This window comes from Tauraco erythrolophus, chromosome 12 (assembly GCF_009769465.1).
Source record: "Tauraco erythrolophus isolate bTauEry1 chromosome 12, bTauEry1.pri, whole genome shotgun sequence".
NCBI lineage: Eukaryota > Metazoa > Chordata > Aves > Musophagiformes > Musophagidae > Tauraco > Tauraco erythrolophus.
In genome coordinates this window covers 8,478,007-8,721,799 of record NC_141476.1, presented here as the reverse complement: position 1 = coordinate 8,721,799, position 243,793 = coordinate 8,478,007, and the positions used below count along the sequence as shown (strand labels likewise).

Here is a 243,793-nt window from a genome sequence, read left to right as displayed (position 1 = left end):
TGGTCCCACCCTGACCTTGGAGAGCAAAACAGGAAACCATCTTAATTAATAAACTGTAAAAACACCCATGAGAAAAGAAAATGCCTTTATTCTGAGAGGTGGGGGGGCTCTTACATCTCAGCTTGTAATTTTTTTTTTCTAAGGCAGACATAAAAAGACTCCATAATTTATTCTTAGGACATCTGAATAGTTATTTATTGAGAAGCCACAGTTCTCACACTTTTACAACTGTCGGCTTGTATAAGGCAAAAAAAGCAAGATGGATCACTATTTTACACAGAAAGTAAAAGCTCTGGAGGGGGGGACTGATGGACATGCAGATACCGGTCAAAATGCAATGTACATGACATATATAAAAACCATTGTGAAACGGAGGAGTTGTAAATTATGGTTACAATCTACTGAAATAAATATTCAATATATTATTATAAACACATTTGTATAGTCTAAGATTGTAATTAAAGTTGTCTTTGTACATACACAGTTATTTGAAATTTAAACAAAAATGTAACATTTAGAGGAGCAAACGTCAACATAAAACAACTGCTTTGGACTTGTAATGTGGCATGATATATCCATAATGATAGGATTAATCTGGTGTGGCAATTAGAATGACTAATCCTTTGGGATGTAGCCTCTACGGAGTTAACTGCATATTGAAGGGAAGAGCCTGGTACATTAACAAGGATGCAGAATGATTCAAACGGCTGTCTGGGTTTGTTTGTTTTCTGGTTTTTAAATGAACAGAGAGAACAAAAAAATCATTTGTAATTGCCTCCTTCTTCTTTTAAAAACAAAGCTGTTTTTTTTTTATTAATTTTAAGCAGTTGGCATCCACAAAAGAGAAACAAAGAAATGAAAGGACTCGATTCACTCATCTCCACAACAATTCACCATCAATGTATATACAGTACATTAATGAAGCATTGTTTAAACTTTAATTGTAACAGGGACACACCTAGCATGTTTTCTATGTAGTTTTTCCATTAACAGTATTAAACAATGGTGCTCCATATTGCTTATGAACATATAGATATGAAATTAGGAAACCGATGAATCAAAGAGAGGTGCTATATCTTATTACCACACAGCTAACATGGCATTTGTATTGGTAAACTTCTCATGGGCATTTAGAGCTGACATAAAAATTCCTAATGTGGCTAACTGAGTTACAGACGAGGTACATGCACGGATACCAGGCGACCCCCAGCCGCTCCTCCGGGCCAGCATCCCTAGTCATCCTCTTCGTCTTCCTCATCGCTGTCTTTCATGGTGATCCCCTGGAGCCCTCCGCCTTCGCTGACCGATGCCGTGGCCTCCTCTACTGTCAGCCGGTTCCGGATGGTCTCGTAGGTTTTGCTGTTTAAGGTGGAGTCCAGCACACCTTGCAATCGGAAATCCCGGTACGTTTTCTAAAGCGGGGAGAGGCACGGAGGAAAGAGGAGACAGCACAGAGGTCAGGGCCGACACTGGCTCTCCTGCTTCGCCGCAGGAGTGAACCCATATCCCCTTCCCCGGGGTTTGAGGCCACTAATGGCTTTAAACTGAAAGAGGGGAGATTTAGATTAGATATAAGGAAGAAATTTTTCACTCAGAGGGTGGTGAGGCACTGGAACAGGTTGCCCAGAGACGTTGTGGATGCCCCATCCTTGGAAGTGTTCAAGGCCAGGTTGGATGAAGCTTTGGGCAACTTGGTGTAGTGGAGGGTTTCCCTGCCCATGGCAGGGGGGTTGGAACTAGATGATCTTTGAGGTCCCCTCCAACCCAAACCATTCTATGATTCTATGATAACGGAACAGGCGGGGATGTCAGGGAAATCCCAGCCCCAGGGACGGGACGTTTCGCATGGCCCCGGGCAGTGCAGAGGCGGCGGGGTGGGGAGGCATCTCTGCTGGCCACAGCTTTGCGGTGGCAGCGGCCCCTTTGGGGTGCCTTGGGCAACACACGAGGGTTCTGCCACTCCAGCCCTGCCTTTGCCGGGCCCGCAGGGCGGCCGGCTGGGTGGCTGCACACCAGTGTCAGGGCAGGGAGGTACCGGGGCTGCTCAGGGGACCTCTGCATTTGGTAGGTGGGGCTCTAAAAAAAACATTGAAGCAACAGATATGGGCTCTGCTCCGACTAACTTCCCTTGCTCCTGGATGCGCTCCTCTGCCTCGAACGTCAGGTTTTTTTCTTCACGCAGCAGAACGCTTATCGCCCATAACTGCAGACGTGATTACACATTCCCAGAATGCTCTGTAGTAAATAATCCTACCTACAGTATTGGGATTAAATAAGCTAAGTCCAGGATACCGGGGAAGACTGTTGATGTATAAACTAGATGATCCTTTGAGGTCCCTTCCAATCCCTAACATTCTGTGATTCTGTGAAACATAAGCACACGGCATGTGTTTCTTAAATCTCTCTTTCTTCACCTAATTCCTAAACTGGGGTTGTATTTCCATAGTTAGCTATATTTCCCTTGTTATTACGATTAATATCTCTCATTTCAATTTATGTTTAAAAACTTCTTGACTCTGTGAGATGAAACTCTGGCCTCATAGTTCATTTAATTCTGCTCTGTGCTCTGCGTGGAAACTATTTACTGTTCTGCTATTTCAGAAAGTCCTCGGATTTGTTGTAGCTGCTTCTGAATGTAATATTGGTATAAATAAAGCACAAGGAAGAAAGCTTTCCTCAGCTAGCTGACAAGTAGAAATAATTTGTCTGTGCTTGTTGTTTTCAGTTATGAAAAGCACATTTAATACATTTCAGTTTTAATTTATTCATGCCTTCAATGTGTTCACTGCGCACAAGACCAAATAGTAGACCAAAAAAGCATTAGATAGAACCTAAAATGATCAAAAATATATTTACCCCCTTCTGTGATCTTATTATTTCATGCAAACCACTGCGATTTCACACTGAAATAATTATCATTAGACCAAGGCACGCACACACACACACACATATACATATACACGTGCACTCAAGGAAAAAAATGTTACTTTCAGGGTATGTTATCTCACCTTTGTGATCTCTTACAGTTGATTATATACACCCATTGTAAAAGAAACAACTTCAATTAACTATGAGAAAAATTCTCATTTGCATGCTGTCGATAATCACAAGCCATAGCTGGGCTTAAATGTTTCTAGTAAAACAGTGTTAAAAACTTTTGGTTTGATTTAACCCATTTTAACACTGGAGTTCATCGGTGTGATTAACATGTTTGTCCACAAAAAGGCTAATTTTGGTGCGCTTATTGTACAGGTAGGGTTGAACAGCAATAGAGTTTCCCTTCTTTTATGCAAGCAGTCACTTTGTTCTTATTTGCACACCCGTATTTCACATCTATATGCATTTTGAGATCCTGTTTATCCTTTGTTACACAAGTATCTTAATTTTTAAGAATTTTAATGCATGGCTCGCTTAATGTACTTGCAGGCAGCAGTTCGCCTAAGACAATGTGTCACATGCATTCAGGCATACACACACGCTCCCTCTAACAGCAAGACAGTAACGAAAACACGTCGGCTGATTACCTTTACTATCCTAATGAGAGTTTTCAGTTGGTAAATGTGGAGCTGCAGGTCCATGCGGTCTGTCAGCCAGGTGCAGACAACATTCATCGAGCTGGTGTACCATTGCTGCAAGAGAGACAGGACTTCTCCAGCAACCATGTCACGGCTGTGTGCCGTGCCCCGAGCAACACCGGCTGCACCCAGTCAGACCAACCTTTCCCACCAGCCAGCCTGTTCGTGAGGTATGACAGACTTAGAGGGGGAGCCAGGCACCCTTTTTTACACAGATGCACCATGCATGAGCTTTTTAATTTTAATAATAACAACAACAAACTTATTAGGAGGGGTAATGGCCACCAGCGACACCACAAGGTTTTTGTAACCTGATTTTTGCCGTTAACGAGACTTGCCAGCAGCAGTTTGCGTTTGGCCCAAGTCATTTCCTAACCCGGTCCCCCTCGCAGTGACAGCACGGTCCTGCCTTTAAGCGTGTCAGACCACACTCAAGCTACTTACCGTCTTGAAATTCACCCATATCCAGCCCCAGGGCGAGCCTGGGTCCCTGCCGGCGGGCGGAGGGGAGGCTTGTTTGGGGCAAGGTTTGGCTGCGAGCACCTACAGGCACCTGCCTGTGCTGCATGGGAAATGCTTTGGTTTCACCCTCCCAATGATGAAAGATGGAAAAGCAGCAAGCAAATGAGCTTGTTTCAAGCTGCTGACCTCACCGGGCCCCTCCACGGGCTGAATTTTTGCTGCTTGTCTGTGAAAAAGGCTTGCAGCTGTGTGGCAGCAGCCTGCCAGCCCTGCGGAGCAGGAAGGATGCGGTGGGCTGTGGATCAGCGCCCTGCTCACGCAGGGCTGGCATTGCACGTCTGACGCCACGCAGACGAGCAGCGAGCCCTTGGGAGAGGGAAAAGCAGGGGCTGAGGGGAGGGGGGCATCACAAAAACCTCCCGACGGCGCTCAGCACGACAGTTGATTACAAAGTGATCTGCACGCTGAAAACCATCACGCTGCCGTATGCACAGTGACACCCTTCTCTCTGGCACACCCAGAGATCAAAACCTGTCCTGCAGACCTGTGCAATTCGTCTAGAACCAGTGAAAGGGAAAAAAAGTACCAGTTTATAAAAATCCTGATCAAGCGCCATCCAGGTTAGTCTGAAATGCAGCTCCCTCCCAACTCGCCTCATCTCAGCCCGACTCGGCTGTTATCGCCCCCCTTCACGGCACCATCGGGTGGGGATCTCTGACACAGAAACATTCCCTCTTCCCTCTAGTTGCTGCAGTTGACAGCGCTGCTGGTGAACCGAGACGACTGAATACTCTGCAAGTGCAAAACTGAGGCCAGGGACTTGTTACCCTCCATCCTTCAACACCAGCTGAGGGGCCAGCGCCTGTCTGCGAGCAGCGTGTGGACAGCACTGCTGGACGTGCGGCTCCAACACCATCAGCTGTCACTGGGTAGGGCACCCAATGGCACCACTGTCCTGGAGCACCCTCAAGCCAAGCACATGAGCTGGCATAAGGCTGACCAAAGCAAGCCAATGAGTCCCAGCTAAACCAGCCCAGCATCACAAAAACGTGGACTCAACACTCGTTATTGAACTGCAAGGTAAGGTACCCAGGAGGTGCTGTCCTTCTCCAGGAACAGACAGCAGAGGTTAGTTGTGCTGCATCCATGAAGATGTTCTTGTACTTCTATTTCCTCTTAATAAAATGGAGGAAGTAAAAGGATGAAAGAGTCACCAAAGAAATGGCACGTGGTGATCTCCTGCTTGATGCTTGCACCTCGTGCAACTTCTGGCTGAGATTCCTGCTGGCCCTTCATCTCCAGGATGGAGACCTGGCAGGAGCTAAGAGCTCAAATGAAACTAATTCAGATAGGAAAGCAGGAGCTTTCTCCATAACAGAAATCAAGCTCAGCTACTGTTAACTGTCACCTGAGGTCCTGACGTCAGACTGGGGTTGAATTGTGAGTGAAGTACCCTGGTTAGCTGGTGAGGGCTTGACCAAAAGAATAGATGTGAAGGTCTGATGGGTCTTTATACCTTCCAATCCCTCAGACTATTCTAAGAGGCCAGAGCATCCCTGGATATCCCCCTGAGAGCCCTGGCTGCTGGGAAAACCTCTCAGGACACCCAGCATCCAGCTGGGGAGTGGCACAAAGGGACGGCTGTCACGGGGGGAATCTGGGTTCTCTTGGAATGCTAGGGGCTCGTGTGGGCAAAACAGAGAGAAATCATTAATGTTTATAATGTAACTTTTCTGCAATCAACATGCTTAATGAGTCATGCTCTCACGTGACATTAGCTGTGACCCCGGGCTGTGCTGGCCGCGGGTGCCCAGGTCACCCAACCACCTCCTTCCACCACCTCTTTAAATCAAAATGCACAGAGGAACGAAGCAGCTGTACGTTCCGTACACGCGCCCTCTCCCTTCCACTGCTGCCTCTCATCTGCCACGAAATGCTCTGCCGGGTGTTCATGTCACCTCTAAACGAGCTGAGACTTCCCTGGCGGGGGCAGGACGTGCCATTTGTGTTTGCCCCGTGCCACGCACACCTACATGGCTGGACGGATCCGAAACAGAAATTACAACCTCTGCCCAGAGATGACCGGCAAGGTGACTTTGCTGCCATGTGACCTTCAGACTAAGCAAAATGGAACATTTTGCTGTGTTTCTGGCAGGCACTCCAACACCCTGGATTCTGGGGAGACGCAAACTCCCCTGAGCCGAATCTGAACCGTGCCCCTCTCCTCCTAAGCACCGGCTGGCGAGGGCTCAGCCAGGCGCATTGCTCGGCGGCGTGAAAGGAGCTCTCTTTCTCAAAGCTAAGTTAGTCCAAAGACTTTCTGCTTTATGAGAGAAAGACAAAGTCTAATTCATTGATCTTGATACACAAAACCGTCACGTCACTTCATAGAGCACACACCAACTGCTGAATTTAAGCCCTGCATATTCATAAAAATAAGTTAGCCCATAAATTAAATGTTCCCTTTAGCTATCACTAGTGTTGATGTGCTATAAGACGCACAAGCCCTCTGATTCATGACTAACCTACCAAAGAAGATAACATTTGCATATGATTATATTATTAAAAAAACAACAACAAAGCCAAATGCTCCGAAACAGAAATGTGATCATCTCAGACAAAAGAGCGCAGTGTGGTCCTGTCGGGCCGCCGGCCGCCTCGCTCTCCCTGGGTGGGTCTGCTGTTCCCCAAAGGGCAGTGGGGCACATGCAGGGATGAAGCGCTCCTCGGGGCTCTGGCTCCAACCTTGTGGCTTGTCCCCATACACAAGATGCAGAGGGCACAGCCCAAATGCCAAACTTTGGGGCTGTACCATGGGGCTGTGACACATTTTAGGTGCATTTCTGGAGCCCCAGGGCCAGCTAAGCTGTGACAATTAGTATAAATATATTTTCTCAAAACTCCTTACACTGGGTTGTACAGAACGAGTTGACCTCATTGATGGTCCCAGGTCCATGGACCCCAACTCCACCTATCTCGCTGCTGCACACACTCATTACTGATGCTAGCTGCCATCCCTGTCCATCACTCAGAGGACAATTTCACTCAGCGTAGGGGCACAGGGTGAGGGATGACTGTGGAGGGTGCATCCTGGGGGGATGCATGGTGAATGCCACACATCCACCGGGACATCAGCAAGGAAGGGAGCACGGGTCCCATGGAGGTATGTCGCAGCCCCCACTGCCTGCTTCCCAGTATGACCTGGCTAACAGCAAAGGACGCACAAACAGATGCTCTATAGATGCTATCAGAGCCCAGTAATAGCAAGTAGATACCATATTTGCACAGCCAGGAATTTAATCCTTCTTTCAGGTTAGTTTTTCTGTTCCCCTTCTGTCTTTCACAGTGACCCTCATTGCTGGGTGCTAGCCTGGGTAGATGAGGTGGGCCGTGGGCTGGCTGGGACGCTCCTGCGCAGGCATTAGAGGAGCTCCAGCATGCCAAGTGGTGGGCTTCCACGGCTGCCCATCCAACACCCCGACCAGCTCGAGCAAGAAGCTTCCTCGTCCCCCCCTCCCCACCTTTTTTTTTTTTAATGCAAAAGCATGATCAATAAGTTGTTGAAATCACAAGTTTTTCTCTGAATACATAAATTGCAAAAAATTGACATGAATAAATCTGCAAGCAACGCACCAAGTGTGGCACATTTTTATCAAAAAAGCGCCCTGTGCTGGGTTCCTGTGCTTTCCGGGAGGTGGTGTCATTACACAGACCCAGGAACATCTGCAAACCCCCGTCTTCTTTGGTGTGAGCTGAATGGAAGCATGACCTCCTGTTCCTTGCCATGAACCTTGAGTTCACACTCATATTTTACATGTTACAGGAAGCCGCAGCTCGCCCCAGGGGTGCTGCAAACAGAATCTCGTAAGCCAGATGCAACACTGCTTCTTAAGGCACCTGAAGGAGCTGTATTCTTCATTCAAAAGCTTACATACTAGTAGCTTAAGGTCACTTCAGCTTTTGTAAAGAGCGGGACAAAACCAGGAATGCTTCTAGGGCTGGGTTGTCAGCAGGGTAGCAGAGGGATTACAAGGAACCTGTGACTCTGCCTCTTTCTGCCTTTACTGGTAGTTTTTTTGTGTGTGAACAAGTGCCATACAACAGATTGAGGCTGGTATAAAGGCCTGGGACTGTGCAAGAGCACCCCGCTGAGCCTCAGCTGTGCTTGCAATTAGCAATAGGCATGAAATGATTATTGTTGTGGTGGCTGATGGCAATCTGAAGTGACAAGTTTTATGGGGGAAGTTGTAGTAGGGATGTTCGGCAAGTTTCTGCAAACCATTAATCGAAGGCTGCAGCACGGTTTAGTCAAAGCTATTTTATGTCATTCCAAAGGTCTCACAAGGATGCTGAAAGAATATTTTTCTGCTCTCAGTGCCTTGGAATGGAGTTTTTCTAGGTCAGGGATTCTTTACTGCCCTATTTAGTGTCAAAAATACCCATTTGCCTCAAATTAGCAGAAAGCTTGTAGTTAAGGGCTAGAGATTAGGCATACAAAATTACTCAGCAGGTGACTGCTGGGTGGATTTGGGGGTTGAGAAGTCTTTAAAACTGACTACAAGACATTATATACTTCTGACAAAAGAACATAGTAATCCTACCTGCTTGCTTTAACCACTGTTGTTTGTCTATTATTATGTGCTTTAATGCTCATAAGAGCAAAACTACTGGTGATACTACTCAATTACCATAGTAACTCTCCCCTATGACCTCTCATTTCAGTACTCGCTTTCCAACCAGAACCAATCCAAGCAGGGCAAATCTATTTAAAACTGTGACACTCACTGCACAAGGAGGCTCCAAACGCCGGCTGGCTCCCTCTCTTTGTCCAGGACACGGACTTGCTTTGAAATGCTGAAAGGCAGCTTTGAAATGAAGCCTTGAATTCAAGGTGTATCAAAGGTGAGGGACTGGATGTCGGGCGGCTGCCTCCGCAGCAACCCCGAGCTGGCCGGCACGGAGCAAGGGGACCACAGAGGTGGGAAGGGAAAGAGGAACAGGCTGACCACGAGTCTTATTTCCCAAAGGAAAACTGAACCTGCTCTCAGGCAACAGCCCTCTCTCAAAGCCAGGAAAAAAAAAAAATTAAAAAATTACCGACTCTTTGTATGTGGTGTTCATGTCCCTGTCCAACGGGCCAGAAGCTCAGCTGGTGGAAAGCACAGTGGGGCTGTGCTGCTTTACAACTGCTGACAGTACGTGACAGCCAACAGGGCTGTGTCCATCCCCATCCTGGGTGACTTGGAGATCAAATTCAGTATTCGGCACTGTCACACGCATTCACAGCAGCCACCTCCCCTTGGCAGGTGTCGTCTCTGCAGGGAAGGTAGGGATGCAGCCACAGCAGCTCAGGATCGTGCTTTCCAGGGACCAGCTCTGTGCGTGGGAGCAGGAGCTCCTCTGGTGGAGTCTGCCTGCCCAAGGGACTGCGCTCCTGCGTTGGCTCACGGCGTGCCCTGTACGCACACGCAGTCGGGTTCGTACACACGATGCTGTCTGTAGCCCAGAGCCCCGGCTGCTCAACAGCAGTCATGGAAGGACCACTCTTGTCCCTTTGGTCTTCCGTGGCCACCAAGGTGTTCCTCTCCACCTTCCCTCAACATTTCTTTGGCTGTTGATCCCAGGCGGTCATTGCAATTACAAAAAACTTGGTAAAGACAGTAAGCATGAAGCATAGAGCCTCATGGCCACTACAGTTTCCTACTCCTTCTTTAAAAAAAAAAAAAAAGAGAAGCTCCCAGCAAGCCTGAATATACACAGCAGCAATCCCAGTTTGGGAGCCTCCTCTGAAAGCCAGCTCAGCTGGGATGCTGGATGGGGATGAGAGCAGTGGTGGGATGAAGTGTGCCTCCTGCCCTGCTCCCAGCCTGTGCTAGTGAAGTCTCAGCCAGGCTGGTGGAGAAAGAGCGAGGACAGGGCCTTGGTGACGCAAGTCTTGTCTTAAGCTAAGATACATGGTGGTGGCCCCAGAGGAGGATGTGGCACAGCTGGGGTGGGCGAAGAGCCGCGGTCCCTCAGGCGCACACATAGCTCTGGTCCCCAGTGTTGATGAGGAGACGGGGATGGACCTTCTGCCACAGGATGAAGAAGGAAAAGGCACACCTTTACCCTGCAAACATACATTTTCTTGATGGCAAGTGGAGACCTGTCCATGCAGACATCCCCATCCCACGTGTCCCATCAACTCTTCTTCTCACTACTCAACAAAACCCATCCTCTGTGCCAAGTATCACTCCACAGTGCCCTGCCCAGGGGCTCCCTGTCCCCTGCTCTTTGCGGGGGGACCAGAAAAGCCATCCGAAGGCAGCTCGGCATTTTGAGCTACAAAACCTCCTCCAGCACAGAGGACCAAACCTGCAGCGGGGTCAGCGGCTCGGCCCCACAGGCAAAGAGCATCTGGCTCAGTTGTGTCCCGGCTGTGGCATCAATAAAAACCCAGTGACTCTTTTGATTTACACCTGCCAAGGACTTGGCCCATTCCTCCAAGCCTGGCAGGGGCCAAGGCTCAGGGGACCACGTATCACACCTCTGAGCATGCCTGGAAGCGGAGAAATCGGTGTGACATTGCCCACGTTACAGAAATGAAGTTTAGTGGCTGTGGATCTAAGAGCAGACAGCTAACCAGAAAATAAGCAATGAGTTAATATCACAGGCATTGATCAGCTAGTCTTACAATTAATGCTTCCAATAAAAAAAAAAAGCTCCCCCTTTTTATTCAACATAGTAAGAAATTAAACACTTGTGGGCTCATTCTAAAGAATGAATGAAATTGAATAAGCTACCTAGCACTTGAGATTCCCAGCGAGTGCTTGAATAGAGCAAACCTCCTGAGTTGAATGGATTGCCTTTTGGGACCAATTTGTCTCTTTTCACTCTTTATTCCTCCTTTTTTGCTGACAGATGTACAAAGGCGGAACTGCGCTGTGCAGCTTAGCTACATGCACCCACAGCAGCTGTCACTTTTGTCGAGCAAGTTAATCAAGCAAATGCCACCATATCCCACTTTCTATAAGGAACAACATGTTATAGACAGTAGTCTTGGGAGACGGGGAGGGAGGGAGAGAGACTTTATTTTAACTTTGAGTAACTGGTATTTTTTTTTTCCCGTGTGTAAAAAAAAAAGGGGGAAAAAAAAAAGCAGTCAAACCCAGCAGCACAAGCTGACACTTTTGTTTTCCCGTAGAACAAATATTTAATATGATTTTAACTCTAGTTTGTACTAGAGGGAGAGCTGTCCGGTTTTAATTAAATGTAAGGGACTTAAGGGACCTGGTTAAAAAAGAAATGGAAGCTTTTTGTTTGCGTTAACGCTTGTTGATAATAATATATTGATCGTCAATTGCTAAGCCCAAAAGATTAGTGTAGTAAATACTATTATCTGAATGCCACAAGTGAAGTGCTAGCTTCCCGTCCCTGCTTTTCCCTTTGTGAGGCAGTTTGAATCACTGGTTGTTATTTATACATTTTCTTTGATAAAAACCAACTTGTGTGGCTGATTTTTTTTTTTTTTTAAACCCTGCCTCATTAAGTGCATAATAGCATTTACGTGTGGGGCTTTCTGCTTTTTAGCCTTTCAAGCTTAAGCTTATATTCCTCTCTCACAACCATGTTTCAAAACTTGGGATGTTCACAAACAATTGGATACACACCAATATTGTATATATCAGATGCTCTCTTGCTATTGCCAAAGACTACAAAATAACAGAACATGAACCACAAAGAGTAAATAAATAGTTATCGCCCTGCTACGCTGCCGCAAACCAGATGATAACGCTGCCCGATCATTAGGTAGCTTTTCTAACACGCTTAATTCTTTAAGTGTGTCTACTCTTGTTAGGTATGCAAAAGTCGACCTCAGAAATAGGTCTTTCAGGGTAGCTCCACAGAGCACACAACGGCAAAGCAGCGAGGGCTCTAGGCAGCACTGGGTTTGCTATTAGAAAGGTAATTCCTCCCCCAAATTCACACACTTTTGAAAGTATCTACTCTTTCAGAAAATAAACCCAAGTTTTGGTAACAGATTGCGGTGTGCTAATTTAACTGCTCCACAGGGTCTTTGGCTTGGTTCGGTCAAAAACAGGGCGCGCAAACGGGAAGCGTTTGGGATTTCCGAACTCTTCCCCAAACTCCAGACACTGTGCTTGCACCTCACCCGCAGGAGCAAATCCTCCACCAGCCGAGCTTGGCAGGGCTCTGCCCATGCCTGGGCAAGTGGTCCTCACAAGAGGCAACATGACCCTCGTTTTCTGACTTAAACCTCTCTATTAAACTCTACATTAAATTCTAGAGATTTACTAAAGTGCTAACAATTTAATAAAAATCCCCTGAAACCTCAGGGTCATTTTTTTTTCCTTAAATTTTATTACTTTGTTCTATCAAATCCTTGTGAATTTGTCTGGAGTTCCCCTGGTCACCCTCACACTGAGCTATTACTGAAATAAACGGCTGTACTGTTTTTTCCTGGGATCTTTCGTACGACTATAATGCTCTCACAGGGAGCACACTCAGTGTATTCAACATCCACCCTGGTGCTGTGATTTCTGGATGCTTTTTACTCTAGTTTATATTCCTTAAACATGAAATTTCGTTCACTTTGACAACATAGCTATACGAGGAAGTTACAAAGTCAAAGGGGCTTGATATTAAAATAATTTGTATTATTACTTAATGAAGTCACAGTCCTAGCATTGCATAATAGGGTTAAGCCGCTAGCCAGAGCGCCTCATCATCTGTCTAGGATGCAAATGGCATCACCGAATTACATTATCTTTTTTCTTTTCCCTTCTCTTCCCAAAAATAAATCATAAAAAAAACTTTGAATCGCGTGAAGAGCTCTGCCTTCAAACAGGGAAGAGAATTCAGAATGAAAGTCGAAACGCAGACCCAGGCGCGCTGAAGTGCCGCACGCTTTTTGCAGTACATATGGTACCTGAGATCACCCACTGTTTGGGGATCTCAGCAACGGGGTGTGCTCAGGCTGGCGCTTCACCCTTAATTGGCTTGAAGTTGGACCCAACGGGGCTCGGCAGGTCGGTGCCACGGGTGCTAATGGGAGGGAGGCGGGGGACACCTGTTTTCTGGGTGTGCTGGTGGGATTGCACAAATTCCCCACCCGCCAAAGGGCCACAACTCGTCCTGCACACTCCTTGCTGCAAATTTCTCTCCACTCTTAATTTTATTCCTTTTTGGAGAGGAAAAGGATGATCAAAACCTTTCGCACCAGTGGGGCCAAGCTCCCCATCAAATAGAGATGCCCAAGAAGATCATCTCTAACTCTCTCCGCTTTCAGTGCTGCATAAAATCAGCTAACACCTACACGTGTTTTGTGCAGCTGCGACTCCCCGTGCCGCGGTGGATGAGGGTTTGTTTACTCCGCCCGTCAGCAGCTTTGCAGGCAATCCCTGCGCTCTTACCGCATGAGCGACGGTTTCCCACCGCGGGTACACAGCCAGCCAGAGCCAGGAAGGGACCTGCCGATGGTACTGCACCTTCACTGCGGAGGGAACAACTCTGCTGATGGGGATACAACAGCTCGTAATTTCTCGGGTGTTTTCAAGCTGTATGTCAGGGTGGCCTACCCTGCTAGCCCGATGCCAAAATCTCTGCCTAGGCAAAGCCACGTACTCACATCCCTGGGAGAAGTGAGGGCAGAGGAGCTCTGGGAATGAGCCGCAGGCAGGACACATCAAAGTCTCCCTGAGCTTTCTCCCCTGGGGAGGATCTCACTGAAAGAGCTACTGCAGTCCTGGCTTGTCTCCTCCTACAGCCGAGGATGCCCTGGTCCCAGCACGCCGGGGTTTGCTGTGAGCAAACACCCACATCAGCCCATGTGCTGACCATCACCAAATAAAGCCCAGCCATGTGCTGCTGCACTTTTTCTGAAGAAGACAAACCCCTCGAGCCGTGCGCTGCTCAGGGCTGGGTGGAGGGCAGCGGGTAGAGAGAACTGCGAGAGGGACCTGCACAGAACCAGCTATTTATCTACGGCAGGGTGCAGGGCGGTCGATGCTCATGGTGATCCGGGAAGGAAGCCCACTGACATCGGTCCTGGCAGCACCTCTAAATTCTCTCTCATTCACAACACCCTCAAACCAGGGACACCCCATGCTTAAACCCGCAGAGCCTCAGCGGGTGCCTCCTGTCCCCTCTGAGACAATATACATCTGCAGAAAATGCTGCCTTTCAGGTAACAGGTAAGGGCTGTCCTGGCTATGTGCATCCCTGAGCTGGAAGATCCTGCCTTTACAGGGTGTGCTGGCACACAGCATCTCATGGACCTGCAGGCAGAGGACCGAGCTCTTAACGGGGCCCTGGGTGGGTGCATCGTTGGGTTGGCTCTGGGTGCTGGGCCCTCTCTCCCTTCACTATAGATACAGCTCAGCAAAGTACCCAGCACTTGCTGGGAACCATCAAATAAAATCCCCAAAAACCTGCTGCTTTGCAGGATTTTGCAGAGTTTGATTTTCCTAAAGGAAAGAGCTGCTGCAAATAAAAAAAATATAAAGGCACATACACACACACACACACACACACACAGACACACACACAAAACCACTTCTGTATGGATGCTTTTTCTCAAATACTTTTTTTAACCTATAAAATATTCTCTGCTTATTTCCATTTTTCAAAAAAGAAATGAAGTTGACATGTTAAAATCTGAGTTTCTATATAAAGCAGCTTAGTAAAACACAATATCCACACAATGTGCTGCTACTTTTCTGTCCCGATGCCAGGGCCCTGTTAGTGCAAGGCAGTGACAGTATAACTGGATGCAAAGATGCTCAATAAGATGCAATACAGTAATGCGTGCGATGGAATACTTTAACTATACTTGTTATCAGATTGAATTGAAAGCTGTCACAAAGTGGGACTCGATAAACTTCAGCTGGCTCCTTTATAGCCTGCAAATTCCAAAAAAGTAGCTAGAGGCTGCCCGCGTATCTCGGTCCTGAGCGTGGGAGGGAGCAGCTCCCCTGGTATCATTCCTGGTTACACACTGGAGACAATGCGCTCCATGCCCGAGTCCTGCTAAGCATTTTTGAATGCTGATATCATACATCCAGGGTGAGGTTTAAAGGAGCACCGGGAAAGGAAAGAGCCGCAGATCAAGAGAAACGAAGTGACCTGGGACAGCTAATCTCGCACGCACCGCTGGCTGGCGTGGGCAATGGCAGTGATTGTGTGGGGCTGGGTTGCGGGGGGAGAAAAGGAAAAGAGGGATTGAAGGCGCTGCTGGAAATCAGACAATTCTTCATTGTCTGCGCAGGGGCTGTCGGCTCACCCCTGCGCGCACCGGGAGTTCCTTTGGGCAAAGCCCCTTTGCGCAGCCCGGAGGGAGGGAGCAAAGCTGGTGGCAGCGGGGGGCTCGGCCCCACGGCTGCCATGCCCCGCTGGGCTGGGGGCTCAGCCCCGCGCATCTGCATCCGCCGGCATGGCCCGGCCCTTCCCACGCTCCTCGCGCCCCCCGGTCTCAGGTAGCACCTGCATGGGTTGGGATTTGCGGGGAACGCCAGCACCTTCAGGCTTTCCTTCCTGAAAGCTCCCAAGACTGGAGCTTCAATTAGCTATGGCCTCTTAAACGAAGTCGGAAGGCAGCTTCAGCTCAGAGCGTGCCATGCGACTTGTACGCGGTTATAAACGTGCACAGACAGCTCCCGGTCAGGAAGCAGGGAGGCTGCTTGGAAAAAGGCTCTCTCTGGATGGAGGGCGCCTCGCTGCCTGCAGCACAGCACGGGGGCACCTCTTTCCCAAAACCTACCTCGACTGCTCACGTCTACAGGGGAATAAATGATGTTTCGCTCGGCGCTGGCCCTAAACCGAAAATCTCTGACGCTCAAAAGCACTGTGCGGATGATGTTAGCGAGCCTATGCTGACCTTAACGTAACGGAGCAATCAGTCTGCCTTCTTAGAATGATTAATGGAAAATCTCCTCTGGAAAAGAAATCAAATTAACTGTCTTCAACCAAATGTCTACTGGAACACGAAAAGCTGTTCCGATAAAGACATTTAGGAGGGGAAAAAAAAAACCCTTTTGAGCATGTAAAATCCAGTGACAGATCTAGGACTTATTTTATTAAGACTCTCCCTAAAATAAATTAAATGGAGCCTACTTAGCTGAGCACTTGAGGAAAGAAACCTTGCTAAGGGGAAGGTAGGAAAGGCGGGAGGCCACGCGCGAGTGCACGCTGGCTGCTGCGTGAAGCCCACATATGGGAGTTGAAAAGGACAAGGGTTGGCTCCGCGGAGCGGTGCCCGTGGTAAGTGCCTCTCCCTGCTCCCGTGTGGCTCCGAGCAGGCACATGGGAAGAAAAAGAGGCTGCAGACGGACGATGCATGCTGTGCCCCCTCAGGACAAAGAGAATTTGTCCCTTCCTAGAAGACAGACAGACAATCGCCATCGCAATTTCATTTTTTTCCCCAGTAAGGGTCCCTGCAGTGGGACCGACTCCAGGTCCAGGTCCGAGTCCTGCCAAGCCAGCCCAGGGCTGCGCAGCCTCTGCGGTGAGAGCTGCGCTGCTCCAGCTCCTCCAAAGACACATGGGGAGGAAAAAAAAAAAACCCAAGCTACGCTTCCTTGAGATCAATCTGCCTAATTGTCTTCATTTCACAACTCACTCGGGAAGGCGGGGAGAAGGGAAGGGGAAAAAAAAGCAAAAAACAACGCAGAAGAAATAGCTCAGTGCAGGCCATATCAGGATGGGAGTGGGAGAGAGTTAGTGCCCTAATGAGCAGTCTAGCTGCGTAGGAGGGAAACAGGTTGTTGTCTGTCTAAGAGAAAGCAGTGAGCACGGCTGCAAGTAGATATTAGATGGGAGCCCAGCGCGCAGCCTGACATCCGTTCTTCCCCTGAACCTGCAACCCGTCCTCCTGTGAGTAATTCTAACTCACAGTGAGTAGCTCCACTGACTCACGACCAGGCTTTTGGGTTCGAGCAGAGGAAGGAGAAGGGAGGGTGAGAAGGGCTTTCTTTTGGCATTTGATTGTGCTGTGCAAGGCTTACGCTCTAGCAAGAAATGCCACGATCCTGCAAGCACGCCTTGACGGAACTGCCAGAATCCAAGCGGGTAACCCCCGCTGAAGTCAAAAGCTTTGATTTTAAGAATAAGCTAATGTCTAAGTGCCTGCAGAGGACTTGCTGAATTAGCTGATCTAGCTGTCAGTCCGTGTTTTGTAATTTTTTCTGTATACTCAGGTGTGATACCAGGCTCCAAAGGAGCTGCTGAGCTGCCTGTGGATACTCCAGTAAACCAGTCAGAAGTGCTCACTCAGGTTCCTGGAAATTCATACAAGGATTTTGCTGAAGTCTGAGACTCGCACAGTATGCTGCATCCTTATCACTTGGTATCTCTGATACCTGGAAGTCAGTTACTAGTGAGGGCGGCCACCTTTGGAAACACGAGGAGTCCTGAGCCGTGTCCTTAGGCCCAGTGCTCTTGCTGGGCTCTGCGCTGCGGAAAGGCAACAAAAATTCACCAGCTGCAACATCAGCCTTGGAACATCACTGGGGCTTCCTAAAAACCCAACTGAGCTGAGGCTGAGGGACAGGACCTGGTGCTACAGCCCCGGTTGAGGGCTTGTGCCTCCCCGAGGGCAGTGGGAAGGAGACGCTGTGGCTTCTCCTTCGCTACTGGGGCAGGACCTGGAGTGACTGTCCCTCTGCACCGAGAATTGCACAGGGCAGAGCAAACCCACAATCTCCCCCATCGCCCTCCCACTATGCCCACCCAGACCCTGCCGATCCTGCCCTGCCATCAAGATAAAAAAACCCGCCTCCGTCTTGCAGAGATGAACGGGCTCGCTTTCTCATTTCAGGAGAAAATACTCCGTCTGGTATCCCGGCTGTGACACAGACCTTCGAGGAAGCCGAACATACAGAGTGACAGTGAAGTGGTAAAACTGCCTTCTGCAAAAAGCACGGTGGCTGCCGCCGCCTCGGCGGGCTGTATCACTGCGTGATTAAGTTCTTACCAGACTTTTTGGTAAAGGCAACCTTCCTGATCTGATAACTGCCAAGGACAAGCCAAATACGCAGGGTCAATCTATGCACGTTTAATCCCCAGAAGGCAGATTAAGTGTATAATTGACCCATATAATCCATGTATCATCTCCAGTGAAATGTTTTCTATGTCCGGTTTAGGCAGACATGAGGCCCATAAGAAAGCGATCAGAGACACGGTATTACCATTGCAGTGGATTTCATCAAAGTTGGAGATGGCTTTTTAATCACTGATCTCAGAGACTGCTAGATTTAAGCAGATGAACTAGCACTAAGCACATCTGGTTTAATCCTTATCTTCTACTCAGGCTGGTGTCTTCAAGAAGTACAAGGAGGAAAAAAATAAATTAATTTTTTTTTTTAGGTCCTTACAATCTTAGGAGCTTCTCTTGGTGTTTTGATCTCTCATATCAAAAGCATGTTTTTGTTTTTTTCGGTAAGATATTGAATTAATCATCGGAGAGAAAAATGCCATCTGCGCTATTTAGGGACTGCATGAGGATGCTGGAATTCGCAGGATCTTGGGGAGCTCACTTGACGTTCAGTAGCCTTTTGTGTACGTGCTACTCGCCTGCGGCTGGGGAGGAAATATTCTCGCTATGTTTTACATTAGTGTTTACCAATTTATGAGGAAGAAAGGTTGGCATTCACACTATCTACTAGTCAATCATAGACTTTCTGGATCACATATGTTCTGACGGGTTGAAATCTATACTGGAGTATCTAAGGGTGTGTGTAAAGATACACACACGTACACACATGTATAAATAACTTCTACGAAAGGGCACAACCCTTGCAAGTAAAACTCACACTGCCTGCAGACAAAATTAAGGATGTATAAACTCTGATCCTGTGAAATTCTGAGTGTCCCGAGCCAAAAGGGGCCTGAATTTTGCAGGATCAGCCTGAAGACTCGAGATCACTCTGAAGATATTCTCCTGTATTTTAAGATACACCCACCTGCCTCTGCCTCATTGTTCCTATAAACAGTCGCATTCTCTATGTCAACTCTTCCCCCTTTCCAGGGAAAAAGTGATAAAATTTTACTTTCTATCAGGCACTACGCAGACCCTGAGATCCTTCTGCATTGTGTGCAAAGTACGACCGTAGTTTAAATCCCCAAGCGCCCAGCCACGCACCCGAACGCAGGGAGCGGATGCTGCGATGCTATTCTGAAACTCTTCTGTTACCACTGCTCTCTACCAACGGGCCTTATTACAGTGTTTTAGCTTTAAATGTTATCAAATTAGTGAGCCAGGCCAAGTAAATAAGTCATGTTACTCTGCAGTAAACAGCACTGCCAAAAAGCTAGTTAGGTTTTGATTACCAGCAGAACTCCACGATCAATCTGTTCGTTCAATGATCCCAAGAATACAGATTTTTAAAATTAAGATGACTCTATTTTAGGGGTGGGGAGGGGGGGAAACCCTAACTAATTTGCAGAATTAAGAGGATTAACACACAGACGACGCAGAAATATTACAATAATCTTCTGCAAATCAGTATCTCCCAAAGAGCGTAGCCCTGTTCCGCAGGTGCGAGCAGGGCACACGACACAGGCGAAGAGAGAGAGTTTCTGAGATAAGAAATCATGGCAAACGCCAAAAGAGATGCATTAACCCAACTTCTGTTGGGAGATGGCCCAAGGCACTCTGCAGCCTCTGTTCCCGGGACGAAACAAAGAAGGGAAATGAATGGAAACGCTGGGCAAGACTGTGGAGAAATGTGAGGATTAGGAGCACCCTGAGAGCTGCAAACCCCACTGAATGTGCGATAGGCAACCTGGCGCTGGGCACCTCTGCTCAGGGCTGCACAGAAAGGGGATTTAGCCCTGTAGCACAAGTGTCGCTAATGTGACCCCACTGAGAGCAGAGGGACTGCCTGCAGGCACATTTAAGCTGTCTACCTGCCACTGCTGCACGTATTAACATATAACATCCTAAAACTGGACTCAGCTTTTGGCTGGGGTGAGCCAGCATTGCTGCACTAAGCCAGCGGAGGAGCTAGCCTCGAAAGTGTTAATAATCTCATTGCCTGGAGAAACTCTGCAGCTAAGAGGATTGCTCCTCTGCCACGCTGGGGGAAGTGAGAACAAAATCAAGCCCAAGTCTAATTCAGCATCGTAAATACCATTTTTGATATTCCTTTTCTCTTTCTTATTAGAAAGGTAGCTAGCACCTAAAACGTCCTCAGAAAACGCAACCATTGGTTCAGATACCAAAGGAGCTTAAAGATCCCCCATGGCTGCACTGGGTAAGGGGGGCAAAGGGACGCTGAGATGAAGCTCGGGACAACGGTGTTAAGCATTTACTCCTGTCCCTATCAAAATGTAGGTGAACGCAGCACCCTTTCAAACGGGACCCCTGTGTACTCATAAACTCATCAGCTACGGACCCGCCAGCAGCATCTCAGCCTCGCTGAGAGCTGACCTCAGCGGCAATTCGCTGCTTCAGCTGCAACCTGGCAAAGACGATCCACGACTGCTCAACACATAATTCCTGTTTTTGGGTGGCTAGGGCTGGGCGCATCCCCTTCCCTTCTTGTGAACCACGAGCCCCGTGGCTCGCCCCCCTCGCAGGCACACACTCACGTATGCAAGATGCGTGAAGATGCCGGTGGCATTGGGTCCCAACGCTGCCCTGTCGGTGCGGGGAACGGGAATGAGAACGGGAACGGGAATGGAAAAAGCTCCCATGTGCTGTGGCTCCTGCCTGCAGCCACCGTGGGTCAAAACAGGCAGAGCAAGGAGGGAAAGAAAGGTTTTGCACTTCTTGCTTTCCCCAAGGTAGCTGCTCTTTTTTTTTTTTTTTTTTTTTTTTAACGTCAACAGTTAATTTGTTTAAAATATGGCTTGGTAAACCTAAGTACGAGCAGATCAAACTGAAATCAATATTTATGCTAATTACAGCCTTTTGAAAATTGGAAATAATGGCCCAAAGGGTACAAACACACCAACTGTGAATCACAGGGAAAGGATGAGGGAAGAGGCAGTGTGGGCATTGAAAAGAACAGTCCAGATGAGCTCTGGAAATTTAACTGCTCACGGAATAAATTTCAACACAAACGAGCAATGCACTTGCAGGCCCGCTGCAGATGGAAGCGACAGTCTTTTGTTTTATGTTTTATGTTTTGTTTTTTTGTTTTTTTTTTTCTCCCCATGCCTGCTTGATGGGTGATTTGCGTCTGGTGCTCTGCGCTGCAAACTCTCCCCGGAGCGAGCTCGTGCAGTGCCCGGAGGAGGCACCGCTGCGCTCTGTGCATGAATGAGGCATTCTCAGTGGATATGGGTCATGCTAGTAGATGTACACAGTAAGATTATTTGACTCTAATTCATGCCACTTGATATAATGTGATAAAACATTTGACATGAGAGATAAGTTCCATTTTAATCCGCTAAGGTACGGAAGAAAGAAAGAGTGGGAATTGTAAAGGAGGAAGAGGTTTCCAAGGGACAGGTAATGCGCAGAAAGAGAGGTATCGAGTGAAGGAGGAGGTTGGTTGGGAAAAAAAGCAGCTTTCCCTGCACACTGAGGAAGCAAAGGAGCGAGTAAAGAAAGCAAGGAAGGTTGTTACAGTTCCAGAGCTGGGAGACTGAGAAATGGCACTGCTGCGAGATGAAAGGAAGGAAAGTAGGAACAGAAGCTGCTTCAAACAGAAATCGATATATGGACAAATACCCTAAAGGAGACTGAAACACTAATGCTACAGGCTGGCCATCAACAGAAAACCTTCGCTATAGGACAGCTATGAGGACAGAAAGGCTATAACGCAACAGGAACAACAGAAACAGAGATATTGTTAACATGCATCCAGATCCAAAACAAACAGGCATCACAGGTCACTGTTCTCTTACAGTCCAAAGAATTTATCTTGTGCAACAGAAAAATAGCTCTGAACATCTGGGTCAGTTCCTACCATGCTATCTTCATCAAGGAGACCATGTCTCAACTTCATCTTTGCTGTCAGATAGCACCAGACGGTCCTCCTGAAATATGCCCGTCTATTCCTAACCAGCTCTGTTTTGGTTAGCTTTTAAAAATAAAATTTAGTACACTTAATTCACTGTCACTTTTGGAGTGCTTGTCAATGAAACACACTGCAAAACGTGCAGAAGAGATGGCCCTTAGCAAACGCAGCGACCAAAAACCTGGCTCAAATTTTAACAGTGAGAACAATGACCAAGATGTTCTGTTACAGAGAGATTTTCCACAAGCTTAAACATAGTAAAGGGCTCCCTGAGAAGATCCTGTTCCCTTAAAATCCACGCACAGACAGACCAAGACACAGTACACTAGAGTAGAGACTTAAAGCAGGCAGAGAGCAGATACAAGCCTTAGTCAGAAAGAAGGGAAAGATTTATTTATTTTTTAAAGCTATAACGAATAGATTTTCTCAAAATGTGACTTATCCTCCTGTCTTATTTTGTCACATTTTGGGTCTCTCCTGCTTGGTGTCCAAGGAGGAGAAGGCATTTACTTACATCAAATAACCTTTCTATATACATCTCCTCATTGACCTTATCACGCAGGACATCCTGAGAGTGGCGGACAAATGTCACATAGGCATCAGCAACATCCATCCCCGGCTTCTGCATGGGGGAGAGAAGAAAAGAGAGAGAGAGAAACATGAATAGCGGCGCAGGGGGCAGCTCCTCTGTGTAGCCTCGTTGTGGCTTTTCCTTCTCCTCCATCTCCCGCTGTCCTCCTGCAGTTCAGGCTTTCCTTACCTGGGGGACACCGAGTCCCGCTTCTTTGCGCCCCATGCCCAGCCAAATACTGCGTGCAGCTCAAGGTCATGCAAAGACACTTGCTCTTTCTCTTCTTTTGCCTAGAGCGAAGCCAGTCGGAGGAATAAAGCTCCTCCTCGACATACCGATGTTGGGAGGTTCTCGTGCTGCCTTTGGTGCCGTTGACCTAATGAGTGAACCAGCAAACCGGGCTGGGGACTTGTTGTTTTCTTGGGTCATCTTCTCCATGCAAGCCCTCGGGTTGGTGAAGGCAGAAAGTCAAAGCCAGAGCCAGGTTTTTGGTTCTTCTTCTATGGTGTGAGGATGTGTGCAGCAAGCAGCTGGCCTTGCAGGAGGCAGGTGCCACAATCACCCTTCTTTTTCTGTTCAGATCCCTGACTTTAGCTCACATTTAGTGCTGCTTTTAAGAATAAATCGGGGAAACAGTGTGTCACGGAATGTGTGTCTACATGGATGTTTAAGCCGCTGTTAACTGCAGGAAGCCTCTCCGTGCTGTCACATCTCTACGGCTCTCTGCAGAATTTAACTGATTTTAAACAGCAGCCTACGAGTGTGCAAGATTTTGGGATACCGTCATTTCTGGGAACTGAGGCAGGTGGAAGGGAAAATGCTTTGAAAAAAAAAAATGCTGCTGCTTGATATATTGGAATCAAACTTACCTCAAAGGAAACCCATTAAAATACTGTAACACGAGTCATTACAAGAGCTGCCACAAAATCTTAAATTTCCATGGCACATTGTAAGTTTGTTAATAACTAGTGTCATTAGTTTCCATTACTGTGATTTACCTCAGATCACAGAGTATCATTTCTCTGCAAGATACGATTGTCAGCCGCTGTAAATTGAAGTTAGTTAACACATCTGTGTAATTTCCAGGGTGAAAATGAGGACAGTTTGGAAAGCTGTAGGAAGGGAGTTTTTTAATACAAAGCAAACAATTATCAAGCAAAGGGCCAGTGCTTGGCCCTTGAGAAGCCAGTAGCATTTCTTAACACCTACTGCAACAATGACAAGGTATTAATTTGAAAAACAATGAGGACAACACAAATGTGGCAGTAGTCAAGTGTTACACTTTCAAGCAATTTTCAGCACGCCGATCGTGCCCATTTCAAGGTGGCATTAAATGGATTGGTTTTTACCCAGACAACTGCAATCGCGTTTGCAGAATTAGATTTAACCAATGGTTTTCTGTTCAACATCAGGATTTCCCCTCTGTCCTCTAAAAGAGAAGCCTCTAAAAAGCAGTTTCTTTCTTTCTCCTTCTCCTGGAAAGGCAGCGGCTCATGGACCATGGAGCATCCTCCCACAAAGGTCTGGGAGCTGTGCAGGGCTGGTGGTTGATTTCATCAAAAATGTTAGGGCTGTCGAGGAAGCCGTTGTAACATGGCTTCGTTTCCAGGGGAAGGTGGGGAAACAACCAAAATATAACCCTGATGAATGATTTGTGCTCCATTTTATGCAAGAACCAGAGCATCCGACTGGCTCCAAGGATGGGAGCAGATCCTGCTCCTCCCGCACGGCTGCAATGCTAAGGACATCCTAAGAGTCTCCCAGGTATAATGAGAAAATGCTTTTGGAAAAGCTTGGAAGGGTTATATAGCATTTTACCAAGGTTGCTTCCCTAGAGATGCTTTACTTCCCAGAACATAGAGGCCTCAGAGAAGGCCACGTTTCGCCCTAGAAGTTACTTAAAATAACTGTTCTGTGCTCAAAGTCCTGATGACTAAATATTTAAGATGCACTCGAACGACTAGGAGTTTCAACTGAAGGACATCCATATTTTCTAGGGCTAGAAATGAATTCTGAGTCTCTCTTTCTAATGCTCTCAACGTCTTGTTTCCATTACTCCAAGACAACGTGATGTCGATCTCTGCATTGGGATATTTTAAACCGAGTAAGATCTCTTACTGTTCAAGAGTTTGTCTTCCTCATGCTGGGCTAAAGAGATGGCAATTTGGTAGGAAAGATTTCTTTTGGGCTAAGGGAATGGAAACACCAAATGCAGACGATGAGGTCCAAGATGTCTGATAAATTTATCATGTTGTCATGTGCGAGCATGCAGAGCAATCACATCTGCATTAAATTTACATATACACCTTATACATACAGGTCATCAAGCTCAGCTGAGTGATTCTTGATTTACACTGCCCAGTTTTACTGGACGCAGGAACTGGTGTGGTATATTAAGATCTACTCTGTTTTCATTTGTAATTGCTCAGGATCGCTCTGCCTGTAAATGTTAGAGTAACCCCTTATTCCAGCCAACATTCACATATTACACTTCAACTCAATTTAAATGTAAATTTCTGGCAAGTTAAGCGCTCTGTCTAAGAATGTTAAGGGTTCTTTTCCTTATGAATCAAGGTCTAATTAGAGGAGACGATGTACAGTTTTCCTATAGCAATTACAGAAAAATGGAAAAAATTATTTTCATTAACAATTTCCCAAACACATGTTGCTAGCTCATCACCATTTCCCCAAAGTAATAAAAAAGTCATTTTCCAAAAGAGTAAAATAAACCAACAATTAGAAGAACAAAAATAAAATAGATTAGCTAATGTGTTAGATGTGTGTTGGCTCAGTTCTAACATGTCTGGACCTTTTTGTTTGGAAATTATACTGTATTTGTACAAGTCCAAATGAAGAATTAACAGAATGCACTGCTCCCACTTTTTTTTTAAAATGTGATTCAAGCCAATTGCATAAATATGGTACCTTTTTGACACCATCTGCAATTTATTGCCTAAACAGCCTCGTAGGTCTCCATAAGAGGGTAACTGCTCATTATTAACATCATGGAGATATTCTTTCCAGTTCAAATGTTAGAAGTGTGAAGGCCCATGGTTCAATCTTGGCTGTTAATGCATAACGTGAGTTGCTACACATGCCATAAACCAAAGCATGATGCAAATTACTATGACAGAAGTTGTTTAAATTGTGCTTACGGGTACATCCACGTATTTGGAAGCAGCCTTCACCTGTAAAAGGAAGAAGAAGAGAGTTTACACCATCAGTACGTTTTCAGGTCTTTGTTCTTTCTTTAAACACCTGCAAGAGCTTCTCCAGTCAAGACTTGGGACAACATAATGCCGAGTTGGGGAAAAAGGGTGATAAAAACTACATTTCCTGTCTAAAAGAATAGGCAAGGGTGGTATTTTTGTTGTTGTTGTTTTGGAGAAGTAACTTTACTGCTGCTGAAGCTCTAATAGCAACAGATGATAGTGTGGGAGTTGTGCTTCTCCCTCTTCTACTTCAGCAAGCGGGGGAAGATGGGGTTCGTAAGTAGACATCGTTATTTTCTTTGGAGGCCCTGTTCTCCACCTGATGCCACATGTCTCCGAAGGCAGCGCGTGCTCTCACATTGGAATCGCATCCCAGGGACCACAGGAGCTCCCCTGACAGCTGGGCACGATGGCATGGTGGGGCTGGCAGGCACCTGCATCAGGGTGGCCACCAGAAAGCACCCAAAGGACCCTAATTTTGTCCCCTGCCTGTAGTCCCACACGTGGTGTGCTTCCCCTGGCTTTACAGGCAGCAGCTTGGGACATTATTTTCCCTTTTTTTTTGCTGGCCCTGACGCTGGCAGCAGCTCGCAGACCATGTTGGGGCAGCATGCTTACACCATGTCACAGAGAAGTGCCTTGAAGCTTTTCTGCTTCCCAGACTCTGAACAGCTACATCAGAATTTCCCATGATTTCCCCTGCCTTTTTAAAGATGTTATTTTAGGGAGGGTATCAGAGGGTGAACACTGCACTCTGCGACTGGGCAGGCAAGGTGGCCTCCAATGTCAGGGCCAACTTCTCCAACTAAGCAGTGCCCAGCTGGCCAGAGAGACCTTTTTCCCACTGTAGCATAAGGCACCGTGTCTAGAGAGAGCACGGCTGGGATTTTCCACAATGCTTTGGCTTTTAATTAGGGAAAGCGTTGCCGGCCATCTTTGTTTGGGTGTAAAAGCTCACCTGCTTTTAAATATTTCTAAAGCTACCATTAAAACAGCCTAAATATAACACGCACACAGTTGCATCTTGGGATGAATAAATTATGTGTCCCGAATGAGAGAATGAATGTATGTGTGAGACAGAATGTGAGAGTGGGTGGAAGCACTCATATGGTGTGTGTGGGGGGTGCATAATTAAGCACAATGAGGCGATACAAAAGACCAGACTGGTGGTAATTGCCGAGGTGAAGGCTGCAAGCATTGGCAGTGCCCGGGCTGCCGAGCCGGCAGGCAAGAAGAGAGGGAAGGGCAGGAGGAGGGTGCTGAGCTCCTGCCGCCACCACGCCACCCAGGGTCTGGCTCTTCCAGGGGCTGGAGAGGGACGGGACACGTCCCAGAACACGAGTTTACAAAGGAGGTAGCAAAACCAGCGCCAAGCCCTCGCTCGTCTCTCTTCCAGGTATCCCCATTCCCAGCTGGCCGTCTGGACACCTCACTCTTTCACTGCGTTTATCCTCACAACTTTCTTGGGAGGTAGGGAAGCACTATCCCTTGCTCCTGCCGAAGGGGAGTGGAGGAGCCCCAGCCTCCGTGCATGAAGGCAGCTGGAGCCTGGCCAAGGGCTGCGGCTCCGGAGGAGCAGGCAGTCATGGCAAACCCATGCTGGCGTGGAGCAGCCGCAGGCAGGGCCACCCGAGCTGGCTCCAAACAAGCTCTTTTTCGCAGTGGCAAAGCTGAAGAACCGGGAGGAAAGCTTGGAAAACAATGTGGCTTGACAGCCCACAGGATTCAAGCCGGGGTCCGCGCTCAGGACTGCACCGTGCCATGCACCGATGTCTTCAAATATCACACAGGGCATGAAGTAACACAGCGGCACCCCAGGAATTCAGCAATCTGAGTGTGGATTTAGCGCTCTTAGGTCCAGCTTAGCACCACCATATCAAACTACTTTCTTCTCCAAAGCCAAGAGGTGACGAGAGTAACTCAGTTGGCTTCTTGCGGTCTCCCCCCTCCCCTCACAAAAAGCTGAGCTTCTTCTCCTGCCTGCTTCCCTTTAATCAGAATAATTACTTGTTTTTCTTTAAACTCAGATTTGGCTACATTTAGTGAAATTTCCAAACTGCCGGATGTTGTGTGATTTTTGCTAGGCTGCTGTTTTTCACAAATTATGTGGCTTTGCCATGAAACGTCTCAGTTTACCATACAAATTTTGTGCAGAACAAAAATAAGATCCTTTACTTCTGTGTCCCTTGGGTAATACACAGTCTTTAGTTTTAATTACCGCAGGTGTAATTCTCTGCCTAGGGAGGCCATCCAGATTAAAGGGAATTTTAGCAGCTGTCATTCCTGTGACTCAGTGGATCTGCACATGCAGACACCCAGTGAGGGCCTGGGCTGCTGCCGTCGAGATGCACTTAAATGTAGCAACAAAGAGAAAAAAAAAAAAAAGTCTGGCCAAATTTAGAAGGGTATTTTTCTCCCAAAGTGCTCTGCAAGGAGAAGTGGCTAGTGAGAATTTATTAGGACAACAGATGCGTTAATTTTATCTTGAATTTCGAGGCAAGAATTGGAAATGAGGATATCCTACTAGGTGATAAAACTGTCTGTCACAAGACCCCCGATTACATGTCACTTGCAGAGCGCCTGGAAAACACGCGATGAAAGAAGTCGGTGGAAGGGGGTGGGAGACTAATGCTTTCTAGAGCTCAGCGGCTTGGACCATCACACTTTGTTGTATTTGTTCAGACAGGGAAAACGTGGGAGGTGGTGCCAGCATGCTGCAACAAGAGAGAATTTCTCTATTTATCGTTGCGAAGACTAAACACAGCAAATCACGTTACTACTGCAGGGAAGGGAGACTTTTTAAGCCCAGTACAGAAGGGGCTGGGGCTGTTCCTCAGCCTCCTCTTGTGGCTGGGACTGCCCAGTGCCTCCCACCAAGCAAGTGGCCAAAGCAAGGGATGTCTCTTGCCCAGAAAGGAGCAATCCTGCTCCTCTGCAGTACGCCCACCCTCCTCGCCCAGCAAGGTGCTCAGCATCTTCCTGGGGACATGTACACACCATGCAGTAACTATTTGGATGCACACCCCTTCCCAGCTGGAAACTCAGGAAATCAAACTGTGGAGCTGGGCTCAAAGGCTGCAGGGCTGTTGGAGCGGGACAGACTGTTCTGCTGCTGCTGGAGCAGTTAATTGTCAGTAAGTGTCTGAGGAGCAGCAGTGAGGGTGCTCGATCCCCATGCACCTATGTGCTGCCTCCTCACGGGTTCCCACAGTTCGAGCATGGCCAGGGGCTTTGCTCGGAGATCGAAGGGAGCAGCACTCGGCAGCGTAAACAGTAGGATGTGGTGGAAGCAGCGCCACATCGACCGAGGAACAGCTTGGATTCACGGAGAAGGAAGGGCTGCACATTACACTGTCTACTTGGGTTGATGCTGGTGCTTCCGATGCCTGAAAAGCTGCCGCCTCCACATCCTCTGCTGCTGGCACGCGAGCATCTCCTAATCCTCCACAGCGCTGGAATGAGGGAAGGTATCCACTGCAAGCCATCCCCTGCATCCCCTCCGAGCAGCGAGGAGCACAGCCCCAGGGCTGTAACCACTTATCCCAGGAGAAGAGCTGCAGTGCGAGGCAGCAGGTGGGACACTCTCCCTTCCCCTCCTTCTCCAAAGAACAAAGTGCCTTCAGCACACCCGAAAAGTCTTGATGTTTAGTTCGAACCCCACGGCAGTTCAGATGAGCTGCCAGACTGCGTGTGCACACCGCTGCCTGTGAGCAGAGTTCCTTGCCTCCACCGGTGAGCTTTCCTACATCCATCCCTGTTTCCAAACAGATCCTACAAAACTGCCTCAAACTCAGCAAAAAGGCCCAGGAGTAGTAAACAACAGAAAACTGCAAGTAGCTTAGACAAGTCCTGAAAGATTTTGGAAAGTCTTTCCAGCTTGCAGAGCAGTGCCTTCTGCCTCCTGCCCAGTCTCCATGAAGAAGAGAGTACAGGATGGGCTGCGCATGCGGACAGCGGGGACATGGGGTGAAAATGTTCCTGCAACTTTCCAAGCCACTCCAGACAGATGCATTTGGGTGCACAGTTGTCTGTGAATGGAGCTAAGAGAAGCCACGCTTGTAAATAGAGGCTCTTGTAAACTTTCTGGCATGTATTTTCAGAAGGCCTTCGGAAATCAGCTGCTATGTCTTTGTCCAAAGAAGCTGTCACAATACTCTTCTGGAACACAGCTCAGACCACTAAGCCCTTGTGGATACTGAGGCCAATTATGCACAGATATGGTTCTTGTCCTGTACTTTTCTAGGAAATATGTAATGTGATGAGCTGTGGAGTGGTTCTACAATGCTAGGGAGAAATGTGGCATGAGAGGCACCTTGTGCTGTGTAACCTCATGGCATTTCCCCCTACCTTGTTCTCTTTTACAAACACAAAGGCATTCCCTAGATCTCCCTCATTTTGTTTTTTTACTACTTAAGATGGTCACTTTTATGGTCAAAGGAATGAAAGGAACACAGTCATCATGCAAGGTGACAATGAAGCAACTTCTTTAGTGAGAGAAACTGCAAGTACAGTGTGATGATTTTTTTCAGTTTCATATGTATCTTCAACAGAATAAACTCCACCAACCTGAATGATGACTGGAGATGGCTTTACTCTGTCCTACAATATGATGGCCTATGCATCTTGGGGGTTTAAGTACTCTATACAGGTTGTTTGTCTATTCATGTGGGGGTTACAGTGTTCAAACATCACAGAATGGCAGAATTGTTATGTAGCTGATCTAGTCCCGGGAGAGCAGGCGATTACAACTCAGGGAAAAAAAAAGAAAAAAAAAAAGAAGAAAGGAAAATATTTTCTGTACTTACAGTAAATGACAGGAAAGAAGAAAACAAAGTTCCTTCATCATATCTAGACAGTTTGGCCAAGACTCCTTCCAAAATGGTGACAAACTATGAAGACAAAAAATGCTGCAATTATTTTTAATAATCGAAGAAGGGTGTAAAAATCAGCATCAGCTTCAAAGAAGCCAGTGGAGCTCCCAGCACTGCCAAAGGAACGGACAACCCGTCCCTGAGCACGGCGAGTCGGGGAGCGGGGAGAAAGGAGCATTGCCTTCTGAGTGCTACGTGGTCCACCTCTCGCTGGGTGGGAATCACCCCTTGGAGCTATGGGTGATGCTGGGGACAGGAGGAGCTGCAGCACAGGGAGAGGCCAGCACAGCCTCTCCGGATGGGACAGCCGGTGGTTCTTGCTGCCCGTACGCAGTGTCAAGCATGCAGCTAGCTGGGTATTCTTGCAAAAGAATGGAACTGGCATATGTTGGCAGATTATGTTTAAAGGTCTCCACTGTATAATAGGGATGACTTGTTCTCAGAAAGTTTGAAACTAGAGAAAAACACATCCTACCATCTTTCTCCCTACGTACCAATTCCCCTCTGCGTTAGTGCAGCACACCAGACCTACACAACAATCCAAGGGAAATGCTGGCAGCTGAGCTAGAGGAGCCGACTCTGACGAAAAACAATTTCCAAACAATTAAACCTGACATTTTTGAATGTATTTCCCACTACTGTCACCTCTAAATTAATTTCTTAGAAGAGCATATGGCGATCTTGCACAAGATGAGTTATTTTGTCCACGCAACCTTATGCGTAGGAGCGGTGACCATCTCTGCGTGCCACCCCAATGTCTATGCAGCAGCATTTAGCAGTGCCACCCCCTGACTGTAGCTACTCTCAGTGTCGTGGGGTGATGCTGACCATGGGGTGTTACCCCATCAACACAACACCCGTTCCTTAAAACCACTTCTGGCCCAGTATGGCAATCCTGCTAGCAGCGTTTTACATCTCACGCAGTTCCTAATCATCAAAGAGTCACCATAAAAGGACTGGGAGATGTATGATCTTGCCTGTGAGAAACAAGAAGCCAATTCAACATCTTAATGTGTCACATTTTAATGGAAACACACACATATTAAAAACGCAATGTTAACAGTGAATCACTTCACCTGAAGTCGAAGGTTACCTTTGCCACTAGGAGTGTTATCATTTCTTTGACGGTTTCCTCAATTAGTTCATCTATTTTTGAATGGTACTGGTGCTAAAGAAAAATAAAAGGAGAGGGGGAGGAAAATATTAGCATCGTTCACTGGAAAGAATTCCACAGTTGCCAGCCTCTTCCCTTGGTAAACCACAATACGCAGTATTAAACTAAAGAATTGTGCAGCTTATTACTCTGTGCTCCACTACAGTGGCCAGTGGTTACTTACACTTGTAGGAGAGATCTTGATTTCAGGAGGATCTTACATCAGTTTGTCAAGCATGGGCAAACCCTGCCCTCTTCTGCGTGCCCGCAGCTGCGGGAGCCACATGTGGATGTCCACGGGGAGGCTTTGCCATCCCTTTGAGCACCAGCACCCAGTGCTCCTAGACACCCTGGAGTCCTTCTGCCTCAGTCCTGTGGGCATTATCCTGTTCATTTTGCACATGGATCCCACCTGACAATGAGATACGCCTGCAGCCCGAGGGAAACGGGCAGCCCTCGCCGAGGGCACTGCAACCCGTGCAGCCCTTGGGAGGGGAGCAGGGAGGATTTGCTGCACCAGGGTGGTTTGCAGCGGGTTGAAGCACCGGGGATGATGTTGCACCCTTCCCATCTACTGCAGCAAAGCGCTTGAACCTGTGTTACACGCTGGGCTCGGCAGGCACGTGGCTCAAATTAAGCACTCGTCTGAACGCTTTGCTCGGCGACTGTAAGGTAGATTTAAAAAACACCCAATAAACCAAGATGAGCCTTTTTGTCCCATGCAAAAGGCAGCAGGCAGCGCAGCCCCGAGCCCCGGCTGTCAGCAGATCCCGCGGCACGAGCTCAGAACCGGCTGACCAACGTCAGTGCCTGCAGCATCAGCGTTTCTGAGTTTTCAACCCAATTTCTGCACATGCCAAACCTTGCTTAGCTCGGGAGCTCTGATGCAATCAGCTGCAATATGGCTAGAATAGGTACTAAAATACAGTCTTCTACTAATTTAGAAAAGACCTGTTTCCAATACAAGATTTAATTAGTGAAAACATACAGTATATTCTTATTTTCAATGGACTGAGAAAATACTGATTATGACTGCTTTCCAACACAAAACATTTGATTTTTCAGTCAAACATTTCAAGCACTGGTGCTAGTCACTATATTCATTACCACTTGGCATTAATATTGTTTTAAAATGTTAACATCAAATCACATTGAAAGAGACAAATCTGCTTTAAATACTAATCAGACTTTGGGAAGGAAGACTGTGAGGGCTTTACAAATGCTAGATATTGGTCTCGGTGCCTGATTGGTAGTCTCTGAACTGCTCTACAGTTTGGGGATTTTTTTCTATGACAGTAACATATTAATACAGGAATTGGGGAAAAAGAAAATAAAAGTAGGACACACTTACCCACTCTTTAGCAAACTTTTCAGATGATTGGGGACAGAAATAAAGAGGAACGTGCAAAAGACAGGAAAAAGAACATATGAAGATAAACAATAAATAAACCAAAATATTTTAAAAAAAGAGACGTATGAGAACAGCAGCATCATGCACAGAAACAATAAGCAACAGAAAATGAAACGTGATCAAAACCTCCTTTCACTGAATATCAGAGATCGCAACCTGTAGTATTTGCAGGCAGTAAAACAGGGAGAAGGGATCGGATTGTACCTAACTGCTGACAGTCTCTTATGGTTTTATTTTGATAAGAAAAGCAAGGTGATCAGCTGTGGACAGGCAGGGTTCAGCATCGGGGCAGCTGCGCACCCTTTTTCCGGGGATGGATGCGCCCGAGGTAAGCCCTGCTGCAGGGGCAGGGTGGGCAGGCAGAGGGAAAAACATACACGAAAAGCAAGTGATCTTTGCATTGGCAGTCCCCTTTTCCATGTCCTGCTTTGCAGGTCAAGGCACAAACAAGTCCCTCATAGCAATCACAGTTACGATTAATCTGTTTAATGCAGAGATGGGCCTTATCACCTCCCAGGATTGACCTGGCTGTTCCCAGCACAGCTGGAGATGTAGCTGTGGAGTGACGGGGACCTGTAACAGCTGGGCATGGGTAGGAGCTGCAGATGCCCTCAGCATATACAGCCAGGACCTCCTAAGGGAGATGAAGAAGGGGTTGTGCATATATTGGGCGTGTCTTTCCCATGATGTTTTCCTCCTGCTGCTGCGTTTTCTGTGTGCATGGAAGACCTCGCAACCAAGGATTTAGCTAACTGCTTTCATTGGGTGAATCACAAGTTTTAACGCAAAAATGGCTGGCTACATGCAAAACAATACATTGAAATGCACTGACTGATGCATTTTCAATTAAAAGTTTGTTTTAAAAGCAAGTAAGAGCCCTGACGGAACAAAATCGCAGCTCTGAGAGCAGGAGAGGACCCTGTGCGTGCACCAAGGCAGCACTGGCAGGGCTCTGACCGTGCGTTCCCACTGCGGCTGCAATCCCTGGGGCGGACTCAGACCCGGTGCCAGGGCCAGTGACCAGCAGAACAGGGCTGGTGAGGCTGCGGGCCCTGCCCCGGACAGCTGCAGTGATGCGCAGCCTGCGCTGCCGGTGCCGCAGCCCCAGCTCCACCTTGGGAAGACGGGGCTTGGCCAGGACCGAGTCGGAGAAGGCGGCTGTTTGGAAAATGACTGCCTGGTGCTGCTTTCACAGATGCCTGGCTCGTAAACCAGCGTCTCTAACAGCTCCTTCTCCGTTTCTTATGAAAACGCTCAAGGTTAAAGATCACATAACTGGTTTGCTTTACCCAGCGTAGCCCTCGCTTTCGATCGAGTTCATCGCAGCTTTCTATTAGCTCAATTATTACAATCCATAATCAGTGCACTACAATGATTCAACTTGACTTTATGTGATGAGTATCTTGCCTTGTCATGTAACAGATTGTGTGTACGTTGTATTTCTCTAAGGACCATCTGACCTTAGATATTAAATAGAAACATACTAGACCAACTGAGAAACATTTAATACATACATTTATCCCCTTAGATGTATTAAAAATTCAGAGGAAAAATAAATATTTAAGATGGTAAAGTATGTTTACCAAATGTTTTAACAGCTGCCTTTAGAGACAAGGAAATGGAAATGAAATGATGGGTGTTTGTTTCACAGGGTAATGCTCGCAAAATGCATTCAATATCTGTTAAAGTGAGTGTAGCTGAAGGTAGTATCAAAGGGAAGGCCTTTGGGTGGGAGGGAAACTGCTGGAGCAAGGTCAAATAATGTGTTGAGGGAGTCTCTGCCCACATATAGCTTCGACCATCAGAAAAATCAGTGCTTTGTTTCTAATAAAAATGTCTTCTCCAGTCAGGTCTGGGCAAATGCCCCTGCCCGCACACCATGGTGGGTGACGTGAGCCCTTTCTGTTGCTTTTGCACTGGCTGCAAAGGGATCACCTACTTTAGGAGCCACACGGCAGCTGCGGCACTGATGGAGGGTTCCATCAGTGAGTGGTGTCTGTCCCTGTCTGTCTGTCTGTCTGTCCCCGGCAGGCGGCCCTGGCCGAGCCATGCAGCTGTCACACCCTGGGACAGGGGGAACAGAGGGACTCCGTGATGCACAGACCTAGCTCCCTGAATTAAGGAGGAAGGCACAGGCTCAAAATCCAGTTTCTCATCCCTCTGCTGTCTATCTGACTGTCTCATCATTTCCAACAGGGACTGGAAGAGGTGGGGTGGCATTTTGTCCTCCCCTCGCGGGCTGTAATGACAGAGCTATATCTTAACCTTCTATCCCCCAGCATGACCACCTCAGCACGCAGGTTTCAACAGCTTCAAGAAGAGGAGACGGAGGTAGCTGAAATACAGAGTGGCACGAGAGAATGGAGGGGGAGGTTGGAACACTCAGCAAAAGGAAGAAAAGAAAAAGGGAGCAGCCTTTTGGTAACTTACGCACCGATAATTTACATCTGCTTCACAGGTCTATTAGTTCAGCTACATGTCAGAAACCTCATGCCCCAGCAACTGTCACTTGCCACAGGAGCCGGGCTGGCTCTGAGCTGCCACACCGAACACCTCGAAGCGGCACAGGCAGATGTGCAGAGCTGGCCCCGCTGCAGCTCAGAACAGCCGAGAAACAACCGCGCTGCTGCCCGCTCCCCCCTTGCTCGCAGTTTGACTCAGGCCAAATGTGCGACGTGACTGATGCTCAAAACTCGGAGGAAACTGTGGCAAGCACAGAGCACCACAACTCAGCAAGGAAAGACGCACCGAGTGCCTGGTCACATCATATCCAGACATGGCTGACGTTACCAGTCTCGTGCCATCTGAATACTTGACAGTTTTATGAATGCAATGAGCTTGCTCTGTCACGATATCAGAGTTGGCCTGATCTCCAAAACATTCCCATCCCCAGGGACTGTGCTAATATAATGCACAAGGGTTTGATCCTGGTTTGCAGTGGGGAGCATCACAGCCGTGGCCCTTCCTGGCTGTCAGGGCACTGCCAGGGCAGAGGTTGCAGGCTGAGGGATTTGGGAGATAAATGAGTATGACTATGGAAAAGAATATGGTAGAGAAGTTCATGTCCAGGCTTGGACAACAAAATCCCACTCAAGATCTGCCTCAGCTGACCCAGAGGACGAGGGAAGAACCTGACGATGAGCAGTCTGAAACCTCTCTTGCAAGGTGACTGTCACAAATAAAATGTCATAACTGAAACATGTAAGAAAAATAAAAAGAACAGCTGGACATGATCCAAACACCACTGACAGCAGGGCATGGATCCCTGCTGCATCCAGTGGCCTTTGGAGCAAGTCCTCTCAGAGGAACAGAGTGAGGTAAACAACGAAAGAAACCAAACAACTTGCAATGATTCACTGCAAATCTGACCATAGAAAGTTGTAGCAAAAGGGCTTATCTAGGAAATGCTGAAAAGCAGCAGGATAGGAGAGCCAAACAGTATTTGTGAATTTATTCTAAACTGGTATATGAATATTTAATTTGGCTTGAAGCCACTGTAGCAAAATGATCATTATGAGGCATTTAATCTAGTCCAATTTATCATGTCTTTCTAATTCATAGATCAATTCACAGAAACTTCAATCTGCAACTATAGCTTCAGAAAAAAAAACCCTGTAATTAATTAAAACAGGTTTGTTGTTTGGAAACTTGAGTCGTTAAGAACCTGGAAATCCAGGATCATCAAGCGTGCTGATTAGAGCCAATACTCGAGGAAGTCACAGCAGCTGGAATTTCAATTTACTTTTGGAAGTTACCTATTTGGTGTTTTTGGTTTGTGGGTTGTTTGGTTTTTTTTTTTTTTTTTTTTTTTTTTTTTTTCCTTACAAGCGTCACAGCAACAGCTTGGTACTTCTGTTTTCCTTATATTTGTCTACAGAAAATAGTCATATACAGAAAGTGTGCTGCTGACACCTGGCTCCAAGGTGCAGTTAATGACTCAATGTATATGGTCATCATGCATCAACCAAGCTTAAGAGATACCTTATGCATCCCACAGTCCTTGCAAAAAGCCATTCCTAAGTGACAAGGATTGCAAATGTTTATATTCATTAGATTTATTTGAGAGCAAACCCCTGCATATTCATCTGCACACTCCATATGGAAGGCTACATCCACAGCTGATACAATGCCTCTGAAACTAGCACAAAAGGAGATAGGAAACTTCATGACATTGCCTTTAAAAGCTGTGAAAGGAAGAACCTGCATTTTTACCTCTTGGCCCATTTCCATACTGCAAAGCTTTGTTGACTGAGCTTTGGCATCCACCATGACATTAAACATGGTGCATATTGATTGAGGGACTCGGAAATCTGTTGATCGGCTGGTTTTCTGCAGCTTTACTTCAAATGCAATCCTGGTTCTGTTAACGAAAAGAGAAAACGATGTTTCAGTTGCTTTTCAACATACTGAAGCTAATAATAATGGGAAACAATACTGAGAAGAGTTCAACAAACCAGAAAGCCAAATGCTGCTGGGAGCGTTGCAGTGCAATTGTTACAAATGTACTTCTAATAAAAATGATTTTCCAGTGTAAAAAGAAACTCACTTTCCAGAATACACACCATTTATAAAGTGTGCAACGGTTTCAGGGAAACGATGACTTTCTCATGCTTGATAAACAGTGTGATGATGTTACAAACAGCAGTGTCGATGTGCACCTAAAATTTGGTCACATTAGTTGATTCACAAGCACAGGCAAATAGCAAACCTGACGCATTAAAGGGAGCTCCTATCGCTCCATGATACCAGCTACAAATACCAGAAGCTCATTCATCGCTTGACTGAAAGGACATTGCCAGATCATTGCATTTTTAGGTCTGCATTAATTTAGTTGCTTGCTGAAAGTTGCTAATTGTCTCATAAGTTCACAGACGTGGTTTCTCTGAAGCATAGGTAGTCACCAGAACGCACCTGCAAAATGTGCGCAGGAGCGGTCGCGCACGTACGAACACGCGCACGCGCATCGCACAACCCTGGACTCACTGCTCTCGTCACGTTTCACCGGCCTCAGATTTGACATCCCTGGCACTTACAAAAGGTGTTACACCAAGAGCTTTGTTGGGCCAAAGACTACAGGATTCCTGTGTCGCATTTTCAAATACCAAGGTATCTGTGACTCTGACGTGGGGAACGCTCTGCAGTACGGTGGGCATTGCCTTGCCTTTTTTTGGAGCCCCCCCTGCAGATTCCAGAGGTACTTCATGAATCTAACCTAACACAGAACAATTATCACATCAGACAGAATCTGCCAACAAATTAATATAGGAGCTTCAATTTAGAAATAACAATATTGAATAATATAGTATCAGCAGTGACTCAAGAATAACTCTGATGTTGAACGATCCCCCAAGGGTTACACAAATGAAAACTCATTTACAAATGTGAAAATCCCATTCTTGGGATCAGATCTGAGCTGCTACATAGGTCCTCCTGCCCAGATTTATTAGCAAAACAGGCCTTCCTTGCAAGTGCTGCTTTCCTGACAGCACTGAAATACAACCGAGCGCGGAAGGCGGGGTGGCTCCTCCATGGTATTCAACAGTTCAGAGACAGACGCGAAGAAAAATGTTGTGTCAAACTGAAATTGCTAAAGAAACCTTAGCCAGGCCCTGTTTGCAGGTGATATAAATAGGGAAGGCAGCATATTGGTTTACATCAGCAGTGGCATTTGAACTGATTTAATTACCAGTGCCAGATTTAGCCTGGACTCGGGGACTAGAATCTTGATAATTACTGAAAGGACCCATAGTGACTGGGATTTTCCATCTCCTCGCAGAGATGAGCATGTTCCTACTTACTTATGCTCAGAACCATTATATATAGTCATACCATTACAAGCTGGGCCAGGTTTTTGCAGAGGGCCAACATATTTGAAGAAAGGTTGAAGAAGTTGGGGAAAATAAAACGGCTTTCAGGCACACAAGCCCTTCTTCAGATGCACCTGGAAACTTGCTTATTTTTCCCAGTTATCGCAGCTGAGCTGACCTGGCCTTACTTTTGTAAATCATTGCAGCTGTAACTGTGCTGCAGGTGCAGCAAAGGTGGTTGGCTTCAAATGTTTAAAAAAAAAAAAAAGACAAAATAAGCATGTTGCTGGTGGTGCTGGTGGGTAGAGCAGAGAGTAGGGCTCCAGCCCACGGTTTGCTCGCAAAGAATGGTCTGACAACTGGAGGACAACTGAAGCTCAGTGTTTGTGTGAGCCAAAAGACCAAAGACGAGCTGCTGCAATAAAGGGGGACTTGCTCAATGTCAAAATCATCACGATCATCTCATTGCACTTAAAATGCACTGGGTTTTATTCCAGAACGGTGAGAGAGCAAGCTTTGAGCTGCCTGCCGAGTCTCCTGCCTACATCTCGGGGACCGAACGTGCCTTCTCCTACGGCGACGTTGCACACCCAGACTGTACGAACAATAAATGCCACGCTCGCACTTGCAGAGAGGCCAGGCAATTGTGGTACAGAACAGCCACATCACACATTGCAGCTAATATTAGCATGTACCAGCTGCATTTTGCACTCAGTTTTCCTTCACTTCATCTCCGTAATTTCTGCACAATGGAATGCAAAGTTCATTTCTCCCTCCTGCCTCATCACCTTTGATGCCAAATGAGCATAAATTATTGTGGAAAGGTCGGAAATTTAACTGTAACGTTTTATTTTCAAAATTCCAGCTGACTGTATATTTAAAAGTTTTTTAAGGAAACCTCTCTGTTTTGCAAGATCTGCTGGTGAGTATCCTCTAATGTGGCTGATGATACAACAGCTTTACTCTGTTGACGGCAGATGTGAAACCTATGTGGCAATCTACACAATAATCCCTTTTTGGGATCATTTCTTTTGCTTGTTTTTTCATGGATGTGTTTTTCAGGTGGGTGCTGGGATCTTACTTAGGGCTATGCCTTCAGCACTCAACCTCATCAACACCAAACCGCATTTACAAAGACTTAACCTCATGTGCGGCACTGAACATAAGTAAGAGCTCATGAAGCTTGAAAGGATGGGTGATTTATTGCCTTATTGTGAACATGCACTCTCCAGAGTCTCAACAGAGAAGAGCTTGCTTGGGAGAGTCCACAATTTACAGCAACAGGGTGCCTTTCCACCATGCCTGCGCTGGGCAGAGGTGAGGTGGGGTCACTAATAAATGGTGGCTGAAGTGGAGCTTCATTGACAATAAGACAGAAAAAAACATTGCATCCTGTGAGCTCCTATGAGAAACAGGACTAGTTGGCTCATGGGCACATACCTTTTCACGCAGGACTCGATCATGTCACTCGCCATAAGCTTCAAGCGTTGCTCTAAGTGCTTTCCAAACTCCTCCTCAGGCCAGTGCAAATCCCGAATGAAAGTCTGTAGGGCATCGAGTTTCCAGAACAGATCTTCCGAGGTGCCTGATCCATTGCTGGCAGGGCAAAACGAGAACAAAAGTCATAAGCGGCATCAGGCTCTTTGTAACCTGATGTGGAGACCATTCCTGCAACAAGTGTGGAGCAGACAGTAGTTTCATACACAGGACAACGCTGGCAATCTCCACCATCAGGATTTTGAGTTTTACCATACAGTTGCCTAATCTACCTTGCTGTCATAACCCACAAAACTTTCCAGACCAGATGAGTAAGACAACATTATGAGTCACACATATTAACAGGAAGAATGTTTGTATGGTAAAAATCAGCCTTAGTTAATAACCACATTAACGTATGTGATTATTAAGAATTAAGGCTAGAAATCGTGGTAGAAAATCCTTGATCAATAATAACTGCCATACTAGACTGTATGCAGTTATTAAGATTTAGGGTTTCATGCAATTCTCCTCCCTTCAAACTACACCTTGAGTTTGCCTTGTCCCCTCCCAGTGAGGCCCCCATTTCCAGGTGAGGGACAGTGCTAACAAGTGGTGAGCGAGGACACGCTTTATCTCTTAAACAGCTGAAAAAAAATCAGGGTAAGTCAATTGAGCTAAGGGCACTAGACATCTCATATCAAGGAGTTTTAGCAGAATGGACCACTGCACCTTTTCACAGATTTGCCTCTTGCAAAGGCATCTATAGGACAACAAATTCCCTTTTTTTTTTTCAAATTTATTTTGCAACATCTTTGCTCTGTCACAAAACTCTGAATTTCTCTCCCAAGCATATATTCTTGTACCCACACCCCTGCCCAGATGGAAGTCTTTGGTCCTGCAGTGCGTAGCTACACCGACTCTTTTCACGGTATAATTATATCTCAAATCTCCACTTACAGAATAAAAATACAGAACTGGATTGCGCTCTGTTTGCGCAGAGAAATTTATGCATCCATAACCCTTCTCTCTCCCTCTCTCCTTTTCCCTCACTTTTTTTTTCCAGAACAATTACCAAGGGAGCTTCAAGAGTTTCAACCCCCTCCTCGCATACCACTAATGCTAACACGGTAATTTAGAAGATATTTAACACACCATGCATTACCACTTGTGCTGACATCATCTATAGAAACATGAGGGAGGGTGTTTCTATTGCGACAGATGCCAGCTGCATTGAGTTAATGCTAGGGGAGATCAGAGCTAATGCATACACGGCTACTGCAAGGTGAGAACCATAGTCCCAACATGCTAGAGGGGTCCTGCGGGGTCCTGGGCTAACAGAGATAACCAGATAAAGAATGAACCATCTCAGTTGAAGGAGGAACGTATCTGACACTAAGCAACAGGTAACATGTCCTTGATGGAGGGGAAGGGTGAGTAAAAGGAAACCAGGGAGATGAAAAGATAAAGAATCAGGCATTTCCTTTAACCAGGGGACCAGTTTGTACAACAGTCTCAACTGTTCATCTACTGCCAGTTTGTAGTTTCACCTGGCTCAAACCTGTGCTTGGGAATAAATAAGCTTTAACAGTCTAAACCTAGTTTTGGAACTGCATGAATTTGCGTTTTAAATAATTAAATACGTACTAATACAATGATTGGTACATACTACAGCAAAATTATGACATCCATTTGGTTTCAAAATTTTAAAAGTATTATTCTTGGTCTTTTTCTCACTTTTGATTAGGGCTCCATGCAAGTAAACAATATAGTATATTCATTTCCAAGATGCACTGTTAACATTTTGCTTGTGAGCGCGGCAATTCCTCTAATCACGCAGGCAGCTTCCAATGTACCATTGATGCTCAAGTGTTTTCAGAGGGATTATCCAATTTTCTGTCATGACATGATTCTTATCTTTTCAAGGGCAGTACCACAAAAGCATGCACAGAGAAAGATTAAAACTTTCAAGTACTCTTTACAGACAACTGCCTAAGCTAGCCTTTGATATAGCTATCTTAGCATGAATATGAGTTGCGTAGCTTTGAAACACAAACGACCGTGCTAATCTTTAAAAAAATTTTTCAAATCTATTTAAAAAAATCAAACATCTCTGTTCATTTTACTTATGGTATATGACAACAACCACTCTGTGGTACAGCCTGTGAGAGGCTGACGGCACAGGCATTTTGGTGGACTCCAGGTGTAGATGTAATTGAGGGTGTTTCCAGTAACAGTGAAGGGGGTAGTTTGGGGAGGGCTTCTTCAGTTTTGTCTTCTAAGTGAGAATGTACGGAAAAAGCAACACATCTGTGTAGTGCTGGCTGAGACCACCCCATGCCAACCCTAAATAACCCTCTAGGAATTTGGATGGAGAACTGGCAAGATCTCAGTTCCTGTGCTAGGGCATCTCGGGAGATAAGCCACCTCAAATGCTGAGATTTGTGTTGAGCCCACCGTGTACCACCCTCCACACTGCTTGGTGGCTGGGACTTTTAAGGGAAATCTGCTATAAAAACAGAAGTTGCCTAATCTGTGCTCAGGATTTGCGATATGTCCCCCCTGAGCTCCACCTGCGCACCCTGGGATGCTTGGACAGGGACCAGGGAGCACAGGGCTCCTATAGATCGACTGCTTTGACATTGTGCTCTATTTTCCAGGCCATAATCTAAAGTTCACATTGAAAATATCTTTCTTTAGTTGGTCACGGCACTATTCAGGCTGTAATGGAGCTTGAATTGCTCTCTGGGGCTTCCCTCAACATGAATAACTGTTGTAGGGTGTTCCTCTTTCTTAAACTGTTTCATCGAAATCAAGACAAAAATTATTATCTGGGAAATGCAGAGCTTGCATTAAATAAAATTAACTTTTAGATCTACATCTGGTCCACAGAAATCGGTTGACTGGCATTGAAATTGGTTCATCTTCTCTTTTGGACAAAACTCTTTGCTGAGACACATAATATCGCATTATAGGCTCTGTGGTTCGTATGTTGTTGAGACCATGTCCCATTGTTGACAGCTACTTTGTAAAGCAAGATTTAAACTCTCAGTGGGAGTAAGATAAATTTTCAAGATTTACACAAAAAACCCCTCAAAATACACATGCCAGAAATTCACTAGTGTCTCATTCAGAAAACGTCTAATTAACTGTATCACTCTTTAAAGTTTTATAGAATGCACAGAAACAAACAATACATATCCATGCCAAGATTACTTTAAATTTAAATGAGATCTAATTTGAACTGAATACACACTCAGAATCATAAATAGCAGCCATCCATGACGGTGCAGAAAAGCTAGGCATTTGTGGGATGCCTAGTGGGATGTTAACTGGTAGATTTGGTACTTTAGGGAGATTCACATTTGGTAGATTCACATTGGGCAGATTACTTGTTAAACTCCTGTGGAAGAAACAGACAGAAAGAAAAAAATACCATAACAGTGACAATGCAGATGTAGCAGAAGCACATGACACTCATAAACAAATCTGCAAAGTTCACAGCACGAGGACAGTTAAAAAACTAAAGCAAAACATTTCAGAAAGAAGCATGAGTATGAAAGCTTAAGTGTATTGGTTTTGCAATCTGCAATAAAAAGCAAGTTACTTTTTTAAAAAAAAAAAAACAAAACAGTATGAAAAGAAGAATCACAAAGTAGCAAATTAACAGAAAACTCAAACACCCACGGAAAATAACTCCAAATTCAAGTCCTGATACCATTTCAAAGTGCAGACAGCAGAATTTCCTTGGAAAAATCTCTCTCGTAAGGGAGTGAGTCTCAGTTTTTACATATTCAGTTAGGATGGATGAAAGAACTAAACTAAGAGATCTACTAGAGAACTGGGACTCCAAATAATCAACAGAGAGTTTGAAATTTCAGCCCTGCAGAAGTCCGTAAGAATTTTTCAGTTCAGTTGAGCCAGGATTTCACTCTAAAACCTCTCTGTTTACCTTATGGTCTACAAATAACAAAGATGTCCTAATGTGGAGCAATGAAACAGTGAACCACAAGGTTCTTCCTCGGTGAATACTCATGCCCTGAGCCTGCCCTTGTGTTCCAGGGTGCACAGAAAATGGGTCCTGCAGGTTGCTCAGCTCTACATGTGCACTGTGAACAAACTGCATTTAATAAATTCAAGGCTGGTAAGTGAAAGTTTCTTGGCTGGAAAAGGGCCACAGGGTGACTAGGACATTCACAGGTTAATTTATGAAGCATGTGTACTTGGGCATCATGACTTCAACAAATATTTTCAGGCATGCAACTGTTATGCAAAAAGAGATCCTTAAAAAAAGGCCAGTGTATTAATTTAATGTGATGCACTCTCCCGAAACAACGTGCCTGAATTTTGCAAAACACCTCGACGTATTTTAACGTGCTAGGTCTCTCGTTGTTGTACTTGGTCTGATTCTACTTTCATCTCATCACAGTTATATTTTACATGCAAAATAAAAATGTAATGGGATTTGGGAATCAGAAGCCAGTTTCAGAAGTATATCTCGTTTCTGCCTTAATCTAGTAATACTAGATTAGGTAGACCGGGACACAATCCATAGATGGCTTTACAGTCCCATTTGAGGAACAAAACTAGATTCTTTGACACCATTTTCACCGGATCATTATATGGGCTCAGTGAAGATGGAATCAGTACTTCAGGATTTCAGGTTCACACTGCGCTGCTGAAGCTACTGGAAGCTTTTCTATTGATGTATATGGACACAGCTTCAGTGTTCAAACTTCTCTGCTCTCAATGACAAGACATGTCTGGTCTCTCCCGTTCTCCTGGATGAAACTAGTTACTGTATGGGCAGCATTATCTGGACTCTTGGAAAACTATCAAATTATACAGTATGTCTTTCAAGGCATAATAAAACCTTAGCAACTTCCTTGATTCATGTTTTGAACTCCGTTTGTTACTGCAAGTTTTATATATCAAAAACCAAAGTACTGGAATTGAGCTGGCTATACTGATTAAATGTTTCCTAATGCAACAGGAGACTCGAACCACGCCTCTGCAAGAGCTCAGCTTGTCATCAGTGGCAAGTCTTAGGGAATAGACTTCAGCCTCATTCTTCCTTTTTGGATAAAATCCCTTGTTGGAGAGGAAAAACACAATCTAAACAGTTTTTCTGGTGAAAAAAAAAAGCATGTTCTTGTTTTCTTTCGTTTCTATGATTCCTAATAGATTTGACTCCACGCTATCTGCTTGTTCTCTTTGTTAGACAGTAAGCAGACACGAGAATTTACTAACATAACAAAGCTGTCCATTGTTCCCATTCATACTGTATCTGCCTATTAAAATGATATGATTATTGAATGAGACACAGACTCCATAGTGATTGAGAGAGTGTTAAATCTTCAGAAATGGCAGTGCATGTGGTTAGATACTGATATGGAATAAATAAAGAAATAGCAAGAGGTGGACAACATATAAACGTATAAGGAAAAGCAACTTAAATAACTTAGCCAGATGGTAAATACATAAATCAGAGGACCTTTGGTTTTAATATTAAAATTCAAGAAGTGACAGTGTTATATTAATAAAAACACTGTATTAATAAAATATGACTTCTAGAGTAAACAGTATACTATATTCACACGGAAACATATTTCTTTTATACAACACATTATTTTGCTGATGCAAGGATATGTTGCTAGAATAAGTTAGTACTCTTGAAACAAAACAAAACAGCAAAATAATGGAGTATATTATGTTAACATACAGCAACTAATTTTAAAAATATTCTCCTGAATCGACATGCACAGTTTTACGGGTTCAACCGATCTAATTATCTGACTAACAGTTGTAGTGAGACCTGTAAAAAATGATTAATATTACCAACAAATGTTCCAGCCTGCAGTTGCTCAGACCATAAAACTACAGGTCCAAGACGAGAAACTGTTTCTAGAAGCCAGCCATGCCTATTTAATATAGATGGCTAAATATAACCTCAGCCATCAGGCAGGGAATGTGGGCATTTGCATCGACAAGATGAGGGCTGTCTGATTTCAGACGACTCAGCTTCAGGACTCGATCCTGATACGTTCGATAAAAGACGCACACTCTGGAGCCGTAAAGCTTGTTTCCTTGGCTTCTTCCGATTCACCCCCGTTTGCGTCTGGTAGCTGCATAAATGGCCTTCACCTGGACTGTCTGATGGGAAATTCTCAGAGCAAACAGACTGGCAACATACCCCTGGACAACATCCCAACACTCACACCGTACTGTAGCACCGATCACAGAAAACACGTCCAATTGCACAGGGGCTGCTCCTGGAGAGCTGCCCTAGTACTCAAAGGAGGGCAGAAAAATCACAGTATTTTTACTGGGTTGTCTCCTGGTTTCAGAACAGAGCCAAACGAGAGCCTTGTCCGTACTTAAACACTCAGTTCCTACTGGATGCCTGAAACGATCTAGTGATGGAAGATGCAAACGCCTGTCTCTTCCATCACTGTAAATGCTTACAACCTTACTGCCTCGGCTGAGCAAATGCTCAGGACCAAATCTTTTCACAAAAGCCTTGATGTGAAGCAAAGAGCGTGATAGTGAAGTAGGCAGTCAAATCTGTGCTCTTCTCTGACTGACACCCAGAATAGCAACAAAAATACTCATTTTCACTACAACGGTGCGTCTTTTAAGAGGAAACATTTGTCACTAGCATTTTGTAGTAGTACAACCTTATAAAATGATTAGTATAATCATACTGTTCAATTTCTTACATTTATGTTAGTGATACATTAATAAATAGTTTGCAAAGGGTTAGCGAGCAATTAGTAGATGCTAAAGCCAGGACTACAGTGCGGCAGAGACTTCCACAGGTCAATGAGTAACGCCCTAGTCGACCGATTGAAACTGGTTGTCATTGCACCGGCTTTAGCATTTGCTCAAAAAGATCTTTCAACACAGACACACACACAGAGACACACACACACACGTACGTGTCTGCTGGTTGCCAGATAAATCAGCGTTCTCCGAGAAGCGAGCGTGGAAAAAAACCCATTGCAAACTCTACTTTTCCAAGACCTCTCAACTCACCAGAGAACAGACCTACTCTGTATCCTCCGTATTTGGATGACTGTGCGAAGGACAAGTGTTCCACATTTCTCTGCGTGGATTCATACAAGCACACCAGCTGCTCTAGCTATAGGGCACAGACCCCCTGCAAATTCAGCAGCTCTGCAGAGGCAGATTACATAGCCCTCATGAGCACATTCCATCGATGCTTTTTCCCCCCATGTTTTCAATACTTAACAGCATCTCTCTCACTGTTTGTGATTTCTATACCTAACTCCTCGTAGCATAAGGTGCAGAGTATTCGGCAATGAAAATAGAAGAAATACATGCTTGCAAACTGCCATCTGGTCAGGTTATGGAGGGCTACATATTTCAGCCTTGATTGCAAGCATGAGCATAGAGAAAGCCTTTCAAAAGTCTCTACGTTGTGGAATAATTTCTTGGTTAACAGGAGATAATGAGATTTCCTTCTCACAATTCACTGTAGAGATCCAAAGCGGGACAACAGTAAGCTCAGTGGAACAGATAGCCACAATGATCCACCTTTTCTGGCCAACCTGAAGACCTTTCTTCAAAGTAGGGGAAAGCCACAGGAAAATATAGAGCAGTGTTCCCAGTTCCCAAAAAGCGCTACTGGAGAAGCGGCAATAGAAGGCTGCGACTTAGATGGGAACTGGCTGGTCCAAACTATTTGAGAATCGATGGCCAAATATTCAACTGTGCCACAGTATGGACGTGTGGGGGAAGAAGGCAGTAGATACAGGAGGGCAAATCAAACAAAGTAAGACTCTGATCAGAGATAGTCTGCAAGTTCACTGTCGATCAGGCAAAGAGGAGCAGGTGCTCTGCTCAGGAGGCAAAAGATGAAGATGCCTTAACATTTAGTTCTGAGCAGCGCATCTGAACTGTCATAAGATCCTAGGAACGACACCCCTCTTTTCCCTTACACTGTATGTGCCACCCTCTGTGCATTTGCTGGCACCTTAAGCCAGCATTTGTAACTCGCACTTTTGTGTGCAAGGCACGAGGACAAAATATCAACTAGTGAAAAAAACCCAGAGCGCATCTTTTCAGCAGATGGACACAAGCTTCTTGTGAAAAGCACCCACTTTCTTCCTGAAAGAAATATTTTAAATACCCGAGTCTGTAAGACAGATACTCCATCCCGGGCTTTCGCTCGAAACTGCAATGCTCAAAGCACTCTGTAACTAAAACTCCAGAAGGGAATAATCACTACAAGAGAACTAAGGAAAGATCTTTTATAACTATCAAAGGTAACTTGAAAATGATAGATAACAGACAAAGCATTTTGACAGGCAAGTACCACAGCCAAGTAGTTATGGATATCTACAGTTAAGCCACCAAAGTCATTAAAAGCCAAAATGATGTCAGCTTCTGACAAAAGAAAAAAGCAGAACGAATTGCTTATTGACTGCTTGCCTGAGGCGGACAGGTACACAGAGTTAACTGTCTCTGTTTCGTAACAGACAAGGAAATACAAACACATTCATTCCTAAAGCAGAGCTCTGAAACTAAAGTTAATGCTAACTTCGAAGTGCAATCCTGCTTGAAAGAGTGGCTGTAAAAATGGCATTCTCCTACTCGAAAGATCTATTTCTTGTATGTTTTCTGGGTCACATCTGCTTATTTGAAACAAGATTTTGTAGGATTTTTAATCCTGTTAGCCTACAGACCAAAGACAGCAAATGGAAAGTGAGAGAGACTCCTGAATGCCAGCCACTTAACCCCACTCAAAACAGAGGGGATGATCAGGTGTCAAGAAAAGGCCTGAGACTTGGCAGGCAGAATCCTTACGGATGCTGAGGAAGCGCAAGAAAGAAAGGAAAAAACCTGGGTACTCAGACTCCAGGTTGCATATGGGAGGCTGGCTGCCGAACAAAATCTCTTTTCCTTGTAAACGGAACATATTTGGTGTGAAAAGCCCTGAAAGACCACACGTTCTTTTATACAGCAACCTCTGAGAGTGCCATGCCACTTAACTTTGCCTAGAGAATCACAAAAAAAGCAAGGAAAAGAGTCTGTCCAGAGGTCACCTGGTCCCAATCCCCTGTCTGAGGCATTGCCAGACTCATCTTGTTTGTAAAGGATCGATCTTTCTCTTTTAATACCTTTACTAGAGGGAAAAGTCAGTTCTTTTCCTTCACAGGATCTGACTTGGCTTTTTAGAACAAACATGACAGGGTTCAGCAATGCTTCAAAACCTGTGAAATAACAACAGCAATCCAAAGCACGTGCCACATTTTTATCATTCACCAGCTCTCGAGTTTGATTTGGTTTTCTCTCAGGCTACCAATTTCTTGCTGGTAAATTCCTAGTTCTTCATATTTAATAACTTATTTTGCTTGAAAGATCTCGCCCGTGTTTCACCATGGTTTCTGCACATCTAATCCCACAGGCAGGGTTGCTGGGACCTGGCAAAGCTGCCCTGGAACACGGGGACACGTGCAGCCATCAGCCGTGGGGCTGACGCGAGAAGCACAACGCGGCACTATACCTCCATGGGGTGGGTGGAAAAAATGAGTATTGGGAAGAATAAGTACAGCAATGACTCACACAGGTTATAGGGCTGGACTGAACACAGTGAAGCAAGGGGTTTTTTTCTTCTGAAAAGGAGCTATTTGAGTTCAAAAGCAGCATTGGAAAAAGCCTTTTAGAACGGGATCCAAAAAGCTATGCCAGCTAAGAAGGTTTTCACATTTTCTTGCTTCCATGTCCAAAGGCAAACGGTTCAAACTGAGGCAGCAACGCATTTCAAAAAGCAAATAACATTTCCCTCATTAACTTGAAAACCCTGAAGAGATCAGGCCTTCCATTTTTAGCATTAAACTCGAAAATCTAAAGCACTTTCTGCATGTCCACTGTAATGTTTGCTAATTCATCTCTGTATGAATCTCCATCCATTTGCACCCAAATTCCGATTGTATCAAAGGAGGTTTCCTTACTTTACTGGCTCCCATGATTCCCGCTCAAAGCCCCTGTGAATTGACTGTGCAATTGAGGACTCCATCAGATCGACATATCTAACAACAAGTGGAGCAAACAGGTCTTGGAGGTGTTTGTGGAATTTTCCATTGCACAAATTATCTAGAATAGATAAATAAAAGTATAGTAAGACACTACTGTTACTAAAGCTCTGTAACAAACCACAGCGTGGCACTTCATTACACAATGAATTTGTCAGCAAACAGGAAGAAACTTCAAGAACATAACAGGAGCTGGCATCAGGCACCAATGTTCATGACAAAGACAGCAGAAACGGCTTCTTACTCCAAACAAATACACAGACAACAAACCTTCTTTTCCATTAATGTCAAACTTACAAACACTTTATTACTTCCTGCGAATAAAATGGATGCAAGAAATACAGCATGGAAAACATTATGGCTTTAGCAGGTAGGAGAACCATTTTTCTTTGGTTACTTATGACCATGATGCTGGAAATTGCTCTCTGAGGATGAGTCCCCGGCTTTTCTATGTGGTCGTAAAAAGTTAACTGTGGTCCTGGTCCAGGACCTAACCGAAGGCAATGCCAATTCTGCCACCAGCTCCCCAGGGAGCAGTCGGACCAGCTGGGAGAATGCCCAGCCCCCAAGGGCCTTGAAGGCTTGGGCTCACGTGCTTTGGAGAAGAGCCTTACTTCACAAAGCACTACTCTTCTGAACTACTCCTGCTTCCATTTACTTTAATATTTTCCTCCCTTTAATAAAGTCTTTTGAAGCAGGGACTGTTTTACTCCATGTTAAATAAATGCAGTACACACACATAAAACGATACGTACATTTAATGACAGTGAGATAGAGCACCTAATTCCCTGCTTATCAGGCAGCCATTACCAAGAGACGTGAGAAGATGAAGCAAAATAGAAACTCAACTTCTCACCTTCGACTGAGGCATTTGATTTAAGAGGTGTCTGTGTGCTTTTTTCTAGTGGAAATGGAACAAAATCAAGCTGATGCTAAAAGAGTATGTTCTGTAAATCTCTACCCATCTCAGTTCTCTGTGCAGTACGGAGAGGCTGAAAGTATTATCAGTAACCTGAGCTGCCCACTGAAAAGAAATGATCAAAATACAATACATACAGTCACTACGGAGGGAATCGTTTAGAAGCTGAAAGAGCGGAAAGCTGTCCCAGGTGTCTGGGGGTTGCACCTCTAGCGCAGCATCCATATCCACTGCAAACAGTGACAGGAAGGTCTCCGCGTGCTCAACCATTAAGTCTGACCACCAAGCAAAGGCCTTCAGAGTTGGTAGAAAAAGATAATAAAGAAATATATTAGTTCTGATAAAGCACAGGGAAAGATGTTAGGCCACATATCTCAAAAAAAAAAAAAAAGTGCATCCCATGGAAACTACCTTTATTGTAAAGAGAACAGTGCTTTGAAGTGCTAGCCTGCACAGACAGTGCTAATCACAGGAATTAGGCACTGCTATTTTAATACAAAGGTTTATCGTAGAGGATCTATTCAGAGCTCCACTGTAAAGGCACGCAGCTGTAACACGGCAGAGAAGGTTTCATCTGTTCAATTTACAATAAATGACTTCATTCATCTTTAATTATGCTAATTATCAGAAAAATAAACTAATTCTTATTCTAAAGTATAGAAATTTGGGAGTTTTTTCACTGTGCTTGTGGGTTTTCTGCTGTAGTTTTCAACAGTTTAAATTTTATTTAGATTCACTACTTCCACTTCTCTTGAAAAACTAGAAGCCTAAGACATGGAAATCTGTCCTAAATCACTCACACTCTTTAGAAATATTTCAAGCAACACCAGTAAAAGTTATTAGAGCACTGTTCATTTTACATGGTTAGCTATACACACCCATAGAAACACACTACCACCTTCATAAAGCTACTGATTAGGAAACCGATTACAAAGCTCTATTATCGACATGCCAAGATCAAAAAAAACCAAAAAATCTACGGCCAGCCTATATTTTCACAGAGGCAGGAAAAAAATATATCTAAACTTGAAAACCAAAAAATATCAGTGAAGTAACTCATTCTCATGCACATGGGTCCTTAAAATTCACTGTACGGGCTCTCTGACGTGACATTCACATCATACATGGCTCAGATGTGAATGCTGCAAACGCATGCATGCGTGTTTAGTAATCACTTCTGGCTGGGAACATGCAATATGAGAAGTGCTGTCGTTAGGACCATGTGCTGTCATTTTGGAGTGATAGGAAATTACTCAGTGGCTTAAAGGATCTAAGAAAAAGCTTTTGCGGCACTTTGCAAGAAAAAGAAACCTCTAGCATAGGCGCAAGACTGGGGATGAAACGGAAAAGACTGGGAATGGATGAATCAGTTCGAAGAGGAATTGCCAGTCAGGGAGGGGTATTTTTTGCAGATTTTAGCAGACATGAAAAAGCAGAATGCACATTCATTTTTTCAGGGTTCAGTTTTGATTCCCTGATGAAGAACTGCACTGATGTGCAAAGCACAACTCCAGCTGCTGGTTCACTCGGCCACGGACAGGGAGCAGCACCCCAAAACCTGGTTACTGCCATGGACCCCTTTAGTTTTTACTATTTTGGCCTCACTTTGCAGCTGTCAGTCATAGCAGCAGGGACTATTTCCACTCCTTCGTTCCCCTAAAATATAAAGGGACTGATGTTGCCCTGCTGTTATTCCATGAGTTGACATAAAACTGGTGTTAAGACATACACAGGTTGGATGTGGCACTGAGTGTTACGCGCCCAGAGCACATCCAAGATGTGAAATAACCAATATAACTGAATAAATCCCAAACTAATCTTAGTGTTGGGCCTGCTCCGTCATAGGGGTGAAGACGTGGATGAGGTGAGCTGTGCCATGAAGGCACAGCTTCGGTGTGCCCAGGGGCAGGCTGGGCAAATGCCGTGCCTGGAGCGTCTAGGGTACAGCATCACTGTGGTCATGGCGTGGGGACAAGGCGGCTGCATCAGGCTCCTTCATCTGCAAACTGCCCTCAGCCCCATGCAGATGGAGGAAGTTGTTGGGCACCACTGCAGCAACACGTGCCCTGGGGTGCTTGGAAGGCTCAGGGGGAGCGGCGATGGTGGCCCCAGGTGTTGGCAGAGTTGTGACTCTGGAATAGCCAGAGCTGAGGCGAGGGAGCCCAGAGGGATGAGCGTGCGCGGCCACGCTCTTCAGCTCTTCCTCCCGCGTTGGGTGCTGGTGTCCGACTGAGTGCCCAGCCGGATGGCTGGGATGGGAGTGCTGCACGTGGAGGCGTTGAACCACGGTGAAATCGCACAGGAACCGAAATGTCAAGACCCAGGTCCGCTCCTGACGCCTGCTCAAACCTTCTCCCCAGAGGGTCCTCTTAAAAACTAGCAGGGCTCGTCTGCGGTTTGCGAGGAGGGCACCAGGCTGTCCTTGCACTGATGTCGTTTCTCTGGCTGTGCCTCTGCCTGCCAAGAGCCTGCCGTGCTGTGTCCCCATCGGATACTGCCCACAGGTCTGTGGCTAAAGAGCCATCACTACGAAGGACCAACGGCAACCGGCGTTTTGGGGGGAGGGAAAAGAGGGGAGGCCAAAGAATATCTTCTGCAACAAATCCCAACATAAACACTTCAGAGTCCTGCAATAAAAACCTGCTTCTGTGAAAAAGGGGAAAAAAAAAAAAAGAAAAAGCTAATTCTAAGAGATATTATGAAGAAAAGCATGTGATCATTTGTGGAAAAAAAATAGGCCCAAACCAGTCACAGTTTTCCTTTTGCTGGAAAAGTCAAATTAGCTCTGTAAGTCTCTAACCTATGTCAGGATCCTCAACCTCCTCCTCCCTAGTTTCGGTGAGCAGGACCTTCCTCCGCTGGGAGCGGTAACATCATACTTTGAAAATCTCCTTCTAAATGGTAACATCTCATTTATTTACCATCTACTTACCTGCTTTGCTTAAAACACATTGTAGAGGGGGGAAAAAAAAGCTTGCTTTCCAGCCAAACACACCTATTATCGTATATTTTACACATGGATACACATGTATATATGTATGACCTCAAGGAGTTAAAATACATATATACATATACACATATGTATACATAGAGAGAGAAAACACAAGTTTAAAAATAGGTGAATGCCATCGTCTCTGGCATTTGCCATCAGTCATCCAGAGGGAGGAAAAGGCAGGTGGGAGATGTCTGATGGGAGAGATGACACAATGACAGAGACCTCCCGCTCTCAGGGATTACAGACGTAGGCACACGGTTTCTGCTGCTGGTTTGCTTCTCTCTTACGGGTAAGACAAACCCAACGGACAAGACATGTACTTCGGGCATAATGGTTTTTGAATGTTTTCCATGCTCTGAGTATTATTTTCTGGGGGCTTATTAGCGAGTCTGCCTGGATGTCCATGTAGGGGAAAAAAGGGGCACATTTTAATTGCAAAAAGCGTTGGTTTTCAGTAAATTAAGACATTTCTTCGGTAAATCGTGCAATTTAAATTTCTGCTGAACACTCAAAGTAGACTGAAGACTCACATCTCACAGGTCGAACTTTCTCCAGGTGAATGGACAACGTCAAAAAAAAACTCACCTGGAATACTTTGAAAAGAAAAAAAAAAAGAAAGTGCAATACCTCAGCAATTGCCATCGCACAGTGAGAGCACAACGTGGTTACAACGCATAATAAAAATGAGTGATAAACCACCCAGTCTCTTCTCTCTCTTCCTTTGGGTGCAATTCCAAGTGTGCAGAGAGCTGGCCAACTGCCTGTACACTGCTGAAATGCCACAGCCACCCTCAGGACAGGGATTCAATAACGTACCGACAGTGTGCCGAGCTTCTGGAGAGAGATGATTTTCACCCTTCCAGGTCACCATTCAGAACAAGGGACCGGGATGCTTCCTATCTGTGTTGGCATTAACCTTCTGTCTCTAATCAAAACCTTGTGACACAAAAGACGCCGGAGAGCAGTTCTGAGTCTTCCTCCTGGTGAGGATCTCGGCAGCGTGGCCGGCTGAGCACAGCCGGTCCCATAACTGCTTCCTTTGGAAGTCTACTATTTTCAAAAATAACCTGTTATTTAAAAATCCAGCTGCTTCCCAGCTGGTTGTACATCCGGCCTGTGCTGGCGACAAGTGGAACAAAACATTCGTGATCCTCGGGCAGGTCATCGCGGTTCGTGCGCAAGTGCAGCGCTCTCGAGCACCCCCCGGGCTTTTGTGAAAACAGAAGTGCATTTCACTCTTCACCCCGTATATTCTCTCTCTACATATAAATACTGTATATCCAGTACAAGGCACATACAGACAAAACCAGAGGAGGACCACTACTGTTCTAGGCACTCGTGTAGTACTTAGTCCATCTCCACCACAGCGTACTAGAGGTGGGGCGAACGCAAAACGACAGAGGTAACAACAGGCTGAGGAGAGAGTCCAGGCAGGTAGGGTTGTGTCGGGATGTAACTGCAGCGCTCGTAAAATATACCCATTGCTACATGCACGGACCGGATCATTATGCCACATTTACCCTCCTGTGTCAGGCTACCAGCTCCGCAAGCAGCCGACTCGAAGTTGCTGTTACATTCCTCGGTCAACGCTACGGAAGCGAGGGCAACCCGGGTAAAATCCCAGTAGGAAACATGGCACTGAGAGGGCATGCACGAAATATGACAGGAGTGACTCGTTTCATTCGGTTTAGTCACATACCTCTTTCCCCTGCCAGGATCATCCAAGATTGAATGAACAGTAGAAAAACAGGGAGGAAATTTAAATATGCAATCAGGCATTAGTTGGGTGTTGTGGATTGTCGTGTATTATCAATAAGTTAAATTATACTGCAAATTTAATATACACTGGAATGATTTTTAGGTGATTGTGAGATTATTTATCAAATGCTCTTAATGCAAAATATATTGAGTATATATACCAACGGGAAGAAAAAGAGAAAATAGTGAATGAGGGTTACATTACCTACAGTCACAAACAATCACTGTTCACTCCGAATTTTAAAACGATTAACTTTTCAATACGTGTCCAAGAGCACCAGATTTACAGAGAACTCAAGGCTCAATCCTGCAAATACTCAGGTATGCAACGTCAGGGCTGAAAGGTCCTGACGTGCTGAGAGCGGGACCGCAGCCGGCAATGTCAGCTGCCTGTGGGGTCAAGTGTTTCCAGGATCAAGTCTCATGGTTTTCTGGTCTATATTTGACTACGACACGGTTTCAGTGGTTTTAAAACATGAATCTTTCCATTAAAGTGCTTTGAAGAGTTAGGAGTAGTAGTACCAGGCCTTAGATAACCCAAATCATGAGTAACAGAGAATAATTCATCCTAACCTCCGTTACTAGTAATTGAGGTATTCCCAAGAAGCCAAGGTAGAAGAGGCCAACAAGAAACCAGGTGAATTCATTATGTACTGCAGGGGCCCAGGGAAAACCCTAGAAACAACCTGAATGCTCAGAAATGGACAAAAAAAGAATTGTTTTGTTTTGTGGTGGTTTTCCTTGCTCCAGCTCTGGACAGCAGGAGCGGTCAGTCACTGCAGGGACCCCGCTAATGCTGTCTGGAGGCACAGACATGTGGCATTTTTTGGAAATATGATCTTTCTGAAAAGTGGACAGACTTGCTCTGGTATGTAGTTGGTGGTGAATATATCTGGCCAGATTCAGCTCCTGCTGGCACTGTACGAAAGGCTGCAGACTGACGTAGAGGAGAGCAGAATTTAATTAATTTCTCCTTCAGCCCTCCCTCTCCTCTGCGAAAGCCATCTTCATGGACTGCGCTTTGCTTTCATCGCACTCGAGCACTGTTATTTAAGAATACTTTTGGCTTTTAAAGAAGATAACCCAGCACCAGTTGGGAAGACATCACACAAATATACAAAGCTCCCAGCAAGCCACTGGAGCCTGCATAAGACCTGGGGGACACGACCTCGCAGGGCACCGCTGCTCACCTCCGCATGGTGTTCTTCGTTTTGCTGTAGGACTTCAATTACCAATTCTGCCAGACGTATTGTATCTTCTAACTTTTTAGCTGGTGTGACTAACCGGCCTACATTTTCTGTAGTACAAGAACTCGAGTTAAAAGGGAGGCAGAACGAAAAGCTAGATGTACAGTAAGTTATTTTAGAGGTTAAAAAAAAAAAAATCCCATAATACTCTACAGCTTTAAAGATCTTTTCATGCATATGTTAAATACTTACATAATTAGTACTGAGCAAACCAGAAAGCCACATTCGTTATTATACTATGAAAACGCAGTGCTCCAGCTCCAAATTTCACAATACTGTCAGAGTTGTTTTGCTTTATGGTGAGATGGTGGCACTTTATTAGCTCAAATAAGAACATCACATTCCCTAAAGACAGCATCTGGCCACTAATATACGAACAACATGTATCCTTCGATGTAGATGATGCTATTATAGAAATCACGTCTATCTTCTTTTAAAATTCTTTTAAGAAGATCAATTCAAACAAATCTGTCTGCACTTTTAATAAATTGTCAGACTTGAGCAATTTAAATGTCATCTGCTACTGAAGGCAAAAATTGCAGGTCTGCCTTGCTCCAGGATTTAACTCCACAAGGGTCAAGGAGTTACGCATGCTGAAGGGAGTGAAAAGTGGTAAATCCCACGTTCGTAGGTAAGATTTATATGGGAAAAGAGATGCAACTTTACAGCACAAACCCCGCAAACAAACCAAAGAGTTTAAATCCTGGAGCTTGGGGTGTTCAGCTATATTGAGCTATTTTGCAGTGTTTTCTGAAGGCTTTTAAAAATAATTCAATTATGCTCTGCTAGGTAATTTATATTATTAATAACATATCAAACATCTGAGGTGCTAACAATCTGGAACATTTAAAGTATTTCACTAGAAATAATACAGAGAAAAAGAAAATAATCACATTTTCATTGAACGACAGAGCTGGCTGAGTGCAACCGAGGAGGTTTCTATGAGCTGACACTGCGGCTCGCTTCCCTGGGCTGTGCAAAATCTCAGTGCCATGGTCACCCTGAAGAGAAGTGGAGCAGGAGACCTGCTCCTTGGGGACAAACCTACGCTGCAGTATGTCACCACGTTAACTCCAGACACATCCCTCCGGTTAATGACCGAGTGCCAAGCCCAGCTCTCCAGTGCAGCTAGGGTAAAGAACGGCACTTCGGTAGCTACAACAGCCAACTCACACCTCTGCACTGGTCATAGAATCATAGAATGGTTTGGGTTGGAATGGACCTTAAAGATCATCTAGTTCCAACCCACCGGCCATGGGCAGGGACACCTTCCACTACACCAGGTTGCCCAAAGCCTTATCTAGCCTGGCCTTGAACACTTCCAGGGATGGGGCATCCACAACTTCTCTGGGCAACCTGTTCCAGTGCCTCACCACCCTCAGAGGGAAGAATTTCTTCCTTAGATCTAATCTAAATCTCCCCTCTTTCAGTTTAAAGCCATTGCCCCTTGTCCTATCACTACACGCCCTTGTAAAAAGTCCCTCTCCAGCTTTCTTGTAGCCCCTTTAGGTACTGGAAGGCTGCTGGAAGGTCTCCCTGGAGCCTTCTCTTCTCCAGGCTGAACAACCCCAGCTCCATATTATGTATTTATATTATCCATGATGTATATTTTGGCCTCTCCATGCTATTAAAGCTGGAGAAATTGTAAATGGATGAAGTATCAAAAACCAAATAACCAAATCAATCTGCAATTAGCAGCGTACAGCAGACTTTATGTTCCCAACACAGCAAAATGCTAGCAGTGCATGCGCTGAAGTGCCTTTACTAGCAAACACCTTGGAATTTCCAAAGGAGCCCAGCTAAGCCAGCAGCTCGGGTCCTGCTGATGCGCAAGGCGCTGGCTGGGCATCTCACTCCAGCCTTCTGCACATACTAGTTTTTTGCTAGTTTAGGCCTTCTTCACTGATGGGACAGAAACTTGTGGTTGCAATCAGGTGGCACCGCTCTGCTCTGCTGGCTCATCCAGGAGAAAGCCCTGCCTTGCTGAAGGCTTGGTCAGGTTAGAGGACTTAATTCTCCCCCTCAAAATCTTGCCTGCTCGAAGTTTTCCCTGAAAATCTGTCTACAGGTAACAAATTTGCCACAAAAAGGAAAGCCGTATTTTTCAGAACTGTCACATTTGGGTGGTCGAGAGAGGGGTACGTGGGCTGGTTTTCAGAGGAGCTCAGCAATCCGGTCATCTGAAGTCTGGCACGGCAGGTGCTGAGCTTGGCCGGGAGATGCAACACGGTAAAGCACCATGCAAATGAACTCTACATTTTTGCTGATTTAAGCCACAGATAGAGGCCTTGGGGGTTTCTTCTCCAGTTTTCCTTTTGTTTCTTGTATTACTGGAAACAAACAAACAAAAAAATCCAGGTTCCTCTTAATGTAATTAATTGGGCAAACACTGAAATTGGATAACTGCTGGTTAACTCCTCATTCTTTCTTCTATTCAATCCAGCATCACTGGCTACAAGAAGTAGAAACCTCTTCCTTTTGCAAAAGGAGTCCAAAGACATGTCCCTTAGTAAGCTCTGGTTGTTTCTGCACCTCCAAAGCCCAGGGGAAGCTTTTCCATTGATCAGAGCAGCATCAGGCCCATTCTCATTTGCAACACTGATCTGCTCTCAAATACAACTGAAAGACAAAAGTGTTAATAAGAACAACTGCTCAGAGATGCTGTCTTTAAAGAAAATATTGATGCTTATACAACTTTGGCAGCCAGCAGATGTCAATCTTAATTTTTTTTCTTCTTATTTTAAATATTTCCCTGGTTAAGTTACTATACATCAGAATATTCTGCTAAGATAGCTGGAGCACTGACAGTTACATGAAACGTATACGATATACTTATCAAACATTTCATCCAACATCATGTAAAGCTCATACATATTTATAGTTTTCATGCAAAATGTTATGCAACAACAATGTTATTTTGTGCTGACGTTGATATTTGAAAATGTTGCATATGTCAGACATTGCTAGACAAAAAAATGTGGACATTTTGAAATAAATGCTACCTCTAAATCTCTGAAACCTACCACATCACGCTAGGTATTTTGTATAAAGCTGCACATGAGAATTAGCTTTCTACTGCTACACAAGCAACTGCTAGACTAGAAAACCACTGAATAAAAGGAAGGAAGACTATTACAGTACTTGGCGGCTGTTTGGCCATGCCTTTGAGCATGTGATTGATCATGTTAGTCTGCGTTTGAGGAGATGATGGTGGCCCAGCCGGCGGCTTAGGCTTGGACGGACGGGCTGCTTGTGCATGACGGAGAGAGACGTCAAAAGTAAAGAGACAAATGACTTCATAAACAGTGACAAAAAGATGGAATCTTCAAAAGGAACATAAGCAGAAATGATCGAATACACATGGAATAAGCTGCTGGGTTTTTGCTTATCGGTACTTGAAGTATTACACGGTAATGACACCATTTGACAACACGTATCCTAGAAGTCAGCAGATTTGAACATCCTACGGTACTGTGCAATCAGAAAGCTAAAAATTCAACACAAGTATGAAACTGCACTTCATGCAGCCATGTGAGGAAACTGAAATAGGTTAATTCAGTTAAAATGCCGGAATTCAGAAAAGGTGAACTAAAAAAGATGAGTTTAAGTCAGCGTCCCAGTGCTTAGGTACATTTAGCAATAGAATAATGAGCCACAGGAATTAATTGCTTTGCAAATATCAATTACACATTTTAGAATTAAACGTCACTGTTGGTTAAAGGGAGCTATAAAATATTCTTGTGCAATTTAAACATGTAAAAAAATCTGTCACTTAAAAATGTGTGGTTCCTGATCGTTTCCAGCTCATTTAATTATTTTCAACTTGGAATTCTAGTGGCTTTTATATTCTGGGTTGAATCATATATAAAAACTTGCCAGCTCTATCAAATATGTTACTTGCTATTCCAAATGTTAGAATACTGCAATCAGGACTTGACCCATCTGTCATATAGTTTACAATATCAGCATAGGAAAAATTCAAAGAAAATAGCCTTTCCTTTTACATACACTCAGAGAATAAATTATATACTGCGAATATGCTAACACAATAGTTTCTGTTCCATTTAATAACAGTTTTCAGCAGTATTGTGACTATTTTTAATAATGCCATTTGCAAGGAATCTGGCATATTTATCTGGACATTCTATTGCCAAAAGTCCTTGCCATTTTGCTTGCATTTTCCAGTGGGAAAAAAAAAAATTGGTTGGCTTGTGCAAAGTAGATTTCTGATTGCTTTTAATTCTCACAGAATTATAACACTTATCAAAGTATAATAAAGAATATTCGAGTAAACCATCAGTTAAAGAGTATGAGTTAGGTTTGCTTCCCTCTCCATACATACAGAGATACACATACGTACACAAACACACGTACAATGCGCACGTGCACGCGCGCACACACACATTTTTAGTCTTTTAAGCTGTGTAATGATTTAATTCAGACTCTCAGATTCAAGCTACTGGTTTCTGGCCTTTTTTGTTTTATTTTTTTTTTTCCAATAGCAGGGAAAAAAATCGCTCTATTTGTTCATCTCTGGAGTCATCCTGATCCTTGTTCAATGTTTACCAAGGGTAGCTTTGTCTCCTGAAACAAACCTCTCAGCCTCAAGTGACAAAAATAACTGTTTTTTGGGCATTGCTCTAATGACTTTCACTCTAATTTAAAACATAAGCAAGAATTCAATTTGGCTACTCACTGATGGTTCCTGAGCTCAACACGTAGATGTAGAAATAATATTTTACTGCCCATCACTATGCAGAGCAGTTTGTGCCAAGGTCCCTGATGGGAAGGGAGCGTGGGGAGAAGGGACTGCACATCTCCTCCCACCCGCATTTGGAAACCACGTGGTGGGAACCTCTCGCTACCCAGGGCAGTCCATCAGGCTCCAAAGTTGGGAGAGCCAAAGAAAGACAGCTCTTCCTAGGACTGTCAAAGCCAGGGGAAAATCACATCCCAGAATTGCATCCCTCTGCGCCTCTCAGTGCTGTGACCCTCAACTACCCTTAAACGTCAGTCCAGCCCCTGCATCTCCAACAGCTACCCATCGGAAAATAGATATCAGACTTCATGGACATTCGGACTCTATTGTGTCAAATGGCTTGACATGGGCAAGTGTTCTCTGTCCTAGAGAAAAGCCATTAGCTGAGGAGGAAGAGGAGGAAGAGGCAAGAGATACAGTAGCACTGAGACTTCACAAATTGCTAGTGCAGTGCGTACAGAACAGCTTGGAGGAGGCTCTGGGGTGGCTTTGGGGTGGCTTTCACTTGCCTGGGAGGTCTGTGAGAGATCCCTCCCAGTGCCTCATTCCTGTTCCTGGCATCTCCCTGCCACCACCAGCTCTTGAAAACAAGCTTCCACAAGGGATTACAGCAGGTTCAGCAACAAGCTTTTGATGTAATTCTCATCTGGCCCAATCTGCAAAAATATTCAGCTCTTTTGTTCATTTAAATTTTTCAGACCCAAATCCAAGGCTCTTGCATGATGGCTGCAAAACTGCCTGGAGCGGAAGGAGAGGAGAGGGTTCTTCCTGGGGACACTGGACACTGCGTGAGCCCTGACCTACCTTTTTCTTTGTTGCCTCTTTATTGCAAGAAAATTTAAAAGATTAAGGTCTGGCTAAGGAAAGTGATTTATTTCATCCGTAAACTTAAATACAAATCGGGCCATGACTGCAATGCCCCATAGGGCACTGGAGTTTACATGATTCTCTGGGTCCAGGTCTCGGAGATGACATGTGGAGTCCCTTTCATCGGGGGCCTCGGCTCCTGCTCAGAGCGAGGGAGATGCGTAACGCTGGATGGGTTTTATGGCACTTGCCAGCGATCAGCTGCAGCGTGTGTGGCAGGTTTTGTTTCACTTTGGCTTTTCTTCCTTCCCTGTCCTTTTCCTCTCTAATCCCTCGCCACAGCCAATTTAGCATCAGAAATGCTTTTGTATTCATTGCTCACCTGTGTCAAATGGATAAGATTTAAACATCACCATCACTGAAATCTGAGGCAGGAGGAGGTTTCTCCTTACTAACAACCTGACACAGTGCTTTCCTGGACAAACTTCTGCCAAAGGTTTTTACACTTCTGCATGATACTTGCAAATAAAATACTTGCAGAAATTCAAGTTACTTGGCAAAATCTGGGATTGTGCTTACAATAAGCTTCAGCCTGCAATAACAGGTATATTTAAAAATTTATGCTACTTCGGTTACGTATATTGCATACAATTCATTGCGTTTTATGTATTCATTTACAGACCGGAAGATTTTCAAACTCCATATTTCTCACTCAGTATCATGATTTCTGCTAGATGGGCTACTAACACATCAGCAACAGTGAGAATTACACTTGCAATAGGAGAATAGTATTGTTGACTTTTCGTATTTTTTAAAAGCATAGCCACTGAGTCAATGGTTTCTTTGCAATAATTAAAAATATACGAGCCCTGCCAAAGGCTTTAGTATTTAAGTGTTATGTGTGTGTTCATTTGTGAGCCAATCATGAAAATGATAAAAAGAGCTGCTGTTCTCAAGATAACTATAAAGAATAATGAACTTAGCCTGAGGACGAGGCAAAGCAGCCTTTTATTATATTCATGAAATGAATTTGCATGTATCTGAAAGGGATTTCAGTGATGATACCGATTTTTCTTTCAAAATAAGATGTGTTATCTTAAAAGTAAGAAAAATTCACAGAAATGTTTTTCTTTCCAACTCAGAAAGACACTCTAATTCAGCTCTCAAAACTCAACATACTGAAAAGAGAACTGATCTCCTGACTTTCTGATGATTATTCAGCCTAGTGAGGAATTTTTGCATATCTGAATTATATCTCATGCCTCAGGCAGCCAGTTGCTCTGCAGTTGGTAAGAGACTTGTAGAAAGATAATGGCACAGTGCAGATCTTTGTGATTTTTGAAGCTCTTGTGATAACTTTGATACTGCTTTAAACACTGCCTTTGAAAGGGCGAAAGGAAATCTGGAAAGCTGCATAACGATTCTTCGTTAAACACAATTGAATGCCATTTCAAGGAATGAAACAAATAAAGCAGCAGCTCAGCAGCACAGGTTGTAGTGAATGCCTGAGTTAAAGCGTATGATTTATTAATGACTTCAGACTCCACTCCCACATACAAAGGCTGATGTTTTCATACATTTCGCACCTGTATTTATTTGGGGAACGTAATTTTATTTTCTTTTGAAGCTTTGTGGTTTATCGCAAACGGTGGCAGTGATTGCCTAGCAGTGGCTGGGCTGACAAATCTCACAGGACTTCTCCTTATCTCAGACCAGGTTCATCCATCCACAGGCAGCTCAGCCCCGAGTATTTCAGCACACTTGCTAAGGGTTACGGATACGTGCGCAGAGCTTCCCAGGCTGAGATCCAGAAACAGGGAAGGCAAGTGATGTAAAGTAAGCATGGGGACTGTGACAAGGGCCAGTACGAACGCCTGGGAAAATACTACTGCTTCTGAACAGCCTGCTGCACTGCGCTAGTCCAAAACCAACCTCTTCTGCACCCGCTTCCTCGGCTGAGGACGCTTTCCACGCCTGCCAGGCCAAGCACTACAGGCAAGATGATCCACGGCCGAGGCTGACGAGCTGAGCTGAGGCTGATGCAGCCAGAGCGGCCACGCTTGGTCCTTCTCCTGCGGGTGCACACGGATCCCCAGACTGACACAGGCACCTGAGAGATGTCTGCCTCTTCCCGGGCACCACAGCTGCCTCTCACCGCTCCACGGGCAGCACTGACTCCCGCACTGACCGGGTTTCGGCTTTGCACCCACCCCGGCGCCAGCCTCAGGTGTGTTTTCAAGGGAAGTCAGGCTTCCCTTCCCCGTCAGCCTGGCCGTGAGGGAGAGATCTGGGGAGGACAGGCACATGCCAGTGATGCCGTGCCTCCGGAGTCCTGCTTCCATGGGCAGGGGATGGGCACAAGCGAAAACCTGACATTTTTGGATAGCCCGAGAGTAGCTGATTTCCCTTGGTGACAGAGCGACAGGACTTCAGTGGGTCCCTCTGCTCTCCAGTTGCTTTTCACTCGCAGTCCGTGCCTCCTTGCTCTGGAGACCTGCCTCCATCATCCCTGCGTCTCCTCCACTTCTCATCTCTGTGCATCAAGTCAGCAGTACCATGAGAAGCTTCTCTTTACAGAGACCAAAAGCAAATCACAATATGAGAAATACTCGGTCTGAAAACTCAAAAAACCCAAATTCTTACACTAAACACAACCAATTGCCAAACTGACAACTATCGCCTTGGCTGGCACCAGCTCTCAAGCTGCCTGTACCCAACTCCAGCAGTGCAAAGTGGCATTTGTATTCAAGGGATCCCTCAGTGCCAGGGCACTCCAACACAGTGCAGCACGTTTCACAAATCCTGTGCTTAAGGGACGGAGAAGTTCTTCTTTTCTAAAGGAATGATGGATTCCCAACTTACATAAATAAGCAGACGAATGCTTATTAAAAGGTTGCACTTATTAATCTGAGTGTTAGTACTTTTGTCTGATTAATAATTAAAACAAGTCATTCATCTTTAATTGTTTTAGCGTAATGTTCTGTTTAATGTTCTATTTTATATCAATATTTTTAAAGCCAGGCAAGAGACTGCATGCTTTTTGGGAGAAAGGACATCAAAGGGTGGCATTTGTGTGTTTAAGAATAAGTTGTTTCCACTATCTTATTTTTATTCTTGCTTTTGGCAAAACAAATAAAAAGTCAGGCCAAAACCCAGTCACTTTTGACTCCACTTAAGCTGAGGAACTGGTTTCAAGTTGAGTCCTGCTGACCTTGCCTGAAAATTTTTCATTTAAGACAACGGGAGATTTGTGGACTTGAAGTGGCAGAGTCACAACTCCCTGCATCCTTTCACTCGCTCCAAGCATCGAGAAGAAGCAGTTTTATTTTTAAACAAGCTGGGCCATAGAAACGTCCTTCTGACTTTCTAAACCGTAAGCACGTGACGAGCCATTTTCAGTGAGCGCGGTGCCCAGCGCGTTTATCGCGCTCAATGCCCAAGAGCCCACGCTCGCTTCAGTCTGCTGCAGGCAATGGCCATAGCTGGGATTGCTCTATGTGCTATTTGTTTATTTGCACCTCTCATAGCTGTAGGGAAAAATTATTCTCCATTTTCTAAATATTTATGGTTATTCAAAATTAATTTTAGTGTCAGGCCATTGCTCTAGATCCTGGGCCAAATTTGAGCTGTCGAGGCCTGGAGATGTCAGGGCAGAACTTGGCCCAGCCTCTTGTGCTGCTTCTTAACAGCAATTTCCCTTTGCAAACAGAGCTGAAATCAACCCAATCCTTCTTTCTTTTTCTTTTTTTTTTTTGTTTTGATTGTTTCACAAAACAGAACAATCTACTCACAAAAAGAAATGAACAGTTCAGGTTTCAAGGACTTTCAAACTAGGACTCTGGGATACAACAGAAACGAGAACAGGGGCTGCAGAGCTCCACCAGCCCTTCTGAAGAGACAGGCACTTGAGCTGAGCCTTTGCCTTGTTACATGTCACCACAGGTCATAAACGAGAGACAAACAAGACTTCTGTCCCACCGGATTGTTTGTTACACATTAACGAAAAAATAGAAAACAACAAAAAAAACCCCAAAACTAAAAACCCAGTCCTCCCATCAAGGCATAAAACAGAAGATATGAAAACCAAAAATGAACGTTAGTTTAGTTATAAATGTGCTCGTTAGGTGTGTTAAATTAATGGCCAAATCACCAACATTTTTTGACCCAAAATGAGTGGCAGTTCTTTTGGAAAACACGAAACTTTCTCTTTACAAAGGCTAGACTCTCCTCTCAAACTGTCTCCTAAGAAGATACTATATTGCTATAAGGTATTTCTAATCTACACTCTATTCTAAGGGAGGAGGAAAAGGAGATTATGTAGACAGCACAAATTAACTCCTTAAGTATTAATGCATCTCCGTTTTCAGCCTGAAGGAGTACATATCTTAAGGAGCTATGAAAAAAAGAAAACAAAATCAATATAACTCAACAGTCCTAGCAATTTATAATGCATATACAATTGTTCACCTGCGTCCTTTTGATTCTCTATATGAAAGAGAGAAAGCAACAAGGAGAGAAAAGAGAGAAACAAGAACAGATATGCAGGATTAATGAGCAAGTGGACCGCACAGCCCCCCACTTATGCGTGATATATGACATTTGAAAAGAAGAAAAGTCGCCCCGTCTCACCCCCCGCCCCCCCAAAGCACGGGGTTACCAAAAGAAGCTCCTTTCACGGGGGTGAAAGAAAATGCTGCACAAATAGAAAACCAGAGAGGGCGAGCTCTGAGGACACGGAGGGGCTCTCCAAGTGACAACGGGGCTGGGATGTCCCCGCCAGAGCTCGGCGCAAAGGAGTCGGTCAAAAAATGGAGGAGGAGAGCGAGTAAAGCGCATCCTTCCGCTCGAGAGCTAACGGACGGGAGACACGTAAGATCTGACGTACAGAGAAAGGACAGCCTCATACGATCTTATACACAGGGTCGGGTACGGATCTTATACGCGGGCAAAGGGACGGCTTTTTCCAAGTGTCCTTTATCTGACCTCTAGCTCACTGCTCCCCGACGTAGCTGCTACCTTTCCATTGTGTACCAGTGACAAGCACTTCACAAATTGGGGTTACACAGAAGCAAAGTAAAAATGCATTCAGGTCACGGACATAAAGAGGAACCGAAAAAACTTACAGACGATCTGAGTTTATCACAAACAGATGGGTTAATTGTCGAACCTGGTTTAGGCTGATAAAAAGTGACTGGACTTCTCACACTGGGTTTCACAGACAGAAGCAACAGACAAGCCAATGCTAAAAGACTTGAAGCAAGGAGAGTGAGTTTGGTTTGGATCTGGACTTTCTTGAGGTAATGAGAACGGAAAGAGTGAGGACAGCATGGAGAGGAGGGTGGTAGGTACTCACGAATGGTTAAATCCATCACTTGAGAGGCCAAGCAGAAGACAGGATGCTCATACATTTCTCTCTTTTTCCCTATAAAAGAGGATTTGGGCATGCAAGAGGCTTAGGTCAGAGGTAAAGAGGTTATAGGCTATAGGTCAGAGGAAAACTTTATATTAGGTTCAAAGGAAAGTAGCCGTAGAGTATTTTGGGATACACACAGGATAAAAGGAAGAAAGAAAGAAAAAAAAAAAAAACAAAAACAAAAACGGAGAGTTAAATTGGAGATCTACTGGATTAACCATTCAGCATGCCCATGAGTCACAAGAGAGGCTGTGACCATGACTCCAGAGGGTTGCTCTGAACTGTTTGCAAGAATATAATGATCAAAACGTCATGAGTAGAGGGAAATAGAATTTCACTGGTTCAAGGCTCCGAGATACTAAGGATTTCAGCCTTCAGTATCTAAGGCTTTCACAGGTATTTCTTCATAAGCATAGCCTCAAGCACTGCTGCCACTTATCTGGTTTTGCATCTCTGACAAAACTGTCCTGAACACGTGGCTACTCAAACGTCAGCTTTCAAAAGCAAGATTTCACAGCCATGTACGGCGCGCAGGAACGCATCTCACCAACGTAAATTTGTTATTTGCTCTTCTAAGGAAGTATTTGAACACGTGGTGGACTATGCTCATGAGAGAAAACCCGATGCATGCAGCTGGCGGATGTTGGGTTGTTCAAATTAACAATCCCAGCATGCTTGGAAATTGGTGTTACAACCACTTTTATAGAGATAGTATCAAAAAGTGGCTGTGGCCAATCACGGATAAAGGAGGAGAAAAGCAGAAGAGAGCAGGTAGTGTGGAATGAACTATTTCTCTGAAAAGGTAGCTGGAAAAAAAAAAAGGTTTGTTGCTTCAAAGTATTCCCAGACCTAAAAGTCACAGTGCGAAAAAGAGGGCAGATAATTAACACAACCAAGAAGAATTGAGGCACAAAAGGAAAAGTACACACTAACTGTTCTACTTTGGAAATGAATGCATTTTTACTTACAGATCATAAAGTTTGTTTTTGCATAGATTTATCTGAAAGAAGAGAGCAAATCTTACCAACGAGTTAGTGATATTTACACAGAGAACCTAAGGGAACCAGCCCTGGGTAGAAGCATCCATCAACAGAAAAGCTGCTTTTGATTCTCAGTCCTTCTCCATCCTTGTCAAGTATATTTAAACATTGCATTTTAAAGAATACACCAATTAAAATATCCTGTGAAGTTGAGTACTTCGATAAATTGCCTGATAATACAGTGCTTATGAAACCTTCGTTCCTTCTCTATTTTTGTCACTCATTACCAAGTCAAGAGTTGATAAACATCCTTTTAGTGCCCAATTCTTAAGTGTTTCTCACTGGATGCATAACAATGAATTCATTACCACTGGTACACAATTTGCATCGTTAGACAGAAAAAAAAACGGAAAAAGAGAGGACATGTCATGTACAGAACCTGGACAATTTGTCATATAATATCCCAATTTTTCATGTAAACAAGAACTAAGGACAAATCAGAGGGAGTTTTGGGTTTGTTTTTTTTTTCTCCTCTCAATAGTGTCCTAGAGGGGTACAATGATAATCTCAGCTGGGGGAAAGCTTCACATCACACATGACAGAAACCCAAAGTCTAGAGCAGAACATACCATTCATCTGGAACATACAAGTTTAAGCAACTGGGAACTCAGATAAAGTTGAGTAGGAGTTTCAAGTTGTGAATAGCAGCCAACAAGGTACCAACGTAAACTGAGTAACATGTACAGAATGACTGGATCATAGGGCTTCAGCTAACACATATCCTCTAGCAAGCTTTAAAATGTCTTTTTGATGGCTACGTGTGTCTCTGGTCACTGGTTATTATTCTCCCATAACTTAAAAGGTCAATAATATCAGCTCTGCCAAATTTAGAGTGACAAGAAAGAAATCTGATGCAAGTACGGGATCACCGATCAATGATGGCTATGCAAACTACAAAGACAATGAAACACTCCCAGAAAAAAGACATTTTAAATTGGCTACAAATGATTAAGCATAGATTAAACAGTTTTTCAGCTTCTTATTTTTCATTTGTTTCCTGAACTCCACTGTCACAAGCAATTAGCTGCACTATACCTTCAGCTGCAAAGATGACATCCCAAGTATTTCTCAATTTGTTTTTTTAAAACCACGACATGAGTCTGAATACTACACCACTGGCCAAATGCGCTAACAATCAAAAAAAAAAAAAAAAAGCTACAGTTCCTTTAACTGTTTTCTTTCTTTTCCAGAAAAAGAAACATTTTGCATAGCTTCCATTCTTAACTGCTTCTGAAGCCAACACCACAAAAATGATTCAGAATCACATCAGTTTTATTGACAAGCGAATAAATAGCAAATGAGCTTCTTTTAAATAGCTCTCAGCCACAGTTGCCACCTAGAAATATAACAAAATGGTAATTTCACAAAGAAAGAGCCTTACCTTCAATTTTGGCATACTCTGATAGTCGAGTATAATTGACTAGAGCTGCTTGCTCCAAGCATTTACGGATGACTGTTTTTACCTCCTCTTGAGGGACTGGAGTAACTATGTCTTTCATCAGAACCTTGACACAAGAAAATCTGATTTGTTGTGGCATCAGGCACACAGAACTGCTTTTCTTCAAGCCCAGCACATACATCCATTCCTACACCAGCACCACGCGGCTCTCGGGGTATGTGTATAATACGCAGGATCCACTACAAGGTCACCTTGGCCAGCTTGAGACATGGGACCTACCCCTGCTGTATTATTCCCCTTCTGTATCTCTGCCCTATGGCACGCCCGGAAATCCGTGCTTCTGATTTTTTAGGGCATGACATTAAGATCTATCACAGCTTCCCCAGTGCCAGGCAGTGCGATGCCCTTCCCGGACACTCTGTTGATTGACTTGGGTTTAGGTCTGGGCTTGGCCATATTGCAGGTTAGCAGAGGTGAAAAGGATGCTGGAGCAGCAGGAAGGCAGAAATAGGGACGGGGAGGATGACAGTGAGGTTTCCTATGCCCGGTGTGGAATAAGCCTGCCTCGAGGTGGGAATTTCACCGGACAGCAGCCAGGCATTGCTTACAAGGGTCTGCGGCACAGAACGCTTGCCAGCGAGATCCTCCACCCTTAACTACTAACACAGATGCAGGCTGTGCTGCTGTAGTGGTCAGGCTACACACCCGCCTCCCAGCTGAAGCAGGAGAGACAACAACCCCACCTAGTACCCCACATTTCAATATTAGCTATGACTAATTAGACATCCTATGCAAAACCAACGGTTCCGCAAGCTCTTCTGAATGGAAAGATACATGAACACAGGTAGTTTTAGCTATTATTCTAACTATTATTTTAACTGTTATTCTTATGCTTACCCTTTCCAGCAGCGACAGAGTAGCTTTTAGTGCACCTTCCGGACGGCCAAATGGAAAGCAGTACCTAGAAAAACCACATCATGTTAACATTAGACCAGGTGCATAGGGACAAGCCCTTCCAGTGCTATAAAGATGCTTTCCTAAATATGCCTGAGCAACACTCTGCTCCCTCTGCCTAGGATGAGCAGCCTCTTTACAGGGTAACTTTCTAAAAGGGTTTGATGGTGTGGACACCAACGCAGTAAAATAGAATACAGGCTGATAGTTTCAGCAGCTTATGAAATCTGGGCATCACCTGGAGAGATTTTAGATTTCATAGGAGAGAGTTAAATATCAGCTCCTTGTAAAAATGGAAAAAAAAGAAACCCTCTGGAAAGGAGATTTACTTCCAGGTGATGCACCAGGCTGTGGGTAACCGTCTGAACCAGGCAGAGTCCCTGGCAAGCGGCAGCTCCAAGGGGCTCAGGTGGGGACATCGCCCATCTGCTGGCCAACACGCACCACCCACCCAGGACCCACTGGGGTGCAGGGGGCAATGCATCCCGTTTTGTGGGGGCAGCATCCATCCTTTCTATGCTGTGACATCCCTGCAGGAAGCCCTGCCTGTCTGAATATTAGGGAGAAGGGAAAACAAACAGGTAATAACTGAGCAGAGTGAAACAGAGAAAAAAAACAAGGGATTTTTTTTGTTGTTGCTATATTTTAGAAAAAATTACTGCATTACAATGCCTATGGGAACAAGATGGTTTGAAATACCCTTTAAGGGCTGTATATTTTAAATCTCTCTCCAGCTACAAACATGCTACAGTGCAAGCTTCACTGCCCTGTGTAAGTCTGTGCCACTTAGGCGAAATTCCCATATGCATTCAAAACCTGTGTTTTGGCTTTGCTGCTTTTAGGAGAGAGCTGGGAGGAAATCAGTCCTCTCGTGCTCAGCCTGGGCTCTCTGTCTTTACCTAAAATGCGTGATCTGATTCTCCAGAAGCAAACGAAGCCGCTCCTTGATCTCTTCAAAACGTTCTTTCTCGTCTACGGTCACAGTTCCTATCCCGTCAGGCCTGGAGGAGAAATGCCACGAATAACTCCCGACTCCACCTCGCCTCCCTGGTATCTCATCCCCAGAGCACGCTGCCCTTTTGGAAAGGGACATCACCAACTATGAGACCCCGAGACAGAGGATATGACACGCTGAGACACGGGTGGTCACGGCTGCACGACTGCCGAGGTATGAAAAATAAATACAAACAGACATATTCTCTCTCAGAGTGATAATCTAGATGTGGACATCTCCCCCTCCCTTATTTTTTCCATGATAGAGAAGTTGGAAAAAGCAGAATCTCCTTTTAACTACAGGTGTATGACAGGGAATGCAACATCAGCTCTCACTGCAGGATCGGGCTCATTGCTGGCAAAATAGGGACTTAATTTCTGCAGAAAAATTCAGCTGCTAATTTAAAGCAATTCACAGTATAAAAGAATATTGACAACAGGCATATATACAAACAGAATATAAAATTCTGCACTCCTTCATAACTGCCGAATCACCCCACTACAGTGATTTCTGGAAGTGAACCACCTTCAACATATTCTGCAAAAACGTGCCTAGACAATGACATGCATTTTGTCTTTGAAAATGCAATGCCTTTTCAGTCATTTAATTTTGATTTATACAACATTAACACGTTGATACAATTTCTCAAAGATTTTCTTGGACTATTTATGACACGCTCGTCTTTCAGGAGTGCACAGGAGTGCGTTGTGAGACACCCGGGTCCTGCTGCCTTGGGCTATTTCTCGTCTTTCACAGAGCACAGTGAGCAGGTGAACCTCGCTGAAGCTCTCCCGGGCTTGGACGATGCAGTGGTCCCCACGCTCTTCCACCCCATACCTCGGCCAATGCCGACCCATCTGAGAGCTGCAAGCGGCAATCCCCTCCTTCTCCCCACACCCACATGGGGGAATACGCTGTGCGGCAGAATCCCGGGAGAGAGGAGAGAGCGAGTCTAATCCATCCACCAAAGGAATCGGCCAGGCGGACAATCAACAGCACCGCTCCCCATTGCCGGCGAGCAAAGTCTACGGATTTGTGCACTCCTGGGCGACTCCGCTGGCACAGGCGCTCTTTAGGTAACGCAAGACGTCTTAAAATTGAACAAATGTTCTTACTTAAAGGCCTCCTCTAGTGTTCAGCTTAAGCTGCATAAATCCGCCGTACTAGACTGGTTTGGCTATACAAAAGACTTGGCAAGGGATTACAAAGCTTCTAATGAACCTCCTGTCAGGGGTTAATTGGTTGGCTTTATTTTCCTCTTAAAGAATCAAAGGCTCTAAACTTAAAAAAAACACCCCAACTCTATAAAATATTAAAAGCTATAAAATCTGTACGATCACTTCTACTTGACCCTGCATTTAGTAAGCTCTTAGTATTATAAATATGAACTCTGATATTCCAACACAGGTGAATAAACCGTCAAAACATTTTGGAAGAGGAACTAGCAAACCCTACATGATATTTACTGCAAAATTCTAAAGCTAAATATACATTAAATAAAATTTACAACATGGACACAGAAAAAGACTCGAATATCGAGATGTATTTAAATTTAAACAGCATTTAATCAGAAATCTTTACTTGATTATTTGCCAAATTCAGTTGTGTATTAAGGAAAAAAAAAAGAAAAAAGATTTAGGCTGAAACTTGGATAAAATGTTTCAGCTGGGGAACACGTTTCATAAACAGTTTTGAAAGTATGGATCTGGTCTCATTAGTACCTAATTAGGACTAGTTATTTTGAAAAAATGAGCAAGCCACAAAAAAACCTAAATTAGCTATCGAGCAAAAATCAATGTCTGAACACGCTTAATATATTTTTATTCCAAAGTTCCATAAAATATTTAATATTCAGACAGAGACGTTCATGCCTTTTGTGATGCTGTGCACCTCAGCGCCTGGTTTGCTCCCAAGCAGAAAAGCAGATAACTCAAAGCAAACCGCAATAAATGCCGTACATTAAGGGGCAGGGTTGAAGCCCTCGTTTGACTTTTGGCATTCGGTTCCCCCTCTGTACCCATAACAGCTCTCAGAGTGTCACTAGGTTAATTGCATCAGCGCTGACAAACGAGGTAGGAAAAGCCGCCTGCCCTGGCTGTGATTTGTTGATGGACTGGAAATGGTCTGAAAGTTGTGTTACCCTTTGCTGGGTCAATAACCTCAACCGGCAAGACTTAATGGCAGGATCTGACAGCTCAAGTTGGGTCGCAACCCTTTCACACGAATCGCAGTTGTTTCTCACTGTATTCAAAGGGCTTTGATTTTACCAGAACCAGTTATTTAGTGCTTACCACGTTAACTACTCATATTGGACACCCGAAACGGGCTGATGTGACAGCATCAGTCACATCTGGCTGGGCAGTGCCAGCTCTGGAAGCATCGCTTTGAAAACACTGACCCACACGAAGACGAAGGATGGGCTATGGAGAGCGAACCTCTGGTCAATGTGGCTCTCGTGCAAGTCACAACGCCCCAAGGGATGCCAACTCAACCGCTGAGGACCGCTAGAGCATGTTAGCCTGTCGTCACTTCCTGGTCTTCACCTTTCTTGGGGTCTTTGTGAGACAGGAGGACATGGAACTCAGTGGCTCTGGCCACCGCTCCCCCTACGCAGGGCCTGTCGCACAGTGTAAATGCACGCCGCTCTCGCGTATCATGCTACTGCAAACTTAAGACAATCTACAGGTCAGCTGTAGCCATTTTTGGAGCAGCGCGGATGTCTGGAAGGGCCTGCCAACCGCGAGCCATCACCACGGCAAGGACTCCCTTTCTCACCCAGCTGTGGACTATATTGCATCTGACATGATGAGCATCTCTTGAATCCACCTTTCAAATTTTCGGCAAACCATTTTCTCACTGTCCTTCACAAAGTTGACATTTTCGGCAGCACGATAGGAAAGATGTCATGTCGGCTGCTTTTCAAGTTGTTGTCACAGTGGTTAGCACCAGTTCTGTCATCTTTGCTTTCCTCACAATCCCCCATCTTGAGCCATGTCACAAATAATAATACTTCCAATGTTTTTGTCAAATTTCAAATACTATAACCCAGCTGCACATCTTCAGATTCACTAGTTATGTTAATCTTTGTTGCTCATCTTCCCAGAAGCTGAAGCATTAGGAACTCATTAATTAGTGACAAATGCAGGATATACATAGAACTGGAAAAACACTACCCAAAGCCTTGCGCTTAATTTATTAGCTCGATAATTTTGAAACCTAATTAAATATTCAAGTCAAATATACTTTGAAAATGTAATCTTTTTGAGGGAACATATTTATTTTCCCTTTCGCAAGAACACAAAGGGTATCTAGTTTAGCATCGCCATAATTTAAGATTCACTTCTGTGCTCTAGACAATTCCAGTACGTGGCTGATGGGGCTGAAAAAAATCCGCAGGAGAAGCTCAAGTCGCACCAGCTCGTTCTGAGGCCTATTGGCAATTTCGTCTCCATCAAAGGTCTCCAGCTCAACTTTGATATTTGTGATTTGGTCTCATGGACAGAAGCCCTGACTCCTCCAGTGAGCAGCATTTCTGCAGCAAGGTTAGCTGAAACGCAGCTGGAGAAAAAGTATGTTCTCACACGCAATCATTATTACACTGCAGCAGTGATGGGGAAGGAGAGCAAAAGGGTGAAAAAAAGTTGTGTATGTTCATGGTAACGTTCAGAAGGACAAAACGGGTTTGGGTCTATCAATTCGGGTCAACAAACAACATAAATGTCTCCACCTGTGTGGAGATGCAATCTCATCCCATTCTCTGTAGCTCCTGCTCACGGACACTTGAGGTGTAAGGCAGAAGTTGTGGGCAGAGAGGGAAGCAGAAGGGCAAAAAAGGCGAGGAAAATAAATAAGGAAAATGTTAATTATAAGTAAACAACTTTCAGATCACTCCTTCTGCTGCAGATTCACTATGTTGGCTCTAAACTAGTAAATTCCCACTGTAAATATTTCATATGAAAAGTTTTAAATGCCGCTTTCCTAATCCTCCCTTGTTTTTAAGTTTTAAGCCATGAAAACAACAACAGCATCAAAGTCAGTGGTGAAATTAAAAAAAAAAGGGTTGCAAATTAAACAGCAAAAATGATAGCCCTTGTTTAGCTTAGATGGTTTGTGCAAATTCCAGGGTTAATTACAAATTATAATTAGGACCTGTGATCCTAAGGCCACTGCTTTATTCTACAAGCCCCGCCTCCCCCCATGCCCTTTTCTAATTATACCCGGTGCCCCCAGGGCTAGTTATGCTGCTAAAACAAATATATCAAAATGATTTTTTAACAAAGACTAATATAGGAAGCAATAGCATGCTTTTGTATGCAATTATAAATATACAGTATAGCTCCAGTGGGTTAATCTCTTTGACATAAGCCTGTATGAAACACCATGGCGGCTTATAAACGAAAAGACATACCATCTTTTACACCTTTTATGTTTAACTTGTCTACACTTTTTTTTTTACTGGGGAAAATATTGCTTACACGTAGCAAACAGATCTTTGCACGCACTGTGAGCCCTGGCATACAGAGCCAAGGGAAAAAAAACAATGTCAAAAACTGATGCAAATAATTTGATTTTTTAAGTAACAACTCAAATATAAAACACGTGCTGCCTTCAGCTCCCTTGCTGGTTGCCAGGTGCAGCACATATGAGCTATACAGTAAACATCGATGATTAGTGCCTTGGACGACATGTGTCAGGATAGGCTTTCAAAGGATCCCTCGCAGGAAGACTTGCTGGTGCGAAGTCCCCACCGGTTGCGCAGGGACCGGCTCTGGGGACGTAGGCAGGATCACAGCTGCCCGCCTGCTGCCTCCTACATCTCCCCCAGCAAATCTGACCTGAAAGAGCCCATCTGTTTAGACCCCTTGAAAAAACCTTATTCAGCAAACATCGATTTTGCCCGACTCCCCTTTCTTCTGGGAATTCACACCGTGTGCGAAATGCCGGTTGAAAGCCCTTTGTTCCACCCGGCCCTCCGCCCGCTCCCCTGGCCACTGCCCCAGCCGCCCGCTCGAGATGCTGCAGAGCATGGGAGCCATTTCATCCTCCCAGCTCCTGCATCATTTCGCCTGAGCTCTCCTCCACGCCGCATCACGGCTCATCGCTTCTCATGCGCGATCTGCGCCCCTGACGTACCACAGCTGAACCGGATGGTTTCTGAGCACCGCCATCCTACACCCATTGTAATGAATCATGTCAGCCGGCCGCACGGAGCTGGGTATCTGCTGGTGGCTGGCAACCCACCTTCCTTTGGAACAGACGCCGGATCCTATCCGACAGACAGCCGTAACGCACGCCGTGTCACCACGGACTTATCACGGGGCTGGTCGGGACATGGAGCCAGCACCTAAAGAAAGGCTACGACATTATGCCATGCCAGATTTTAACCTGCCTTACTGCAGTCAGGGTGATTAATCTGAACGAGATGTGGAAACTAAACACAAAACACTAGGGAAGCATATGAAGATACTGTGATAAAGTGTTCATGTATGTACTACCTGTTTTAGGGGATCAAAAATATTCTGTTTTGTTTTTTTTTTTAACTAGCTGTATGAAAATCTTGCCTTGATGTGTAACAGCCAGATATGGAAAAATGGAAAAGTTACAAATATGTCATGCAGATTTTTCAGTTCCTCAAGGTCTATGACAATAACATTATTGCTGCTGGCTTACAGTTGTATAAAACTAATGAAAGCTAATGCTAATGGTATCTAATGAAAGAGCTGCTTCTTGAAAGCAAATTTGACGCTGTAAAATGCAGCTTACAGAAGAAAGAGCAAGTCACTGATATACCAAATTAATTAACAGAGGGACTTGCAGTTGCTTGGACCTTGGGTAAATAGTCATTGAACAACAGCCATTTGCAGAGAATGATGCTGTTCAGTTGTTATTAGACTGGAGGGGATTCAGTCTGGCATCCTGATTTTGATAAGCTCAATGTCTGCATGTACTTAGCATGCACACATTCAGTATTTTAGTCTTATTTTTAAAAGTTCAGGACTAGCAAGCATAGAAAGAGTCTTTTTTTCTGCCAACTTTAACATTTAAAATGAAAGTTATGACACGGCTAAATCCAAAAAAGGCCCATGTGATACCAAAGTCACTCCTGAAAGCCACTCCTTTGAAAGGGGCAGGAACCACCCTTCAAGGTTCAGGCACTAACTTTGGACCTGGGAAAGCAGAGCTCAAGTTTCTGCTCCACAATGCCTCTGCCGTGCACAGACAGGGAAGCAGTGAGGCTCCTCTAACACAGCTCTTCTCCACGTGCCAAACGACGCTGGTGATACTGTCACAGCCCTCCAACATGAGCACAGAGACAAACACGGCAACAGAAGGCAGGGGAAGACCTGGGTGATCGTGTAAAACCTTCTATGGTTTTACCCAGAATTCCTGGTGTCTTCTCAAAACCATTCCTGCTTCTTGCCTTCGCTAGTTTTTTGGAGGACTATCGATAAAGGAAAGCCACAGCCTCAGTGGTACCAAAAGCAAATAGACATCAATGAACACACAGCATGTGTTGTTGGATGTCTGAATAACGCCAGGCAATCCTTACCCGCCACATAGGTAAATACATCAGAAATCACAACAGTTTTCATAGTGGCAGGACTTTGCAGAAGGCATCCAGTGATACCCGGTGGACAAAACCCTGTTATCAGCTCACTAGTGATCACAACAGCGAAAAAGCCTCGAGGTCCTCAGTGAAGAGCAAGGACGCGGGTAACAGCAACCCATGGGGCTCTTCAGTGATCTTTGGCTGGTCCTTGCCTTCCTGACAGCCTGCTCCTTACCTATGTGGGTATCTGCAGGAGGTGAAACTTAGGACAAGCAATTTACATTAAATTCCATTTTTACTTGGAAAGGGATGAAATTAATGGAAAAATTAAGGGGATTGCCATGCAAATAGCAGTGATTTACAGCTTTCTTTTGGAGATGTTATGTCAGGCTGCCAGGGGTCTGAATAAGCTACATGAGCTCAAGGGAGGAGGAGAGAACCAAATCCTGACATATAAAGCAACAGGGCTCCAAAACATCCTCAAAATCACACTTTGACCATGTCACCTGCTGTGGCTGCAGGCTCAACTCCAAGCTGGAGGTGCATTTCCACCAGCAGCCGTCCCGCTCCCGTCCCGGCTGTGGTACGGCGGCCGTGCCGCAGAGGCGGGCGCCGGACAGGCGTGGAGGCATCGTCCCTGCACTGACGCCTGTCATTCTGTCAGCCTTGACCTTCAGGCTGTCCTCAGCATCTGCACCGCAGCCTGCCTGCACTTCCCTGCTGACTGCGAGCGACTGTTGTCTCGCTGCCTGACCTTACGCAAACACGATACAAACAGACAGCCCACCTCAGCTCCATCACTGTCTGCTGCTACTACAGGAGATTGATAGCCACATGAAATTATCTCCCCGCTCGACCTTCATTACTGGGTGGCATATCCTGACTGACAGCCAACCTCATTCTGGGGAAAACTAAACCATCCGCTTGTTTTTGTTTTTGTTTTTTTTTTTACTGTCTAAAAGTGAAGGAACTTCCTTTTGTAAAGAAAATCAACACTTTCTCGGTTTCAACAGAAAAAGAAGCCTTTGTTCAACACAAAAATGTCTCATAACTTGAATCCATGCATACCAATAACAACGCAACGCACAGCTGCTCCGAGATGCTCCGTCGGACGCTGTGCCACATCCTGGGGCAGGTGTGCTCCCACCTCGACAAACTTTACACGGAAAGTTTTCCGCTCTGCCATGAGCTATGGGTTTCCTGGGGAGAGCACAGCCAGCCCTATGGCAACGAGCAGCGTATGGTGGTGGCAGGTGGGAGGACGGGACATGGCTAAAGCGATCCCGCCTTTACGCACGTCGCAACCGCCAGTAAGGACCACACGGTAAATGTTGGCTTTCTGTCGCTCTCCGCCAGCCAGCTCGCGGACGCACAATGCATGTGGCCTAAACAGCTTTCTGACAAGAAATTGTGACTCTTCCGCTCAGATGTTCAGATTTCTCATAGTAAACACCAAAGATATGGAGATGTGTTTTCTCTCAGACCCTCTGCAGTCCCTTTTCGTGACTTCCCGACAGCAGAGGCCAGAAATCGCACCCCGCGGTTTTCGCATCAAACCCCTCCGGCCCCTGGGCATTCTGCAGAGCCTGTCCTTGGTCCGAAAACACAATGCCGCAGCCTCACAGCTCCCGAAATCCCCAGGCAATGGAGAGACGGCAGCGACCAAGGAGGGACATGAACCTTCAGCCTTTCCATGTGAAGTCAACCACCAGCTAAAGACAGCTAAGTCATTGCAAAACATCTCGTTCCTTTCTTGGAATATTTTAAATGAATTACTCCAATAGCCCAGCTGCCACCAATTGCCCCTTTGGCAGTGCCCAGCAGCATCCCAGCACGACACAGCACAGCACGGCAGCCACACGCAGCCCTGGCCGGCTGTACAGGCATGGGACTGGGACCTACACACCACATGGGTTTTAAAGTAGGACCTTTTCCTGAGCTCACAACTCTCCAGCCCCACGCGGAGGGAATGGCGGGTGTCACCTTGGCCAGTACTGTCAGGTGCCTCCTGCCACCAACCCTGATGAAGAGGAGGCTCCAGCTCCTGCTATGCTGGACTCTGTGAAGAGATACGTGGCAGCTGTGACCGGCATCCAACCTCCTTTCTGTTATGGGCCAAACGGGCTTTGTACAGGTCCTGTCGCCACAACAGCCCCCTGCCAAGATGAGCCCTGCCTATGGAAGAGGAACGACAGAGGAGCCAGTTTCACCTGCCCTGTCCCATCCCCTACACGCCATGTGAGCCATCTCCTAAAGACACGCCTAAAAAACTCAAGACCCTGACCCGCTATGGGACTTGGGTGCCCAAATGCCATCCAACTCCCAGGGGAGCATACGACCCGAATGCCGGTGCCACGGCGGGTCTTCCCGTGCCGCAGGGACACAAACTGCCCAGTGTGCTCAGTGACCAAGGAGCCCGGTGCCCTCTCAACACACTTCTGTGCACTGTGCGCTTTCGCTTACCTTTTTGGCTCTGGATTTGGCTGGGATTTGGAATCTTTCCTTTTTTTGGACTCCTTTTTGGAATCCTTTTTTGTCTCCGCTTCAGCGGCAGGGGCATGAGACGCTTTGCCCCCCTCGCCGTCTGCACTTGGCTGTGACCCACCAAGTAATTCTGCCATGTGTTGGCTTTGGGGAGTGATTGAAACGCAGAGGGGGGGCAAGGCCAGCAGCAAAAGTGAAAGAAACAAGAAGAAAGAATGAAAAAACTCAAAATGGAACAAAAGGAAACTAAAACGAAAGGAAACAACTGAAATCAAATAACAATTGGCAAAGGAGGAACGAACGAGCAAAAGAAAGTCAGAACTAAAAAAGAAACTAAGGAAGCAAAAACTCGGTTTCCATGACAAGATGTATGAAAGTAACTGCAAAAGCAAGCGGCAGCCTTGCAACGTGAAACCTGGGCAATGTGTGTCAGAACTCAGGGTGGTATTTAGCAGAGGGTTTATGAAAACACGTCATTATTTTATAACAGTCCTTTCTTCAGCAGTATAAGCAGGACAGAGAGCGATACCTCAAAGTATAAAATGCAACTTAACAGAAAAAAAAGCCGAAAAAGAAGCTGCAATAGATGCTACAGCTGTCAATAAAATAAACTGAAAAGGAAAAAGCACAGCTCCAGTTCCTCCCATCAAAGGTTTGCCACATTTGAGAGAAAGGAACGGGCTACTTCTGAAATTGAAATTGCTTTGCAACAGCAACAAGATAAAATTTTCAGTTATGTCTGAGCAATTTCCAAACTGACGTCACACGGACTTTAAATGAGACATGGGTGCCTGGGGGCTTAAAGCCCTTCTGAACACTGAAGTTTGATCCTGCTGAAAATCTCACTGCTGCAACTTGTCAGTTTTTCTTGCACAGCAATTAAATCAGCAGAGTATATCGTTTACTTCTATTTATTTAACCCATGACAGTCACATGTACTTCAACTCTATCTTGTCCAGAACTGCATCTAGCAGGTGCCTGGGCAAGAAAGTTAAAAATCCTCATTTCTGGATCCTCTACGTGCATTTCTATTGCTTACATTAAACAAGCAATGAAACAAACAAACAAATCGACTATGCCACTAGAAGCGCTGCTGCCAAACATCCGCTGTGAAAACAAATTGGGGACTGTTGTGCATTATCCACAGAAACCTACATTTGACAAAGTCATCCCTTGCTGGCAGGGAGCTGCTAGCCAAGAAGAATTCCTTACCTGTTGCCATGAACATGTGATGCACAAAAGGCAAAGCTGTAGTGAAGTAAGGTGGGGTCAATCATAGCTCCGTTTTCTGCGCGCTCTAGCAAATCTCTGAGGTAGCAGAGATGTCTGTGACAGCCTCTCACTCCATTACGTGCACAATACTCATCTAGCACAAAGACCTGGCCAGGACTAAACCAGCCCTGTTTAGAAATAAAGAGACTCGATTTTAAATATAAGTTATTAAATACAAAGGCTATCAGAGTTGGAGGTGTAGTGGTCAACTGCTCTAATAAAAGAAATACAAACCTAAGGCTATGTCAGGCAAAAAGGAGAGAGGTCATTCTTAAACAATACAGTCTGGATATCGTCACTCAAACACAGCATATACTTAGTGCGACTGTTAATAAAAACATATTGTGCTACCATTAAAGGGAAATGTCATTTAAAATGCTGAGAAGTTAGGCCAGTTCATGTCAGTGCCTAGCAAAAAAAGAAAAAAAAAATAAATAAAGACTTACACCTTTAAGAGATGACAAAGGTTTGGTTATTTGAACAGCATGAAACAGTAATCTCGTTTCGGGGATGGGGTTGTACGCTCGGCCACGAGCAAGAAGACTGAACTGGGGGAGGGCACGGAGGATTACACTGAGTAATGACTTCTCTTGCATCTGGCACGTAGGAACGTCCTGCAGATGGAGGAAGGCAGCTCCGCAGGATCAGAAAGGGACATTTCCCATCGTCCTTATTGCGCACCACCGGCGACGCGCTCTGCCATCGCCCACCTCCTCGGCATCAAAGCGAAGGGAAGCTCGGCTCACGAGCAGGGTTCCTTTACACATCCGGAAACCTCAGACTATTCCTGTCTGTCAGTCCCAAGGGCCTGGGGACACGCGGCTTGTGGGGCAAGGTCCGGGCTCCCAAGGAGGACACCCTTCCCCGCGAGGGGCCGGCTCTGGTGAACGTCCTGGGACAGCTGAATCGGAGCACGCCTCTGCCTTCGGGGAAAGGCGCTAGTGAGAACAAGGATATTCTTGTAGATCGCTTTTCAAAACGCTGCAAAACCGTCAATATTTACATGGAAATTTGGGTGCTAAACAATTGCTAAGACGCAGCTCTGGAATGCATCAAGCTGCAAAATCTTTCATCGTTTAATTGAAAAGTTCCTGCAGCGGGCGGGAGAGTAGTTGAGGCAGAGCACTGCCCCTATAGGCAACTTCTTTGCCACCCCATCTGTTACCCCAAATGCTACATCTTAGAAACAACACTGCTGTGAAAGATTAAAATATATTTTCTACCACTCAGATGACACCAAATCTTTTCTAGATGCCAAAATAGCTGCTTTGAAAAGAGTTGAAGAAATATCAATTAAGAGCTCAAAGACATAGAGAAGGACTTGCTCATCCTTATTGGGCCAACTCCAAAACAGATTGAGAAAAGAATTAAAATAATGAGGGGAAAATGATAGATATAGGGAGTAGCTACAGTGCTGGGATCACTTGAAGTGCACGTTTCAAAATGAAGCCGCAGAACAATGCAGATGGGACGGCACTCTGGAAGGCTATTTTTTGGGAGGGGTATAGTTGCCTTCGCTGTTTTTAACGGTATTTTTGTTTGCTTTTTGATTGGAGGTATGATGCTTGATTCTGGATTTCTGTACATCGCCCGTTTGTTACATCCTTGGACCGTCTCTTCACCTTGCCTCTCTTCACACAAGTCTTTGGCGATCAGGTGTGGTAAAAAATAGAGAAATACCGTGACTGCTCTGCGATAGAAAGATGCGTGCGTTTGGTTACTGGGGTAGAAAACACAGTCAAAATTGTTATATTCACCCAATACATACAAAGGACTCAGTCCTCCCTGTGGGGTGAAATCTTGGCCCTACTGACACCAATGGAAAGGCTGGCGCTAATTTCACTGGAGCCAGGTATCGAGCCCGGAACTTAGGGCGAAGGAAGCAGGAGGCTGGACCCAGCGATCCAGTACAGCCCACCGTGTCCCCCCTGCAGCGGGCTCTGAGAAGTGCCGGTCCTCAGGTGGACCGGAGGGATGGGGGCAACCGCTCAAGATCGCTGCCGAGTCTCGCTGAGGGGAAGCATGAGCTGAAGCTCAGAGGTTCAGTGACAAGCCTCACACCGCAATACCTCATGAGAGCATGGGCAAGCGGACTATGGGTGGAGAGATCCAGAGCCCAGGAGGACCAGGTGGTCTCCTTTTGCACAGCAGAGGTATGAAATAAAAAACCTGCTGCAGAACAGGGTTCCCTGAAGCCCCAGAAAAAAATCTAAGGTTTGATGAAAGATGGTATTCAGACAAACCCTCCAGATCTTCAGGCAGATCCTGGCTCTTGATTAAGACTTTCCTGGCGCAACCAGCAGACAACCAGCCAGTCTGGCAAACGCAGCTGACAGTGGAGACACACCAGGTGTCTCACCCCAAGGCAGCTTAGGTGTAGCTCAGTTGGTCTCCCAGACGGTCTTCAATGACATGAGGAAACCTAGAAGGGACATTGGAGGAAGGCCATAGAGCACAGGAAGCTCAACATTGGAGGAAGGCCATAGAGCACAGGAAGCTCAACTGACTGTGTTCAACAAGCTGAACTGCATCAAGAAGGGGACACGTGTCCTACGCACCAGCGGGGAGTGCAAGGGGAGCTTTGAAGCTGGATAAAGCAAGGCTTGGTCAGGGTTGATGAATCACTGGCAATTTTTCTAAAGGTAAATGCAGCTTTTGAGACAACCACATTTTTTGAGGTAAAATTTTCACTTTTCAGTAGCTGAATTTTCTCAACTACCATAGGTAAACCAAAACAATGTCACTTTGGTAGCTTGCTTCATGGGCCTTTTAATCTGACTCCTTCACATCATCCCAGCTAAGTTGGGCGCTCTGGAAGATCACTTTTCCTCAGTATGTGCTATGCTGTCTTACGTGAACCCCACAAATGATGACGCATCATGGGAAATACAAATCCAGCAGCAACGTGGCTGAGTGAGCCAGATGCCAGCAGTAGGTTGGGGAGTCTTGGAAAGAGATGAAGGGCAGTCTTAGAAGAAACGCACATGTCCAAGAAGAAAGGAATGAAGACCCATGCGTGTGTGGGGTCCATGCTAAGCTGGAAGAGTTGCGTACTCTTCCCCAAAGTCTGGGAAGAGCTGTGAATGTGATTGTGCTACCGGTTTGTGGACGACAGGCAAGAGCCCTCAGCAAGCGATGCAGACAACGCTCTTCCTCTTCCCAGCACGGTGCTCTCTGCCAGCAAACATCACTCTGCCGTCGCTGGGATTAGTCAGCCAGCCTGTTTGTTTTCATAGGGATGCCTGGCTCAGCCAGCGAGTGGGCTTGCAGTAACGTTGCTTAACCTGGTTCCATGGAAAGGAGGCAACGCTCAGTTATCCTCTGTGTCAGGGTAAGCCACTGCGTCTGCGTTAAGTCTTCCCTGGCACCTCCATGTCCACGTTTGAAAACAAGAGGAGGTGTGACGAGGCAAAACTCTGTGGGACCTTGCATGGGAATGTCCTGTAGGGAGAATAACAATTGCCCAGCGGCACACAGAGAGGACAGAGCAGGCTTACCACGGGCTCACAGCTTCTCCAGGCAAGCCAGCGCAGTGGTATCACCAACGTCCCACAGACATATCAAGAGCAACAGGATCTTTTTGTAGTTGAACTCAAATTTTGAGGTCAGTCTGGTTTTTTAAGCCATAATCAGAACAAAACCGTATTTAAAATGAGTAAAGCAGCATGTGAAATCCAAGCATAGGTGAAGACAGCCCATTATTGTCTTCTTTATAACACTCTGAAATGGGTGATTTGAAAGAAGATGGTTAATTGGTGATGTTCTGCTCCGAAGAGGCACAAGTCTTGCTGCTGAGGGGAGCTCCACCACTCCAGTAGCTTCTAGCAAGGGCCTAAACATCTCAATAACAAGCAGAAGTGTGTCTGGTGGGTTTCTTGAAGAGAAATATCGTTAATCGTTTTCAGTGATAGCCTTGCACCTCTCCATGATTTTAATTCAATGGCTACAGCTCTCTCATCAGGCCCGAGACTGCACAGAGACAAACCAGCTGCAAGCCAACCTGTCAGACATGCATGGATGGGGATGGTCTTCCTAGGGTCAGCCATGCGTGGGGAGCAGAAGCTGCATGCCAAGTTCACTGCCTGCCAGAGCAAAGACTTTGATGGAACCGGTGAGAAACCTGCTGCAGGTCTGACAATGCTCCCACCAAGCCTACGTGTACCACTTGGGTATCTCATGATAAAGTGCACGGTGTGGATTTCCCCCACCCCATCCTTACCTCAGGGGACGTTCACAACTGTTCCTTCTAGCCCTGCCTCTCATCAGAAACATGACAACTCACTATCACTAATGGCATTTACTGGGTCTTAGCCTTTCTGAGATCAGCCCTTGCATGCAGTGCAAGGAGCAGAGCAGGTGAGAGGAGCACCATAGTGGAGGGGGACGTGGAGGACAGGATTTCAGACTGACAGCCTTACTGACAGCTGCTTAGCTGTGTTCCCAGGTTGCTGCTTTTAAGAGTAAATCACTCAAGAGCCCTAGCTCCAGGGACTGCGCAGCTGGCAAAAGGTGAAGGCTATTGGCACGGGGAGGTCCTTCTGCTGAAGACATAGACCCCAGTGTGGAGGTTTCTGTGTGACATGAGGAGGGTGGTAGGGCAGGATCTGTCTCATGCCATGATCAGGACAGGATCAGCATTTCAGGCCCCTTTAGAAAGGCTTCACCCTGTTATTTTCTCAAAACCTAAGAGCCTCTTCATCATCCCCACTGAAACCCCTAAAACCTAAGTGCTCAAGTTGTATTGTTAAAGGTTATTTGTCATTTAAATCCTTGCAACACCTAAGAATCCCCAAGCACTGCACCCCAGCAGAAGGCTACAAGTTGTCCTGGAGCATCTCAGTGCCACTGTCCTATAGACCATGTTACACAGCAGCGAGCTGAGTGCTACAACCTGTGCTCACTAGAATAATCCGTATGAGCATGCGACTACATGAGCGTGGACAGACCGCAGCATCACTGCAGTCATCCACCTAGTCCCATCTGTTACCTGCTTGGGATCCCTGCTCACAAAGACACACAAAGCTGGGCCACAGTTACTGTTGGTGGGACTCTATTGACATGGGAGGTGGGACCAGATCGTCATCTTTCCCCTGTTCTTTCACTCAGCAGGTTCTGGAAGGCAGTGCGGGAGGCTGCAAAACACTGCTCTCTACTTCACATCCCCACACTGGCGTTTGTCTTTTTGCAGGAAGAAACATTTTAAGCATCGCAAACAGAAATGGTAAGGACAGTGCAACTGGAGAAGAACAGCAGTCAGTTCACTGCAGGTAGCCTCTCAAAAGAAAATACCTCTGGGCCAAATTCAAACCTGGTGTAAACAGAAGTCAATCTTCCAGCAACAGGGCGATTAGCCCCCACTCGCACCAGCTTTGACTTTTCTGCTTGATGTTTATATCACTAGAGACCAAAGAATATACTTGCCAGACAAGAATAGGAATCATTAAGTCTGTGGTCCAAAGTGAGGCGCTGAACCATCTCAAAGAGTGAAGCGTGGTCAAAGTTACAGGGATTGGAAGAGATAAATTCATCCATGCCATGCTTTTGAGCTCTATCTGCATCTGTTCATTTATACATATAGAGAAAGACACCATTTAGAGAGATATAAGACATTTTAGTTGACAAATACAACAGAAAAAAAATATACAGTATGAAGCATGAAAGCTAAATATCTCCTCTTCCCTACATTGCCATTAACTTTTCTCTTTGCAGGCTATACAGTACACTTTTCACCTCCCGTTGTCAACTTGCATCAGTCATGGACTATCTTATTGCATTTAGGCAAAAGATTTTAGAATTAACATCTTGTCAACTGCTCGTTATAGCGCATTTATTCTGTACTTCAAACCAGAACACAAACCCAAGAACTTACTCTGTATCTTACAATACGCTATGAGTTAACAGAATTTTGGCTCACAGAAGTAAATTAGCTCCTATTTAGATAGTTGCAGTTAATTATAATAGATTCTGCCATTCTAATGAAGTTGCAGCTGTAGCGTTTTTCTCTACATTTACTGGGTTTTCTAGGTACCAGACCAGTTACATCATTCTTTATCCAAACGTCAATGTTTGTCTCCCCACGGCAATTTTTTTCCTGATGGCAACTTTAAATGCTACCTCGACGAAATAAAAAGATGCTCTTTTAAGCATCGCTAAGAAGTTAAATTGATACGTAGTTTGTTGTCACTGAGGCAGTAACCCGACAGCGCGGCGGAGCTGCCAGTCATCCCGACCGAGGGACTGCATTTCCCCTGCTTGGATTACGAGCTGCCATTTTTGGGTGAATTAACAGCCTCAACGTATTCACACTTCTCTGCTTTGGGTGACGTTTACGGGCACTAACTCCTAGGGGCTAATTAATTAATCTCAACATGGTTAACTAAAAATACACCGAATTCAGCAGTTGAAATGAAGCCACCAAGCCCGCCTGGGTGCGGCCAGCTGGGACCCCGCTGGGCACGGGCTTTGTTCTACCAGCGGCTGGGGAATTAAAGGACACCTTTCACTTGGTTTTGTCTGTGCTCAGCTTCCTACTATATGGGTTCTTGCCAAATCCTCAACAAAGAGAATAGGATTTAAATCCTTTCCCTGTTTATAGCCTCCTAGGGGAACTGGGTGGCCTTGAAACAATGTGGCTGAAAGGACACAAAAATGCAGTTTTCCGCGATACGAGTATAAGGTAACTGTATTTGTTTTAAAACAAAATCTCTCTTTACCAGAAGAAACAAAAATCTTTAATCAAAATAAAATAAATAAACAACAAAAAAAGAGCTTTAAATGATAATGAGACAGTAATCTTTTGTGTATGTTTTACTATTTAATATTAAGCTGTGAAGGATGGCATGTCTTCCTAAACACCTTGTTCACGTCTGTGCTCTCGGATATTACTGATCATTGAAAGCAACCTTTGCATTTTTTGTATAGTCTGTTGTTAGCTATATGCAAACTATATAAATAACATCACCCACTGGAAAGAAATCAGACAAATTAAAACATGTAACATTTCAATTAGCTGCTAGCAATACTTAATTCAGCAGCAGCTGGCTATTCTCTTCATTAAAACCCTGCTGAATAAACACTGATTTTTTTTTTTTTTTTCCTACAGCTGGTTGATTTTTGAGGGGCCGCTCCCCTGGTTTGCTCCATGGGCCGGGTCCTGCTGCCTCTGTCCTGCATTCCTCCCTAGTCCCAAATCTCCACCTCCATGCCTTGAGCACGGGCACAGAAGAAGCCGCCACCGATGCCAAGCGACGTGGCAGCACAAGGGCTGGCTCGGGGGACAGGGACGACCTCCCTCACGAGCGCATCACCTCCACGCCACCTCTCCAGCATCCTTGGGCGTGGGACGTGAAGCCCACCCAGCCCTGGGGCTCATGGCATGGACCAGCTCCTGTCTGTTTTGACAGTTTTCTGCCCCATCGTCTCTGTCCCTCCGGGCCAAGATCCATTTGATCGAGTTCACTCCCGAAGAGCTTGGATATGCTGTTTTCGATTCCATCCCTAGTGCTCACAAAATGTTTTAACAGATATTTTAAGACTATTTCTAATGGCTTGCTGCTCTGCCCGGCTCCTCTGAGTTGACTGCAAGCTGACAAATTGGCTGGAGGCCTTCATTTGCCAGCTTTGCTCAGAGATTTTATTACTTTTCAATTAGGAGCCCTGATACACTGTCAATTCTCCGGCTCAGCCAACGAGGCTCTGAGAGCTGAGTAAATCAGCTGGAAATTTGAAGAGACCTCTAGCCCTTTAGCTGGTGAACCTTTTTGAGCAGATGTGCTAGATAGCATGTTTCAAATTAGTATTTTTTTTACTCCAAACTAATAAGCTTTTCCTCATTTTATGTTCTCTGAACAAGGTGGGCACAGAGTGGACCTTCGGTTGGTGTGAACCAGCCGAGGCTTTGCTGCCTTCCATGGAGCTGAGGGTCTGTCCCGGGCTTTTTAAGATCTCCCTGCCCAAGGCAGGGGCACAGACAGTTCCCTGCCAAGTGAGAGAACGGACACGGGGATTAAATGGCCTTCATGACTGTCTGTAATCGGGGGCAATTTTCCTTTCATTAATCACTTTGAAGCCACACTTTACTGAGCATCCCATTGGGTGCCCGCTCGAAAGCCCATTTGCCCAGGATCTCCCCATCTCAGAAAAACAACCCGAAGAGACAGGCATCAGACACGGCACCGTGTGAGCTCCAGTGACCAAAAAAGTACTTCTGCTCGGCTGGTGGTTTAAAACATGTTTTTCTGCCAGGGGAAGGAAGGTGACCAGCCACAGCTCTTCCTGCAGGAATCCAGCGCCGCAGCTCGAGTGCAAGCAAACCACTTTGCATCGGCAGAGCTGCAGGGCTGGGGGGTGCAGATCGCCCACCCAGGGGATAACGCTGGCATGGAGCGAACTGGAGAGGTCTTTGGGGAATGGTAATTCACACAGGTACTTCTCTTAAATGGAGTATCTGCTCTGGGCTAGATGTCGAAAATTCTTAAGAATAACTAGGAGCAGGTTAAAAAGGACAATGCTACACTAAACTCATCTTCTCTTAATCAATTGTTAGCAAACAAACACGCCATGCAACTTGCAACTTATTGTTGCATTTTCACTCATCCCAATGGAGTCGCTTTTAAAAATGAAATTTAGAAATCCAACTACACCAAAAGCATTAAACTTCCTAGGCAATACAAAAAGAAAAGGAGAGATCTAAATATATTGTTCCTCTGCTCCAGACAGCTGATCTGAGATTTAAAATAATGCTGACATCTGCATATGAAGTAAGTTTTATATATAACCTACCTTTTTTCAAAATGGCTTGCACAGTTTGAATGAGATTTTAAACTAAGTTCAAAATGAGAACGGCTAATATTCGCAGCCAAACTGTACAGTTAGTTTGCAAGTACTTTAAAATAATTGTTTCAGTCAAATACGGTTGCTTTTTTGACCCTGCTCTGTTATTCTAGCTAAAAAGAAAGGAGAAACCAAAGAAAGAAAGTTATATGATGCTCCAGTAATTTACAATCCCTTCCCAAGGTGCCGTGCCAAGCTTTCTGGTCGTTCTTTGTTCGGGGCCCTAGCCAAAATGCTGCTGCAGGCCCACAAAAAGTTATCTTACATATTTAGACAAGCTGCACACAACCGCAGCTGAAAGGTGTTCGATGGTGGTCTTGGAAGGGAGGCTGCCAGCGGAGGTAAATTGGCAGCACAGACTCCACGAACCTTTCTTCTGGAAAACTGCAGACTCTGGCCTTTTATATTACACTTGGTCACCTACGCTACGGTCTTTTTTTAATAGTGCTGGCTTTATTTTGTTCATTTTTATCCCGTTTGCGTTTTATACTGACTCCATTAACTAACCCCCTGTCACGCACATACTCCCTACAAGTGTTTGAAATCAGAGTCTTAAAAATCTGCCAGTGTCAGGAAGACAAAGATTTCAACAACAACAAAAATAATACTGAAAACCAAAGGACTGGCCCACCATTTGGTCCTCTGAGGGCTGTATTTCTCGTTATCTAACTGTTATTTAAAAAGGAAGAGACAAAACAGTCGAATCTCTCATTCTTTTTTTAAAATGTATTTCCCTGCCCTCTGCATTTCTTTTGCTCCAACAACAATTTTGGCAGATTTTGCTCTGAGAGTGGTGAAGTTAATAGCGGGGGACAAGCTCCATAAAAGAATTCTTGTTATAAAAGGCTTTAGGTAGCCATTTTATTGTAAGAATTTCTTACTCCAGATTTAATTATTTTCGTTAATGAGTGACTTTGTTTTAGTATCAAAGGCAACTGAACATCCAGTAAATTTTACGACACGTTTGCTTATTAAAAAAAACAACAAAAAAAAACCCAAAACCAACAAACAAAAAAACCCAAACAACTGTAAATTAAAAGGTGACTTTGTATCTTACTCATCTGGAAAATGTGTGCTTGTCATATCTGCTTGACATTACAAGAATGAAGATGTGGTTTGGACAGTAACAAACAATGACACTAGTCAACCTCATCAGGAGACATGAAATAAAGGAATGACAATGATTGATGGCAGCTATTCATTTACAGATATTTCTAGAAAACTCTTTGCTGGCCTGGTCGGGCAAAGCGGGAGAAGTTTTCCAGCCTGCGCGGTGCTCATCGGCAATGCACTGCGGCGGGCGGACGGGCGACGGCGTGCCCACCAGACCCGCCGCGCGCTCCGAGGGGCGGTGGGGTCTCTTCCTGCTCTCGCCGATGAAGCGGAGCTAACGGAGATGCATGGGCTGTGGCTCGGTAAAGAACCAGATAATCAGATAATTTTTCACCTGGGAAAGCTCCTAGAAACCCCGGTTAGTTGGGCTGCATGGGTCAAAAAGCTCCACTAGCAAACACGGGTGTTCTGGAGGGGCAAAAAAAAAACCGTTCCGGGATTCGCAGCGCCAGGCTGTTGTTTGTGAGCAAGCTGCTGGCAGTGCTGGCTGGTGACTTACCAAGTCCCCTCCTCGCCGCGCACTACGGCATTGCCACCTCCGAAAAGTGATGTGTGTGCGCGCGGGTGTCCGGGGCTCCGCGAACCTCCTCCCCGCCACGAGCTGCGGCCGCTGCAGCAGGCTGAACGCGCCTCTCAGCTGCAGAGCTGAGAGCTCTGGGTTTGTTTATTTTTTTTTTTCTTCATATTATTCCACATTAGAAGATAGCTTTAAATTTAATCGTCTGTTTACTCCTGTGTTTTATGGCTTTTTCCCCTGCTGCAAACAAATTCTTTTCTGCTCGAGTTACGGTTTTAATAAACGATTATGAATGTTCCTGTAAATCACCAGACACGCTAGGCACTGAATTGAAATCTAAGTTATCTCATGTTTGGTAGTCAAATGAATAAGAATTTGTAGTATGCACTTACATAATTCCTCGCATGACAAATTAAAAACACAGTTTTAGAACTGCTATTTATAATATAAAACACTGTTTCACAGCATTTTTATCACTATTTAAAAATATTTTGAATTGGATGACTGAGGAAACCTGTGAATTTGTATTTCGTAAGTTAGAGTCCCATGCTTCTTAAAGCACGTAGAAGTGATTTACAGGCTAGTTTCAGATTCATGCAAGTTATGTGAGAACTGAATTAACATTTTAATTCTGCATTCCTGCAATGAAGCGTCTGCAAGTTGACAATACAGAAGACACAGCAGCGATCTCATGATATCTCTAACTATCTAAAAAAAAAAAGCAATTAAAGCACAAAACTAATAATCTAATAGGATAGCAATGCATTGTAGTGCAAATACATGTAATGTTGCCAGACCCAAGTTCATTCATTCATTCACTCTTTCTTTCTTTCTTTCAAAGTGGTAAAAATCTGTATTTCCATCAAATTAAACTTTTTTGTTTGTTTGTTTTCAGTAAAGTATGATAAGAATCCTCTTTGGAAATCCAAACATTTAGAAAAGAAAAAAAAGAAAGAAAAAAGAAAGTGTCTGCTGAGAAGGAATTCTGCCTGCTACCCAGGGGTATATTTATACACGCACGCACATACTCACACACAGAAAAAAAAAAAACCAAAAGAAGAAAAAAGAAACAAAAGGAGAAAGAAGGAAAAAAAGGAGTCTTGTTTGATGGCCAGGAGGGATGACACCGCCTGTTCCTTCTCATAATTGCATTCAGATACTCTGGATACATATTTGCCAGCTCTCATGACCCACTGATGCTATTCCCTCCTAAGGAAAGCAGGCACTCACCAGGTATTAGAGAAGCAGGTTTTAACTCAAATAAAGGATTTGTACTGGGTGTATTTAAGAGTGAACAAAGACTAAGGAGAAGCTCTTTTACGGCACAAGTTTGTGCTTTTATCTTTTTCAAAGTAGATATTCCAGTGGGAAAAGGTAAAATAATAATTCCCCTGGCTTATTCTTTGGCAAGCATTGCTTTGATTGGTGATCGAGACCCACGCTAAAACATTAATTTATGACAATTTGGGGGAACAGTAGCACCCCTCTGTGACTAATGCATTTAAATTGGAGTTGGTCAGCATTTCCAAACCCAGGGTGACGCAGAGAGCTGCCGCTTGCTGCCAAAATCAGCCCCTACGAGTTTACGGGAGAGGGAACTATCAAACGTCAATGACTCAGGCTCGTTTTCGCAAGGCTTGAGCAGAGTGGGTTTTTTTTGAGGGAGGCTTCTGTGGAGTCCTGCACCTTGTCTAGGTCTCTCAGGGTCTCCTGCCCTACCTTTCTACGCTTTGAGGTGTCCACAGTTAGCCTTGCACACTGGTGCGCTGCACCGAGCTAATCATCGGCAGGGAGAGAAAGGATATTGTCAGAGTGCAAAATGATCTGTTTTCAGGCAGGAAGCAGTCAACTAGATGTAAATTCCATGAAACAAAAGAAGGTATTATTTACAGTTTTATTGTGATGTTAATTAATATTTACGTCTTGGAATGAAAAATAGAAATGTTAATGGTTGGCTTTACTAAGAGGATCACTTGATGCCAATGTGAAAGCCAGGGAGAGAAGGCAATTATGCAAACATCACATGCATCCTAATTTCAGTATGGAAACTTACATTTCAAATCTCAATTCAGGAAAATAACATGGAAAGTTTGTACTACAAAATCTAAACATGAGAAAGATTTAAGAGAAAAAAAAGCACATTGCATACGTCAGATAATCTAGTCTGATTATCTGAGCTGTGCTAGCTACAGGGAAGCACTTACCCTTGAGTCCAGCTAGAAGTTAGCAGGGTAAGAAGGAACAAACCAGAATAACATAAAGACTAGCAACAAGGCTCAGGAAAGCAGACAGGAGCCCTAACCTAGCAGCTAAATATTTGGGTTCAAGCAAAGAATGAAAAAGAAACTTAAAAGAAAATCAAACCAACCAAAAAAAACCAACCACTTACAGCTGAAAATTTCTTAAGCAGCTCAATAAACCTTGCTACTTATTATGGGGGAACAAATCATTACAAATTCTCAAAACAACCAGCTCTTTGTATATGATGTGATTAACAGTCATTAAATAGAAACAGACATTAAAAAATGAAATATAACCACAAGTGATACGTAAAACAAGTACGGACCAATCTTTCATGTTAAAAAGAAAAGGGTTTAAAAGAAAAAAAAAAGAATGTTGAGCATGTTTGGGAATTTTGTTGGATGCATCACTAACACAGAATGAACAAAGACTGGTGCTTTCAGACAAGTGACCACTTTTATGAAGCTTAAATATTGCCAAAAGGTGTAATACGTATTGGCAGCATTATCGACTGTAATACTGTGCACGAGTTCAACAGTAAACAAGAACAGTTTGGGGTTTTTTCTTGTATAATGTGAACATTGGAGAAAAGCACAGCTTTGTGTGAATGGAGTTTTCCTTTTAAATTGTAGCAAAATAAAAAAAAGCAAAACTTTTCACTCTAACAGGTATTGTTCACCCACATAAAAGGGATTGTAAAGTCATATGAAAATTAATGAATAGCAGGATCTATTTTTTTCAGTACTCAAATTGCAAATAAAATAAACTCCACCCTGGTTCGGAGCTGTCTGTTCACTTCCAAGTCAAAAGCTGCTATCGAACTGTGGATGAGAACTTGAACTCCGCTGAAGTTTGTGTTTACTAAGAGGTGGGAAACAAATGAATTCACCATTTCTCCCAAGTTTCCCCAACAGCAAAATATGTTCTTCTCAAGTTTCTGTTTAACAGACAGCTCCGTCACAGGAGCGGAGGGCTGGATTTTCTCTGCACGTGCATGCATGCGCCTGTGCCATCTCAGACTGCTGCAACATGAAAGCTGTAACAGCAGTTACTCGTCAAATGGCTTCACGTTTACTTCTTTGCACATCCTCATTCACCATAGCCTCTAATAAGCACAAAAAACCATGACAGGTATAAAGATAAATGTACGAGAATAAAATGTCTCACAAAAGTCCTTACCTTTCTGCAGGGAAAAAAAAAACACAACAAACAACAAACCAAAAAACCCAAGCCAAAAAAACTCAGAAACAAACCAAGACCCTTTTAAAAATGCAATACTTGATATGTTTGAATTTCAAGACTGAAGGAGCCGAGATACGTTATTTGTGTGCTTAAGGCTCTCGAGCAGCCACCACGCGTGGCACGCATGACTCACTGCTTCTGCTGATTATTGAACTGCGGCGCCCAATGACTTCTGCAATGAGCGCTGCGACGTATGAACATCGAAATGGGAAAAATAAGCAGGCCTTGCTGTTGAGATGAAGGCGTACTACGGCGTGCTGCCCTCCTCCTCTGGCAAGATGAAGGTCCTGTGCACAAAAAGCTTTCAGAGGGATCTAGATACAAGGGAGGAGGAGGAAGGAAGACTGAGGACATAACACACTAGCTCAGAGGATGCTGAAGTAGCAAGTCATCATCAGACTGAGGAGGCAAATGGTTTCCTCCTTCCACGCTTTGGTACAACACAACTGAAAGGGTTTCCCAGTGCCTGTGGCAAAAAGGGAAGCCTGAAGCCACCCAGCCTATGAGGAAAACATGTTGTGGATGGAAAAAGGGTGGTGGCATAAAAAAAGCACCAAATGATCCGGAGTTGGATCTGGTATCGGCATGAGAACAGGTGAGAGAAACTGAGGTCAGATACTGAGACCCTCAGATGCCCTGTGGGCACCATGGGGGTGAAATTGCAGCTGTTTTCACCAGAAGTGAGGATGAGGGATCCCTGCCTCCAAGTGAGATGGAAAAAGCAAGGCCAAACCTGTGGCATTTCTACAGCTTTGAGAACAGTCAGGCTGACACAGGTCTGCAGGACCACGAGCAGCACAAGTCTCTGGTGGATGTGCTGGATTGTGCTTAGACACAGAGAGGACCTCTAGGCTCAGTCATCAACTTCACTGCTCCCTGGTAAGGACTAGGACAAACCAGTTGCCCCTTCTCCATCCCAGTAACCTAAGCAAAGGGGTTCAGTTCTCCCCAAGCACACAGTTCTAGGCTGTGCATGGGGACAACACATCCAAAGGTCCACAGCCCTGGGCATCCCCTTTCCCTTCCCAAACTCCTGGCAGACTTTGCTGCTGCCAGGCAGTTATGATGTATCTGGGAAAGGGACCCTTCACCTGACCCTATGTATTTGTCTGGCAAAGTGAAAACTCCGTAAACATCAGGAATTTACCCAGCAGAAAAATCTTCAGGCCTGATGTCTGCAGGGATGGTAGAAGGCTGCAGGGAAAGGTGATTTCCCAGTTTGATATTCTCTTGCTGCCCTCATCCTAATCCGCAGGGATCATGCTGGGATGACAAGGAGTGCATCCTCTTTGCACCAACCACACAGCTTAAGAGCATCCCCCTCGTTAGAAGAGGGAGTCACAAGCAGCACCCCTCTGCCTCTCCCGCTCGCTACACTTTGAAGGCTTTTAGCATGTAAAGAATCAGCAGTAGAAGGACCTGTGCCTACTATTTCCAAGAAGTCTTTGACTAAATGTTCTGGGCAGAGGAACGTACCACCCCTGGGAGTGCTCTCAGGTCAGCACAACTCGGCCAGTTCTAGAGGCTGATCACAGCCAGTGAAAGTCCCACTTACAAGAGGCCAATTCACAGAAACATAGAATGGTTTGGATTGGAAGCAACCTTAAAGATCACCTAGTTCCAACCCCCCTGCCATGGGCAGAGACACCTTCCATTACATCAGGTTGCTCAAAGCCTCATCCAGCCTGGCCTTGAACACTTTTATTCCTTTACTTGCTGGAAGGCTGCTAGAAGGTCTCCCTGGAGCCCTCTCTTCTGCAGGCTGAACATCCCCAACTCTCTCAGCCTTTGGGCTTTCTAAGAGGCGTCCTTCTGTCCCGACCCCAATCCTTTACACCTTGCACCCCTGAAGTCAGTGACCTGACTGGGATGAAGATGATGAGGGTCACTGAAATGAAAATACCGACTGTAGCTTTACCACGCTGCATCATGCTACGTCTCACTTACAGAAGCAGCAATGCAAGGCAGAAAGGAGTCCAAATACGCAGGTATGTGGAGGATAAAAAAAAAAGCAGCAAGCAGAGGTTTTCTGCTGGAACATTGACCGTACAGCTGTATGTCTTACACTGTTATTTTCTATAAATACTGACACGAAGAAGTTAAACCAATATAAAAGACAGTCCAATGATATTGATAAGCAAGGGGCAGATTTTCCAAGTTCCTTACAACAAAATACTCCAAATCGTAACAGCTTTAGAGAGACTATTTTAAATGTTAGAATCTGATTTAATTAGAAGAATTTGCCAATATTTACCACTTTTCCTTATTTTACTTTTATTTAACGATACTAATTCTTAAATTTTGCTGAAACGAGCAAGAACTGCTGTGTGTTACATAACAAAGAGGCTCGAGACGTGTGATCGAGACCTTCAAGAAAAATGAGCGAGGAGGCGTTCATCTGGTTTATAATCAAATTACATTTGCAAGACAAAAGAAATCGCTCTAAATTTCAAATTAAGCAAACTGGGTATAGCTGCACAGGACATGCAGCATAGCTACGACTTAAAAGATGATTGCTTTAAATTCACATCTAACTGGCCTGCAAAGCAACCTGTTAAAAATACCATATGTTTTCCTACAGTTGAATATTCAACAGGAGACCTCTTTTTGTGTGTGCATTTCGTACTTGCAAGATTTGCACCTGTAGTTCTGAGCACGTGATGCATTTGACAGACAGCTAATGGCGCTAATGAATCGCTCTGATCTGGGTGTGCAGTTTATTGTGTGGGGTGAGACGCATGGCTGCAGAATGCAAGCTGGGTCTCGGGCTCTCAGATCCCAGTCACTCCTCCATCAAGTATTGCACTTTAAAATACCCATTGACAAGTTCCCCGAGGAATTTCGTTTCTTGGGTTTGGTTGTGCTAAACACACAAGTTAACTGCTTCTGGATCCACTGATGTAAAAAGCAGCTTAATGATAATGAAAAAAAATTTCATTTTGGAGTCAGAAACGTATGTGCAAATATCGATTTACATCAGTGCAGAAAATCTTTCCATCAAAGACTTCTGCGCTCTAGGAGAACTTATTTACTTACAAAATTGAGAGATTGGGGCGTCTAGCTGGGGTACATTTCCTCCTTTAGCATTTAGCTTTTGCACTTGGGTAGGCGGCACAGGTTTGTGAGACTGGCCGGTGGCTCGGTACATGGCTTGGACCCACAGGATACGGTCCTGCTCATCGTCACTTGCAAAAATCACTGTGTCTCCTTCCTTCACAGCGTTGAAGAATGCTCTGCCGCCCTCCAAACCTGGCAGGAGAGGAAGCGACAACGGAGTTTCACAGACTTTGAGGCCAGCCAAGGGATCTCCCCTGGCTTCCCACCCCATCGCACCCCAGCTGTGTCCCCAGCCAGCCTGGCGCAGCCCCCGGCTCCTGGCAGAGCTTAGTCTCCTCCCCTGCACGAAGTCACTTGTGAGAGAGCCCACCAGGTCCCCAGGTAGCACGGCTGCTAAAACATGTCCCGACACACTGGGATTAATTGCCTCTCTCACCTACAGCCCCGTTTGTGCAGGTCCTGTGCAGGTTGCACTTGCTGAAGCCCCATTAAAAACAGGTTTTGAGGGAATGCGTTGGGAGGTTTCCCATTAGAGTGAGTGCACCAGTGCTCACGCTGCACAAAAGGTGCTTGGGTGATGTCCTTAGTTCTCTCTTTGCCCTGATTCGGCACCCATCTTCCCATCTCCCTAACAGCGGCATTAACCTGGAATCAAGGTCTTGACAACCAACCTACTGTGTCTTTCTTTATCTCCTCTGGGGATACACCGTTACACAGGGCATGGCAAGGATCACCATGCTCAACATGTCATCCCACCAAAATAAAAGAAACGTGGTGCTCCTCCACTTGAAGAAGGGTTTTGGCACCTCCAGGTACCAGAGGGCCTTTCCGCCCCTGTCCCTTCAACTCACATCCATCAGAGAGAAAACAGGGCAGGCAAAAATGCTGGGTTGGTCCCACAAATATTTTCTGCAATAAAGACAGGCATAACTGCTAACCTTTTATTTAGGGAATATAATCCGAAGGCACAGGTTAGGATCGTTACCTGATTTGGGCATTCAGTTCACAACCAAATTTCATTGGCATTTAAGCATCTAATTCACTTAGGCTCCCCAGAGAAGACGAGTCTTTCCCTCCTCTGGTGCAACTCCTAGCTCAATTCCTTAGATCTATTTATAGTAAAGTCATGCATAGCTAATGATCAGTATAAACACAAACATATTTATAATAATGCTGATCACAGTTCAGCTGCAAGCAGGGGGAGAGAGAGAGAGAGAGAGAGAGGACTCCCGTTGGGGAGCCGCAGGCAGCGTGGCGAGCACAGTGGCAAGCGGTCGGTCCCCGTACCTGGCTGCGGGTCAGTGTAGTCCACAGTGTATCCGTCGAGCTGCAGCAGCTCTTGAGGTTCAGCTTTTTTCTCCCGGTAGCTGCACATAGCAAATGTATATTGACTAACCTGAAGAAAACCACAAAGCTAAGATGGCACCGGGTGATCACAACAAGGCAATCCAAAGCGCTTACAGTCGCCGTACGCTGACGGTGTGTTTACGGGGAATGGGGGTGGTGGGGCAATTTTGACGGTCGTTGCCCATATGAGACAGGCTAAACTTTTTACCAGGCTTTTGCAAAGCTCTCTCTGGACGCACCCTGCCGCGGCAGGCATCTAATTCTCCGCATCAGTACATACAGCGGTTTAAGCTCCTCCAAAAGAGAAAGCTCCACGCTTTAAAACCCTCTATCATTCATCCCCAGACAAGTGCAAGAGTGACACCCTGTCACAAACAATGTGAGCTAAATTGCTAGGTGCCAGTCATATTAAAGCAATCTTAAGATCCCACTGATCTCGGCAGTTGTTGTCATCAGTGCTGTAAATGGCAGCTCTCACTCCTCTGAGGTACCATCTGCATGACACGATACATTCAATGTCAAGCTCTTGACGGAAGCCGACTCAGCTGCGGGGGCTCTGCCAGGCTCCCAAATCGCCTTCAGGAGGCCATCAGGCCGCATCAAGACCCCGCGCGTACTCGGCGTGCTGCGATCTGGATGGTCGGCGAGAAGCTCGTCCGGGGAGGAGAGGGGAGGAGAGGATTCTCCGTGCCCCAGGCTAGGAACTCACGGGGAAATTTACTGTCAAATGATTTCAAATGACTTTGTTAAGGTTGTGTCACATCCTGGACGCCTGACGTAATTTTATTTGTCTGGACATTGCCTTGACCTCTGGAGGAAACTTTGAAACTCTGGTGGGTGGCAACGGATCGTACTCGTCATTTTTCAGAAGTCGGAAGAGATCCTGAAAGACGGGCGAGCGGCTGGGCAGGGGGATTTTGCCTTCAAACTCCAGACAAATCGCTTGGCTACACATACCATGCAGCACCTATTTCGGTGGCATCTAGTGCTAATAAAATGTCATTTATTGAAGTCGGGGGACCCGTCTATTGGTGTAGCGTCTCCCAGTTGGCGCTTGGTTTATTGCTGCCCTCTACGGGCTTCTGCGAGCTGCCAGCCTGCTCTCAGCAGCCCTGCCTGCACCCTGCCTTCCTCCAGGAACAGCTCCAAAAGCCACCTAAGAATAAACCCTATCATTAACACATTTGTGGGAGTAAGACTAAAAGTGACGCTTTAAGCATCTTGCATCCTCCTTAAAACTACCAGCGCTGACGAAAGATTGACAAGTAACAGACCAATAGCAGGAGCACACCAGTGCATATTCTACGTGATGAACTTTGAATGCATACCGTCGTACAGGCAACACAAAAATTAAAAAGATTAACACGAAGAAATCTAAAAATAACCCGGTGCCCCACAGCACAACATTGAGCCGACTCCTGCAGTGCTCGTTCGTGGCTCCGGCAGTATATTGCTGCCATCTCCTGGAGAAACTCCTGAATGTGCTTTATTTACAGTAAAATCCGGAGATTTCATCCGAGCAGGGAGGATTTGGTTTCTCTATGTTAGACAGTCTGAACTTCAGGGACTGTGCGATAACTTTAATTCCTGAAATGAGTCAGTGCTAAACTACGCTGACATTGATTGAAAACATTAATACAACTAACAGCTTTTTTTCCTCTCATACGCACTCTGCAGCAACAGGTAAAATTCATTCGGTAGTTCAGTTTCTTCTTCTCTGACCCTAAAACATGAGGTCTGAATTCCAGGCTCTTCTTCATGTACAAATAATTCCTCTCACCTTCGGACCCAGAGAATATTCTTCATCCCTATCAATAAGTCAACCACACCAACACAACAGTAATACATGGAAACACACATAGGCATTTCAGAGCTTATACTTCGGATGTGGAAAGTTACAAAAGACAAATGGAGACAGTGGGCTCTGATAGAGCCATCGTGGGACAGAGGTAAAGCAAAGTGGTCTCTCCTGTCAGCATTCACATGATTTCCTTGGAAGAAGCTGCTCTACATCATTAATAGAAGAGACCTCTAAGAGAAACCTCCATGATGCCAGGGCTCATCTGGGTTCACATCCTACTTCTCTGCTCACGCAGCTCAAGTCTGAAGCCCAAGCCCAGGATTGCCCAGGTGCCTGCTGGTGGGACGCAGACTGGGTCAAGCTGGAGGGAGGAGACAGCTCTCCATGGCCTCTGGAAAAGGTGTCAGCTGTGTCACACAGAGTGCCTGCACCTAAATGACTCCAGCTACTGACTTCAAGGACCAGCATACCAGCCTGTCTGTCCCATCCTGCTGCCTAAAGCAGTCACTGCTTGGGGTCAGAGAGGGGCTGATGCCCCAGCTACCGGTGCATGGTGGCTCCTTCCGTTTACAAGTAGTGGTAAAGCAAAACCCGATGAAATGAGATTCTGGAAAGCTCAATATGTCACAACTGTGCTTTACTGCTGAACAGCACAGTAGGGTCAAGTGGAGATTGCAGCTTGCCTTTCATCAGTCCTCTAAAATATCGTGCTTTACCGAGCCTGCTTTCTGTAGCAGCTTAGAAGTGGCCAGACAAGTGAAACAGTTAATAGCAGAAATTAATCTTACAGCCTGCTGAGTTCACACCGAACCATAGCCGAGTACGAGAGCGAGCGAGCAGATGGGACGGGCAAGATGAATGGTTTGAGTAATTGGAAAAAACACAGATACAGAGAGGAAACTGAAAGAAGACAGAGGAGAAATCTCTGCCCAGTGAGGGACAAACTCTCAAAGCAGCTGGGACTTCATCCAGGGACTCGACGAGGGCCAGGAAAGGAGCATCTAAGGAAGCTGAGCTGAGCAAAACTAGAAGAAGGGAAAGGCTACCCTGGCTGGTTCATTACAAAAAAGGGAAAACGCTTTGAGAAATAATTTGAGACAAAAGAACAGAAGGAATAGAAAGCGGGGGCAAAAAGAGAAAAAGACAAAGAAATTCAGGAACGGGGAAGCAGACAGCGGGAGACAAATGCCAAAGTTCACTATTCCCAGGCTGCTAAATTAGATCTGACTTTTGTGGCACTCGACCATATTCTGTCACCAGCTATATAATCCAACTGATTAATAAACACAGTAGATATGTATATGTATTAACCAGTCGTGACTTCATCCTTGTTTTTCCACCAGAGACTCCTGCTCTAGCGAGCACCGTTTTCCCCAGGATCCTGCTCAAACCTGTTAATTGTCATCCCTCACACTCTGAGCTCAGTCATTCGCCTCCCCCTTTCTCACTGTTGACATAACACCACCCCACTTGGGTTAAATTCTTAAATGGACCTTTCCTAGATTAACAGCATGCATTTTGTCCCAAGGGAGAGAAACTGTGCTAAGATACTGCCAGCTGTAATACAGCTTCCCACTTTGATGGGAGACTCTTGTCCTCTGGTTGCAGCTGTATGTTGCCTCCCGAGCCCTTTCCTGACACAAATGAGCAGAGGAAATGATCTAGCTTAAAGAAACAAATGTGAAAACTGTTGTTTTCACATCTCAGCACGTCCATTCAGCCCTAAACAATAGCACATAGCAGTTGTCCTAACTTCTTCCTTCGAGCAGGAGGTGCGTGTGCACTCTCCTCGGGCAGGGCTATGTGATGGGGAGCCATCCCGCGTGAGTACGGATGGGACATGCAGGACCTGCCGTAGCCAGGTGTAACCAGCTGTAGCATCTATTTAACCAGCAGTTCCCAAACGTCTTGTATTTACCATTGACACTCAAGGTTTCTCAAGAATCACTACCTTTTCCCAGTTCTCAGTGAGGGTCTAACTGAAAACATGATTTAATATGATTATGGGGACCAGCTATGGGTCATTTACCTTGATTTGAGTAGTACCACAGTCTAGGACCACTGGTGTAGTATATGCAATTTTGCTGAATTATTTTCAATTTCTGTTGGTTATTCGGAGTTACTGAACACTTACTTAATTTCATTTTATCCCGAGTCAGCTGAGTTTTGCTAAAAGCAGGAACTGTCACTGTTAGTCTAAATTATAATGAGTTCAAGGAGTCTGTCACTAGAACAATAGATCCAGGCGTAGACACTGCAACTGGTTTTAATCTGCAGAGAGTTGATCTGGTTCCAACAACATTCTGCAAACACCATCAGACACAATCAGCCGAAAACTGCTTCAAGCTACTCAGCAGACATGTCATCCAGGTACCAGGGAGTGTTACTTCCCATATGCTGCCAGAGCACAGAAACGGGGTTATGACAAGAGAAGAACAGATTCAGTCTGAAATCTCAATGTAATTAATTCACTTGCCCTTAAGAATCATTATAAGACATTTCCTATCGCAAAGCCAGCAAACCCACCAGAACCAACAATAGTGTTGTTGCCAGTACAGCACATTAGACCTCACAAAGAATTAATGCAAGCTCTGTCAGCTATCAAAAATCCCAGCTTTTGCACAATCAAGGGTCTAATTGGCAAACTGGCTGAAATTTGTACGCCGTGCTCAGGCAGCTGATACAGCAACTTAGGAAACACTTACAACATCTGTGACGGATGTACATTTTCTTCCCTAACCAGTCACAGAGAACTTTGCCCTAAATTGCTCCATCGCCTTCGCTTACCACTGCCACTGGCGTTACTGTTGCCTTTACGAAGCATTTTCCTCACTTGTGATGCTGCGGACCATTTCCATCCAAGCTCAGGGCCATATTCTGCCATCGCTTTCACGCTGCATATCTCAGGATTTAAAATTAGGCAAGTAACGAGTCTCTGCCATGTAATTTACATCTAATCAGTATTCTGCTCTTCTGCTGCTCATCTCAAAGGGTGTCTACGAGAAGGGTGGGCAGTGTGCAGAGAGGACTGCGATTCATTCGGAAGAGAAAACTATCCCCTCTTCCCGCACGGGTGCACGCTGGAGGAGCACACACACTGGCTCTGCCAGCTGTGCCATGCTGGGTACCTTCCCTGAGGGGTTGAATCCAGTCCACCCAGCAACGCCTGTGCTGGAGAGGTGAGGCCCAGTTCTAGAAATGGCACAAAGGAACCGCTCTCACCCACTACACCCAAACAAATCATCTCCTCTCCTGTACAACCCTCGCAGCTACACAGACACAGAAGGTGCGAGGGATTATTCCACCCAAATTACAAGGCAGTTATTGCTCCTTTCCGCTTCTCTCCAGGGCTTACACAAGCCAAGTGGCAGTGGAAACGCTCCCCGCAAAGCTCCTTTTTTTACATATGTGCGCAAAGCCTCCGTTCATACCAGCGAGGCATCGCTGACACAAAAGAGACCAACTGCCATCAACACCTTCCGCCTTGGTGCCGCCCATGCAGTTTGGCACCTTTGTGCCTTGTTTAGATGGTTATGAAGAGTTTGAGTATTTATTACCACGAATTTCTTAACTGCTGGTACCAGAAGGGAGAGCGGTACCACCCAATAGGACTGAAGGAACTGAGCCTGTGTCCATCTGAAATGGGGAAAGAGGGGCAGAAGAGGGCACGGGACCAGGAGGAGGCAGTCACTTTGCAATAGACGAGAGAGGAGACAGAGCTGAAACAGAAGATGCTACAGGTAAGGGACAGAGATAAGGGATCAGAAAGGAAACATTTAGTTATTAATGCAAACTTACAGCCTTGCCCTCCTGGCAGTGTCACGGACTGACCAAACCACTACATCCCAAATGGACTTCATGCTTTGGACTCCATCACTTGGCTCTGGTGCAAGCAGGAGCCGGGTGCGGACGCGCGAGCTCCTGAAATAGGGGCTGCTCTTTGTCCATTCTCTACGTAACTGAGCCAGCTCACCTTCCTGCTGGGGTGATTCTCTGTCTGCAGCTTAGCAGAGTTCAGAGCATCCTGGACATCAACACCTTTGTTGCCAATCCCTGTTCGTACCAGCACCCATCCTTTGCATTGCATGAAAAGCAAATGACAAACATACGGACAGCAAAGTATTTTTATTCCATCTTTATTGCCTGCTGACATGTTCAATATGCTCAAACTACATCTGAGGGACTGCATAGAGAGTGTTTCTTGTTTATATTTGATGTACGGCAGAACACTTTACATTGCACCAAATGTTGAGCAAACGGTAACATAACAGAGAAGCTGCAGTGGCAGCTGGAATTTCTGAGGTGGGCTACAGAGACTCTCTGGGGGCAAAAGTCTGCTCATCTTATTCAAATGAATCGCTTTCCTGGCCAAATTCTGCTCTTATATGCCAACTGACGAATACAGACCTAGTAACATGAGAAAACATGGAATAACTCTGAGAGCTTCAATTCCATGGCAAGCTGAAGAATACATAGCAACTGAAAACTAGAGAAGTGACTGCAACCACACAGAAAGGACACAACAAAGGCTCCTTGAGAGAGACATGAGAATCTATGTCCAAATCTGCAAATCCTCGTACACAAGAGTATCAATAATCTTATTTAGGGGAGAAGATATTTTAGGAAAGAGGATTCTTTGCTTCAGAGAATCCTTCTTCACAGGGAAAAAGGGGATTGAGAACTTGGTCTAATAAGAATGAACCAGCTCTCAGGGAAAAGCAATACTAGTTGCTCTACAGGTGATGACAGACTGTCACAGCATTTTTAACTTCATTTCAGAACATAATAATGGAAACATATAGAGAAAAGCAATCACTCAATCCCTGTCCAAGAACAGGGTCTCTGCACAATGTTCCCAAAAGGCTTTTCCTTCATTATGGCCTCTGCTGCTTCTTACCCAGAGGACAGTTCGGGATTTAACTCTAGCAGTCTAGCTCTGCAAGACGCTGGATTTGCCTGCGAGGTGCCAAGCATCCCAACTTCACCAGGGACCTGGCCAGTCCCTGCACAGAGAGGGCATTTGCAAACCAGATGCCTCTAAGAATAGACAACACAGATCCTAAACCCACCACTTTTATCTAAATCTAAATATACTGCTCGGGCAGATAGAGGCATCTCCTGTGGCTGCTCTACACTAACTCCCCCACTTCTGTGGCCGTTTTGATCCCGTTTGGAGTGAAAAACAAGAACTTAAACTGTCACTGTCAATTCTACTTGGTTATTGGACTTGGTACTCTCTAAATGGGGTCCTACTTACATGGGTCACGCACACCATAAATCCCTTTTACCTCCCCAGGATGGATTTTCTTATCTGCCACATAGTTTAGTGCTACGAAAGCCAGTGGTAAGGGACAAACAGGGAAAGCTATTAAGCATCCTACTGAGACAGTTGAACTTGGAGTAGTAATTAACTCAAAACAAACTAACTAGTTTACACCAGGTGATTTTGGACTAGAGAAGCCAGCTGTGTAGGTGGAAGATGGACTGCACAGACTTCTCCCCTTATCAGCACACAAGCATGTTCCATCTGAAATGTGGAGCCTGGTGTACCATCTCAGTTCTTACTCACAGGTGAAATCCAGGCCCCTCTGCGGCAGACCTGCCATCTGCTTCATCAGCAGTAGGATTTCATCCTCTGACTTGATCGCTTTGGATCTGTGCTGGCACAAGATCTCAGGTGGATCCCACGTGATTCCATCAGAGCACCTCTGTGTTGCTTTCATCACAGAACCCTGCACAAAGCTTTTACTTCTTGTACTTAGAGACAACATACCTTGGGGAATTCAGAGAGGAGGGAGAGAGAGAGATGGACTCAAGAGGACTCTGTGGCTTTATCAAGTTGGTGTGAAGATGGAGCTGCTCAAACTGGGGCCCCACACTTCCGTGGCCAAGGCAGTGGTTTCTGCTGCCCTTGGGAAGGTGAGGAAAGACCTGACACACCAAGCACTGACCAGATCATAGAATCATAGAATGGTTTGCCTTCGAAGGGACCTTCAAGATCATCTAGTTCCAATCCCCCTGCTGTGGGCAGGGACACCTTCCCCTTTTAGGTGATCCTTTTAGGTCACAGAGGATGTCATCTGCCTGTTTCCTTGAAATTCTTAATCATGGTCAACATACAGGTCTGCTGAAACTGAGAGGGCAGAAGGTGAAAAAAAAGAAAAAAAAAGGAAAAAAGAAGAAAGACATTGCAAAATGATGGAAGAGAGCTGCAGACAATAAGAGGCAGTTATGAACGTGAAGGCAAGATAAATGTCAGGAATGAAATACTGACTCAGATGTAGCCAGTGATGAAACTTCTGTAGATTTCAATGAACTTCACATTTTACCTGGAGGCTCAAAAGGGAGCACTGGCACCCAAGTACCTCCAGCCAAGACCAACCGAGCTTCCTCCTTATCTTATGAACTTCCCACTAAAATTGGTTCTCCATTTCAATAAGCATTCATTTACATTAGGAAACTCACAGCGAGAGGTCTGCAATTGGGATAAACTTAAGAAGTTTGTATACGTTTAGAAAAAAAATCCATGACTTAACAGACACGCTACGCAGAACCACAGCTCTGCATCAATTATACAACACTGAAAACGGTCAGAACAAAGACTTGAATAGTTTATTGTGATTTAAGATCACTTCTAGTTAAATCTGTTACCTGGACCAGGACAAAGAATCGTTTCTTCCATCTCTTCCAAACATTTTTACCAATGGCCCATAAATACCTAGAAGAAAAGAATAGATGAATTCAGTACACAAGTGACTATATGTTGTTCTCTTGCTTTTCAGTATTTTTTCTTCTCACCTAGAAACTGAAGTTAATACACAAGCAGGAGTAATTACAAGACTTTTAAGCCCCGCAGCATTCATGAATGTGTTTATTTCTAGCCTGAACAAATAACCTGTAAAGAGTGACACAAAAAGCTCCCAGAGTCTTAATGTCACACAGTATTAATTCTCTCTTCCTCTTTGTCTTACATCTTGCTCAGAATTTAGAAGTCCTTTAATGTCAGTGAATAGCTACAACATGGTTGGACGGGTGAAGAATACATTTGCAATGGAAGAATTGAGAGAGAGAAACCCCAAATGTTGCTTTAAGCCTTCACAAAATCATTTGGCTGAGGGGAACTGTCAAAGAAAGGGATATTTACTACATCAAAACCACTATCCAGGATCCCAGTATCCACTGGACTGACTAAACCAGGTCACTTCATTGAATTCCTAAAAATTGCTTCGCTACAGATATTCAAGCAAACGGAATAATTTATAAGGAAGAGTGAATTTACTGTTTTCTACAAAAGAAGAATTAACTTTCAAAATTAATGTCAAAATTAGCATTTAATCTCTGTGATGAAGCAGCCACTGTGACACTGTAATACAAACACTGGTAAAAACAGTGGCAGCACCAGACTAATAATAAACACAAGGATATTATTCAGCATTAACATGTTTTATGTACCACTATAATTACTTTAGTTCTGGCTCAAGAAATAGAAAAACAATTCCTTTTTGGTTATGCTAGTGGTTCCTCATGCCAGAAGAGTTCCAGTATACTCTTTGTGAATGTTTAAGCCACAAAACTCCAAGTCATGATAATGCAGGCACTGAGTCCTTGGCTAGTTCAAGAACAGGGAAGTAATTGTCCTTTTTGCTATTGCCACCAACATCAACAGAAAGACAATTTTAGTTCTGATAGCAAGCTAGTGTTGTAAACCACATAGTTTTACGCAGCATCTTGTAACTCAAACGTTAGTCGAAGAAAGCATGAGAAAAGCCAGGACTGCTCAGCCCTGTTGCTATCAGCTGCGGTCACGGAAACAAATACGACAGGTGAACTGTCCTTTCTTGTTTTTGTTGCCTGTGACTGTGGTGGAAAAATTGAACTTCACATATAGCTATTTGCTCTGATCTCATTAGCAGAGAAGATAGGAGGAGAAGGAATTAAAATAAAGATGAGTGATCCAAACCCTTTAATAATGAATTCAATCTAACAAAACACTATGAAAATAAAAATGAATTATAGCACCAAAAACGTACTGGAGAAAGAGTTAATCAAAACAGTTATTTTCCTGGACAGTTTCTATTTTTTATCACATCCTCAGCTCTGAACAGCAAACTGAGGAAAGCCTTGCCAACGGCGTTAGCTAGATCTTCCCAAGGATGATCTAATCTGTAATTTCATGGCACGAAGGTGGAAGCCAAGGGTGGTGGTCAGGGATGTCCCTGGCTACAGATCCCCTGACAGTCTGGAGGGGAGAGGTTTCTCATTTAACCTTCCAGATCATTAGTCCTACTCCAGGCAACTACTATTTAATTGTGCTGCGTATCTCTCTATAAATAACGACGATCGCACTGGAGTTTATTTCAAGCGCAAGGTGCACTGAGGTGCTTTTGGTTCTGAGAAGTCAATACAGTGAAACACGGAGTAACAGGAAATTATACCATTCTCAGTAACAGAGTCAGGCAGTTCACCTACTATTTCCTTATAGAAAAAAATAACCTAGCAATTTCCTAATGAATATGGTTTAAAATTTAAACTGTTACGTTGATATGCATTAAAAAGACCACGCTAAGAATATGGAAAGTGCATTATAAATGACTGAAGTGATTCTGTTTTTATATTTATCTTTCTTTTGACCTCCTATGAACTTGGGAAAAAGAGTTTCTCTTCTAGAAGCGTAAAGAAGAGAAATTTTCCAATGCACATTCAAAACAAATTGAATTCAGATCAAGACAAGCATTTACCCAGAGTGCTTCATGTTTTGAGGCTTATCCATTCGTACGGCAAGCTTGATCTTCAGGTCTTGGTCTGGGCAGTTTTTGGAAACAGTCATTTTGTGCCACTCTGATTGCTTTGGGCTATTGGGAGTAGGGTGGAGAACAACCTGCAAGTGTCAAAATCAACAATGTTAAAGAGTAAAATTATTCACGGAATGGGTTTTGATGGGGAACAAAAGCACAACGAATGAGCTACTTTTCCCTAAAGTTAGTCTGGAAATTTCTATTCAAGTCACTGAGGATGTTTTTTCATTGCTTTTTTAAAGTACAGCTTATTATTTTGAGATTAGTTAATATATTCTTTGGCTCCCCTATTTACCATGCCTTTGTTCATGGATTGTGCAGAACGGAACTGCATTATCAGCTCCCACTGTTTAAGGAAAGTTTAAGGAAAGATCATGGTAAACGAACTTGACACTGTCCAGTTAAATCAGTTTAGACATGACGGTGGGCTGCTGTGATTAGCAAACAAGTAACAAGTTTTTGCTGAGGTTGCCCACTGCAATCCTCCACTTTCAGCCTCATGTAAGTCAGTCAACCTCCAGCCTTCCTGCCATTTCCCACATGAGGTGCACTGTTTTGAGGGCCCAGAAAGCTCTACCAATACGGTTCATCTATTGTTACTATCGGGTTGTGGAGAAGCTGTTTTGATTTTACGCTTCCTGCTAACGCTGGACACAGTAGGCAACATTTTAGATAGGCTGGGGCGTCTGCCTGAGCTATGACAGCAGATAAAATCTGCACCACACGTCATGACACCAGCGGCAGCAGGACTCTGCTCCCATTTCATGCAGTGAGGAAAGGATGGGCTGGTCTTCAGTAAATCAGTGCAATGCCAATGGATGGAGTGGACCTCTGCAGATGGACACCAAGGGAAGTGCCTGGCTCATCAAAGGAACTGAAAGGCTCCAAGAGGTGAGTAATCTTTCCTGATCATAGCTGTGCTTTTCCCACTCAGCCATTACCCTTACAAAGCAGAGCAGCTCTCAGACAATGAGCCTCAGAGTATTCTCCCAGAACTACACCACATTCACCATCTTCTCCTGGTGTTTCCATATGTGTCCTCTGAGGTAGTTTAACCCTCTCCCTCCTACACCCATTCCTCTTCTGATGCTTTCACTCTCAGAGGTGACTTGCCTGGCACAAATTCATTCAAGTCTCCACTGTCCTGTAGTGAGATGAATCTCCTTTGAATCCATTAACCTTCACGCAAGCAAACTATTCCACAAATGGCAGCATTCACCCTTGCTATTTGCTGTGCTGCCATCACTCATTCCTTGCTCACGCTTAGTCTGTGCTCCTGCCAAACTCCAGCCCAGACCATAATCTAGTATTGCTCTGCTCTTCAACTTTACTGCTGAGTCAATGACCTACGGGCTGTTTTCCACCAAAATATCCTTGATGCCATTACCCTCTGATGAATAATTTTACAAATGATTTATTGCCTCCTCCAAAGACTTAGGTTAACATCAGTGGATTCTTGACCTCACCCTTATTCATCAACATTATTTATCACTTCTTTTATTGAATTAGACTAATGCTTTCACTGGAAGGAATCTGAAGCTGTCATTAGTTACACAGATAACACCAGTCTCTACTGCATCACTCTTGGGAAAAAAAACACACGCATTTAAGCAAATCCTGAAGATGAGACGTGAGTCCTCCATGTGGGGTGTTGTTAGAAACACGGATGGACTCAAACTCTGAGCCGCCTCCAAGAACCGACTGCAAGGCAGGTCGTGCACTAAACCGCATCTCTCAGTGAGGCAGCAGCCACTCTTGCTGTTTGAGATGCTCTCTACTTTGATTTCTAACTCCTTTTCATCAAAAGGCGCATAAACTTTGCTCAATGTTGTTGTAATTCACAGCTCTTCCCCTCCTTGCTCTAGCTAGATGAAGTCTTGGCATGGCTGAAACCCGTGGGAGCCTTGCCACCAGCTTCAATAGGACCAGGATGTATTCCCATGCTTTCAGCTGTCCATCCAGCAGTTCAGGGCTTGGGAGTATTTTCCAGCTCCCCTTTCAAGAAAAGTGGCAAAATGAGGAGTGCCGGCCCGTTGCCAGTTTAACACTGGCAACAGAAAGTGGGCATTGTACGTGCCTGGCAGAGCACAAAGCCGCTTCTCAAAGGGCGGCTGAGCATGGGGGTTTTTGTGTATCAAATCTGCTTCCCTCCTCTCTCTGTGCAGACAGGTTTGTGCCCACTCTAACAGCTCAACCAGGGGCTTAACATGCTCCCGGTTTCATTATTTCATTAAAAAAAGAAATCCTGATGCAGCCTGAGCAGACACGTGTCATCTCTCCGCTGCACCGGGCACACCAAGCACTCCTTTGAAGTTCGGCCGACTGAAAGCGCTGGTGGCCATGGGCCAGAGGAAATCACCGCCCGGCTCCCCGCGCTCGCCGCTGCTGGCTCATGTCCTTTGGTCCACAGGAGCTCAGAGACAAGGGATGGCTTCCCGCTGGACAAAGAGCGCATTGGCAGGGCTGGCTCATCAGCATTTCGGGGCAAGAGGGGTTGCTTTGGGGTCTGACGTCTTTCTCAGAACAACATACACAGCTAATTGCTTCCTGAGACCAGCAAAGTCAGCACCGCTCACGGCTGCCAATGGAAACAAGACTACAAAGCAAGTGGGTCTACACCGAGTGTAACCACTCAGAGGAAAATGCCCTGAATGGCATCGCGGCCGGCCGGGTGAAAAGCTCTGCTCAGCACGTTGTGGTGGATAAAGGCAGGAGTGCCGGGCTGTTTGAAGAACGAGGTTTTGAAAATAATCCTGAAAATATTATGGTGCTGTGTGGCAAAGCAGCTGTAGGTCTTCGGCTGGAGTGCTGCAGGTTGGTGGGGTCACCCCCTTGGTGAAAAAAGGAGCAGGACAAGGAGAAAGGAAAGATCAAGGTGTGGATGAAGAAAGTCCCCAGGGGCTGTGAGTCTTTGAAGAGAAGATTGAGAAGAGAAAAGGAGAGGTAGTATTGCTTTTCTCTCTCTCAAGGGCAAGAACAAAGGATGTTACATGAAAATGAAAACCCAAATATCTAAAATGAACATAAATTACATGAGATAAAACCACATGCAGCACCCTCCACCATAGAGATGTAAATCATATCAACAGCTCACTAGGGCTTGGAAAAACTTTTGGCACTTGTATGAATAGAACAAATACAAAACCACGTTACTTAGGAAAAGCTTTGCTTTACAGACAAAGACTCTCCTGCGTCAAGGCACAAGAAGCCACGGAGTTAGCAAGAAATGTCCCCATGAGTTAGTCCATAATTGGAAATACTGTACTTCGGCTTGCCACAGGACCAGTGGCTTTCTTGGCCATGGCCATGTAGACCAGGCAGAGAGCAAGATGTGCTGCTGAGCTGGGCAGACAGAGCCCAGGCTGCTCCCAGAGATTGCTCAGGCCACACTGAGCCATGACATGGGAGATGCCAAGCCCATGTGTAAGGTGCAGGATCTCTTCCCATGAACTGGTTTTCATGGGGTCTTCACCATGCAGATCTCATGTCCTCAAAGAGCTGAGGAAGGGATGGCAGCAAGTTTGCTGCCAGTTATGCCTGGGGCCAACACAAATTATACAGCTGCAAAAAATCTATGGAGATTAACTGAAGAGTGCCGAAGCCACAGAAAAGTGCTGTCCACAGAAAAGTGCTGTCCACAGATATTCTGGAGCTGTGGGCTTCAGCGATGGAAGGCCACCAGTTCCAAAGCACTGGTTTAGGGACCACAGGTGAGAAGCAGAGATGGGGTGGTAAGTTTGGCTCTGTGGCCAATATCCCGGGAATCTGAGCTCTTTGCTGTTAATGCCATTGATACGGGAAATGAACCCCCACATTTCACTCCCCAGTCCATTCCCACTGAAGCCACTAGTTCAGCCACAACCCTGGGGACAGCCAGGATTTCAAGCCCTTTGCAGTAAGCAGTGCAGTCAGCACTTTCAAACACTCAAACCGTGCACCGGCTGCTCAGCAGATACGAGAGCAGCTTAACACTCTCTCGCCAAGCTTAAATCCCCTTTTTTTCGCTTCAGCATAATCCCCTTTTCTGCTTCAGGAATGTCCATTTCCGTAAGCAACTTCTAAGGCTTTCTGGACTGCCAATATCGCACACAGGATCCTCTGCCTTCGCCGAGTGCAGGCACAGCCAGCTGAAACGCTGCCATTAAAAACTCACAACAAAGCCAGCATGCGAGATGCACTCCTTTCCAGCAGTGGAGAGCCTGCTTTTCCCCCCACCCCACCCCTCCTGAAGCTTGGCAAAAAAGCAAAGCATGTTGTGCTCCAAAGATATTTCCGTACAGGAGAGATTTCTCTAGAAAAGCAGGGCCAGAAAGAAATGTTATTAAACTCAAAATCTCCTTACCCTCCCAAGCTCTTTGTCCTCCAGAGCCAGCACTCCCGTGCTCTCCGTGAACAGCTTCACCTTCACTGCGGGAAGCGCGTGTGTTGTCGTGAAGTCTCCTTGGGTGCCCCAGCTGTGAAAATAAGGACAAAGCGACGTTCAGCTCCATCGGCAGGTTGGCAACACTACGCCTTGGGCATGCAGTGGTTAACCAAACATGTCCCGTCAGACACAAGTTGAAGTGGCTGGGTTGTCTGAGTGACAAGATCATTCGATTATCTTCTTAGAGAAATGTGGGACAGATGTTTGGAACAACCATGATGGTTCTTTCGGAGGAAAAAAAAAGAGTATTTGGGAGCAGCATGAAACCAAATTTAAAAGAACTTTTTTATTCAGAAGAAACAATGTGTCTCCTGCAGTAACAGCCTGTATAGTCACGACAGAATTTGAGGATTGAGGACATCTGCACTGAGGACATCTCTAATCGTTCATGCCTCTGCTCTTCTCTTGGCTAATTAACCTCTACTTTCCAGGTTGATAGTGAGGTCTGCTTTCTCTGGAGAAACCCCCGTTTAACTCAGGTCCTCTTCTGAGTCCCAGCCCAGCCCTCCAGTCCAGGTTTAAGTTCAAGCCATTACATCTGGAATAATCCTAGTTTGCTGGGACTGCAGAGCAGGACATTGGCTAACGGGACAGCAGTGACCAAGAAGTGGCCACCTCTCCAACTATATAATGAACCATGACCACTGTCTACTATTTGTACTCCAGGAGTCCTCCTCCAGCTGGTCCCGTGGCTTGGAAAGGAGAGCTATGTAGGCTTAATGACCCACAATATGAGAAACCTCCATCTAGATGTTTCTAGATGACATCTCCAAGCTCCTGCAACCACAAGCTGCCCGTGTGTGCAGAGAACACGAACTTGTTTCACATAGGACCCTGCAGGCACAGGGTCCCAGGAACAGTCTGCCAACACCTATGGACAAATCTGCCCTTTTAAGTCTTGCAAGAGGAGCCCACCATGCAGATGGCTTTCTCTGCATGAGGGTGGGAAACACAGCAGCTCCGCAGCCTGTCGGAGGGAGGTCTGGTGATGGGCTTGAGCATGTCACACTAGATGTTTTCTCTCCGGCCTTGGACACTTGCGGAAGCTTTAGGGACACAGCCCCAGTTTGGCCACAGAGCTCAGTGCACAGCTTCAGACCCTGCCTGGAGTCCTGTGTTCAGCTCTGGTGCCCCCCATGTAAAAAGGACATGGAGCTGTTGGAGCAGGTCCAGAGGAGGGCCACAAGGATGATCTGAGGGCTGAAGCACCTCTCCTATGAAGACAGGCTGAGAGAGTTGGGGTTACCTGTTGACAGGTTGACAAGGTCTCCCTGGAGAAGAGAAGGCTCCAGGAAGACTTTCTAGCAGCCTTCCAGTACCTAAAGAGGTTACAAGAAAGCTGGGGAGGGGCTTTTTACAAGAGTGTGTAGTGATAGGACAAGGGGCAATGGCTTTAAACTGAAAGAGGGGAGATTTAGATTAGATCTAAGGAAGAAATTTTTTATGCTGAGGGTGGTGAGGCACTGGAACAGGTTGCCCAGAGAAGTTGTGGATGCCCCATCCCTGGCAGTGTTGAAGGCCAGGTTGGATGAGGCTTTGAGCAACCTAATGTAGCGGAAGGTGTCTCTGCCCGTGGCAGGGAAGTTGGAACTTGATGATCTTTAAGGTCCCTTTCAACCCAAACCATTCTGTGATTCTATGACTCTCCTCCTGGGCCCTGTTCCTGGCCCAGTGAGCAGTGTGCTGCAGCTGGAGCCGCTGCCCGGTGACACCCGTGAGGGCTTACCTGAGCTGCACTAAGGAGCATCCTCGTGGAGTTCTCTTAAAGATACCCAGACCTTACCCAGCAGTCAGCTTTCATTTAGAGAGATCGTTGGGAAAAGAAACCTGTGAAATGCCAAGTCTGTTCAATATCCTAAGGGCCATGGCTTTTCAAACAGGCTCATGAAGAGCCTCCACAAGTGGTTCCACTCACATCAGCACGTCAAATTACTCACCTGTCCTAAGGTTTATGAGATACAGGAAAAGGCTCTCCTCTGGCGAACGAGCACAGACTGAAGAGGGCCACAGAACAAAAACTAAGTGGAACTTGAACTCATGCCTATTTGCAAGCTTTAAACAATTTTGAAAGTAGCAGAAAAGAGAAAAAAATACCTCCTACCCTCAGGAGTAAAAAGTCACGATGCTTTCACGTTTGAGACTTCACAGCTACATTTCAAGCTTTGTTTCTACAACTTAGAATGTTTGAAATTTATTAAAATAAAGCCAGACAGAAACTACCAGAGCTAAGCAAAGCACTCTTAAAACAGAGAACAGCTCAGTCAAAGACGAAGAGCAGACAAGGACTGGGGAAGAGTGCACCACTGCAAGGATGATGCTCCCAAGCATCTGACCATGCAGCGGCCCAACATTAATCTAGCAGATAAGAACTGCTCTTTTCTCTTTTTCTTTCCTTTTCTCTTTCATCTTTCTCTCTCTTTTTTTTTTGTATAATTCACTGTGAGCTAGATTTCTATTTTGTACCCAGAGACTCTGAAAATTCATCACACTTCCAACCTCATGCAAAGTGTACAAGCAAGCTTGAAGAACAATCACAGACAAGGTGCTTTTTGTAAACTAGATGCAACCAAGAAAGTGCCATGAGCGATGTGATGGACCACACACTGCAACCTGAAATACTGTGAGTCAGACAAGAGATTATACCGTATCTCATGAATCACTTCTATTCACTCTCATGCTACTAACGATACTTTCTCATTTTACACTGTCCTCAAACTAGATCCCCTTCTGAAGAATGCCAGTGCCCTTGAAATGACTGGTAAAAGGCTCAGATGACGTGTGGACCAGTGACTAGATGTTCTTCAAACATAAATACCAAACAGCAGGTTTTGCATTTGGAAAGTTATCGGGAAAAATAATTTACTCCTTCCTATGCACAAGGAGCATGGGTTTACGCTTTGCTCTCCACTGAGCAAACCTCATCCAACTGAGCTTAGCAGATGAGCGTATTCAGCACGGAGCTGATTAATGAACTCAGTTTCTTCGTCAGCTTTGCTCTGAAGTTTTCTCTCCCGGTGTCACTGTTCCACATGTTTCGTCTTTTATGACGATGCATCAAACTGCCACCAGTGCTAGGGAGCAGAGGCTTGGCATAAATTACTGACAGCACTAAAGGTCCAGTCGGATCCCCAATATTACATGTTTTTCATGTGTGATCCATCAGCTACCTAATAAACATTTTAAACATAAGAACCAAGCAACAACCTTATTTTCGAATTGCAGTTTCAGGTCACAGGTTACGTTTTCTCTCTTAAAAAACCTGCATTGTCATCAGCAGGGAGAGTACAAAGATAATCTTGCTTTGGGTAAGAGGAAAAAGTAAGAAAATATCCAACCTTACACTGTGTATTTTGACAGCATCTGCTTTATAGAACTCATATCTCTGTTTACTATTAAAGAGCTCTTATTTGCTGAAGCATTCCCAGACCATATGTTATCAACAAATGTTACTAACCAAATACAAACAGTAATTTTCATTAGGTTTCCTTCATGAGAACAACATTAACCACAAAGGGAATAAATGTTTCAAATGACAGTAAACATACATAGCAAACCCCTGACAACACTGCGGTGCTTACAAATTCATACCCCCAAAAGGCCTAAAAAGATCTGTGCCAACAAATAGAGACCCTCAGAAGTTGGGTTTTGTGCAGGTTGAAGCCTGCGGTGATGTCATTAGTTGCCATAGTGAGGCTCAGCATAAGGCCATAATTCATGTCACTGAAACATCATTTGTGTTCAATCTAAGTATGTGGTTTATCTGTGCTGTATATTAAACTATTGTTGAGAAAATTAGCTCTGGACATAGTTAGGTGTTAGGATCTTCTAAGGGATGACCAATGTCGTATTCCAAACTATTTGGGATACGAATAAGGCTTGAGCAAAACCCTGCAAGGGTCCTCGTCCTGACTGCACCTACGTATCACATGAAACCAGGCAGCAGGGTCTCCGACTCCAGCTGTTTTTCTCCACAATAGCCCACTTATGTGTTCTAATCTATGATTTTCTTGCCCGTCCTTGAGAGACATTGACTTAATAATTTCTATTCACCTCTAATGTTCCTCTAAGATCCTCTAAAGGAAACTTCAGTACCTATGACCTTCCCAAAAATGAACATACATGTTAGTACCCAGCAGAACACTTTAAATTCTTCCATTCATGCACTGTGGTCTCCACCAAGCCTGCTTAGCCTCTGCCTCATTTGAAACAGTAACCCTTCTTCCATCATTGCTCTTCTAACTTGATGTGGCCAGAACATCACTGCCTGTGATTTCTACAAATAATGAACAAGTGCAACTGAATTATATTGCTGGGCCATGAATCAGCCCTGCTAACCAGCTCGGCCTGTCAGTAGGCTAACATGGGAGCAGCTGGAGAGTGATGTGCTTTCGACAGGGCTGACATTTAAACATGATCTATGACCAGTTTTCCTGGGCTTCAAAACTGCCAGAGGACACCTTTTATCCCTCTCCATTTATTGAAACGGGTTTACTTGCCAGCTTGCACAGAACAAACGTAAAAAAAGGGGAAAATAAAGGTAAAAATGTGTATTAAAGGAGAGTTATGCTCTTCCCTCGGTGTGTTCACTCCAGGTGTGTATTACACTCTATATACACAGCAATGTCCTGGGACACGGCATCTCTCTGCAAGAGATGCTGCCCTTCTACCTTGCTCCCAAAAGTTTACCGCTTCAGTAAAACGTCTTACAGAATAACATTCCTGTATGTTGGCCAGATTTGCACCAGTTTCTTGAGCTATCTGCTCAGTATTGTTTTTCAAATGTAACTGAATCAGCAGCAACGCCTGTCCTCTGCCAGGCCAGGAGCACATCCTTGGCAACGCAGAACGTGAGGTGCATCTTGCCTCCATCCCTGCAGCGTCACAGTCACCCAAACCACCACCCAGTGCCCTCCTGCAGCTGGTTGCGTATGGAGGCAGGGATGTCCATCTGAAAGGTCTTTCATATGTGTGATCATGTCTGGGACAAAATTTGCAAAGCCACGTTTAACCTCATTTGCTGTCCTCTGCTACCAGAATGGGACCTCATGAGAACGCGATGACCAGCAGGTCTGGCTGTCTCCCTTGTGCGCTGCCAGTGCAGGCAGGAAAGGGTTGCGCTTCGTGCACTTCTTTTCATCCACATCCCTCACCTCTTCTCTCCTGGCACTCACACCAGCGTGTCTGTGTCCTTCCTGGTGTATCTGTAGTTCGATCTCCAAAGCAAGCCGGCTGGCGAAGGGAAGCCCATCAAGAGGGCAGCACAGACAGCAGCCAGATAGACACTGCCTGTTTTTTAAGGACACACACGTCAGCAAAGTCATCTTTTGCTGGGTCACTGCTTCACCTTGTGTGGTGTGATGCTTTTAATCCAGCCTTAGTTTCTTGGTATACCACAGTGCCCAGTCATGGTGCCTTCTGGAGCTGGATCCCGCTTGAAGGATGAAGAGGTCCTATCCCGCTTCGTCTCTGGGAGACTGAAACGCTACGTACAATCTTGATTTAGTTCTTCCAGAAATCCTGCCTAACAAACGATGGTTTTCTTCCTTCAGCCCACTCCTCTCCTCCCAGAAGAGACCTTTCCAGGAAACAGTCTTAAATCTTGGACCATAAATCACGTATGCCAAAAGCTTGAGCACTGGGAAAAAGAGAGTTAGAGAAGCAGCACACCAGGCACTGAGCTAACCTACCTTCACGCAGCTGATGGAGCAGTACACCTTTTCCTCTAAGGTAATGCTAAGATGTGTTTCCTTTTCACATATTTCTAGAGATACAGGCAAGGAGGAAAATAAATAGTTTTCAAATGTGTTTAACAGTTAACTATACGTGAAGAAGCATGCAGGAAAGCTTTTTGTTTTATTCTCTAATGCTTTACATATATACTGGCTATCCAAAACCATGAAATAGAAGCTGACGACCAAGATTATGATTACCATGATCTTTCTGAACCTCCCTCGCCCGTACTCTGATGCAGCAGTTCATTATAAGGGAGTGCACACAGACTTACTCTGCTCAGCAGCAAAACCCGACGCAGGGACGACGTTAATTCCATCGGGGTGAAAATGCTCATTCCGTTTTCAGAAATGGGTATTTGTGAATTTCTAGGAATGACATAAATGAGATGCTGCTGCCCATGTGCTGAACCCTTCATGAGCAGGTGCTGGGAGAGCAGACAGCTCGCTCCTCTTTGGGAGCAGTGCTGGTGAGGTATCAAACTGGCAGGGGATGCAGCAGCCTGGACGCGTCCACGACGGGTGGCAGAGGCATGTGCTCACACCTGCACCAGCTGGGTCACAAAGCAGTAACAAAAAGAATTAGGGCATCCCAAAGCCTTTGGGAAAACACACTTTTTTTGCAACTCTTGAGGGTAATGGCAATGGATAATAGGTTTTTGGTTTGTGTCTTTGGGATTTGAAAAAACAGAAGAATTCAGGCTTTTTTTTAGGCTCTCCAAGGGAATCCAAAGGCTGGGTCACACAGTTGGAGACTTGCAGGGTGCAGCTCCACGTACAACTCTGTTTCAGTGGGAGAACGCCATAAATCACAGCCAGTTTGAGGATGCTGGGTTGGGGACAGCTACAAACTGGTTTGTGACTTACTACTGAAGGACTACAAACCTCAATTGAAGTCAGCTGATTTCTTTTAAGAAACATAACCCAGTGGGTGACACACCATCTCAAGAGATATCATTATGGAAAGATAAAAAATGATTTAACCAGAAACAAAATAAGGTGCTGAGTAAAGACACCAAATGAAGAAGGACACGCGTGCTGCCCACCAGCAGCAGCCATCCACCAGCAGAATAGCAAGTCGTTTAATCCATTTGGGGGCTTTCGTGGGACTGAGTTTGGATTTCACATGCCACAGAGGGCCTCAAATGGAATGATGGCTCTGAGGGAAGGATTCAATCTTTAGCCATCAGGAGAGGATGCTGAGACACGAGACCAATCATAACTGTGGAAAAACACAAATTTAGGAGACTGCACTACTATGTACACGTGCCCAGGTCACCTGCCTTGGGCTTCTGCTATTGTAATGAGGAGAGATCTAATTAATAGCTAGTGGAGTTAGGCCTTAATTTGCCTCATCCAAATTCAGAGGCAGCAAGCAGGTGAAATGAAGTTAGACCCAAAAGCATCCCTGTCTTTGCACTGCTGAAGAGGGGTGCTGGAGGTGACTGCTGCAGGTGCACAAAAAAAGATCTGAAATGCAAATCTCAAAGAGCACATATAGATGCAGAGAACCTTCCATGTTTCTGCTTGCGCAAAAATGTCCTGGGCTAAGAAATACAATCCAGGTGCTAAGAAAGGTACCTTTCCACTCTGCCTGGAGAAACAGATTGAGAACGGTTTGCATTCATAACACAGCTTGTTTCCCAAGAGCTGCTGAGTATCCTCTGGGATTCCTCCCATAGTAAAAGTTCGATGTATTTACTCACCTTCAGAACAGGATAACCAAAGTGATCAGACATAGATTGACAACGTGGCCTATTTTTGTTCACATTTGTTTCCTCTCCTCCCTTTCTGCTGACAAAACAGCCTTTCGGTCCCATTCCCTCGGAAGAAGCTGAGCTGAAGTGGGAGTGACAGTGCAAACAGATTTGATTCCTCCCAGACTTTCCTGTGCAGCTATATAACTTTATAATAGGTAAAACCTGCTTCCACCGATGCAGCTACTGTGCAGGTGACCGACCATCCAGCATTCCCGCACGTGGTGGTTGACCCTTCCTTCCCCTGGCGCTATGCAACGCCGAGCAAGGCCATGTCTCTGCACAGAGCACTGACATCTGCTTTGATGGGATAACCCAAGGGCTCTCTGAGTGAATCCATCATTTCCCATGATGTCCTAATTCCTGCTGAGCATATAACATTCTCTCTGCTAAAAAAGAAAGCACCATTAGTAATTATTTTGCTTACAAAAGGGTTTTCGTTTACCCAAAAACACCACTGCAGAAAGCACTATGGTATTATCCAAAAAGTGAGCACAGGCAGCACCTCCCTAAAGACTGGGCTCCTCCTAGCAGCAGCTAAGGATTTCTTCCAACCTCCAGCGTTTCATGAACTGTCCATTTTTTGTTCCCACAGCTCTGAGACATGATGTAGGTGTCCCGCACGCAGACACCATCTTGCTTAACATCATGCAGCCAGCAGTACCAGACAGTTGATAAAAGGCACCATCTCTCTCTCTCTCTCTCTCTCTCCAGGAGCTGCAACTCCCACATCCTCAAACTGGCTACGGCAACACTATGGCTGCCGGCTGAGAAAGAAATATGTCTAGGAGAGCATCACATCTGTGCCTGAATGTGCAAGGTGCAAAAGGAATAGGGTAAAGCTGACGGAGACTGCAGCAAAGCAAAGCCTGGGAAGGTCTGCTCTTTATCTGCTCATGGCTCATGAGCAGTCCCCGCAGACCCTGATCCTGTGCCAGCACCATGCCACTCGGCTGCCAGGGCACCGCAGCCAAGAGGAGCTGCTGGGGCCGACAGCACAGCTTTAGGAACCCAAAAAAGGATGATCTTTGCTATACAGAAACCGAGGAGCTTGATTTCAGCACGAAGTGTTTCCTAAGCATAGCTGATACACAGGGGAAGCGTTATGGGAAGTTGTGAGAAAGGATGGCAGACAGATTTCATCACATAATAGCTATCTGCGGCCACGAGATGGCATTCCTGCCCCAGGGATGTCCCTCTGCCATGCCTGTACCCAGCCCAGCCCAGGACCAGGCACCCCCCAGGCTCTGCTTTACTGCAGAAAGCCCATGGCTGGTTTGGATGAGAATTGATGGCAATGCTATTCACCACAATCTTCGGGGTATTAACAGGGAAAATAAGGAGCGTGATTACTTAGTGTGACTTAAATGACGAGTGCTTTTCAAACACTCTGTGCTCTCGCTTAATACTATGATACTGCAATTAGAGGAGAAAAGCTCAGCAGGAGGATATGGAAACATAAGCCCAGCAACCTTTTACGGGGAGATCTGAACTGAAAGAAATGATTGCTTTTACTAGGCTGCCTACTGTACGTGCTTTATCAGTATATCGGCTTTGCATATAGCATGAGGCAGAGTTCCATTCATGAAACGGGTCTGCGTGCATTTACTATCTGTGGTTGCTACCACTTCTTGTATAAGGGGACTGCAAGGCCACACACACGCTAATCAAAGTTTCCTTTGGCCAAAGATGCTCCACGGAACCAGCTGCTCATTTCACAGAACGATTATTTAATTCAGACGTGGTTAATCACTTCTATTAAATCTTATCACCCTGGAAGAAAACAGAGCTGCAAAGAACTGCAGCTAGTTAAGGTCTGGTTATGATTTAGACTTACTAAGGCCACGCACCGTCAGCTTTATAGAAACTTGGTGTCTCACAAGCACAGACCATGGAAAAGGAGACAGAAATCCTCCGCCTGAAAATACAGGTTACTGGTTTTGTGTCAACATAGTCTAGGCTCTCCTTTATAAAATGCAGTAGAGAAGAGCAGTGAAATATTTCCTAAATGTAAACAGAGCAGAAAATGGCACAAGGTACCCTTCCAAAATGAGCTAAAGAGAGGAATCAGAAGGGTGAGACCGTCTCTTGTTGCTGTGCCACCACTCACATTTTTGCTGCCCTATATTCTTCTAAGCCAGGACCCACAACAGGAAGCCCAGATCCATCCAGACACATGGGATGGCGTTTGTCTTGCCTAACTTCTGATTGCGAGATGCAAAGTCATCCTGGCATCTCCTGCGTCAGCGAGGACTTCCAGCAGATGATGCCCACCCAGCTGTCTTGGTCATGAGCATCTTCTTTGCTGTGATACAGAAGTGTTGCCCTAGTCTCACGGATAGGAAACTCAAAGTAAGGACTGAGCCAGCCACTGGCCCAGGAACATGCAGCCCCTGAGAAGAATCAGAGCAAAAACGTTAACACCACGTCCTTTGTTTCCATGGGAAATCCATCCCTAGACATGCATTTTGCACCTCTGGCCTGACAACGATTGCGGGGCTCAGCAATCCCTGACTTGAAGGACTTCATCCTTCCTTCAGCAACCATGAGGGGCTGGTGAGCCCTCTTCCCACATCCTGATGGATCCTGCAGCTGCAGTGGCTCTGTGCAGTTGCTGGCACTCCCCTTCTCATCTCCTCTAAGCCATGGAGTGAGACTTGCTGCAGATGCTTTTGGCTTTAGTTGCCTACACGGCCTTTTAGCAAAGGCATGAATGACCGGTGAGCCGGGCAAGACACTCTTATGCACTGTGTCCTGCCTTCCATTGACTTTCCATTAAACCATTTCCTCTTCCTGAGCTCCATCCAGGCAGGAGTAGGCACAGTACCAATTCTTTAAAGCATGCTCTCTATCTTCCTACACTGCTTTGCAGTACCAACAGTAGCAGTACTCCTCATCAAATAATAACGTGCACTACTTGTACACAGCACTTAATAAATAAACCAACAACTGGGCACTTTTCACATGTCTCAACCCTCGTTTTTCCCTCGACAAGATGCGCAGAACTTGCACTAAGGCATGGCTCAATTATTTTTAAAACACCAACCATGACCATTAAATGAGAAGACTGAATTCTGTTTTGCAGTCCTCCTCTTAATTTAGCACTATTTCAGATCACTGAATCACAATCTTATTTTGATGTCCTTTTGGTCTTCACTATCCCATCTTAAGGTTGCACGCATAGGTGTGATGAAGCAGACTGGTGTTGACAAAAATCGCCTTGGGCATCATCACACCTTCTGGAATACTTAAATTTGAATGTATGTGCTACCACAGGAATACATAATTCCCAAGTGCATAGGAACACTCAAGAAATTAGACAGCTGGTGAGAAAAGAGAGACATTCATCTGTGAAAGAGAAGGTGCATGAGCTCAACCCTTACTAGACACCAGAGAATCCATGCGAAAGCTCTAAAGGGTCAGGGAAAACACAGCCAGAGCTTGCACTTACTTGATACCAGAGAACCCAACTACAAGAAGTAAGTCTATGGACAAGCCTTCGTTATTCTTCAACACAGTTTCTAGTGTAACATTTACAGCACAGGAGGGACTGCACATGAGACCTTTAGGGGTAGGACCACACCTGGGGTCACCATCTGCAGTCCCAGCAGACTATGGCACTGCTGTCCAGGAGGCTGCACAGCAGAAGCGTGGCAATGTGAGTGATACCTGGGGTAAGGAATCCCTAAGTAAGGAATCCCTAAGGGGCCTTGCCTTTATTCTGGGGAAAAACTCAGCTACTTAATCGAAAACAGATTTTTTTTTTTTCCCCCCATGGTCCCTGGGGCAGCAGCTGAGCTGTGTGAGAACCACTGCTGCAGAGCAGCTACGAGGAAACATCAGAAGAGGTTCTGAATTCCTAATTAAAAGGACCACTAAACCACTTGCGTGAAGACTTCCCATAATAGCTCACACGCTTGCACCTGGGTAATAACTTTTTAGTGCATTTTTTGCTGTGCTTAATGACTTGTCCATAGCCTCCACTTTCACAAATGGGAACATCACAGCACAAATCTCAGGAGCATTATGGAAATACTGTCACATGCACAGAAGGGGATTTGAAGAGCGGGTCAGACCAAACTACCAGCAGAACCTTTCAAAGGGTTCTGTGGCAAAGCCACGTACAACCTCATTGGAAAACTGGCTCCTAGACATGCTAAACAGCTGTAAGTGAAGAAATCTTGTGTAGGGGATTTGGACACCACTTTTTACTCTTCAGCCCTAGACAGAGGGGCTAAAACAACTTCCCTGAAGTTCCCGTCTCTGTCCTTGATGTGCCCGGCAGCATCGTGAGCTCAGAGCATCCGCACTGTGATTGCAGAGAGCAAAGCTGAAGATCTCTCCTGGAAGATAGTTCCCCAATAGATGCCTTGGGGAACTGACCCTCTGCTCAGACCCTCAACCCAGGGACAAGGGCTGTGTCTCAGAAGTGACGGTGTCTGATGTCAGCTGTACCCAGGACTCGGACACCTACTTTGACACATCCATAAGGCTCCTGGAGGCTTCCTAAGGAAAAAGAGCTGTGAACATCTGCACAGCTGTGAAATGAAATCATGCAACTGGAAAGGCAAGCCAATCAGTCTGGGTAATTAAGACAGCTTATATTTAACACTGAAGCCAACTAGAAGAAGGAGGGGAAAAAACAGACAAAAAAAGCAGCTATGTCCCGAAATTTCCTTTTGCTTTGTTTTTCACCCAGCATCATAAATCTTGCTTACACAGGCATGCAAACCTAAATACAACTGACTGCTTAAAATCGTGTAGCCATGCAGGTCGTCTGCCTGAGCTTTGCCACGGCGTGATACCTCTGCAACAAGCAACAGCTCTGAGCATGCTGTGGGCTTGGAGCACCCAGGTGATGCTGGCAAGTCTAAGGCAGCGATTCTCCTACCTGTCCACAGAGCCCGCAGGGCTGTCACAGCAGCCAGGACAGTAATGCCACAGGCTCTGGCCAGCCTCCTGGACTGCAGAACCACACCTGTCTGGAAGCAACCTGCCAGGCATGGCACCCACAGCCATGCTGAGTGATACACAACGTGGATTATGGGCTAAACTCTGCTCCCACTCACATCAGTATAAACCCCTTCGCTTTCGCAGAGTCAAATTTGTTCTACAAGAGTACGGAATATTTATTTGTAATGTATACACAGGCTCAGCTCAAAAGGACCTTTCTCATTTTACCACAGTGAAGTGTTTACATTATCTCCCAACTAACCGTGGCAGCAAACACTGTCTGCAACAAAATGCTCTTATCATGCTCCTACTCTGTGCAAAGCCACTGAGCATCACTTCAAACTCCAGGGCCTGAAGCAGGGGATTCTTGAATGAAAAGACCAGATTTTCCCCTCTTGCAAAGACAGAGAGGGCATCCCTGCTTGCCAGCCTCCCTTCCTCTGCTGCTCAGTGCCCAGCTTCCAGGAGGAGATGGTCACCTAAGGCGCTGAGCAAGGATGCTACAGAGACCCTGTCCCTTTTCATGGTCAGACAGCGGGCTCTCATGGATGTGGTACATCAGTTTGAAACTCGGACCCTAGGTGGGTGATAAGCTCAGAGGTTTGGTGCAGGGATCCCAAACAAGGGCAGCCTGTCGCAGCAGAGATCAGCTGAGCCATCACAGCACCTTGAAAGCAAATCAGGGAGCAACACTGGGGCAAGCACAAAGACAAAACAGGGCATCCCTGGCTAAGGGAATGGAGATGGAGAGTTTTTAAAGTTTAGCAAAGACATTACTTTATCAAGAGTGAATTTCTGGAGAGGGCATGAGGCCCAAGCTCTTGGGTCACGACAAAGAACATAAGAAGTGACATGGAGTCAGATGAGACCCGTTGAGTGTCCTCTTCAGCACTGCCCTACAGCACATGCTCAAGAAAACTGCATGGAAAAAAAAAACAACAGATGATAAAGAGCGATCTTTTCTCCTTCAAAAATAATAAGCTCCAGTCTCACTTCTCATACTCTGAGCTACTGCACAACACTTGCACTAGGGCTGAAGAGGCTGCTCTGCAAAGGGGAGATATAACCTCAAAATGAAAACACTTCTAGAGTCAGAGGAGCAGCCCACACCTCCGTCCCTTCTCGAGCATGCCAAAATACACAGACAAGCTGGCCAGATTCTCCCCTAACCAGTTATTTACTGCTTTTAACCCAAATGGTTCAGCTGAGCTTGATGCACGTACACCCGATTTTCACTTCTGTGAGCCAGGGCAGAATGAGACCTACCTGCATGCTGAAATACATCCACGTGAATGTACAGCGTTTATTCACAAGGCACACAGGATCTTGCTGCTGTTTGGGTCTCTGTTTTCTTTTGTTCTGCTCACGTCAGAGAAAGGTGATACGATAAGGAGATGAATCACTGGTACAGCCAATGAGCACTGCTACAAGCACAGGTCACTGTTGAAATATATCCAGCAGTTTCTTTAGAGACCACAGGACAGGGGTGTTGTGGATGGACCTTTTGTGCTATTCCCAGACCCCTCGGAAACTGCATCCTCAGGCCGTGCAAACAGCAGCATTACTAACGCAGCTCCTGGCAGGGCAGTGTCGGAGCTGTGCAGAGCCACCTCACCCTCTGTGCTTTGCAGAGAGCAGACACCAAGTCAACGTGCAGGGAAGATGGGGGGAGGTATAAAACCCTCAAAGATCTGCAAGAATACAATTTCAGCATGAAAAAGCAGTAAAATCCCACTTGCACTGGGATTTGGGATATTTTGTAGATGCATCTGCCGGTTAGGGCATAATACAAGGCTTTTTCTTACACGACTTATTAAAAGCACTACTAATAATACACTGCAAGCCTGATCTGAAATAACCCCTGCTATTTCAGGTCTGGCTTTCTCTAGAACTGTGCGCTCTCCTGTACCCGCACTGAGGCAGATAATCTGCACACGAAGGGATTGGGCTTCAAATGTCAGGAATCCAACACGGAGCCTGAGAAGAAAAGAACCATCAGTGTTTACTGCCATCCCGAGAGCCACGCTCCTCGCACACGACTCATCTGATTGCTCGGTAGACGTGGCTGCTAACCCTGCCTTCTTCAAGATCTACAAACAGGATTCAAGCTCCAAGGTCACTAAGATGCTTTCAAACATCTTATTCGCAAAACCAGCTAGTTTTCCACTAGGGAAGACAAAAGGTAAACCTTTCACACGACTAGACCAGTGCTTTTGGAAATCTTTCCCTGGCTGGGAAATTGCTTTTTCCCATTAGGGGTGCAGAGCCCAGGTTAGCACCCCTGGCATGGCATCAGGCTGAAGAGCAGCCACTGCCACGGGTGTGCCATGCCTTGGGTGTTTTAGCTGAGGGCTGGCATTTCGAGGACATGTGAGAATACGGTGAACAACTCCATGAGTCATTCTTAGGCAAAAAGATCTCCAACAAGGTTGTGTGACCCTGTAACACTCTCCTTTCCACCCTCCCAGAACACAGGGCTGTCATAAAGAAGGGAAGTTTCCCAGTGAGTCTTACAGTTCAAATGCAATTGTTTTTTTCCTTGATGCGTATGAGAAGTTTACTATTTTTGTAGCCCACATAGCCTCAAGAACAATGACAAAACCGAATTTCAGGCATTTTGAAGGGTTACAGTTTAATCTGAGAAAATGCCTGTTTCCAGAACTGTACTCACTGTTGTTCTGTGAGCAGACACTTAACCTTCATTTCTATTTTTTTGAGCCTCTGAGATATAAAAGCTTTGGGATATGCAGAGGTAACCTGCTACAGTACTTACACTTTCACAGTGCTGAGGCTCAGGATCCCCAGAGTGCGCTCCTCACCCCCAGGCCAGGCGGCATTCCCTGCCCAAGCACACCAAACCTGGGATGCCTGGGGAGCAAGCTCTCCTGGAGAGCAGCCGGGCACACTTTTGCTGACTTAGTTCCTTTATCAATGAGCGTTTTGCTTATGATGAAAAGAACACAAGCAAACATGTTGTGTTTGACAACACAACATCAGAGAGTGACATCAGCATCTAAAGAGATGTTTTGGTTGACCATGGATCTTTTGTCTGCCAGACAGCATAGCTCAAAAATGCACCAAAGACTTCTCTGAGCTGTTTCTGTCACTGCCCTCATCACTGGAGTACCTGAGGGCCTTCAAGTCTTGTACTAAGCAACATGACAAACTTGTACATCTGGTTCATTCCCTCTTGCCTTCTCTTCTGAAGAGGAGAATGTAAGGGCAGTGAAGTGCTTTCACAGGGCTCTGGTTTTCCCTGCCTGGGCTGCTGTGTCTGGGAGGGGAAGCAAGGTGAAAGAAGCACTTCTAATGCAGAGAAGAAAAAAAGGACAAGTTTTCTGTGATGGTCTCTGGTTTCTGTGCAAGATTATTTTAGAGCCTTGGCTTGGGTGGTCTTTGGTTTTGGAAGTAAAAAGTCCAAGGACCCTCAAGGAATGCAACTGTCAAACCCACTGCCCTCCCAAGGCAGGAGGGAAGAAAAGGAGGAGAGGTCAGAAGACCTCAAGCCTGACTTGCACCTCTTCGGGAAGCCAGTGCAGAGAGAGGATGAGTGTGATAGACTTGCATAACTCATATCACACCGCAGCATTCAGCATTGGCTGCATTTTCCAGAGGGCTGATGGCTTCATGCCCAGACACTGTACATTTCATTATGATAAAAAGACCCACTCAATTAAAGAGCTCACTCCTGAAGCCCTTATTTTCTAAGCAACACTTGTATAAATGGTCCTACGTCTGACAGCAAGAAGGCTTGTGTAAGGAAGGACTGACCCTTTCAGCAGAAGTGGGACAAACAGACCAAGCTAAACAAGCACATGTAACCCAGCAGAAGTGTGCTTTTCAGTATGGGTAGTAGTAATTTCCCTTAAATAGGGCCCAACTTTCTCCACTGAAGCAATAAAAATACCTGAAATAGTGACAACAGCAGGTTCTTATGGAAATTTTCTTCCAAGTACAGCTCTCCTACTTCCTCCTCTGAAGCAGATTTCAAAGCATTTTGAAAAGTAAGCCAGGCTGCAGCACTTGCCCTGATTGGGAATATTGTTTTTAAACTGCTTACTGCAGATTCTTGCTCTTCCAGCACAGTGCAGGGTACGAGGCACGAGCAGTTTCCGTGCCTCTGCGGGAGGACAATCAGGGAGGGAAGGCAGCCTGCCTACAGCTCAGCTCTTCTCCTGCATCTGCTGGGCTTGAACTGGTTGCCTGCAGCGCTTGTGCACTCGCGTGTGACGCAGTCGGGTGGTTTTGGCTTTCCTTCCATGAGCTTGGGAAGCTCCTGGTGAAACGCTGCTAAGGGACAGTTCACTTGGATGGAATGGGATATGGGGACAGAGAGGGAATATCCCAACAGCAGACCCTCCTGCACTGGTCCCCACTGTTGGAGGAGGCTTTGTATCACCTGGGCAATTCTCCACTGTGAGGACACACACCGAGAATTTAATTTAACTGTGAAATCTCTGTGGTGAACCAGAGGAAAACTGCCTCAAATCCATACAGATAGTGTTTCAAGTTAACTAATCCCACAAATCAGAAAGGAAATAAGCCATTCATCATTTTCTCCTTCCAAATCAACAAAGATCAATCACTACTAGCAGGCTTATAACAACATCTGGGTAAGACAAAAAAGCCAGGTATGGAGTCAAGGCTGGGGATGTGGGGACCAGGCCAAAGAGAGCAAAACAAGGCTCTGCCCTTGAACTGGACCAGCGCAGAGTGGCCTCGGATAAAGCTTTAAATGAGTGGCTTGAAGCTTTCTCCAGCTCCTCTCTCCCATCTCTGGCTGTGGCTGCCGGAGTGTCCTCGCCAGCTGTCTCCCTTTCTTGTAGAACCGTCAAAAGCATGATAGAGAGTATGAGATTATGTACCTACACCCGATGGCACCAGTTCAGATGGACACTCAGACAAGTATTTATCTAAGCACATGCTTAACTCCATCCCTATTTAGCAAAGTACTTACGTATAGGCACAAATTTATGTCTCTATGGCTACAAGAGACGCAAGTCTGTCATTAACACTTTTTTTTTCTCAGTCAGGGCTTTTGTGCCATTCCTAGTGGCAGGACGATGCTCTGCATACACGGAAGGCCATGTTTCTCCTCTGCTTCTCAGAGTCCCCTTCTCAGGAGCTGGAGCCATCCACAGCGACTAAGCAGCACAGAGATGGGGTAGAGGAGAGCATGGTGGAGAGAGCAAAAGACTAAGCAAGACTTACGTTGGCTTCGAGGCTTCAGCCTGGTCAGTCTGCAGCTTCTCCCCACCTTCAACTTCCATGGTGCAGTACACAATACGGTTGGGGGCCAGCGACTTCAGACCCTGCACCTCCATGATGACAACCTGTGGGGTAAAGAAAGAGGAGTGTAAGAGCAGCATCCTTCTTCAGATCTCGCTCTGGCTGCTGAACTTGCGGAGTCAGCAAGTGCTGGGGTCTCCATGTGCTGCTGGACGTTCATGGTGGCAGGTGGGCAGGGATGGTGGCACTGCCTAGGCTGAGCGGGGACCACGGCAGCCAGCGAGGTCTGTACGGAAACCAGGAGGTCTCCCTCTGACTGCACATGGGCGTGTCGAAACCTTTGGGTGGCCAGGGCTGTACCAAGATTCAGGAGACAGGCCTCACAGGAATGTTTCTGCCCCACCTAAAAGTGCCTTAATATGTGAAATCCAGAAAAAAAGTACACAGCTACTCAGCTTGTGCCAAAAGCCTGTTTTCAAGATTAATCATAGAACGGTTCAAGTTTCATCCTTGAAGATCACCTAGTCTAACCTCCCTGCCATGGGCAGGGACATCTTTCACTAGATCAGGTTGCTCTGAGCCTCGTCCAATCTGACCTTAAATGCTTCCAGGGAAGAGGCATCCACAACTTCTCCAGTGTTCTTTGTTCCAGTGTCTCACCATCCACATTGTAAAGAAATTCTTCCTATATTCAATCTAAATCTGCCTTCTTTCAGTTTAAAATCATTGCCCCTTGTCCTGTCACTACAAGCTGTGGTAAAAAGTTTCTCCATCTTTTTTATTAAGAAATCACCATCGAGGTTTCTTGCAGGTAATTACCCTTTTATTTTTTTTTTTTTAAAGGTGGTTAGTCCTGTTAATCATGTACCTTAAATATTTCTACAAGAAACAGTGTCAGAATTTCTGTTCATGTTTTACTACAGCTACTTATGAAGTATATACACAGGGGTTTAAAATTCCTCTCCTCTGGTCTTCTGATCTGTCCTCACACTGAGAATCCCTCGCCTGGCACTCAGAGCTCTGCAGATCCTCTGATGAGCACACCTCTCCAGCAAAAGCTCTCTTGCAGCAAAAGCTTCACGCACAGAGCAGTGCACAGACCTACCAGCTCCTGAAGCTGGTGCTTTACTGAGCTTCTGCTTCCCACTGGATGGTGTTCAGCTGGAGCAAAGCGTTTGAGACATCTCGTTGTAGGGGCGAGTCCCTTTATGCACGGCTATACACGCTGCACAGGCTTTTCCAACAGAGAGGTCTACTGCTTTGTGACACATCCCTGGGAACGCTCAGAAGTCAGGCTGTATTTGATGCTGCTGTTGAAGGGCCTCTGGGTTCGTAGCCTGATTTTTATATAAGACTCAACTGAATGTTATAAAGATGGTTTCAGACATCTAATGGGTTAAATTCTGAGATACGACAATCAGTGTTGTTAAGTTCTGCATTGACATGACATATATAACAAGAGACCTCTTAGGAAGAGAAATAAACAGGAAACCACACAAAAATAGAATTTTCTGATTTTTCTGCATCCTACATTTTTGACCCCATCCTGACAGTTGTTTTGACAACGTAACATAAACCCACTCATTGACAGACAACGACAATTCTGCATGGGTGTGCCGGTGACTCCTTGGAGTAAACGTCTTGCCTAGATCACACATACGTTTGCGCAGAACAATTAAGGCAGCTGAAAACAGCTACTGCAGCAACACTGCTTCCAGGACCGAGCCAGCCTGTGTCGGAGGTAACGGCGGGTGCCTGCAGCACCCTGCCTTCCCTGGGCTGCGCAGACAAACTGCTCAGCAGAGCGCTGAGCAGAAAGGCAGTGCTCAACGCGAGGCAAAGAGCGAGCCAGCAAAGCACAATATTTCCACACAAACTGCAAGCCAATCTGTTTGGTACATTCAAAGCCCAGCAATTTTTAACAATTCTCCAAAGAGGAAGCAAGGCTTGCAGGGAAATACAGCGACACCCCTAACTGGCAATAATTAAACATGCTGGCATTTACGGGGTTGCGTTACTGTACTGGTTTCAGGGATGATACAGGTTCAGGGTTACTGGGGTACACTCAGAAACAAGCCACATGAAAGGTTCAGTTAATGATGTGGATTTCTGAGTAATTTGATGTACATCAGCAGGAAACGCCAGAGAGTTTATCTCACACAGTTTATTCCAACAAGACATCAGAAAGGACACAAGCATTTGACCACAGGCAAAGCTTCTGGTAACTCAGAGAGGAGCCGTTCCTCACAGAGATCAGAAAGTGATTTCTAATGACCTTTCTCCACCTAACTGAAGTTTGAACTGAGCAGAAGTTGGCTGCTGTGATTTTTATTCCCACAAACTCTGCACGCTGCCATGTATGTGAAGCTTACCTCCAGGGAGAACGACAACACGACATCTGACTTGGAAAGCTGGTTCTCGTTTTCTTCTCCCATGTCAATTATTGAGGTGTTGTGACTGCGTTTCAGCTTCTGCAGCTTGAACTCAGAGCCTCCTTTAGACACAGGCATGCTCTCTAAGTTTGCCATCAGGAGATTGACAGACGACTTCAGCTCCTCGATGTACATGTTTTCCATCTCTTTGGATACAAACTTCGGAAACTTGCGCTCCTTGGATTTGGAAATAAAAACAACAGAATTAATTGCAGTGACTATCAGCAACCACTTTTTGCACTGGGAGAACCCCCCAGGAGCATCTGCAGAGAAGTTTGCGAGCAGGGAACTCCCACAAACCAGATGACAAATTACAGTTTCCCTCCGTGTAATGAAGAAACATTACTGTTACACAGTTAGCTTCCCATAGAATTACTACTTGGTACTTATCCAACTTTACTGCTTCTCGCATGCACTTGCATTTCGCTCTTTTTTTTTTTTTTGTATCTGCAAATGGCCTTCTTTATATATATATGTGTTCACAACTATAAAACACTCCAGGCTAGATCTCAGTTGAACTTTGTGATTGGCAGCAATTTACTAACGACTCAAAGGATGCTGACAGTTAGGGACTTGTTTTCCAGTCTCCCAAATGTGCCAGCTCTTTTAAAAATGCTTCTGAGCAGTTACTCCATTAGTTTTCTAGGTGTGAAAGGAGCCCAAGGAAGCAAAATCAACAACATGTGGGCAGGAATTGTGTGGTCCCAATTGGAAGAAAAGGGGTAAAACACCCTTTCCACTACTTGCCAGGGCCCGTGTCTCCCTCCAACAAGGCAACATTTCAGTGTGACACCCTCCAGCGCTGCCTGTTGTAAACAGGACGTTTAAACATTAAAACCAAAGCTGACAGTGAGAGCAAAACGTGATGTTCCCCAATGTGTGTTCTCAGCTTTGAACTGCTGCCCATGCTCCAGCTCTGTTAGGATCACCAGTCTGAGCCCTACATCTTCTGACAACTCTGCCCATACCCCGAATCTGCTCAGGGTTTAAACATCTCTCAGTGGGTTACGAGCGGCTGTGCAAGGTGTACGACAGCAAGGCAGCGTCTGCAGCCAGAGAACTCGAGGCTGACGTGCAAAGCATCTCAGTGGCAATTCATAACACTGTAAGAAGTGGTTTGTAAAACGTATGCTAGAAAAGAAAACAAGGTCATGTTTCTTCTAGAGGACTGTCATCAGGCTGCTGAAAAAGTACTCCGCTGCACTAGTTTTTGCATCAGTCCTCAATAGCTTACTCATTACAAGCTCACAGCAGCACTCCCACCAAGCAGTTAAAATACAGTGTTCTGTTTCCAGTCTCAATCTCAAGAAGCAATTCCCTCATGTAAATTAGGCCTGGTGTAAGATAAACTACCTAATCAGTCTGGTTTATTGTTTATGCATTATATAAGTTGCAAGACATCCCTAGGGAAAAAAATCCAACTGTTTTGTAGATTTTGAGAACTACTGCTGAAGGAATGATGTTCAAACATTACTGCTTTTTCACCCTGCTGCTATCCATCCCTCCAGGGACTGCAATTTTGGCACTGCCCCCACAAACCTCTTCAGAAATGCAGCAAGGACTGAGACGTTTCACTGTGTGCCACCAGCAACTTCTTGTACTAAGGTTGAAAACAGGCAGTGTGAAGTGATGCATAACAATTTAACTGCGGCTGGGTCTGATGATGGAAATGCAGAGCTGCAAGTGTGGTCCCAAGTTACCCATCGGACTGGTGATAGAGCCAGGGCAAGTCTGGAGGAAGACACAATCAAGGGATGCAGACAACAGCATGAAAAGGTGCTCATCATCTCCACATGTACTTGGAGCAGGGAGGGGACCAGAAACGGAGACAAGTGTGGAGAGAAGCAGAGTTGAGAGACTTTAAGGAATGGCCAGTCCAGCAGGCTGAAGCAGAGCGGGTCCAGCCCCAGATGGACACATTGCTCTGGTGTCACCCCAAGGTCTCATTCGATTGCCCTACACATGCTCCTCTTTGTCCTTGAGGCCAGGTGACTGGGTGGGGGGAAAGGCACCCCAGGACAGCTGAGCACTTGCTACTGCAGAGAAAAATACACCTCTGCCTTGGCACCACGCAGCTCTCAGCTCTAATGCTGCTCTCATTTAGCTGCTGGAAAAGTACAACACACAGAGTGAAAAAGCCTGTCCAGATTCAGCTTTCAAACATCTGCTTGACTTTGAACGTGATTCCTCAAAGGGGCTGGCTCCAAGGCAGGGCTTATGTGCTTTGATGGAGTCAGGCTCAGCAGAGGACTGCCTAATGCTGTGCTGAGCTGCGCTCTCCTGGGCACGTGAGGAGATAAAAAGGCCCAGAGCTGTGCCCTGACTTCCAGATGCAGAAACTGGTCACTGAGGAAAGCTAGTGTGCAGGGTGACTTGTTCAGGGTCAGTCAACAGGTCAGATGAGGGCTTGCAGAGCCACCAGTCCTGCAGCAGTGTGATCCCAGGTCCCGTCAGACTCCACAGCCTTCGTTTCCTCTGAAGTACAAATGTCCTGGCGTGAATTTCTTAATTTAGTAACAAGGTGTTAATTTGCCTTTAGTATGGAATCTCCAAGGGCCACTTCAGGGCTGGTTTCACCAGCACAGTAAGTCTTCCTATGCAGCAAATCTGCATTAAAAGCTGAAAAACGGAGATAAAATTGGAAATGCTGTCCTTTCATTGAGCTGAATTGGGAGCCTGCCCTATGCTAGAGGGAAAGCAGCCTTGCCCAGAAAGGGAGAATACAGAGAAGGATTCAAAAGGTCATTTGGATGCTTCCAAAAAATGGTATTCATGGGTCCAAAACAACAAGGTTTCTCGTAGACAGGTGCTGGTGGGATCGGACATTCTGGAGAGAAGGTGTGCACCAGTAATGTGAAGGAGATTGAAGAGCAATACCTGCCAAGTGGATCACAGGTAAGTCACTTTAACTTTAAACTGCCCTCCAAGATGCACAGCTGTATTCAAAGGTTGAATTCTGCATGGGGAAACATCAGGTTGTGTTGAGGACTTTCCCCTGACTCTCTTGCAGGGCCAGCAGTGGCACAGTTTGTTTTCAGCATCCTTGGGGGAGGAATGGAAATGGCAAATCCTTGTTTGCAAAAAATAATTCATGAAGCCACAGCCTCTGCTGGCTGCTACTGAACCGTGCATATTGTCGTCCCACATGCCATAAAGGGAAAACGAAACAACGGAATTGGGCAATCTCATTCTGGCACCCAGTGCCTGCCTACCCATCTCAGAACTGGAGCAGCAGCGCTCCGCGCAGGGGCTTACGTTTTGCCACAAATGAAAAACACTGTAGGTTTTCTTGACAATAAAAAGGCAAAGGGCCAGCTGCTGACCAAGGAGCTGCAGTTGGTTTGCTGCACCATCAATTGGCCACGTGGTCCTTGGCCACCTTACTATTTTTACCAGTGTAGTGGGGAAAAAACAGAACCTATGTCCCCAAAGATGCGACAGCAGCAGTTGTTTAACAGAAGCGTTAGTGAGGAATAACTGTGCAGGTGCTACCTGCATCCTTGCTAATGCCTGACCATAAATGAAAGTGCTCTGCTTTTCACACTCAGGGATCTCAGTGTGGTTCCACACAGTTCTGATACTGCCTTTCTCATAAAAACCCCCAATTTGGTTATGGCTGAGTGCCAGGAGGACTACTGCTGAAAAGCAGGTCCTTAGCCTGAGCTACATCTCTCTGGTTATAGACCTTTTTCTTTTCCTTCTATTAATGGTTTCTCAATTATCAAGAACAGCCAAATAGATCGTTCCCAATGACTTCAGCCCCATTAGGGCTTTACTACTGTGACTCAGAGCATCTGATTAGAGGCAAGGATAAAGTCTCAGCCATACTGATGTCAACAGGATCCAGGATTTCTCTCCATCTGTGATCCATCAGAGGTCATGTAAATCTGCATTGTGTAAGGGTGTGAATTGCTCCTATAGAGATGTCTCCTTACAGAAGGGTCTCTGGGGAGTTTAGCCAAGTGCTTGGTTACAAAAATTGTTTTGAGGTCCTGTGTCTGCTGTTCCAGATTGCAGTGATGTCCACATGGTGCAATGCTAGCCTGACTGCTCTCGTGCAAAGGGGGAACATGTTCGGGACAGCACATGTGAAGTACCTTTACTGAGGCAGCACCTACCTACGGGCAGGGACCTGTGGCTCCCAGCAGCCCAGTGAATGGCACAAACTCCTTTAGGGCAACTCCTGGCTCCTCTTTACATGCCACTACCCACCTTATTACGCAGCAGAGAAGTTTGACAAAGAGGGCTCAGATGTGCACTTGCAGGTCTAGCTGGAGCACTTCAGGACAATTTCTTCCCCACTGTTGAGGATTCTTAAGGGTTTTGAAGGAACCTAAACTGTCCCAGCTCATCAGGCCTTTGCAAGCAATGCGCATCACAACAGCTTCATCTGTACTTGTTGCTTTGTTTGTCATTAAAAATCTGCTTATATTTACCCAGTGATTACTGGGAGAAGAAACCTGTAAGGGAAGGACAGCACCTGGGGGCTGCATCAAACTACTTATGTGCTTCTATATGAAGAGCTTGTTAACATAGAAGACTTTTGGTTTTTTTACCTTGGCAATTTGCTCTGCCATTTGAAGACGTCCATCTAACTCGCGTCTGATCTGTGCTGCTTGCTCATCTGGGTTGTCCAGCTGTATAAAATCAAAAGGCAAATTAAGGTGAAAAATTAAACAATGCAGCACCTCTACAAGCAATTCAGTTCTTCAGGCTGACTATCTGCATTACGTTACCCATTACGTATAGCATAGAAGGAGCAGTGATGGGCCCCAGTTTGGGACAGAGCCACATAAAGGATGCACACAATGTTCACCATCCCAAGACAGACACAACCAGGGGACAGCGCAGACCCTGTTTTGATGCCCGCCCAGGTGCCTCCTGGGGCTGAGCATCCTCAACCCAAGGTCTTACACCCACTTTGCCCTGTAAGTCAGTTTGGCAGCAAGCCTTGATGGTGACTATCTGAACCCCTGAAAAGTGAGGTGCCCTCCACACGCTATCACTTTGCTGGTGCTTGGGAAGCCTCAGCCCACTGTGCTGGGGCAGGACACATGACAAGCCAAACACTCTCCTACCCCTGCTTGCCACCTAGAAAAAGACAGAAGAAGCCAGAAGAGACTCAGCAGAAATGCACAGCAATAGCATTTGCTTAGTTTCTGTCCCTTTTCCCTCATACTGCTACACCCCTGTGCCACTACCCAATTCATACAATCAGTTTTCCTGCAGCCTTCAGCAGAAATCTTTTTTTCTTTTTTCCCCCCACAACTCTGTGGTTCAGCGTTCAGCGTCTCCCTGGCCCCTGAAATGTCTTCTGAGGGTAAAATGTTGTTTCTGCCAGCTAAGCAAACAATTACAGCACACATGGAAGGGACATGGTGTCTGCTGCGAGCAGTTTCCCATTAGAAGGACTAAGGGCAGATCTGTTATTTTTAGTGGGAACACACGGACATAAACTACAGAACAACAAAAAAAGTGTAAAATCAAACTAGCCCCTGAAGAAGTCAACAGCTGCTGTAATGGGGTGGCAATTTTATAGCTGCTTTCCAGACTCTGACCACTCTTTAGACTCCTCGGGGGTCATTTTGGCCACGGCACAGGGCTAGAAGCGTGTGACAGTGGGGTGGTCATGGCACCACTCCACCCACATGGCACAAAACCAAGCTCAACCTGGTGCAAAACCTCATGGTTTTAGTTCACCTGCTCGAGCAAATGTGACTTCAGACAGGAGGACTGGTTCCTCCATCCAAATGACACCTTCGTTTGCAAAATATTGACCCCTTCTGGCTACCAGTAAATGCAAGTGCCACAAGCCATCAGGGGTCAGCTCTCCCACCGACTGCTACACGTAATGAGCTTCATTCGCTGGCTGGGGGTTGCACTAACCACCTCCCTGGGTTTTATCCTCCTCTGGAGGCAAAATGCTTGACAGAAGAAAGGCTTGGCTGGTGCAGTGCAGTCTGGAAAGTTACAGCTACAATGGCAACAAAAGTTTTGATTCTCAGCCTGATGAACAACGAGCTCGTCTGTCAGGGTTCCCTGGATGCCGCTTTCCCCCAGACCCGCTGCTTTCCACAGCATCTCAGCCACCCGCCTGCGCATCCCGCGCCTCCCCCCTTTCGCACACGCTCGTGTAGATCTGCACACGTGCACACTGCTTCACCATCAACAATTTTCCAGAGAGCCAACATTCATTATGGCCGAGTTTGAGGGAGAGTATATTTTTGATTAGTTTTTGAAAGCCTCTGTTCCTGATTTAATTCAATAAGTCCTGACTGTGATTCAAATCCACTGATGCTTCAACATTCTCTGCTGTGGCCACCCAGGTTTCACTCACACCAGCTGTACCACATAGCCTGCTGCCATCTTGCTTATGCTCCTGATCCCAAAACCAGTAGCCATGGACCATCAGCACCTTTTGGGACCAGCTGCCCCCATTAATTTCTCCATGAACAAATCCATCCCACAACTGACCTCCACTGACGTGCAAGCACCTCTCAGAGCTGCTTCATTAATGGTAGGAAATGTACAGTCCCAGATTTCCATTTCTTTGCAACTCTGAAAGAGGGGGCATTATTTCAATTCCATCTGAGCTACAGTAATTGAGGTTAATCACACACTACCCAAAATAACTCAGGCACTAAATTTAGAAATCAAGGATGCTGTTGTGGAGGAGAGCTGGTTTTGCGGTATGATAACCAGCCAGCAAACTCCCTCATGCTTTCTGCACTATCTTGATTTTGCGGATGTTTTCCAGTGATGCTACAGGTGTCAAAAACCTTGTCAAGGAAAGATCTGACTGCAGAAGCTTATTTTTCTTAGGAGGTAACAAGCACCCTTGGCAGCCTCCTCAGTTGCGGTCGAGTGGGTAAGGTACTCCTTCCTTCTCAGGGCTACATACTGCTGTGCTTCCCAAGGTTAATTGGTGATGCCAAGCCAGTAACCTGGTATTTCAATGAAACAAACAAACAAAAATCTTTCCAGGCTGTATTTTCAAAGAGTCTGCATGATAACTCCATGGCAAAAACTGATTTCTGGGAAAGCGATCACTGCCATGGCCAACAGAATATTTTATTCTAGAACGGTTTGGGTTGGAAGGGACCTTAAAGATCGTCTAGTTCCAATCCCCCTGATCCACTAGATCAGGTTGCTCAAAGCCTCATACAACCTGGCTTTGAACACTTCCAGGGATGGAAGCATCCACAGCTTCTCTGGGCAATCTGTTTTTCTTCTTGTTATCTACCTAAGGGTACTAATGATGCAGCCGCTGCCTGCAGTCCCTGCACGTCCTCCTGGCACGTTCAAGCAGGCCTCTTGTAACTGAGAGCAGTAGCCCAGCAGCTCAGCCACTTACTGCTCCTGAGCCCGGGCCGGGCTCCTGCTGCCGTCAAAGCGAGCCAAGTATGTTTTACACAGTCATAACACTATATAGGGCCATTAAAAGTGTAATGCTGGTGCCCACAAAACATACTTTGCTTGTGAACTAAGGCAAGGGTCTATGCAAAACCAAACATCCATCTATGCAAGACCAAACATCCAAGTAAGGCAACACAGACCATAATATCATTAAAACTCAATTTCTTAACTAATACAATCAGCTATTTATTTTCTGCTGTATGCACGCCCACTTTATATTCAAATACTTGACAGTCAAATATATAAATGATTTACAAAGGCAAAGAGAAATTGAATTAGTTTCGTTCTGCATTATGACTACGTTATGGGTGTGCTATGAATAAAGCAAAGACATAAATCATAAGGTTGCCCCAGTCAATTAAATGTGAAAAGTATTATAAATTTTAGTATACATATGATTTGTCATATGCACTGGGCTTTTTTCAGCAGCATGCTACAAATACATGACGTGCATAATTTGCAATTCTCAACTGATCATTACCCAACTGCCTGCTGGCAAATTAAATGTTTTCATACGTCTACCTGCATACGACATTAGTTTTCTCTGCTTACCCTGCAGAGATTACCTACGTTGGTACAACAGTTTCTAAAGTAAAAGAACAAAAATAAAATAAAATTATGTAGATCAGATGCTGAGTGGAACTCAAAATTGTCCAGTATCGCAGCCAGCCCGTCGCCAAAGGCACTGCAGGGCATGTGTCTGCTTTAACCGCTGGTGACCATTCAACTGCAAGAAAAAGATCTTGCAGAACACAGGGGTTTTTTACATATAAACCGCTAATAAGGAATAATTCTTAATGCGCACTAATAAATGAAAGAGTAATTTAAAATGTTCATCATGTGATTTTGAAGGTTTAATCGCCAGTAAAAACCATCCACTCATACACAGAAGAATCCCTTTGCTTTCATGTCCCTGAAACAAATTCACTGCGAGACTTTTCCTCACGTTATCCCAGAGGGATGGACGATAATCTCTCCACACCTTTGAAAGGCAGAGGCAAACGAACCAAACAAATTAAGTCATAAGATCTGCAATAAGACACATAAATCCAGGCCTAAACGATTTGCTTGGTGTGTCTGACACCTCCTGTGTATCGCCAGACCTGAGCCTTGTGGTTTTTAGAGCCAGGAGCCCAGGCTCACCTCCGCTCACCCCGGGAAACGCCGGAGGCAAAGTTCAAGGACATTAAACAGTGTTAAGACAGACATTGAATTCCTGTGTGTCTGGAGTCAAAGTATTGTATATTTAAAGCTCCAGCTTCAGTTTATCATAGCTTAAAGCCAAACCATGACGACGGCAGCCCTGGCTCCAAACGCAACGCTGGGGCGGCACAGGCTGCCCTCCTCTTTCCTTCTTCGTGATGCCCAAAGCCGTTCTGCTCAGTTTAACACCTCAAAACAACTCGCCCGCCCAGGGACCGAACAGGGTATGGCCCTCGTGCCGTCAGCCACAGCGGGAGCAGCCGGGGCCAGCCCGCCCAGCCTGGGGACAACGTCGGGGGCACAAGTGACACCATACACAGCACCCAGCTGGTCAATAAGAGAAGAGTGAGTCCAGTTGTGCCACCAAACACATATTGACAGGGCACACTCCTGACAGACACAGGCGAGTTAAATATAACACAAGATTTATACTCATGCACTGAGCTCAGCACTGTTGGAAATAACATTGTTGTAAGCTACGAGGGTTTATAATGAAATAACTTTGTTGTAAGCTACGAGGATTTGTAATGACAGGATGCAACATATAATGACAGATACAACCTTCAACGATCAGCCTGGCATTTACGCCACGTGCCGTGGACACGACAAGCATTGTCGGTATAATTGTCATCAGCCCCAGCCAGAAACCATTGGGACCATTTAACAGTTTAATCTCCGCTGCCAGTCAGTGCCAGTGCTGATCCCTACTTCTCAGCAAGGGCAACAAGTGTCATGACATCCCCATTTCTGAAGTGTAACTGGGGCCTGTCTGAAAGTATCTCCTGTCCCTTTGAGAAAGGTTACGACGTGGTGGTGAATCCAGTCGTTCTCCTGTGCTGCACTCCTGGGGAGTTCCAGAAAACCACGTTTTAAATGCTCTAGCAATGTGAACGCTGAGCTGCAGCAACCTGCTTTGTGCTGCACTGGAAATGGAAACTAACTCGGCTGTTCACCTGCTGGAAATGAAAGCATTCAGGTCTCCATGAAATCCGCAGCCACTGCCTGTGCCGGTTTTCCGCAGCAGCAGCACCCGGGGATGGACAATCCCTCCTGCACAGTCGACTGGCTGGGAGCACTCATTAATGTTCTCCATCTCTGTGTCCAGCACACCACCATGCAGCTGGCAGGTCTGAAAATGCCACTTCATGAATTATTTTCCCTGGATGGAGGACAAGGACAAAAGCTGTGACCTACTCATGTCCTTCCTAAGCCTGGCTTAAGTCCTCAGAATAATTAACGCAGTCAAATACCTGTGTCATGTACAGTTAGAGGTGCCAAAAGCCTCAAAGAGAAAGTTCCAAGGTGCTCATCTTTCGACATGCTGGGAGCTCTGTAGCTCAGCAAATGGCTGATTAAGTATTTCAAAGCAAACATGCTGCGTGTGAAGGCTGAACAAGATCACAACACGGGTGACAATTTTGCAGCTTTGATGTAGGGCTTTAGGAGAGATCTTTGTCTCATAAAAGGTGGTTTCGCTTTGTGATGCACAATGAAAGAAAATACTGAAAAATTCATAAACACCCATCAATTAATAATCTGTCAGTCCAGGTGTACTCACAACTTGTAGCATCAAGCTCCAGCTGAAAACAACACGTAGCCCCCAAAGTGACTCACTGCATGGAAGCCCTCGGTTTCTTATCAGAAAACCACTGTTCTAGGAGATAAAGTGACATGAGACAGAACAGAGTGGCACAGTGAACCGCACACAGCTTCCTCTGACACCCTCCGTGCCACCATCACAGATTGCTCTGTAGCATCCTTTCCCACCGAAGGTAAATGTTTTTCCCTACAAGCGGAGAAGGGCAGAGCGAGGGAGGCAGTTCCAGGCCCAACCCCTGCCCACATCTCTGAAGCAGAAAGTGGAGGAGGATCTGAACGCTCCCTCCTTCAACCACAGGCAGGATACTGATCTCCCTTTTAAATTGGGAATGCGAACGATGCTAAGGTGCCATAGTAGGGTAAGTCACTAATGCCCTGGGCAACATGCTAAACCTCTCAGCAGCAAATTGCAACCCATGGGCCACCGGCTGCCTCGAGAGCTGAAATGAGAGTGAGGAAGAGGAAGCAAGGACAGCTTTCGCGCATTACACACCTCCCCATGTCAGCAAAACCGTCAGCGTTAGCACAGCCCAACCATCGATTCAGCAATTGTCGCCCATGCAGTTCAAGAGAGGATTTTGGAAGAGCCAGAGGGAAAAAGCAGGATGCATCCTCTCCACCAGCTTGCTGGGTTTCAACACCGTAGTATCCCCACGCGTTCCAGGAGGACCACTCTCTCGGTGCCACTGCATGACTGGGATGCTCAAGGCCACCTTTCCTTTGGCCAGACTCCCTCAAATCAGCCTTTAAGGCTCAGAGTCATTCAGAATATTTATAGCACAACATAAAATTCCTCTGAATTCAAGGAATTACAATTTGCACGTACTACTTCACCAAAATTTTCTTTTACCCTCCCATTAGCCCTGGCTCCTCACATAGCCCCGGGGCTTCAGCACCCCAAAAGTTGGCAAATCCCATCTCCTGGAGAAGAGCCACACATCATTCTGCTCCTGTGTAGGTAAAATCATCCCTGCTGCAGGAATTCAATCACTTCCAACTGTGGCTGCACATTGTCGGTTGTTTGCTGCGGATGGGTGCCCGCTCCCATTATCCTGGCAAGCTCCTGGGTTACCTAATGAACCACTGCTGCCATGAGAGAGCAGTCGGAGAGTCTTGGGGAGGGTGATTTAAAAGAGCAGACAGGACTTGGATAATTCAGTGAGGACTGACACCTCCCTCTCTAAGAGGGATCTTATTTCATGGTTCTCAAGCTTCAGGGTTGTGCTAGACTTGTTGGTGAAAATATTCCCCGGGATGCACAGCGGTCCCTCCTCGCCTGAGTGCTGAATCGGATAATGCTGCAATAAATCTCTGTATTTTCCCAGCTGCCCGGGCTGCGCAGGCTCTCGCCCATCACGTCCGCAGGCAGATGCTGGGACTGCACCTGCTGCATCAGGAGAGGTCAAGAGATCCACCCTCCAATTAACTCCAGTCTAAACGCTGCCTTTTGGATAGCTGTTTATCCCACGAGCTGAGTAGATTTCCAACATATTTCAGAGGAGCACTGGTGCTGTGTGCGGGCAGAGGTTTCTCACGCCCTCCTAGCTGCCAGCAGCAGCACCTGCGGGTACCCGCTGCTCATCCGTGGAGCTCTGTGGAATCACCCAGCACGAGCGGGTGGTGTGGCATGGGCAGGTGGGTGCTGGGCACGGATCCCACCTAGGAAAAGCCGACAAACCCCTGCGCCGTCCCTGTTATGGACCTGTCTACCGCCGTACCCCTTCATAGCTTTGCAAGGCTGCGCCGCGGGGCTGAGGAAAGCTGAGACAAGCACATCCAGCATGCAGCTTTCCAGCAAGAAGATACCTCCAGGTTTATGCGTAATGATAAATCAAAGGAAACAAAAAAAAAAAAACAGATTCAGCAAAACGGAGAGGGGAAGAAAAAGCGCTGCCTGCTTTTTGCAAATGTTGTGCAAGCTGTTAAGAAAAGGGATGGCGGAGCGCTTCCACTCGGAAGGCACGTCCTTTCCATCTGTGGCCAGAGAACTTCTGAACCCTGCAAATCCCTCTGCAAGATCATCCATGTGAGGTGTATGGCACTGAAAGGGCTTAAAAACTAAGCTGTGCAGAGGCTCTGACCTCTGATCATGCCTTAATACCCTCTTCTTACAGCATTGCATAAGGGTGCTTGAAAGCATGCGGGCAGCATACGCTGAGCTACGGCACCACGAAAGAAACTAGAGCTCTGGGTGGTTGATGCAGCCCGAGGTAGATCACAAGAAGCTTGCTTGTGTTTCCTCACAGCTTATCATATACTGAATTTCACATCGGGTAACAAGAAGAGAATCACTTGAATTTCCTACACATAACAATGAACTACTGTACGGTTCTGAGTAATTTTTACAGCTAGAACTAGCTGCAATTAACTCATCCCAATCATCATGGAAGAAAGATCTACATATCCTCAAATCTTCATCTTTTCATTAAAAGCTTAATGCTAGATACATTTGTCAAGTAATTCAAAATGGGCTTTGGCCTTTGGAGCTAAAGCAACTTGCATGAGGACCTGGTCCAGCAAAGCTGCAATACCTTAACACTCAGCAGGATTAAAGGTGATGGAACAAGACATGGGAGCATCTCCAATGGTGTCTATGCAATGGGCAGGGCCGGGGCATGGCTTTTGCACAGAAGTGCCCACCGTCTTTAAAAGTTTCCCCCTCTGTGCTGAAACGTGCTCAGGGCTGGGGTCTCAGTTCCTGTCGATTCAAGCAGTGAACTCAGATTCTTCTTGCTCATTCATTACCATATTGATGGATTTCCAAACAACCTCCATGGCTGTAGTATCTCAAAGCCTTCTACAATCACAATGCAGCAGCTTCTGATGACTTCGCAGAGTCACGGTGTATTTACACATTTCAAGTCAAAACCTCCACTTGCTGATGCGTGGCAAAGGTGGGTTTTGGGGATGAGAGGGTGTCCTGTGAGGAGCACCACTCCTGCAGGGAGAAGTCCTTTTGAACCGGAGGTGTTGGGTTCCCTGGCCCCACCATGCAGCCCTCCCGCAGTGGTCTTTGTGTAGCTGGCTCCCTGGCCAGGCAAGCTTCGTTCCCAGCTCTGATGACAGCTCGAAGATCCAGCCTGAGCCATCAATGTAAAAGTCCCTAGCTGGCCCTGCTGTTGACACAAAATCAGGTATCCTTCAGGGGCTGAGACCAGGTGGTAGAACAGAGACACAAGTTCCTCTGCTGCAATCAGCACCATGTTCGGTAGGGATGATGACACAGGTGAATGCCTAGATAACAGAAGCTGCAGATCATCATGTGAATGATGATCACTTTTATTCATTAAAAATAGCTAACACAAAATTAAAAGAAAAACCATATTCAGAAAGAAACTTGCCTGCCACAGAGGTGTAGCTTGAAACTGGAGAGTTGCTCTCCAAAATAAATACTCATGGCATGTCGGTGCAAACCTTGGAGTCTGAACCGCAACACTGCTTCTTCCAGTAGTATGGTGATAGGTACCTTTCTGCAGAAGCTCTGAGCGAAGAACTGGCAAAACAGAGACTTTGGCCATGAAGAGCAAGGCTTTGATACCCTTTTATGCCAAACAATCGGGTATCAGCAAAAAAGGAAAGGAGGGAATGTAGAGGGAAGGCTACAGCTCCCACTTTTTCAAGGGCTAAGATAGCAAAGACTGCAGCGCTGCCCGTTACAGTTCATTCTGGCATTTGTCAAGTGTAGATTTATCACAGCCAGAGACCTAAAGAGACCATTCTCCTGAAAGGGCTGATGCGTTTCACACTGCTTTGATGCAGCAAACTTTCTCATGAGGTCAGGGAGAAAGCAGTTCAGAGACTGAAGCCTCTAGGCAGCAAATCCTCAGCGTGTGAAGAGGTCTCTACGTGTTCTCAGTGATCGGCATCCTAAGGGAGCTGAAGTCCCACTCATGACCAGGACCACGCTTCTCCCGAAATCTCTGTATAGGTCACTATTAGATTCCCTTCCTATAGTTATTGGGAACTGAAAAGGAACTGCCCTCCATGGCAGACTGGACTATTTCAAGTCCCTCTGAGTTGCACCTAACACTCCACTAAAGGGTATCAATTCAGAGCACAAACATCACATCTGTAAGTCCCTTTCGTCAATACACAACAACAACAATTATTAATGATTAATAATTAATCATTATTACTATGCTAAATTAGTACATTATGCTAATTAAAAGGTCAGTTCCTCACCTTTCTTAGAACAGTGCTCTGACAGTTGTGCTCTCAGTCATTAAAAGGCTTTAGAGAAATTCACCTTGGGGGAAATTTCCTGGTTTTAAACAGAAGTAATACCCTCAGCCACACCAATCCTATCTAATTTATCATCACCTTTCAGAAAATTCACCTCTTAAAAATAATCAGCATTCAACAACATGAAAAAACCCTGCAAGGAATACGGATTGGAATCCTAGTTCCACTAACTGGGAACATCCACCACCTCTTTTACCGCCTGATCCCCTCCAACAGGACCTATTCTGCCCTTGAAGAACCAGTGGCACAAAATGGATGTACGGCACCTGTGAGAAGGACAGTGCAGAGTCACAGGCTGTCGTGTGGGATTCAACCCCGCACAATACTGTTATGAGATGCTCTGGCACCTGCATTAAGATCAAGGATGTGAGAAGAATTCAAGCAGACACAGGAAAGCAGCAAGAGGCATAGCTCTCAACAAACACACACAGGGAGCAAATATGTGACACTTTTAAAAGCAGCTAGTCCGTGAGGTGAGAAGAGGAGGAGTTCAGGACAAGGTATCGCACGGGAGAGATCTTAGCAGATGGGGCAAGTCCTCCCATGGGGTACGCCGTCCTCGTTACCTTACTGGTGAGGATGGCCAGCCTAGCAAGCCATCTATGCAATACAGAGAACGCTGTTATGTGTCCATATGAAATGTGAGATAAATAATTTATCTGTACAGATACTGTAACGACTACAGAAGAAGATGCTTCCGCCTGGAAGCAGCAGCTCCTGCAACACAGCAGGACACGCCACCTCCCTTTGCACGGCAGCCTGGGGAGCACAAGACAGCATGGCTGCTACGTGCTAGGGCTACGCTAGCTTTATTCTAACCAGCTCAAATCGTGGCAGCTATGAAGCTGGGACACAACTGGGCATCGCACCATCCCACCATGAATGTGGGCTCGGTGCATCCCCGGCTGACCCCCAACACCCCTCCTATCAGCTGGGCGAGCTGTGCCGATGCCCATCGGCTCTGGCCAGACCTGCTGCTGTCATTCAGCCTGCGGCAGCACAGGGGCTGCGGGTGCACCCTGAAGGACAGGGCACTGCTCCCTGGGGAGATACACCCCGACAGCAATGACCCACCAAGGTCCACGATTGTGCTTTGCGCTTCCCCTCTTTTGTGCCAGAGGCTGCCGTCCTGGCTGGAGGCTGCTGCCATAGGCTGGCACCTCACAGATTTTTTCAAGCACCAATGAATTTGTGCATGATACAAGGCTCCCAGGCAGCTCTGCAGAACAGTCTCGTGGTGGATGTGGCTGGGGACTGGCCGTCAGAGCTGCCGGAGAGGCACTCCTTCGCATCCCTGCCCCGGGACCCTCGCTCAGCGCATCCATGAACACAGGAGCCGCGGCTGAGAGCCCGGGAGATGCAAAGCTGAGATGTTCAGCCTTTTACCCTTCACTACATAAACCCTGCAGGAGACTCACCATGAAAAACACCCATATCTGTGGGGCACGGCCAGCACGCAACCCTGCCTGGGCAGGGGAGGGTGGGGCTGCAACCATTGCCCTGTAACAGCGACAGGTTTTCATGGTCTTAGGGGTTCAAAGTCCCTGAAAACGGTACAGTTCAAAATTCCTCCTCGGCTAAGAGTCACCACCCTCTGCATCTGGTGGGCAGAGCGGGCTCCAGGAGCGCAGCAATAATACCTACATGCAGTGTCATGAGTGTCGAGTCTTTGCCATCTTATCACGCTGCGGACAGTAAACGTTTTCTTTTCTTCTTGGCGGGGAGTCAAATGAATCCTAATGGCTTTCCCGACCATAACACACAGACAGCGCTGGCTGCAGACCTCAATTTCTGACGCATCAGTTGTAAAAGGCAACGGCCTTTAGATAAGAGAGCACCAAGGCTTCGGAGGCTCCCGCCAGACCCAGTGCACAGCAGTGAGAACAATTAGTTTTTTCCAGAATGTGTATCGTGCATAATAGAAAAATATTAACTCGCGTTACAAATATTTATAAAAAGTCAGACATAATTAAGCGATTTGCAATTGAAAATTAACAATCTAAAAATTCAGCCGCGTAGACAGACAGCGTTAAATATAACTGCAGTTAATGTGAGCTGATTTAAATAGAGATAACACAGCCGCAACAGAAAAAGGCAGTCAATCACGTTCCCTGTCATTAACATCCTTTTCCACGTGGAATATTATTATATGGAGCTTTTGAGCTGCTCTGCTGTCCTGGCGGGTGCAGGAGAGCTGTTTACCTGCTCTGGTAGGAGCAGAGGGACAGGGTGTCTGTCTGTCCACCACCGCCCATGGCTGCACAAGCCCCCTGCACTCCTGGGCCCCGAGAGCCATCACCATGAGATGGGGGATGGAGGCAGCTCACTGTTGAGTATTTTAAACCACTGTCTGCAACCCCCAGCAGCTCGCTCTGAGGCTCTTTGCAGACACTGTGTGTGACATGGACCTCAACATATGGGGGTCACCAAGGAGGAAAGAGCCTGGTGCTGCCCTGAATGTCCAGCACTGTGGTCATGACAGCATAGATAACTTTTCTCCAGTCCCCCTCTCCAAGCTTCACCTGCTGCCTCTTAATTATCCTTCCCTAGAGCTTGGTACAGATGCAGCCTCCAGGTAAAGCCCTTCCATCCCCATAGGGTGGAGAGATGTTTTTCCACACTGTTTTACTGTTTATTCCTCACATTTGAAGCCCATATAAAACATTAGGTTGCCCAACACCTTCATCCCAACCCAGGCTGGACTATCTCAGTTTTGGCACGTGCCAGGACGCAACCTGGCTGGAGAAGAGAGAGAAGCACCCACCACCCATGGAGGGGCAGCCTACCCCAGGGCGGGCAAGCAAGGACAAGGCTGAGATGCTGGGAGACATGGCACAGTCCTCCGCAGCAGAGGTTCATGAACAAAAGATGATTGATTTAAGGATGGGACATGGGCTGGGTGGTGGGTCAGGCCTCACAGTAGCTGCACGGTGACTCTTCCAGACAGCTCCACTGTAAGGAGCACTCTCATCTCCCGCTTTCTCTGAGGAAATGCGGTTTATTTCGAACTACATTCAGCAAGGCATGACCTCTTTCCTTTGAAATTGTTAACAGGGCAGCAGGCTTTTGCTTATGGAGTTAGGGAAGATATATTGGGCACTCAGAGTATGGCATTATTATCTCTGCTATTGTTGAGGTCTCTCGGTGCTTTCTGAATGGCAGTGCATTGCAAAAATAAGGTGATAACCTGCTCTCTGATCTCATTTCATCTGTAGTCTACCTTCAGTCTTCCCTTTAAGGTTCCACCAAGGGCAATACACTTCATATGCAGAAAGGACATGCAAGAGAGTGCAGAATATGCAGGTGGAATCCAGCTATGAGCCAGGGTGCAACCGTGACTGCAGGTCCACAGCATTGGTATCTGCCCATCTCAGACAGCAGCTACGGTTCTTTTTAGAAATTAAGAAAAAACACCAATGAAGAGATTAAAAAGAAAAGCCATGCTTGAAGCATTCTCATGGGATTCAGCTTTTTTTGCATTCTGCTCTGTAACCAGGTCAAAACTGCACTGCTAGAACTACCTTGTTACTTAAAATGAAGGCAGCATCAGATGCTACTGGCTATAAAACCACAGGAACATACACATATGGAACCTACAACTGAAATTCTTCCCCTCCGTTTCTTTTAATAATCGAGTAGTATGTTAAAGCAGATCTATGGAAATCAAAGGGAGGAAACCAGTGCTCAGGGAACTGGAAAAAATAATGTGTGTGTGCAACAGCCCATCGGGTCAGATTGCTGCCTGGGCTGCACACCTGTGCAGAAGAGCAGCTCCCTCTGCATCTCTCTCTTCCTCCAACTGGAGTTATGGGGAAAACAACAAGAAAAAGCAGCTTCTGAAGGGACTAACAGCCCAAATGCTGTGAGCTGTTAAGGAAGGTGGAGGAGAGCAAGTGAGCTCTTGCTAGGAACTGGCACAGCTGGGAAACGCTCCAAGACCTGCCCATGCTGCTTCACAGACACAAGGGAATCAACTGAGGATCACGCTGTGACCTTGCATGAAAACTGGGAGAATAATGGAATCATTTGGCTTACAGGCTGAGCAAAATCCACCACAGATCTCACCCCCTCAAAAAGCATTCCTTTTCAGACAGCTTTCCTTACAACATTTTCTGCAATCTAAAAAAACCTAAGTTGCTCTGTTTCTAAAACGCTTAGATCCATCTCAAATTAATCCTCTCTTTCTTTTTGGGAGGGGGTTTAGAGTGGAGGGTAAAACATTGCTGAAACAACTCAATCAGTTCCTTGGAAATCTGAAAAATGCTTCATTCATCTCAAACCTGCCTACGTTACAAACCGCGTGCAGGCTTGCTCCGCGGGATGTGTCTGCTGGAAACTGAGAGATGTGAGATTGCCTTTTCCGTATTCCACTGGGAGAAAACCAGCAATCCTCTCCTGTCTTCCCTGAAGCCATTTTCACACCCGGCGGAACACCTCCCAGCTGTGCCAGATGTGCACTTTCCATTGCAGGTTAAATGAACAGAGTGGGCAAAAAAGCAGCTGGCTCTGCGAGATGCTGTCTGCACGAGCACGTGAAGAGGGGATGAGTACCTAAGCGTGGGGAGGGGAAAATGGGCAAAGCAGAAAATCCTTCTCTTTAAATTTACTTATTTCTCCTCTCCAGCTAAACCCATTCTCCCAGCAGGCAAGAACCACCGCCAGCGCTGAGGCAGAGGTGGCAGAGGCGATGCCCGCTTGAAACCCAAGCACCTGCATTAGCACATCTGCATTAGCACATCTGCCGTCCTTGCTGCCACCGTCAGCAGGACAAACAGGCATCTGGCACAAACCTGCCACCACTCCACGTGAACCGCCTTCTTCACAGACACCCTCCAGAACCAGCACAGGGGACGCCTCGTGCAGCAGCTGGTTTGGGAGGCTGGAGCTGGAATGAAGGTCATCACCTCCCGTCCCCACTCCGATTGTCACGCAGTTATTCAGGTTTATGTTGCTGGCAGCTTTCTTGACTGCACAATGATACACGCTAAAAATATTTGCTGTTTGGACTAGATTTCATGCTTAAAAATGTATAACCGATAATTATTGCACAGCACAAACCTTACAGCTTCTGCTTCTGAGCAGATGGGAATTTGTAACAAACTTCATCCAGCAAAGCACTGTCCCGTCATCCACCATCACCTCATCTGCACCACAATGCCAAGTGCTCCATGCATCCCAGCCCCACTTCCTAACCTGGGTGTTTCCGTACCAAAGGCTTTTTGGCTGCGGGTGACCAGAGAACAGCTCCGATCCGCCCGCCTGCAGAGCTTCTTTTCAGAGCCCACCACAACTTTGCTGCGGACTAAAATGAAATGATCAGCCTAGACAAAGCTCAGTTAAATAACTGAACTATTTTAGTTCTGTACTAAACTAGAGAGAAAGGCTGTCACAACCTTTGCCCAGTTCTTCCAGCCCTGACTATCAGAAGCGCAGCCAACAGCGTCCGCTTTGATCCCACAATTTTATTGCGCTTGTACATGCATGGTTACAGATCTCTCCTACACATCTGCAAACAGATCAAATTACTTGGACTGTTTCCCCAGGTAAGTCAAACATAGTCCTTCCTTATCCTTCCACATGACTCCCAAGATCTTTCCACACATTTTTATAGCTCTGATCCTAGATCTGGATATAGTAGAGGTCTTTCTGCTGCCTTATATACTGCTTATAACAGTATCCCCCAATGTTACCTGAGGTTCCTCTGCTTATCTAGCCAAGACCAGAGTAGCCACTGTAGCCATATCATTGCCCATGAGTTCAGACTCATTCAAGCACAATTGTCCTCTCAGTCTTTTCAGAGGCTGCTCTGAAAGTCAAATCCTCTCCAGCCTGTTCAGCATCCCACAAGGGTGGTTTGTACCTAACTTACACTCACCAGACTCCAGAACAACCTCCTCATCCCCATCCCTTCTTCACTATCTTTGGAGATACATACCCTTTCACTGGGTTGTTCCATCCTTCAGTCTTCATTTCATCTTCAGCCCTGCCTTCCTCATGGTTCCATGCACACAGAGTTCAAAGCCTGGATCTTCTTTCATGCTTTCCTGCAAGAGCCAAACCTTCACCCATGCCGAAGGCTTGGCACCGTGGCTGAAGATCTCAGCATGCCCAGTGAGGCTGTGGCTGGATCCCATACTCCTTGCTTGCACCAACGCCCTGAGATGCCTCAGCTGATGCCCCCAAGGCATCGATCATACACAAGAACTTTGAAAACCCTTCACAACTTGGTCACCACCTTCCCTGGCATCTTGTTAACTTACTACAAGTCTGACTCTTGCTTTGACATTATTTCTGACAGCTTGTACTTCCTTCTTGCTTGCTTTGCCTGTAAGTCCTCTCCAGAGTCTCTTTTGAAGCAGAAAAAAGAAGGAAAAAAAAAAAGGGAGAGAGGAGGAAGGATAAAAAAACCGAGTTGATCTTCCTCTAAATTTTGCTAGAAGTTATCCTGGAGGTTACAGGCTTACATCCTGAGAAAAGCAGAGGTAGAACAGTTGTTTCAGATGCTGAAAAACAGAGTGGGCTAACCGCTGTGGCAAAGCAGGATGGCCCCGTCTTCAGTTCATCCGGCTCCCATGTCATCCCCTGGAGAGGCAGTCGGGGGTTTTCACACCAGGACACCCGAGGGCAGTTGCTAAAGCTCTGTCAGAGCAGAGGGATAGTTTTTGCTCCATCTTAAGGCAGGAATCCTTACAGTCTGAAGACAGCTGATGGATATTTGAAAGGCAATGTTCCCGTTCCATGCTGAACTGTTTTGCTTGGTAAATTTTCCTGAGCCCAGCCCTTGCTGATATTTGGTGTCAGTTGCAGCACCAAGACCGCTCTTCCCTTCTTCAGGGATCGTGTTGGCATGGGCTAATTGACATCCAGAGTTTGTCCCTGCTGATTTCCAGTTCCATCTGATTTAACACTATCAATGGGCATTTACTCCTTTTCCAGCAGGACTTTATTTGACCCATTTTTCTTTCCCTCTGCTCACCAGCATCCCTCACCAGCAGTCTGACACCCCCCTCCTCAGCAGCCTCTACACAGAAGTTTTGTCTTCTGACAGGTCTGCCCAAGATCACTAATGACGCTCAGATCAGGCCCATCCTCTGACATTACAACATCCATGTTTCTGCTGATATATTTGGGACAGAAATAGATTTTTGTTGTTGTTCATTGATGCTGCGTATGTTTTTAGCCATACAATGGACCAAACTGCAACTGGCATTACGATAAGAAAGTTTAATGATCCCAATTATCTCCGTGAATGTGTTTTTGGCTATTTTCATCCACAGAAAGAAAACTTCTACTGGTTGCCAGACATCCTCAGCTGTTTTGCAATCACCATACATAAAAGCAGAATAGATTGACCAAGCAATGACCCTGAACAATTGCCTATGTTAAGTGGTAATAAAGAAGATCAGGAGTTACACAGCTGGCAAAAGTGATGCACAGGAAAGGGGCAGAGTCACCTCCAGCCACCAACCAGGCAGTGTTGGGGGAGCAGCAGGTGCCACCTGGGGAGAACAGCAGCACATCAATTAGCCAAACCATTACCAAAACCGGTGGCCAGTTTTCTCCTCTCACTTTGCTAAGGACCACATAGTCAGTGGGGACTTCCCAGAACAAAGCTGTTGTACCGACCTCGAAGAAACCACGCGGTCCTCCATCGCGGATACCACAGATGTTCACGTAGAGTTTGAAACAGACCCTTTCCCAAGTACTGCTGCTGCATACTCAAGAGTGGCGACCGTAACTTCTATTATGGATCTTCGACAGCATATAAACCAGTATTCAGAGTGCATTGCCCTTCTATTAACCTAACCTGTATTATCCTCTCTAACTCTGTTCCTCCCAAGCAGATCCAAAGCACACTGCTCTCCTCTGACCTGACAGTCATTCTCCTCCACAAAGTCATTTTGGCATCATTTTGACAGTGACAGTCACAGCTCCTTCAGCTAATTTACCCTCCGTTGCTTCTTAACCATCTGAGCACAACTGTTCCCAGACAAAAATCCACTGTTAGGGAGAAGAAGGCCAAGGGAAGAGAGAATTCACAAGTAGAAAGGTGAATGAAGAACCGAGTTAGAAGGTGACTGACTGAAAATGGTTGCTTGATACTTTACATTTTTGAGAATTTGTATATGCACAGGGAGGGAAGGCAGGGAAAGAGACTCCAAGCCACAGGGAGACAGCGGAAAAAGTGATGAGGAACTGTTGTTGATTTTACACCCTGCATTGGAAACAAAGTGCACTGGATTTTAATGTGATTTTAAAACAAAATCAAATGTGTTTGGCAAATTATATTCTCAAAGATAACATATCTCACCTGATTTAATAAAATTACTGTTTCAATAAATTCTGCATGAAACTGCAACTCTGTTTTGCAGCTATTTTATCAGTCCTGGTCTCAGCTCTGCACGCGGGCACGCAAGACTCCTGGTAACGGCAGCTGAACACATGCCTGCAGCTCATTTCACCAATGTTGCACAACACGAGCTTGCCAGCAAACTGGCAGAAATATCAGCAGGATAAATGACTGCTGTTGAGAACAAATAAAAGACTATTTAATTACTCTACTATTAGAATTTTATAATTCAAACCACCCAAAAGACTCTCTTGCTGTTGTCTCTGGACTTAGCTAGGTCACAAAAGAAGCCAGTTACATTTAGCAAAACCCTCCACGAAAGCTGATGGCTCATGATCCTCAACGTGGGAACAAGAAAACTCTTCACTGTTGCTCAATCTGCTAAAGAACAGCCAAGGAGTAAAGCCTTACACTCGATGCCTCCCTCCAGCATGCTACCGGCAATCTGTGTTGCCTGCCAAGATTTCCCAGCCTTGTTGGTGACTTCGTATTTTGCTTTTCGTGTCCCACGTTTTACCTTTTTATGTTGATACCTGGAGCAAAACATCCTCAGTATAGGTCTTGCCCAATTTTCTCTTCCCGTGGACTAATGATGGCTGGAGACCTGCAAGATTGCTGCTGTTCCCAGTACAACTTTAAACACAGGTGGTAGATGCTCAAGATGCAGAAATGAGCACAGGGCATGTCCCAGCACCCACGAGAATGAGTAGGTACGTTTAACCAAAACTCAGCAGGGCATTGGGCAAAGTCTGTGGGTGCTTCTCTGTAGGCCACTGTCTGTCCCTGTGATTGCTTCCTCCCCAGCACCTTTTTTCACTGCAAACCTCACTCACCTGGCAGCACGCTCAGAAGAGGACAGCAAAATTATGTGTCTGCACTTTGTTCTCCTTTGTTGTGGGAAATGTCTATAATTTGAGCTGCCCCCTCCTGCATGCTCCAAGGAAGGCTCAAGGCTCAAGCAGGAAGACACGAGCAGGCACTTCAGCTCTGCCAGTGCCCAGGAGCCCGCCAGCTGCAGGAACCTGGTCATAGTCCAGAAGCCTGGTGACACAGGGTCATCACAGGGTTCAGACTCCAATCTCCCACCCATGCTGTGCTCACCAGCACTTGGGGCTCACTGGGAAACTCTGCTCACTTCCTGGCCATAGCTGTCAATTTCTAACATCTACAGTCTCCAACTTCACAGCATCTACAGCAAGACACACATGCCCCTGAATCCTGACATAAAGCGAGCTGCTCGAGAGGTTTACGCCTCTCTCCCTCGCCCTAAGTCTTCCTGTATTACATGGAAACTTCAGCTTAATATTGTCTTTAATCTCAAAATACTCTTCAGAGGGAATGAGGGAATGGCTGTTACACCATCATACTCTTTGTTAAACAGGAGGATGCAATAATTTTGCCTCTTTCGTTGCAATGATGTTTCTTCAAAGACTTCACACTGAATGACGAATATTGTGCCATCACCTCCCCATCTTCCTTCAGAGACAAAAGAACTGAACCAAAGGCTACAACACATGAAAAACACATGCACAGATCATTCCTGCTAGGAAACATCACTGCTGTCCTGCGTTATACAGCAAAGTCTGTGCGATGGAGGCCAGCACGGTTTCTATATGACTTTAAGCCATTACAGCTGCCTTTTAAATACATGAGAGGCTGTATTTGAAGGTGGTTTGCTTCCAATTCCCTATTGAACTTGCACTCTACTTTCTCACAAAACATGAGTAGAAATCAGATGTTCCAGAAAAACCACAGTATATTGAATATGAAGACTCAACACTGAAACAGAGGTAAGGAACAGCTCACATAAGTTGCATTCACTGTAGTTTGGGATATTGACACTGAGCCTTTGAGATGCACAACATCTAGTTTGTTGATTATTTCTCAATTTATAGTCAGCTCAGTGGGAACAAATATGCACCTACTTTGATATCCTTTTTGAAGAAAATGCTTGGCAACTCATTTCTCTTAAGAAATATACCTATTCTCTTTTTATTTTGGTATTTTTTAGAGGCAAACTGGAAGATTAACTCAGCTGTATTTTATATTCATGCAGTACTTTCTATGACCTGATCCATCTGACTCCCAAAGTTTCTTCTGAATTAAAATGACACTGTCTATCACATCCCAAGCTGTGGCATGAAGCGCTTGTCAAGTAACACGGGAACACTGGTAGCCTGAAGAATGAAGTGTAGGGAGTGGAGAAAAGGACTGGTGAATAACACATCTTTTTTTAAAAAGAATTCTTCTTTCTGGGATGCTCAACATAATATGGATTGCAAAGGGATAGAAGCAGCCATGGAGAAACCATGTCTTTCAGAAATAAGATTAGAGAAAATTCAGTAAAATATTAATACAGAACCTTCAAAATACTTGCTTAGTGGATGACGTATGTTGCAAGAATGATCTTTCTATTTAAGATGATAAAAAGAAAACTGAAAGAGTAGTGTGTAACGTTAGGTTAGCACAGCTCAGTGAAAACTTGTCCAGGTTCTCCGACAAGACATTGCTGGTTGAAACAAAGACCCTGGAGCTCTGGCACAAGCCTCCAGCATAACCATGTGTGACCTCTGCTATGAGCAACTACAACGATATCATCCCATTTTGCTCATGAGATAGGCATCGAAAGTTCCCCAGGAAAGCCACAGGATTTCAGTGATAAAATACATGGGTGAGGGTTGAAGTGCTGCAAAGCATTCAGGTTTTCAGGTGAATTCAAATCAGATTTAAAGACCTATATGCAAAATTAAATTCTATCAGCTGCATTATATTTCCAGTTAAAAGGAAGGGAAAGAGAGGCAGTAACTTAGTGCAGGGTCATGCACCAGTTATGTCTTAAGTATTCCAGCCTTCCTTAAGATAAGTATCACATATGGGTTCTTTTGCAGCTAGCAGTTCCTTGCTTAAAGAGGTCTGGATAACACCCCTTCTGTCTCCCAGGGCCTCTTGGGCTGATTGACAGGAACATGTACTGCAGGAACAAATGCTGCTCAGAGAAAAAACAAGATTACTTTCTCCGAAGGGGGCCAGTGGGGTCATTTCTTTGTCACATCTTCTGCTCACCATCTCCAGTTGAGAGAAAGACAAAGAGGAGGAGTGACATTTTCCTTTCCTAATAAAACCCAGGACATGCTGAGGAACTGTTTTTTACGTATGGTGGCTTGCACTGAATTCAAAGTTAGGGATGCAAGAGAGATTTCTCGAAATAAACACAGCATTTTGAGAGTCGAATCCCACCTCCAGGAACCAGACCACGTGGAAGCCCAACTCAGAATCTGCCCTACAATCCATCTCAGTTACATTTTAGGATTTTTTGGGGGGAGATCAGCAGTAAACATCTGATTTTATGTATCATCTTTGGCTACCACCCCCTTGTGATGCACAACGTTTGGCTTGGCTTCTCCTTGGGCAAACCCACCAGGTGTTTTGAGGCTGGGCCACCCTGCGCAGTGGCATTATGCCCCATGAGATCGCTGGGTTTTTCAGCGCAAAGGGTTTTCCCTGAATTCAGCAACTTCTTTGCTTGCTCCCTCCTTTCTCATCAGTAGTCTCCTCTCTGCCAATACAAAGGGAACACTTCCGAGTTTTCTATTTTGTGCCATCCTAAATCTCCTCTCCACTGAAATGGTTTCAAGCTATAATTCCCAAACGTTGTCACATTTAATGATGTTCAAGAACTTTTCCTATTTCTGTAGCTCCTGCAACACCTTCCCCACTGCTTCAGCATCTCCCTCCCACAGCTGTGCCAGAAACGGTCCATCTTCCTGACCCTCCTCTCTGCACTGATCTATTCCTATAATAAAGCTGAGAAGTGGAAGTAGCCAGGCACTTGCAGAGGCAGTAGACCCAGAACAGCTCTCCCAGGTAATAATCTCAGGGCCAAAGTGTTTCCCTTTCCACAGACCTCTGCTAGTCTGCCAATGGCAGCATTAGCAGATCAGCACATCATCAGCTACTTCAATCCTTCATACTTTTCCCCAATTGCTCCTACCTAGAGCCAGGAATTCATTGCTTAACTTATTCTTTCCAAAATGCAAGGTGGTGGTAAGGAAATGGAGTTGCATTAATAAACTTCAATTCAAAACGAGGCTCCTGATCTGCTGGGAAAAAAAAATAAAATAAATCTGGCTAAGAAGCAGGAAAGTCATGTCAGCAACTAGATTTTCAGTGAAAGAAGAGAATTAGCAGTCCCTAAATAGAGGGGTTAAGGTAGATTGAAAATGTCGTTATTGATATTTTATAAGGTAACCATGGTTATTTTTTATGCATTCCTTTGCAGCATAAACACAGATGATGAAAAGTATTCAGTATTCAGTATGGGCCAATTGAAACAAAAATAAAACTGAAGAGATATCTTGATGGTAATTTAAACCTTAAACTGCGGAAATTAATCAGTCCACACAGACGGAAGAGTGATCAGCTGACACTGCACCACAAAAACCCCTGGCTAAATAGACAAATAAAAACCATTTCACAAAGGATGAACATCTTGAAAATCATCCTGACTTTAGCCCTAATGTACCTTCAGGGATCAATATTGCTGGAACAGGATAGATCTGGTCTGATGCATGAAGTTGCCCACGTGGCCTCTGAATAAAGCACAACTGTTTCTCATGTAATTTGTACAAGCTCCTGGAAATGCAGAGGACGGTTGGTCCCAGCTCACTGCAGCCCCTCAGTGCTGCCCAGCAAGGGATTATCAATGGTCTGGATGCATTAGTCTTCTCTACTGCTGCTTCTTGAGATAATTTTTCATGCTTTTCCACTAGACTAATGAGCTCTCATGGTCACACTCACTCGCTGGCAAGTGGTGTCACCCCGTACGGTGAGGGAGCAGCTCAGCAGATCGCAAGGGGTGCCCGGTTGTGACAATGAACAACTGAGTGCTCTATTAAGCAAACTATAAGAGGGCTTTGGCTCAGAGGAGTCCTCATGGACTTCTGCAGCAAATCAGGAATTAAATCCATCTCTAGAATCCCATGGCGGAGGGGATCTCAGCAGCCAAAACGTTTTGCATGGCAGCAGAGAGCAGAAATAAGAGGCTGCTCCTTCACTCCAGAACCTGTCTGGATGCTGACACCATTTTCTGTCCCTCAAATAACAGGCCATAACAAGCCACCGCTTGTTTTGGTGGAACAAGTGACATTTGGCTAGGCTGCGGAGAGGCATCTACACCTCTAAATCCAGAGGGAAGGTGGGCAGGAGGTTGCGTGGGAAGGATTCAGTGCAGAAGATTTCTTCAGCCTAATAAACATCTCTGGTTAGTGTTAGAAGAAAATGACTGACTCTTCCTCTGCAAGTCTTCACTATTGTTGTATGACACTATAATTTCTCTGCTAAACATCTGCTCTTCAGATGCACGCTCTAGCCTGCTTTCTGTGAAGGGACTGTAAAACCAGAAGATATCCATAGTAGGGCCAGAACTCAAAGTTCCTAGTGCACGAAAACATACATCCCTAACTGGCAGCTAACAGGGTTAAAACACCCTCTGATTAAATGAAAGCATCTTTAATTAGTTTAATTGACCATGCCTCAGCCGAGACCATCTGCTCGGCAGCGTTTGCCTGCTCTTTGCAGGAGCGATTGATCAGCCATAGCTAGAGAATAGAGCATTAGGCTACATCAGATTTATTTTGTTTAACAGAAGAGCTAATTTGCTTTAAATTTAATTACAGGGGCCAAGACTGCTAAGTCCATAACAGCACAGAACATAAGCTGATCCTACAGCTAATGGATGCACACGTAGGTCCATACATGTCTGTGCAAAGCAGACACGTGGTTCCAACAGCTCAGCGGAACGGGTCCCGCCCTGGCAGAGAGCGATCGCTGTGTTTTCCTCCCCAAAAGGCAGCAGCAGTGTGGCACACTGCTGGGCTGGCAGGGCCATCCTGCTCACCACTATGTCCCCCTCCAATCGGCCGAGGTCTTCCCTTCAGCTCTCTGTTGGATGCAGGAGACCACCAGTGTAGGATGCTGGAGCAGACAGATGTCCCATCTCCATCATCTCCTAATTATAAAGACACTAAATGATGTATCACCTGTAGGGTCACTGTTTCTGCATCGCATGGGACCAACGGGGACAATCAGGGGACCGCTCTGTACCTCCTGGGTGCCTTCCATCAGCAAACCTCTCCCAGGCGAAGTGTCTGGCAGCCGAGGGTCCAGTGGAGCCAGACATCACACTCTCCCATCCCTGACACGGCCCTGAACCTCTCGGTTTCTCCATCCTCCCATGCCAATATCATTCTTCAAAATATCACACCCCGAGCTGACAAAGGTGGCCGATTTCCCCTCCTCCTCAAAGGACCACGTGTACGTACGTCACATTATTACGAAGGGGAAAATTTCATTCACTTCCCAACACTTCTTCCTTTTTCAGTTTCTCATCGGGCGCTAAATCGGTGCCGTCTTTGGGAGAAGCTCGAGCCCCGACAGGCACGCTGCGGCTGCCGCCGCCTGCTACCGGAGTAATTATAACCCTGCAGAAGGCTCCAGGCTGCCATTTCCGTTTCCATGGAAATAAATACCGAATTACTGAAAACAGAGTATGATGCTTTATGGATTTTGAGGCTTTTGATCATCTGAAAGCCACCTTAACCCATTTTTATTGGCGGTGGCTTTGTTTTAAGGCGAGGGGATAACGCGTGCAGTGTGGAAATAAGCAGTGACTCAAAACACTGAGAGGTGTTTTGAAGGAGTGAAAGAGTGGGGAAAAAAAAAAAAGCCAAGGGGTCTGGCTGATGCTCCGGGGATTTGCAAGTGGGACAGCGATGCTGGCTGAAGCTGCTGGTTGTCCACAGCATCCAGGTATCCAGCCCTGGAGAGAGGAGCCCATGGAGGCTCATTGGTCCTTCCCAGCAGCCTCCCACTCACCACCCTCCGAAATGGTCTGTTTGCAGGGGCTCTGGGGCTGAAGCAAACCTCCTGCCCTTTTGGAGGGGTGCTTATAGCCAGCGTTAGTGCTTAAATGGCCCAGAACTGCACATGGCCATTTCACAGACGATAAGCTTCAAGATGAAGCTAGAATAAAAAGGAATTTCTGTATGTTCATAGAGTCATCAAATGGTTTGGGTTGGAAGGAACCTTAAAGATCATCTAGTTCCAACCCCCCTGCCATGGGCACGGACACCTTCCACTAGATCAGGTTGCTCAAAGCCTCATCCAACCTGGCCTTGAACAATGTCAGGGATGGAGCATCCACAACTTCACTGGGCAATCTGGTCCAGTGTTCTTCACAAATGATGAACAGGAAGCAGAAAGGAGCGATCTGATACTAAACCCCTGTAACTCTAAATTGAAAGGGCACAGAGACGTGCACAGACAGGTAACTCCATGCTGCACACTGGGCTCAATTCTCATTGCAAGGCATGGCTGGGAAACTTTCATCACAACAAACTAAATGAAATATTTGGTTTGGGGAGGATACACACAAACCAAATATTAATTCTGAGGTCGCCTTAACCTTCATCTCACTATCTGAGCTGTTCAAGTGCCTCACAGGAGTTTCTGTCCTTTCTTGTTTCTGCCCTAACCTGAGCTGCATCTTCCAAGCACCACCGCAGCATCTCTAATGGCCCCAACGCACCCCAGTGAGTCAAGAAATGACGTTTGGGAAAAATCACCTGAACTGCAGAGATGAGAGAGGGGTAGAAGGCAAGACACCACCTCAGCAAATCATCTCTAATACTAAAAATTTTGAGCTAAAAAAAAAAATCATACATTTGATCCAGGACAGAAATCCTAAATATCTTTTCTGTTAACACTTCTGAAACCAATTTTTTTGGCAGGAAAACTTTCTGCTTTGTGAGAAATGTCAGCCTTTGGACACAATGTCCTAATTCAGCTGCAGAAATAAACGTCAAAACAGTGACTTCCAGTTTTAAGCCAGCTCTGGTTGGCAAGATTTGGGTTGAAATGTTTCCCAGCTAAAAATCACAGCCCCCCCAAACTTATGACACAATTCTAATTGCAATGGTTAGCGGCTTTTGTCCCTTTGGGTGAAATAGTCACCAGAGAGCGATGGGACTTGGTCTGTGTTGTAGTCCACCCCTACACACACGCTTCTCTGATGTTTTACCTTCTACCTGGATGGGCAGGAATAGATTCTGAAATATGTATTAATATGTATTACTCTGCAGGTTTGACACGCATATATTAACTATTTGTTTTCAAATCTAAAATCTAAGGGAATCAGATGAAATCAGAAGCTTAGCACAGGTATTTTGCACATTTAACAGGAATTCCACATCATATGGGACACTTCAGGCCCAGGAAAGAAGAGGAAGTCTGACTGTGAAGCCTGTGAATTCCAACAGTCCTGCAGGGACAGCCCAGGAGTCCAACACTTCCTCTGAAGCAGGAGGATGGAGCGTGCAGCTCATCATAGATTGGGTCTGGACATCAGCTCCTGCCGCTGGATTAACTGAACAGCACTGTACCAGCTACTTCTTTTCTCACTGTAGCTAAAAATGGCTTTCAAACACAGCTTGAGATAGAAAAGTAAATCACTGCCCTGCAGCTGGGGAAGAACAAAATGAGGAGAACATCACAGCCTGATTTTCAGAGATGCTGCTGTGATTCACCTGTCATGAAGGTCAGTGAGAAATGCAGGGCTCGTGCCCAAGGAAATGTCGATTGCAGCAAAGGTTCAAGTTTGGAACTGCCCAACACTTACAGGAAATAGCTCCTCTATGACTCTTCTGTAGTTGCAGGCTGATTACAAAGCAGCAGAGCTAAACCCAAGCATTGTTGATGGTTTCTGGACCAGAAACCCCAGATTCAAACACCCTTGTCCCTCTCACTCGGCAGAGAAGCTCGCTGCTGGAGCTGGCGATACCCAGTGCCCACACTGGCTCCAGCGGAGCAGAAACACCCAGCCACACAGCGTGTGCTATGCAAAAAACTTAAGCCTCTGTGTATTATTAAAAACATTCTAGTCAGAGGTTGTGCTTAACACCACCATCATCTCCACAACTATTCTGTGCAACACCACTTGCCATCTTTGTTTCCTAAAAGCCTTTCCAACCACATCAATATCTTTTGCTATCTCGGATGCTGCTGTATCACTGCTATCACATTAAGAATACACTTGTCTCATACCAGCTGGGTATATTGCATTAAGAACAAAAACTCCTTTAGAAATCAACTTCCTTCTGCACAAACAAAATATTATTTGAGAAGGGAATGAAAACAGAGTCCCAGTGATGTAATCACTGTGCAACTACTGAGTATGATGTAACAGGAGGCCACACAGAGAAAAGCACCTTCTTCCAGATTGCAGAAGTTCAAGCAAGCGTTTGGGGCTCCCAGCACCATTCCTGCTCATGCTTTAGGAGGACAACCACCAGGCTCACTCTCTTTACCCCTTGCCTCCTTGCACAGCCTCTGGGGCAGCTTCCCCCCGCACACCAAAGCAAAGGAGAGCATGTCAGACCAGCTGGCCCCTCGGCTCCCAGCCAAAAGAAGCAATGGGAGAAGTCGATGGGCTTTGCTTTTCCAAGAACAGGTGATTGACTGATAAACTGAATTAACAGCATCGCGCTGCTGCTCCTGAGAGCGATGGCATTCAGAGAGGCTGCCAGGGAAAAGGCTCCATTTGCCACTTTCTCCCATGTATGGCAGACAAGTGTAGGTCAAAAATAAGTGTAGCTTATACCACATCAAACCACCGCTGGGAAGCTCGTTATTGCTGCCAGATTTGTTTGGGAGATCTGCTGGGTCTCCGTGTAAAGGCTGGAGCTGGCACCATGACATGCGGCAGAGCCAGGGTCCATGGTGGGCTCTGGCAGGAGTTACCCATATGCCGCCTGAGGTGGCAAAGCAAATGTCTTGATCACCCACACGTGTGCAACTTTAACCCACATTTCTGGGAATATCGTAATTCCAGCACATACAGGAAAATGCCAGACAGTTTTTCCTTTTACTTAAAGCTTATTCACAAACATAATATATAAAATATTTTGTTCTTACGAAACAAGCAACAGAAGCTTCGATCAAATTATTAAGAAAGGGATTTAAGTTGTACTTCCAATTAACTCTGATGAGACAAGAGTCAGATCACAGTAATTTAACTCATTAGTCCAACAAAGTCAGCGTGTCTTCACTGGGAGGCAATAAGCACAGCTTAGGCTGACTCTGACCGAAACACAATCTAGACTGAAACAAAACAGCACGATGCAAATAAATGACCATTTTTAGGGGTTATGGGGCCAGTGCCACAAAGCCCAGCAGGTGTGCTCTGTGCTGCAAGAACCTGGGAAGGGAGCTCACTGCTGATTTCAGGACAGGCTAGCAGAGGGGTTTACAGAAGATGGTTTGTCAAAGAGAGTCAGATGCAGCAAATGAAAATTTATGAAAATGCAAAGTGGTGAGGGGAAAGAGAGCAAGCAGCTGGAAGCAAGTCCTGCAGAAGCATGTCCCAGCCTTGCCACCGCCACAGCGCACACATACACACAAAGCAGGGACAAGTTCTGCCTCTCCAGCTGTCCCTGGTCCTCTCCCACCCAGCACCCATCCAGGCTGCTGAGACCCACACACAGGTGTTGATCTCTGGATGGCTCCAGTTTTATTGCCATAATGTTGGCAAGTGCCTCTGGCTCCTGAATTGGTGTCAGACTTCCCATGTCGGAGATGCTGCTGGTTCAGAGCAGCTCAGCACAGGCCAGGGGGTTACAGCATGGGAGAGTGTTCAAGTCACAGCGGGCAGTGCCCAGGGCTTGACTTGCATCTCCAGCCTGGAGCAATCGGGCCCCCAGCTGCTGTCGTGGCTTTGAAATCTGCCCTGTGCAAACATCAAGAGCTTTTGGAGTTACAGTAGGAAATAATTTGCTACTAAAGTTTAGGAGGGAAAAACTCTCCTGTTTCAGGGCTGATGCCAATGCTTCATCATGACAGATCAGGACGAAGCTTTCAGGACAGAAGAGGAGCAGGTTACTGAATCACTGCTCATTGCATACCATTTTCCACTCTTCCCTGCAGCTCTGCTGCAGAAAACACACAAACCAAGTGCTGTGCACCTTCGGCTTGTACTGGGAACTCCCCATACCAGCTATGCAAACAAAAACATTTTTAGGTTGACAGGTTTTACTTATATCCTACAACAGGCTGGCTGCAAGCGATGGCTGGGACCCTGCAGGAGGGAGCAGCAGTCAACAGCAATTTTAGTGCTTCACAGCAAGACCGAAGCGCAGAGCACCTGCTAGTGCCTAGAGAGCTCCAGAGATCCCTCTGGTACAGCCCCGATGACATGACCACAGGCAGCACCGAAATGAGGGTCCCCACAGCACAAAATGACGGTCCCCACACCCACCCATCGCCGGGTGCTCACGGCTGCCTTCCCTGCAGCACCGGACGGGAGAAAGAGCAGCAGTGACCTGCTCCCATCCCACCGCGCCGGCACCACGGCACCGTAAGCACTCACGCTGTACCCCAGGAAAACACCGAATGACTGGACGACTGCTGAGCCGTGCCTTGTACAAAAGGCTCTCCCTTCTGCATATCCAATCCTCACTATCCAGGTATTAAAAACAGAGTAACTCCCATGCCAATACTCACTTTCAACAGAAATTATATCTTTCTCTAAAAGCTTAAATTATAGGTTTGCTGCCTCTGAGTATTAGAAAAGACCCAGAAGTAAATCCTTCACTTCCAGAGTAAAGCTAGGATCTACTGCAGGAAACAGGTTGTTTGATGCAACAGGGCAATTTGCAGAGAACAGCCACTGGGTTCATGGTGTCAGCTAGAAAGGCTCTCATAAGCAGAGATCATCCCCGAAGCAGGGCAGCCATGATTAAATAGTTTTCTGCACCACTGGGAACCACAAAGCAAGAGGGTAGGATCGCACACACGCTCACACAAAACCACTCTAGTTCCTTAGCCAAGTACAGGTCAAGGGAGGATGAGACACACAGGGCTTGAGCAGGTTTAAGTTAAAAACACAACTGCAGAGCTGACTCAGACCTCAACACATCACTGAAAATATGATGGTTTTGATTTTAAAGAAGTCCTCCATCAGAGGATAGAGGCACAAAATCTGGTTTGTAAACATAATTTATGAGGACCGACGCAGTCCTTGCTGTTGCCTTTTTGCCACGAAGACGCCTAACTCAAGGACATTCATTATCCTCTCCCCACTCTGCTGTAAAGGTCTGAGAGGAAGAAGAACAAATACAAGATAATTAAGCTCTTTACAGGAGAAAAAACAGATCAAACAATTTTCTATGTCTTGAAAAGAATTGGAAATGTCTAGACAGAAGACAGACAGAATTGGTCTCGAATGTATTAATTTCAGTAAGAAGACGAAATCCTGAATTATGGGGAAGAGATCGAGGTCGGCTGCTCCTCCGAAAACTTTCCACAGCATTACCTTACCCTCCTCGTGACTCTGACATCCTTTATCCCATCTGCAGTATTTATATCTGATAGCAGAGGATCGTAATCTGGGTCACTGACAGCCTGGACAGCCACCGACGGCCCTCAGCAAGAGCTGCTGGAAAGGCAACTTGCACTGCCGAGTCCCAGCTCCGCATCTCTGGGGAGCTGGTTCTTACTGGGAGAGAGAAGAGAGGCATGGGAAAGGGTTTCATCTATCTGGGAACTCACAGTGCAAGCAGAGCTGTCCCAGGGTCATGGGGGTTTGGGATGCTCTCTCCTTCCACTACAGGCACGCAGGAGAACCCATACAACCTCAATAAGAGAGTTGGCATAAGACATCCACCCCTGGGGCATCTGAGCTTCAAGTACTAATAAGGTTATTGTAGGTTGCAAGAACGTACTTCTCTTGCTTAGACCGGTGATACGTCAGCGGAAAGGCAAGCCAGTCACAGCAACACGGCTCACTTAGGCACCATCAAAGACCTGCTCATCCAGACACTGAGCTGCTGAAAGAACATTTTCCCATCTCAACAATCCTATGAGATTTCAGTAAAGGAAACTTCATATAAAGACCTTCTAAAACATCTGCAGAAAACCCTACGCAACCAACCAGGAGAAAACAAGCATGAGCAAGAAGAAGGAAGCCCACTTGGACAGTCAGAACATAACTGGCAGTGCAGACATCCCACCATGAACAACAGTCTCCTTCCCTAGAGGAAGTTCTGTCAAAAACAGTCTGGTCAGACCCAAAGTTTCCAGTTCATAACAGCTGTATTTCCCTTTGGCAAGCCCTTTTCCAAGAAACCCCCTTCCGTTCCCACCCAGCCTGGGAGAAGGATCTTACCTGACACGCGTTATACAGAAGCTGATGTTCAAATTTCTTGATCCCTAAAATGTTCTGGAACATCTCGTAGAGCTGCTCCTTGCTGAGGATGAGCTCCGAGGCAGCGCTCGCCGTCATCCTGGCCTGCTGCTTGCGGGGATCCTCTTCCCCACGGTAAATAGCATCAAACTTTGCCATCCAAGAGCTGAGGACCGTCTCCTTGCTGAGGCCATCAATTTCTGGCAGGCTGCGCACTCTCTTCTCAATGTGCTTCTTGAAGACCTCCCGGGAGTCATTCGCTGAGCACCCTCCGCTCTGCACCATCCTGGCGACACGGTCGCTTTTCAGAAATACCTGCAAAAAAAGGGATGACTTCAAATGGTGTCAGTTAAAAAATAAAATAAAATCCCCCTTAAGTACCACAAAACACAGTTTCACTGCTGGGAAGCTGGCTAACCAGCTGCCAGCACACTTTCCAACTCCTTGCTCAACAACCACATGCTGCCAGATGGACAGAGGGTTCAGCTGTACTTTGGGAAGCGTAACGAAATCAGGTGAAGTTTCTGGTTTGCATCCGCTAAAACGGAACATTTTGATGCAATTAGGACTTCATGCGATGTTGTGGTCGCACCTCACCAGATATGTAAGTGCACTTTGAGAAAGCAGGACTGTATTTTGCTCTATCAAATGTTTTAATAAGGAAGTTATTGCAGAGCTATATTCACTTAGCCAAATGCTGCCTTGTTAGACAGAGCTCAGTCATCCTACTCAAGTCAGCAGCATTGCATTGTGCTTATCCTGTCAGCCAGGCCCCCGGGAAACCCCTGACCAGGGGGTGCAGTGCGAGGACCAGGCTTACAATAAGCTACTACACCGGAGGAGATCTTTGCAGACTGCCCTGCTGTCACGAGATGACAGGAATGGCATTGTATTCATTAATTTAATGTTACCTTCAATTAAATAACATGTGTGTCCCCACTTCTCCCATGCCCTCGTGTTTCCAACTGGGGCAACCAGCACTGCAAGAGCACTGTTAAAACACCCCAGGAAAGGACAAGGATGAACAGCCTGATCTTTGCTAACTGATGGGTAAACACCAAGACAACACCAAAACACCAAGACAACTTAGATCACTAAAAGGTGGCATTGCCACAGGTGGATGAGGCCAAATCCCTTCCTGCTCCAGCTGTGCTTAAGTAGCAGGGGATGGTTGAGGCAGCCTGGGGAGGCTTTGCAGAGAGAGCAGCCTGCAAGGTGCAGGACACTGAAAGCAGGAGGGAGGGACAAGGCATTTGATGAAGATGCTCTTCCCACTGTAAGAGCAGCAAAAGGGTCAAAACATAACAGACCCCTACAGACCAGGAGCAATGCAGAGCTGAAGGGTGAGAGAGGGACAGGGGGATATTGTGTTGGCTCTCCTCTCCCAAGCCCTGAACACAGGAGAGCAATCAATGCCCAGCAAGAACTGCTGTTTTATTAACGATGCTGAGAACGGATGAATGCAGCAAGCTGGGAAGAAGCTGTGCCAGCACCAGGGTGTATCTGTCAGCTCTCAATAATTAAAGAGCTTGAGGATGACCTAAGGACATGGTAGATGGGTTTTTTTTTTATACCACTCAGCAACATGGCACTCCATGTTCCCAGATGCTTGATGGCACAGGCATCTGTTGGGAGTAGCAGGAGGATTTGCTCCAGGACCAGCCCAGAAACTCTGCTGAGGAAGAGCTGGGCTGTTTCCTTCTAACATCGCTGTGCTGGGGAGCACTGCCTGCAGATGAGACAGGCAGGGTGCCACCAGCAGCCTCTTCAGTCCACGCTGAAATGATACCAGCACACGTTCTGTTTCCTTGCAGAACTTATTGAGTGATAACACCCTGGGCGTACGCAGGTACTTGTAAGTAATAGGTGGCAGCTATCAAAATCCAAGCTGCCAACGCTCCCGAAGAAGCCCTCGGCACAGTGTCTGCTGGAAACAGTGGGAGGCCACAGCCAACGGCTCTGCTGCAGCATCTTCGGCTCCCACGTCCTCTCTCTAATCATCTGCTTCAGATGCCTTTGGCCTGACCCTGTGCGAAGGCGCCAACGACTTCCCGTGCCTGCCAGCATCAGCGGCTGCTGTTACCCGTGACCCTCAGCCCCGTCGGAGGAGTGACAGCACTGTGAGCAGAGGGACATGACTCCCTGTATCCCATCAGCCCCGATTTCTCTTCCCTGGTGCGGAGCAGCAGCCGGCAGAGGAGAGGAAGGCTGCGGCAGGCAGAGAGGAGGCAGGTGCGGGGGAGCACCAGCCAGACACAAAGCAGCAGAACAAGACCGTGAAATAGGAAGATAAAGAAGATAAAAGAGATCTTTTGTCCTGCAGAGAGAGAGCTACTTTCTTTAGAACATACCAGCTGAATTGTCCGGCTGTAAGACTGTCTGGAGTCAAGAATAGCTGAAGCAAAATCCTAGCATGGGTGCATACACCAGCACAGCGAGAAAAGAACCGGTCTCCACAAGTTGGGTCAGGCATCTCCTGCCACGTCCATAGATGAGCCCCCCATGTCGCGCATGGCCCCGGCTCCATCTGCCCACAGCAGAGTGGAAATGGGTCTAACAAAGTATTTCCATAATACTTGCTGAAGGGACTGCTGCATAAAGTGCTGGTTGACAGACAAAGCTTTAGTCATTCGGAGTAAAAGGACATGAGAAAAGCTCTCCTGGAGTGCCCGTTGGAGTGTGCTGAGCTGTCTCGCACCCCGGCTCTGCAGCGTTCCTGCACACACAGCGGTGCGTTGCAGACCAGCAGCACAGCCTGGTCAGATCACTCAGCCTTTTAATTTGGCAGCAGCCTGTGCACAAGTGTAAGACTGACAACCACATGCTTACCCCTTGACAGTGGACTTCACAGCAGAGTGTGGTCATGCAAACACATTCGGGGCAAGGGTGAACGCATTCCTGATCTACAATGTCACCTTTACTTCTTTTCTCCACCAAAAAAACCTCGTTCCCCAGATAATGAGCCTATTCCGCGCTGTTAGTAAGCAGACCCCTTAGAAACACTAAGGCTATGCCTTTTGTAGCCTGTTTTAAGTAGGACAGAGCCAGTGGACTGAGCAGTTGAGCTGAAGAGAGGGTTTGCAGACATCTAGTGATGATCAACTGCTTTTGGTAAGTTTGAACACTTGGGGGAATTATACCGCACAGGACTTCTAGAGGTGGTCAGGACCCGCTTTCAGACAGACCCACCAGTGAAACAGGGGTGTATTTTGCCTGGTTTTAGCCAGTTTCCTTTTCCTGCTCAATAGTCTTATCCAAACAGATTATGCTGCTTTTACATCCTAAAATGCAGCTCACGCCATCTTGAAAACTTTCTCCAAGAGCATCTGTTCGGTGAAGCGGTGATAAACTGATGATCCCTTGGCAATTTCTTTTCTGATAAGAGATGTAAATTACTCTCAGCTTCCTTCCTGTACAGAGAATGATGGAGCAGTAACTACTAGGCCATCTTTAATAGAGTTAATCCAGAGATAATTTGCGTCTTTCCTTACACAGAAGCAGCTGCTGCTATTTTTTATAGAGTTAAAATTCTCCTTAGTTTTAGTATCTGATTTTGGTCCCCTCTTAGATTCCACTTCCAGAGAAATATTTTATGTAGGCAATTCAAAATCTTCACCTTTTATGACAGAATAGCTCTAGAGAGAAAGAGAAATGGTTTGCAGAAAGGCGAGCAAAAAAATAAGCGACACTCCTCACACAAATCACAAGCACTGACTTCCTTCAAAAACAGCAGCTCTCTCCTTCTGAGAAAAGATATGAAAGGCAGCATTATGGCTGCAAACAAAGAGGTGCAAAAAGACACGCATGCATAATTATTCTTTTGCACAATTATAAACGATGCTTCATGTTCTTTGGCACCATCTAGTTTTGTACATCCCCCTTCCTTCCCCTTTGCTTCACAGCACATGTCATACCAAAGAGACAAGACTCTTGCTGAAAATCCCAAAGTCAGTTAGACACAGTGCAAAAGCTTCGGCAAGAACTGAACTTGCTGCCCCATTATCTCTTGGTATTTTTCATAGGGAGCACACGACATTTATTTTATATCGTGCCATCTTTCTTGTTTTAGAGCACACTGTTTAAAAGTACCAGAAAGTTATTTTTCAGCTTAAAGGAAGGATGATTCTCCTCATAATCAGGTTATAGGATACACCATGGTGTAGGGGTTGCCACGGTTGCCATATGGTTCCATGTTCAAACCCTGAACCTCCCAAACCTCAGACATCAAATGGGAGAAGCCTTGCACTTGCCTTTGTTTTGTGCCTTGTTGACAACTGACAAAGAATCCGTTAGGCTCAGGATTCAAACTAATCTGTGAATTCGGACCCATCTGAGAACAGGGATTCACATGAAGATCATACCATCTACTCCTTACCTCATAGTAGCTCTGGACAGCGTTTATAAATGCTTCATCTGCCACAATCTGGGTTTCTCCGTTGAGAAATGCCTGGAAACGATCTTTGATTGTCTGGAGCTGCTGCTTACTTATCTGCAAAACATGCAAAAGGAGAAAATCAGTCAAGAAAGGTGCATGTATGAGGAAAAAAACCTGCTAACTCTTCTGCAGTATTTCATGGAGGTGCTTATGATGTGCACTTCTGCTCTCCTTTGGGGACAGCTGCAGTAGATGAAGAATCAGCCACGCATGGGTACACACACACGTGCGCTCTCCATCCTGGCAAGTTCATTTAAGCATCACGAGCACCTAAAGCGCTCCTGAACATCATTTCTAAACAGCTCTGCCGCCACAAAATGCACACAAGACTTTTACCGCTTCAGGTATACCTAAGTCAAAAGCAAGCTGCTGCATGCACGCTTGGAAGAGACTGTTTCAGTGCAATCTCTTGCCCATTTAGCCTCTCCTCCCCTTCAGAGGATGAGGTTTCATCACCCAACGGGAAGCCTTGCAAGCTGGCTGCTGAAGACGGCACTCATCAGCACTCTGAGGCCTTGGTCTTGTCCTTTTTTTTTTTTTTTCCTTCTCTTTCTTCCTTTGCTCATTTCTTTTGGCTTGTCACATACAAAACACCACTCAGGACCAGTGGTGAAAGAATTCAATGTCGTTTAATGTCAAAGAAATCACATGAGGGCAAACCTGTTCTCCTTATCCTAGCAAGGGCTTTCTCTGCTGCCTCTTGCTGCTCAAAACAGTTTCTGTCCAGCATACAGCTGGTATAACATACAAGACAGTTCTAATTTTGGTACAATGACATCAACAGAAAGTTTACAAGGGTTTATTCCAGCCTTGTATGATAACACGCCACTACTCTGTCAATTTATCTGTCAGTTTAAAAAAAGATATAACTAAATACCTCCATCTCTTCAGCTTGCAGTGCAAAGTCACAGCAGGCACATAAGTCATGTACCAGCAGTGCCAGCATAACATCTTCAGATGCAGATAACACTCATGCTGAAGGGCCACAGGGATTTAAATGTAGTTGTGTCTGCTGTACCATGGGGCTACTACAGGTTTGAGGATATAAATTAATTTAGTCAGAAGAAAGCAGACAAGATGTATATATGACAACTTCAAACTTGAAGGGAAAAAGAGACGAGTAAGAATTAGGACAACTATTTACTCTAGGCCTTTTGGTCATTAGAAGAGTGCTTTTTTTCTCACTTGTACACCAGCAGAAGAAACCAGCCCATTAGAATGGAAGAGAAAAATAAAATTAATGGCTCTAAGTGTCTAAATGGCTTTGAATAAAGTATCAAAAACTATAGAGATCCAAACAACCAGAGCATAATGAAGCCTGCTAAACACAGCTAGTGATAAAAAGCAGGAGAGGGACCACTTGGAAAGTGCGACGATAAATATCACTAGATCTAGATGATGCGCCATGCGGGGTGTTAAGGGACCGTAGTAACGAACATCATGAATACTGGTAATTAATTCTGCAACACCATGCTGAGGAGGGTTAGTGAGCAATGGCAATTTGATGCAATAATCCGGGATTAGTTTATCCTGGTGCTTATGGAGAGGTGTTCATCAAAGTAACATAAAGCAAGACTCAATATGCTCTGCTTCAGAAAACATGGAAAAGCCTTTGCCACCCCTGTGGGTGCTGGAAAGACGTGTCATTCCCATCATCAAAACAGCAGCCCCGACTTCACATGGTCTGACACATGCAACAAGGCTCAGCATCACAGGGCTGGAGCAAGGATTGTCCCTCTAACCTGACCCGCCTCAGCCTTGGACACCATCAGCAAAGAGCCCCGTGGAAAAGCACTGCTGAAAGCTCCCGGATTTAAGGCTGGCAGGATCTAATTTTTAGCTCTAAGAGTCCACCTGCCATGTCAGGCACCTAAAACTCTTTGTGGTGTTTGCCCGTAGCACCCTAGACATCATGAGCCCTTGGGCAATATGCGTAGCATCAGACGTAAAGCAGGCTCCAAACTTATCAGAGCTGATGGAAGGTCCTGACGGAATTGAAAAGAAAATTGGGTCAGGGATAAGAGGAGTCAGAGACAATGTAGTGATTGAGTAGGAGACACCTGTGGGAAGGCACTGGGTCTGTTTTTATTAAGCATTTAATTATCTGGAAGAAGAGAAAAGCAAGATGTTAATTAAATGTATTGACTATTTTGTATTAGCAACCATTGTGAACGTCAGGCAGAAACGACAGGGTAACAGAGGCCACACGAAACCAAGAAAAAAAACAGGAAAACTATAGGTAACATCGAAATCAGGGTGATGAGGCACAAGGAAAAACATACTAAGAGCACAGATACTCTGAGCCCAGAGGCTTTTCATTTGGGATTCTAACAATATGCATGGCATTTTAATTATTTTTTTTTCCAGGTTAATTCTTAGGACAATCTCCAGAAGTTCTTGCCTGTTCAATTTCTATAATGCCATATAGCAGCAATATTTTACGCTCCTTCCTCAATACTGAATGTGCTACCTTCAAGACGAATAACGGTCCTTGAAATTCCTAGAAACACCCAATACGCAGCTCACACAAGAGCTCCTGGGGCTGTGGAAATGACTCATCGGATTTGTCTCTATCGGAGTGTCAGCTGCCTCCTCCTCACCCCCAAGCTCTATACAAGTGTTTCCCTGTCTGTGGAAAAGCAGATCCCCTCTGATCACACCAGGCTGCAGCACAGCCCAGTCCTCCGCTAGCAGGACCCTCGCCCTTCCATCCCACCAGACCGTGAAGCAGCACCAGTGCATTGATCCGTGTCCATGCCGCTGTTACAGACGTTATCAAGAAAGTAGTCAATCGGAGCCGAAATTGAACAGCTTTCATATTAAATTTAGCTTCTGCAGCACAATGGCAGACACCTGGTGCAGAGTCAGCATCAGCGAGGGAGCAGAGGGGACCAGAGCAGCAGGTCAATGAAATCTGCCCAACACGCTCCACCTCCTGTTTTATGCCTCTTCCCCTCCCCATCAGGCACCCAGGACATCACCACAGAACCCCAGCAGCACCCGCGGGGCAGCACCTCCGCGGCAGAGGAGCAGCCTCAGCCCCAACGTCACACTCCAAAGCCTTTAAGCAGGGCCGAGCAACGCTGCCAACCCATCCACAGGCTTAAAAGAGCACATGTCCTGAACACTCACCTGGAAGCTTAAGTGCTTTAAAAGCAGGGATGTTATTTTATCTCTCGCTATTAGAGGCACCAGCGATCCGTTAGAAATCCAAATAAAGCAAGCCAACAGCTCCTGCAGATCCAGTAATGCCACTAAGGGGCCAACACAAGCCACTTCTCACCTAGTTACCTTCCGTAGCGTGCTTGCAAATAGCAGAAAACAACAGAATTACTTCCCCTTGGGAGCACAGGAGTACAACATCGCAGCAGCTACGGCAGGAGGTGAAACCCCGTCGGGTTGCAAGGCTGGTGGGGGCAGAGTCTCACTGCTGCAAACACAAATCCCGGTGCCATCGCACAGGAGAGAAGTAGAGAGCTGGGAGTAAGCAGGAGCACTGCCATGGATGGAAGAGGTTTATTTTATTTACCTTCCCTCACTTTTCCAACGCTCACAGCTTTTTCCCCACAACTGCTTTCAGCGTGTGACAGCCATTGAAGAAATAACACTCGTTCCTGCGTGCGGCGGCGATCGCAGAACACCCTGCCTGCATGCAGTGACTCCGGACCCAAACGAACTCCCCCAAGGTAGCTTTGTGGCGTGTTTATGCAGCAGAGAGCTTCACAGCCTCTATCTGTCCAAAGCATGTGAAGTACTTAAGTTGCCAGATATACACATGCATATTAAAAATGTAATTAATTGAGGCCGTGATGATGAACTCCTGGCACAGGTATCAGGCAGGGCATCCATGGAGCTTTGGGCTGGTACCTCTAGTGGAGTGCATGGCTTTTTATATTGGCAGAGGTCTTCTCCATAATGGACTAAATCACAGGGAAGAAGAGCTCACCAGTGACTTGATCTGGGTATCCAAATGCATCCTACCTTCTTGGTCTAACTTTTTCTTTTTTTTGAGAAACTGCATGCCGCCCAGCACAATCTGTTGACCTCAGAAATGGAGTGGAACAATCTCTGGCACGTGTCATGTCCCATCATAGTCATAAGTAGATCGTGGAGGCAATTTCTTGAATTTGCTTGATGGAGATCTCAGCAAACAGCTCACGAGCCTCCTGAGGACAAACGCTCACCAGCAGCTTTCTTGCTACGTTATTTTTGCACATATTCCATCTGACTCAGAGCCAAACGCAAACCATGCATTCAGCATGGAACCATGGCACCTTCTCCAGAATTGTTCCAGCCAGTGAACAGCTGGCACCATCTCTATGCACCGTCTCCAGCCTTCTTCGCCTACATCAGGGCAGCAAAAGCATTGCAAAGAGGAGCTGTTTGCTGCTGAAAAGTTTTCTGAAAAACATTATACAAGGCAACATACCTCATTGATCCATCCTCTCTCCAAAATACTTTGCTGTGTCTGAGCACACAGGAGCAAATACAGCCATACAACTCACTGCTTTGGGTCTACATCACACAATAATACGTTAGCTGGATTTGGGTTTTGTACCCCACGCTGTATCACAGATGGGCTCAAATCAGAGTCTCAGATTTATGTGCTTTGAACTTCAAAGAACTAGAACAACTTCTGCAGATTTTCACTCTTTTAAAGTGAACTTTCAAATCTGCGTGTGTGAAGAAAACAAGGTGACTTGCACTCACAGGATAGTTGTCATTCGGAACTTTGTATGATGCACATCAACAGTATTAAATGTACAAGAGCCACAGGTGACATGCCTTGAAAGCTAGGAGAAACGAGAGTTTCCTAAGAATTTATAAGAATTCTAGCATAATGTCACAGCAAGGGTGGTCCAGCACTGACACAGGGGCCCAGAGAGGCTGAGGCATCTCCAGCCTTGCAAATTTTCACAACCTGATTGCATGAACACAATCTGGTCTGGGAGGGAGCCCTGCTTTTAGCAGGGGAATTGGACCAGAGACCTCCAGAAGTTCCTTGCAACCTACATTACACTATGGCAGTACCGTATCCAACAGAAGATTTGCAAGGAGAGGCCATCCTAGATTGTAGATTGCCAAATGTTTTAGGGCTAACCATCGATTTGTCAGTGGCAGGCTACAGAATAACCCATCCACAGCTGTATGTCTACTCAAACCAGCTAATAAAGCCATATCCATCAACGTGACAGCTGCAAGAACAGCAGTTAAGATTTTAACTCTGTAGAAGGAGGTTTTCAAGTGAAAGGCACCCCTGTAGCAGAGAGGTGACCCCCTTTACTGCCAGGCGACAACACCTCTGATGGAGGACTGGGTGTTTCGGTGCACTGATGCCTCACGGAGCCCTTGCACCCAGCGCATCCCACCCTGCGGTTGGGATGTGAGGCTGCGCCGCGGTCCTCAATGGCTCAGCCCATCGGTATTACCCGTGTCTTGAAGGAATCTGTTCAGCTGGAGACCGCAGTGAATTCCCAGGGGAAGCATCTCTGTCTTTTGCCTAGAGAGACCAGCTTCCAGCACACGACCAAGAGCTCTTCCTCCTTAGGGCACCTGCTGTTCAGTACCACAGTAAGGAGGAATATTGAGCTGCTCACCATGCTGCTGTTCTGGGTTTTGTTTTGCAACATCTAATAAATATTTTATTACTCCTCAGCACCAGGTGATTTAGCAAAAAGCTAAAACAACTGAACGAGCATCCCTCATCATCACTGCTTCCACAGTCAGAAAAACAGCCATGACATGAACAAGGTGGAAGGGAGGGAAGAAGGTGCGGGGAGCTGGAGCGGCCAAGTGCTGGCCTCCGGGGAGAGGCCAGAGGCCCCAGCAATGGGCACGAGACTAGAAAAAAAACCCGTCAGGTTATTTTGCACTAGGAAAGTGCATCAGGTTCTCCCTGCGTGGACACTGCTTTCCCCTCCATGGAAGAGAGGACCACCCAGGGGGTGACTCACATCCCCAGCATCTGGGGGTTTCATTGCAAATTCTCCTGGGCAGACGCGGCTGAACACCACTGGCTTTTTGCTGTTAAAATAAGCGACCAGTATTAACTGCCAGTCTCAGGGAACTTTTCCCAGCTGTCTAACAGTATATTTACTGGTGTGTTTTTTTTTTTTTTTTCTTTCTTTCCAGAGAAGTTTAATATTTGTTACCAGAGAGAGCTCCTTGTGCTGTGGTTTCTGATAGCTACAATATATCTTCCCAGGAATAGCAAGCCGGCATGTCCTTTTCCCTTACAGTCTGCCCATACATGGATCACTGTGCACACACCCACTGATGTACCACTGTCTATACAATTCCCTCTTCGCAGGCACTTGATTTGTTGCCTCCCCGCTCTGTCCGTGATTTACAGGCCCTGGTGCATCCACACCGCCCGCCCTCTCTCCAGCTGTGCTGATCCTTTGTGGACAGCAAACAGAAGAGCACTGGTCACATCCCTGGCCAATGACTCCGGTGCCACCTTCTCTGCTCTCGGAAGAGGTGCCCAGTTGATTTGCTGCAGAGAAAACGGCTGTGCTGTCACCGTGCCTGGGTTTCCATGCATGGAGCAGTGAAGGGCACACACAACCCCTTCTGCCTGCAGCAGCTCCTGCCCTGCCAGCTCAGCCCACCTGTGACACTCAGAATGGGTCAGAGCAATGGGGACCCTCCAAGGAGCAACACTCCAACGTGCCCTCCTGTCCCATGCTCAGAAATCAGGCTGGGTTCAGGCACAAGCAACGCAGACAGCCCCTGGGTCCTGGCACACCAGCCCAGCACCGATTCACAGCTCGGACTGATCCAACCTCTCACTCAAGCAGCCCGACAATACAAGAAAAGCATTTCCTGACCTAATGGTCAATGTCTGCTTCAACAACACAACTGAAGGAGTCCAATCCATTGGAGCTGCTTGCAGAAGAAGGAAGCCTCCTCCTCTGCCCAGCTGCAGGGCTGCCACCCAGCCAGCGCCCTACCACCGCATCAGCTCCGACCCTTGCCAGGACCTCTCGCTGCCTCCGTTATCACAAGAAAATTCCAGCAGCTTTGCAGCACCAGCAGCGAGAGCTAAATGATTTTGGCACTTGCTGGAACATTTCTTCTTTAAAGAGGCTGAAGTATTGCTGGATAAGTAATAGGAAGGTAAAACATCAATCCCTTTGGTCAGCCCAGCTGCAGACACAGAGCCTCTAGATCAAGCAGAGCAGATCTCTCCTTTCCACTGCCCTAGACTACATCCAGCAGCAGGTTTATGAGAAGAGACACAGCCCAGGCTCTGAGCTGCTCGCTTTGAAACACGGGATGCTCTTTTTTGTCCTCTCAAACCCCAAATGCATTTCTTTTCTGTAATTCACTTTGCCAGCTAGGCACACTTCTTTGACACACATGAAAGACCTAAGATGCGATTATGTCTGCTCCTACTTTCTGAAACGGTGATGCACAATGCTAAAAGAGGAAAGCAAAGACAGGATTTGGGACCGGGACTTTGCCATGACGACCTTCTCCCTGGTGCTTTCCAAGCTACACCTTCCTTCTGTAACCTGCTGCCACAGGGCAAGCCTAGATGTAGACACATCAAGAGATACCTTGCCACTGCCTGCTTCTCTTGCTACCTTTATTTGCAACAAGTGTGTCCATCTAATAATCACAGGCCAATCCTGCATCTGCCCCCTGCAAGGGGTCCCTTTTTCTCATTAAGACCAACCACATTTATTGCAAAAAGCAGCTCTGACAGCTTCAGGAACTTCTGCTCCTGTCTGCAAGTTTCCTTCTCCTGCCATCTCTCTCTTCTCCTGGCTGGTCCCTCCTCTGCAGCCAGCGTGCAAGTGAATAACCCCAAGATGGAGCCACCTGATGAGAGCACAGGAAACTTGGACCTTCTCCCAGCTTTGATCTTATTTTACCTAAGCCAGTCATTAGCAGGGTGAGTTTGCAATAGATCCAGCGGACTAAGCTAGCCCTGCTGGGTATTTTTCTGTGCGTGATCAAACAGATACCTGCTCCTATTTTTTCACTGATTGATAAAAACATGACTTTGATCTCAGAAGAACGGAGAAGCCAGCATAAAACACGACTGGGAAACAGCAATGATGAAATACCAGGCCAGTGCCTGAGCCTGTGCTGAGGGGCGATCGCTGCCCTAAGAAACCTCCCTGGTGACTTCTGCTGTGACGGCAGCCTTGCCTGGTGAGCTCTGCGGGGTAAAACACATCGTCGTGATCTGGAGGCTGTCAGCAGAAAGCCCAGCATCATCCTGCCTGTGGTAAATGTGTAGCTGCTCTGTTAGTAAAATAGAAAAAACAGACCCATAAAAACACTAGGAGAAATACAGCTAGCAAATAAAACCAGGAGGCAAACAGAATGGAGGCTGTCTAGGACGCACAGAGCAACGTGCAAAACCTCCAACACTGGGTTGTCCCTCTGGGTGCCCCAAGGCAGAGGATAAATCCCTTTATTTCCCTGAGGTCTCCTCCAGGCTGGACCCTGCAGCTAGCTTCTTTCCTTCTCCTCTCTCCAGCCCAAACACTCTACCTGCTCCCTCCCAGTCACCCTCTGGTTAGTCCCAAATCTTGAGGGACACTAACATGACCACTGACACAGCCTCCTCTGGAAAATCCTGCTAGCCAGGGCCTTGGCCAGAGATGCTGCTCTGAGACCTTCAAAGAAACTTAGCCCAGGAAAAAGGATCAAGGGAAGATCTTCCTTCTTCTCTTGAGTCTTACAGGCAGTCTTGGAAAGTAGTATTTTCACTCGTCTTTTTCTTTTGGATGGAAAACAACACATGGTTTTCTGAAGCTTGTGAGTGTTGACGTGACAGCTTCTGAGACATTGCCTTGCATACTTTCATGCCTCAAGACCATGGTGTGCTGCGCAGTGGAGGGCATGGTGTGGAGCTGGAGAACATCACAGGTCATCTCCCATAAGTCACCTATTCCCTCCAGAAGTGGCTGCATGCATGAAAAGACCCCCACCTGCAGTACTGCATCCAGCTCTGGGGTCTCCAACATAAGAAGGACATGAAGCTGTTGGAGCAGGTCCAGAGGAGGGCCAGAAAGATCATCCGAGGGCTGGAGCACCTCTCCTATGAAGACAGGCTGAGAGAGTTGGGTTGTTCAGTCTGAAGAAGAAAAGGCTCCAGAGAGACCTTTCAGCAGCCTTCCAGTACCTAAAGGGGCTACAAGAAAGCTGGGGAGGGGCTTTTTACAAGGGTATGTAGTGATAGGACAAGGGGCAATGGCTTTAAACTGAAAGAGGGGAGATTTAGATTAGACATAAGAAAGAAATTCTTCCCTCTAACAGTGGTGAGGCACTGGAACAGGTTGCCCAGGGAAGTTGTGGATGCCCCATCCCTGGAAGTATCCAAGGCCAGGTTGGATGAGGCTTTGAGCAACTTGCTCTAGTGGAAGGTGTCTCTGCCTTCCCCCTGCCTAGGGGGTTGGAACTAGATGATCTTGAAGGTCCCTTCCAACCTAAACCTTTCTATGATTCTATGACTGAGAGTCTCTCACAGACTAGGATAGTGGGCAATCCAAGAAAAAAAGCAAGCTACTTCTAGATAGACACTTTTAAATTACTATTTGAACTATTTTCATCTCTATGTTCCCACTCCAGGCAGACCTTACATAGTGCAGAAGCTAATCGTCCTTCCTGGTTAATGTATACAGTGGCTCATGCTGACTTGAAAACATAAAACAACCAGAGCTAAAGATCTCCTACTGACACTTCAGATCTCCAAACAAAAACCCAGTCTTGTCTTTTTTTTTTTTTTAAAAAGTACATCCACCATCAGTGGAGTTATTTTTGTACCATTTTCATCATTAAACTCTGACTCTCCTCCATGTCACAAGCTATTTTAAAAACAGTTCTTATCGAGCAGAAGCGACAGACAAATGAATGGAGATTCAAGGCCTCCTGGTGTGTCCCAGGCTCTGTGAAAGTGCTGTTTTCAGCCTGGCAAAGTCAGCAGGGGAGGAAATATCTTTGATGGGACTGAACAAGATAACAAGAAATGGAGAGAAGCTTCCAGGCAGACAAGGCTGAAATGCTGAGCCCTGCTCCAGGCATCTCGCATGCACCCCGAGAGCTAGGGGAACCCCCAACCTCCCCAAAACAGAGGGCTACTGTCTAAAACAACTTGAAACTGGGCTGGTGGAATCAAAGAGGAAGCATATGCAGGTCTGAGCAATATTTCTTTTCCAAAGAAAGCACGTTTTCAAAGCAGTCCATCAAGAGACCTGGCCTATTACACACCAGGGCTCTGGCTAAGTACAACTTGCTGTGTTTGAAATTTTCCCTTAGTCTGTGCATGTGCTATGATTTCTAGGAAACAAACAAAAAGAAAGAAAACACCTCAGATCTTAAGAAAATCTGTTTAAGAGCCAAACACATCTCTGATCCAGCAAAAGATAAGCTGTCTCCTTCAGACAGCACTTGAAAAAGGTTCAATCAATCAGTCAAGCCAGAACAGAACTTGCTTCTAGACGGAAAAACAAGACAGAAAAGGTGTGAAACTGTAGTGTACCTCCTCCTCCTCCTCACATTTCCTGCTAAAGTGAGTAATCTCAGATTTTACAAGGGCATGTTGTTTGGAGCTGGAAGAAAAAGTTCGATAAAAGGTAGTTTTTTCTGAGGCAGCAAACTACTGCAAGAAAACAGAGCGTTTCAACTTCCCATTCCCACTGCTGGACAGGGACACAGGAATACACCCTTGCATGGTGGCTGGTATGTACCCAAAATAACTGAGCATGAATGTCTGATCCTTCAAAGACATCAGGGAACATTATTTGTAATAATATTGTTCTACTGGGGTGATTTATTATTTATTTTAAGGAAAGTCACTGTTAAAATGATCCATTTTTTTTTCTCCACAGCTGTAGTCTTCAGACTCAGTTTACGTCAGGAAGCTGAAAATGAAAGGGGCTAATCTTGCAAATTATCTGGGACATTACGGAGACGGGGTGAGAGCCCCATGGGGACACACCTCCCGAGGCTAGTTTAGCTCAAGTAAGCGCTCAGATTTCCAGGCTTGGAGCACATTCACTTGGCAGAGGAGGCTGGAGGAAGCAGTGGACTTTTTCACTTCAGGCTGTAAATATAAATGAAACGTAGCTCGGGAAATCACGCTCACTACGGTGCACACGCAGCGTGCGTGCAGTGTGTGCAGGTCCCATGCTGGCATGTGCGAAGAGGACAATTAGCCACTTGCGTGAAATTAGGCGTGGGGTTCAATAATGGTTTTTAAGATAAAAGAAAGGCCATTTGTTGGCTGACGGGCTCCAGAGTCTGCAGCAACAGGTCTGAGCCTTGCAACACTGGGAGATCTGCCAGGGAACCAGTGGAAGGACAGGAACCTCCAGGGTGAGGTGTCCCGGCCACACATGGCTTGGCACCAGGACCTTCCCTATACAGCAAAGCCCATCAGCAGTGCAGAAAAAGCAAGGCCATAACCACCATGTGCCTGGAACCATCCCTGAGGGCATCTGGCAGGGGTAAGAGGGACATCTTAGCTCCCTGAGTGATGCTCCCTCTGCCTCTAGTGCCCCCAGCTGGCATGTTGGTAGTCTTTTGCCTTTCATCTCCTGCGGAGTTTAATTAGAGTTAAATAACACCCTCTGAAGCTGCTTGCTGTGACCCAGAACCAGCCATCCAGCCCCATGGGGCAGGACCTAACTGCAAAAATATCTCCTGCTGGCTCCCTGGCACAAAGAGCAAAAGCAGCCAAATCTGGTCCAGTCCCCCAGCGCCCATCTGCAACCCAGCCTGGACACACAGACAGTACTGGCAAGCTGGAAACACAAAAAAAAACCCCACACAACACCTAAAGCAAGCCTTTTTGTTGTGCCTGATGGCAGTAGGGCCTTTTTCGGCCAAAGGTGAGAGATACTAGTTTGAAACATCCAGCTCTTCTAACCAACCCAGAAAACGCAAGTTTGGTACCACTATTATACATTAACTACCCAAAATCTGGCAATTTTCAACACAGCAGTTGTGTATGGCCCTACATAAAGATCCTTTCCAAAAAACACATGACTACACATTAAAAGCACTCTCATGTAAAACTAGGAAAGCTGTTTTAAGGATTCCTGTGCCGTTTATTATATTGAAGGCTGTCTCAAAAAGAAGAGTGTGTCATTTTTCTTCTTTGGGCTTGAGGCAGGATATTTTTCAGGGCTTTGAGTGATGAACTCTGGGAATTATTGCCAGGAGGGTTATTGTCCCCTGCTATACCCTTCCCATCAGATGACCTGTCTCTGCTCCACGTTTGCTGCAGGTTGTGTGCATGTGGATGAGAAGAATTGCAAGCTGATGCTACAAGAGCAGTGACCTGGGGCAGAAGGGGATGTAGCAGATGGAACAAATACCCTCTTCAACACACCCCCCGAATACGTTGTCCAAGTCCAAAATCCAGATATGTCTCTTTTGCCACTTTATCGCTGTCTGAAAACGCCCAGGAGGAGGGAGGAGAAGGGGCTGTGCACAGAGGTAGCAGCACACAGTCCTAAAGGGCAGGAGGGAAGAACTGCCTGTTACGACATCTGGTAAGGCATTTGTCTGCACATTGAGAGTACAAGTTGAAACCCCCACAAAAAGCAATACAGCTACTGCAGATTCGAAGCATATAATTTCAGAGGACTGTTTGTAGGAGCAGAAAACACGTAGGCATACAGAAAGAGACAAAAATCAAATTATTCTTTGTAAAAGGCTGCTGTGCTAGAATTTGCCTACAGCATTCTGCATCCTAGAGCTTCACTCCTGCTCCCAGGAGCCCTGGAAGAGGCCACTGAAACCATAAGAGTGAAAACCACAAAAAGTGGGAAAATAAGCTCCCAAAATGAGCACAATGGGTTGAATCCCTACTCTCGTTTTCCTCTCCCATCAAGCGTGAGGAACGGGCTCTGTCCTGGAAGCAGGTCTGTGCAGGTGGCAGGTCCCAGAGCTCGGTGGCAGCAGGACCAAAGGATCCCATGTGCTCTCATCCCACAAAACAGACCTCACATTGTGCCATACATGAATGCACAGTCCCGGCCACTCCAGCTCATCTCAGCCTACAGTGTGGATTGCTTTTTATTTCTTTAAACTCAAACATTCCTATTAGAAGCCTCAGCCTACGCCGAAGAATTAGAGATAACCGCTACCTGCGGAAATCAGAAGGAAAAATACTAATCTTAAAAACCACTTAAATAAAAGCTGCAGAACGGAGGACTTGAGAATCCAGACTTTTACCTGAAAATGCCCCAAAACATTTGAACAAGAGGAGCTCGGAGTTTGGCTCCCAGTGCTAAGCGAGGGGCAGGCACTGGCGCAGCCGTGACCGCCTCTCCCCAGGCACATGGCCCGGCAGCATATTTCAGAAGTGGCCCACACAGCCAGCTCGGGAGGAGGCGTCCCTGATTGATGGCTGTCTGGAAGACAAATGCGTTTGCATCCCTCTGGATAGCGGCGGCGAGCTGCCCCAGCAGCCGGGCGAGGGAGGAGGCACGCTGCGAGGCACGGAGGCAGCGGGGAGCCCTCAGGGTGCGCGGGTGAAGGCAGGTGCTGTCAAAACCCACCACACCGGCTTCATGAGCTCCTGCAGCGCCTCCGACATGGCCTGGTGTAAAGAAAAAGGACCCCGTAAAGACCGTACATGACCCCGTAAAGAAAAGAGGACCAAGCTGAACTGTGACCAAGCAGGTTTTGTCCAGAAAGATGGGCGAAGGGAAAGTGTCAACAAAGGAGCACTGCCAAGCCTGTACCCCTCGGTGTGGCATCGGCTTCACACTGGCAGGGCTTTATTCAGTGATGCCAGGGTTACTTTGGCATTCAGCCCCTGCTCGTTTACAGTTTCCAAACTTCAGAGACCTACACACGATGGTTACTTGAGTGGGCAAGTGTCCTGCCCACACTGACAAGAGCAGGACAAACTGGTGTGAAACTTTGTTCCACCTCCAACTCATTCCCAGCCAGGTTTCAGCGCTTGGCTTGACCCACACAGCAGAGAAAGCTGCCAGGTTCCAGTCGAAACCCTGGCTGCGGGCTTGGAAAGCTGGAGAGGATGTACGCTGTGGCAAACAAAATCAGTAACAAATTTCCCCCACAGGAAATCTTGGAAAGAAAAGCTAGGGAAGCCGGCAATAGAAGTCACCTGAGAACTTCAGCATCACTGCCCATCGGGAAGCAAAAGGGCAGCTCCAGTCCTGGAGAAGATACTTTTCCCCTCGCTGAATCAAAAGTCAAAGTCTTTGTCACACGTAAAGCTCCGCCAGCCCAAACGCAGAAGTGCTGGGCACAAGTCAATCCTGGTTGATGTGTGGCTGCCTTTGCAATTTCACTTCTCTCTCCTATGCTATCTCCTGAGGTACACCTAAGCTCCCCTTAAACTTAGGGGGCAAAGCAAATTTTTTATTTCCTTTAATCTTCCACACTGTGACCACTTCTTTTCAAACCATGTACTATTTTGTTGAACTGTGTGATTAATTCCTCAGACAATTTTCACAGAAACACGATTTAAGCAAGCAAAACGAATCCCAATTCATCCAGATACAATGGAGAAGCAGAGAAACTGAAGATAGCATCAGAAAAAAAACAACCAACCAATGCAGAAAGATAGATGCCTTTGCCACATTGCAGGCTAAGAGCAGACAGACACATGCAGCAAGAGCATGATAGAATAAAGATGCTTATCTTGAGCAACTCAGAGCCTGCTCAACATGAGTCAGTAAGGGCATGGCACCCACCAGCCTGTTTGGAAGACCAAGGAGACTTTTGACTGGGTCTGGCAGCTGAGTTCTCTGCTGAGCCAGTACACAAATCCCGTTGCCTAGGGGCTACTTGGGTGGGCGACAGACTGTTTTCCCCATTCAGGGGCTGCTGTGACATTCCCTGTAGCTACAGAGGGCCACAGAGGAACCCTTTGAAACACTGCATCTAAGGCTGGAGTTCAAATGAACTAAGACTTTTCCTCCCTTATTCTTGGTGTCTGCAGAACCAGCATTAACCCCCACCATGCTCTTCAGCCTTATGAGCTCTTCCTGAGAAAGCAAATAACAGAACATTAAGCTGGCACAGTACGTATTAAGCTACAGCAACATCCCTTGCAGTAAAATCTCTGTGTGACGCAGAAGGAATTACCTCCACAATCCCATTCCCGTGAATCCTGCAGCATCACGCCGTCAGACAGCAGAGCACGGCACAGGGGGTGTAGTGCTGCTGATGCCAGAGTGTGATTTCCATTAGAGTTAATAGGAGCTACTGACAGCAGCGGCAGCTGAGAAGCCAAAAACGCTCCTATCTCCATGATCACCTTTGATAAGTACAGAACTGCATTAAGTCGGTCCCAGCAGCTGTACACGCAAATGATTGTGGCTGTGAGCATGAGAAAACAGCCAGAAGTCAGAGTTCAACAGGCTCCAAAGAAGGGATGGATCCCAGCTGGGATGAGGAGTCAGAGCTGGAGTGGTGCAAACAGCCAGCAAGGTGTCAGCAATGGCACAAGTCCACCCCTGGTCCAGTATGGCTATCACCCAGCTGGCTTGAATTGATTGAATTGCCTAATTAAGGTTTAGACCCCGCCTACAAAAGGCGGGCCATTTCCTCCTGTCTGCAGAAGATGCAACGACATCCTTGGAGCCGCAGCCTAGGCTGGTGAGCAACAGTCCAGCATCCATATTATGGCTGGTTACAGTCCTTGGGAACAAGCTAGAAGGAACCAGGTGGCCACCACAGTGTTCCTTGCAGCTACTGCAGGAACAACTATTGCCAACAACCATCCAGGTCCTTGGGATGGGGTACGGAGGCTGTGTTTCTATCCCCATCGGTAACATAAAATGATTTACAAGAAAAGTAACAACAAAAGTAAAACAAGGGCTTAGAATCAGAAGATAGTATAACCAGAAACACAAGATGGTCCATGAGAAAACTACAGGTATAGAAGAACAAGGGCTTAAAAATCAGAAGGTGTTGTTTTAGGTTTTTTTTTCTCTATCTAGCTTCACTCGCACAGCTCTTTAACAAGCAACCAGAAAGAAGCATTATTGCTTCCTAGCTAAATGCACATAAACATCTTCTTGGGAACACCCTGTGAAGTCCTTATTGTGCAACCTACTCACTCACATTTCTGCTTCCTACAGCCACCCCTGTGGTTTTCAGATGTCTTGAAGATCAAGATCTCCAAAACAGAGATTTTGATTTAAAAATTTAATAACCCTTGCTCAAACACAGTATTGCATCCAGAGCCCAGGGTTCAGCTGCACCTACCTCTGTTTCAGAGTGCTAATTCAGTGTTATTTTTGCCTTGTAAATTCATTACACCAAGGGAAAGACAGTTGTTCTTGTTTTCATTGCTTTTTAGCAGACAGCAATTCTACAACCATTGCACCTTTACAGAAACAAATCCCACCTTAAACACACTACTTTACGTCCCCTATTATGGTCCAGCAGTTCAGACAGAAGGAAAAGTCCATCATTACAACCATCACTTCAAGTCACTGAGGCTTTTGGATATGCAAAAGTCTAGAGAAAATTCATCCGCCAGATATAAACATAAATTTTTACTCTTTAAGGAAAAAGACAGATACAAAACCACAGTCCTTGAGAGCGGATAAACTAGACGTCAAGGTTATTTTCTTCAAAACGATTTAATAAGCAGGTGCTGAGCCTGTGGCGGCCGTTTATCGAGCGTGCCGCACGAGGTGAGCGAGTCGCTGGCACAGCCTTGGCCCTTGCAATTTGCAGCAGAAGCATCAGGTCTCACAGCAGGTCCCCTGCCAGTTTGAAGTGTCTCCCCACCACCTCCACCACTCGTTTCTCATCAGCTCTCCACAGACAGCAACAGACCATTTCATCCTGTTACTTACACCACAGAAATTCAGACTCGAGGAAAAACAGGCATAGCAACACTACATCACTTAAACAGCCAGCTTCGCTGACTATATCAAATCCTGCCTGAACCGCTGGCAAGAGCGACAGCCCTTTAATTAAACTAACTAGCCCTGAGCCAGAGAAAAACTTTTCTCCTACTGATTCATTCGATAGGAGGTGATGGTGCCGAGATCACCTTCACAACCCAAAGCACTGCTGAGTGCTGCCCTACAGCTCACGCAAACCCCTCTGCCTGCAAATGCTGTTGCAGCAGCCTGTGCTTCCCAGGGACCGGTCTTGTCCCGTTTGCACCCGGGTCAGCTCTAGGGTTTATTTTTGCTACTGATAACCGGACTCTCGTGGCCTCTATGTACTGCTCGGTGCAGAACAGAAGTAAAGAAAAACCCCACCTGCTCGTGCCCTGAGGTACTCATAACTTGAATAGTTTTACATAGAATCATAGAATGGTTTGGGTTGGAAGGGACCTTCCAGATCATCTAGTTCCAACTTCCTAGGCAGGGGGAAGGCAGGGACACCTTCCACTAGAGCAAGTTGCTCAAAGCCTCATCCAACCTGGCCTTGAACACTTCCCTGGGCAACCTGTTCCAGTGCCTCACCACTGTTAGAGGGAAAAATTTCTTTCTTATGTCTAATCTAAATCTCCCCTCTTTCAGTTTAAAGCCATTGCCCCTTGTCCTATCACTACACACCCTTGTAAAAAGCCCCTCCCCAGCTTTCTTGTAGCCCCTTTAGATACTGGAAGGCTACTGAAAGGTCTCTCTGGAGCCTTTTCTTCTTCAGACTGAACAACCCAACTCTCTCAGCCTGTCTTCATAGGAGAGGTGCTCCAGCCCTCGGATGATCTTTCTGGCCCTCTTCTGGACCTGCTCCAACAGCTTCATGTCCTTCTTATGTTGGAGACCCCAGAGCTGGATGCAGTACTGCAGGTGGGGAATCTGACAAGAGCAGAGTAGAAGGGCAGAATCACCTCCCTCGACCTGCTGGCCACACTTCTTTGGATGCAGCCCAGGATACGGTTGGCTTTCTGGGCTGCAAGTGCACATTGCCAGCTCATGTTGAGCTTCTCCTTCACAGGGCTGTGTCAAGGACAGAAGGTTGCATCTCCTGGGCACAGACTGATGTTGTGCTCTGGGATGGGAGCCCAAGCTCACGCCCATGGATTCTGGACAATCTGGGTGCAGGGGCAGGCAACCCCCTCCCACCCTACCTGCACTTGCCCACATCAGTTTTGCCAACTACCTTAGAAAAGCCAGACTCTTCATGGGAGCAAACTGCTGCAGGGAAGAGATACAGCTTTGTACCACCCAGCATGATGCTCCATCATGTGGAACCGTCCAAGCCCACACAACACATTATCTTTTACTACACACTGAAATGAACTGCATTTTTTAACGTTTTTTTCTTTTCTTCTGGAGAAGAGCTAATTAGAGTGGAAAAGGATCGCTATGACTCTCACATGTACGACTCCTGTACTTCAGAGATTTTTAATTTGTGTTGTGCCACTACTGTGCACACACTGTACTTGGAATTATATAGCACATAACCTAATCAAACAACACTAACAACGCCAGGTAGTTAAATCATGCTGCGATAAACAAGGAAAATGATTTCGTGTAGGCATGGCAAAGCCTGCCTTGCACCTCGGTCAAAGTGGCACCTACTACCAATTATCAAGTTGGCAAAACGTCCCTGTTATTGAAGGCAACGGTGTAACTTAGCATGCAAAGTGCATGGCTGGGGGTGCATTAAATCTAAAGTGCTATTCAGCTGTCAGTGGAGAGGACCACAGGCTGAGTGCAAGAAAAGGGGGTGTATTGCATTGTAAAAAGAGCGAAAGCACCGCACAGAGATGCAAGGGAAGAGGCAGAAGGAGCAACCTCCTTTGCCTGGAGCAGGGAAGGGGCACCCTGACTGGCATCGACCACCTGCAGAGCCCCTGAGATGGTGAGTAAGAGCAAGGCAAGGAATGGCAGTCTTGGGAAGGGCTGCGGGAACCACAGAGCTCCCTCGGGGACGGAGAGGCTTTGAGGACAAGAGTCTTCAAGTACAGAAAAATCTGCTGCAGAGAAGAGTAATTCATTCCCTGTGTCCACAACAAGAAATGAAAGGTGTATGTTACAGCAACGAAGCCAGGCTGGATACTGGGGAAAGAGTCCCCTCCCAGTAAGGATGCAGACGCACAGGAGGAGGCAGCCCAGGAGCCCATGTCCCCGCATTCCCAGCACGACCAGCCGGCTGAACACTGCCAGGAACAACCCGGGCACACTAGATATTGCTTCAAGAGAGGAAGATGATCAGACGGCCCCATGTCCTTCCAGCCCTATTTTTACAGGATTTCTACTCTTGACTCCAGCCACCTCGCCATTCCTCGCAGGAGGCACCGCTCGGCAGTGGCCTGCACGAGAGGCACAGGCTATATTTATTCTGGTACATTGCAGTGGGAAGCTTTAATCTGTGTAATCGCCTCAGAGAAGATTTCATTCAGTGAAGGGAAAGCAATTACCATTTCATTTGCAACCGGTTGCCTTCCCAGGGTCTTCATCTATCAGAGCTGGAGGGTCCTGTCAGCTCCTGCACCTGCCTGGACATTTTTTTTGAGATAGGTTCATGCCTCTGACAAATGCATCTGTAGATACTCAAGGTTTTCAGCCCCTGTTTGAAGTCGTTTGTCTCCTCCCAGCTGCTATTGCTTTTATCTGACAGCATACACCCTGCATGAAGAAAACAACTGGATATAATCCTAGATTAAAGGGATTGTAACGCAGAATTAAATACAAGCCATATCCTTGATAGGGCCCGCTGTCGTCATTCACTGAGCACAGACCTCGGCCGTTTGGGAGGTGGGCAGATGGTGGCGTTTCTGATACTCTCTGATTTTCCTAGAGAGGCATTTACGTCTCCCTCACAAAGGTGGGAGGAAAAAAAAAATTTAAAAAATGAAACCCCTCCAATCCTTAGTGTTTCCATATGATGCTGCATTAAAATTCCTCAGGGATTTCACTCTGAAAATTAGCAACTAAAATCCTGATGGCTCCAAACTCTTAGCAGGACCCTGCATGTGCCAGTTCTGTGGAGCTGCTGCACCTTGGTGCTAGGAGGGTCCGCAGTCCCACGGTGACCACACCAGGAACCACAGGAAGGTGAGTGGGACTTAAAACTGACAAGCAAAACATCCCCAGGAAAGGATACTCATTGTCTACTGAAGCAAGGACCACAATAGCTAAGCAACACAAAAGCCCACCAGGAAATCTTTATGACTTTATCTTACCTCAGAAAAGCCACAATATACTTCTATGCACAGCTGCCTATCTTTTTTTTTTTTTTTAAAAAAAAAAGGCACTTTAATCTTCTGCTCTTTCCAGCCTGGCAGTCTAAGAAGCTTGACTCGATAAAGAGACTTGAGAGCTGTGAAAACTATGTATTAAAAGGAGAAAATTTCCAACTGTCTTTCTCTTGTAAATTGTGGCAGCCAAAAAATCCAACCCTAAAATAAAGATGTTCGTGAAGGTAGCAATTTTACAATCAGCAGCATAATGATTTATATCACTGCTGTCATCATTGTTGGGGAAGAGGAAGCCAGGTATTGTGATCATTAGCTTTTTGATACAGATGATGTTTTTAAATGAGGAAAAACACATGCATTTTAATAAGGAATTGAGGGAAATAGCCTCAAAATACTAACAGAAGAATCTGCAGCTCACGCCAAGATTTGCAAACACAGGAGATGAATATTAAGCCGACGGTATCGTTAGCAGCATCCTGAGCCGCTGCACGTGCCCGAGCCTCGCTCACCGGTGATGCACACAACCCCGCAACCTCCCAAAACCCACGTCCTCATGCCCCAGGCAGGCACAGCCTGGACACTGGCCCCGCTCCCACCGACGCCTGTGGGTCTCCAGGTGCTGGTCCCAAACAGAGAGGTGCCATAGCTCCTGCCCATGACAGGGCTGCGCAAGGCACTGGGCATCCCCAGCACCCCGCTGATGGTGGGCACGAAGCAGCAGCAGCGCGTCCCACCAAGCGACAGTGGCTCCAGGCTCTCGTCTTAAAGCAAACTGGGAGGCAAGATATTCCTCCCTCTTTTCCTCCAGGAAAGTCCCAGAAGCAAAGCCTGGCCTTGCTGGTGCCTGATCTCTAAGGTCCTCCCTACGTCTTGGTAGACGCACATGAAGTTGTAGGTGTACAAGACAGGAGGCTGCTGCTGCTGTCAAAGGATTAAAAATCGACTGAACTTGACCTTTAATGCTAAAATTTAAAGCAACGACCTGGCTTTTCATGCTTCCATTCCCTAATGTAACCATAATCAGATTTGTGGCTGAGATCAGAAAACTGTTTTCAGAGACCAATTTACATGCAGCCTTCAACAAGCCTGGCTGATACGACAGCAAGGACACGGACACCAGCACGGGCTCACTCAAGCCCTGACAGAGCAGGTTTGAAGTTGGGGCACATTTTAAGGTCATGGAATAGGATTTTCTGCAGGTGACAGTGGCAATAAATCAAACGTTGCTGAATGCTTGCAGAGAAAAACAGCAGAGAAGTCACTGAGAGTGCACGGCTGGGACGGGAACTCCTTGTACGGGAACTCCAAACCGAAAAAATCTCTGGTCACAAAAACACCCTGCCCTCAACACAGATGAAGAGGATACAGACCAAGTCTAAAAAGCTAATTTCCCCCCTCATCTTGTACTTTAATGGGATAAAGGAAAGGTTCAGCCCATACTGGAGTAAGTCTTATTTATAAATCCCACATGATATGCAAAAAAACCTCCTACTCCAGAGAAAAAGCTGTGTCACCTCCCAGTTTATGCCTTGCATTGACAGCCATGTAATCTCACCCTGCATACAGCAGTTTCAGACTTAAAATAAAGATTCCTCAGCCTGACGAGGATGCAGCCAAGATGTCCAACAGTCCAGCACTGTTGGCGTGCCAGTGGGAGCAGCCGGCAGTCGTTTGGCACCATTCAAGTCATGGATCAGCACTCCTGCCTCCCAGTTCTCAGTCTCAGAGTATTTCTGGCCCTACGGGTCTGTGATGCCTCCACCGCTGCTTGCCCTCCCATGCTTGTTATTGAAAAGCATTGATAGCAACAGAAGTTGGACTATCTTCTGGAAGCAAGTCTAATTAAGTATGGTTCTGCTCTGTGAATCCCTTGGGAAGGCAGAGGAATACCATCAAACCTTGTGTCCGGCCCTCCTCCTGCACAGCCCATCTCTTTTTGTTCGGTGTAACCAGTCGAGAGCAGATGAAGCCTCGGTCAAAGTGCCAAGACGTGCACCAGCAGCTGTGTTGAGGTGCTGAGCGAAGGGCTAAGACACCTCATCCTCCCTGCCCCACCAGAGAAGCATCCCTCTGCCAACGAACCCTCTCCATCTCTGTTAAAATCACTCCAGCACCTCAGGCACACCCGTATCTCATTTTTGAGGCTTCTGCAGTCAGGATCGGCCCTAGAGTATCCCAGTGCAGGGGCCTTTCCCACAGCCAGGTACTGAGCCCTTCCCTGCTCTCCTATTTCATCTCTGCACGACAGCTAGCACAGATCTCAGGTGCTCACCTGGGAGCTCATCCTGCTCCATGCAACACTGCTAACGGCAAACGCAAACAGCAAAGCCTTCAGCGAGGCAAAGAGAACCAGAGCACAGCCCCAAAACATTAGTCACTACAAACACACCGTGTAACCTGAAGCTGAACACATGCAGGCAAATTTTAATTTACCTTCCTTTAATTATGAATGAATGTGGGTTTATCTGCTGTTTACTCCAGAGCAATAAAAATACATGCAAAATTATAAATCCCCTTGCAAAGAACCATCACCAGTGGATGCCTACCTTGACCCCCAGAGCCAGTGCAAGCAAGCAGAGATATAATTGAATGCCAAGGACTGACATTTTTCATGCATGAGAAGGGGAGTCTTCCTTATGCCATACCCTTACATGCCACCGTGCACACTCTCAGGAGATGCCCACCTACAGCCTCTTCTTATTCTCTCATTCTTTTGCACAACCTATTTATTAAACCCAAGGTTGAAAAGCAAGAAGGATTCCCACCCAGGAAAGGAACCATGTAAGGAAGAATTGCCTGGATTCATGAGGACAAATCATAGTCATTGCTCTGATCTTGGGTTGCGACTGATTAGTTATAAATACACACAACTGGCAAGGTACTGGGGCAGGGCAATAGCTTTACTCGAAAGGCACAGGAATGGACCCCAAAAGTAGAGCGCTCACAGCTCTTCAAAAGATAACCCTAAGTGCCCATTGCAAATAGGAGATCCTATTTTCCTGCTCTGCTGGACATAAGGGCAAATGATATAATTAAAGCTCACATTGCATCTCAAAGTCCTTGGAAGAAAGGGAGAGTGGTACTTCATATTTCTCTAAAACAATTAGTATTGATAGAAAAGACTTTAATACAGCACTCAACCTAGAAGAGTAATTAACTATCGCAGCAGCTTGCTTACTGGATGCAGATAGGAAGCAAGGAGGCAGCAATTAGAGAGCAAAAAGGCAAGCCAGACACACGGATTTGCTATAATGAGGTATTGACCCATGAGCCCTCCACACAGGTGTCTGACAAGACGTCACGTATGCTGTGTCGAGCACCAGAGCATTCCCAGAGCAGCCACCGGCATCTCCCCCGGCACTGCAGGGAAAGAGATAGAGCACAGCACTGATTCAGGAGCACCTTCCCCGCACAGGTTGTGCCTGGCCTCTCTTCTCCTTGCCTTGGTTTCTCCGTGCCTTAAATAAGAGGATGGCTATAAGCCAAGCAGAGAGATCTGGCCACTAATAGCATCGGTGGTGGAAAAGTACCACTGATGTAGGATGGTGCCTGGGAAGTTATCTGCAAGATAATCACATACCGTCCAATACTTTTCCACTGAGGCTCAAGGCAACTGCTTTCAGCACCCTTCTAATTTACAAATCTCTGAATTACCCTGGAGACTGAAGACTCAGGGATAGCTGGGGCTCTGTACGTACTGTTTTAGCCTCAAGATGCTTGGCTTTAAACATCTCTGTAGACAAAAGATTTCCACCTCAGTTTGGGGTCTAGAACAAAGGAACCTTAAGTGCCCAAACTTTCAGCGTTTCCTGCCCCGAAACAGAGAGAGCTACTGCAGATCTGTCTTTAAAAAGCTTAGGAAAACCCACCTAGCAAATAGGATTTTCAATATAAACTTGATAACAGCCCTTTAAGCCTGCTCCTCTAAGGAGTTATTAAAAAGACTGTTGGTGCTCTCTAAGAAAGAAGGGAAGGCAACCACAGGGTTGTTTGCAGCACAGACAGAAGAACATGCCTTTCCCAATTGTTTTTTCTCTGCAAAATAAAAAGCAAAACACCTAAACCCATGACAACAGCACCACACACGGGCCCTCCCAACAGGAGCATGGTGTGCCTGAGGCACGTTGTGCCTCATCAGCTCAGGGGCAGCCTCAGCAGGAAGCTCACAGGCCTTTTCCAAGTAAAACTAGAGGGGCTTGCTCATCAGCATCACATCCCAAGGGACGGGCTCACTGCAAGGATGAGGCCAAGACGACCTCCCTGCCCCAGGACACATCCGTCCACGCCAGCATCACAGCACCAAAAGCATCAGGTACAAGGCACCACACTCCAACTCCTGGACCAAGGGTTTGGGTGGGTTCCCACTCAGTACCCACTATACCCTTGGGCAGCACTATCCCATCCTTGGGATGTGCTGATCCCTTGCTCTACCTTACTCCCAGCTGCTGGGGAAAATGTCCCAGCACAGCCCGGAGGCCCTCCTCGGCTCTTTGCAGGCAGGTGAAGCAGAAGCAAACATTTCTCCTTCAACACAAGCACTTTCCTCTCACCTCTCCTTGGCTCCCCCCTCTTCCCTTTCTCCTCGTTTTTGCCACGGGAGGTTTCCAGCACGGACTGGTGGTGCCTCTCCCCAGGGCAGCTACAAACATGTGGAAAAACAGTGCACATGAAGCCAATGCACTTACACCCGCGTGTGTACTTCTGGCAAACAGCTCACAAGTTGGGCTGGCAAACACGACAGAGTACGAGAAACAAAACTCTTTGCTGCTGTGAAGTTTCAAAACAATTCAGCAGGCTGTTTCATACTGGGAAAAAGCCAAGGCTGCACATGCAGCGAGGAGCAAACACGCACCAGCTCCATGTGCGGCTCCGGAGGCACAAGACTGTCTTCTGCAGTGATGCAAGCAACTGCTTCATTCCCAATATCCCCGAGATGGAGAAGGAACTTGCCCAGTGAAGGTTTCATGAGGCCGCTGTGCTCTCCTGGGTGTGAGTGGACAAAGGGCATCAGAGGAGCCAAAAGACATCAGGGACTGCTGGGCCAGAGCAAGTACTGGAATGACTAAGACATTCTCTCCAGCCTGCCCAAACACTCCCAGCACAGTTAAAACAGTTATTTGAGAAACAGACCTCAACTTGGAGTCAACCCTAGTTTCTGTATACCAACACTCTGAAGAAGGCGGATAAGGAAAGCAGGATTGCTGCAGGGTCTGCTGCAAGCTGCTTAGGGCAGGAGACCTGCTGGGTCTGGTTTAGCAACCAGACTTTCCAAAATCCAAAGCTACAGAGACCTCGCGGCCAAAGCCATGATTCCCACTAGCCAATGCCAAACCTTGTCCAAGTCTCCCCGGCCACCTCCTCCTGACAGCAAACCCAAGAGGGCAGGCAGGAGAATGTCAAGGATGCAAATATGGCATTAAGGTTTTGGATGCAGGGTGTTTAAGGCAGGAATCCTGACGAGCCTTTCATAACGCTCGCTGTACACAGGACACAGCGCTCACACCAGTTTACTATGGCTTTACACGCTGTTTCGCTCATTTGAGCAACAGCACCCGCTCCCAGGCTGTCTGGTGGCAGGGACCAGCACCCTGCGCACCAGGAGGACACCGGGGAGGGAAAAACGCATCTTCTAAATAATATCACTAAGTCAAATAATCTCATCAGCTCCAGGGAATCCCAGCCGGGTTCTGAAGTCGCAGCAGCTGAGGACAGGCAGTGCCACGGAGCTGCTGCCACGCGGATGACAGAGCCCTTTAGAAGCAGAGCACGCACTTTTCATTTCTTCTCTTCCCAAAATGCCATTGTCAATCCCAATACACTCGTATGAGAAAGCCTTGTTTTCACTGGAATATTCCACCAGCAACCACCTTTGTTAATGCTGCACAGAGCAAGAGCGCAAAGTAAAACAGATTTTGGCCCCGGTGAAAACCATGTGATTTTTTTTTTTGCTGCTGACGAGTCGCTGCTTTACCTCACCTCAACGTCCCAGCTCGTATGCAAAAGCAGCGCCTGTTTTCACAACACAATTAACTGCGGCAGCAGGTAACAGCCAACACACAACTCCTGCCAACACAAATAGATAGAGCTCCACCGGCATCAAGGAGCAACAAGACAGGCAAAGGAAATCACAGATGAGTAAAAACTGACAGCAACAAACCAAAACACCCTGGTCCTGCTGCAATAGTTGAGAGATTATATTTAGGTACCAAAGCAGCTCTAAAGGAGAGGGTAAAGGAAGCCAGCAGGATACGGAATAAAATTTGGCAGCTGTAATTCTGCTGCCAGAAAAGCGGCTGGGGTGGGACAGTGGTTGGATGGTGCCGAGGGGAGAGGCAGCTCCGAAGCACTGGGGTTCATCCCACGCTACTTTACTACTACATGGAGCAAGCAGCTCTCCCCCACTCTCTCCTCGTGTGGAAGATGCTAGGAAGGGAAGAAATCAGGAATGGTTACTGTGCCACCACTCTGAAATACTTTCCCCGTGCAGGCGGGAAACTGCTCTCATCACAAAAAGTCTAATTTCAGCGTGCATGTGCATGAATGCACAAGGTAAGGACTAAAAATAGAGGTACCCTATTTCCATGCATCCAGTCAGCAGGTACAGAAACAGCGTAAACAGTGATTCAGCATCAGCCCATGTGATGCGGGAGGTTGTTCCCTTGCCTCTGCCTCCCTGTTTGCATCCCTTCCAACCTCGGCTCGGTCCCCAACTCCCAGCAGCTCCCATGCCCACAATGCCCAGGTCTGCCTTGCAAAAACACCCCATGCCTTGCAGGGCTGGGGGAAGCCTGCCAGCCACAGAGCTCTTGCTGTCTGCTCAGCTCCCTTGGGAAGGGGTGACATGGGGTGCCCATGAATGCCCTTCAGGCAAGGTCCAGCTTTCAAGAACACGGACTTTATTACAGAGCTTCTCTGTCTACAGCAGTTTCTCTAGTGCAAAGTCTACACACAACCATAATTAAGTGTTTTGCTATGAAAATAGCAGCATAATTCACATTCTTGCTGTTTTTTCCATGGAGCTTATGAGCCTTGTATCTACAAATCTTAGTCATCCAAGCTGGGTACAAAAAAGAGGCACAATGTACAACCATAGCGTATGGTTGTCATCTCTGGTGCAAAGTAGTGCTGTGACTCCATAAACACCCCTGATAAGTTGCACAAGATGACACCAAGGACATTTTTCAAGTCCAGTGAGATACGGTACATAAACAGCTATGACCTTATACACATGGTTTCAACAAGGCCAAGTTGTTTTTTGCTAGTTCTCATTCTCAATTTTTTTCATTAATGTTTCCTGAGAAGCCAGAAGGAGAAGTAGATAAAGGAAAAGGAGAAGGACTGAAGAGTAGAAACATCATCTTTCATTTACCTTACATTTTGTAAAACTGTAGCTTATCTATTCAAGCAGAGGGTAAGAAAATATTTCACAGTCTTCCCACCCTCCAAGCTGTCTCATTCACCCTTTCCAAACCAGCACAAGAACCTGCCTGCTCCATACCAAGCACCTGTGTAAGCAATTACTCCCTCCAGCCCTAGAAATCCTGGAGTTAACGTGCTCCTTTCTGCTTTAGCAAGCTGTGCTCTCGGCTCCAGGCACTGGCTCTCCCAAAGGAACCAGTGTCATGGGGGAAAACCCCCAGTCCTGCTAGTTAGTGATGCTGATGCTCAGTGACTTCTGGCTGTGGCCCCTCTCAGCATCACTGCCCCATTTGATCTGTCGGGCATACAGCAGAGCTGCCACCGGCCCCAGAGGGCTGCTCCCATGCCCTGCTGCCCCACAACATGCTCCCCTGCCCTTCCACGGCAATCCTGGCTCTTGGCTGGGACAGGGACCAGGGTCAGTCACGCAGGCCTGGTTCACCCCATGGGTCACCTGGGGAGGTCCAGCTGTGGCACCCATGTTGCATCTGACTTTGCTGGATTTTTTTTTTTTTTTACTTGCTTTGAAAAGTACCTGTTTTTTTAAGATCTTCCCATGAAAGAAGTTGATTTAATCAAAAGCACTGAGAGGCAATCCAGACAAACTCCACTGGCCAGGATGCCCCTCCACACCACCAGCCTTAAAAACCTTTTGGTTTTTGTTGCTATCCTTGCTTTCCTGGACAGAATACACAGAGCCAGCAACAGCACTAGGCAGACAGGAACATTTAGAGCACGGGACATCTCTACAGTTGACTCTACAGCCACCCCACAGCCTCATGCTGCGTACCCTGGGCACCCACCGCTGCACCCCAGCAGCCGCAGCTCCCCAGGCCGATGCAGGTGGGGCGGAAGGGAGACCATGCCCCACACATCCCCCAGATGTGACACAGGGATGCTAACCCAAAAGCACAACCTGTGCCCCTGCACTGGGCACTCTGCAGCCCGGCTCACGCACCACTTGCCTGCTAATATTCCATACGAAAGTGAATAAATAATACTCAAGCTATTAAAACCAGGGGAGTCGTCATTACAGCTGCAACTTTCAGAGTCATTTTTCAATCATTTGAGGGATGATAGTCCTTTGAGCAAGTACTACATGTATCCAGCAAGTCTTTTAACACATGGCAAAAATATCATTGAAGGGTTTTCCTAGCCAGCATAATTGATCAAGACCAATTAAAGCACACCAGGATTTCAACTTCGTCTCAGAATGGACTAAAGTCCTTTCTAGTGCCACCTTGACATACTCTGAAGCCTGGATGATTTGCATTTTGACGTCTAATTGAAATGAGGGTTGCTGCCTGACAGGTCTTAATCTTCTCAAAAACATGGTTGTGCCTCCCTCCCCAAAGCAAATATTTATCGCAAGTTTCACCTTGAATACAGGTCACAGTATTGCAAAGCAAGTAATCAAAGGTGTAATAAAAAAGAAGATTCTGTCTAGGTAACAAAAAAAAAATTCAAAAGGCACATCTGTTCTCCTGAGCCACAGTAAGGAAAGATTATTACCATTAGCGTGAGGGTTATACAGCAAATGAAACAATCGGTTAAAGAAAAAAATAAAATCGCTTATAGTGTCATCTTTCATCATTAAATTTTCATGAAAAAACCCACTGCAATTTGCTTAGACTGAATATATATGCAATGTAAAGAGACCATCTGACATCATCGAGGCGTAACACCAGAAGATAAATGGAGACGATTTGCCACACTGCTGGAGCAGCTGTAACTCCCTCCCAGACCTGCAGCAATCAAACGAAAGGGCACAGAAACAGCAAGCCATCTGCTTCTTGCTGGCCACTGAATCTTGTGCGTTCGGCTGATAGGAAAGAATCGGGAGTCTTGCTCTTCTCCTGCTCGTATGGGCGTAAACAGGGGGCAGCTGAGCTGTTACACTAGTTTAAAAGCCTCTCCCTTGGTGGTCCCATTTCGTTGGTCCCTGCAAGCCTCGGCTGTCACCACGGGACAAACATCTGGAAGTGTCTGAATCAGCCATGGTTCGCACCGAGAGTGCCCTAAGCAAGGGCAGCCGGAGCACACGCATCTGCACCCAGAAAGTGCCCGTCTACTGCAGAGCATCGCTGCATGGGCGCCCGGCAACGCAAAACCCGGCACAGCGCTCCGGGCTGCCTTCCTTTCATACGGCAGCTGGGTTTTGAGAGCATTAAGAGGAAAGGGAAAAGCGGAGCAATAAAGCTAAAGATTTTCCCTGTCCTGCTTCTGCGTTATGGTGCGATTCTCCCTGCTGCACCCTCCGGAAGGACGGCAGCGCTTGTGACAAGCTCCGGAGACGACAGAGGAGCGAGATGTGAGCAAGGCACGCACCCCGCTGTGTATGGAAACACTGGGCAGCCTGCTGCCCACCTTCCCAAATGCAAAAGGAGAGAAGGAAAGGGTGCACAGCTATTGTGCATAGAGTTGTAAAGATATATATGTATATATGAAGGCCCACGTGTTTAAATTAAACATCGGCTCCTTTTATCAAGTGCGTACAGCTTGTAAGCATGAATTATGCAAGGCTATTAACTGACTTCTTGTAAGAGGGAGCAGCTGTAGAGACTGCTCGGAGGACACAATGGAAGGGGCAGCCCATGGGTGCTCAGCGTCGGTGTGTGCCTGAGCCACAGCACGGCCGCTCTCACCCAGTCTGGTCCCAGTGCTCCCAGGGACCCACACATGCATCCAGCGCTAAGCAATTAACTCAGCTTCTCATAAGCCCTCACCATCTTCCAGAGTTCTATGGAGGAAAGAGAAATATTTTCATGACTTTTTTATTGACAGCAGCTTGAGAAAGATCTGGAGAGTTGTGCAAGCTTGTGAAGGAGTGAGCAGGGAGCTGAGCCTGTAACTTTGCCCAAACGCAAGCCCCCAGCGCCAGCACCCAAACTGCCACATGCTGCCTCTGCTTTCACCTGGGAGCACAAGAAACCTGGAACAGCAAATCCCCTCCAAGATCAGGAAGCTCCGGTCCCTATTTCAGTTCAGTAGTTTGCTTTTGGCAACTGAACTGTGCTCACCTGCCCGCAGCCGCCAGCTGCCGAGTGCCGCAGGCTGCGAGCTCAGCCCGGTCACCGAGTCCTTGCCGAGCTGACGCCATGCTCGGCCGACTTCGCTTTGCTGGGGGCAAACCCTGGACATAAGTCACCTACAGGGTTAGAAAGCTTTTGATCCAATTTTACATAAAATATTTATTTATCTGGTCAATACACACGCTGTTAGGATTGAGCAGCAGGGCCGTGCACAGCTCGGAAGCGTTTTGGAACATAACAGGTGCTGAAAGGGGAGGCACAGATTGGAATTAAGACCAGTTTCATTTACTGTGTATATCACGGACTTGGAAGAACAAACATCAAGCACCGCGATTACATTTACTGATGATTCAGAGTTGTGTGGGCTCCTCAATACACAAGAGGAGGGCAATAAAGTCCCGGACAACTGTGAGCAAGCAAGCACCTCAGGGGATAATTAAATTAATTCAAGCTATGGAAATGCCACGCAACAAGGCTAAAATATGAAGCAAATAACATCAAACAGGACTTTGCACTCAGACACTATGAGACAAACCTAGGCCACTGCTTGCTCCCAGTTATCCACCCAGGGTGCCAGGCACTGTCCAAGCACAAAGCCCACATTGTCATGGTCATCAGAGAGAGTAGATAGGTGAAAACAGGTACAGGATACACACAAAGCATTAAAAAAAGCAATCCCAGTGATACCAGTTGTACGTGCCCCCAGCTCAACACACCATGGCCTTAGAGAGGGGCTGTGCTAGGCAGGGACTGCTGGCAACACGACAGCAGCTCTGCACCAATACAGAGCTCTGGGCTCCCAGAAGAGCATGGCCACTTTTTTTGCACCAGCAAACCAGCCCCGCTGGGACCACCCTGGTTTCAGCAAGGCATTGTCTGCACCGCCTCCTCCAGCAAGCCGCAAGGCTCTGAAGGAGCATAGGATTTGTGGCTGGATTGACCCCTGCAGCTTCTGCAGCCTCCCCATCTGGTACAGTGACAGCCTGCTCAGGGAGGGTGCCAGCTCCCGGGCCACCCTGCCAAAACAAACCCAAGCAGAGGACCTCAGGCCACACTGCCTGCCTCTCGCCTTGCTTACCAATTCCCTGTCTCTATTACCAGCTCCTTTTCAGGCTCTTCACCATTGCTTCCCATTCTCGGATCGTGTGCCTGCCCCTAAGTGCCTGGGCAGCCCCGCCACACTAACCAGCCCTGCCCAATGCAAGGCAGCTGCCGTACAAGACACCGAGGTGTCTTGTCTGAGCCATCCTGCCCAGCAAAGGGACCACTGGCAGGACATTGCAGAGCCCTTTCCAGTAGACAGGCCCCGACAGCACGTCGGAGTGAGACTATGGAATGCAGAGCATCTGGAGCAGCAACATGAGAAAGGACACCGGAGAAGTAAGAAGTGGCAGAGCTGCCCAAGGCCCTGAAGGCAAGGAGAAGATGCTAAATTTGATGAGGTTGAAGAAGGGAGCCAAAGGAGAAATAAATAGAGCTAATGAGAAAACAAGGCATGAGCATTCAAAAAACCTTTAACACACTGCTAAACAGCAATAAAAAGGCAATTAGAGTTCCGAGATGCACAGAGAGTAATTGCACACGCTATAAATAGGTGGTGGGAAGACTGTCCCGCTCGGCAGGATCTGATTCGCTTTTGGGGTGACCTGCGCAGACAGAAATATTCTGGTGTGAGACAGAAGCTGAGAGAAGAGAGTTTACAGAGAGATGAGATTACAGGAAGGATTTCTATCACACACATCCTTCTGCATGAAACATGCATAAAGCAGGAGCTTTACAATGGAGGCTTTGGAGGTCTGAGCTTGGGGAACTCCAAACAAGAGTTCAGCAGCAGAGATGTGAAACAGCCTTAGAAAGAAACACCCATTTTACGCCAGCCAGCAATGAGTATGGCACCGGAGTTGGGGCAGTTCAGCGGCTGCCACTATTGATGGAGAGCCTCCCTAACCACGCTGCCCTCCAGTGCCCATGGACATCCTGCCCTGCTTAGCTCATAACCCTTGCATGAGCTCATGCACACACACACCCCTACAACAGCACTTAACAGTAAGCAAAAAAAGAGGTTTAAAAGTGGAATTCAAATGCCAAACACAAACATGCCTCTCAGGTTGACACCTGAGCGTGTTCTTTGTTTCGTACCCACGCCTCAGGTGTGCTCGCTCTGCTCCGCAGCGAGGAGCACGACTGCTCCACAGACACGTAACCCTCTCCCCTGGGCTGGTGTAACCCCCCAGGGGATGCCTGTGTCCTGTCTGTACAGGCTCACGGTAGCCGGTGCAAGCAGCTAGCTCGCTGTTTAAAGAACAAGCTCTCTGACACTGTTCCCTGCCCAGCGAGGCTGGAGCAAATGCATCCACTGCTGTGAAGCACTTTCCCTGCCAGGCACACAGCTCAGGCCATGAGGGAATGTGCTGCCAGGGGTCCTGGGAAAGAAGGAGCCCTCAGAGCAGATAAAACCCACAAGACCCCAGCTGAAGGTATGGGCAGGGTCTTTGCAGCATCACGACCAACATCTCTGAGAGCAGAAGGCACCACTGAAGTCCAGGAAACCCATCAAGATGCAGAAATTGTACCAGGTGAATCCCTGGTGAACGTAAACCACCACTGCATGATCAACTCAAGTTTGTTTGAGGATATCCGTTCTCTCTTGAGACAGCTAGAGGCTAGAAAAGTACTATACCCCACCATTTCTGCAGGGCCATGGGCCATGCCTGCTGCAAAACAAATGGGGAGACGGAGAAGGAAAATGCAGCAGCAGCTTGGAGCTGTGAGCAATCCCTCCTGCCTGCCCTGGCTCCTTCACAGATACCCTTCTGGAGGGGGAAAACTTGAAACTGAAGCACCAAAGGCCTGGGAAGGGGAAGGAGCAAAGCTGTCACTTCCCATCTCCAAACCCCCTCGGCCAGGCCTGGTGCCCTTCCCAGCTCCCTGCTCCTTCCCACCGCAGAGCGTCGGCATCGATTCACGCTTGGGAGCCACTCTGCCCTCGCGAATGACTGAGCACACACAAAGTCTCTGCAGTCCTAACTCCAGCTAGCTCTTGGCTACGCACCAAAACACAGCCCCGCACGGCTCAGACAGCTGCACGTCCCCAGATAACAGCAGCAGATGGCTTCTGCCTAGAGGTCTTGCTGGCAGAGGGTGGTCTGCGGTGCCGGGGCTGGGAGGCACGGCGCTGGTTTTTGCAGCACACACCGCTGGCAGGTCACGCAGCCTCGCCCGTGGCTGAAGAAGTGCTGGCTGTGTCCTTCCTTCATCCTTGCATTGTCACCATGCAGGTAGCAAAGCAGCTGGCTCCTGCTGCGTCACCCCATCAGCTTCCTTCCGAGGCAGCGACAAGTCCGTCGCCTCTGGTTGCAATAAAGGTGGGAGCAGTCTGCTAGGAGGGAGAGGGAAATCTAGGGGTCTGGGCAATAAAAGCAAACTCAGCATGTGCAATATGCAAAGGATTTGTGCCCTTGTGCTGAACCAGTTAAGGCTATTTGGCATCCTAAGAGGAAATTTGCCTTTTCCTTGATGTTCTGCTTATGTGATGCCTGCGTCACCTCCCAGCTGCCCAAATCCTCTGCTGCTGAGGTGTGGGAGCAGCTGACCCTCCCCACAGCGCACTGGGCAAAGTGAAATGCCCTTCTTGCAAAAGCTAGCCCCTGTCAGCATCAACAGCAGTCCCAACAGAGCTTCTGAACAGCTTCACTTCAATGCTCCCAAATCATCCCACGTTTTTTGTGCCTAAAACGTAACATCTGAATCCCCTCTCCTTCCCGGCTCCCACTGATCAGACAGGGACATCCATGGGGAAAACTGAACAGCATAAGGGCTGCACCTGGCAGTTGCTCATGGAGCAACATCTGCCACAGTCACCTGCCCCAGCCACATGCCAAGGTCAACCAGAGCAAGCCCAGAAACCTCCTCCCAAAGTACCTTTGCAGTATTTGTTTTACTGGGCCAACAGGCTAGACAAGGCTCCCTCAAATCGCTCTTTGGGATAAGAGTTTATTTCCAAGCCAAGCACCAGCTGGAAATGAGATGGGTGGTAGAGGAGACAGTGAGGTCATGTATAGAAAAAACGCCTCCTCTATATAAGAGGAAAAAACATAAGTTTTTGACCCCAAATCTGCTTACTTGTTGAACATCATATCTCACTCCAATGGTGCTGCATTTAGGAGCACCGTTTCCTGTTCCCTCTGACAGCCACATATCAAACCCAAGGCCCTTTATCTCACCAGGATGCCACCAGTCAGGCAGCTTGGCCCCTCCTGCTCCCAGACACAGTCCATACATTGGCTGTGACCCACTCCAGGCTCCAAAATGACCCTCATGCACATACACACACAAGTGTCCGGCCACGCTTGCATCCCTCCTGAAAGACTCAACCACCATCCGTCTTCCAGCAGCTTCCAAGGAAAGTAAGGGGCTACTCCCTCCAGAGATACGGAGGTGGAGAAGGTTGCGTACACACAGCCTTCTCCATCTCAGGGCACCACATCATCTGGACTGGTAACGTGATAAATTCCCCAGGGAAAGGAGAATCGCTTCCTACAGGAGTCAATGTGCCCCCCCCTCACCTCATCGATTGCAAACACGCATTGCAACTAATAAACATCGGTGGCTACTGCAAACTTACAGGATCCGCAAACTCCCAGCGCCATCCTCTCCAGCTCAGCAGGCACTCGGGATCAAATTCAGATGCTACAGCAGACATGCTGATGCTCTTCACAAAGCAATGTGTGACACTGTTTCAATAAGATATTTCTTAACAAATAGCTTCTCCTATCAGTAGCTTCTCAGGGTGTGAGCCTGAAGATTAGTCCTTCCTCTCCTGCGCCAGACAGGCAATTGGGAGCCAAACCACCTCCTTTGAGCCCCACTCCAAGGGACGGAGCTGAGCCTGTGCACACCACGGTGCTGTGGCTGCTCTAGATGCAGGGCTTTTTTCTCTTGCAGAAGTACTTTAGGCAATGACAACATCCCAAACGAGTGCTTCTTTCTTTTCCACTGCTGAAAAGTTTATCGAGTTTTTTCCCCGCCTCGAGATCCTTCCACAGGCTGAAGACAAACAGCAGGTGATGGGCTTGCAGGGCCAGGGTCACTCTGCTCCACACTTGTACACAACCAGATCCAGTTCCTACCTGGTTCTTGTCCTAAATCATCGAGCGTGGCTGTACACTCCACCTGAAAAGGGAGTGGGATGTGGAAACAGGAGGTCTACAAAGCTACACCTGAAGATGGTCTCATCATATTCAGAAGACAAGGAGCACCTCACCCTTGGGTGAGGATCACCCTAATTTAGTAGATGAGATCACAAAAGGCCACTGCTGGACCATTAGCAGGCAACCCTGTTTGCCAGGCTATTTGTACAAATGCATTGTGGCATCAGCCCGAAGTCCTACCAAAGCCAGTGGGGTTCCTTCAAGATCTGCACCCAAATATATCTCCAGTCCCCAAATATAAGTACCACAGCACTATCATTAAAAAAACCACCCACCCTTTGGGCTAGGAAAAACATGGATAAATCTAGATTTCATTAGCTTCCTTCATCGAGCACCAACATTTGGGTAAGGGCAGATGCTCAGCACTTAAGCAGTTGTGGCCACATGGCTGTCCTGAAGCACATGGGTCAAGTCATTGAGCTGTATGGCCCAAGTCATTGAGTTGTATGTTGAGGCAGTTTTCCAATCCCTCCAGACTGGAGGTGGCCTGTACTACTGTCCCCTCACAAGGGTCATTACGTATCTCACACTATTAAAAGTCCAAGCTCCCAACCTTACTGTGAGATAGACAGACAGGTTTTGAACTATGACAACTACAAACACAGCATCGCTTACCTCAAGCTGAATAAACATTTGCATGACATTTTGACTCAGGTGTTTAAATTCTAGAAAATGTTTGACTATCAGCCTGAATCACAGACAAACAATACCAAATATTATCACTAAAAGCACCTTTTCAAACAACAATTTCACACATTCACATCAAACACTCAGCAACTGCACTTTTGTCCTGTTTTAAGAAAAATGCCCACTCAATCCAGAAGAAAACTCAAAGCACCCCAAGTATCTTGTACCCACAAATAACTTCTTCCAAAGCAGGCACCAGGTTAGGATGTTCCATGTATTTTTTTCAGCACCTAGAGGGTAACGACATGGGGAAACTCCCCAGGAGCCTGCCACCTCTTCCATCTCCCCTCTCCCACCCTCATGAAGACACAGCTGGTCCTCAAAGCATGCCTTACGAGAAGGGTGGCCCAATTCTGACCCGATGGGAGCTGGTGGTACCACTTGTCGTGTGGAGCGGCCGAGGCAAGGGGACGAGCTCTGCTTGTCCTGCCATGCCTGCACCATGCTCTCCAAGAGCTGGGGAGTGCAGTGTCACCTTCCCTCGCACCTCAGCCTGCTCTGTTTCCAGGAAAGCAAGACCTTTGAGGGCCACTCATAAAACTTCACCTCGGAAGAGCCACCCATCCTCCTGAGTGAAAAACAGAGAGGACCTGCTCACCACCGGGGAAGGTTTCCTCGTCTGCTGTTTCAAGGGAACTCTAGCATTTTAATTAGTCTTACTTTTCAAAGACACCCTAAAACATACATGGTTCCTAGAGACCACTTTGTGAGTGAAACCCTGGTGCTGCTGAAGCCACTAGCTGAATTCACATTGACATCAACCAACAGCTTTATTGATTATACTATATTGATTTGTCTTAACATATTAATCAGGTTTACATAACTAAATAGAAATAGGGTGTTTACCTTGTACCCCCTGGACTAAAGCATTGGCAGTAGCTGTAGAGGGCTTTGCTAGTAGAAGCGTTGTGATGGCTGGGTTCCTACTGCTAAACCACACTAAAACCTAATTAAATACTTCTCCAGCTAACAAAAAATTACATGGGGAAATGACTTGCTGACCGCTTTCCGCTTAGGTGAATGGAGAATGAGTGACTCATCATTCAGCAGAAAGAATTACAAGTTCTGCAAAAGGCAAAGTGCTTCGGGGAGAGCATCTTAGACTACGCAACGCAAGGCCATAAATAATACCTCTGGAAACGATGGGCTTTAGCAGAGGTTGGAGCTGCACAATTTGATGAGTCTTCTCCACTCTTAGTTCACAACACCTCTGGCCCGAGAGGTGCCACCCACAATAATTGAATTGTCAGGCTGTGGATCAGGAACTGCAAAGTTTTACAACAGCCAAAGACTAAGCTCACAGCCTACTTAATTACCTGCTTCCCAATCCAATAAGCTGCAAGCATATAAATAGGCAAAGTATGACAAATACTTAATATCTGCTAGAATTAAATTAAGATAAGGCACTGGCAAAATAAACGATAAGTGTTTTAACTGAAAATAACATTTTTCTGCAGATTCCAGACAATTTGAGCACAACGATCACATTCTGCACTCCACACTGCTAAGGAACACCGCATCTCAGATGTGCCAGACCTTCTTCCCCATGGCAATGCTCTCCAAGCAGCAGTGAAACGTGGGCAGGATCATCTTCGCTTCGGGGTTAGCACCGAGCTGACCTGGGACAGTCCTAGCTGAGAGCCCAGCCACACACACACCTCTTGCCTGATGGTGGCCATGGCCAGTGCCCACACTGAGCCAGCTAAGTGGCCAGGACACAGCACTAAATTATCTTGCAGGCTTGCCGCAACTACAGAGCTGTGTATGGGGTCCAGCTCACGTTTGAGACCTGCCTAGCCCTTGCATCTCCTTCTTAAACAGCACTAGAGAGCAACTGAGGAACAGACAGAAAACAAGCAGAGCATCATCTTTACCTCTCCTCTCCTGCGGAGCTGAGAAAAATCACACCTCCAAGGGTTTCTTGGGGTCAGCAAGGCAGAATCTGACCACAAAAATCACAGTTCCTCCAGCTGAAAGCTGCTAAAGCAAGTCCCAACTCTACCTGAGTCACAGTCTGTCCCAGAAGAACGTGTTGGTGGTTTTAAGAGAGAACTTGTGCAAATATGGTGTGAGAGTAACTACCAGACTTAGGATAGGAAGCAGCATGTGATTATTTGGAAGGCTGTACTAGTTTTACTACGTTCCTAACTGTTGTAGCACCTGCATACCTGCCAAAATGGCAGAAACTTGATAGTTTGAGATGCATCCTAACCAATTTAACAGTTTCTGATCCCTCACACCTGTTCTGCATTAAGCACCACACTTAAATCAATCGCCATTCAGCAAAGCATAAGCTTAAGCACTTCGCTGAATTTGACTGAGAATTTTGCTAATGCACCCGACATCATCCCACAGGCTTACACAAGGACCCAAATCACAAGCCACTTCTACCAGGGGTAGCTCCGGTAATCTGCAACTAAGCTGGAACCTTTTTCATCCCACATTTATCCTGCTGGGAACTGACTTACTCTCCTGTATGCTGCCTGCCTGCTCCCTCATTCTGCAGGGAAGAAAAGCAGTGATGGAAAACAGGTGATAGCAACCAGGACTGCAGTGACGACCGACCTAACTTGCTCTCCATGTGTTATCTCCTAACGAGTTCTTCCTGCTGCCCCCTCCCAATGAGTGTTTTCAAGGGGCTGGTAATACTTTGGAGAAAATCTCCCAGTTTATGCCATTTTGAATAAGCAAACACCGATTCCTGGGTTGCACCGTGCCTTTTGGCTGCCGTGTTTGGAGGTGTTTAGCAAGAGGTATAACCCACATCCAGGGGTGCTTGGTCTGCATCACTATAGAGACATAAATGTTGCTCGACTTCCCCAGGCCATCGGCTGAGGTCCCCTCCCAAAGCCTTCAGACAGTTGGGATCAAGCTGGGAGATACACAGAGCACGGCCAGTTGTCTCAACTCCACTTCCAATAAGTTAGCATGAGCTAGAGAAAAGACTAAATACATTCTGGGCAAGCAATTACCAAGCTAAGTGCCATCTGCAGTACTAAAACACGTTGTTCTGAGAGCAAAAGAGCTGGCAAAGCTGCTTTCCTCCTGAGCTGCATCGCAACGTTGGAGCCTTCAGCGTCCAGCAAGGTGTAAGCTCTGATGGGAGCTTTTCCTCCCGGGACACCACACATTCAGTAGGTCTTTTCCTCAGATTCCCCAGTGTCTGGTAAGCGCTGTCTGCACACTGCCACCTTCCTCCCACCTGGAGTAGGAGATAAATGTGGATCTCCCTATTTTCACCAAACTTTTAAGGGAATAGCATCTTGTATACCACTGTCTGCCTCTCAAATGTGCCTGGAATTCAGTATTGGCTTAAAAAAGAAGTCCAAGCAGGAAGTAAGACAGTACAGAAGGTATCTAATAAGTCTTCTTCTTTTTCCTCCTTATGAAACCATACTAGTGAGATGTAAATAAAAGAATTTACAGGTAGACATCTCAGACATGTAATTACTCAAGTGAAGCCTTACCACATAAACATCAAGATAAATCTGAAGCAGAGGTGTAGGGTTGAACACAATGATCCAAAAAACAATTTTTACCCTGTTGCTGAAATTTCTAGGGTGCCAGGATCAGAAAAATATCCATTCTGAGCAGCATTTGCTTGAATTAATCTTGAAATCTGAAACAGAGTTTGTTACCCATGTAAACAAGCAACGCTGTCATGCCCACGTGCAGTATATACCCAGCTATGCCATCCATTCACACATTTCCACCACTCTCTTCACTCTCATATACATTGTAATTTATCAAACCGCATGTAATTATCTTTCTGCTGCGACAGTACCTTAAGTACACACTTCCCTTTATTCCAGGGTGGTTCACAAGGACTGTAAAACACCAGGCTGAGTTTTCCAGCTCCCGAGCACTACACACAGGCACGCTGCTACATAACCGGTACCTGCGGTGCTGGTGCATTGTACTGCCATAACGGGCAGCCCCCAGGGCTCGGGGGAGCACCAGCTCTGATACAGCAGCGCTGTCGGATCAAGGAGGGAGGATTACACACCTCGAGCAAGGTACCACAGGGATCTTCAGACCAGGCAAGAACTTCAGTGCTGCAACTGCAACAAAATCAATTGCTTGCTTTTCTGAGAAAATTGCAAAGAAGATGAAACTACAGAAGCAGTCCGGGCTCCAGAAGCTCAGCAGGGACAGCGTGCAACGCAGCTCATCCCAGGCCCTGTGGTCCTGCCCTGGAGATGGGCTGGCTCTTACCAGGTAGCCCAGAGATGCTGGGTTGTGCCAGGCAGCTGCTGCATAGGGTGACATGGTCACCCTGCTCGGGCTGTGCTTGGAGGTGGCAGCATCTCCTGTGCTTCAGGAGAGGGCTGTGGGCCAGGTGAAGGCAGATCTCCTCCTCCTCCTCTCAGCACCAGGCAGGACCTGCTGAGCGGGGCTGGGGACAGCTCACCAGCCCTCATCACTGCACAGCTCCGCCAAAGCACCTCTGCGATGGCTGCTCAGCACCTCCCCGACGCAGGCGTGCGGTCTAAGCAGCCCCATGGGAAGCCTGGCTGGTCCCCACGCCTCGGCAGGCTCCTGGTGTCCTGCCCACGGGCAGCGACCACACCGGGCAGACCAGCAGGGTCAGGCCCTCACATCTCCAGGGTGCCCATGCATGCGGTGGATCAAGCAGCTCCCTCCGCAGCCTCTCCATCCGGCACTGACGGGAGAGGCAGGAAAGCGGTCCTGCGGGCTGGCCCTGTGCAGCACGGGGACTGCAAACCACAACGTTTGGGGGTCTTCTGCTACCCGTTTCTCCCAGGATGAAACCCCTCCCTTGCCAATGGCAAGCTGTGAGGGTGGAGAGGCAAATGACACATGGAGAAAGAAGCAGTTTATCCCCTGCTCTGCTGATGGAGAAACTGAGGTAGCAGCTCCCACCAGAGCAGGACCAAAACCTGGTTTTCTCCCACCTTTCCCCTAAGGAGCAAAATGCATTTGCTTAACCCTGATAAGTCTTAGAGCATCTGGCAATTCCATCATTACCGAAGGGCCACCAGTGCACAAAGTCCCACAGAGAGAGACCATTCAACCTGTCAGAGCCATCATGACAGCAGCTCGGTGCCCAAGAAGAAACGAGTCCAACACCTTCACCTTTTGGTCTGCCTCGAGCTAGAGAAGGAAAGGGTGGGCTTTCCCAGAGGGACACGTGAAGAAAGCAGAGGAGCACTTGGAGCCCAGCAACAAAGTCCGGGGTCTGGCAGTCCTTTAATTGACTTTAACAGGAGTCTTGGCTAAGGAAAAAGGGCAAGGATTTACTCCCAGGAACCTGCATGACAACTGAATATAGGGATACACAGAAGACGAAAACCGAGAATGAATTCACCTTTAAAGGGTGAATTCAATTTGACATGTGTTGTCAAGTTAAATTTAGCTTTCCCAATTCCACCTCACCGCTGAGTTTGAGGGGAGACGGTAAGCCCCTGAGACACACCTATTTTAGCTATTTATACAAATAAGCCAGACGCATTTGCCTATATTTTTCATTTCACAGAGAATGGATTATTTCCTCCCAAGATCCTGCATAACTTCCCCATTCCCTCCAGTATTACTGCCAGTTTCTCATTTTTCTCATTACTCCTCATTTCTTTGTTTCATCTGTACTTTATTCCCCCTTTTTCTCCTTCCATCCCCTCTTATTGACCCTTCACAGTACTGTATTTTGATTTTAGGGACTATGAATTGCCCTTCTTCCCAGCCACTCTTCTCCAGACCACTAAGACACTGCCTGCTCCTTTGGAAAAACTCCTTTCCAATCTCAGTTCACTTTTATGTAAGAAACAGCTGCAGGACTTATTTGTTTGTTTTATTTCTGCAAAACTAGCAAGTACTTAAATTCTGTCATCTTTTTCTAACACGAAGAAGTTGCACAGGAATCAAAAGCCAAGACATCTTCGACAATCCACGGTCTGCTAAAAAAGGTGGGTAGGTAAAAATACGTATAAAAACTTCTCCAAACCTAGCTATATCTTCAGCTATGCACTTTGCTCAGCAAACAAAAGCAGATCATTCAACCTTCCAGCAACACCAGATTGTCCTATATCGCCTTTAAACTACATGCAGTACGGATACACTTTCCTACCTCCGTATGTTGCAATGACTAATAATAGTCCTGTGGTGTAGCAGAACTCTATGTCGTTTGCATCAACACATCCAGGAGTCTGCCTGGTTTGTAAAGGTCATTTGTGAGCACAGAACAGTATCAAGGCTAAAACTGCAGTTTAAGAAACTCAGCTGAAAACGGGAAAAAAAATAAATCAGCTAGCTGTTCCAAAGAGCTACATCTCATCATGGACTTAACTCTGTCAAAGGGGGAAAAAAGTTGGCTGCATTTGACTGAAAGGCACTCGTGTCTGCATCCCAGAGAAACTTAATTTCTGCCCTAGCCCATGAGCTCCTGCCTCAAGCAGAGAGACGAGCTCCAAGACGGGTCCTCAGCATGGGGAGCCCAGGTGAAACACTCCTGCCCAGCCTCTCTAAGGAGCAACGCACAGCCCTGCCGTGGTGACGCACTTGGGGAGGAAGAGTCAGGACTGTGGCAGCGACTTCATCGCAAAGCTCTGCTGCCACGTTTTGCCAGGCAGCCAGCATCGGGGAGCTCACCGCACATAAACACTTGCAAGAAGTTGAAACGAGACCTGGTAACTCCCCAAGTCAGTGCCAGCACTCCCAGTTAAGCAAACTTTGCAGTGAGCTTGGAGTTGCAGAGTCCCTTTGCAGGAAGCAAGGTCACACACCTGGTGTCTTCCAGCAATGTAACCCATTTCTCTCCTTTCGACAACCTTTAGATGGCCAACATCCCAAACTTCCCGAATCCCAATGTTGCGTAACTAGGAGCAATGCCATATGTCAGCGCACCAGCTCCGTGCAGGAGACCACGGCAGGGAGCAGCATGGAGGGGTGGCAAGGGGACAGTGGGCTCCCCCATGCCCTGGGATGGGGCTGCTGCCAGCAAATCCCACTGTGCAGGCCCAAGGTGCCCTGCGCCAGGATTGCCCTTGGGGTGCCCGGGCAGCTGCGGGCCTGTGGAGTGCCTACATGGGGCTGCTGGGGAGCAGGATGGAGGCAGAGGGGCAGGAGGAGAGGCACAAGGGCAGGCGGGGATGCGAGCAGGAGGGTATTTAGGAGAGCATGCAGGGGGGTAAGTAAGAAGGGGGCAGAAAGGCATTTAGGGGAGTGGGCAAGGGGTAGGCAGGCAGGATAGCAAGCAAGCAGGAATGAAGCCGTCAGGGGGCAGGGAGGACACGGGAAGGCAGGGGCAGCCAGGAGGTGGGTGATGGAGGCGCAGGCAGGGGAGCTACCGGGGCAGGGCAGGCCGGGCCCGGCCGTGCAGGCAGGGCACGGCAGGGCAGGGCTGGGCAGCCCCCGCGGCGGTACCTTTTGCTGCCGGCGGGCCATGTCGGTGGGCTGCTTGGCGTTGAAGGGGTAGGCGATGCAGCGCATGACGAAGACGTAGAGCTGCAGCTTCCTCTTCCTCTCCTCCTCCTCCCGCTGCAGCCGCTCCAGCTCGTCCTTCTCCTTCTCGCTGGCCACCGAGGGGCTGGGGCTAGCGGGCCGCGCCGCGCCGCTGCCGCGCCCGCCCGGCTGCAGCCCCCCGCCACCGCCACTGCCGGCACCGCCGCCGCCGCCCGGGCCCTCGCCGGGGCGGCTGGGGGAGAGCCGCGCGGCGGCGGGCGCCAGCGGCTCCTTCCCGCTCTCCTCCTCCACCAGCTCCTCCGACTCCTCCTCGCTGGACGACGGGTCCAGCATCGCGGCGGCGGCTGGGCTCGGCCGGGGCCGGGCCGGCTCTGGGCTGCGCTGGCTCCGCTCGGCGCGGCTCTGCCCGGCTCCGGCTCCGGCTCCAGCTGCTCTCGCCGCCGCGCCCGCGCGCGCCCCCGCGCCGCGCCGCCCTCGCCTCGCCCCGCCCCGCCCCGCCCCGCGCGCGCGGGCGCTGGCCGCGGTGCTGCACGGCGGGGAGAGAGGGAGCGCGAGCGAGCGGCCACGCCGCGCATGCGCGCTGCGGGCCGGCGGGGTGCGGCCGCCGGCGGCGGCGCCGGAGCGGTCGTCGGTTCGGGACAGCGCCGGGAGCGGAGCGCGGGGCCGGCGCTCGGGTACGGCCCCGCCGGGGCACTGCTGTGTCCTCGGCGTCCCCGCAGCCCCGCACGGGCTCCTCCGTGTCCCCGCAGCCGCGGGAGCCGCGCGAATCGCCGCAGACTTGAGGGGCTCGGCGAGTTTGCTTTGCACCGGGCGGCTCTTCCTGCGCCTCGAGAAGCGAGACTACTAATAAATATTTCTCCCGAGCCGCTAATTATTATACGTGTGATGATACCGTGGTGTTCTGCCTAGAAGATGACCTGGAGGGAGCTGAGAACTTCAGCAGCAGCTCTGAGGGGTGAATCAGGGAAGACGTCGCGTGTGTTCAATATTTTGATTTTCTGTTATTTTCAGAGCTGATGGAGACTTCGTTTGCGCATACGTGTGTATTTGTGGTGGGTGGGTGTTTTCAAGGTTTGTTTTTTTCTGCTCAATTAGCGGTGCTTCTTTTGTAAATGTCAAAATACCTGTCACCTGTTATACATGTTAATAAATGTTTGTTTCACTTTTGGGGAGAATAGGTAAACATTGATTCCTGGTGATGGGGCTGTGAAATTAGCTCACCGGAGGGGAAATGGGTGCTGCTTCAGAACACGTGTTTCGGGATTTTCACATCAGCTGGGCTTTCTGAGCTCCTCGCCTGCTTCTAATTAAAAGCTCAGTGTAGCAGATGAGTCTGGAGAAACTTCAGGGCCCTGCATTTTCAAAAGCCATGAGAAGTGGCTGAAAAATTGGTGCAGAGGGGGAAAAACGGCTTTACCCATTTCTGTTAGCCATCCCTGCTGGAGCCGTGCCATCCCGCGCTCCCCACGGGGCTGCGTGCAGGAACAGCCGCACTCACTGGCCGGGCTCACTGCCACCGCCGTGGGAGCCCCTTCTCCCATGGGGACACCGGCAGCGTAAGGGGGGCTGGTGGCTGGCTGTAGCCCTGCAGCGGTGTGTGCCATGGCACGTGTCCTGCCTGCAGTGCGGGAAGTCCTGGGGATGCCAAACTGTCTGTTTGGGAAAGAGCAAAGCTGTCAAGTTCCTGCAAGCAAAGTTTGCCTTGGGCTCCCCATTGGGAATCCTGTTTGCCAAGGCTGGTGTTTGGAGTCTCGCACCCCTGGCACTACATAGGGATGTCCATGGCTCAGTATTCTTGGGACCAGCTCCCAGGAGGGCATCCTGCCCAGGACGGTGCCTTTTGCACAGCTCCAAGCCCACTCCCCTGCAAGGGTGCCAGCTGTGGGGGACTCCTGGACCCTGCAGGGTGTGAATGGGCTCCTACGAGCGCCAGGTGCTAACACGCACTGACATACCAGGCAAACACAGCCCCAACCCTGTTTCATCTTCACACCCTTCTAGTTTCCATTGCTCATGGGCAACTCTTGGAAAGCAACGCTGAATTTTCTGCAGCAACACAGTCAGCAAGTCAAGTAAATACTGCACATCAGACTGGTGATGTCTAAACCGGAATAGCCACACAGCTCTGCTCTGCTTTTCTCTGAGACCACCTCCAGAGACAGCCCTTTATTGCCCAGTTTCTCTGGTGCTGCTGCCAGGACTGATGAAAGCCGGCAGAAGCCACCCCAGCGTTGTACTGGGACAACCCACAGCCTGGCTGGCATTCGAGGATAAACACAGTGAACTGAGCGCACGGAGCTGGTGCTGGCGGGCAGTTTGCTGCACAAATGGCAGTGCTGGCTGCAGGGCAGGACAGTGAGGATGGCTGGCAGCACGGGGCGTTTTCCTACATCTTCATCTTCCCATTGGTCTGGAGAAGGACAGGACACATGTTGTGGTGTAGGGATACAAAGGCTGGTCCAAGCTGAGGTTAGGAAGAGGTTTTTCAGCCCCTCACATCCTTCCTCAGTATCATTTCAACTTCATGCCCCCCTATTTATTATCTCCCCAAACAAACAAATGAAAATACCACGATATCATTGCTGTGATGCAACTCTCTCTCCTCACCCAAGGAGCGTGTTGTGTTGTACTGCCAGTCCCTTGCAATGGGGACAGGTCGTTCAGCACCTCCTGCTGCCATTTTGCCTGGCACGTGGTCCCTAAGACAACTAATGCAAGGATGAGGACCACAAGATTGATGGGAACGTCTCAGAGATCTCTTCTTCAGCAAAGTTCTCCTATCTGTTTTAAAGTCTCTTTTGAGTTTTTTTAAAATTGATGCCAGTTTCATATTATCCATCAGAAACACTCATTATCCTGAGTTCAGCTGTGCCAACTGTGAAGGCAGAAAAAAATACAATCCATTACATCAGTGCCTATAATGGTATTATCTATAGGTGATCCCATAACAGAGGAGAAGCCTTTGTCTTTGGGGTTTTCAAGAAAGAAATGCCATTTATCATATAGGAGAATGGAGAAATTTCTTTCTGTGACATGAGGCTGCAGGTGCTCTCCCTCCTAGTTGAGGAGGTGGATGTTCAAAAGCTGCAGCTCTCCATCTTCCCTGTCCCAGACATGACAGCAATGAAACTCTCTAAGATAATCAGAGGAAATATGGACCATTTTTTAGGAAAGGTTTTCTTTCAATGGTGATATTGCTCGGAACTGTTTAGGTAACTCTGCAGAGGTGGATTCACTAGAGGAAAGCAGCTGGGGATGACAGATCAACTTTTGCTGGTAGGAACATCACAGACGTTGCGTATCTATCTATAGAGACAGATTGACTTTTCCGACAAATTGTCAGAAAAGATTTCTTAAATTAATTGATGCAAAATAGAGACGTACAACCACCCAAAAAAATGTGTTCTTCTTTAGGAGCTTTCAGAATTATATTTATCCTTTAGTGGGTGAGACTTTGTTCACTGGGGAACTTTGAGATTTGATATGCTTGAAAGAGCCTGACTAGACATCCAGGCAAGGATTAGTCAAGGTTCATCTGGAAGCACTGCTGGTCTAGAGAAGAAGAGACACATCACCCTCAGAGTGATCGACACTTTCTCTTTCCTTAATTCACACCGGCATGTTTTCCTAGTTATGTCTGAATGTACAGTTATGACATTAATGCTTTTTCCTCTATAAAGGCAAGAACCAAGTCGAAAAGTCCCAGGCCTCTTTGCTTTCCATTTCCAAAAGCTGTTTTTGTCCAGGGAATGTATCCAGCTCCCTCTAAAATATCTCTCACTCACAGATGTTTGCATCCTACTGCAAAGCAGCACTATTACAACATCTGCAGCTGCAGGAGAGATCCCCTCTGATGACAGCAAGAGGAGAAGGATTTTCAAAACCTTTCACTGGTAGCCTTCCTGCACCTATCTTTGTGGCACTTTTTGCAGGAGCCGAGGTCTTCTCAGGTGTTGGAACATCCTGAGAAATATTGCCCTGTCAAAAACACGAACAACATGAGAACCCTGAATTTTGAATCTAGAAAAGTGATCTGAAGCATGGCTGGGTGAGCCTGCAAAGCAGCCGTGCAACGGGCAAGGCTGTCTGGCATTGCGCAGGAAGGCAAGCAGCGCAAGTGGAGCAATCATGAAAATTATGTGTGTGCAACTTCCAGTGGTAATATTTCATAGTGGGTAATTGTGAGTGAGTAAACATAGACAAATGAGAACATTAGCTAAGTCAATTTTGGTATTATATTAGTTTATATTGCTCTTTGCTCAGGATACTGAAACAGAGGCTGTTTGGGTTAAGAGGATGCGTAATATTGGACGGTTTGTTCCCAAGATGCAACATAGCTGCAGAATCCATGATCTTTTCTAGCTTATCACTTTGGAGCAGGCTCCAGGAGGCTTCAAAAAATCTGCCCCTACCTGTTTGTTCCCAGCGTCACGAATTAATTGCTTCTTCTAAAACACTTTCCAGAATAATTACCTAATGAAATCCAAAGTTCCTGCGTTGCCAGCTCTCTTGCAGGTTCCAGTAAGAGGCAATGCACGCCATGCAGGAGGAATACTCGACCTCTGCACCTGCTCGTGTTTACACGACAAACAAGGAGCAGCAAATACACACCCGCCCGGCAGCGCCTGCGCCATCCCTGTGGGCAGCATAAGGCTTCTCACCCTTCCTGGCCAGAGCCACTGCCGCTGCGTAAAGGAGATCTCAGGTGGCCTCAGATCTTGGAAGTGGCATCGATTGAAGAATATTAAAAGTATTTTGCAAAATGTTTCAAATTTGTTTCCATTTTGTATGGTGTCATAGGGAAGAACCTGCTGATATTAGAAAAAATCACTGCTGTAGCGTTCGTATCCCTCTCCATTTATCCCCATTAGACGGGGGAAATCAGTGTAGATAATGATTTGTGGAAATGACTGTAAAGAAAAGCAGAGCTGAAGCAGCGGCCCTGGCTTTGGAAAGAGAGTGCCTGCGTACATGGCACCGGGTGCTGCGGCGCTACGTTTGCAAGCAGGCTGGCAGGACCCAACGGTTTGGAAGAAACCCTCAGAAAGAGTAAACTCCATTTAAAGCAGCCGTTTGGGAGAGCTTAACTGAACAGCTCCCACAGGGAGACTCACATTTGCATGAAAACCAAACAAACCAGCGCTCTTTTTATTAATTCTCGTTAAAGGTCTAAACCAGAATATTTATGAAAGCTGGAAGCAATTAGTGCCTTTGTAAAATCTATATGCACCAATGGCAGCAAGTCGCGGGGATGGTCTAGAAGAGAAAAAAGAGAAGAAAGCACATCTCTTGTGCTGTTTAGTCTCCCCTGAGATCCCTTGTGGCCACGGAAAGTTGCTCGGACTAAGCAGGAGATTTAGCAAGCAAGGCGAGCCCGCAGGCTGCTGGTGCTGGGGTGCTCACTGCATCTCCCCACCAATCACCTACTGCACCCACTAGCTCCTGTCCATAGCCTGACTCAGGTGGTTTTGTCTAAATGAGCCAGGAATGATTTGCCTTATAGCTACAGTATGCTGGGTGTGGATCTGAAAATGCTGGAGAGGTGTGCAGGGGCCTGGGCTGGGATTCCCTCTTGCTTCCAAACCGATTGGACGAGCAGAGCAGCTCCTGATTTTGGCTGGTGGAGAGGTGGGCACTGTGCCGCCTGGTGCCAGCCACCCAGGAACCACACATCGCCCACTGGCTGCTGCTCTCGATGCGTGTAAGAGTCCAACATCTGTGATCATTTGTTCTTCTGGCTGTTACTGCAGCCCCAGCCCTTTGGCAGCGTGCCGTCAAAATGTGAAATAAGTGTTTGCTCAGCTGTACCTCTTGTTTTGGAAAAGCAATTTTGCAATACAAGTCTGAATTTTGTACGGTAGCAGGTGACATGAGAAGGGGAAAAAAGAGACAAAGTAAGTGACAAAGAGTCTACTTAAAAGTATCTTCCAATTCATAAAAATGAGAACTTTCAGCAGCAAATGAAAGAGGAAGCAGAGGAGCTGCTGAGGGCCAGCCTTGCTTCAGCTGTGCAACAGGTAGTACAGAATAAATGGTACCTTCTCCCAAGGATTCACTGTGATGTCCTTGGACACACACGGTGAGGGGCCAGACAGTTTGCATCTTGCAGCTGGGCAGATAAAAGAACATCAGTTACGGCACTGGATAACGAGAGCGTGCAAGTGGGCAGGTTCGAGCAGCGCGTCCTTTCTTTTAGGCATGAATAGAGTCCGGTCTGCAGCTGCAAAGTGTCACTGTGAAACACTGCCACTTGTTAATAACACTGATTTACAGAGGGGAAATAGAAATCCTGGTGTGTCCTAGGCTCCGTTTGTTTCACCGTCTCCTAAAATAGCATGAAAACAATCCTCGTTTCTTGGTAACAGTGTTATATAGATTACTGCGTTTTCCAAACAGAACGGCTTAAAACGGTGCTCTTTTCACCCACTCACGCACGCTCAGCTAATATTTACTCGGGGATCTTGGCTGCATCAGGGCTGTGTCAGGAGCAAAGCAGGGGCCAGGGAGGGCCGCCTGCCTTGCTTAACCCCTCGGCATCGGGGAAGCGTGGGATGAGGGAAGACGCACGGCAGGAGAGCCAGCTGCTGCAGCTGTGGATGGTGCAAGAGCCGGGGTGCCACTGCTGCAGCTCTGCATTTGTCTTACCAGCGCTGTGGCATTTGCTCAGCCTCCTCCCTGCCCTGCACACAGGGTATTTACAGCACAGGGCTCCCTGAATTACAACATGAGCAAGAAAGTTTCCTTTCTTCCACAAATTGGCATCCCAAAGGGCAGCTTCCAGTTGGTTGAGGGTCAGTCTCTTCTCCGTGGTGGGACCGGTTATCTGTGTTCTTCTCGGCAGCAGTTGCCCACTGGTGACTGCCATAGCCCTCCCGCCAGGAGAGGTGGAGAGCCCTGTGCCGCCCGCGTCACTGGGAAACTGGGGCTTGCAAATGAGGTCACCTCCTCATCTATTTCTGGGTAGTGTGTTTGAAGACGCTTTGGGAAAGCATGTCAGTCCCTCGAAAAAGTCTGTTGAGCTGTCATTTTCCCTCGGCTCTGCCCTTCTTGCCGGTGCTTGGTGCTGCTCTCCAGACCTGATTAGCATCTGCAAGGAAGCGAGCTCTCCCACAGCAGCCAGGCTCCAGAATCAGAAATAGCTGCGTGTGCCAAGGTGGGAGCACTTATTCCACCCTGTAGCCGGATTTAGATGCTCCATGGCCGCTGCCTCGTGTGGGGTGCTGGTGGCTGGGCTTGAAGCAGCCCTGGCCCCCGGTGGCAATGCTGCCTCCTACAGTCCTCCCACGGGAAGGAGGCAGCCAGTGCACATCAGCTTTGGTGGCTTCTGTGCCTTGAAGCTGATGCTTGTGATGATCCACCTGATGTGCTTCTCCCAGGCACCTGCTGTTCCTCCAAGGCACCGGGAGAGCAACCAGTGCAGGGAGAGAAGGGGCGATGCATGACAAGAAGCACATCAGCGCAGGGGCAGAGAAAAAGAGGTTGAATTGCCTTCTTCCATAACACAGGGCAGGAGGTGGGGAAATTTAACCACAGCATCACAGGAAACGTGCTGCATGCCCTGGGCCCCCGCTGCGCCCCTGCTCCCCTTCCCTGGGCTTGTTCAAAGCCCGCTCGCAGCCAGGGATGCACTTGGCCCTGGCGCTGGTTCCGCTCTTTGCAGCCTCTTCCTCGGGTTTATTACACCGGGTGTTAAAATAAATAACACCAAATTAGCCTGACCCAGCAGGCCCTGAGAGAGGCCAGACTCGATGTCTGCGGCTACTCAGCAAAATCCACAAGCGAGCTGTTTATCTCCGCATTCTGGCCAGACTGGCAGCATCACATCCGTGTCAGGTCCAGCACCGAAATCCTTTTCCAAACACTACTGAGAGGATTGTAGCAATATTTTGCTGCCCAATGAGCGTTGGCTCTCAGCTTTCAAGGCGTCTATAATTAAAAATGACTGAGGCTTATTGCAGATAGGAGGACCACGGGAGATTTATTAAATGCACCCTACTCTGCTTTAGCCCAGAGCCTGGAAATAATTGCAGCTGATCTATTCCAGCATGCACAGGGCTCCTACAAAACCTGGGCTGGATTGCTGCTGCCATTCAGTGCCTGATTGCCATCCTGGGGTCACTGCAAGTCAAGGTGCATCTGTTTACTTATTTTTAAGTTTCTTGTGGTAGTTTTTCAACCGATAGTCACATTTCAGGAAAGCACCTGGAGAAGGTAACTGTCGATTTGTAGTGATTACCCTCTGGCTGAGTGATTGCTTCTCAGAATGTACAGTACTCCCACTGCTAAGGAAATAACTCCTAATTTCTACTAGGCTTTGAAGTGTCTCTATTCTGCAAGGGCTGATTTTACTGGTCTTCAACAGATCACTAAAAACTTCCAGTAGTGCTTTTTTCACGGTAATTACGCACCCTTGAATTTCCCTTCACATGAGCCACTTCCTCAGGTTTACAGATATGACTGGATGCGATTCCTCTGGGGCCATGAATCTCACTTTTTATTAAACAGCCCAATCACAAGGAATGCCTCAGAGTCACCGTTTTAAAATAAATGCATTATCAGTACTGCAAAATCTATGCGAATTAATATGTAATATCAGTAAGTAGGACGCTCGAGCAGTATTTTAGGCACAGAATAAATATTTAATGATTTCTGTTCCAAATTTAGTGTGAAAGTGATTTAAATGCACAGCATGCTCCCTGCTTACATATCAACAATTTGACACAAATACCAGCCGACTGCTCATGTGCTTCCCGGTGATACCGCTCGGGTGCTGCGGAGCATCCTCGCCAGTGGCACGGCTGTGGATCCCAGCACTTTGAAATTTCTCTGCTGTTAATTCAGCAAAGGACCGGCTTGTACTTGGCAAGCAGACTTGATGCTGCTCATAAGGACTTTGCTGTTGCCATCAGAGAGGATGGAAATAGCATCCAGCCTATTGTGTCCCATCCAGGATCGTGGCTGAGGCTGGCAAGAGCAAAAGAGTTTGCAGAGGTAGGCTCACACACTTAGAAAGGGGCTGTTTCTTCTGTGGTTATTTTGGAAATGATGGTGAGCATCTTGACACACCGAGGCCCATTGGGAGGAGAGCTCTTGGGTCCCCTCTTGAGCTGTTCAGGAATTGCTGGATTTGGTTCAGTTTTCTCAAAGGAATTCCTCTTTGACCACTCCAAAGGATCATTTTTTAGTTATTCACGTGAGCAGCACCCAGCCAGGATCCCTGTGAAATTCTTGGAGAGAACCCCTGGGAAAGTTTTAGACTCCCAGAAATTCAAAGAGTTTGAAAGCTGCTTTTAACCAATCCCTTGCCAAGTTTTAATGAAAAAAAGGAAGACCTCAGCTGTACCAAACAAGAAAAAGAAACTCAGCTTCATGCCTTTCACTTTGAAGCACCCAGAGATTTCAATGTCTCAGCTACCAGCACATTTTTATAGTCAACTTAGAAGCGCAGCACCAGGGCATTACAATGTGGCTGTGGTTTCACGAGTGTGGGCTACAGTGTTCAGACCTGTGGTGACTTTGGAAAGTCAGTGAAGAGCAATGTTTGACTTTTTCCTCTCCATTTGAGACAGTCAGCCAGCTCTGACCGTGGGCTGCTGTGAGGTCTGGATGGTGCCCGCAGGCACAGACAGCCCTGCTGCCACCTCACCCTTCCCACTATGGGCTCTGCCTTCCCAGGCAAGGCAAAGGAGAAAGCTCTGTCTTAGAAAATACCCTTTTGCAAACACCCACCCTGAGTCAGGGGTGTGCTCAACCAAATGAGATACAGCTGATTTAGGCTCATGGAGAAATATAGCCCAAATACAGCCCTGGTAAAATTAGGGACTGATAAATCTGCTGAAGTTTGCACAGAGAAAGTGATTTTCTTGAGCAGTGAGAGGTCTGGGTCTGTACTGCTGTGTGTGTTGGCTGTGTCACGCTGCACGTTTTACAAGCTAGTAAAGCAACTACTGGGTGAATTTGTCGCTTAAAAGCATATTAATGCAGGGAAATGTGCCTCTTTACACCATGGAAACCTCCTCTACTAGTTTGATTACACTTTGATTCTCTAATTTACTGATGGGAAAGGTGCTGAGTTGCACAGATATCAGCCTTCTAAGTAATTTGAGGTCTCTGTACATGACATTACACAGCAGCAGCAGCAACAGAACGGGAAGGTTTGATGTAGGTTTTAAAAGCATCGGTTTGAATCTCTTCCAAGCATTTGTGCAGCGTTAGCACTTCCCATTGCTCCCCAAGTATTTTTGTTGCAAGAAGTAACTTTCAGGTTAGATGCAAATTTTCTCCTTCACTGAGAAACTTGATCCTGGAGAGATATCAAGCACTATATATGTATACATGTATGTACACACAAATTAATATTTCTACATGTAAGTGGTGGTTAAGAGCATAATAATAGCAGTAAATTTGCTGTAGAACTGCCTCAGCCTGTTACTTAAAAAGATTATGTTCTTTGTAATGATCCTAGGACACTACTAATTTTAAATAAATTATAAGAATGGTCAGATCACTTAACAAAAATAATTATTCTGTGTCTTGGTTTCTGTGGTTCACAGCAGCATCTTACTGCCTTGGTCTTAGACGGTGCTCTGAACTGAGCACCTTTTGCAGAGATATTACACAGAAACAGAAAAGATCCCATTAAACAGCAAATCAAGCTGCAACAGGTAGTCAGTGTCATAGGACATAATTTTTCAGGTTGTGGACTTGCTGAGTTACTTCTACCCTCATCCAGGGCATGGCTCATCCTACAGAAAAATCCTATTTCAGCAGGTGGTTTGCGGCAGCTGGTCTGTGATACCAGCAAAGCCCTGGCATGGAGCAGGGACAGCCGCTCCGATCTCCCAGGCCTAATGCATCTCTCCCCAGCTGGCGTTGCCTCGAGGGCTGCACATGCTCTGGGTACAAGCACATCCCATCTTGCAGCCACATCGGTGCTGGGTTTCCAGGACACCCACCAGCTCCTCATCAGTCTTGATGAGAGCTTCTCCATCAGGACCTTTTTTGCCCTCTATGTATCAGTCAAGCACACACCTCTAAGACAAGTTCTAAACTTCAGCAGACAGGGTTGTGCTGATCATGACAGAGCTTATTTCTTCTAAACAGCGCTTTTTGAAGAGCAGGGCTGAAACACTTTTTGAGCACTCGTTGCTTTATTGGCCTCACTGGCATAATCTCTGGCGAGCTGATTTACTGCAGCCGTTTTACTGTGTATAGAGCAGAGGGACCAAGTCAGTATGCCTCCCGGCAGCTCTTCGGGCTGCGTGGGTAGAAGAAAACAGGTCCAGTCAGCCCCATGCTATTATGATGAGACTGAGGGGTAAGAATGAAGAAGGTAACACAGTCCTCAGAGTGGCTGGGAGCAGGGTGGAGAGACGTCCAGCTGCTCAGGGCAGCCTGGCTCTGTCAGAGCCATCAGGACTCAATCTACTGGGGAGTTCAGCTCCTTCAGAGCCCCTCAAGTGTCTAGAGCCACCAGGCTCTAGAGGGACTTGACACTGGCTTGTGATCTGGGGCATTGTGCTGTACACACACTGTGCTGTACGTGCTCGGTGCTCTCCGTGCACCATGCTGTACAGGCACCATGCTCTATGTATACCACACTGCATGTACGTTGTGCTGTCTGTGCTGTGTTGTACATGCGTGGTATTTTACGTACACTGAGTTACGCGTGCCCTGTGTTGTGTGTGCACAGTGTTGCACGTGCACCATGCAGCCCACGCACTGTGCTGCCCATGCCGTGCCTGCTGCGTGCACAGCAGCCCCTGCTCGGTGCCCGGCCAGCACGCTGAGGGCCAGCCAGCCTCTGTGAGTGTTTGTGGAAGCAAGGCTGGCAAAAACATAACATCAAAACCACAAGCAGCAGCTCATGTTAATAAGGACTGGCTGTAGGGGGTTAACACCACTGCTGAGGACAAGGCAGTGTTTTACCACCAGTACGTGGAAATGGAAATAACTACGAAGCCCCAATAACTGTGTGGTGTTTGCGATGAGAATGAAAGAGACAATTTGCTCCCTGGACTCATCCAGATTTCCAAACACATCTTCGGGTGGGAAAACAGCCAAAATATTCCCTTCAAGGAGGCTGGCAATGGCAGAGGGGAGAAGCTTGCTGGATTTCAAACAGCTGGAAAAAGGCTAATATCAGCTAAACCCTGCAGCTCGAAGCACAGGGGGAGTTAAGGAGCTCTTCACTGGAAATAACCATAACTACAAAAAACTGTCAGCAGACTCCCCAGGCACAGCAGGAGCCAGCACTTGTGTCACCTGGGCAAGCTGTCCCTGAGCAGGCTTTGTGCTGTGCCTTTTCCTTGCAGGATCCCACTGATGTTCAGTGCCATCCTGTGAGTGCACAAATGTGTCCATCACCGCAGACAGTGAGGACAAGCCCCAGAGCATTGCTCCACCATTACATGTGAGGTACTGGGGTTGTACGTGCTCCTACGTGATGAGAAAAGCAGGGGCAGGTGGGCAGGAAGGGGCAGGAAGATGCTGAACCTTCCCTGCCTTGTGATGACACTGCCCTAGCCGAAATCGAAGGATGCAATCAATTGGGTTTTGGCCACAAGTGATGAGAATGGATTTTCAAGGCTGACTGCAGCCTCTGAACCTGGATCTCACCCAGTAATTCCTGGTAGAACGTGCCTGTGCTTCAGCAGTGCCCTGGTTCAAGATCCCTAGTCCCGATGCAAAGCCCTGCAGTGTGGGGGAAGCTGGCAGACCTACATAGCTTATTAAATATTGTCTCTATCAAACATGTTGTGTCGTCTTTTCAGCTTTTTGTCTGGGTTTGGCTCCCATTTTGTTGCGCTGTTTTCTCCTAGGCAGCATCATATGCTCCCTGTGCACAGACTCGTATAGACTCTGGTCAAGTCACCTCTTAAGAGGCAATAAATTATACCGGGGTACCAAAGATGCTAAGCTCAGGATTGTTCATTGAATGCTTGCCTGGCTTCCTTGCACTGCTTTATGTAAAGCCCCGCAGCGCTGCATATACACCTTTCTTTTATGTAATATTTCCTACATCTGAGGTAACATGTTTCTCTGTCTAAAAATATATAAACCAATAAAGGTGTCGTGTTTATTTCTAGCCTTCTTACTGCCCCTCATCTCTTAAGAGTCTTACAGTTGTAGACGAGTGAGAGAAAGAAAATTCTCACGAGGCCACTTTCCTTAATGTTTGCTGCCCTTTTTCCCTTTGAAACAGAAAGCGGGTGGCTAGGTAAATATTACTGCAGTTTATCAGGCCCTCTGGGATCGTATGTCACAGCATCCATAAGCAGAATGCCTCTGGCTATCTAATTTCCCATGGTAATTCGTGTCCAAGGACCTGCTGCTCCTGGTCCCCTTGGCAGAGCATCATCCCTGCAGCCAGGGAGGGCAGGGAGCAGCAGGCTCCCAGGGACCCCTTTCCAACGCCACTGCCACATGGAGGCAAAAGGCTCCAAAACTTCATCATCCTCAGCATTTATTGAGATTTACTGTTTCACATGTTCATGCACCCCCCATTTTGGGTGATGCGCAGGGGATCCATGCCCTCTGGGGTGTGCAGACAGGGTGGGCATTTCAATGCTGACACTGTCCAGGTGACCGTGACAAAGATGAGAGCCATTGTTTTGCTCACAGGGAACTGCAATACATTCCCCATAGTGCTGATACTTACAGCCTTTGCTGGTTTATTTTCTTTGCAAAACATGTATCTTCTTGCACTTTGCTCTGAGAGCTTCTCTCATTTCTGCTTTGCTCTGGTCAAGAACATTTTGGGCCATTTTTCTTGTCATTTATTTTTGCCTGCATTTTTTTCATATCTTCTTTTTTTTTCCCACAAACCACCCTGAATACAGCTGACCATGCCTCACCAGCCAGCTCAGCCGCTTGGGACTGGACGCAGAACAATGTTCGAAGTGGTGACTTGGCACTCGACCGCTCGTGGAAACAGCTGAGACCGCAAAGATTTCTGACATTCACAAGGAAAAAAAAAAAAGGAATTGCTGCTGCCTGTGATTTACAGGTACCACGGAGGCCTTGGCAGCCGCTCTCCTTGTAGAGCCATGTTCACCCCATCTGTAAGAATAATGAAGGGACACAGCAACCAAGGAATGAGCCAGCTTCTGAAAATGCAAATACAATGCAAAGTCTTCAAAGATCTGGCACTACTCTTCATTTTTTTTCCTTTAAACATAAATCCAAGCGCTTCTCTATATTAACAAAAAATTGCTTGATTGCAGCCCGTTAGAGGTTTCATTAGCGTTCTTGGTGCAGAAAAGCTGTGGGTAATTAACTTAGGAAAAACTGGTGCTAAAAAGGGTATAAGATAGAAGTTTAATAATGCTCCACACATAATGAATCTTCCCTTAATGATATACTGAATTTGTCCAACATTTTTAGAGTGTTTTGAAACCTAATTTAATCTGACAAGGATGAATATGAGTAAACAAAACATGAAATTTAGCGAGCAATTGCCAAACACCCCTGTGCTAGTAGCTTTGTGTCTTAGTCATTTCACTGGTTTCAGCAGGTTCTTGAGATTTTTGATGGCTTGCACAGACTTGGTGTCACACTACATGCATGATACTGAAGCAGGAGAGGAGACAGAGTGGAAGGGCTGAGGGGCCATGGCTGTCACATTAGCTCCGCTGCGAGCACCCTCCAAGCCATCTATCACCAAATCTGCTGGTTCTTTACAAACAAGGACCATTTTTTGCAGCGACCGCAGCACAACAGGCACTTTCAGGCTATGGTCCATCTCCTTTTGTGATAGGTATCTTAAATGTGTCTGATAGCTCCTGTCTTAGCAGTGTTGATTTGTCTCCTTAGCTATGAGAGGAGCCCATGCCGCTAATGGAGGTGTTTGTAATCATGTCTCCAATGTCAGAGAAGATGTATTGCATCCCAAAGGCCTGCACGTCACTTGCTTCTGTGTTGTGCTAAGACACTTTATCTGATAAAACATTCCTTCTAATTGTAGAGCACATCCTATATTGCATCCAGAGTTTGAGGTGCCTAAGGAGAAATATCAACGCAAAAAGCATTGTCAAATCGCAAGATATGATGCATTTATGTTTGACTTCTCCAGTGAATCTTTACATTTCTGGACTGCAGCCATGCTGACATTTATTTCCACAAGGAATCTCCAATGAGAGAGAGTATCTGATATTAATGTGATTGACCTGCTGGCCTTGCTGAAGCTGCAGGGAAGTAAGTGTACATTTAATCAATTTTGCTGTGTATGTAGAGGTCATCGTTGTGAGTGGGCTCCTGGAGATGCTGTTCAGTTTCTTCTCTGTAGAGAAGAAGATTTTAGAATCTGATATCATCTTGAGAATGCAAAGTGTCCAACAAGTGTCTTTGTATAAGAGCCTGTTGGGAAGGAACTTGATGCTGCAGATGCACTGTGCTATGTGCTTTGGAAATGTCTCTGCCTCTGGGTACCCTGAGCATCTCCTCACCTGGCAGTCGGTCACTGGAGAGAGCACACTCAACACTGCTGGCTGCAGAGCAAGCCATGGTTGGCCCTATGAAGGATTTGTTGTAAACAGAGAAGAGCAGCATTCCCGAGAAGCTCCTTGGTTGGGAAACGCATGGACTGGCCTACAAGAACAGGAAGATGTTAGCAAGGCTTTGCTTTAATAGAATGCTTTATTTGTATTTAGCACTAAAGAAAACTTAACACAGACTCTGGGTTTGTTTTTTTTTCTTGAGTAAATATGTGACTTTCTATAACAATTTTAGTGTGAGCAGTCAGAGTTGATGCTTATGAAGTAATTGTATTTTATCTAATATCATTCTGATCCGATGGCTAACTATGAATAGACAAGGCCCACCAAGATCCTATATTAACATGGCATTACTTTCTGTTATCATTTGAACGGCAAGTTCCTAGCACAGGGACTATTTTTGTATGTTGTATTTATACAGAGCCTCACACAAAAGTTTTACTAGAAAATAATTACAACCTAGTGACATAAATTAGTGGAGAACTACTTATTTGACTCCTGTGTGGAACAGACAGTTATCGAAGTGGGTAGCCATATCCTGGCATACTAAAACTTCTCAGGAAATAACATGTTATTCTCCATTTATTCATACCCCAATGGGCTATTTTTTAAGATTCAGACTGTGGAGTTGTGAAGGAAATCAGTGCAATTTGTTTTAAATAATCTGAGCAAAATGCAAAGAAAGGCATCTCCATCGGAGAAGAAGGTGGTGTCTTCATGGTTGGCTAGCCTTCATCTTCTGCTAAAATCACTAGCAGGGTGCGTGACCAACTTGCATGCCATCCAGTCGTGCTGAATTTTTGCATTGGATGCTCGTTATTTGAGAAAACCTGGAGTGCCTGTATTTGGGGAGGTAGTTAAAAAGGGGGTTCCCTCAAGCCTGGCAGTATGTGTTGAGTGCAAGTCCCCAGAGCCTGGCTGAGATGCAAGATGAGAGGTGGCATCCCAGAGAAGACATGTTCAGGACAACAGATGCCAGCCCTTTCAAACCCAGTCCCAGATCTGCAAGCCTGGGTGGCCAGGGGAAGGCAGCAGCTGGGTGGGCTGCCAGGTTTCCTTGCTCATCTCACTAATTTTTTGGTACAGCCACCATGGAGCTGAACACTCTTCCTGAAGGAAGACAATACACCACCAAATTGTTGCCTGCGTCAAGAGGTTCCTGTCAACCTTTCTTCCTCTTTCAAAATCCTGCCACTGAGAACATGACATGGCTTTGACAGCAGCAGCTGGGCTGCACTCACATCCTTAAAAATGGCCAGAGGACAACCTCTGATAATCTAGGTCTATTACCTAGAGGCAAATACAGAAATAACTGTGAAAATGTGCTGCCTGTCCAGCAGAAAATGCTCATCAATTGACAAACTGATCCTATGCAGAAAACCCAAAATCAGAAAGCCCTGGCCCAACCATCCCAGCAATGAGAAACTGTTTGCATTTTTGGGGCATCTTTTCAGCAGTAAGCCCCTGCTCATGTGAGTGCACTTATTCTCCCAGCCCAGTAAATGTCTGCAGCTTGGGATGCTCCTCTGACAGAGGTGGAAGCTGGGGATGACAACGTGAGAAAGTGTGTAGGGAGGGCTGGCCAAAAGCAGGTATCTGAATACCTGGCAGCTCCCACTGAAGCTCTAGAGTTTATTTCAGTTACCTAATGCAAAAACCAAGTGGCATCTAACAAGATACTATTTCCTCTAAGGCAAAAAGGAGTTAACTCCGAGATGGAGATGTAGCCATTTTTCCAGGAGCATTCAAGTGTTGATCATAACTCAGGGAAAGCTGGGAAAAAAATCTAAGCAAGTCACACATCCATTTGGTACTTTGAAAAAACTGATTTCACAATGCAAAACAATTGTCTATCAGGGCAAACTGTGAAACAGAATTCAGAAAATTCAGAAATGCGTTTGTAGGATACTGCAACTGAGACCTCTGAAAACCCCAGTCCCTCCACTGGCAAGGAATCCCTGAGATGGTTACAGAAATCGGACATGTCGCAGAGAAACAATGAAAGGAGCAACGTTTGCATCCAAACAGAAAACAAACAAAAAAGGGGAAAGTCACAGTCAGTGCAATTTGGAAATTAGAAACTGGATAAATTAGATAAGGGAAGGAAAAGAATACAGGAGACAGGCTACAGCTACAGAGAAAAGAGCAGTAAGAAAAAGTCTTTAAAATATTACAGGGATGAAGAGAAGCCAAACAGTGTCTTTGGACTATTACCAAATTGAAATTATGGAAATGGCAATAATTATGCAGAAAGGCAAATGTTTTTAATGAACAAATATTCCCATTCTGAACCTGGGGAGAAAAACAACCACAAATGATGCATTCCCATCAGATGACGATGATACAACAATTTGCATAACAGCAGAAGTTCAGGGGGTAGCGAGCGATGGGTACAACAGTGAAGCATCTTCAACTCAGCAGTCTAAATAATTCGCGTAGAAGTGTTTTGAAGAGAAGTCACTGGTTTTTCTGCACTGCTAATGCTGGTTTTGTAGAGATCGCAGAGTACAGGCGAAATTACAACAGGAGAAGAAAAGCTGCTATATAAGGAGAAGTTGAATGATTTGGATATTGATAGGCCTGCTGAGCTTTGATCATGGGGAGATAATGGACCTCAAACAATAAGAAACAATTGCAGAAATTAAAAAATAGGAAGGAATAATATCATTAATGCCTATCAACAGGGGCTGATGAGGAATAGGTCTTCTAAAACTAACTGGATTTTTTTTTTATAATGAGATTACAATTTTGCTTAATAAAGGAAATAGTGTTGATTTAAGCTTCTGTAAAATATTTGACTTGGTATCCCACAATGTAACGTTCAAGAAGCCAGTTCAGTACAAAATCAACACAGCACACAAAGTGAATTAAATACGAGCCAAAAGAATTACCTGTCAAAGACCGGTTGATGTGGGCATGTTTCAAGCGAGATCGCCGCAGAAATCACTCCTTGGCCTCGAGGCAGGCAATGTTGTACTGGTCACCTGGAAAAAAACACATGAAAACCCATTGAATCTGGCTGGTCGCTAACCTGTTCTGGGGCAAGCAGTGAGCAGTGGAGAGGAGAGGTCCTTGACGCAGGGGTGGGTGTCCTGCTTAGCTGGATGTGATGAAACTGCATACGTTTTTTTTTAGCTATAGGTAAGGTCATGCACTGAAAGAGGTTGTGACACTTGTGCTGGCAAGAATGGTGGACATGGTGGAGCTGTGCCCCAGAGATCAGCCTTTGAGAGAGGTTTGGGTCTGAGGATGGGTAATTAGGTTTAAAATGGCTAAAGGGCTAATACAGGAGGGGTCCTGATACAATGATTTCTGAGATATTGTGCAGTGGGAGGGCTGTTGGCCGTGGCAGCACGCTCATAAGTGCTAAGGTGGATCCACTTGCAGTGGAAATGTTTTCATCAGGTTTTGCAGTGAAAACCAGGATCTTTTATTAGAGCGATGGCACAGCTGGAGACTCCAGCCACTGCTCTCAGGACTCTACCTATTGAACCGACATCTCTGTTGTTTTTCCAGTATCAAGTTCAATGTTTTTCTTTTTCTGCAGTTACTTCAGTGCCACAAAACCAGTGTCTCATTTCTTGGAGAGGGCTCAGTATGGTGTAGGCAGATTCTCCTGTCTTCCCCCTTCCCCTCTGTTTCATAGAGTGGTTTCAGCTCTTCCATGATCAACTGCTGAAGCACCTCATCACGCATCCCTTAATAGTTGGCACTTGTAATGGTTTTTCAGTCATTTGGCTTCCATACAGTAATGGTGATTTTTTTGTTATTTTTCTTTCTAGTAGCTGATGACGGCTAACGTGCTTTAGGATGTATTTGCATCCAAGCAGTTTATTTTGCACAGCCTTTGGATCACTAACTGCAGATCCTTGCTGAGGAGGGTCTGCGCACCCTGGCACCAAAGGCTTGGGGTGATGAACTGCTGGATTCACCCGGGTGATGCACTGCTGGTACAGACAAGGTTAACAGCCTGCTCTCCACACCAACACTGCACATCGCTCCTTTGGGAACACAAAATATTTACAAAGTACCTCCTGGATCCATGCCTCCATATATTTCATTGACTCTTTTCTCTTAAGCTAGTAAGAGCTGGTAAAAATCAAGTATAAGTATCCTGAGCTCAAGTTCTCATGAAGCTCTGAATGTCACAGACCTATCCTTAAGCCAGAGCATCACCCCTCATATAACTGAGGTGATGTTCGCAAGCTGTTTTCTGGATTGAACGTGCTAATTATAGTTTAAAAGTATTCCCCAGTCTTTTTGCTGAAATACCTGAGGTGTTCTGCTGTGTTCACATGTCAGGCAGCAGCTTTGAGATGCCATTTTTATTAGCCAGGGTGGCCAGAATGAGCATTCGGGCTCTGGCAGATTAAACTATGCCGTAATGTCTGCTGGATCACCCAGATTTCAATTCAGTAAGAAAAGTGGCAACGCTGGTCCTTCTCCTTGCAGATGAGCAGTGCTGGAGCTGCTGCATCTCCATTCATGGCCAAGATGGGAGGCCATCTTGCTGCAGTGGCTGCGGTCCAACACCCCGGCTGCATCAATCATATGTATGGATTTCAGCAAAGGTGGGTCTGTGCAGATGCATCTGCCAGGGGCAGGGTGGAGAAGAGAGGCAATAAGAGGTTATTAATCACCTCTGAGCTGACTGATTACCTGACATTAATAAGGAGGGGGCAGCAATGAAAATTATTGCACCAACTCTTCATGTTTACCCACTGGGGATGCGCTGTGGTCCCTCTACCAGCTGAGACTGTGCTGGTCCTTCCAAGCAAACCCCCCGGCTACATGGCATCCCGCGCAGGGTGCCCTGGAGATGAGTCCTCTGATGGCACATCCTACCCCAAATCAGTCATGAGGACCCTGCAGGGGTCAGACCTTGATATATTCATGGAATTAGGGCTGTGCCAAAGGAAACTGAGGATACCGGGCTCCCAAAGTGAAAATCTCCCTGGAGAGATGAAAAATTGCTTTTCCAATTTTTAATTATTTTTTTCCCCCCTAGCTGAATGTAGCCGAGAGATCAGAGCCTAAAAGTAGGGAGAGCTTTTAAACAGCAGATTTCCTGATGATGGGGAGGGTTGCAAAAGTATTTGATGGTTGTTTTCGCTGAAGATGAAAGTGTCGCGTTGCTCAGCCACACAGGAGGCCGCAATCCTGAGATGGAAACAGTTACTTTAGAAAGGAGGAAAACCTAAATATTTGATACTGTTTCTTGGAAATAATAGAAATTTGTTAATATTTTTTAAAGATGCTGAATTATTGATTTTGTGATAAATATTACTTTAAAAAATTCTGGGAAAACAAATGCAGAACAAATGACTTAACAGAGATCCTCAAAAGCTTTCCTGCATAGCTTTATTTCTCATCCTCTTAACCAGGAAAAGTCTATTTAAAGTTTCTATTTATGATAGTAGTCAGACGGCTTTATCTGAGCATGCGAAGCGTTTCTTAGTTTCATCTGTCAACGGCTGCCACTGAAATCAAAGGCTTTACCAGGGGGCCAAACCTGTTGTGCTGCTTTGTCACGTATTAGTCATCCCAAACTCTCCTCCAGCAGCTGAAGATCAGAGCGTGACTTGTCCCCAGCGAAGCACAGCGCCGTGCTGCCACTCCTCCCACGCCTTGCCAAAAGGGTATTTCCTTCTGATTAGATATTAGCTGAAAGCAGCTTGTCTGCAGGATCCTCCTAAACGTTGCCCTCACTGGGCTAACGAAGCGGGAGTTTGCGGGGGGAGCGCACGGCTCCCCCGGGGATGGGGGAAAGCACCCGGCTCTGTTCCGCTGGACCAGCCCAGGGGCCTGATGGGCACAGCAGAGAGTCTTGAATAGAGCCCCAGCTCTCGCAGGGAGGGTGGTCTGACACATAAGTGATATCTATAGTTCCCAGCCAGCCCAGCAGCCAGCCCAGTGTGCTGGCAGATCTCTGTTGAGGTGCTTGTCTCAAAACTAACTTCTGCTTTCCATGCTGCTCTTTCCATGTTCTGGCCATGAAGATAGGGAATACACTTTGTCGGAGAAACTCTACCTGGGTGTCTGGCACCCAGGTGGTTTGAGGGTGATACTGGGTTCACTGGGGTGTGGAAGCTGGTTTGGTGTTCTGGCATGAGGCTTCCTTTTCATTTTGTGGCATCAGAAAAGCAAGTCCGCTGCCCTGGTTTTTATGCAGTCCAGCTGTGGGCATGAAGCTAGGCAGGATGGAGCTGCAGCCACTTCATCTTCTTGTTCAGCTCCACTCCAGCTGCTACATTTCTTCTTGTGTTCTCCCAGTTGCAGGAAGATGCTCCCAGCATATGCCAGGAACGCATCACAGATGTTCTTTGGAGCTCATTTACATTTAGGTGTCTTGTCCCTAGCAACCTTGCAATTAAATGGAGCAACACTTTGTTCACTGAATCTGAAACCTGCCTGTCATGGCTGGTGGCCGTCACTCAGACTGTCAGTACAGCACACCACATCCTTTGTCCCCAGCAGAAGATGCTGAGAAAAGGAAACCTGCACAGAAGTCAGGCAGGACCCAGTAAACCACAGTTTTGCTCCTATTCTGAGAGCAGAATAGGAAATGTATAAGGAGAGACAATATTTTAACATATTTGATGCAAAAGTATAAAAGATTCCCAGCATAAAGAAATATATAGAAATACCTGTGTTCAATCGAGTCTGAATGGTTTGTGGGGATGACCCTGGTGAGGGGTGTGAAGGCCCTCTGGCTCAGACACAGCCTAAACACCAGGATTTGATGGGAGCTACAACAATACTAACCCAGAGCAGCTCAGTGGCAGGTGCAGCTGGTAGTAGTCTCAACTCTTACTCACTAAAACTAGCAGGTGGACACTTGTGCTTGGGAATAGCACCAGTGGGGTCAAAGAGGCAAGACAAGTACTTGCATGGCAGTAGCTGTAAGTGCAGGCTGAATCTGCTTCTGCAACCTAATGGTCCTGTAACCTCCGTTTCAGGAACGGAAAGAGCTCAGGATCTCGGCAAACTTTTTACAAAGTTATTTCAAGGTATTCCTCCTCCCTTCACAAAAATGTCACAGCTTTTAGGAATTTTGAAGTCTTTTCTTCTCCGTAACCAAATACCTCCAGGCTGGAAATTAGAGACATATTTTGGGGGTTTATGTTCAGGGGAGGTGGATGACAAGGAATACAGGCAGGATGGGAAGCACACAATGCGGTGACATTATAGTGTTGAAATCTATGATGTTTGAAAGCCTCTCCCAGCCTTAAAGTTGCCAAATGTCCCCACTGGTGTGCACACCTCCAGACGCCTCCATGGCCATGACCAGCTCTGGTGTCTCCAGGACAGGCAGT

The 243,793-nt window shown here is 46.5% G+C and overlaps 1 protein-coding gene across 14 annotated transcripts; it reads right to left on the bottom strand.

The window, feature by feature from the left end:
- Positions 1 to 1,232: 1,232 nt before the first annotated feature.
- CADPS (calcium dependent secretion activator) lies at positions 1,233 to 221,316 on the bottom strand. Of its 14 annotated transcripts, none has more exons than XM_086619182.1 (33): positions 220,945 to 221,316; positions 177,038 to 177,151; positions 172,645 to 172,977; positions 141,175 to 141,255; positions 136,559 to 136,795; positions 134,169 to 134,290; positions 116,438 to 116,549; positions 112,039 to 112,178; positions 109,952 to 110,018; positions 101,440 to 101,548; positions 100,132 to 100,344; positions 95,817 to 95,828; positions 88,572 to 88,708; positions 83,091 to 83,278; positions 81,858 to 82,022; positions 72,750 to 72,851; positions 71,794 to 71,857; positions 70,879 to 71,002; positions 67,512 to 67,529; positions 60,620 to 60,724; positions 57,422 to 57,528; positions 51,616 to 51,772; positions 50,479 to 50,620; positions 43,758 to 43,904; positions 40,466 to 40,621; positions 37,431 to 37,578; positions 33,159 to 33,173; positions 31,748 to 31,822; positions 30,589 to 30,672; positions 25,727 to 25,759; positions 22,515 to 22,622; positions 3,525 to 3,629; positions 1,233 to 1,412 (listed from the first exon to the last, which is right to left on the bottom strand). In XM_086619182.1, the coding sequence occupies exons 1-33, from the start codon at positions 221,314 to 221,316 to the stop codon at positions 1,233 to 1,235; spliced, it is 4,272 nt and encodes a 1,423-aa protein (XP_086475308.1). The 14 variants fall into 14 exon arrangements, with proteins under 14 accessions (XP_086475308.1, XP_086475307.1, XP_086475310.1 ...); XM_086619181.1 differs by lacking the exon at positions 95,817 to 95,828 and adding an exon at positions 68,398 to 68,466 and having other exon boundaries at positions 57,395 to 57,528; XM_086619184.1 differs by lacking the exons at positions 33,159 to 33,173; positions 60,620 to 60,724; positions 81,858 to 82,022 and adding an exon at positions 68,398 to 68,466.
- Between the last annotated feature and the right edge of the window lie 22,477 nt (positions 221,317 to 243,793).

Excerpts from the sequence above, each read along its gene's own strand:
- CADPS (XM_086619181.1), bottom strand. The coding sequence starts at position 221,316 with ATGCTGGACCCGTCGTCCAGCGAGGAGGAGTCGGAGGAGCTGGTGGAG. Across the intron at positions 136,796-141,174 it reads TGGCAGAGCAAATTGCCAAG|GAGCGCAAGTTTCCGAAGTT; the intron begins GTAAAAAAACCA and ends TCCAAATCCAAG. Across the intron at positions 57,529-60,619 it reads CATGGCCAAACAGCCGCCAA|AAAATGTAGGCCGGTTAGTC; the intron begins GTACTGTAATAG and ends CTTGTACTACAG.